This window comes from Choloepus didactylus, chromosome 18 (genome assembly GCF_015220235.1).
Source record: "Choloepus didactylus isolate mChoDid1 chromosome 18, mChoDid1.pri, whole genome shotgun sequence".
Taxonomy (NCBI): domain Eukaryota; kingdom Metazoa; phylum Chordata; class Mammalia; order Pilosa; family Megalonychidae; genus Choloepus; species Choloepus didactylus.
Genome location: NC_051324.1, coordinates 75,171,065 through 75,425,758, shown reverse-complemented (window position 1 = coordinate 75,425,758; position 254,694 = coordinate 75,171,065). Strand labels below are relative to the sequence as shown.

The 254,694-nt window shown below is 53.2% G+C and overlaps 12 protein-coding genes across 20 annotated transcripts; 7 read left to right on the top strand and 5 right to left on the bottom strand.

The window, feature by feature from the left end:
• Positions 1 to 24,342: 24,342 nt before the first annotated feature.
• On the bottom strand, positions 24,343 to 30,187 carry SLC25A10 (solute carrier family 25 member 10). 6 transcript variants are annotated; one of them, XM_037810721.1, is made up of 11 exons: positions 30,039 to 30,187; positions 28,109 to 28,228; positions 27,534 to 27,648; positions 27,397 to 27,445; positions 27,090 to 27,131; positions 26,194 to 26,237; positions 26,040 to 26,110; positions 25,786 to 25,878; positions 25,477 to 25,554; positions 25,260 to 25,316; positions 24,343 to 25,175 (listed from the first exon to the last, which is right to left on the bottom strand). In XM_037810721.1, exons 1-11 carry the CDS (start codon positions 30,129 to 30,131, stop codon positions 25,074 to 25,076), a joined length of 864 nt encoding a protein of 287 aa, XP_037666649.1. In that variant the 5' UTR covers positions 30,132 to 30,187; the 3' UTR covers positions 24,343 to 25,073. The 6 variants fall into 6 exon arrangements, 5 of the variants coding, with proteins under 5 accessions (XP_037666649.1, XP_037666650.1, XP_037666648.1 ...); XM_037810722.1 differs by lacking the exon at positions 30,039 to 30,187 and adding an exon at positions 28,700 to 29,869 and having other exon boundaries at positions 24,343 to 25,109; XM_037810720.1 differs by lacking the exon at positions 30,039 to 30,187 and adding an exon at positions 28,700 to 29,709.
• Positions 30,188 to 33,064: 2,877 nt separating this feature from the next.
• On the bottom strand, positions 33,065 to 36,796 carry MRPL12 (mitochondrial ribosomal protein L12). The gene is made up of 5 exons (XM_037810743.1): positions 36,614 to 36,796; positions 35,765 to 35,951; positions 35,476 to 35,553; positions 33,664 to 33,801; positions 33,065 to 33,560 (listed from the first exon to the last, which is right to left on the bottom strand). Exons 1-5 carry the CDS (start codon positions 36,685 to 36,687, stop codon positions 33,444 to 33,446), a joined length of 594 nt encoding a protein of 197 aa, XP_037666671.1. The 5' UTR covers positions 36,688 to 36,796; the 3' UTR covers positions 33,065 to 33,443.
• Positions 36,771 to 41,223, top strand: LOC119514934 (translation initiation factor IF-2-like). 2 transcript variants are annotated; one of them, XM_037810740.1, is made up of 2 exons: positions 36,771 to 38,116; positions 38,573 to 41,223. In XM_037810740.1, the coding sequence occupies exon 1, from the start codon at positions 36,859 to 36,861 to the stop codon at positions 37,573 to 37,575; it is 717 nt and encodes a 238-aa protein (XP_037666668.1). In that variant the 5' UTR covers positions 36,771 to 36,858; the 3' UTR covers positions 37,576 to 38,116; positions 38,573 to 41,223. The 2 variants fall into 2 exon arrangements, with proteins under 2 accessions (XP_037666668.1, XP_037666667.1); XM_037810739.1 differs by having other exon boundaries at positions 36,771 to 38,130.
• Positions 38,852 to 52,166, bottom strand: HGS (hepatocyte growth factor-regulated tyrosine kinase substrate). The gene is given in 23 exon segments (XM_037810663.1): positions 38,852 to 39,085; positions 39,087 to 39,109; positions 39,530 to 39,616; positions 39,745 to 39,864; positions 39,958 to 40,091; positions 41,392 to 41,566; positions 41,644 to 41,784; positions 41,859 to 42,031; positions 42,121 to 42,331; positions 42,807 to 42,866; positions 42,960 to 43,103; positions 43,184 to 43,222; positions 43,804 to 43,899; positions 44,041 to 44,139; positions 44,219 to 44,297; positions 46,444 to 46,568; positions 47,192 to 47,260; positions 47,675 to 47,727; positions 48,376 to 48,499; positions 49,378 to 49,470; positions 49,745 to 49,820; positions 50,424 to 50,508; positions 52,040 to 52,166. Coding segments are annotated over 23 exon segments (2,328 nt in total). The 5' UTR covers positions 52,077 to 52,166; the 3' UTR covers positions 38,852 to 39,000.
• Positions 52,167 to 52,352: 186 nt separating this feature from the next.
• On the top strand, positions 52,353 to 57,350 carry ARL16 (ADP ribosylation factor like GTPase 16). 3 transcript variants are annotated; one of them, XR_005212881.1, is made up of 7 exons: positions 52,375 to 52,447; positions 52,537 to 52,595; positions 52,849 to 52,962; positions 53,512 to 53,627; positions 53,770 to 53,954; positions 54,301 to 54,429; positions 54,635 to 57,350. XR_005212881.1 is itself a non-coding variant. In XM_037810751.1 (6 exons), exons 1-5 carry the CDS (start codon positions 52,387 to 52,389, stop codon positions 53,939 to 53,941), a joined length of 522 nt encoding a protein of 173 aa, XP_037666679.1. In that variant the 5' UTR covers positions 52,353 to 52,386; the 3' UTR covers positions 53,942 to 53,954; positions 54,301 to 57,350. The 3 variants fall into 3 exon arrangements, 2 of the variants coding, with proteins under 2 accessions (XP_037666679.1, XP_037666677.1); XM_037810751.1 differs by having other exon boundaries at positions 52,353 to 52,447; positions 54,301 to 57,350; XM_037810749.1 differs by lacking the exon at positions 54,301 to 54,429.
• A 13,381-nt stretch (positions 57,351 to 70,731) lies between these two features.
• On the bottom strand, positions 70,732 to 75,614 carry CCDC137 (coiled-coil domain containing 137). Its single transcript, XM_037810559.1, has 6 exons — positions 75,454 to 75,614; positions 74,891 to 75,024; positions 73,376 to 73,598; positions 72,106 to 72,188; positions 71,817 to 71,896; positions 70,732 to 71,704 (listed from the first exon to the last, which is right to left on the bottom strand). The coding sequence occupies exons 1-6, from the start codon at positions 75,612 to 75,614 to the stop codon at positions 71,432 to 71,434; spliced, it is 954 nt and encodes a 317-aa protein (XP_037666487.1). The 3' UTR covers positions 70,732 to 71,431.
• Positions 75,615 to 75,778: 164 nt separating this feature from the next.
• OXLD1 (oxidoreductase like domain containing 1) lies at positions 75,779 to 76,932 on the top strand (the record flags this gene model as incomplete). Its single annotated transcript, XM_037810558.1, has 2 exons — positions 75,779 to 75,976; positions 76,325 to 76,932. Coding segments are annotated over 2 exons (618 nt in total), but the record flags the coding sequence as incomplete, so codon positions are not given.
• Positions 76,933 to 82,942: 6,010 nt separating this feature from the next.
• Positions 82,943 to 84,063, top strand: PDE6G (phosphodiesterase 6G). The gene is made up of 3 exons (XM_037810760.1): positions 82,943 to 83,091; positions 83,582 to 83,622; positions 83,987 to 84,063. The coding sequence occupies exons 1-3, from the start codon at positions 82,946 to 82,948 to the stop codon at positions 84,061 to 84,063; spliced, it is 264 nt and encodes an 87-aa protein (XP_037666688.1). The 5' UTR covers positions 82,943 to 82,945.
• Positions 84,064 to 97,909: 13,846 nt separating this feature from the next.
• Positions 97,910 to 180,263, top strand: NPLOC4 (NPL4 homolog, ubiquitin recognition factor). Its single transcript, XM_037810694.1, has 17 exons — positions 97,910 to 98,033; positions 100,919 to 100,999; positions 108,002 to 108,114; positions 115,470 to 115,646; positions 117,179 to 117,227; positions 117,896 to 117,990; positions 119,618 to 119,741; positions 120,452 to 120,631; positions 123,726 to 123,812; positions 125,772 to 125,843; positions 126,279 to 126,405; positions 131,296 to 131,456; positions 165,103 to 165,174; positions 167,976 to 168,071; positions 169,251 to 169,367; positions 170,791 to 170,893; positions 178,289 to 180,263. The coding sequence occupies exons 1-17, from the start codon at positions 98,019 to 98,021 to the stop codon at positions 178,444 to 178,446; spliced, it is 1,827 nt and encodes a 608-aa protein (XP_037666622.1). The 5' UTR covers positions 97,910 to 98,018; the 3' UTR covers positions 178,447 to 180,263.
• Positions 180,264 to 182,323: 2,060 nt separating this feature from the next.
• Positions 182,324 to 190,995, top strand: FAAP100 (FA core complex associated protein 100). Its single transcript, XM_037810656.1, has 9 exons — positions 182,324 to 182,499; positions 182,692 to 182,810; positions 183,686 to 184,605; positions 185,633 to 185,789; positions 186,574 to 187,346; positions 188,027 to 188,163; positions 189,255 to 189,371; positions 190,609 to 190,695; positions 190,832 to 190,995. Exons 1-9 carry the CDS (start codon positions 182,335 to 182,337, stop codon positions 190,961 to 190,963), a joined length of 2,607 nt encoding a protein of 868 aa, XP_037666584.1. The 5' UTR covers positions 182,324 to 182,334; the 3' UTR covers positions 190,964 to 190,995.
• A 3,883-nt stretch (positions 190,996 to 194,878) lies between these two features.
• Positions 194,879 to 202,741, bottom strand: FSCN2 (fascin actin-bundling protein 2, retinal). The gene is made up of 5 exons (XM_037810683.1): positions 200,827 to 202,741; positions 196,908 to 197,064; positions 195,797 to 195,918; positions 195,301 to 195,468; positions 194,879 to 195,099 (listed from the first exon to the last, which is right to left on the bottom strand). The coding sequence occupies exons 1-5, from the start codon at positions 201,650 to 201,652 to the stop codon at positions 194,894 to 194,896; spliced, it is 1,479 nt and encodes a 492-aa protein (XP_037666611.1). The 5' UTR covers positions 201,653 to 202,741; the 3' UTR covers positions 194,879 to 194,893.
• A 10,232-nt stretch (positions 202,742 to 212,973) lies between these two features.
• On the top strand, positions 212,974 to 215,555 carry ACTG1 (actin gamma 1). Its single transcript, XM_037810706.1, has 6 exons — positions 212,974 to 213,057; positions 213,366 to 213,494; positions 213,571 to 213,810; positions 214,062 to 214,500; positions 214,577 to 214,758; positions 214,841 to 215,555. The coding sequence occupies exons 2-6, from the start codon at positions 213,372 to 213,374 to the stop codon at positions 214,982 to 214,984; spliced, it is 1,128 nt and encodes a 375-aa protein (XP_037666634.1). The 5' UTR covers positions 212,974 to 213,057; positions 213,366 to 213,371; the 3' UTR covers positions 214,985 to 215,555.
• The last annotated feature ends 39,139 nt before the right edge of the window (positions 215,556 to 254,694 follow it).

Sequence of the window (254,694 nt, the reverse complement as noted above, 5' to 3'; positions counted from 1 at the left end):
TCTTATATAGGGCTCTAGTGATTTAATTAAGAGCCACCCTGAATGGGCGGGGCCACACTTCCATGGAAATTATCTAACCAGGGTTATCACCTACAGCTTGGTGGCTCGCATCTCCATGGAAGCACTCAATCAAAGAATTACAATCTAATCAACACTAACACGTCTGCCCACATGTTCTAGTTTGCTAATGCTGCCAGAATGCAAAACACCAGAAATGGATTGGCTTTTATGATTTATTTGGTTACACAGTTACAGTCTTAAGGCCATAAAGTGTCCAAGGTAACACATCAGCAATCGGGTACCTTCACTGGAGGATGGCCAATGGTGTCCGGAAAACCTCTGTTAGCTGGGAAGGCACGTGGCTGGCATCTGCTCCAAAGTTCTGGTTTCAGAATGGCTTTCTCCCAGGCCGTTCCTCTCTAGGCTGCAGTTCCTCAAAAATGTCTCTTAGTTGCACTTGGGGTATTTGTCCTCTCTCAGCTTCTCCAGAGCAAGAGTCTGCTTTCAACGGCTGTCATCAAACTGTCTCTCATCTGCAGCTCCTCTCTCAGCTTCTGGGCATTCTTCAAAGTGTCCCTCTTGGCTGTTGCTCCTCTTCAAAATGTCACTCACAGCTGCACTGAGTTCTGTTTGTCAGCTCATTTATATGGCTCCACTGATCAAGGCCCACCCTGAATGGGTGGGGCCACATCTCCATGGAAATTATCTCACCAGAGTTATCCTCTACAGTTGGGTGGGGTGCATTTCCATGCAAACACCAAACATTCCAACTTGATCTCCACTAATAGTCTGCCCCACAAGATTGCATCAAAGAATATGGCTTTTTCTGGGGGACATAATACATTCAAACCAGCACACCACACAAGATTGCATCAAAGATAAGGGCGTTTGGGGGGCATAATATATTCAAACTGGCACACCATTGTAAAAGCCAACCCATTTCTGGTACATTGCATTTTGTCAGCTTTAGCAAACTGGAGCAGCGTCCCGTATTAATAAGAACCCCCCAATGGCATCCTTGTCCACAAGCACTTGGTGTTCTGTTGTGCTCTGTGGGGCTGTACTGGACACGCTGACAAATAGAAAGGTCTGGGTGAACAGGCCTCCAAGCCGCTGCCCACTGCCTCCCCCTTAGACGTGGGGAGACGGACCACCGGACACCAGACCAAAGCACGTGGAAAAGAGGAACCTGCAGGAAAGAGCGAATGCGGGGACAGAAAGAAACTGAAAACTGTTCAGCGACTCTGCTTATCCCTAGAGAAATGTGAGAGGATGAGGCACCCACAAAACGAGAATGGGCGCTTTGGAAAACAGACCAAGATGGAGCCCTCAGAAAGTAACATTACAATCTCTGAAATTTAAAAATCTAATCCAATTTTTTTCTTTTTTTAATACATTTTTATAGTGAAATTTAACATTTATACAGACCAGTGATAACTTTCAAAGCACAATTTAACAAGTAGAGAGCAAATTCCAAAGAATGCTGAATACAGTTCCATTTCAGTAAATTCCTCCTAACTGATACCCTAACATCTAAATATAAATATATATACATATTTAGATTCAGTATCCATAATCCTTGGTGAAATCCTATCTTGTCTGTTGCTACCCCTTCCTCTCACTTAATCTCTTTCTCCATCTTCAGGGATGTCTAGGCAGTGCGCACCCTAATGTCATATTGAAAAGGGGCATCAGCAGTGCGGGGCAGGGGCCGCATCTGGTTGTTGTTCTTAAAGAGGCTGTTGCCTCTGGCATAGGAACGCTCTGGGGGGTTTAAGTTCCTGAGAGAGAAACTTAGTGAGGGAAACTTTATAGAATCTCACACAGGGACCTAGGTATTTGGGGACTACTGTTGGTTAGTGCTTGGCATACTGTGGCTGTTTGGGGTATCTAGCTGGAGCTTGCATAAGGGTAACCTCCAGGACAGCCTCGCAACTCTATTTGAAATCTCTTAGCCACCGAAACTTATTTTGTTACCTTTTCTTTTCCCCCTTTTGGTCAAGAAGGCATTTTCAATCCCTTGATGCCAGGGCCAGGCCCATTCTTGGGAGTTGTGTCCCACGTAGGGGGTGGTTAATGAATTTATTTGCAGAGTTGGGCTTAGAGAGAGAAAGGCCACATCTGGGCAACAAAAGAGGTTCTCTGGAGGTGACTCTCAGGCATAATTATAGGTGGGCTTAGCCTCACATTTACAGCCCCACATTTCACAAGAGCAAGCCTCAGGATCGAGGACTTGACTTATTAAGTAGGGGGTCCCTAAGTTCACATAGCATATGTTCTGTCCAAGATATACAATCAGTGTCTCACATTATCTTCACTTAGTTGTACAATCCGCATTGCTCTCCATTTTAAATAATTTTTGTGACCCAAAACACCCTATAGCTCTTTTCAGCCCTTAATTATTTGTCTCTAGTATTTGTGTGATACTAGTAAGGTATTCATATTAATTGTACTCCTAGTATGAAATAGGTAGATTTTTCCCATTTATCACTCTGTTGCCAATTCTCTGAACTAGTGTCATACCTTAGAAGTTTATCAGCAAACACCTATCTATATTTGTGGTGCTGTCTGTGGGAAACATGCCTTTAAACAACCCCTTTCAATCCTATTTGCCTTCAATGAAGCTTTGATACTTATAATCCCATTAACAAACAGTCGTCATCCCTATCCATTACCATACCTTTGAATTCACCATCATTAATATGTCAGAACATATTAGATTATCATTTCCCCTCACTAGCTTCTGTCTATCTCTAGGTCCCCTGTATTCTACATTATAAGACATTGATTTTACATTGTTCAGGGAGTTTGTATTAGTAATAATACACAATATCTGTCCTTTGCATCCAGCATTTCACTCAGCATTATGTCTTCAAGTTTCATCCATGTTGCTGTATGTTTCAGGACCTCGTTCCTTCTTACTGCTGCATAGTATTCCATCATATATATATATATATATACTCGTCTGTTGAAGGACACTTGGGTTGTTTCCATCTCTTGGCAATTGTGAACAATGCTGCTATGAACGTCGGTGTGCAAATGTCTGTTCATGTCACTGCTTTCAGAACTTCTGGGTATGTACTGAGAAGCGAAATTGCCAGATCACAGGGTAACTCAATATCCAGTTTTCTGAGGAAGCACCAAACTGTCTTCCACAGCAGCTGCACCATTATACACTGCTTCCAGCAGTGAGACAAGAGTTCCAATTCCTCCACATCCCCTCCAGCATTTGTAGTTTCCTGTCTGTTTAATGGCAGCCATTCTTATGGGTGTGAGATGATATCTTGTGGTTTTGATGTGCATCTCCCTAATAGCTAATGAAGATGAACATTTTTTCACATGTTTTTTTTTAGTCATTTGTATTTCCTCCTTAGAAAAAAATGTCTTTTCATATCTTTTACCCATTTTATAAATGGGCTGTTTGTACTATTTTATTGAGTTGTGGGATTTCTTTATATATTCAGGATATCAGTCTCTTATCAGATAGATGGTTTCCAAATATTTTCTCACATGGAGTTGGCTGTCTCTTCACCTTTTTGACAAATTCCTTTGAAGTACAGAAACTTTTGATTTTATCTATTTTTTCTTTCATTGCTTGTGCTTTGGGTGTAAGGTCTAAGAAGATACCTCCTAATACTAGGTCTTGAAGTTGTTTCCCTACAGTATCTTCTAGGAGCTTCATGGTACTGTCTCTTATATTGAGGTCTTTGATCCACTTTGAGTTAGTTTTTGTATAGGGTGTGAGGTAGGGGTCCTCTTTTATTCTTTTGGTTATGGATAGGCGGTTCTCACAGCCTCATTTGCTTAAGAGACTGTTCTGTCCCAGTTCAGTGGATTTGGGGGCCATCTCAAAAATCAGTCAACCATAGATCTGGGGATCTATTTCCAAACTCTTTATTTGATTCTGTTGATCAGTACGTCTATCTTTGTGCCAGTAACATGCTGTTTTGAATACTGTGGTTTTATAGTATCCTTCAAAGTCAGGAAGTGTAAGTCCTCCCACTTTGTTCTTTTATAGAATGTTTTTAACAATTTGATTTCCCTTTTGCTTCCAAATAAATTTGGTAATAGCTTTTCCAAGTCTGCAAAGTAGGTTGTTGGAATTTTTTATTGGAATTGCATTGAATCTGTAGATCAGCTTGGGTAGAATTGACATCTTAATGAAGTTTAGTATTCCTATCCATGAGCACAGAATATCTTTCCCCCTCTTTAGGACCTCTTTGATTAAAAGAAATCAAAGTTACATAATTTTCTGTGTAGAGCTCTTTCATATCCTTGGTTAAGTTTATTCCTAGTTACTTGATTATTTTAGTTGCTCTTGTGAATGGAATTTTTTTCTTGAGTATCTCTTCATTTAGGTCATTTCTAGTGTATAGGAACATTACTGACTTATGCACATTAATGTTATATCCCACCACTTTGCTGAATGCATTTATTAGCTCAAATAGCTTTGTGATTGAATTCTCAGGATTTTCCAAATATACAATCATATCACCTGCAAATAATGACAGTTTTTCTTCTTCCTTTCCAATTTGGATGCCTTTTATTTCTTTGACTTGCCGGATTGCTCTAGCACAATGTTGAATAACAGTGGTGACAGCAGACATCCTTGTCTCATTCCTGATCTTAGAGGGAAGGCTTTCAGTCTCTCACCATTGAGTACTATGCTGGCTGTGGTTTTTCATATATGCCCTTTATCATATTGAGGAAATTTCCTTCAATTCCTATCTTTTGAATTGATTTTATCAAAAAAGAATGCTGAATTTTGTTGAATGTTTTTTCTGCATCAATGGATATGATCATCTGATTTTTCCCTTTTGATTTGTTAATGTGTTGTATTACATTGATTTTCTTATGTGGAACCACACTTGCATGCTTGGGATGAACCCCGCTTGGTCGTGGTGTATGATTCTTTTAATGTGTCTTTGGATTCGATTTGCAAGTATTCTGTGCAGAACTTCTGCAACTATATTAATTAGGTAGATTGACCTGTAGTTTTCCTTTCTTGTAGTGTCTTTATCTGGTTTTGGTAATAGAGTGATATTAGCTTCATAAAATGAGTTAGGTAGTGTTCCTTTTTCTTCAATTTTTTGAAAGAGCTTGAGCAGGAAGGGTATCGGTTCTTTTTGGAAAGTTTGGTAAAATTTCTCTGTGAAGCCATCTGGTCCTGGGCTTTTACTTATAGGTCGATTTTTGATGACTGATTGGATTTCTTGACTTGTGATTGGTTTTGTTCCAGTGTGCTAATGCTGCCATTATGCAAAATACTAGAAATGGATTGGCTTTCATAAAGGGTTTGGTTACACAGTTACAGTCTTAAGACCATAAAGTGTCCAAGGTAAGGCATCAACAATTGGGTACCATCACTGAAGGATGGCCAATGGTGTCCGGAAAACCAGTGTTAGCTGGGAAGGCACGTGGCTGGTGTCTGCTTGCTCCCAGGTTGCATTTCAAAATGGTGTTCTCCAAAATGTTGCTCTTGGGGCATTTTGTCCTCTCTTAGCTGCAGCTCCTCTTCAAAATGTCACTCTCAGTTGCTCTGAGTCCCTCTGTTTGTGTGCTCTTTTTATAAGACTCCAGTGAACCAATCAAGACCCACACTGAATGGGCGGGACTGCATTTCCATGGAAACATTCAATCAAGAGTTCACACCCTAATCAAAGGTGTCACTCACATTTGGGTGGGTCACATCTCCATGGAAACACTCAATCAGTAGGTTCCAACCTAATCAACACTAATATGTCTGCCCCCACAAGATAGCATTAAAGAATATGGCTTTTTCTGTGGGACATAATATATGCAAACAGCACAGTTTTGTTGAGGTCTTCTGCTTCTTCTTGGGTCAGTCTAGGTTGTTCATGTGTTTCCAGGAAATTATCCATTTCCTCTAAATTGTCTAGTTTGTTGGCGTACAGTTGTTCATAGTATCCTCTTATGATTTTTAAAATTTCTTCAGGACCCACAGTCCCCTCTCTCATTTATGACTCTGTTTGTTTGGATCTTCTCTCTTTTGACTGTCAGTCTAGCTAAGGGTTTGACAATCTTGTTGATATTCTCAAAGAACCAACTTTTGGTTTTATTCATTCTCTTTATTGTTTGTTTGTTTGTTTTTGTTCTCCATATCATTTATTTCTGCTTTAATCCTTGTTATGTCTTTTCTTCTACTTGCTTTAGCATTAGTTTGCTGATCATTCTCTAGCTTCTTCAGTTATTGTTAATTCTTTGATTTTAACTCTTTCTTCCTTTTTGAGGTATGCATTTAGAGCTATAAATTTCCCCCTCGGCACCGCTTTCACAGCATCCCATATGTTTTGATATGTTGTATTCTTGTTTTCATTTGTATCTAGATATTTAGCAATTTCCCTTGCAATTTCTTCTTTGACCCACTGATTGTATAGGAGTGTATTTTTTACCGCCACATATTTATGAAAGTTCTGGTTCTTTGATGGTTATTGACTTCTAGCTGCTTTCCATTATGGTCAGAGAATGTGCTTTGAATGATTTCAATCTTTTTAAATCTATTGAGGTTTGTTTTATAACCTACCATATGATCTATCCTGGAGAACGTTCCATTTGAACTAGAGAAGAATGTACATCCTGGTAATTTGGGATGTAACATTCTCTATATGTCTGTTAGGCCTAATTCATTTATCACATTATTTAGAGTGATCATTTTCCTTAATGGTCCTCTGTCTGGTTGTTCTGTCTATAGAAGAGAGTGCTGTATTGAAGTCTCCCACTCTGCTGGTTTGGTTGTATTATGTTCCCCAAAACACCATTATCTTTGATGCAGTCTTGTGTGGGCAGGAAACATATTGGTGTTGATTGGGTTGGAGACTTTTGATTGGATGTTTCCATGGAGATGTGATCACTCAACTGAGGGTGAGATCTTTCCTTGGATAATTTCCATGGAGGCATGACCCCGCCCATCCAGCATGGGTCTTGATTAGCTTGCTGGGGCACTATTTAAACTCAGACAGAAGGAGCGAGCTTGCTACAGCCAAGAGGGACACTCTGAAGAATGCCCAGGAGCTAAGAGAGGAGCTGCAGATGAGAGTCTGAAGACAGCCATTGAAAGCAGACTCTTGCTCTGGAGAAGCTTGCTCTGGGAGAATGGATTAAAATGTATGAACTATCAATATGCTGTTTACAAGAGACTCATCTTGTAAAGAGAGGACAATGCCCCAAGAGCAACTGAGAGTGACATTTTGAAGAGGAGCTGCAACCTAGAGAGGAACCCCCTGGGAGAAACCCATTTTGAAACCAGGACTTTGGAGCAGATGCCAGCCACGTGCCTTCCCAGCTAACAGAGGTTTTCCGGACGCCATTGGCCATCCTCCAGTGAAGCATTAGCAAACTGGAGCACCCACTATTATTGTAGACGCGTCTATTGCTCCCTTCAGTTTAGCCAGTGTTTGTCTCATGTACTTTGGAGCACTTTGGATGCATAAACATTTATGATTCTTATTTCTTCTTGGTGAATCATCCCTTTCATTAATATATAGTGTCCTTCTTTGTCTCTTATGACATCTTTGCATTTAAAGTCTATTTTACCTGATAATAGTATTGCTACACCTGTTTTCTTTTGGCTGTAGCTTGCATGGAATTTTGTTTTCTATCCTTTCACTTTCAATCTCTTTGTGTTGCAGGGTCTAAGATGAGTTTCTTATAAACAGCATATTGATGGTTCATACATTTTAATCCATTCTGCCAATCTATATCTTTTAATTGGGGAGTTTTATCCATTCACTTTCAATGTAATTACTGTGAAGGCAGTTCTTGAATCAACCATCTTATCCTTTGGTTTTATTTGTTAGATCTGGTTCCCCCTGTGCCAGTTGGGTGTATTGTGTCCCCCAAAATGCCATTATCTTTGATGCAATCTCGTGGAGGCAGACTGTGCTAGTGTTGATTAGGTTGGAACCTATTGATTGCTTTCATGGAGGTGTTACTCAATCAATTGTGGGCAAGACATTGATTGGAGAATTTCCATGGAGGTGTTACCCCACCCATTTAGGGTGGGTCTGAATTAAATCACTGGAGCCATATATACGAGCTGACAAACAGAAGGAGCTTAGAGCAACTGAGAGTGGCATTTTGGAAGAGCTGTGGCTGAGACAGACATTTTGAAGACGGCTGTTGGAAGCTGTTGCAGACATTTTGGAGAACACATTTTGAAATGCAACCTGGGAGCAAGCAGATGCCAGCCACATGCCTTCAGAGCTAGCAGAAATTTTCCAGACACCATTGGCCATCCTTCAGTGAAGATACCTGTGATGGTTAGTTCATGTGCAACTTGGCCAGGTGATGGTACCCAGCTGTCTGGTCAAGCAAGCACTGGCCTAACCGTTGCTGTGAGGATGTTTGTGGCTGGTTAATAAACCGATGGGCTGGTTTAATAAATCATCAGTTAATTGGCTGCAGCTGTGACTGATGACTCACCAAAGGGTGTGCCTTCCACAAGGAGAGAATGCAGTTGGCTGGATTTAATCCAGTCAATCAGTTGAAGACTTTTAAGCGAGACAGATAGGGGACCTTCACTTCTTCTGACCAGTGAAGTGTTTCCTAAGGAGTTCATCAAACATCTTCATTGGAGTTGCCAGTTTGCTGCCTGCCCTAGGGAATTTGGACTCGTGTATACCCACAGTTGTATGAGACACTTTTATAAATCTTATATTTACAGATATCTCTCATTGATTCTGTTTCCCTAGAGAACCCTAACTAATACAGTACCCTATTGTTAATGCCTTAGCTTGGACACTATTTTGGCCTTAAGACTGTAACTTTGTAACCAAATTAACCCACTTTATAAAAGCCTATCCATTTCTGGTGTTTTGCAAAAGGGCAGCATTAGCAAACGGGAACTGCCCACCCCCACTTTTTTTCCCCATTGAAATTACCCTTATTAATACTCCTCAGTTCTGTGTGTGAGAATGAGGTTAAGTTTAGCTTCACACGGGACAGGTGTGCCTTGCAGGGTGGGGCAGTTAAGGATTTGGCAGAAGGTTAAAAAGACAAACTGTAATCCACAGTCAGTCCCCCTGCTTATCCACCCACTATCCACAGTCAGTCCCCCTGCTTATCCGCCCACTGTCTACTATCCTTGCAAGGTGGAGACTCAGAATAGAGGTTCTCAAAATAGCCTCATAACCTGTTACCAAACTAGCCCAGACTGGCTCTAAACAGGCCTGGGCATAACCATTATAGTCAGGGATGGGGATTTGTTCCAATGGTTCCTAATGGTGAAAATTTGCGGGGGAAATGTATTTCAAATGTTTCCAATTTGGGCAGGCTGCATGTTTCAAATTTGCGCAGGCTAGTTAGGCTTGTCGAATAGAATGTAAACTCTGGAGTATCCGGCCAGTGGAGAAATGGGAGGGACTTGCGGTTAGGCGTAGGGAATAAATACTGCTGGGTCTATTGTTCTGCGTGCCAACCCCCACATTTTGGTTGGGTGCCCGTTCTTGCAAGACCGTGAATAAATTCTTTTCTTCTCCACAATCGGGTGAGTGTTTATTCCTTTTTAGGAATAGTGCTTGTTTCTGACATGTGCCCTTCTCCAGACCTCTCTCTCCTTCCTTTTTTTCTCAGCTGGTAGAGCTCCCTTTAGTATTTCCTGTAGGGCAGGTCTCTTGTTAACAAATTCTCTCAGCATTTGTTTGTCTGTGAAAATTTTAAACTGTCCTTCAATTTTGAAGGAGAGCTTTGCTGGATAAAGAATCCTTGGCTGGCAATTTTTCTCTTTCAGAATTTTAAATATGTCATACTACCGCCTTCTCGCCTACATGGTGCCTGCTGAGTAGTCACTGCTTAGTTTTATGTTGTTTCCCCTTTATGTGGTGAATCGCTTCTCCTTTGTTGCTTTCAGAACTTTCTTCTTTTCTTCAGCACTTGACAGTCTGTTTAGTATATGTCTCGGAGTGGGTTTATTTGGATTTATTCTATTTGGAGTTCAGTGGGCATCTTTTTTTTCCCTCTTTTCTTGCATTTTAATTAATTATACTTTAAATAAAATTACATTAATTTTCAGATCTTTTTAAAAGCAGTGAGATACAGAGTATTAAAATGTAGATAAGTATAAAAAAGATATGTAAGTCCGTGGAACAATAGAGAGAACTTTGGTCAGAGGCAGGCTAGTATACAGATAAAGGAAATCTCTCTGGTATGATTTGAAGGATTCTTTTTTTTTTTTTTTTTTTTTTCATTTGGTATGTTCTCAGATTTATTTTTCATAAGCAAGAGAAAAGAATGAGATTTTCATATGTGATGTACTTTGCACAGCAATAAGTTAGTAAGTCATTTGATCCTCACAGAAACTTAAGGATCCAAATTACTCTGAAGAAATAGTCAAATTGAAATTGATTAAAGGTAAGTAAACACAATACTTACATTTGTATAACCTATTAAAGCTTGCATCTTACAGTGTTTTTAAGTACATATATTTATTTTAATCTTATTTCATCCTTATAATCAAGAAGTACTAATTTTTTTCTTTTAGAGAAACAGCAAAATGGTAGAGAAATACAAGGAATTTTGTGTTTTGCCGGCTTAAAATCAAATGAGCAGAAATGCATCCTACAGGACAAAACTAAACAGTACTTTTATGTTTTTTTAATTCTATAAGTGATATAATGAAAAACCATTGTACAGATTTGGTCAAGATTTTTCTTAACACTTACATAACTGTTTTTTTTCTTTTGTAGAATGTATGTTTGTTATTTGTATACAGTTTTATTGAGATATATTCACATACACAGTGTACAATTATTCACAGTACCATCATCTAGTTGTGCATTCATCACCAGAATCAATTTTTGAACATTTTCTTATTTCCAAAGAAATAAAAATAAAAGTAAAAAATAACACCTAAATCATTCCATCTCTCCATCCCACCCTATTTTCCATTTAGTTTTTGTCCCCATTTTTCTACTTACCTGTCCACACACTGGGTAAAGGGAGTGGGAGCCAGGTTTTCACAATCACACGGTCACCGCGTGTGCACTACACAGAGCTGGCCCTGGCCCTCCCCCGGGTGAGGGGAGACCTTGCTGCTCCAGCAGCCCTGAGGCCTGAGTTCTAGCCCCACCAGGGCACCCCCACTGGAGTTTCATAGTTTTGTATTTTCCAGGCCATTAATGCCCCCAATAAATCAGGAACAGTTTGGGCCAACCTTCTGTTCTCCCTTTGTTTGCTCCTCCGCCATGTGGAGTAAGGGGCCCCTGCGAGGACGGCCCCTCCTGCTTTACCCACCTGCCCCCAGCACACCGCTCTGGCCCCAGGGCTGCCCCAGTGCCCGCCCTGCCGCCGAGCCTGCCTGCCTGTCAGTGCCACACGGCTGCCACCCAGAGGCCACCCTGCAGCTGGCCGGCTCTCTTCCCAGCTGGCAGCTGATGGTCGGACCCCCACGCACTGGCCACTGCTCCTTCATCCGTTCATTCATTCATTCTTTCATTCATCTTGTGTTCAGCAAATGACAGGGAGCCCCTCGCTGCTAAGGGCCAGGCCCCTGGTGAGCAGGGGACACATGGAAAGGCCTCATGGCTAGACAGACGGACATAGCCGGACACACAGCCCTGCCCCTCACGAAGCTGATTTTCTAGCAAGTCTCAAAGGAGAGAGATCGGGGGACCGGGCACAGGCACGTGCACGGAGATGGCCAAGGGGCCTGGCTGAGGTTTGGGGAAGCGGCCGGACCCTGGGGCTGTTTCCGGGCAGGCGCAGGGGGCCTGGGGGCCACAGGTCCCACTGCACCTGGAGAGGCCGCGGCCGCTGGGAGGGGTGGGTGTGCAGGAGGACACGGTGATTCCCCCAAAGTGCAGCCCCGGGAGAGGGAGGCCTTGGCCTCTGAGATGTCCTCAGGGTGGGCACAGAGTCGGGCCTTGGGAAAGACAGAAGGACAGTGTGGTCACTCAGGAGACAGGGGCTGGGGGCGTGGCCTGGGCAGTGGGTGCAGCCGGGGAGGGGGAAGGCGGCCCCACGGGATCCACAGAGGGGCTGGGTGGGGGGTGGAGCCACTGGGTCCGGGCCCACAGGAGCGGGAGGACAGCAGGGCCAGGATGGGGTGCGGGGGCAGCGAGGGGCCGCGACAGGTGCCGCATGTCCCCCTGCCCCCCGTGCCCACTTCCTCGGGCTGGTCTCAGGGAAGGGGTCACTGGGCCTGGCCCCCACCCTGCCATCACCTGTGATTTCCCTCGGCCCCCTGGGAACACACAGGGACCCTCCCCAGGGGTCCCCTCCTGGGTGGGCTCCCAGGGCAGGGAGCTGCTGGCGGCTTACAAGGAGCTCCAGGGAGCACCAGGGGCTGGGGTGGGGTGGGGGCCCCAGGGGAGGCGTCCTGTTCACCCCGGGAGGGAAACGGGGGCCTGCTGAAGCTTGGCCCTGGGCTGGCAAGCCCTGCTCTCGCCGGGCACGTGGCTTAGCCCCTGGGTGCAGCTCACCGTGGTCAGGGGTCCACTGCGGGACCGCTCCAGCTGGGGAGTCCTTCAGCACCCCCTCCCTGCTGGCCCTGGGTGTGTGAGCCCGCCCTCCATGTGACCCCCAGCAGAGTCCTGCGCCCCTCTCAGGGCCCTGCCCCCAGCCTCAGCTGGGAATGGCCTGCGTCACCCGCTCCCAGGCCCCCAAACTTGTCACGTACCTCTCAGCCCAGACACCTCTTGGGGTTCCCAGACTGTCTGCAGCCGTGCCTTTCCAAGACCCCAGCCCCCTGCAGCCGGCGTGCCCGCTTCCCCTCTTCAGATTGGAGGTGGAGGGGCATGTGTTGGGGCTCAGGGACCAACATCCTGTGGCCCTGCCCCACCCCCTTGCTGCGACAGAGGGGCCCCAGCCTCGGGAGCACCCATGGGAGATGCGAGCCCAAGACCAGGCAGGGACTTGGGCTGTCCAGGGTCCAGAGTGAGAGCAGTGGCCCCTGGAGGGGACAGGGCCAGCAGGAGGCAGAGCCAGTGTCCACACCAGGGTGCAGTGAGCACGCTCCAGGGTGGGTCTGGGTGGGGCTTCTGAGTGGGTGTGGGCGGAGCTTGTGGGTGGGTGTGGGCGGAGCTTTTCTGAGTGGGTGTGGGTGGAGCTTTTCTGAGTGGGTGTGGGTGGAGCTTCTGAGTGGGTGTGGGCGGAGCTCGTGGGTGGATGTGGGCGGGGCTTCTGAGTGGGTGTGGGCGGAGCCCCTGGGTGTGTCTGGGTGGAGCTTCTGTGTAGGTTTGGCCATAAAGTTGGGCGTGCACAGCAGCACTCCATCATAAAATGGAAATGGTATATATGAGATAGAGCTCAAGCGGGTCCTGAAGGTACAAGTAAGTTACATGAGGAAGTGGCCTGAATGCACATGGCCCCCACTCCTTCCACCTTACCTTCTCTTTCCCAGCCCACAGCTATGGCATCTAGGGGAGTTCCTTACAGTCAGTTGACTGAGGAAGAGAAAACTTGGGCCTGGTTTACAGATGGTTCTGTGCAATATGCAGGCACCACCGGAAGTGGACAGCTGCAGCACTGCAGCCCCTTTCTGGGATGTCCCTGAAGGACAGTGGTGAGGGGAAATCCTCCCAGTGGCAGAACTTTGAGCAGTGCACCTGGTTGTTCACTTTGCTTGGAAGGAGAACTGGACAGAGGTGCGTCTGTATACTGATTCCTGGGCTGTTGCTAATGGTTTGGCTGGATGGTCAGGGACTTGGAAGGAACATGATTGGAAGATTGGTGACAAAGAAGTCTGGAGAAGAGGTATGTGGATAGACCTTTCTGAGTGGGCAAAAAACTTGAAGATATTTGTGTCCCATGTGAATGCTCACCAGAGGGTGACTTCATCAGAGGAAGATTTTAATAATCAAATGGATAAGGTGACCTATTCGGTGGATACCAGTCAGCCTCTTTGCCCAGCGACTCCTGTCATTGCCCAATGGGCTCATGAACAAAGTGGTCATGGTGGTGTGGATGGAGGTTACGCATGGGTTCAGCAACATGGACTTCTACTCACCAAGGCTGACCTGGCCACAGCCACTGCTGAGTGTCCAATTTGCCAGCAGCAGAGACCCACACTCAGTCCCCGATATGGCACCATTCCTCGGGGTGATCAGCCTGCTACCTGGTGGCAGGTTGATTACATCGGACCACTTCCATCATGGAAAGGGCAGCGATTTGTTCTTACTGGAATAGACACATACTCTGGATATGGGTTTGCCTTCCCTGCATGACATGCTTCTGCCAAAACTACCATCCGTGGACTTACGGAATACCTTATCCACCCACCATCATGGTATTCCACACAGCATTGCTTCTGACCAAGGAATTGGGTGGGTCTGGGTGGAGCAAATGAAGTGAGGGGATGGGCACATGCTCATGGAATTCTCTGGTCTTACCATGTTCTCCGTCATCCAGAGGCAGCTGGGTTGATAGAACAGTGGAATGGCCTGTTGAAGACTCAATTACGGTGCCAACTAGGTGGCAATACCTTGCAGGGCTGGGGCAGTGTTCTCCAGGAGGCTGTGTGTGCTCTGAATCAGCGTCCACTCTATGGTGCTGTTTCTCCCATAGCCAGGATTCATGGGTCCAGGAATCAAGGGGTGGAAACAGGAGTGGCACCACTCACTATCACTCCTAGTGATCCACTAGGGAAATTTTGCTTCCTGTCCCTGCAAGCTTAAGCTCTGCTGGTCTATAAGTCTTTGTCCCAAAAGGAGGAGTGCTTCCACCAGGAGACACAACAATAATCCCATTGAACTGGAAGTTAAGACTGCTACCTGGCCACTTGGGGCTTCTTATGCCTCTGAATCAACAGGCTAGGAAGGGGATTACTGTACTGGCTGGGGTGATTGATCCTGACTATAAAGGGGAAGTAGCACTGCAACTACACAATGGAGGTAAAGAAGAGTTTTCCTGGAATACAGGAGATCCCCTAGGGCGTCTCTTAGTACTATCATGCCCTGTGATTAAATCAATGGAAAACTGCAACAACCCAATCCAGGCAGGACTACCAACGGCCATGAAAATTCAGGAATGAAGGTTTGGGTCACCCCACCAGGCAAAGAACCACGGCCAGCTGAAGTGCTTGCTGAGGGTAAAGGGAACATGGAATGTGCAGTGGAAGAAGGTCGTGATAAATGTGAACTGTGATCACATGACCAGTTACAGAAATGAGGCTATGACGGCATGAATATTTCCTCCTTGTTTTGTTATGAGTATGTTTGTATTTGTCTGTAAAGCAAAAATCTTTGCTTTCTTCTCTGTCTTTATCCCCTTATCATATGGCATAAGCTGTACAGTTCATTTTGCTGTATTTAAGCTAAAGGAAATCAATTTTAAGAGCTAATGTCAACCAAGGACTTGCACCTTATTCTGGAGAGTTTAGTGTTTCCAGTTGTATGCAGGAAAGTGGAGTATCATTAGGTGAAATATATGTCTGTTATTGTTCTCTACTTAGAGATAAAATATGGTTTAAGGTGCTGTGTATAACTGCCAAGTGACAAGGGGTGGACTGTGATGGTCAAGTTCATGTATCAACTTGGCCAGGTGATGGTGTCTTGGTGTCTCTGTCAAGCAAGCACTGGCCTAACCATTACTTCAAGGACATTTGTGGCTGGTTAATAAGTCAGAAGGCTGGTTTATTAAATTATCAGTCAATTGGCTGCAGCTGTGACTGAGACATCAATGAAGGGCGTGTCTTCCACAATGACAGAATGCAATCAGCTGGATTTAATCCAATCAGTTGAAGACTTTAAAGCGAGACAGACAGAGGACCTTCACTTCTTTGATTGGCCAGTAAAGCGTTTCCTGAGGAGTTCATTGAACACATTCATTGGAGTTGCCAGTTTGCTGCCTGCCCTATGGAATTTGGACTCGTGCATACCCACAGTTGTGCAAGATACTTTTATAAAATCTTATATTTAGATATCTCTTGTTGATTCTGTTTCCCTAGAGAACCCTAACTAATCCAACTTCTGGGAGGGCCTGGGCAGGGCTCCTGGGTGGTCTAGGCTGAGCTCCCTGGTGGGTCTGGGCAGAGCTTCTGGGAACTTCCGGGCACAGCTCTTGCTGTGAACCTGGCCTGACCTGGCCAGAGTCTGGGGCCACCGGGGTCGTCTGAGTCATAAGCTCATTTTCCACCCCAAACGCCTCCTCCGGGAGTGGGTCCGACGTGTGGATCAGGTCACCCTCTCTTCGTACCTGCTTCTCCCCTCAGTTCTCTGTGCCCCAACATCCCTGCACCTCACTGCATTAGGGGCTCCCCAGGTGTTTTTGGAACTCAAATGGGTGACTGGGTCCTGCTGTCTCCTCTTGGTGCCCAGCCTCAGGACCCGCCTTGCTCAGAGCCCCCATGAGCTCCCTTGAGGCGAAGCTGTGCTTTCCCTGTGCGCTCCGGTCCGAGTGGGACAGGCACCCGGATGCCACCGTGGAGTGGGGGAGGAGCTCGTTCCTGTGCCTGGGCCTCAGGGACCCTGGGGGTGACAGGGTGTGCCCCCCCCCGTGCCTGGGACCCAGGCCCAGAATAGGGCAGTGGGCTGCCGGGCTGGGGAGGGGGCACCCGCCAAACCACCAGCCAACTTCAGCCTTCCCCGGCTCAGCCAGCCGCCCTCCCCTCTTCATTCAGCTGCCAGGGGTGTCCTTTTATACACAAACAACAGTTCTGTTGAGATAGAATTCATCCAGGCAATTCCCTCACTTAAAGTGTACACTTAAAGTGTACAGATGGATTTAGTGTATTCACGGATACGTGCCACCATTACCACAGCCAAATTTAGGATGTCATCACCTCTGAAAGAAACCTGTGCCCCTCACCCCCCATCCCACACCCCACCCTTCCCCACCTCAGCCCCAAGTACCCACCACTCTACTTCTGTCTCTGTGGATTTCCCTCTTCTGGACTCCAGATGAACGGAACAGACAACACGTGGTCTTTGGCGTCTCAGCTTCATGTTTCTCATCCGTGTGGGAGCAGGTGGCAGAACTCCGTGCCTTTGTATGGCCGAGCAATATTCCAGCATATGGATATGATGCATTTTGCTTACCCATTTGTCAACGGATGGACATTTGGGTTGTTTCCAGCTTTTGGCCATTGAGAGTAATGACTCCACGAGCAGAGAAGTTTCTGGGTGGACGTGTGTTTCCATTTCTCTCAGTCTATACCTACGAGTGGAAATGCTGGGTCCTAGGACCGTGGTGTTTGGCCATTTGAGGAACTGGCAGCCGTGGGTGTCCTTCTAATACACAAGCCTGGCCCCAGCACCCCCGATCAAGACCCTTCGGTGGCTTCTGACTGTGTGGCCCGGACCCTGCCGGCACCCCTGGGTGCAGCCCCTGCCATCCGCCCTCCAGCCTCGGGCTTCTACCTCGGGACCCAGGCCTGCCATGCTCCTGCGTGCCCCAGGGCCTCGGCAGGTGCCCCTTCTCCGCCTGGCACTCTCCTGTCTCCCCTCCTTTCTTCAGATCCTGGCCCCAGGCAGGCTCCCTGCATCCTTCACACCATCCTGTTTGTCAGTGTCCAGGTCTGGAGGCCCCACACAGTAGCTGCTCAAAAATCATTCTGTGAGAGGATCAATTCTTTGAGAGGATCCAGAGACATTTTAATTTCTAAATGGGGTCATGATGGGCAGAGCTTATCTTTTGCCTCTTTTTTGCTAATGGTATTCTGTTTCTCTTTCGGTGACCCTCTCCCCACACTTCGTCTAGGTGAGGCTGGAAACCAAGGCTCGGTCAGCCAGCCTGCCCTGGGCAGCTGAGGTTGACCCAGGAGGGCCAGTCAGGGAAGCCAGGCTGCTGGACCGTGGCCACCACTTGAGGACAGGCTGCCTGGGAACAAAGCCACAGGAAGAGAAAAGCCAGCCCAGGACCGGGAAAAAAGAGATAAGACATCGCTCGAGCAGCTGGACCCAGCTGTACCTGAAGACACACACCCAGCCTTTCCAGGAATGTGAGCCAGTGCATTTCCTTTTGGGTGAGTCGGTTTGAGCTGAGTTTCTGTCCCCCGAAATCAAAGGACTCCTGATTAATGCAGAGTCAATGATCCGTAGAAGGATAATCTTAGCCCATTTTTTTGTCAGGCTGTTCTTTTCTTAGCAATTTCTAAGAGTGATATTAGGAACTTTTTGTCACATACTTTGCAAACATTTTGTTGTTCATGTTTGTGCTGATTTGTCTATAGGTCTTTCCCCACGCGTAATGGAAAAACTGATTCAGACGCACCTCGCAGAGACTGCGTTCCTTCACGGGGGGCTGCCTCTTCGGGCTGTGCTTGTCCCCCACCCCCCCGGTGGTCATGGCTCAGGTCACCTTGGGCCCAGGTCCAGCTGGAGCACCTTGAGGGACAGTGACTGGTGGGCTGGAGGGGCAGGTGGCCTCTGCCTGGTGCTGACGTCGGATGGCCAGCGGTCGGCCCTTTGTGGGGCTGGAGGATGCCAGCCTGCTGTGTCCAGCCAGTGGGCTCCCCTGCCACTCGGGGGCCGGGCCCCACACCCCCGAGACTGCTCCCCGGGCAGTGTCCCCTCGCTCAGCTCCACCCTCCAGGGAGACGCAGACACAGAGCCTGGGCCCCGAGCGTGGCAGGGACGGCTCCAGGCCCCGAGCGCGTCCTGGGGTGGGATGGGAGGGCAGGGCGGGGGCTCGCGCTTGGGCAGTGGCCTCCCCAGACGCAGAGGAGAGGGGCATTTCACCGCCTGGAAGCCCGGGGAGGGCTGGACGCCGGGCAGGCAGGACAAGGCCTGGGGGATGGCCGCAGCCGCGGGGACCTCCCGAACAGGAGGAAAACAAAGAGAGGGGCAAAGGGGGGCCAGGGCCTGCGACGGACAGGCCAGACGGCCAATCTGGGGAGCGCTCGGGCGAGGACTGGCGCTGGGTGTCCCGGGCGCCCAGGGGAACGGCCTAGCTGAACAGGCGCGCGGGGCGGAGGTCGGGCAGCGGGGAAAGGAGGTGGCGAGGCGGGGAGCAGGGGCGGCCCGGGCGGCTGGGAGCGGGCAGCCCTGCCACTCGCGGACCTTCAGGTAAACTGGCAAGGGCGAGCGCGGCCCGGAAGCCGCTGCAGGTGAAGGCACCAGCGAGGAGACGCTGACGTCGTCCTGCCGAGTGCAGAGGAAAGGACAAAGATGGCGGCGACTAGGGACCAGCGAGCCGGTGCGGAGAGCCAGGGCCGTCCAGGAGAAGGTGTTTCTGATGACGGAGGACTTCACAGGAGGCAGAACACGTGTGCAAAGGTGGAACGGGAGCAACGCCCTGAAAACAAGGGAGCAAATTTGCAGGAAAGGAGCACACCTCATTCCAGAAAAGAGAAAAACAAAAACAAGAGTGAGGTAACAATGGACCCTGAGCCCAGCCTGGTTGCTCAACCGAGATTCAAGGTCCAGGAGCTACTTGGGCACCGAGGCAGGGCGGCAGGGCTGCTCCCGGGGTGTGCGGGGACCCGGGCCGGCCTCGGGGGCTCCAGTCGATGCCACCAGATAAAAGACAAGGACAGTTGACCCTGTGCCCAGCCCAGCAGGGGTTCCAGGGCAGCCCGGGGCCTTCCTTGGAAAGCAAACACCCAAGGATGGAGGGTGCCTGGGGAGCCGGGCGAAGGGCCGGGCCCCAGAGCCGATCCCAGCCGCGGCCTCCTGGGACGCAGCGGCCCCGGGACTCAGGGAGAGGTGGCCGGGGACACGGCGGGGGGAGGCCGAGAGCAAGGGCCGCCTTCTGAGAGCCTGAGCCCAGGCTCCTCGGGGACAGTGTTAGACCTGGCGATGCCCACCCTAGAGCACGACCGCCCGACCCCGGGAGCAGGGATCCATCTTCCCCTCGACAGGACTCGGAAGAAGGAAGACATCCTCATGGCATTTCTTAGTGTCTCCATCATCTTTTGGGACCTTCCAAAGACTTGTTGGAAAATCAGTTTCCTTTCCCCTCACTTCTGCTTCTCTTTTCTTCTGTCAAATCCAAGTAATGTGGGGAAAATACCGCCAGGGCAAGCTCACGCCTGCAGCACCCGTGGCCCCCGCCGCCCGGCCAGGGCTCCCTCTGGATGCCCCTCACCTGAGGGCTCGCAGGCCGCCGGGGGCTCATTCCAGGCGGCGCCCATCCCGGCCCCAGACGGCGGCCTTCCATGGGGTGGGCACAGAGTCTCCCAGTGGGCACGGTGCCAGCCTTGCTCAGTTCACGTTCCTCTTTCACTGAATTCTCTTGTCACAGTTGAATGTGCGGATCTTCCTTCTAAGAAAGCTATTTTAAGTTTTATATGTAATGTTTTTTACGTGAAATTATAAATATCACATATCCTATCATCCCATTTTAACTGTTTTTCTTTCTGTTTTTTTCTTTCTTGACAGCCACTCCCCGAGTTCAGGCTGTGGGAGCAGGTGGTTGTGGAGGGAGGGGTTTCTGTTTTTTGTTTTTTTTTTAACTTTTTATTTTGAAATAATTTCCAACTTACAAGACAGTTGTGAAAATAGTACAAAACCCATACAGAGAACTCCAGCATACGCCTCACCCAGACACAGTTTGCCACATTTGCTGCACTGTCATCTCTATCTATCCATTGTCTGCCTGTCTGCCTTTTTATCTATCTATATTCTGGAGAGTACACTGTAGGTATCATTTTCTTTGAAGTCTTAATACTTGCATGTATTTTTCCTGAGAACAAGGATACTCACTTATTAAACCACCTTACAGTCCATATTCTGATTTTTCCTTATGTTCCTATAATGTCCTTTTGGGCATTTTTCTCCGCCATTATTAGATGTAGCCCAGGATCATGCATTGCATTTAATTGTCATTGCCTCTTCTTTAGTGTCTCCCTTTTTTTTAAATCATGGAAACATACATGCAACACGCAGTTTTCCATCTTGGCCGCTCCCAAGCCCGCAGTGCTGCAGAATCAGTTCTGTTCAGTGTGCATTCCCCTCCCCACCCCAAGCAGAAACCCTGAGCCCATTACGCGTTATTGTGGGGGAAGCTTTTATTGCTTCACTCCTTCCTTTCTACTTTTTCTGTATTGCTTGAGTTTTTTTTTTTTTAATCAGCAGTTTTATTGAGATATAATTCACATCCTATATAATCCACTGGATTAAACTGTACACTTCAGTGGTTTTTATATATTCACAGACTTATGCAACCATCGACACAATCAATTTGAGAACATTAGAGAAAAACCCCCTAACATTAGCAGTTACTGCCCACTCCCCTCCACTCCCAGCCTTCTGCTCTCTCTCTATGGATTTCCCTGTTCTGGGCACTTCACATAAATGCAGTCACATACCACGCGGCCTTTTGCATCTGGCTCATTTCACTCAACATAATGTTCTTGGGGCTCGTCCATGGTGCAGCAGGAATCAAACTTCACCCCTTCTTATGGCCCAATAATATTCCATTGTCCAGGTGGACCTCATTTTATTTATCCATTCCCAGCTACTATAATTATGCTGCTATAAACATGCAAGCAAAGCCTTCTTGTGGATTGTTCTAGTTTGCTAATGCTGCAGAATGCAAAACACCAGAGACGGATTGGCTTTTATAAAAGGGGGTTTATTTGGTTACACAGTTACAGTCTTAAGGCCATAAAGTGTCCAAGGTAACACATCAGTAATCGGGTACCTTCACTGGAGGATGGCCAATGGCGTCCGGAAAATCTCTGTTAGCTGGGAAGGCACGTGGCTGGCATCTGCTCCAAGTTCTGGTTTCAAAATGGCTTTTTCCCAGGTTCCTCTCTAGCAAGCTTGCTCCTCTTCAAAACGTCACTCACAGCTGCACTGAGTTCCCTCTCTCTGAGTCAGCTCATTTATATGGCTCCACCGATCAAGGCCCACCCCGAATGGGCGGGGCCACGCCTCCATGGGAACATCTCATCAGAGTCATCACCCTCAGCTGGGTGGGGCACATTCCATAGAAGCACTCAAAGAATTACAATCTGATCAACCCTGATAATGTCTGCCCGCACGAGATTACATCAGAGACAATGGCGTTTGGGGGACATAACACATTCAAACTGGCACATGGACATTTTCCATTTCTGTTGGGTTTATGCCTAGGAGCGGGATTGCTGGGTCAAATGGGAACTCTATGTTTAATATTTCAAGGAACTGCTGCACTGTTTTCCAAGGTGGCTGCACCATTTCCACTCCACCAACAGCACAGGGGGCTCCTCACCAACACTTGCTATTATCTGTCTTTTTCATCTTAGCCAGCCTGGTGGGCGTGCAGTGGCACCTCGCTGTGGTTTTCACTTGCATTTCCCTGATGGCTCATGATGCCAAACAGCCTCTCATTTGACCCTTGGCCTCGTGTGCATCTTCCGGGGAGAAACAGCTATCCAAGTCCTTTGCCCGTTTCATAAATTGCCATCTGTCTTTTTTATTGTTGAATTGTAAGAGTTCTTTATATGTTCCAGATAAAAGATTTGCAAATATTTTCTCCCATTTTGTAGGTTTTTTTTTCATTTTCTTGATGGTGTCCTTTGAAAATCCCAAGTGTCTAATTTTGATGAGGTCCCAAATGCTATGTTTCCTTGGTTGCTGGGCTCTTGGTGTCACATGAGAACCTGCTGCCAAATCTGAGATCATGAAAATTTGCCCTTGTGCTCTTCCAGGAGTTTTAGTTTCGGCTCTTACATTTCAGCCTCTGATTCATTTTGAGCTGACTTTTGTTTACGGAGGGAGGTGCCCACGTCACCCTTGTGCCCGTGAGTCGTCCCTGTTTGTTGAAAGGACCCTTCTTTCCCCACTGGAGGGTCTTGGGACCCTGGTTGAAACTTATCTTTCAGATAGAGAGACGTGGTTGTCTAACGAAACACCCCTCCCGGGCAGGCCTGGGAGCCGCCCGTGCGCCCAAGTAGGAAGGCACCCCCTGCCCCGCTTTCCCGGGGCACGTGGCCTGTGCACCCCCAGGACCGGACGCTGGGGCTGCCCCTTCAGCCGTCTCTCAAACTGGTTTTGACCACCGGCTCCCTGGGAGGTGGGGGCTCCCTGACCTGCCCCAGCCGGGTCTTGCTGCCCCTTTCGCCCAGGCGCTCCTCCCAGGCAGCCACGACATCTGCGGGGATGGCCTTTGCCCAGCGGCCCTCCCCATGCCCACCCACCCGTCCTCTGCCCCTTGCCCCACGGTGCGTCATGTCCAGGCCTGTCCCCGCCAAACCAGACTGGGCACTTCTCCCAGCGGCCAGTGCATTGTGCCAGTGGGGAGCTGGCTGGGAGGGTGCCCCGGGCACATTCACATGTAGGATCAGGCCATTCCGAGGCCCAAATCAAAGCAGCTGTAGGTGTGGGAATAACGCCGCTCAACAAAAAAGGCAGCTCTGAGACGGTGGCCCTGTGGCCCGGCTCTGGGACCTGTGGGTGCTGCCCGGGGCCGAGAAGCCGCTGCTGGTCTAGTCCTCGGCGCGCATCCCCGCGGCCTCTGTGGGTGATTCTGACCTGGGCGTTCCGTGCCGTGGGGGACCCCCAAACTCTCCGGCAGCGTCAGGGCCACGTCTGCAGGCCCCGGGGACAGACCCCAGCCAGCGCTGGGCTCCTGCTGCACCTTCCAGAATACGTCACCCACCCCGAACGCTGCGGGAACCAGGCAGCCCCCACCAACTGGGCTGGTGGGACAGGGGGTCCGAGTTCTGACAGGGTGGAGGACAGGCCAAGCCCGGGCTTCGGGGAACACGACAGGAAAGGGCAGAGAAGAGGCCAGGGGCGTGCAGGACGCTGGGGCTGGCAAGGGGACTGCCAGGGAGGTGCGTGCCCGCCTGGGGCCTGGGAGACTCGCTCACCCGTCTCCTCGGTAAAGCGCCACCAGCCGCACTAAGTCTGGGACATCTGCCCCGACCCTGCCCCAGCGTTTACGTGTAAGCAATGGGCTCTGCGCCCAGACGACCCCCGGGCGGGCAGGGTGAGCAGAAACCAGCTGGGGGGCGGACGGGGGCGTTTTCTCTTCCATAGCAGCTTTCTCAGTACTGGTGGTTTTCAGTGAATTCACAAAGCTGCGCGACCATCACCACACCCCACATCCTACTTGTCACAGATGCCTGGAAGGCTCTAGAACAGTCTCCCTGCTCCGGAAGTGGGGTGGGGCCGCTGAGGTGTCCGTGTCCAGTGAGCTGCCAGCAGGTCTTCCCTGGGGAGGGCAGGGGGATCCGGGCAGCCCCAGTGCCCCTGGCTGTTCGCCCACCGATCAACTCCGGAGAAGGGGGGTCTCCCCAGCCCCCCACCCCAGGGGAGGGGACCCCTGCAGTCAGCCCTGCCTAGAACTCCCAACCCCGGGGGCCTGGCGGTAGCAAGTACCTACTGGAAGTGGGATGACCACAGGGTCTCAGCCCCCAGCCCAGTCACCCTGCCCTTGGGGGGCCGTGGCCCACCCCACGCCCTCCCCGGCTCCTGCACCCCACCGGGCGCGGCTCCTTCCCACGCGTGACAACGGGACGCAGGGCTGTCCACCACCGTTTATTAGCTGGCTGGTCACCAGCAACACCAGGAGGTGCCCCAAGAAGCACCCCAGCATGCCTGCCCCTGGCGCACCCCGGCCCCCCAGTCCCTGAGGACGGCAGCAGACTTTCTGACAGAGTTTTGGCAAAACCAATCAATGCACGAGGCAGGGCTGGGGCAGGCGGGGTTGGAAGACGGGCCGGATCCTTTCTGCTGCGGCTGCGTTATTTGTTCTCCCCCCAGGAGCGAGACGGCCGACGGTGGAGAGGTGGGGTCCGGTCACCTCAGAGAACCCACAAAGGCACTGGTCCCACACCCCCACGTGCCACACAACTCCGAGTCGGAAGCTGCTGGAAGTCAGCGCTGTGGGCCCAGGGCAGCCCCGGGCTGGGGGTGATGGGGAGACCACGGGCAGCTCCTGAGAGGGGCGGGTGGACAGGACTCCGCTGGAGAGGAGCTGCTCCCCAAGCTGGTGGGTGCCCCACAGACCCACACGCCCTCAGTAAGCCTCCACAGGAGCCGTGGGGGCTGCTGTGCACCCCGGAGAGTCTGGGCACAGGGGGAGGGGGCTTCCCACTGGCTCAGAGGCAGGAGGGGGGAGGCGACGCTCAGGGCGAAGGTTGCCAAGGCCAGCCCCTGCTGGGGGGCTCGGGGGTCCCCGTGGGGACAGGAGGCAGGGCTGCCGCTGGAAGGGGGGGGCCACCGGGCCACGGGACCCTCCAGGCCAGGTCAGGACGGCACCCGGAGGCCAAAGTGTTTGCGGAGCTGTTCCAGAAACACGAAGGTCAGCACAGTGTGGGGCACGAGGCGGAGGCCGGCAGGAAAAAGGCCCTGGGCGAGGCGGGGAGCAAGGCGTGCAATGAGCGTGGCCCCTGCCCCCCTGCCTGCACCCCCCAAACCCTCCTGCACCCCAACCTTGTAAAAGGCCAGCGGGCCGAGCTTCGCCGTCTCCACGGCACAGTGCACGACGCCCTGCGGAAAACCCAACAGAGCAGTCAGAGAAGAGCTGCCCAGCCCCAGAGCCTCCCGGGGCCAGAGATGGGCGAGGGCGGCTGGGGACAAGGGTCGAGGCTGCGTGGGAGAGATGCCCGGGGTGGCCAGGCGGGGTGCCCTGCCCGTGCCCCCCACTCACCCGATACTCCCCCTTGGCGTTCATCAGCCGCGTCTTCAGCACGTCCAGGGGCTGGCACAGGAACGTGGCACATCCACCCTGGGGGCAGGCTTGTCACCACCTGCTGCGGGCGGGCACCTCGGGGCTCCCTCAGGACGGTCCCGAGGCCTGGGGACCAGGGGCAGCAGGGGGATGCCCGGGCCACAAGCCCCTCCCCACTGCCCCAGGCCCGCTGCAGCCCCAAGGGCAGCTCATGGCCTGCCCAAAGCCTCCTGCCGCCCCATGCCCTCCTCACCCCAGGCGCCCTGGGTCCCCATGCAAGGCACTCACGGCGATGAAGCTAGCGATAAGGTGAGCCAAGATATTGTCAGAGAGGTACCCTGTGCTGAGAACCAGTTGCTTGGCCTGGTCGTAGCAGGACAGCTGCGGGGACAGAAGGAGTCAGGGACCAAGCCCCACCCTGTGCTTCATGGGCAATCCCTCCACACCTGGGCGGCTCAGGTGAGACGCTGGGGCGGGGCCCAGGAGGGCGGGGCCCAGCCAGGTGCACATGCCGCTGCCCCCCTCCCCACCCCTGCACCTACCTGCCCCACAGTGACCAGGGCCCCCCGGCTGGATGCCATGCTGGCGCCGGAGAAGAGCTTTTTCAGACCCTCTGCAGGAGGAAGGGGGTGTCAGGCACTGACTGGGCCCCCCACCCCATCCAGGGCCCCCGCAGGCAGGACCTGCACCTCTCACCTTCTCGGGCCACCCGGTACAGGCCGTCCAGGGCGTGGGCATAGCTGGGGGGCACAGAGCAGCCCCCGTGAGGTGCAAACCTGACCCCAACTCCCCATCTGAAAGCGTCGAGGGGCCCACGGACAACAGACCAGGGTCTCTCCGCCCTCAGGGCTGTCATGAGGCTAAAGGGCCCAAGTCCACGGGGAAGCACGGAGCACCAACCCCCGGGGGCTGTGGGCTCTGAGGCCGGCTGGGGGCAGCTGTTACCGGGCGTGGGGGACAGCCCCGCACAGCCCCCAGTTTGCTCAGGGTCACAGTGGGTGCAGGTCCCACCTCCCCATGGTGCCCCAGGCTGGTCCCTGTCCAGGCCGCAAGGCTCCTGGGGGCACTGTGTGTCCGTGAGCCCACCCCACGTGGTTCCGGGGAGGCCCCGCAGCCTGGTTTTAGGATGAGGGCTGCCGTGGGGGGCCTGGCCCGGGACTGCCCAGGGGTCGGCCTGCGGAGCATGGGCTGGAAGGGGTCACCTCCAACCCGGCACCCCTCCGCCTGAGCGTTTTATTCTGGCGAGTGGCACTGCGGTTACCGCATCTCAGGCAAGCAGCAAACGCTTAACGGGCAGAGTCCTCCAGAGAGCGTGAGTTTCAAAACCGGGTCTTAGACCTCCCAAGGGATGAGCCTTTATCACCAAGGGAAAGCCCCCAGCCCCCAGCCCCCAGCCCGTGGCCCATTTAAACGCCAAAAGCCACGGGAACTTGGCACCGAGAGGAGAGTGGAGAATGTGGGCACCTCTCCTGTCTGCCGGCCGGGACGCCCCCCGCCCTGGCCCCCACCCAGTTCCACGGGGGCGGGAATTCCTGTAGCCCCCCGCCGCCCGACCCCCAGCCCCTCCCGAGTGTGGGGCCCCCACTACTCACTTGCGCCGCTGGCTCGGGGGCAGCTTCATGTCGTTCTGCATCCTGGGACAGAGCCAGCAGCTCAGGGGGTGCGGTGGGGAATGGGGGCCCAGGGGACAGGGAGACACCCCAGACTCCAGAAGGCAGAGCTGCACTCCCGCTGGGTCCTGGGGCTCCCCCCCATACTGCACAGGATTCCGGGGTCCACGATGAGCCCCCGAGGTAAACCCCAGGAGCACGGAGCAGTCTGCTCCAATCCCAACACACCCGTGACCCCAAGCCCTGTCCAGGCCAGCCCCAGCCCCATTGGGGGACAGAGCACACTGACCTGACGTTGATCATGTCCGCGGGGGTCCCCACAAAGCCACCAGTGAAACCTGAGGCCACACAAACACCAATGCCGGACCGTGAGGCTCGCAGTGGCCATCAGGGCCCCCCAACCCGGCCACCAGGCCAGCCACTCACCGCCGACAGCGCCCAGCAGCACCTTCTTATAGAAGGGCAGGGCCCCCGAGCTGCCCCCGGCCAGGCGGTCGCGCACGGTCTCGTAGATGGCGAAGCGCGTCAGGGAGTAGGTCATCTGGGGGCGGGGAGACTCAGTGGGCAGGCGGAGGGGGCAGCTCCTCACCCCAACCTGCCAGGTGCACTACGCCGTCCCCTCAGCAAGGCCTGAACCCAGAGCCCCCTGCTCCCCCTGGGCCTTGGTTTCCCCATCTACAAGGTGAGCCTGGAATTTGCTACTCCTTCCTCGGAAGCAGCTCGTACGCCCATGCAGTGCCCGGGTGGCAGGACGGGCTTCGGCCCGGGTCTGGGTAGTGCCGGCTCCTTCCACCTGCTAGGGTGCGGGATCTAGGGGCACCCCTAACGGACAGGTCCAGTGAAGGCTGAGGAGGGCAGTGGGAAGCCCGCTCCCAGGAGGAAGGCGGGCGGGTGGGATGTGGGATGGGGGTGTCAGAGGCCCAGGAGGCTGGGCAGGGATGCCACCTCCCGAGCCCCCCAAGCCCCCCACCACAACCCGCCACCCCTCAAGTCCCCTGTACCTGTCTGCAGAGAGAGGCACTGAGGCCGTTGTAGAGCGCCAGGACGCCGTTGGTGCGCACCACCTGCAGTGCCATGCCCATCATGCGCAGCTTCACCTCCTGCTGCGTCTGCAGGTGCACCTGAGGGCAGGGGTCACCCCGGTCAGCCCAGAGCCCCCAGGCCCCCCACCCCAGGCCAGCACTGCTTGGAGCCCTTTCCCAGAACCCACTGCTTCCCCAGGTGACTCCAGGTGCTAGATGCAATTGTGACCCCTGTTTGGAGATGGAGAACTTTACAGCCGGGAGCCCCTCAGCCAACATGGGGAAGGGTAGGCGAGCCCCCCAGGCCTGCTGCACACTGCATGCTAGCTTGGGGGCCCCCATTCACAGGGGACGACACAGAGGCTGGGTGGTGTGGTGCTGGAGGGGGGCTGTGAGATGTGAGCCCGGCCAGGAGACCCCAGAACCCCACTTTATAACCACGACTGGCCTCTCAAGAGAGACAAAGAGGACGAAACCCGGGACCCAAGAATGTGCAGAAGCCTGGGAGACTCGGAGATGGGGGGTTCCCGGGGGGGCAGGGAGCCTTGGCAGGGGTACCCACAAACCCACTCCTGCCAGCTCGAGCACTGCAGGCAGGAAAGCTGCTGGGCCAGGTCCGGGTACCACTGGCAGGGGATGACCCGCAGGAGGCCAGAGGTCAGTGGGCGACAGCCAGGCCTGGGACCCCAGCTGGCCTCCTCGGTCCCTCCCGGGTGCCATGGTGGCCAAGGGGCTCAGTGCCTCGGTGCCCTCCTCCTAGGGCCCAGCCTGGAGGGAGCGGACACGGCCAGTCCACCCCCTGCAGCCGCCAGCCCGCTGTGGTGGGGGCTGGGGGCTGGTGTGCAAACGGCCCTGGAGGCTGGGCGGCCACGTGAAGGGGGCCACAGTCCAGGCCCACAGGGCAGCAAGGCCCCCCACTTCATCCCCCGGGGCTGGCATCTCTCCAGGCAGAACCTGGCAGCAAAAAGATCATCTTGCAGGTCCTGCAGGTGATGGGCGGGACGCTCCAAGGAGCCTCGAACAATGGACAAGAGCAAGTGCCTCAAGGTCACGGCGGCGGCTGCCCAGAGGTCGCTGTGAGGACCCAGCCCGAGCCTCCCGGCCCCCTGGGGTGCAGGGCCCAGGTGGGCTTCCGGCCCGCGGGGAAAGAAAGAACCGCAGACGCGGGGTTTCCCCTTCCCCCAAACCCAAAGGCGCCGGCCCGGCTCTGCCCCCGGCACGCCCCCCACCCCTCGCCGGTCCTGCCCTCCCTGGGTGGCGGTGTCCCTTAGGGACAAGTGCGGAGATGAAGGGCCCCTGGGCCAGGGGACGCACCTGGCCGGGCTCCAGTCCGGGTGTCAGCACAGGAAGGCCCCGGGGCGGGAGGCGGCCTGGGGCCGGGCCAGACCTCCCGGGCGAGTCCGGGCACAGGGCAGCGAGGCCGGCCGCCCACCCCAGGCCGGGTGCCAAGGGCCGGCCGCCCCGGTGCTCGGCGCCCTCTTGGCCGCAGGCCCTGGCTTCTCCCTCGGCGCCTCGGCCGCGGGGTCACGCACAGCCTCGGTCGCACCCCCGTAACCCCCTCCCCCCGCACCCGCACTTTTTTATTTTTTAAAGAGGGGGGCGCGTGCCTGCCCCTCCCGCAGGGCCGCCCCCAGGCCGGGAGCCCGCAGGCCCGGGGCGGCCCCCTGGACTTGGGGTCGCCCTAATGGGCTCGGGGGTCGCGCGAGGCCCCCGATGGCCCGGAGAGCAAACCCCCCCGGGCCGCCCCGAGCGCCCCCGGCCCCCTCGCCCCGCGCGGGCCCAGCCCGGCTCGACCCGGCCTCCCAGGCGGAGCTCGGCCGCGGCCCGGGGCGCTGGGAGCGGGGTGCGGGCCGGCGGCGCCGCGGGAGGGTCTCGGCCTCCGGCCCCGGCGCCCGGGCCGCGCGCTCACCTTGAGCAGGTCCAGCGGGTGCGTGCAGCAGGCGGCCCCGCAGGACGCCAGGCCCCCGAAGTACCAGCGCGACACGCGCGCCTCGGCCGCCATGGCCCCGCGCACCCGGTCCCCGGCGCCCGGTTCAAAGCGCCGCCCGCGCGCCTGGGGGCGGGCCCCGCCGAGACTCCGCCCCCGGCCCGAGGGGCGGTGCCCGCCTTAAAGGGACCGCGGCGGTGGGCCCCACCACCACGGGCGGGAGACCTCGCCCCCAGGGCCCACGGCTTGTGCCTCCGCCAGCGGCCGGGAGCGCGGGGCCGGGACAGGGCGCAGGGGACACGTGTCCGCGCGTCCCCTGGCCCTAAGAGGGGCCAAGGAATACAGCTGGGGCGAAGGCCACCTGCGGGGACTGGCTGCCTCCCCTGAAACCCCGGCAGGGAGGTCAGGGCCCCTGGGCCACCCCCTCCGGCCTCGGCGCCTCAGGCTGTTTCCATCTGCAGGGGCCGCCCAGACCTTCCCCCGGCCGCTGAGCCTGCAGGAGGGCCTGGTGGCAGGGCCCCTGCCCTGGGGAGGGACGCAGCCCTCGGGCAGTGCTGACTGGGTGTGTGGAGCCACCACCCTGCGATCCTGGGTCTGACCAGGACAGGCTCGCTTCCCTTGCTCTGGACCCTTTATGCTGCGTGAATAGCGCAGTTCTGCTGAAAGTCCGTGTCGTGCTGGGGCCTGTGTGCCCGGGACAGCACCGGGTAGCAGGCGACTCTACCCCGCCCTGCCCCACCCCCTAGGCGGAACTGCCACTCCGGGGGGCCGCGGCCTCCAGTGACACTGCCAGCCAAGGCCAGCAGCACCCGGCACCCAGAGGCAGTTGGGACAATGGAGGTTTCCGGGATGGGAAAGTGGGCGTGGGCAGCCCTTGAACAGTCAGCAGAGCCTGGCCCACCTCCAACAGAAGCCCCCCGGCTTCCAGACCCCCACCCCCACCATTACCCCACTTCCCAACAAAGACAAGGAAGTGAGAGTCAAGTCCCTGAAGCCCCTCCAGGGCTGGGCCATAGGGCCCATTCTCTCTGGGACCTGCACCCAAGAGGGGTGAGGGGCATTGGGAATTTTGCATCCAGCTTTGCCACTGAGCACCCAGCGATTCCCTAGCTCTGCGTCAGAGGCCTAAAATGAGCAAACCTATTTGCCCAAATCAGCCACATAGAGTCTTTGCACTGTGTCACTTCTGTGTCTCCCAGGACTCCAGGTGGCCTCTGACCACTGAAGTCACCAGCTGGTCTGGGGAGGCAAACAGTTGGTCACAGAGATGCTGTCCGAGCCCAGAAGTGACCCTGGACCTTGGTTTTAGTGGGTTTCTTGGATCAAGAAAGATGCCGCTGGAAAGTGGAAAGCTGCGGGACGTGGCTGCCACAAGCCATCAGTGATCAAAAGGCCAGTCAGAAATCAGAGGAACCACAGAAAACAGAAAACATGCCCAAAGGCTGGAGCATTCTTCTTGAGAAAGTCCCCACCCAAACCCTAAAATACACTGAAAAACTCGCTTTAAGTGCAAGAAAGGGGTGATAAGGAGAGGCAGGGGAGCCCAGCCAGGCCTCTGCTGGGGCCTTGCTCTGTCCTCTTCGGCCCCTCCTCCAGCTAACTGCTGCCAGGGCCGGAGCTGCCTTAGTGAACACACCAGACTGGTGGCCTCAGGGTAGATACCAAGTCTTGGGCAGTGGCAAAACCACTGCAGGAGACACAGCCAACCGACCTTGACCACGTAGCAGCTGAACTCGAGTCAAGGTCAAGTGGGTGAGAGATAGCCAGGCCATCCCTGGCCCTGTCTGGGTCACCATGTCCATTTTCAGGTATGACAGTTCTTCGTGGGCCACGTACAGTGGAGCGGATGAAGCAGGGTGGGCCAGGCCCACCAGGAAGCAGAAAACACTGGAAAGATGCCCCACAGTCTTTGGGTTGCCCTAGAACCTAACTGAGAGCTCAGGCAGAGGCCCAAGCAAGAAGCCATCCCAGGGACGGGGTGTCAGCATGGGGCAAGCACCGGCCCCCAACAGGCAGCAGCTCGCAAGGAGGTGCCCTCCCTGTCCTCACCCAGGTGCCAGTTCACTCAGTGACCTCTGAGGTGTTGGGGCCACTGTCTCTGACCTTCACGTGCCCACAGGCCCAGGATGGAGAAAGGGGAGTCCAGTCATCACCCCCAGTGCTGAGTGGAGAACCTGCAGCCGGGCTCTCAGAAAGGACACAGGGTCAGGGGCCTTCAGGTCACCATGGGAGGGGCCTGAGGGCAAGACCTGGCCAGGGACCCCGAGCTCAGACCAGCCCTGTGGGGGGCTCTGCCCAGCTCCCCTGGGGAGAAGGCATTAGCTCCTGGAGGGCCCATCACCCACGTGGCCCATGGGGGCCCTGGACAGGCCCCTGCCCCTCCCCCATTCCCTCGGCACCACCTCGGCACCCTGCGTCTTTCCAATTGGGGACGGGGGTGCGATCTGGAAAATGAGGCCAGAGGGTGGTCCCATTGGGGGCCATTCACACCAGCCAGTTCAGGGGCCAGGAATCGCCCTCCCTAGAGCTCTTGCACTGTGTGGGGCCGGAGGACCCCGGGGAGCTCCTCCATCAGGGCCAGCTGAGGAAGAAAGCCAGCTCCTCTCCCAGGCCCTGCCAGGCGCGAGCTCCCCCACAGAAAGCCCTGGAGGGTGCACACGGGCCGTGGGCCCTTCCTGCTGGCCCCTGCAGCAGAGGGGCCGACCGAGGCCTGCAAGGACATGTGCTGCTGCCCCCCATCAACGCTGGGCCTGGCGCTCGGGGCTGAGCCTTGGACTCACAGCCACCGGCCCAGCCAGGCCCACCTGGCACCCCTCCCCATGACCAGCGGAACAGCCAGCACTCCCGGACGGCAGGGCAGGCTCGCCCCAGCCCGAGCAGGCAGACACCATGGGGGGGTCACTGCCTCGCCCCTGCCCCCTGCCTGAGCCACAGGCCTCATGTGCCGCTGTGCGTTTCTGATCGTTTCTAACGCTGCCGACATTCAGAAATCCGACACACACACCAACTCCAGTTCCTGGGCACAGATCTGGTATTGGAGCCCCACGGCAGCTCTGCCCTGAGCCCACCCTGCCGGCCACTCCCGCCATGTGGACGCCACTGCCGTGGGCTCAAGAGGCCGGCCCGGTCCCACCTCGGCACTCGCCGCCCACACACAGGAAGGCTGAGCCCCCGCCATGGACCGTTTTTGTGGGCACCGGGGGGGCATGGCCTGCAACTGCAGTGTGCTCTGGAGTCCAACTCCTGTCTCAGGAGGCTGCCCCCACCTCACCCCTCCCCAAACGGAGTCCGCCACATGGTGCCGTCATTCTCGCCAGCAGCCCGGGCGTCCAGGGAGCGGGCGGGCAGCGGCGTGGGGGCCTCCCCTCAAGTCCTTGGTGCCAGGTGCTACTCCAGAACCACAGTGCCGCCCACTGCCTCCAGGGCCGCCTTGATCTTCTCGGCCTCGGCCTTGGTGACGTTGGCCTTGATTTCCTGCGGCAGGGACTCCACCAGCTTCTTCGCCTGCCAGGAGAGCAGAGTCAGGACTGGGGGGCCCGGGCCACCGCAACCGACTCACAGGGAGGGGAGGAGACAGTGGAGGCCCCCCGGCAGCCCCCAGCCCCACCTGGACCAGGTTGATGCCCTGGACGTAGTTCTTGATTTCCTTGATCAGCTTCACTTTGTCCACAGGCTTCGCCTCTGTCAGGCGGACGGTGAAGTGTGTCTGCTCTTTTTGCTTGGGGATTTCTTCCTCTTCTGCCACCTTGAGGAGGGGGCGTGGGGACGAGGCGAGAGAGGGAGGGGTGAAGCAGACAGTCGCAGAAGCACGTGGGTGGGGCCTGGGCAGGCACCCCTGGGACACCCCTGCAGAGCTGCGGGGCCCGCGGGAGAGGCCCGGCCAGCTGCTGCCCCAACCAGCCTTCTTTCCCTTACCCGCTGGTCACAGCCGAGACCTGGCTGCCACCAGCACGTCTCCACCCCCAGAGGCTGTTCCCAAAGAACCACCCTTCACCCCGTCTTTATCCCCAACAGTGTACTTTTCTCATCTCTTAAAGTCGCAACTTACGAGACAGGAAAGGGTGATCTCAAGTCCTAAGGAAAAGGGTGCCATATCCAGTCCTCAGCTAAGCCCAGGCTTATGTACCAACGGAAGACGGACAACAGTCCTAACCTCCACCGCCACCAAGTGACCAACGAAGGGACAATGGGGCCACAGCTGTGACATGCGATGAAGAGTGTCAGAGGGCCACACGTCCTGGTCGCCGGGGCACCCGTTCATTCTCAAAAGCGATCCATTTTGGGGTGACAGATTATATGGCAACCTTCTCTATTCCTATCCCAGATGTTCAGCCTTTAAAGACACCTCTGGCTCACAGGTGGGACAGGTGACTGCACTTGGTGCCCCACAGACGCAGGAAACGAATCCAGAATGTGGGAACAGCTCAGCTAGTTTCCTCAGTAGGTGACGGCCAGGGGAAGGGGCCAAGGGCACAAACGCAGGTTAAAAGGGTGGCTCAGGAGACCCAACACCCAAATGCAATACACAGAACACGTGCAGATTTGGATGAACCAACTGGTTAAAAAGTCTGAAGGTGTCAGGACATCAGACCACTGACAGCTCCGTCAGCTGTGCTAAGGGGAGGTGGTTTCCCAGGAGACGTGTGCTGAAGCACACAAAGATGGAAAGATGCTTCAGCTCTAGCAGCCACAAACATGGGAAAACCTTGACAATTACTGGATCTGGGTGACGGGTTTGTGGGAATTATTGTGCTACTCCTTCGTTTGTCTACATGCCTGCGATTTTCCCAAACAAAAAACACCAAAAACAAAAAGAGAAAACCCAACATGGGGTTTGAAACCTAAGGGTTCCTTGCAGTGACCCGAGCCTGCCCCCAGCCGTCCAGCTCTCTGAGCTCTTGTCCTCCTGGGAACCCAGCTGCCATCACCTCTGAGCTCACCTCCCAGAATTCGGCCCGTGCTGGCCCTGTCCTGGGGCCTTGTGCTCCCCCAGAAGGCAGGTACTTCTCTCTTTCATCTCCTTCCCATACCCCCAGATGCCACCTCTGCGCTGAGGCCTTCTGTGAAACTGCAACCCTCTCTCCACCTTAAGCTTTTTCCCTACTTCTTCCCCAGTGCACTTATGACCTCATGGCAATCTCTATAGTTTTCTTTTTTCTTTTTCCTCTGCTTTGGCTTGCCATCTGTTCCCCTCCATTAGGACCCTGGTGCCCACATGGCCACAGGCTGTGTTTCCTGGCAGAGGACATCCCAGGGCAGCTGCAGAGTGGGTTGGAGCCCACAGCACGTACGGATGTGCAGGCTGCATGGGGACAGCTACAGGACGCACGGATAAGGGGCAGCTAAAGAAGTCTGGCCCGGTGGAGAACCAGGCACGGAGAAGTGCCCCCTTCTGCACAGGACCCTGGCTCAGGCTCACCTCAGGCGTGGCCACGGCAGCTCCAGGCATCAGGCCGCCCGCCGGCATGAGGCCAACGTCCTGGATCTTCAACGTTTTCTGAGAACAGAGAGCAGTTTCGGTGGCCGGCAGTCACACCCCCAATGGCTAAGTGAAGAGACAAGCTCAGGACAGCCCATCTGGCGCGGTCCTGGCACCCGGGAAGCTTTTTACAACACATCAAGCTTTTAACCTCTTCCAGGCGGGAGACATTGCCGTGGGCCCCAGCCCAGACCCTGGGCCCCGGGCGCTGGTCTGCACTGGCTCTCACCTTCAGGAGCTCGTTGAGGTCCGAGATCTCCAGGAGCGTGAGCCCGGCGATGTCCTGGACCAGCTGCTGGATCTTGGGAGGGTACACCTTGGGGGCGTTGTCTAGTGGGGCACCCGCGAGGGCCTCACCCCGTCGGTGGCTGCTGCTCCTCAGGTGCCGCCAGGCACTGATTCCTGGCACCTGTTGCCTGCCCCCCGTTCAAAAGCAGCCTATCAGCCGCGGCACAGGCCGTGCCAGGAGCCCAGCTGCTGGAAACCACCAAGCTCCTTGGTCCCAACCCGGGTTCCCAGATCACAAGAATCCCCGGAGATAAGGAGCACGTTCCTAAGGCGTCTTAAGACTTTCAGAGAGCCCTAGAAATCAAAACTGTCTGCAAGGACGCTACCCAGACCGTATCTGCCCAGTAGACGATAAACAAGCCCTTAAATCGTAGTTTGCTTCACCAAGCCTTACAAAACGTGGGTCGCCTCGGCAGCAAAACGCGGGAACCCACTGTTGGACTCGTAGCTCGTCACTTTGCAGATGAGGAAACCGAGGCCCGGAAGGGGCCAAGGACTTGCGCAAAGTCACCCGAGGGCCGAGCCCGGGGCTGACCCCGGATCTCCAGCCACGCAGACCCTGGCGCTCTCCGCCGCCCGCGCGGGAGGCTGTCCGCCACCATGTCCCCGACGGGGTCCTCCCGGGCCGCCTGCGGGGGTGGCCGCCAGCCCGCTGCCCCGCACCGGCCACCGCCGGGACCTGCTCCCCTCAGCGCCCGGCCGGCCCAGGCCGCACGCCACCCCAGCCCTGACCGCAGGCCCGGTCCTCGGCGCCCGGAACCCCAGCGGCCGCCACTGCGGTTCGCAATACCTGGCGAGGCGGAGCGCGGCGCAGCGTAGCCCGAAACATGGCCCCCCCAGGGGGAGAGCGGCCACCGGCAGCATCGCTCCGCGGGCGGGAAGGTCACACGCGGGTCCCCAGGAGGAGGGACGCTCTAGCCGCCAGGGAGCATACGAGTCCAGGAGGACGCTCTAGCCGCCCCGGAGCATGCGAGCCAATGAGGGACGCTCTAGCCGCCGCGTAGACGCCCGGGGACGCTCTAGCCGCCGCGGAGCATGCGAGCCGAGGAGGAGCGCTCTAGCCGCCGCCGGGCATGGTCGCGGGAAGGGACGCTCTATCCGTTCGGTGCTGGCGTCCCCTCGTTTCCCGCGATCCCCGGCGGCGAACCGCGCAGGCGCAGTAGCGTCCACGGCGGCGGCCTCTGCCCGGGTCCTCGCAATGCCCGCGATTCGCACAGCGGCGGGGCCTGGACGCCGCCCCGCGCTCCCTGCACACGTCCACCGGGAACGGCCCCCGGGCCTCCCGCTGGCCGCTGCCGACAAAATGGCGCCAGGCGCTCCCTGCTGCAGGACTTTCGGAGCTCCCGGCCCACCTGGGCCCATGGCGCGGCCAGGGGCGGCCGGGAGGGCCTCCGGCGCCCCCCACGGCAGTGTCCCAGCCCGGGGCCAGCATGGCCGGGCCTCTTGGGAGGAGGGGCGGGGTCCATCCGCCCCCCGCAGCCTCGCCGCCGGGACACGAGGGGGCCGGCCCCGCTGGGGGCCGCGGCTCTGTCGGTTTCTTTTGCAAACACCCTGTCGCGTGTCCCCTCCTGTAAACCCGCAGGCTCCGGGTTGAGGAAAACGTTTTCTGTTCCTCCATCTGTGGATGCCTGGAAAACGTGTGGAGTGAGGGGCCGGCCGTGCTGCACTCCGTGGACATCGCTGTGCCCTCGGCGGGGCCCAGGCCGGCCGGGCACCTTCCGGCAGCGGCTCAGCACTGGCCGAGGGCTGTGATAAAAGGGCTCGGAGCCTGGGAGGAAAGGCCGGCCCTTCAGCCGGAGAGGAGAATCGAGGCTTGGCTCCTGCGGCCTGGCTGCCCGCCCCCTCTGCTCTCACCCCCTTAGACAATGCCTTCCTCTCCGCCCAGCTCCCAAGCACACAGATTTGTGGGGTCCGGAGAGACCAGCACATCCTGTCCTTTCCTCCAACAGCTCAGACCCTTCAGCTTTTGTTTTCCAGTCTCCTCTGCCAGCCCCTGCAGAGTTGCTGGCAAAGGACACTGTGACGTTTCTGGGCCTTTGGGTTCTATAGAAGCAGCAAGACAAGAGGCCTCTCTCTTCCCAGCTAAAGTCTCAGATGCCACAGCTGCCTCCTTTTCTGAGAAGAACCGGGGCTGGAGCACCCCTGACTCAAGGTCAAAAGCAGCCATGCGGTCAGCAAGGGCAGCGTTTGACCAAGCTCGCGTGGCCTCTCCACACCTGCTTCTCTTGCCCTGAAATTTCCAGTCCTTCCCTTTGCAGAGGAGCGACCGGGGAGCTCACCGAGGCCGGGGCAAGTGAGGCCTGCACGGTATTTTAAACTTGGGACCTGAAGGGCTGAGTCTGTTATAGGCATTCATTCTTGATCCCCATTCAGCTGGCGTATGTCAGGCTAGGGACGGGGACCCTGAGCCCTCAGCCCATTCTCATCAACCCTGCACCCTTTCCTTGAGAGAAGAAACAGCCAAGTTTGGGGGGCATCAGTGGGAAAAGCCAGGCTGTTTCAGCAACTTGAAGATGTGGAGGGTGGACAGCAGATTCAGTCAAGCCAGGAATCAGCGGGCCTAGGTGGGAGGCCCGCCAGTGTGTTAGGGCCACCTCTCCAGCTGAGGTTTAAGGGATGCACCTCTTAAGTCAGGGTGGGGTGGGGTGGTGGAACCACTTGGAGCTGGGCCTGGGTGGGGGCCCCAGCCATCACTCTCTAAGCAAACACTGGGATTCTCTTTGAAATGTATTTTATTATCACGGTTCAGTTCGTCTACTCGGGGCACTGGATGAGAGATGGCAGCTTAGAAGCAGAAAAGCCAAGATACGTAAAGCCTCCACCCTCGGCTATGGAGGGCACCGGCCGCCTCCCTGCAGCGGGCTCTGCAGAGCCCACATGATGTGACGCAGCCTCGGGCAGGCCAGGGCGGTGGCCCCCTCTGAGCAGGTGACACTCCCTACCCTGGGGACCCAGCCTCAGACAGTGATGCGGGTGGAGCCTGGGGGCCAGGAGGCTGCAGGCCAAGGATGGAGACGAAGGGAGGCTCCAGGGAAGGGGGCTGGAGGTGTCTGGGACACGGGTGGGGCTGCCGCTCATGGAGAAGGGACACTACGCGGCAGCGCAGGGGGCGCGAGGTGAGCTGGGGTGGAGGCCGTTCCTTGGCCGTAGTGTTACACCGGGAGCGCCCAGGCGGGATCAGTCGAACGAGATGAGCTGGGCTTCGGGGCCCTGTGCCGGCGGCCCCTGGGCAGGTGGTGGGGCCACGGGGGGCGGCTGCTGGGGGGGGGCCCCCAGAGGGCGCCATCTGCGTGGAGGGAACCAGGCAGGGGAGCACGCGGCCCCCACCTTCATGCCTCCCTGCCCGGCCAGATTCCAGGGCCTTCAGGGCCCCACCTGGCACCTGAGGACCCCCAACCTGCTCCTTCCAGCTCAGGTCCCCCGTCCTCTCTCCGCACCTGGCAGAGCACCTGCAGCTGGGACATGCTGGATGCCGACTGACCTGAACTGAGGCCTCGGGCTTCCTTCTCACCGTGAGATCCCCGGATGCGGTGCACACACAGCTGTGCGTGCTCTGCCTGCCTGCACTCTGCTCCCCAGGGCGACTCGCCTCTGGGGAGGCCATGAGGGCCAGTCACACTCCCTCCCATCTGCTGGCTCATGCGACGGGGGAGCTAGGCCCTGCTGTGCCCACAGCCTGTGAGCATGGGGACGCGCAGAGGCTTACCTGCTGGTACATGGGCTGCTGCCCTGAGATGTAGGGCTGCTGGGGGGGCAGGGGCGTGTCCTGGCTGGGGAGGGTGCTCATGAGATTCTGTGGAGAGCGAAACAAAGCCCACCCTGAGGAGAAGGCGCCGACCAGACGGGGTCGTTTCTGATCGGGCCGGTGGAGCAGTGACAGGAGCCCAGGGCCGGCGGCCTCACGGGAGCCCGTCGTCTCACCTGCATGCTGTAGGGCTGGTAGCCCATGGAGACCGGCTGGCTGCCCACATAGGCCATGGTCCCCGACTGCGGCGGCTGGGAGATGGGCGGGAGGCTCTGCGGGGGCTGTGCAGTGACGCTCTACGGGGGGCAGGGGTAATGAGGGAGGAGCTTGCCCACTCCCATCCCAAGCCTGGCTCTACCCGGCAGGTGGGAGTGGTGACACCTACTTACCTGATAGCCCTGGGTGGGGGTGGGCTGGTAGGACGAGTAGGCTGGGCTGGCAGTGGGTCCCGCCTGGGCCTGGGGCACTGCCTGCCCACCAGGGGCTCCTGCCGGGTACACGTAGGCGGCCACCAGGCTGGGATCTGTGTGCAAGGAGGCAGGTGAGACGGAGGACCTGGGTACGGGAGACGGGGATGGTAGGGACGGGGCGCTCCGCTGATGGTGGCCTCTCTGTAGGGTTGTGACTTTTAGAACCAAGTTAAGCATCTTTTTACTGTGGCCTGTGTACTCTCGGAGCGAGCAGTAAATGTGCTGAGGATAATGAGAGGCAGAGAGTTACACGTGTGGAAAGGGGAAGGGAACGCTGCACCACAGGGGCCGGAGCTGGAGGTATCAGAGTAAGCGCAGCTTGTAACACAGGTGAGGGCGTGTACATGTCTCACACACACGTGCATTTGCCAACTGCCTGCTGGGAGGACCTAGAATCAGTGCACACACCGAGAACCCAACCATCTTGAACACCAGTCTCCACCACAAGGAGCCAGGGCTCCTTGGAGAAATGCTGGCTCCAAGGCCAGGGAAGCCCAAGGCGAACATACAACAGCTGCAAACACATTTAAGTGACGAGAACACATCAAAAGGTCACCGGGGCCAGCTGAGGGGCCCCCAGAGGCCAATGCAGAACAGCCCAAAAAGCAAAGAAATAGCAGCAGGGAAGGACTGCGGCCTTGGAGTAAGTGAGAGCCTGTGAGTCCACACAGCTACGGATGACAAACAGCTAAAGCAGGAGGAGGAGGAGGAGTTGGGACCTTCCTCACAGCAGAAAGAAGCTAACCCACAGGAAGAACGGCGGTTAGGAAGTCACTGCTGGGCTCTGAGGACACTGGGACCCCCTGCATCATCTCAGGGGGGTCTCCCCATAAGCAGGGGGAGCAAGTGCTGCCTATGCCAAGGCTCGGCCCTCTGGTGACCCCACCCCTGGGGAGCACAGCACTGCTTCCGGGGCATTCTGGACCATGCACAGGCCCGGACACCCTCAGCAGACAACAGCAGGCGAGCCCCACTGGGGGGGCTGGAGACACTGAGGGACCAAGGGGGACTGGGCAGGACATGGCCAGGGCACCCGGCTCAGGAGAGGGTGTGCCTGCCTGGGTGTGAGCATGGAGGGGCCCTATAGTTCACATTTGTGGGAGCTACAACCTTCTTCTTATCGCTCTTAAGCTTTTGTAAATGTAAAACTATGTCAGAAGTAAAGATTTCTTTCTACTTGTTAAATTGTACTTTGAAAGTTATCACTGTTACGTATGTATGTTAAATTTCACAAAAAAAGGTATTTCCCCCACTTCACCCCCCCCAAAAAAAGTAAACTAAAGAAGAGCGTCGTGGTCCGAGGCTCGCCTCGGGGGACCAGGACCCCCAGCTGTTACCTGCTCTGCTTGTTACCTGCTCCGCTCACAGGCATGCTGGGGTAGGGGCCGCCAGCCGGGCCGGGCTGGCTCAGGTACACGGCGTGCATGGGGGAGCCCTCCACGGAGCCGGCCGGGCTGAAGGTGCCAGGGAAGCTGGCCGGGCCGGAGGGCTGGTAGATGACACCCCCGGCCGCCGGCATGGCCTGGAGCTGGGGACAGAGGGGAAAAGGCCATCAGAGCCAGCCCAGCCGCAGCCCTGGGGGGCGAGCGCGTGGCGGGGGCATGCCTGCGCGTAGGGCAGGGGGAAGGCGGGCATCTGCGCGCGCATCTGGATGGTCTGCTTCTGCTGCTCCAGCCGCATCTGCCGCTCCTTCTCCTGCTCCTGCAGGCGCTGGATGGCCAGCTGCCGCTGCACCTCCAGGTACTCCTGCGGGGACGGGGGGGCCGTCAGGGTCAGCCTCACCCCCATGCCGCCCACCTGGCCCGGGGCACCCGCTGCACCTGCTTCTTCTGCCGCATGATCTCGAGCTTCTGGGCCAGCTGGATCTGGCGCTGGCGCTCGGCCTCCTCAGCGGCACGGCGCAGCTTCTCACGGTGCTCCTCCCGCAGGGCGCTGAGCGCGGCCCGGGCATCGCGGATCTGGGCCAGCTTGTCCTGCAGCCCCTCATAGTACACTGTGGGGACAGGGCAGAGGCGCTGGGCTCGGCCCCCCCACCAGAGGCCCCCAAGGATGCCCCTGGCCCCTGGCCCGCCGCCCACATACGCCTGCGCTCGTCCAGCTGGTTGAGCAGCTCGAGCAGCCGGGGGTGCATGCTGTTGATGGACTGGAAGAGGGAGAGCACGGCCGAGTCGTTGGTGACGCTGCGGCCCCGCACGTGGTTGCTCCTCACGCGGTTGGCGAAGGTGGTGACGGCGCTCTGCAAGGCCCTGAGGAGCTGCCCGTGGCTCGCCTCTGCCTCCCCGTTCTGCACCTGCTGCGGGGGACCAAGGGGTCTGGCTGAGCACCACCGCGCCGAGCGCCAGCTCCCCGGCAACCATGCTCCCCCTTACAAACGAGGCGACCGAGGCGCAGCTGCTCAGGGGCCGAGTGGGATTGGCGCTCACGCAGTCCGTCTGGCCTCATGACCCTCCGGGCCACCCCTCGAGGCCACGAGTCTCTTACTCGGGCCAGCAGCGGCCCGAAGCCAAAAAATGCCAGGGTCTGATGGGGCTCGGGCTGTCCTGGAATGAGCGTCCCCAGGGTCCTGGGCCACGGCTACACCAGGTCTGTCCAATCATGAGTTCTTGGGACAGAAAAGTCTTTCAGGGTGAGGCCCATGGCCGCAGCTGCTCCTCCTGTGAGGCAGGGTCCCCTGCTCCAACCCTCCCTCCTGCGATGACGGCCCCTCTGCCTGGTGCTGTGAGAGGCCACATGACCCCTGGCCCGTGTGGGAGCTGAGCCCAGCTTACCTCACCAAACAGCCCAGCAGAGGGGGTGATGGGCTGAGAGTCCATCTCCTGGAGGGGCGTCTGCAAGAGACCAGAGGGTCGGTGGGGTCCAGCCTCCCTGGCACCTCCCCCCAACCAGGGCCGCAGACGGGAGGCCTGGGATTGACCCCTCACCTCCAGCATGCTGCTGGGGGCTGCGTGGCCCTCCCCGGGCTGGGCGGCTGGCTCCACCAGGGGGACGGGGGCTGACGGTGTCGGGCTCCTCCGGGCCTCCTCCTGCTTCTTCTCCCAGTAGTTCCGGTTGAGGTACCGAGCGAGCTGGCAAAGGCGGGAGAGGGGTCACTTCTCTGGGCGGAAAGCAGCAGGGGAGGCCGCTACTCAGGCTGCTGTGCCCTTACCTCGGGGTCAATGTCCTCGGCCAGGGGCGCTGATGAGTTCTGGGGAGAGAAAGGGTTTGAGGAGGCACAGCTCGGGTATCCTGATGGCCACCGAGGCGGGGAGCTCAGGCCTCACCTCCCCCAGTCCCTCTTGATGGCAGGAGAATGTGCAGCGAGCAGTTCCTGCTGGCTGCCTGAATCCCAGCCCGGGGGGCTGTCTTCATGAGTTGCCTTTCCACCCACTGCTGCGCTCCCCAGAGCCCTGTGAGGGTCCCAGTTAGAGGAAACTTGCCACCCTCCATTCCCAGAGAGTTTGTGTCTCCCTCCCGCGTTGCAGGGGGCTGAATGTGCACCTCTCCCACTGGACGAGAGGGTTGTAAGGCCCCAGGGAGGCCTGGCTTCTGGGAACCCGCTTCCCTCTTGGGGCCAAGCCTGTGGGCTCCGTAACTTGTCGAAGGCCCAAGGCTCCCTAGCTGGGGCCTGCAGTGGGGGTCCCACAGCATTGGCTTCACTCCCCTGCACCCCTGGGGTCCTCCCCACAGGACCCCACCCCGCAGCAGAGGAAGGGGTGGAAGCTGCTCTGCTCTGAGTCCTGGGGCTCTGAGGGGAAGGGGAACAAGCCCATGGGGGGCGGCCCTCACCACGGGAGATGAGTAGAGGCTGCTGGCAGGAGGTGCGGACGAGGCCACGGGTGCGGGCTCTGCCTTTGGGTAGGCGGAGTAGGTGGACTTCTGTCTCTGAAACGGAGCCAGGAGAACGTGGCCCGGGACACTCTGGCCCCACCTAGCACCTGGGGACCCTGGCTGGTCAATGCTGGCACCTCCCGGAGGCCGGGGTCCCCTCTCCCTGGGCCTGCTCGGGGGCCCAGCCCCACGCACCATCCTCTCCTTCTCCTCGGCCTCCGACTGCGACAAGGCCAGAGCCAGCTGCAGCTCCTCCTCCTCCTGCAGGGCCGTCTCGTCCCTCTTGGGGGGCAGCTGGGCAGACAGGGCTAGGTGAGGGGGCTGTGGGGAGGGACACCCCAGCTGGCCCAGGGGACGTGGGGAGCCGGCGTACCTGCGACTGCTGCGAAAGGGGGCTGGTCAAGTACTCCGGGGGCAGCTCGGTGGAGGAGGAGGCCTTTCCTTCCGCCTTCCTGGGGGCACAGCAGAAGCTGCAGGGGCCGAGTGCCAGACGCCACCCACCCCCCACCGTTCCTGCCACGCGCTCCCGTGAGCTGTCCCTACAGAACGACAACAGGGACTCCACAGGACACACAGCCACGCCTGGAGAAAGGCAGGGTCACTCGGCTGGTTTGGGGCTGTTGTGTCCCCCAGAAAAGCCAGGTCCTTTTAATCCACTCTTGCGGGAGCAGGCCTATTGTGGTGGGACCTTTTGATTGGGTTGTTTCCGTGGAGACATGGCCCACCCACTCAAGGTGGGTCTGAGTTAGTTTACTGGAGTCCTCAGGAGAGCACAGAGCCAGCACAGACCCAGACACTTGGAGATGCAGAAGAAGGACGTTTGGAAACACTGACCTAAGAGACACTTAGAAAGAAAAATACCCAGAGGCATCTTGGAGATGGCATTGACAACAGAACCAGGACAGAAGCTAAGAGACAAAGCCCAGAGTTTGCCCCAGAAGAGCTAAGAGAGGACCCCCAGATCCTTAGAGAGATATGCCTGGGAGAAAGAAGCAAGGACACACAGGAGCTGAGAGAGGCTCAGACAGAAGCCCAGAAACATTTTGGAGAAGCAATGGAAAGCAGAAGCTAACCCCAGGAGAGGCCCAGCAGACTCTGATCATGTGCCTTCCCATGTGAGAGGAAGCCCCGATGCCATCGGCCTTTTTTCAGGGAAGGTATTGTCCTATTGATGCCTTAATGAGGACATGTTCATGGCCTTAAAACTGTAGATTTGTGAACTAAAAAATCCCCACTGTAAAAGCCAACCCATTTCTGGTATTTTGCATTTTGGCAGCTTTAGCAAACCAGAACAGTCACTGCTTCCCGGCCACTCGAGGCCACAGCCTCCCCTGTGGGTGGAGGCTGACCCCGAGGCCCCCGGGGAGGCCCTGCCTGGTGCCCAGGCTGAAAGGGGACGGAGAGGACGGCAGCGCCTCCAAGGCGCTCAGGCAGGCCTTGCACACCGTCCCTGGGAGCTGCCCCACCGAGGCCGCACGGGCACTCGGGATCCCAGCCCAGGATCTGTCTCCTGGCCCTGGCGTTTTCGCTAAGACAGATCAAGGTGCAGCTGCAGCGGAAAACCAGCTAATGTGAGTAGAGGACACGAAGGAGCCACAACATCCCCAACTCGCCTCCGTCCCAGAACCCGCCGACTCAGGAGAGAACTGCGGGGACACGCGTGGGTGAGTGGCTGAACACAGAGAACTACAGCGGGCAGGGGCCTTCAGGGGGGGAGCTGCCGCCTCTGCACAGGATGGGACCCACGGCACCTGCGGTCCCTCAGCTCGAGGAAACATCAGCCCCCCACCGAGGGACGTGCCACAAGCGCCTGGGCACCTTGGGTGGCAGCACAGAAAAGGCCAGGAACCCTGTACCTGGTTCAGGGGGCTAAGGGGGGTGACGGCCCAGTGCGGCGCCACGTGTGGCCCAGGACAGACCCAGATGGGGACAGAGAGTGCCACGTGGGGTGTTACCAGGACAACTGCGAAACGGGTGCAGGGACAGCATGAGACGCGCTAAGCTAAGCGGGAGAACGTCCTCATCCTTAGGGAGCACCTGCTGGAGCACTTAGGGGAAAGGGGTCCCGACGTGCGCGGCTCCCCCCATGCAGGGCAGGAGACACCCCCCCAGGCGGATGGGGGGACAGAGGGAACCAGCTCAAGTCCCCACAGCAAATGCGAACACCTGAGGACTCCAGCCCCGAGGTCTTGGAGACTTTTCTGTAAGTGTAAAACCATTTCCAAACTAAAAAACCACAACTCAGATAAAACCAAAATACAAGAACCCAGCCGCGGGTCCGCTGTACCCACAGTGCAGAGACCAAGAGGCCTCGCCCACCCGCCCGCCTGCTCTAGAGCTCGGGACTGGGGGGAGCAGCTGCCGGCTCACCCCAGGAACTCCTCCTTGGTGACGGGGGCGGCCGGTGAGCTAAAGGGGCCTTTCGGAACCCCAAGTTCTTGGGATCTGCCAACAGAGGTGGGAAGCCCACTGTCATGGAGAATGAAGACCCCCATCCAGAGAGCCAGGGGCGAGGAGGAAGGAGGGAGAGTGGGCTGAGGGCAGGGGACGGAAGGGGAGAAGGTGGGGGAAGGGAGGGTGCGTGGGGAGGGCACCCACCTGTTGAGCTGCTCGTAGCAGGGCTCGCACACGCGCACTTCCTTCTCGATGCCGAACTTGGGGATGGTGGAGCACTTGGAGGAGCACTTCCCGCAGAAGATCTGCCCGCAGGCCCGGCAGTGGTGCTGGGGTGTCGGGGGGCAGCCAGTCACAGGGGCCCGGGGCTGGGCATCCCCCCAACAGCCCCCTGACCGCAGTGGCAGAGGCAGGACGGCCAGCTGCGGGGCAGTGAGTCCCGGGGAGACAGCCCTCCAGGAGGGCCAGCTTCAGCCACCGCGAGGGGGAGAGAAGCTCATTTAACAGGGAAAATGAACTGGAAAGTTTCCAGCGTTAAGACAACCACCCATCCGTGTGCGTCTCACAGAACTGCACGAGTTTTGCTGATGAAACGTGTGTGAAGACGGTGTGGTGCGCCGAGGGTCTGCTTACGGACGCCCCCAGGCCCGGGCTGAGGCACACTTGTGGGGACCATGGGGAGGGGGTGGTGGCTCGAGGGGTCAGGGCAGGAGAGCCAGGCCCCTGGGAACAAGCCACGAGGGTGCGGCAGGCACACACAAGGAGGCGGCCCCCGTGGGACCCCAGCCACCGACCCCAGGAGAGCTGGGCCATGACCCCAACCCGCACAAGCCCCCCAGGGCCGGGTCCACGCCCACCCAGACAGTGAGTGCGACTGGGACCCTCACTCCCTGCGGGAGGGCTGCGGCCTGGAGTGGCTCCCGTCAGCCAGGGCCGGGCTGGCTCCACTCACCTTGCGCGTCACCACCCCAAACTGCACGCGGCACCTGTGGCACTCCTCCGCGTCCACCCAGTCCGGAGCCTGTGGGCAGAGGTCAGTTCCAGAGGGCAGGGCCCCGGGCAAAGCGCCTCCCCTTGGCCTCCCAACAGCAGGGGCCCGCAGTCCACACAGGCAGGACGGCCCCCCGCAGCCTGGCTCCGGCGACACGGGCGAGGAAGGAGCCCCCTTCCAGAGCGCACCTGCTCCTTTTTAAAGGAGTAACTTCCAGACCGTCTGGTTTCAGAGAGGGGTGAACGCCGGCTGTGACAGCCGGTCCCACTAGCCATGGCCTAAGGCACCTTAAACTGCCCTGTCTCCGTCCTGGAGAACCTGCCTGCCCTGGAGGCAAAGTAGAAGCTCGCCCACCAATTCCCCCCAGAAAGCCGGGTTCCAGGGCACCCCCCATCTCCCCAGGACAGCCTGGCTCCCGGACCCCCAGCCCCCGCCCCCACTCACTCTCTCGGCGGCAAACATGGCATCGCTCTCCTTGAACTCTGGGAAGACATGTCCTGGAGAAGGAAGGCTGCAGTCACCGTGGACAACCACCTGGCCCACATGGGGCCTCGGGGGCCGCTTCCTAACCCCACAGGCCTGCAGGAGCACCCCAGGCTCCCCGAGGGGGCGGCAATGCACCGGGGCCCTCTCGGGAGGCAGCACAGCCCCATGCTCTTCCCGTGGCACCCACGCGCTCATGGGCTACAACCTTGTCGCGTTTCAGCAGAGGGGCTGGGAGGTTACAGCCGGGGCCACCCGGACCTGCCCACTCGGGGCCAACACCCCCAGCCACCTGTGCTCTGGCCTCGGGGCAGGACGCAGGCCTCATCTCCCAGGGCTGGGTCCCTCTCGGGCGGGTCTCCCCGGGGGTCCCCGCAGGGCTCCACACCCCCCAGGCCCTGCCGCTCTCTGGGCGACCCAGACTCTGAACGTTGTCCTTGTGTGTCCCTGGGGCACCCACTGCTCCTGCCCCAGTGAGGGTGTGCGGTCAGAGAGGCCAGGACCCACCTGCTCCCAGGACACCTCCCACCCGGCCCAGCCACGCCCCAGGGCTGGTCTTTACTCGCCCACCTGTGGACAGGCTCCGGCCAGTGGGGTGGCCCGACTGCTCACGGCCAGTGCCCAGAGCCTCAGACTGCACCCCCAGCCCCCCAGGCCCCTACCTTCCACTTTCATGATCTGGTACGTGTCCTGGACCACCTTGTACTTGGGCTCATTCCGGAAGGCATGCGCCCAGGCCTGGATCAGGTATAGGACTTTGTTGCGGACGCTTGCTTCCACTTGCCTCTGCACAGAAGAAGGACAGACCGGAGGACCGTGGGTACCAGGGGCCAGAGTGGACAGTTCAGGTCAGGAAGTGGTGGGGGCTGTGCAGCAACCGAGGTCTAGCCGTCCTGGGGGTGAACCTCTCGCCCGCCTGCTCGGGGCGTGGACGTCAAACCACTGCCCGCCTCACACTCTGGGGCTGCCCCGTGTACTGGGCCCTGGCCAGCCTCAGCCTTCCCCATGGTCCCCTGGCCCGTGCCAGCCCATCAGGCCGGGGTATGAGGATGCAGCCAACACCATCCAGCCCAAAAAGGCCCCCTCCTCAGTCCCAGCGGCCTGGAGAGCGGCATGGGGTGGGGGTGGGGGGCAATCCCTCTGGAAACATCCCCAGATACACACCCAGTCCCGAGTCCTCAGAGCTGCTGCTTCTGCCAAGCCGAGCGCAGCCCAGACGCACTTCTAGAGCTCCCTGAGAGGCTGCCTGGCCCTGGGGACCACCCCCCACCCGCAGCCCCCCTGACTCCCAGGCTCCGGGTCACCTTTTATATCACAGTCCCAGCTCACCACAGCCTCTGGGCTTCCGGAGGATTCTCCTCCAGACGAGGGAGAAATCAAGCCGGCCCAGGCATCTCCAGGCCGGGCTGTCTTCCCTTCTAACTCGCCCCCCGCACAGCACAAGCCACATTTACACAGCCCCTCCCAGGCCGCCTGTGCTGTCCTTTCCGCCTCCCTCCCCACAGAGCCCCTCCCGCCGCCTCCTCCCTGCTGCCCCTTCAGCAGAGCCCAGGAGAATGGGGGTTTCCTCAGGCCCCGCTTAGGGGGTCAGGACCATGTGCGTCCACCTGTACGTTCCACATGGCGCCCAGAGGGAAACCGGCCCCACCTGTCGGTCCCCCCACCTTCAGCAGCTCCTTCAGCTCCTCCATCGTCTGCTTGTTGGCCACCTCGTCATGCACCGTCTGCCCGCAGTTCTTCACCACAGACTCCAAGACCTGCAGCCCCCCGGGGAAGGTTAGGGTGGGGTGAGATGCTCCATGACCGGCAGGCCCCTAGACCAGCAGACCCCCCCCCAGCCAGTGCTGATGACAGGGTGTGACCCCACCCACTTCAGGGTGGCGCCCTGAGACACCCCCCCACCCCCACCCCAATTCCCTCAGGTGAGCTAGGCTGTGGCTCTGCCCCCATCTGGACTCCTAAGGGCCCCTCTCAGGGCGCTCAAGGCTTGGGGAGCAGCTCTCCTGCCTGCGGTGTGGGGGCCCTGGTTACCTCCAGGGCATACAGGGCCACGTGCGGGTTCTTGTCGTTGACTTTCTTCTTAATGGAACTCACGGCGTACTTGGCTCTGAAAGGAAAAGGGTGGTGGGTGAGAGCAGGGAGAGAAAGAGGAAAAGAAGACGGTCTCAGTAACTAACAATCCATATTCTTCCTTCCTAGCCCTTGAGAAACCTCAGACAAACATTAAGGCATCCACACGTTTCTGAGACATCAGAGAAAACCACGCTGCTGTCCCAAACCCGCCACAGTGCCAGCGTGCGCCCACAGCACTCCACGTACAGGCTGGACGCTGGGCAGCTACCACCACCGAGAACACCCCAGAATCTTGGGGGATGGAGCCAGTGGCACCAGCAATCTCAGGGCAGTGTGCAGCCACCCCCTGGCTTCTGAGCATGGCCCCAATTACTGCATGTCCCCCTGACCTCTGAGCATACCCCCCAATACTGCATGTCCCCCCAACCTGAGCACTGCCTCCCAATTACATGACCCCTGATCTTTGAGCACACCCCAATACTGCGTGTCCCCCAACATCTGAGCACTGCTCCCAATCACTGTGTGCATCCTTGCCTTCTGAGAACAACCCTCAAATCACTGCATGTCCCCCAATCTCTGAACATGGCCCCTACTTGCTAATGTCTCCCCAACCTTCAAGCACAGATCCCCCACTCACTGTGTGTCCCCCTGGCGGATCATGTCGCAGATCTGGAGGATGGACTCCCAGTCAGTCTCCAGCAGAAGCTGGCTGGTCGCTTTGTCTGAGAAATAAACATGCCCACTAGGAGAGCCAGCCCCGCTAGGGGATCCCCCAGGCAGCTCCCGGCTCAGCAACGGGGTGACTGGGGGGCTCCCTCCCTCTGACCACTTTAGACATTTGGACCAAAAGGAAAACCACATGAAGAGCCTCCTGAAATACAACGAGGACCTTTGCAGACGAGAAGGAATAGCTTGGAAGATAACTGTTGAGACCGGCGTCGTGGGCTTATCACGTGCCAGGTGCTGTCTGGTAGCATGAGTGAATCGTGCAAACGAGCAGTCGATTCTCGCTCAACCCCATGAGCCTGGCACTGCTTTCCCTCTCGACGGGGAGAAACCGAGGCAGAGAGGTGAAGTCACGGACCTCAGCCGCCCAGCTTGCAGTGGACAACACCAGGACTCACTCGTAAACCCCACGCAAGGCTGCTTCTCAACAGAGGCCTCTGCTGTGCAACATTTAACCCACCGGCAAAGACAACAGCTTAGACATGAAGAGGAACTCTGTACTCTGCTCGAGTACTTCGTGGGACAAAGGCAGAACTGACCTCCGAGAAAGACCCTCCAACCAAGCCCTCTAGTCTCTCCACACCAGTGTGGCCTTGACTAGACAAACATTCCACCTGTGTCATCTTCCCTGGAGACGTGCAAATGTATCCACAGTCAGTACTGATTCGGAGGTTAACTTTCAAGTTTATCCTCGGAGTGCTGCCCCACCCCACAAGGCTCACTCAGCGCACATTCCAGCAGAAAGGAAGGAGGTTCACGCAGGGGCCCCTGGGAACCCGTATTCAGAGATGGGAGGGCATCCAAAAAGCATGCCTCAGACACATTTCTATTCAGGGGATGGAGGACCCTCACACAAACATCCATTTTTCCTCTGAAAAGTCTGAGAAATATGGGAGGCTCGGTCAGGATCAGCAAGACTCCCGACAAGGAAAGGAAACGCATTCCTAAACCCAGGGGCACTTTCACCAGCCGGAGTTGGAAAAAAGGGGGAGGTGTGGTATTTTTCAAGGGAGGAGGACACCAGTTCCACCCTTTGGGGCCCGATTTTGGTTCATAACCCCAGATCCCATACAACCTACCCTTTCTAAAATACATTTCTTGGTCTATGGGGACTTCGCGTGGGACTGAGTCACCGAATCTCATGACTCAGGGCTCCTGACCTTTGGCCCACTCGGCCAGAGGCTTGTGGATCAGGGAGCGGGGCCCCGCTTATTTATTTGGGGAAAACCTACACTCCGCCGCCTGTTCCGCGCGGCCCGCAACGCCATCCCCGCTCGGCCACGGCCGCCCGATCGCCCAGGACTGCCGAGAGGCCCTGACGTCCCGGACGGGAGGCCGACCGAAAGGCCACACCTCGGGGGGGCCCTGGGGATCGGGGCCGCGGCGGCGAGAGCCGTGGGGCAAGGGGGCGCCGCGCTGACCCGGCCGCCGCTCTCCTCGCGGGAGCCCCCGGCCCAGAGGGAGGCCCGATCCCCGCGGGCCCGAGAGAAGCCCCCGACTCGGCCCCGGGTCGGCGGGGCGCGTTACCTAGGAGACGCTCGAAGGTGCCGCTACCGCGCCCCATGGCGACCTCAGCCCCGGACCCCCAGCCGCGGGCGCTCCCTCACTCCGAGCTGGCGCGCCCCCCGGCTTCCGCTTCCGCCTTTCCGCAGCGCGCGCACGCGCACGTCGCGGGGCCCAGCGCAGGAGCCGCGAGGAGGCGGATTCTTTCCGCTCGTTGCCAACGCTGTGCGCTGATTGGACTTCGCCCGTGGAGACGAGAAGCTCCGAGGACCAATGAGAAGCGCGGACTCGAGACCTAGCCTTTGAGGGTGGGGCGGAGGGCGGGCCCTGTGGCGCCGCGCTACGGGTGCCGGGTGGGGCGAGGGGCCGGGATGTGTCTGCTGCTGGGGGCCGCGGGCGTCGGGAAGACGCTGCTGGTGAAGCGGCTGCAGCATATCCTTCGGCGCCGGGGCGGGCCGCGCGGGGGGAGCCCGGGCCGGGGTCCTTCTCTGTCTCCCTCGGGGTCCTTGACTGCCGGGCACAGCTCAGCTCCCGGGATGCGCAGGGCGGCCTGGGGGAGCCGCCGCCGACGCGGCCCACGGTAGGTGCCCGCCGACCCGCAGGCGCGCTTTGCTCGGAGCTGCCCCGGGGGGAGGCGAGCGCGAAGGGACAGGCCCCCTGCGGCCGGGGGGAGCGGAGGGGAGGCCTGCGTCCCGCCACGCTGGTCCCCTCCCTTCCCGAGAGAGAGCTCCTTGCAGAATGGCGCGGCGGGCTTGGTCGCTGTGGAGGCCGGGGGCTCGGTGGGCGAGCTGCCTCCTGCTCGCTCCGTGCATCGTGGGTTCTTTTCCCCACAGGTGGGCACCGACCTTACCGACATCGTGGCCGGGAGAAAGATCACCATCCGGGAGCTGGGGGGCTGCATGGGCCCCATCTGGCCCAGTTACTATGGGAACTGCCGTTCTCTCTTGGTGGGTCACAATCCTCTGAGCTTCTTGAGGGAAGGGGTCTCCATCCCGGCATTGCCCGTCCCCGACCTCTGCCCGGGCTAGGAGACAGGGCCTGCCCTGGAGTCGCTTTCTCCTCCCAGCCAAGCCTGATTGCTGGCGTTCCTGCTCCAGAGCTAACGTTAGGGCTCACGCATGGCTTTCCCCAGGCAGCATCTGTTCTTTCTAAACAATTTCTAGACAACCGCCCAACGTCCTCTCTCTGCTTTGTTCCTCTGGGGTCTGGCTGTTAACATTTGACTCCTGTGTCCCTCGGGTTGGTCTCACCCTCATGACACTAGTGCCCGAAATGGCCACACAAGAGCCACACCGTGAAACAAGTGAAATCTAGTCATCCCGTATAACCCTTTTTCTCCATTTCTGTGTACTCCAGTTTCTGTCTACTGCATTTCTATCTATCTATTCAAAAAGCGTTTTATTTTTCCTGAGCCGGATCCCTGCCCCTAGGGGAGTGGATCTGGCAGGGATCATGTTCCATTCTGGAGCATTCCGAGTCTCTTCCTTCTTCCCTAGTTTGTGATGGATGCCTCCAGCCCCACCCAGCTCTCTGCCTCCTGTGCCCTCCTCCTGGGGCTCCTTTCTGCAGAACAACTTGCGGAAGCATCGGTCCTGATCCTCTTCAATAAGATGTGCGTGTCCGTAAGCTGCAAGGGAGCACCAGGGGCACCCAGGGCAGAGCTCCCAGATGCATGGCTCAGGAAAGGCGGGGAGCTGCCAAGGGGTCGGGGTGGGGGCAGCCTCCAGTCTGACAGGGCACTTCTTTAACGACAGTGACCTGCCCTGTTACATGACCATGGAGGAGATGAAGTCGCTGATTCGGCTTCCCGACATCGTCGCCTGCGCCAAACAGCGCATCACCACCGCAGAAATCAGCGCCCGCAAAGGCACTGGTTTGGCCGGAGTGCTGCGCTGGCTCCAGGACACCCACAAAACCAACAGTTGACAATGAGGCAGAGGTACGTGGCTAGCCCCAATATGTGGGGAGGGGCAGAGTGTTGCTTGCCCTGCAAGGGTCTGTCTTGTAAGGGCAGAAAGACCCAGCTAAAGCCCTGGAAGACAGGATTTTTTGCTGAGCTGGAGCAGCAGGTAAACTGAGGCACACAATACAGAGGCTCTAAACGCCTGGTCTCTGCATGGCAGCCCCTCAAAAGACTGTCCCCAGGACTGGGAGAGAGGGTCAGACATAGGGGGGCAATCCTGGCCAGGGGCACCAACTGGGGGCTCTGGGATTTACCCACCCTTCCCTGGGAAACCCCCTCTGAGCTGTTCAAGTTTCTGGCACTGAGCATGTGTCCCCCACAGGCGACAAGTGGACAATAGGAGTGTCACAGGAAGAAGGAATGACTGCCATGGGCACGTCCATCAGCTCCTTTGCTCGGGGAACATTTTTTGAGCTCCCCCAGCTCAGCGAGGAGTTCAGCAAAGCACAGGGTAGTACAGGCTCCACCGGAGGCCACCACACCGGGGTGCTCACAAGCAGCATTCCAAGATGCCTCTGCCGTGGCCTGCACTTTGGCTGGGGGTGGCTTACAGGAAACCGCCTTTTCTGTTGATGTGCGATTGGTCCCCTGGGGCTGCTGTAACAAACTGTCACAACCTTGGTGGCTTAGAACAATGTAAGTTTTTCCCCTCACAGTTCTGGAGACCAGGAGTCCTAAATCAAGGTGTCGGCAAGTTGGTTCCTTCTGGAGGCTTCTGCAGGAGGCTCTGTCCCATGCCCCTCCTGCCTTCTGGGGCTGGCAGCTGGTGTCCGCAGCTTGTGGCTTGCAGAACTTCAGTCTTCGCCTCCGCTGTCACCCAGCCGACTCCTGGGTGTCTCTCTGTTCCCTCCTTATAAAGACACCAATCCCTGGATAGGGCCCCCCTGAACCCAGGATGATTTCACCCTCAATTTAGCTGCCTCTGCAAAGATCCTTTTACCAAACGAGGCCACAGGCTCTGGCAGTTAGAACTAGGAAATGTCTTTTGAGGACAACACTCCCTCTGCTCTTGGGCCCGGGTTTGCATTTCCTAGAAATGGCTGTTTTGTGTTCTCCGGCAGCTCGGGCTCCTTTAGCCACACGAGGGGTCCAAGCCTCTGCTGCCCTGCTCCCCCCGCACAGAGCTTCCGGAGGAGCTGGCCCAGGGCCTTGGGCTCTACAGTTCCTGGCTGGCCTGTTAGCTGGGGGTGAGTTTTGTCCAAATGGTGGATCTTAGATGATGTTTGCAAATAGCCCTTTGCAGATCCTCCAGGGTGATACGGGTTCGGATTTCTTTACTTCCCAGTTGAAACGATGGGCCTAGCAGGGCACCTCTTTGGGAGGGCTCTGTACTGGCATTTTGTGCTGCACAGCTTGTGCCACGGCCGGGGACCACCTTCTCGGACACGCCACCTTGGTGCACACCTGCCACACCACTCACCGCTGACACGCCACCAAGCAGCCGTGGAGGCTCCCGGCCCCGGTCCTGCCTCCAGGGTCCCTGTAGGAGATTTCACAGACAACTTGGGATCTGAAGTGATTGGCTTGCAGATGTCCCCCAATTCCAGAGTTCTTTAACAAAGCCTAGTTAAAATAGTTAAGTTCTAGAAGAATTTTTTTGAAGTTATATCTCAGCACCTTCTTCAACTAAAGGCATAATAATTCAGAAACAGGAGTAGCAGTAGCAGTTGTGAGCTCCGGTGCTCGCCCGCCCGTCCCCGGCCCTCGGGGCTCCCACAGGTGGAAAGTGCGCCTCGTGAGAACCAGGGGGGCCCGGGACCCAGTGTCTGGGGCACAGGGGCCTTCACTGTGAAAAAGGCCTGGGGTCCATCCTGCCCAGGGCTGAGGGCAGCCAGGCCTGTGGCCACCCCTTGGTCATGTCCCTGCCAGCCTGGGGTGTAGGCTCTCCTGAGCAGAACCTGGGTGCTTGGTTTGGAGCAGACCAGGAAGGGAACTGGGCTTCTGCCCCATGTGTTTTTACAGCCAAGCCCAGAGCAGATGGTAAAGGCGCCCAGGCCATGGGCCAGGAGACCAGAGGGGACAGGCAGGAGCACGTGCTCAAGGAGGGTGTCGTGAGGCGTGTGGGTGACCCGGCCAAGCTTGTTGAGGGCAATGGCCTGAGCTGGACACCTGCTCCTAGTACTTAAACTGCCTGGGAACGTTCCTTTAGATTAAGTGCCTTGGTGGAGAAATCCCTGGACCGGACCCAGAGATCTTAAATATTCGAGTCCCAAAAAGAACAGGCTGCCCAGGACCCAGGGGACAGCGAGCTTGAGGTTTGGGCACAGCCTGGCTGGGACAGCCCTGCTTTCGGGGGGCAGAGCTGTGCCCAGCAGTGGCCTCAGCTACTGTTTCTGGCCTGTCAGAAATGGGCTGCCCCGGCCGTGAGCTGCAGGGACCTCTCCAGTACTTGGCAGGGAGGTGTTGGCCGGGCAGGGCCTGTGCTCCCTCACTCCCGTTCTTTCCCTTCGAGGTGGAACCATTTTGGGTCACAGGCCGAGGGCTTGACGGGGCGATGGCTGCGCTCCCCCACACTAAGAGCAGGTTCCGCAGGAGGGGAGAGCTGCTGAGTGCCAGGGCCCCGCTGGGTCCTCTCAACCCTGAAGAGCCCCAGGTGCCATCCCCGGGGGAAGCCATTGGGCGGCAGCAGGGCCCTGGGATGGGGCATCCAAAGGGGTCACGGGAATAAATAAAGGAGGCACAGCTGGCCTCCGGCCTGAGCAAGCGTTAGCATCCCCTGCAGAGCTGGTTAAGACATAGTGGGGCCCCACCCCAAGTTTCTAACATCACAGGTCCACAGTGGGCCTGAGAAGTGTTTCCAGCAAGCTCCCTGGGAATGTCAATGCTGCTGACCCCCAGCCCTACCTTTGCTTCCTCCTATTTGCAGCGTTGCCCTGTCCACTCCGTGCCCTCGGCCTTCTGTTGGCTCTCTGGTCCCCCAGGAGGGCGTGCACCCCACCTTCCTCCTGACAGCTGCCCAGCCCTTTGACCCGTGTTTTAAACTAACAAATGGCAGAAAAGATTTAAGCTTCCCCCATTTCCACCTCTGCTGAGGCTCCTGGAGACTGTCCCCGAGCAGGGACGTGGGCGGCTGCGCCCCAGCCTGGTAGAGGGTGGGCACAGGCTGTGATGGGGGCAGCGGGTAGGGATGGGCCTCTCCAGCCCGAGGCCACCCGCCTCCCCATCCCGGCTCTGCCTGTTGGTTGTGGACAAATTGAACCAACCAGGACGAGCTCATCACCCTGGGCAATGGGGAAACCGATCCAGACTACACGCTCTAGACAAATCTCGCCAAATTCAAGCATTGATGAGAGAGTAATAGATTTGGGGGGGAGGGGTCATTGTTTATGAAAACAAGCTCTGCTACATCAAGTAATAAATACAAAGATGCCATGGTATTTGTTATTTTTTTTCCTGGTTATTTTTTTTCCCGGATTTTTTTGGTCAAGTTACAGGAAACAACTGAGATCTGCATGCAGTCTTAGTATGGAAATTTGAGGGGGAGTCCTGGTTAGGTTTGGCAAGTTGGTCTTTTTTGTATATAACTCGTGCACTTTTTAATTGACTACAAAGCAACAACAGTTGTTCAAATGCTTACATAAAAAAGTTATATTTAGTAGAATCTAAACTGTATGGTAAACTGGTTGGTCTCGGCTAATGAACAGAGCATGCTATTGCTAGTAATCGAAAGGGGAACCCTTAGAGTTGTGTTAGCTCATCATAGGGAACGAGGAACAATTGGGGCAACATAAATGTACTCGGAAGAGAAGATTAAAGTGAGTGACTGGTACCGTGGAGGCAAACCAGTTTGCTGTAAGGTAATGTAACATCTCCATGTATTTTTTTAACCAATGCTTAGAAAACGAAACAGAAAAACCCGGGTAACCCTAAATGCTTTTAAAACCCAAATCATGTTCATCTGCAAAATATTTTCTCAATCTTGGAGACTGTAGGTTCCATGGGAAGGAAATGGGGAGACAAAAAGAAACCACACTCTTGGCATTTTGAAGAGAGTTTCATATGAACAGGGGATGAGCTGTAACTAGGCATCTTGCAAAGAATCGGAAGGCTCCAGAGCTAACGAGGCGGCTGGGACCCCACACTCAGCCAGGTGCCCCCAAACAAGTGCCAGTGTGTGGCCCTGCGTCGGCCCCTCCGCAGGCTCTGACCACGCCACCAGCGGGCCAGTGGGGACGCAGTGGGCTGCAAATTGTACGGAACTAGAAAGCTGGCCAGGGAGCTGTCGATTTTAAGGACAAGAAGGAAATAGGGGCTCCTGGCCCGTGGGTCACTCGGCAGCAGGGGCCTCACCACGTGACGCTCTGTGACTGGATCCGGGACAACTGTGCTGCGTCGGGTGGAGGCAGAAGCTGTCATCTTTCATGATGTGTGTTAGCAAACTTGCTGTCCTTACGTTCTCATGGAAACTTCTAACCTAGCTTTTAAAAATTCACTATGCCTTTATTTTCACTCTGTCAATGATTCAGACAATGTCTTAAAACACATAGATACGTATAAAGAGAGAGAGATGATAAATGGCGGGCACCATTTCCCCAGCCTATAGAGGGTAGCTCAGGCCTTTCTCCTCTAGGGCGGCCTCTCCAGGCCCCCTGTGGACAGGGCTGAAGGAGGCCTGGCCCCTCCACACCGCGCCCTTCCCACGCCACCCTCGCCAGGAGCCCATGGAGGTCGCGCTCCAGCATCATTCCCAAGATCGCCGTCACCCGCTCCCTGGCCCACAGCTGGCCTGGAGCCGCCAGGGAGACCAGCCGTAAAGGACGTTGGTGCCAATGTCATCGACCGTGATCGATCCCACCATCACCTCGATTAGCAATACCAGCCCTGCCATCACCACTGTGGAGACTTTCCTTCCCGGGCACCCACGCCCCCCTGTGACTGCTGCAATTGATGTCATCGCCATCGGTGACCTCCGTCCCTCCTGCAGACTGACCGAAATGGTCTGGCCTCTCCCACTGGTCACCAAGTAATGATGGCAACCCTGATCACAGGCCTCCCTGCCTCCCCGCGTCCTCCGTCACTCACGCCGGCCCTTGAGTTCTCACCGCCCTCGGGGAGGGGCCCGGGCAGCCCACGGCTGTGCCAAGACATGCCAGCCCGAGTCACTGCGGCACTGCCCGGAATCCGCCCATGAGCTGCTTCACAAGGAAGCTGGCGCCATCAGGGAGGGCAGGTGCGGACTTGGGGAGCCACGGGCCAGGGCCCCCTCCTCCCCGGCTAGTGCTATGGACCACCTCGAAATAGCAGCGAGCTCCCCATCCCCCCGCCACGAGGCGTGACCCCCGGGACATGCGCAACCTCAGGGCGGCCCTCAGCAGCGCCTTGGACGATGCCACAGAGCACACAGGGAGGAAGCGATCCAGAGGCCGGCAACCCTCGCTGAATTCTGCGTGCTGCTGGGGTAGCCGCGCAGCTGGGGAGGCGGGATGCTCTCCCCAGGGGCTCACTCTCACCTTGGTTTCGGCTCGCCGCGGCCATGCCCGTGTGCTCCTCACTTCCCAGGGTGGCCTGGGCTTTCCCAGGGACACCTTTCTGGAGGGCCCCCGGCCTCACCCCGGGGCACCCTCACGCACCTGGGCCCATGGGCCTGCACTGCTTGCCACCCAGGACCCAGACTCTGCTGGCTCTGCCTCGGGGGCAGCCCTGAACGCTGGGTGAGAGCTGAGTGTCGGGGGTGGGGGGGTCAGACCGTGGGGCTCAGAGCAGAGAGGATCCCCCTCCCCCCCAGACGGCTGCATCCCCATCAACAGCAAATGCCACCCAGCGCAGCAGATGTGCAAAGCATAGGAAGGCCACTGGGGACACAATACACTCTCTGCAGGTGCAGGAGTGGGGGTGCAGAGAGGGGTGCAAGGTTAATGCTGGAAGGGGTGCTGGGCCCCCCGAGAAATCTGCAGGCTGGGGCGCAGGGCCTGAATCCGATGGGAACGGCAGGAGGTACTTCAATGGATCTCGTGGTTGCATTCGAGACGACTTGACCGTTTCCTCCAGGACTGAGAAACCCTTGGGCTCGATCTGCTCACTGAACGTGTGCCCGAAGGGGAAGACGGAGGGGACGCTGCAGGAGAGGCGCTGGGGGAGAGACGCTAGGGCCTGGGGCTACTGTGGCCATTCCTGGGGGGCCTCGAGGCACCCTCAAGCCAGGCGGCCCAGACTTGCAGAAGGACGATCATGAGCCAGGATGGAACTGAAACAAGGCCGGCCCGAGGCCCAGTGCCAGCGAAGGGGAGGAGGGGACAAGGCCTCGGAAAGTTCTCCATGGGGGTCCTCCCGGGGCTGTGATGCCCACTGAGCAGGGCCAGAGAGGGCCCCGACCCCGGACAGCCCTGGCCTGGCCCCGCCTCGCTGGCTGCTGCGCCCTCCTCCGGAAAGACCCTCTCCTCTGTGAGCGCTGCTCCAGCCCCCAGCCCCGGCCCGGCCGCCTTGTCCAAGTCCCCAGGGGCAGGGCTGGAGCGCGTGGCCACCCAGCTGGGAGAGGTGGCCCCACCAGCTCCCCTTGAGCCCGGCCCTGCCCAGGGACCACCTCGGCTGGACGGTGCAGGCCCTGCTCCACGGGCCGCCACGGGGACGGCCGGCTTGTGCTTCCCATATGCCTCCGCACCCCTCCAGCGCAAGCTCTGTGCCTGGAGTCTGGGGCTTGGGGCTCACTGCAGCTCAACTGGTTGGAAAAAGTCTCGGGGACCCCCTGAGCCCCGTCCCAGCCTGGAATGCGCCCATGGTGGGCAGGGGTCAGCGCACAGAGCTCAGGGAGTGCAGGGGCCTTGGGACGGTGGCGTCACCCGATGGTCCAGGCAAAGGGGTCCCACAGGAGGACGTGGCCCTGGGCGGGGGAGGGGGAGGCCAGCTCACGGGGAGGCCCTGGGGGGCTGACCATCCCCCCTCCAGGCTCTTCTTCCCCCCAACATCCCCGCCTCCGCCAGCCGGGACCCAGCTGCCCCTCCGCCTCCTGAGGCTGCCTGCAGACCCGGCCAGCCCACCCAGGGCCCTCAGGGGTCGCGGGGGGCAGAGTTTAGGGGAGAGGGCCCCGAAGAAGGGAAGGGGGCTGCGGCTTTCTCTGACTTCTGAAACTTAAACCCCAGCGAGAAAGCAAAAGCAGAGCACAGGAGAAAGTGACCCACAGCAGACGCCACGCCTGGGCCCCCCGAGTCTGGGGGGAGGAGGGAGGCACCTGCCGAGACCTCTCTGACACGCTGCTGCTCCCGGGGGGCGCGGAGCCCCAGGCAGCCCCAGCGCGTCCTGCAAGCGGGAGCCGGGAGCCGGCGCCCCAGAGCCCCAAGGAGGCGCAGCCCCGCGCGCCCCGCCCCGGGCTCCCCGCGCGCCCCTCGCGCGCCTGCGACCCCCGCGGCCTCCCCCTGGGCCGCGTGCTGAGAGGGGCCTGGTGGCCAGGGAGGGATTCCCGCCCGGGGGTCGGCCGGAACCTGCAGCGATAAAGAGCCCCCGGGGGAGGCTGAGGCTCGGGCGCATCCGGGAGAAGACGACGTTTGTAAACTCACCCAAGTGCCGCGAACCGGCCCCGCGCGCCGGGACGGCCGGGCCGGGCAGCGCAGAGACGGAGCAAGTCCGCGGGAAGGCAGCACCTTGCACGTTTTCTGACTTAAGAGGAAGCCGAACTAGGGTTACCACGGGCGCTTTTCTGCTGTCCACGTCCAGTGTAAAGATTACAGAAATACCTTTCAAAAAGGGGGGCGTTAGTATCTTCTTGACTAAAAGGGGGATGTGAAATGAAATGAAATAAAGCTTCAGTGGCTGAGATTCCAAACGGACGTTCTTACGCACTATATAGACAACACTTTTTAGGTTTTAATGTATTGAAATAGCTAGGAATAAATACCTGAAACTATCAAACTGCAACCCAGTAGCCTGGACTCTTGAAGACAATTGTGTAACAATGTAGCTTACAAGGGGTGACAGTGTGATTGTGAAAGCCTTGTGGATCACACTCCCTTTATCCAGTGTATGATGGGTGAGTAGAAAAATGGAGACAAAAACTAAATGAAAAATAGAGTGGGATTGGGGGGGGGGATGATTTCGGTGTTCTTTTTTATTTTTATTTTTTATTCTGATTCTGATTCTTTTTGGTATAAGGAAAATGTTCAAAAATAGATTGGGGTGATGAATGCACAACTACATGATGGTACTGTGAACAGCTAGCTGATTGTACACCATGGATGATTGTATGGTATGTAAATAAATCTCAATAAAACTGATTTAAAAAAAAAAGGAGGGAGTTGTTAAAAACCAAATTTTACAGGGAGCGAGAAGCAGGACTTGGGCATAACTGTGTGTGGGGCACAATTTGCCAGAGGACTCTCATCCTACCTGTCAAATATCCCACCAACCCTCAACAGATGTGATGGAATCAGGAGTCTATTTCCTGGTATAGGCTTTTGAAAACACAATCACTTCACACAAAGAAAAGTATAGCACCCAGGACAGACCAAACAGGTTCAGATCTCAATGATTATCGAATTAATCAACAAAGGTGTAAATTTCAAATGGAGAAGGAAAAAAAAGAAACCAAACACTTTATTGTGGTAAAACATACATAACATAAAATTTGGCATTTTAGCCATTTTTAGATGTGCAATTCAGTGACACTAGTACCTTTAAAATGTTGTGCAAACTATATGATGATACTATGAACAACTGATTGTACACTTTGAAGGATTGTATGTTATGTGAACATATCTCAATAAAATTGCATTAAAAATGTTGTGCAACTATCAACACTATTTCCAACACTTAAAAACAATGAACGGCTTTGTTGAGCTATAATTGGTATAGAAGAAACTGCACATGAAGTGTACATTTTGATCAGTTTAGGCATTTAGACACACCTATGAAACCATCAGCCCAATCAGTAGAATAAACATATCCATTGCCCCCAGAAGTTTCCTTGTGCCTCTTGGTAATAAACCTTTCCTTTATCCTCTTCCTGCTCCGCCTCTACCACTGTCTCTACTGTCCCCAGGAGGTCTCTACTGACCTCCTTTCTGTCACTATAGATTAGTTTCCATTTTCTAGAATTTTATATAGATGAAGACATACAGTACATACTTTTTTGGGGGAGGGGTGTCTAGCCTATTTCAAGTAGCATAATTATTTTGAGAATCATGTATACTGTGTATATCAATTGTCCATTCCTTTTAGTAATACTACTATTACAATAGTAATATTCTATTGTACGGATAGACCACAATTTGTTTCTCCATTCAGCTGTCGATGGACATTTGGGGAGTTGCCAGGTTGGGACTGTTACAGATAAAGCTACTGTGAACATGACTGCCATTTGTGGGCAAGTTTTTGTATGGACATATGCTTTCATTTTTCTAGAGTAAACACCTTACGGTAGAATGAACGGATCATATGGCGCGTGTGTGTTTAACTTTTAAGAAATGGTCAAACTGCTTTCTATCAGCAGTGTATGAGAGTTCCATTTGTTCTCAGTCCTTGCCAATACTTGGTATGTTCTTTCTTTAAATTTTTTTGTCAGCATTAACTTTAGCCAATCTACTGGATGTACAGTGATATGTAGGGGGTATACAATGATAATTAATCTGCATTTCTTTAATGTTTAATAATGATATGCATCTTTTCATGTACTTTTTTGATGAAGTACTGTTCAAATCTTTTGCCTATTTTTAAAATTGGGTTGTTTCTCTTCAGTTACTGAATTGCTCATTCTTTATATATCCTGGATACAAGTTTATTGTCAAGGGTATGTTTTGTAAATATTTTCTCAGTCTGTGGCTTACCTTTTCATTTTCTTTACCATGTCTTTTGAAGAGCAAAGTTTTAAATTTTGATGAAGTCCAGTGTATTGATTTTTTTTCTTTTATAGTCCATGCTTTTGTGTTGTGTATATAATTGGATGGTCAGGCGTACAACATACAGAAATGTAATATAGTTGCCATTATTGGCACAAAGGAGGTGGGTGGGAGCAAAATTGTATCAGGTTAAGAAAATGACTCCAGGCGGTAACTTAATTCCAGAGGAATGAATGAAGAGAACCAGACATGATAAAGCAGAAGGCTGATATAACAAAAGCTATAAATATATACTTGCTCTCATTTCTTCTCTCAGTTTCTGTAAAAGACATAAAAATATAAAAAATCTATTGTTGGGTTGGTAACATATAGAGACAATAATAGAGGAAATAATCAATGAAAATTTCCTATCTCTTATGAAAGACATAAAATTTCAGATCCAAGAAGTGCAGCATACTCCAAACAGAATAGATTCAAATAGACCTACTCCAAGTCACTTAGTAAGCAGATTATCAAATGTCAAAGACAGAATTCTGAAAGCAGCAAGAGAAAAGCAATCCATCACACACAAGGGAAGCTCGATAAAACTACATGTGAATTTCTCAGTAGAAACCATGGAGATGAGAAGGCGGTGGCATGATATATTCAAGACATTGAAAGAGAAAAACTGCCAACCAAGAATTCTATATCCGGCAAAACTGTCCTTCAAAAATGAGGGAGAGTTTTAAATATTTTCAGACAAACAGACACTGAGAGAATTTGCAAACAAGATACCTGCTCTACAGGAAATACTAAAGGGAGCACTACAGACAGATTGGAAAAGACAGGAGAGAGAGGTTCGTAGAAGAGTGCAGAAATGAAGACTATCAGTAAGGGTTAAAAAGAGAGAGAAAAAATAAAAACAAAATAAGATATGACATATAAAATCCAGAAGACAAAATGGTAGACAGTGGACATTATGTTGAGCAAAATTAGTCAGAAATAAAAGGACAAATATTTTATGGTTTCACTAACATAAACCAACATAAACTTGAAAGTTAAAGTTGAGAACACAGGTTATCAGGAGATAGAAAGAGGGTAGAGATCAGGCATCTGATGCTGAAGGAGTGCAGAATGTTCAAGAGGACTGATTGTATTGATCCAGAAATAGCACAATAGTGTGTGATGGTGGCACAACACTGTAAGGACTCTGAACAAAGATGAGTGTGAGTACGGGTGAAAGAGGTGGCTGGGGGCAAGTATGATACCAGAAAGAAAGATAGAGGATAAAGACTGGGGCTGCACAACTTAGTGAAGCCTAGAGTGGTCAGTGATGGTGAGTAAGTGTACAAATGTAAGAATCTCTCTACATGAGTGAGAACAAATGAATGTCAACATTGCAAGGTGTTGAAAACTGGATGGTATAGGGGAAAAATACAATCAGTGCAAACTGGAGTCTATAGTAAATAGCAACTTCGTAATATGCTTCCATTAATTGTTACAAAGGCAATGTACCAAAGCTAAATGTCTATAAGAGGGGGATATAAGGGAGTGGTATGGAATTCTTGGAGGTGGTGTTGCCTGACCTTTTCATTGTATTTTATTTTTTTCTTCCATCATTTTTTATTCACTTTTTTTTCTTCTCTTCCTCTTTCATTGCAGAAGAAATGGAAATGTCCTCATATAGATTGTGGTGGTAAATGCATAACTATGCAGTTATACTGGGAATCACTGATTGTTTTGTTAGGATGGTGTATAGTGCGTGAATAAAACTGTTTAAAAAATAAAGAGGGATACAAGTGCTGGACAAACTGTGGAGAGAGGGATTGTTCCGGTTTGCTAATGTTGCCAGAATGCAAAATACCAGGACTGGATTGGCTTTTATAAAGGGGGTTTATTTGGTTACAAAGTTAAAGTCTTAAGGCCATAAAGTGTCCAAGGTAACACATCAGTAATCGGGTACCTTCACTGGAGGATGGCCAATGGCGTCCGGAAAACCTCTGTTAGCTGGGAAGGCACGTGGCTGGCATCTGCTTGCTCCCAGGTTGCGTTTCTAAATGGCATTCTCCAAAGTGTTGCTCTTGGGGTGTTTTGTCCTCTTAGCTGCAGCTGCTCTTCAAAATGTCACTCTCAGTTGCTCTGAGGTCCCTCTGTTTGTGAGCTCTTTTTTATAGGACTCCAGTGAACTACTCAAGCCCACCCTGAATGGGCGGGGCCACATTTCCATGGAAACATTCAATCAAGAGGTCACACCCTAATCAAAGGTGTCACTCACAGTTGGATGGGTCACATCTCCATGGAAACAGCCTAATCCACAGATTCCAACCTAGTCAACACTAATACATCTGCCCCCACAAGATTGCATTAAAGAACACGGCTTTTTCTGGGGGACATAATACATCCAAACTGGCACACATAGAATATATTTGCCCATTTATTTGTTACTGATAAAGCGAACGGTGAACTGTAGTGTATACATACAAGAGAATAATGAGTGGCGGCGGCAAGAAAGAATGAAGTTGTGAAGCATGCAACTAGGTGAATGGACCTTGAGGACAGTATGTTCAGTGAATAAGCCAGAAATGAAAAGACAAACATTATAACAACTCACTAATATGTACTAACAATAACGTGCAAACTCTGAGAATTAAATCTGGGAGCATGGATTATCAGGGGGAGGCTCATTGTAAAGGTTTCTAGATTGTAAACTCTTACAGTAGTCCTATCTATTTATGGGTTGTAACAGTTATCTCTAAATTCTGAGATGCTGAGATGTTTGTGTATAAACCGGTTGGTCCCTGGAACTTTGGGTATCTGGTGACACCTGACACTCAGAGCCAGGGTTCAGCAGCTGTGAATATCAGCATCACCCCACACAGCAAATGTTAAAGAAGCTGAAAAAGAGATCAGACTTCAATTAGGGATGTGAACAAAATAGACTTGGTTGAGACTGGTGTAGATCAGACTAAATGGTAGAGGATGATATTGTGTTTTAAAACTTTGGCTTCTGAGTGGGACCAAAGGAAGAGATGTATTTGGTGCAAAATCTATATGTTCTGTAGCACACTATATAATTTAACTTGTATGGTCAACCTCTGTTAGCTGGGAAGGCACGTGGCTGGTATCTGCTCCGGAGTTTGGTTTCAAAATGGCTTTCTCCAAAATGTCAAGTGTCAACTTCCAAAGGCCATCTTCAAAACGTGTCTCTCAGCTGCAGCTCCTCTTCAAAATGTCACTCTCCATTGCTCTCAGGTCCTTCTCTCTGTGAACTCCTTTATACGACTCCAGTGATCCAATTAACACCCACCCTGAATGGGCGGGGTAACACCTCCATGGAAATTATCCAATCAAACGTTTCACTCATAGTTGATTGTGTCACATCTCCATGGAAACACTCAATCAAAGAATTTCAATCTAATCAACGCTAATACATCTGCCCCCACAGGATTGCATCAAAGAACATGGCATTTGGGGGGACATAATACATCCAAACTGGCATACCAGTGTATGGACAAATGAGTAGAAAGGTAGGGACAAAAAGTAAATGAATTATAGTGGGGGCAGGAGGGGTATGGGATATTTTGGGTGTTCTTTTTACTTTTATTTTTATTCTTATTTTTATTTTTTGGAGTAACAAAAATGTTCAAAATTGGTTGTGATGATGAATGCACAATTATATGATGATACTGTGATCAGTTGTACACTGTGGATGATTGTATGGTATGTGAATATATTTCAATAAAATTGCATTACAAAAACTCATAGAGCAACTACTAAGGAAATAACTCAAAATAGAATTAGTGAGAAAAAAATTGTTAAAGAAATTAAAATATTACATAAGAAAATATTCAGTTAATGCAAAAGCAGTCATGGAGTAAAAAAGACATGAGACATACAGAAAACAAAAAGCAAAATGGCAGACATAAATCCAATTATTTCAATATTTACATTAAATATGAATGGAATAAACAAACTAGTTAAAAGGCAGAGATGGTCAGCTTGGATTAAAAACACAAGAGCCAACTATATGCTATGTATAAGAGACACATTAAATTCAATGATGAATTAAGAAGCACAAGTTGAAAAGGTGAAGACAGGCAACTGGAAGTATAAAATTGAAAAATTCCAAATGACAAGATAATGCTCTACCTAAAGGTAAAATACAAGTGGAGTGGAGAGCAATGTGGAAATCCCAGCTCCTGCTGAAGATGAACCAACACAGTGCCCTGGTCACCCACTCCCACTCCCACGTAGCCTGGGAGGGCGGCCCCACCCCCACTGAAGGCTGGGGTTACTTCTGGGGAAGGGGAGAGAGTGAACCTCAAATGTTTCTGCAAAGACAACCCAGATCTAAATATGACAAAACACTAAGGGTGTGTATACAGGTGTTTGTGATTTCTTATTCTCTGCACAGGTTCTGTGTTTGAAATATTTTATAATAAACATTTTAACTAAAAGTTAAAACAGGGAGGGGGTGCAGCCATGGCTCAGGAAGGCACCTGCCCGTTGTCAAGCATGACTGTCAGGGTGTTCTAGTTTGCAAATGCTGCTGGAATGCAAAACACCAGAGATGAATTGGCTTTTATAAAAGGGGTTTATTTGGTTATACAGTTACAGTCTGAAAGCCATAAAGTGTCCAAGGTAATGCATCAACAATGGGTTGATGGCATCCAGAAAAACCGCTGTTAGCTGGGAAGGCACACGGCTGGCATCTGCTCCAAAGCTCTGGTTTCAAAATGGCTTTCTCCCAGGATGTTCCTCTCTAGGCTGCAGTTCCCCAAAAATGTCACTCTTAGCTGCACTTGGGGTATCTGTCCTCTCTTAGCCTCTCTGGAGCAAGAGTCTGCTTTCAACAGCCGTCTTCAAAATGTCTCTCATCTGCAGTTCCTGTGCTTTCTTCAAAGTGTCCCTCTTGGTTGTAGCTCCTCTTCAAAAGTTCACTCTCAGCTGCACTGTGTTCCTCTTGCCTGCCAGCTCATTTTTATGGCTCCAGTGATCAACTTAGACCCACCCTGAATGGGCGGAGCCACACCTCCATGGAAATCAGCCTATCAGAGTCATCACCTGCAGCTGGGTGGGGCGCATTCCAAAGAAACACTCAAAGAAAACTAATCAAAACTGATAACATCTGCCCACACAAGATTACATCAAAGATAATGGTGTTTGGGGGACACAATACATTCAAACTGGCACACAGGGCTTCCCCTGGGGGCTTCTGCCATGGGTGCCTGAGACCCCAGAGCCAGGGAGCGGGCTGGAGGCCACAGACCCAACCTGGTGCTCAGACGGGCACAAAGGGGCAGGGTCGGTCTTCCAGGTGGGGCCTGAGGATGCGAGAGAACCCAGGACTGGGCCACCACCTGGAAAACACCTCCAAGGCAAGTCTTCCCTTCTTTCCAACTCAGCAGAGGTTTTGTGAGTGTCCCCCTCCCTGCTCCGTCTCCTCCCGGGAATGCGGGCTCTGCCTGGAGGGGCCCAGCCCCATGGAGGGGGTCCGCAGCGACGAACACTGCTACTGCTCCCGAAGGGCCGGGCTGGCCCGGGCAGGGTGAGGTGCTTCTCTCGAGGTGGCAGAGGCCTGGGAGGAAGGGGTGGACAGGGTCTGCGGCCTGGGTGCCCTCCGGCCTCGGCTGCTGGGCCTGCCTGGCTCCGGAGCCCTGAGGGTCCTGGTTTTCTCTGGCCCAAGCTGTAGGCTTCATGCCTAGGCCTGACTCGACCTCCCGCAGAGCAGGGAAGATGGTGCCTCAGGAGAAGCACGTGTGAAGACAAGCCCAGGAAAGGGACAGCAGAGTCGCAAACCATTCATGTGAAGCGTATGTAAAGAACTCCCAGAACCCCACAACACAAAGACAAGTAACCCAATCAGAAATGGGCCAAAGGGCTAAAGAGTTTCTCCAAGGACAATACACATGACGCATAAGCACACAAGGCACGCGGCACCATTAGGCCATACCAGAACCACAGGAGACCACCGCACACCTGCTAAGGCGGCCGTGGGCAAACAGACAAGTGAACTGTTGACAAGGATGTGGAAGTCGTGGGGGACCCCGAGTCCTCAGCCTCTGTGGGAAAGTCACCACGTGACCCAGCAGTTCCACCCCTAGGGACAGGCCCGAGAGACACACAAGCTCACGTTCAACGTAAAACGTGTAGCGCGCGTCCACGGCAGCACTACTGCTAACAGCTTCAAAGTGGAAATAACGCGGATCGCCGTCCACAGATGAATGGAAACACGAGGCACGTTATTCTGCCCCAGGAGAGAAGCTGTGCTACAAGCTGCCACGTGGGTGAACCCTGGAGATGTCTCGTGAAGTGAAAGAGCTGGTCACAAAAGGCCAGACCGTGACTCCACCTGTGACGCGTCTGCAGTGGGGACCAGACAGAAGGCGGGTGCGTGGCTGCCAGGTGTGGGAGGCGACTGCGGGCAGCACCGGGCTTCCTTTGGGGCTGATGAAAATACTGAATTTGAACGTGGTGCTGTTTGCACAACCCTGTGAACCTTCTAGAAACCACTGAATCGTACACTTGAAGATGGTAAATTCCCATGGTGTGCGGATTGTATCTCAATTTTTTAGAAAAGTGCCCACAGCAGAATACCAGCATCATTTTAATATTCCAGCAAAATAAAAAAGCCATTAAAGGAAAATAGAAACAAATTGGAGGAGCGCAGCAGGGAGACTTTGAACTACTCATTAACATAGAAGGAAATACTGTATGGGAATGTGGTTACTATCTAGAGGGGGTGAATGCTGGTTTATTACAAGAAAAATCGCATTTTTAACTGACCTATTTTCTAGAATAGAAAATAGGACTTTTATCTAGATGTTTCTTGAATAAAATTGAACTGCCACGTATACACCATGACATGGGACTTGAGGAGAGCAGAGTGTCATTGGCAATGACACAAAGCAGCAGAGCAGGGGACTCCTGGGGCTGTGGCTGGTTAGGGGTATCTGGGGTAATGGAAACATCCCACATCTTGACTGAGGTAGATGGTACATGGGTTGATATATAATTGTCAAAACTCATTTTATTGTTGGTTGTTTATGTTCAATAAAGTCGATTTTGTAAAAAACAGAACCCAGACGGCTTCAGCCTTTGTAACGTCGGTGCTCCCAGAGGTTCTGCAGCCGCAGCACCACGTCCCAGGCTGCCCACTCACACGCAGAGAAGCCGGAATCCGTGACGGTCCACATTCCCAGACACGGGAAATCACTGAACAAGAAGTGACCAATGTCCCAGCACCAGGGCAGCGCCCAGAGCCTGCCTCGGGCACAGACCGGCCGGCACCAGGCAGGAAACGCCAGGGGGAGTGCGGGGTGCAGACCCCACCCCTGTCCGGGGACCCTGAAACGGAAGGGAGCCCCCCACCCCAAGGCCTGAGACGCCGCCCCAGGGGACAGGCGTGCTGCTGCCCAGTGCTCCTGCTCAAGCTCCTCCGACGAATCGCAATGACAGGCTGCTCCCCACGGCCAGGCCGGGCGGCAGGGCCAGGGCCAGGAGTCGACCACCTCTGCCCGGGCACGAGGCGGGGAAGGCAGACCCTGGGGAGGGGAGTCAGAGGTGAGGAGGACTTCTCAGGGAGGCTTCTGCCCCTGTGCCGGAGCCGCAGTGCAGGCTCCCAGGTGTCCGCGTGCGTCGGGAGGGAACAGGGAACAGGCTCTCCGCCGCAGGCGCCCCGGGGCCAGTCCGCACCCCGTGTTCTTGCCTTCACAGCCGGGCCTCCAGCTTCTTCCCGGGAGGGAGGCAGGGCTCCCGGGGCCCCCGCGGCTGCGGCTGCTTCTGCTTCCTCAGCGCCCTGTAGGCCTGCACGACCCGCACTCGCTCCTCCTCCACGACCCGCTGTCGGGCCAGCGAGGCGCTCGGGGGCCGGGACACCCCGCCCGGGCACAAGAGCGTCCTCAGCATCAGCGACTTCTTGCCAGGCTGAGGAAGCGAGAGAGAAGCCTGAGGCGCCAGCTTGGGAGGCGAGATCGCAAGGAGCTGAAACCGGTCGCAAAGCTCTTAGCTCAGCGGGAGGGTGGCGACCTCATGTTCCCGCGGCATGGCAGCACCGGGGGACCCCGCAGCAGCCCCCACGCCCGTCCCTGCTTACCTGGCCCCTGCTGACGCTCCTCCTGGGCTTGGCGGTCAGCTCCGGGGGCTGCAGGGCAACCTCGCCGAACTTCACCACGTCTGGGGGACAGAGCGGCACACTGAGGCCGGTGGGCCACACGACCGAGCCAGCCCCAGCACCCACAGCCGCCCCCTCCCCTGCAGGCCTGGACCCAGAACGTGGCCTCGTCGGCTGGCCGTGGTCAGCGGGGGGCACCGCAGGCCCACTGCAGCTGCAGCAGGGGGCAAAGTACAGCCTGCACCCGGCCCCTCCCAACCAGAAAGAACACCTTGGAGCAGCTCCCGCTCCCGCCGTTCTGCCGCCTTCTCCTCCTTTCTCTGCCGGACTTTATCCAGGCACCGCTGCTGGAACCTGGGGATAAAGGGGAGCTGCAGCAGGGCCAGGACGCGAGCCCAGGGGCCCATCTGCCACCTCCTACCGCCCTGGTCCCACAGGGCCCGCCAGGGAAGGTTCCAACCCAGAATCAACGGTTCTCAACAGGGCAGCAGCGACCCCCGGGAACAACTGGCAGCATCTGGAGACATTTTTAACTGTGACACGGGACAGCCGCAGCTGCTCCTGGCACCTGGTGGGGGAAGGCCGGGATGCTGCCACGCGTCCTCCGCGGCACAACAGGCCCCCACGACAACGAAGGGTCCTGCCCAAAACGGCGCCGAGTGCCGACGCTGAGAAACCCGAGCTGATGGGGCCTCACGGGCATCGTGCACCGCCTTCCCGGGGACCACGCCTGATGCTGACCGCGCAGCCAGGCTTCTGGCCGGATCTGGGAGTTTTTGGTGATACAATTTCCACTGGCTGAGGCAACTGTAATTATGACAAGAATTCAAACACAGGCTGACTCCAGAAAGCTGGAGATGCTTCTCTACCCTTCACAGCTGCCAGAAAACCAGGTATGTCCTCTACACCACAAAAGAAAAAATGCAGCTGGAGCAAGGTTTCTTGATTTCTGACGGGAGCCTGCCTGGCTCATCCTGGAGGCTGTGGAAAGCAAGGCACCCACCCAGCCCTCCGGGGCCAGCACTCGGCCTTCTGCCCAGAAGACCCTCCTCCAGGGCTGTGGGCTTCCTGGTGAGCCCCTGTGCATCTCGCGGCCGCCCTGCAGGAGAGGGCATGTACCTCTGCTCAACAGACCAGAAGCCAAGTGCAAAAGAGGGAACCCTGCTCAGACCCGGGGCGGGGGGGGAGGGCGACGCCAGCCTCACACCAGTCCCCCCCACCCCAGTACTGACCCCGGGTGGGCAGTCCAGCAAGACCCCTGTGGGTGATGGGCTCGTGGCCCCTCTGGTGCCTTCTTTAGACACAGGCCCAGGCTGAGCAAGGTCTTGCTGCAGCTTCCAGGCCTCACGGCCTCCCTGGACCCCCAAATTATGAAGCAGAGAAAACATTTGCCAAGGAAGCAGGGCTTTAGTTTCTTTCCCAGCTCAGGCCGAGCGTCCCTTTACCATGGGGTGGGGTGAGGGATCCCCCCAGAAATCAAACACTGACACTGCAGAAGGCACTGCCCCCCTCCCCTGGCCTCCCTGCACAGGCCCACTCACGCTTTCTTCCGCTCCGACTTCTCCTTCCTGGGAGCCTCCTGTGCCTCCGGCTGCCGCATGGCCTGGTTCTTGCTGAGGAACAGCACGTGCTGGGCCTCCTGCTCCATGCGCTGCACGTAGGCCCTGTCGGACTCCCACTTCTTCTGCGTGAACTTGGGGACGGCAATATCTGGTTCTGATCCCTTTGCTTCCTTTTCCAAGGTCTTTCTGAAGGCCACCTGGGCTGGGGACAAAGGGGGCCCTCAGAGGGGACATGGGTGGGAGAGAACAGGCTGCGCTGGGGTGGGACGCCCACACTGGGTCCCAGCCCAAGATCGGGAAGGGAAGGCCCAACTGCAGTGGCTGAAGCTCTTGAATGCCCAGTTGGGGCATCCCCAAAGGATGTGACCCCTGAAGCCCACTGGCACGTGTTTAAGGGTGTCCCCTGAAGCAGGGTGAAAAAGGAAACAGGAAGCCACTCAAATGAAGAGCGCACAGTACGGCTGCACACACACGTGTGTGAAAATCTGTAAAATCTATTGTAAGTAAAGATGCAGGACAATAACTTTTACATTCTAAATATGTGAAAGTATGCATAGGGCAGGTTATACAAAAAAGCAAGTGGCTTCTGTCACAGGGAGAAATCAGAGCTCAGAGACAGGGAGGGAACTTGTGCTTCACTTCACGCCTTTCAGAACTGTTTGATTCTAACAAGTACATAGGTTTACATTTTTTAAAAAAACAAAAAAAAGCCACGTCACTGGAGCAAGATTCAAAACATGTCACCTTGCACACGGCTGTGTGTCCCCTGACCCATATCACCTTTTTACTTCATTAACCCTTTGCAATCATACAACCCCCAGTGAAAAGGTTTAACACAGATTATTAAATAGTCTTGCAGTAAAACCACTCCCACGTCTGGGAAAGCAAAATGTGTACATTCACAAAGAACAAACACACTGGATGCCATTTTCCAATAGTCCCAGAGCCCAAAGATCTCTCTGGGTGGCAGAAGCCAGCAGGAGTACCCCACCCAGACCTGGGGGAGGGCAAGCTTCTCAGAGGGGTCTTGTCAAATTCCCTCCGCAAACCCTGCACCCTCCACGTCTCTCCAGCCTCGCGGCAGTGCTCTGGTCCAAGCAACCATCACTTCTCACTGGCAACGGCCTCCCTGGCCTGCCCCTGAACCACTACATGCAGGGCGTGCTTTCCTACCAGTCTAAAAGTCAGTAAATCTGAGCCTGGCATCTCCTGCTGAAAACCTTCTGATGGATGTCTACTATTCTTAATTTATAAGACCCACCCCAACCCAGGCCCATGAGCCCCAGAACTGCTCCCACTCATCCCCACAGCTCCTCCTGGGGCTTCATCTGGAACCGCACTGCCTCCCTGCCTGCTCCACGCGCTCCCCACACCCTTGGCCGCTGTGTTGCTGCACGTGCTGCCTCCTCTGCCAGAAACGCTCGAATATGTGGGTAATTAAGTGGACTCAGCCACACCAAGCTGCCCGCCGCCCGGCACCGGCCTGTGCTGTACCCTCTCTCCTCCTCCTCTTGTTGCTGATCGGGTTTTTCATCTCCTGGCGGCTCCTCATAATTTCCCGCAGCCGGAAAGGAATCTCTTGCTCATCCAGGTTCTTGGGCTTGCAATTCACTTTCTTTTTTTCTTTGCTAGGAAAGAGAAAGGTGTGCATGTGTGAAGCTCATCTCAGATCAAGCATAGGCAGAATCACAGAAACCGAAGCTGGCCCCAGAATGGGAAACCACCCCAGGCCAGCCCTGGCTGCTCGGGTAGGTGCTGCCTCAGGGAGCGGGCCCCTTGCCTCCCAGTCTCACCGAGATGCTCTCCCTGCCGGGTCCCCACAGGACTGCCGGCGAGAAAGGCTCTCCGATAGCCCCGGGAAGGCCTGTCCCTCCCCGACCTCATTCTAAATGGCAAAGGGGGTCTCCTGGAACGTGGCAAACGCGAGGCTAGAGACTCGCTCACTCCTTTCATCCCACTCATCACTGAGCGCCGCTCAAGGGCACGGACACAGGTGGGCACCTAAGCCAGCCCCGGGCAGAGCGCAGCCCGCAGAGCTCCCTGGAGGAAGCACTCACCTGCCCTGCACGGGCCGCGGAGCCGAGCGCTGCTTCCCCCGCAGGAATTGCTGCTGCTGCTGCCGCCGCCTTTGCGGTCGCCCCAGGGTCCCGGGCCCCGCCGCCCCCTGCGGCCCCTCCGGCCCCTCCGGACCCGCCGCCCCGCGTCCCGTTCGCGCCATCTCTCAAGCTCGCGCTTCCCTTGCGAAGCCGCTTCCGCCCTCCCCGCTGGCCCCGCCCCTCCCCGCCGCTTCCGCTTCCTGCGCTAAGCCCGTCGCTCATTGGAGCGGCGCAGCTCCGTGCCGCGCTCTGATTGGCCAGGGTGGCCGCCGTTCAGAGACCGGCCTGCGCGTTCGAGCGATGCTGCTGCGGGGCTTGTCCGGGGCGAGTAGCCTGGGGCGGGGGCTCGGGCCGGGGCTTCGGGGCTCGACCTCTCCCCGCGCGGCCGCGTGCTCCCCCGCAGTGGGGGCAGGAGGACCCTGGGGGCGGGCGGCTGCGCGGGCCCTGCCCCTGCCCGGTGACGCGATCTGCCCTGACGGCCCCGGTCGGAGGAGGGGCGCGGGGCAGCCCAGGGGCTGGGGAGGGAGGAGCGAGGGCAGCTGCACCGCAGCTCGCAGGTCCCACCCCGCGTCCCTCTGCCCCTGTCGGCAGCGCAGTCACCCTCGCCGGAGGCGCCGGGCCCGCACCCACCCACCCTCCGCTCTGGGCACCGCCGCTAGCCAGCCCTCAGAGTTCCATCCCCTAGTCCTCATGCCAGCCATCACCTCCGCTTTACAGGCTAGAGGGGGGAAGTGAGGTGTCTGGGGTCGCACAGTAGGTGGGGAGGCCGCCTGCCCAAGGCGGGAGGGTCTCCCCCAGCTTCCAGGGGCTCATGTGTTTCCTGCATCCTCAGGGGGCGCGCCGGCTCTCCAGCTGGGACTGGTGCCAGAGGCTTCCCCGGGGCTGCAGCCTTCTTCACGGGCATGACGGCCCCAGAGAGTTCCGGAGGGATCACAGGCAGGTGTGCTCCCCGGCAGGTGCAGCGGGCACCATGAAGACAGAGCCTGCCCCCGAGCAGCCCAGGTCCTCCCTGCCCGGCGGGGGCTCCCCTGAACCCCCGTGCCACCTGCCACTGGAGCTCCAGCCCCCCACGAACTGCTGCATGAGCGGCTGTCCCAACTGCGTGTGGGTGGAGTACGCGGAGGCCCTTCTGGGGCACTTCCAGGACGGCGGAGAGCATGCCCTGGCCGCCCTGGAGGCGCACGTGGCCGACGAGAACCTCAAGGCCTTCCTCAGGATGGAGATCCAGCTCCGTGCAAAGAGGGGGTGCTGAGCCAGCCCGGCAGGGACACCCCCACCCCCACCCCGGACAGGGTGCCCAGCCCGGCAGCTCCTTCTTGGGAAGCAGCATCGGCCCTCAAGATCCACATCACTTCTATGGGGTTTAATGGGGGGACAGGAAATCAAGGACTTATTTATTGATCTGAGAATAAACACATTCCCCACAGTGGCTAAACAGGAGGCTTTGTGCTGGTTTCTGGCCCCGTGTGTTTCGGTCCTGGGTTGCCTCATCAAAGGAAGCAGGTACAGGTTGGCACTGTGTGTGTGCTGAGCACCTACAGCCGTTGCTGACCTGCCAGGGTAAAATAAGACCCCTTTCCCTTCATAGCCAAGTGACAGTGACCCAGGGACCCCCTTCTGAGCTGCTCCTTGTGCTGCCGAGGGAGGAACACGTGGGCCCCCACGGTGTCTGCTGGCAAAGCCCTGGGACGCTCCCCATCCCTCCAGCTGCTGTCTGTCCCCTGCTGGGGTCCTGGGGAGGACACCCGCTTCCCCAGCCATAGCCGTTGGCTGCGGATGACCCTGCAGGGGCCTGCGCTGTGCTCGGAGACTGTCCTCCTGGCCCCTCAGGCTCCCAAGGCAGGGCGGAAAGCCAGGGGGCCCCAGAACCAGCGTTCCCTGCTCTTGCGGGGTCCTGGGCTGCAGCCTGGCCGCAGATCATCTGTCCCAGGGTAGAGGACTCTGTCTTCGGGCCCCGATTGGCGACCCCTTGCCCATTGCTGCCCCATGTATGTAAATTTGCAGTTCTAAGCGCTGGTGAGCAGTGGGAGGACGGGCAGGGTTCAGTGTGCTCACACCACTTTATCTTCTGTCAGTTGAAGGAGAAGCTGGGGACAGGAACGCGACTTTACTGAGGGATGTGAGTTGACAAATGGGTCCTTCCCTCAGAGGGGCCTTTGATGGAAAGGAGCCACAGCGACAAGCCCGTCTTCCAGGCCTGTGCCTACCCCCTCGGTTCGTCAGGCTGACCCCATGTGTTTCCTAACTGCCACCCCCAAAGCCAACATGCGCCATTTTGTGCATAAAGTATACCTCAGAAGTTTCTGGGAGCATGGTACTGGTGGCTCGCCGAGAATGGACATTTGGGCCCAGCTTCCTTAGCTGGTCTGGGGGGCGGGCTCCTGGCAGGCACCCCTTAGTGGCCCTGAGTCAGCTGCGGGGCAGGAGCCTGGGGTGCAGAATGGGGCCTCGGATGCTGCCGGGGAGCAGGGGGTCCGGGAGAGCCTCGTTTCTGTAGTGTTGTGGTCCCAGGGCGGGGCCTGGCTGGTTCAGGCCAGTTCATTCCCTGGGGTCAGCAGGAGCCCCTAAGCCTGAGCCAGTGGCACCCCTAAAGCCAACGTGTGCCGTTTTGAGGGTGGCCAAGGTGTAAGTTGGAAGGGTTTGGGGAGCAGTGGAGCTGGAGGGGGACTCTGCCTGGTTCTGCCTGCAGCCCCAGCACCCCACATAGATGGGGCGGTCTCTCACCAAACACGGGAGATTTTTGAATGTGTGCGGGGGTCTCGGCTGGGCGCAGCAGACGCTTGTTTAGAGGTGGATGATCCGCACGAAGCGGCTGGGGGCCGCGCGGTTGTTTCAGTTAATGTGTCCCTCGTGCTGGGCATGGCCTGGGGATGGGGCTTGAGCTCACACCCCCACAGCAGGCTCCTCTGTGAGGGTCCCAGGAGGGGACACCCACTCGGGCACAGGGCTGGCCCCACCCTGACCGGCCCCTGCTCCTGCCTCTGCCAGCGGCCGGGCAGCTGGCAGGAGGGCGCAGGGTTACGGCCATCACACGGGGCCTCAACGGAGCCAAGCGCCAAGCCCCCCGAGGCTGTCTGTGGGTGCAGTGCCCAGCCCACAGACAACGGGGCCCCCAAGCCAAGGACAGAGCAGGGGTGGGAGGGTCAGGGCACGTGCCCATGGCCAGGTCTGGGCATTCCTTTGGCACGAGGAAGGAAAATGGCCAAGGACTCTGCTAGGGGAGAAACGTGTGACCTTGGTGAAGAAGCGGAGCTGTGAGTGACGCCCACCTAGGGTGCCTGTCACAGGCCGGCCAGAGAGTGGGGGTCCCCGGGCTTGGGGGGGGGGCGCTCCCCGTGGTGACCCCAGCGTCTTATTTAGCCTGAGTCGTTCTGATTGAAGAGGTGGGGTCCCCAAGACCACCCTCAAGCTTGAGCATTCGCCACAAGGACTCATGGATCTCAGGAAAGCTGTTATCCTCGTGGCTCCAGTTTATCACAGCAAGAGGACGCAGATTAAAAGCCACCCAGCGAAAGGCCCAGGCTGGGCCTCCCGTTGTCCTCCACCCGCGGCATCGTGCACACAGTGCCGAGCTCTGCCGGCCATGGTGGGGGCCGCACGCATGACGTGTCTCCAACCGAGGAGGACCCGAGTTTGGGGCCAGGGTTCTTGGTGGGGCTCGGGCATGTCTGCAGCTCCCTCAGAGATGGACCCCCACCTTAAATCACCTCGTCAGTGTATAGCACTCAGCATGGCCAGGACATTCCAGGGCTCAGAGGTCACCCCAGGGCCTGGCCAGGCCCTCCGAGTTAGCCCTTCACTGCACACAGGGTGACCAGCAAGCACCCCCAGTCCCGCCCGGGGACACCAGCGCGAGCCGGCAGGCCTGGCAGGCAGGGGCCCGTCCCTGCCCGCATCCCTGACGAGGTGGCCCGTGGCCATCTCGGGTTGGCCTGGCAGCCAGCGGCCACCCTGCTGCCCGTCTGCCATGTGCCACCTCTTCCTCACATTGGCTCCTGAGTCGCTGCCCTGGGTGGGAGCTGGGCACGGCCTCCTGCTAATGGGGCACGAAGCCACCTCAGTGGTCGAGTCGCGGGGAAAGGGAACCGGATCTGAGCCCAGGCCTAACGTCATGCTGCGGCCTGGCTGTTCCGGTCACCGCGTCCCACCCCAGGGCCACCCCAGGGCCCCGGGCTCCCCTGTCCATCCGGCTGAGACAGGAGGACAGACACGGGGTATTGGAGGGCCGAGCTTGTTTTTCCTCGGATGCGTTTATCATCCGGGGACAGCCCGTCCTCACTGCCACCATCATCTGTAGCCTGGACCTGCCAGTGCTGACGGCACAGTGGCTGCGGCCCTGGTGTCTGAAGCCCTCTGCCCCACTGGCGGGTCTGTGATGGCTGGTGGGCTGTCGGGAGGCCCCTCTGTGGGGGTCTGTGCACCCCGTGCTGGCCCTGTGTGGCAAAGGGCATTGGCAGGGCCGGGTGGTGGGCCCTGCCGGGGACCCTCCACCTGGGATCGTCCTGCCCCTCTCCCCAGGGGGCCCAGCCCTGGCAGGGGGCGAGGTGGGGGAGGCGTCCTGCGTGTGGCTGCAGGAAAGGGTGAGCGGGCGCAGGCTCTGCCTCCAGCATGGCGGGGGCGCTGCCCGGGCCTGGCACGTTCACTGCTGACGCCTGTCTCCCTCCTCCGTCCACCCAGCAGCTCCGAGGACTCTGGTTTTTTGGAGCCTGCAGTCCCGGTTCTGGGGCCAGCAAGAGGGTCTTCGGAAGTATTCCGGTTTCCTAATGCTGCCGTCGTGCAAAACACCAGGAATGGATTGGCTTTTATAAAGGTGGTTTATTTGGTTACACAGTTACAGTCTTAAGGCCATAAAGTGTCCAAGGTAACACATCAGGAATCGGGTACCTTCACTGGAGGATAGCCAATGGTGTCCGGAGAACCTCTGTTAGCTGGGAAGGCACGTGGCTGGCATCTGCTCGGGAGTTCTGGCCTCAAAATGACTTTCGCCCAGGAAGTTTCTCTCTAGGCATCTGGGGGTGTTCTCCTAGTGTCTCCCAGGCAAACTCTGGACTAACAAAAGTCTACTTTCCATGGCCGTCTCCAAAATGTCTGTCTCAGCTGCAGCAGCATCTGGGCCTGCGCAGCTCTTTTTCAAGGACGCCAGTAAATCAATCAAAACCCTCCCTGAATGGGCAGGGCCACACCTCCATGGAAATAATCTAATCAAAGTATTACCCACAATTGGGTGGGTCACATCTCCATGGGAACACTCAATCAGAGGATTCCAACCTAATCAACACTAATACACCTGCCCCCACGAGACTGCATCAAAGAACATGTTATTTTGGGGGACACAATACATGCAAACCGGCACAGGAAGGCTCTAGTAGCTGGGGTGTGGGACCTCTGGGCAGCCAGATGGAAGCAGGAGGGAAGTGGGCATGGGGGGGCAGAGATAACGCCCCCCACGGAGGCAGCGCAGGTGTGGAGGCCCTGGGGAGGGGGCAGCGGGGAGGCCGGGGAGTGGGCAGGGCCTGAAGGCTGGTACTCAGGGCTCGGGCCCGGACAGGTGGTTTCAGGGGGGACAGCCCCCACCCCAGGGCCATTCAGGACCCCAGTCCCCTCCCCGTCCTGGCCGCCGCACGGGCTGGTCCCTCCTGCAGGCCCTCCCCCCACCCGCCCCACAGTGCTGACCCCTCCAGGGTGGCCTCCAAGAGGACAGTCCTAATCGGCTCAGGCAGCAGCCACATAAATCTGGGAGTTCCTGCCCCTGGCCCCTGAGAGCTGCCAAGGCCGGTGAGTAGCCCCCTCTCAGTGGCCTTTCCTGGCGGTCACTTACCCAGGGGTGTGCGGGGCCGTCTGCCCAGAGGGTGGGAGCCGCGGGCCGGGGTCAGGGGCTCTGCTCTCTGCCCTGCCCTTCTTCCTTCAGGCAGATGCCCCGGCTGGTCACCACTCGCCTTCCCTGCTTCACACGATCGTGCCGGGAGGCCTGCGGTGACCACAGGTGCTAGAGCTGCCCATGCTGGCCTGTGGCCTGGGGCTGCCCTGCCTTGTCTGGGACAGGAGGGGCGGGGACCGCGGTGTCCACGCAGCCAGGGCCACGGGCCTGCTGCCGCCACTGGCCCGGGACCCTGAGCCGGCTCGAGCCGTGGCCCTCCCAGACTGGTCCCGGGCCTGGGGCCAGAGGCTGCACCTCGGGGAGCGAGGGCATCATGAAGGGTCTCCCGCAACCCCCTGCAAAGCCTCCCCCAGAAAACGGGGCCACCTGCCATTGCCTCCTGGTTGGTCTCAGCCACGGGACCAGGACGAGCGCAGGAGAGGGGACCCAAGAGGGGGTCCCTTGAGCATCTGGCATTGGGGTGGGGGCAGGGCCTCCTGCCTGCATGCTGGGTGCTCAGCACTGCTTCCCCCCACTGCAAGGTGCTAAGAGGCTTAGAGAAAGCCAGGCTGCCCTTGCCCAAGGGTGCTGGGGCTTTGGGCGTCTGGAGCGAGGCCCGGGGGGGTCACCTGAGCCCTGGGTGCAGGACACTGGCCCGTCGGCAGGACAGCTGAGCCCAGGTCTGTCTCCAAGTGGGGCAGGGGTTGCTGGGGCCCAGGGCGGGCTGGCAGCGCAGTGAGCGACGTGGGCACTGACCCTGCAGAGGGGTCACCTGCCCTTCGGCCTGCGGCCCTCCCCACCCTCCATCGGCACTGCCGGGCACCCAGCACGGGGCTGGGGGCTCAGAGATTCCCCCACGAAGGGCACGGGTGCTGCCCAGTCCCCAGGAAGCTACGTGCACCTGGGAATGACTAGATCCCGAAGCGGGGCGCACACCACCAAGCAGGGAGGGGGGCGGCCACACGGACACTCAGCAGCCAGGGGCCCGAGCTGGCAGGTGACAGGAAGAGGGGACAGAGTGACAGGTGGGGCCAGGAGGTGGGCGGAGGCTGATCCCCGTGCTGATCTGAGGGGGGCCTTCGGGTAGAGGGGGCAGCAGCAGACGGAGGGTCCCAGGGACAGAGGTGGGGGCGTGGGGGGGCAGTGGAGGGAGGGGGTGAAGGATGAGGCACCCCAGGGGTCAAGGGAGGGGGTGGCCCCTGCAAGGGGTGGTGGTGGCCGGAAGTGCCGGGTTTAGGGGCCTTGTGGGGGCCTGGAGGATGGGGTTCAGTGATGGATTGAACTAGTTGGGGCAGGGACGAGGGGGAGCCCGAGGAGGGGGGTGCCTGCCGCTGGTGGAGGGGTGTTTGCCAGGGCGTCAGGGTGCTCGGTGGGTGGGCCCCCATGGGGGCAGCCATGCAGGTCACCCCGGGGAACGGCAGGGCTGGGTCTGATGCCTCTGGGTGTCTTCTGGTCTGGTGGGTTGAGCGCCCCCCGAGAAGCAGCCCCAGGAGTGGAGGTGGGGGGCTGATGGGGACCCCGACCTGTCTGCCCCCAGCCCACAGAGGGCTTGAGTCCGACAGCCGGGGTGACCGCAGCGTCCCTGCCAACCTCGTCATGAACCTGGAGCCACCCAAGGCCGAGATCCGGTCGGCCACCAGGGTGAGCGGGGGGCCTGTCACCCCCAGGAAAGGGCCCCCCAAATTTAAGCAGCGGCAAACAAGGCAGTTCAAGAGCAAGCCCCCCAAGAAAGGCGTCCAAGGGTAAGCAGAGCTGGGGGGGGGCCTCTGAACTCAGCGGGGCTGGAGGGAGGGCGGGGGGCAGGTTGGCTTCCCTGCCGTTCCTGGGGTGGGTGCTGGGAGCAGGACCCCGTCTCGGGGTCACCCATTCCTGGGGCTGGGGGCCTGTCACCTCCTGCAGATGCCACCGCCTGATGGGTATGGAAAATACCCCCCCACTCCCATCCAGAGACACACCCACGCCACACGGTGTGACCACACACGCACCCTTACACACTTACACACCCAGAGACTCACACTCACATGTGCACACAGCCCACCTGCCCGTGCAGTGGTGGCTCAGCCAGGATCCTCTGCCCTCGGCCATGTGTGTGTGGGTGGCCGCAGGCTGGCGAGGGGCCAGGGCCTCCCTGCAGGGCCCCCACCGGGCACCAGACCCCAGCCGGCCCTGACCTTGGGCCCCATGCACCCGGAGCCAGGGGGGCCGCCGGCTCTAACCGCTGTGTCCTCGCAGGTTTGGGGACGACATTCCCGGAATGGAAGGCCTGGGCACAGGTAAGGCAGCGGCAGCCCCCCAGCCGTGCCAGCTGCTCCCCGGCCCCCTGTAGCCCCCCGCAGCCCCCTGCCTCCCGGCCTTCTCAGGCCTGGGCTCAGTGAGGAAACCGGCCCCTCAAGCCTGCCCTTCGTTTCTTCCCCAACATCGAGTGGAAGGGGCCACAGGAGGGTTCGCCCAGCACTGGGCAGGGGGGCGGGGGTGGGAGAGAACAAGGAGCCCTGGCTGCCCCCTCCCTTGGACCTGCTGCCCCGTCTTCCCGGGCAAGGCACCCCCGGAGCTGGCGGGTTCTGGGAAGGGAGACCTGGGCGAGGATCTGTGCTTGGCCTTGGCAAATTGGGGGTCCCCTGGGCTGTGTCTCCACAGACATCACTGTCATCTGCCCGTGGGAGGCCTTCAACCACCTGGAGCTGCATGAGTTGGCCCAGTACGGCATCATCTAGTGCCGGGCGCCCCTGGACTCCCACTCAGGAGACCCCAGGATCCCCATAGGAGACCCCCATTCTCATCAAGGAGAACCCTAGGATTCCCATCAAGGAGAACCACCCCCCCGGCCAGACACCCATTAATGAGAACCCCAGGATTCCCATGGAAGAGAACCCCCCACCCCAGGGTGATGGAGGCCTAGGTGGCACACAGCTGCCAGTTACCAGGATCTCCTGCCCCCAGGATCCCCAGCCCCTCAGGACTTCCAGCCCCCAGGACCCCCAATCCCCAAGAACCCCCAGCTCTCCAGGACCCCCAGCTCCCAGGATCCCCAGCCCCTCAGGACCCCCAGCCCCCCAGGACCCCCAGCTCCCCGGGATCCCCAGCCTCTCAGGACCCCCAGACCCCCAGGACCCCCAGCCCTCCAGGACCCCCAACCCCCCAGGATCCCCAGCCCTCCAGGACCCCCAGCTCCCCAGGATCTCCAGCCCCTCAGGACCCCCAGCTCCCCAGGACCTCCAGCCCCTCAGGACCCCCAGCCCCCCAGGATCCTGTTCAGCCACCCACAACCTGCTTAACTTCCCAAGACCCTGGGCCACCGTCAGCTCTGCCCTTGGAGCACGTCAAGGGGAGTGTCTCCCCAGGACAGGCAGGTGGACCCCAGACCCTCCTGGTGGGCTGGAAAGCTCGGGCAGGGCCTCCTGGCTGGTTGCCCCTGGGGATGGGCGGGCAGACAGGGCTGCTGGGGGTCCTGGGGTCCTGGGGTCACTGGCCAGAGAGTGAGGACCCTCCCGCACCCTGTGCCCCCGCGGGCAGCTCGTTCTTCCCACAGGGCTTGCCCTGGCTGTCTCTGATCCCGAATAAAACTGGGATGCCCTGGCTGTGTACACGGTGTGCTGTGAGAGGGAGCAGGGCCCACAGGAGAGGCCCCAGCGCAGGGTGAAGACCCAGGGCGGGTGGGCAGCCCGAGAAGGCCTCGCGGAGAAGGCGGCCAGGCGTGGCGGGATGGGCGGGATGGCCGGGCTGGGTGGGAGGGAGACAGCTCCACGCTTCGGCTCTCGGGCAGGCCCCGAGCCAGCCACCGTGTCGGCCTCCCACGCCGCGGGGTAGGGACAGCCCCTCGGACAGATCAGGCCCCTCGCCCGGTCTCCTGGCCAGCCCATCCTTGGGCAGCGTCCACTGAGGCGGGATGTCCACCCATGCAGGACCCTGCAGCCCCTTCCCCAGGAAACTGCCCTCAGCAGCAGCAAGTATGCTCTTAAAGCCGGGGGCCCCCAACGCTGGCCCCGGGGGCGGGGCCCAGGTCCCAGGAAGGACCTGCCTGCGAAAGGTGAAAACTACTCGATGGCGATGACGTCAGAGCGGGGTTATCGCTGGGGCACAGGTGGGGAAACCGGAAGGAGATGGGGGTGCTGGGGGCTGGAAACGTCCGGCCCTCGACCTGATGGTGGTTCCACAGCTGCGTACACAGGTAAGGGCTCTTCTGCCACACACTGCGGAGGGGAGCGAGTCGCCGTGTGGCTGTCCCGTCTCACTGACAGACTATCTTCCCCCAAAACATCCAAATCTGCCCAACCTGCCAGAGAAGGAGATGCTGTTCCATTTTATTGGTGAGGAGATGGAGCCTCAGAGATGAGGGGGCCTTGGAGATGAGGGGGCCTCGGGGATGATGGAACCCCGCAGCCAGATGGTTTGCCCGGCACCCCCAGCGTGGGAAGCAGACCCGGCAGGACAGTGCCCTTCGGAGCTGCCCTGCAACCCGACCAGTGGGGTCCGTGCGTGAGCGAGGAGGGGGGCTGGAGGGCAAATCCCTCGGAAGCCAGAGGGAACCAGGTGCCGGCGCAGGACCACTCGAGCCAGCACGCGATGGGAAGCGGAGCTGGAAGGAGGCAGGCAGGGCCGGCCCTCGGGAAAGGAGCGGGGGCACACGGCGCACAGGTGAAAGAGCCAGGTGTCAGAAGTGCACACCCACGGCACCCCACACTCGGCTACGCTGAGTCCTTCCCTGGCAGCGGAGGAGAGGCCCACGGCCCAGGCCCCTTGTCCCAGCTGCTGGGACTCCTGGGAAAGACAGCGCTGTCCGCCCAGGCCACGTTAGCAGAGGGGGGTGCCCGGGCTGGGGCCCCGGTTGACCCCCCCCAGACCCCCGCCCACCCTGGGGCCCTCCGACGACCCCTTGTGGGCAGCCAGCGCCCTCAGCAGCCGGGCGGCCAGCAGGAGCTGCGCACCCTGTGCCCCCACGAGCAGGAGGCCGAATGCACCCACGGCGCCGATGTTCTGGCTCAGCCACCGCTTGAGCGGGGGGCCACAGCCCTCCAGGTGCACCACTCTCTGCGCAGCTGCCGCGCCCAAGCCCAGGGCCCCGAGGCCGCACTGGTCGTTCACGGAGGCCCCCTCTGCCCAGGGGCTGACGCAGCAGGAGGCGGGCAGGCTGCAGGCCCAGGCCCCGCGGCCGCTGCAGTTAAACGACCTGCAAGGACAGGTGGCTGGTATCGGCTCGGCAGGGGAGGGCCGCGTTCCAGGGCCCCGCTACGTCGCGTCTCCCACCTACCCCCAAACTTCCAGGGCCACGCATGTGCACACACACAGATGCACACACACACATGCATGCGCCACACATGTGCACACACACAGATGCACACACACATATGCATGCGCCACGCATGTGCACACAAACAGATGCACACACATATGCATGCACACACACATAGCTACACACATGCACACCTATACGTGCCTGCAGTGCAGGTGCACACACACGTACGCATGTGCACGCACTCAAGGCCTACACGCTTCTATGTGCATACATGCACACTCACTTGCACATGTACATATGCACACGTGTGCAAGTGCACCCATGGATACAGGGGTGCATAAGGCACACATGCACACATACATGTGCACACACACACATACACACACATGCACAGTGAAATGCAGGTATCTGTGACTCATCCCCATGCACTGCAGCTCACTGCACAGGCAGGCAGACTCTAGTAGCTGCCTTGGCCAGAAGGGGAGACTGAATCATCTGACGACAGTGGCAGTAAGATGCCCTTGCTCAACTGATGCTGTTGAACTGGTTTGAGCAGGCAGAGGTGGAGTGGGAGAAGGTGGGGAAAGGCCTTGGCAGAGGTTTCTGGAATGTTCTGTGGGTCCTGGTTGGGGAGACAGGGCGTGAAAGGGAGCGCTCTTCAGTGACCCAAGCTGGGGGCTCGGCAAGAGCTGCCAGGCTGTGCGGGAGTGCCACTCTCACCCCAGCCCCTGGCTTTGGGCCCTGCGTGCCCTGGGCCTGGCTCCGTGCCTGGGGCTGGCCCACAGCCCGGGCAGCGCAGAGCTGGCATCACCTCCCTTGGGCACATGCTCTGTCTGACCACAGAGAAGTGCGTCTCCCTGAGCTGGACCGTAGGCGTGAAAAGGAAAGAAGACACAGGCACTCACGGCTGCCCCCGTCCCGAGAGCCTTGACAGCAGCCCGAGGCCCTTTCGGCTTCGTTTCTGGCAATGGGCCCCTCCACACATCCGGTGTGCCCTTGGCCGGCCGAGGGGGACAGCGTCAACCCCGCTTCTCCTGTACAGAGCCGTAGTCCATGAGCCCTGCTGGGGTGGGGTCTCTTAGGGCAAAAGTGCCCGTCTGGGTGGTCTGGATGCCTTGGCATGTGTTGCCTGCCTTGCTCCCACCCTCTCTTCCTTTGCTTTTTTTGTCAAGTTCACGCTCCTCTAACTTCTGCTCAGGGCTGGTCCACCGGGCACGCCTGCCCTCCCGAGTGTCCCCACTGACGCAGGAGGGGACTCAGAGGCGACGGGCAGGGGCACCGCAGCCCCCAGGCGGCTTCCATCCAGTCCCAAGGCCACGGGCAGGGGAGCCCAGGGGCTGCTCTGTGGGCGCCTGGTGCGTGGACGGGACGGGCACATTTCCGTGACCGTCGGGAGCAGAGGGACGGTCTTTGAGAATCTCCCCGGGACCCACCCCTTGTGGTCAGGTGTCCTGGGACCTGCACAGCAGGAGGCTCCGCAAGGGAGCGGGCACCATCAGCTGCCCTGGGTGTCCCGGGAAGAGCAGGTGAGGCTCGGGGAGTCCGTGAGTCAGGGACAATCCTCAAAGCAGAACCCCTTGAATGGGTCCTGACAAACATACTGTGCCGTGGCCCTCACTAGACAATGCTTAACCGTGCACACACACAGACACATTGCCAGCTATTCACACACACGTGCACACAGGCACACACACAGACACTAGCACATGTCCACACGCATGCACACACAGGTACACACACACACAGGTGTTCAAATTCACAGACACGCTTACACACATGTGCAGAGGCACACAGACGTGCACACACATTCACAGCACGTGCACAGAGGTGTATACAGACACACGTGTTCACAAGCACACGCACACAGGTGTGCACACACACAGACATGCAGACATGTGCACACACATGCCTACACACATGGACATGCATGCACACACAGACACGTGCACACATAGAGACCCACAAGACGTGTGCACACACAGGGACATGCGCACACGTGTTCACATTTATGTGCACACAGGCACACATACACAGACGTGTGCCTACATGTTCACACACACCTGCACAGAGGTGCACACACATGGACATGCATGCACACACAAACACGTGCATATACACAGTGGTGTGGAAATCATGGGGTTGCAATTCAGAATGGTGTCCCGAATGAACCTAGAAGTCATTTCCATTTGGGGTGAGATGCCTCAGCTGGGGTGTGGGGTAGAGATGACTGTCACGGCTGCTCTCTCGGGACCCTCTGCACCCACCTGCCCTGCCTGCAGGAGGAGAGCTGGGGCCTCCAGGAGGGCTGCCTGGGCACCATCGGCTGAGGGGGTGCCATTGGGCCCCGAGCCTGTGGATATGTGCGGTGTGCATGTGTGTGTCAATACGTGCGAGTATTGTGTGTGTGAGCACGTTTGGGCATGTGTGTGTGGCCCGGCCTCCCTGCAGACCCAGACCCTGCCAGCAGCCGGCCCCTCGCCCTGTGCCCTCGCCTCGCCCTCGCCCACACTCACACGTTCAGCTGCCAGTCCTGGTAGGAGGTGACCCCGCAGCACCGCAGCCCCAGCTGCACCTGGTCGAGGAGGAAGTGCAGGTCCGGGCTGTCCCGATAGTGGATGATAGCCTCGCGCAGGGTGTGGGGCAGGCCATCCTGCAGCGGTCCCCAGAGGGCCCCCAGCAGGGCCCCGCCCAGGGCCTCGAGCCCCAGGAAGGCGAGGATGCCCCCGGAGAAGCAGCGCAGCAGGCAGGCGCTCCCGCAGAGGGCGCCCAGGGAGCCGGTCAGGCTCACCACGCTGACCGCCAGCCCCCCCAGCACCAGCCCCAGCAGGAGGTCTGCTGGCAGGGGACCCCCCATGCCACTCCCCAGAGACCCCGTGACAGCCAGGCCCCAGAGCCCGGCCGCCAGGCCCAGCAGGCCCAGCAGGGAGCAGGGGACGGTGGACAGGAAGGTCAGGTACTGGACACAGGTGCTCCCAGCGGGGAGGGCGGGGGCCCTCGGGGGCGAGCAGCCGCAGCCCCAGGTCCCAGCACGGTCCGCGGGACCCCGGGGTCTCGAAGTGGGTGGGCTGTCCTTGGAGAGACGCGGTTCCGGCCCCGCAGCGCCCTGCAGAGGGAGGGGGACAGGGTCACTCAGCCCCTGATGCTTGGCAGGTCCAGGCCGGCACCAGCAGGCTGGCCAAGCCTGCGGCAGGGGAGGACAAGTTGGGGGGCGCAGGGGGACACTGGGCCCAGAGACCCTCCCAGGCTGGCCCCTGGGGGCCTCGGGAGCAGAGGGGATGGCAAGCCTGAGGGGCGTGTGGCCTTGGCTTCCACGGAGGGGACCTGAGATTGCAGCGCCCCGAGACCCTCATGGGGAAGGACCAGTCAGCCACCTCCTCTGCCTCCCCCGGTGGGCTGGCTGGGGTCCCTCGCTTTGCCCCCTGGGAAAGGGGCTGGCGGGATATCTCCCCTGCTGGGGCTTATCTGGGGACGCCTGCTGCCGTGAGCCTGTTTCAGTGACCAGAGGCTCCCCCCACCAGCCGGGGAGTAGGGGGGCAGGCAGAGGCTGGAGGGGAGCCCATTCTGCCTCCCCATGTGTCCCTGGGGCCGCTCCTGGGGTGCAGAGGGGGACGGGCTGGCACCCTGCTTGAGGCCAGGCCCTCCGGCAGGAGCTCATCCAGGCCCTGGGGCCCTGGCCACTGTGAGCATGAACGTGACAGGGGTGCCGCAAGCGACACTGGGGGGCCCCTGCCCCGCGGAGTGGCATACTGATGGCTGAGGTTCTGAGATGCTGCTGAGCCCGCTGCACTCAGCCCCAAAATGGTCCTCAACTTTGCAGCAGCCACCCCCCACTTCCAGCAGGCAGGTGGGGGCCTCCGGTCTCTCTCTGCAGCCCAACAAGTCTGCAGGAGCCGAAGGACAGGCTGTCCGACCCGGGCGGTGGCAGGGGCCAGGGGAGGCCCATGTTGCCACTCGCCGCGGGCAGCTTTCTTTCACCCCCTCCTGCACCCCGAACCACTGGCCACCCCGCAGATCCACAGGGGACAGGCGGTATCCACTGACGGGGGGGCTGGCAGGGTGAAAAGTTCTGGGGCCTGGGGAGGGACCCAGAGAAGGGGCCCTGGGCAGGACCCATTTGGAGCCTCCCGGGCACCTGCTATCCTCGGCCGCGGATGCCCAGGCCAGACTCCTGGGTCAAATCGGAGCTGGGCCGAGTGAGGTGCCAACACACCTGGTGGCAAAGCCCCCTCCCCAGTCGTGGCAACTCCTCCACGGGGGACTCACCAGACAGACCCCAGCAAGACAAAAGGCCTGGAGGGGTGGGTGGGAGGAGGGCAGGGGAGTGAGAGCCCGCCCAGAGGGTCCGGCTTACCTGGGAAAGCAGGGGCCTCCCTTCCCCCTCCTGCATCCTCCAGGCGAGGGGCATCCTCAGCAGCAGCTCAGCTGCTCCCTGCCCGCCAGGTGGGACGTCAGCCACGCTGTGGTCACAGGGTATCATGTGAGTGTCACGTTTTAGGGCTTTGGCGGCCTCAGCTTGGAGAGGTGGGCGGCCCTTCCTTGTGACCCCGGCTGCTTAGCCTTGGCCCAGGGGGCCCCCGCAGCTCGGCCTCACTCCGGGGCCTGAATTCGGGCTTCAGTTCTGCAAGCGCAGCAGCTGCAGACCCAGGAGCCCGGAACACTGAGTCTTCCCCCAGTTTATTCGTGGAGAAAAAGAAATACAGCGTGCACCGCCACATCGCCCCTTCCTGGTGTCGAAGTGCCTGGGTTGGAGGCTCACCCCCTCCCCGGAGCTTCTCAGGGGCAGGACGTGGTCATGGTCACTATTGAGCCCTGGTGGCTAGAAGGACCCCAGCCATGCGGCCACCTCTCGGACAGGGTGTGTGCTCCGGGGTCTCCATTGCAGCCTCTGGCTCTCCTCCCCGGGCCTCTGAGGCCAGTAGGCAGGAAGCTTGGGGTGGACCCCCCCACCCCGGCACCGACCTTGCCAGACCTTAGGCCCCTCCAGGCACCATCTCCCTGATCCCCCAGGCCCTTTCACTCCCCACTCCTCACCTCTTGCCCCCCCATCCCCAGGTCCCGCACCCCCCAGCCTCACTGTCCTCCCTTGTAAAACCGAGGCAAGCCTCCTCAGCCTGCAGAGTGGCGTGGGGTTTAGGTACGCACGTCCACGTGGAGGTGGGCTTCCTGGGGACCCTCTGCCATGAGCTTCTGTGGCTACACAAGGGCGATCTGCTCCCATCTTCTCACGCCCTGGCCCGTTCCACCAGCCTCTCCCACTTCTACTTCGGCTCCTTTTGTCCGACACTCAAGGCCCGAGCTCTTTCCAGCATTCCCCACTGGTGTTTTTTCCTACCACTCTGCGATCCGGATAAGTGGGGGCCCTGGAATCTCCCCAAATGCTGCTGCTCTAGGCAGGAGTCCCCCACATGCCAAGCCTGGCTGCAGACCACCTCTGCCTTGGGTCCTCGCCCACGGCCGGGGCCAGAGCCGCCCCGTCACATCCTCCCGCTTGCCGGCGGGTTCTCGTCTTGTGCCCTCGGCAGCCCGGCACAGGCCACTGTCCCCAAACACCTGTACGGAAACAGCATCTTTCCCGCCCAGATGCTGGCTCCACCCGCCCCGACGCCAGCGCGCAGGCCGCGGGACATCGGCCGAGCTGTCTCCCCCCTGCCCGCTCACGCCGCACGCGGGACTCGGCCGAGGGGTGAGCCGTGACTCTCAGAAGGGGTTTGTGGCGCCACTGAGCCAAAAGCAAGCTCTTCCTCTGTCCCTGGTGGGAAGATGTGCACGGTTTCGTGGGCTTCCATTTCTACAAACGACTAAGTGCTCCTTACGGATGGTAGACTTGCCTCTCAGGAGGGTCCTTCGTTGCCAGAGCAGGAGCCCCGCTGGCTAATGGAAGCAGGAAAGGAGACAGAGAAGGCGCGGGCACTGGCCGAGTCCGGGGAGGGCCAGCCCGCCAGGAGCCGAGGCTGCGCTGGGCGCTGCAGCGAGGGGCCCTCCCGGGGCGTCTCTGGGAACAGCCACTGCCCCACCCTTGCCGGGGCGTCTGTGTGGTTCCTGATTTCCCAGCCCTGGATTCCAGCTCAGAGTTTGGGGCCAGTCTTCTGGTTGGCAGAGCCCAGGACGTGCCCCCAGGCCCTGGCTGTCGAGAGGCCGGGAAAGCCAGCGTCCGGCAGTTTTGGCTTTTGTGGTGGGAGGCAGCCCCTTCCTCCTAAGGGGGTTTCCAGTACACGATGGGGTCCGGTTTCTGAGGAACTGGAAGAAGTGGCAAGCACCCACACCAGTCCCCCTGTGCCTGCTCAACATCGGTCCTATCCTTCTTCTGTTTAAAGAAGTGCACGCTAGTCACTCCATGTTTGTTCATTCATTCACTCATTCATTCATTCATTCAGCAGTCTATTGAGCACTGCAGTCGATTACAAACTTGGCTGCCTGTATCCGAGCCCCTTGGAATCTAATGCCGGAGCTCTTTCCAGTCAGGTGGAGTCTGTTCCCTGCCCTCTTGAATTTGGGCTGAGTTTGTGACTTGCTTTGGCCATGAAGTGGTGCCAGTGTGTGAGTCCCCAGCCGAGGCCTCTAAGGCTTTGCCTACAGATCTGTGCTCTCCTAAAGCCCTGCCAAGTGAGGGGAGCAAGCTCCAAGAAGCTACCAGAGGATGGGGGACACATGGACCAGGAATGAGCTGGCCCCATTTCTCCTGTTAAAATCGACTCAGCCACGTACCCACACCGCAGCCCACCATGGAAGCCCCCTGCCGAGCACAGCCTCAATTCCTGATCAGCAGAATCCTGAGGTAAGCAAACGGTTGTGGTGTTAAGCCTCTAAGTTTGGGATTGTTTGTTACCCAGTGTTACTGTGAACACAGATAACTGATACAAGGATTTATTATATGTCAGGCCCTATTCTAAGCCCTGGGTGTACAGTGTGAAAAAAACTGATACCCCGTCATCAGAAGCTTGTAATTTAGTGCAAGGGGCAGCCATGTGATAAAAAAATAACAAATAAATAAGCAAATATATTCTATATTATATGGTGACAAGTGTTATATGAAGAAAAGTAAGGTAAGTAAGGAAAGGAGGGTAAACGGTGCCAGGGGAAGTGCTGTCACATGGGTGAGCAGGGAGGGCTTCAGGATAAGACATCTGCAAAGAAACTGCTGGACGTGAGGGAACAAGCCGAAGGAACCCCTCAGGAGGGTCCCAGGGAGGCTCTGAGACGGACGGAGGGGCAGGCCACTGCTTGGACATGTTCCCGGGGTCTGGCTCTGCGGGAAAGTGAAGGAAGCAGGACGGGCACAGGGAGAAGTCGAGCCGGCCCTGCAGAGTCGCCCCGGATTGGGACAGGGGCCGGGCCTGGGAATCCATTAACCATCACTGGATGTGGTGGGCCTGGGTGAGGGGCTCTTCATGCCAGGCAGCCCCCACAGGAAAACTCAGCCGAGAGCTGCCGGCCCCCATAGCAGCCGGGGCAGGGAGCGCCTCAGGGCTGAGTGGGGTCTGCGTGGGGCATCCCGGCTCGCAGGGACCGGCAGGTGGGAAGAAGGAAGGCAGCAAAGCAGGTGGGCCGCGGTAGAGAGCGACACTGGCGAGGTGATACGTGTAGGGCCCACCGAGGTCTCCGGAGTTTTCCCCGAGGGATTCCCTGAGGGAGACGGGGAGATAGTGGACCTTTAGGCTTTAAAAGGCTGCCCGCGTGCCGTGCTGGGGAGCGGATGCCGGGCGCCAGGCTGGGAGCTGGAGAGACCTTGCACGATCCATATTCCTGACCCATAGGTGACAGAGCCAACCTCATCAGCTCCTGCTCACAGCTCCAGAGCCAGCTCTCAGGGCGCCAGAGATGCCCCCCAGCTCCATCTCAGCCCAGATCTGATCCACCACCCAACAAACACACTGTGTCAGTTTGAATGTGTTATGTCCCCCCAAACGCCATTATCTTTGATGTAATCTTGTGTGGGCAGACCTATCAGTGTTGATTAGACTTAATTCTTTGAGTGTTTCCATGGAGATGTGACCCACCCAACTGTGGGTAATGACTCTGATTGGATAATTTCCATGGAGGTGTTGGCCTGCCCATTCAGGGTGGGTCTGAATTAAATTACTGGAGCACTGTATAAGCTCAGACAGAAGGAGCAAGCTGCTACAGCCAAGAGGGCCACTTTAAAGAACACATAGAGCTGAGAAAGGAGTTTCAGCTTACAGAGACATTTTGGAGACGGCCTTTGAAAGCAGACCCTTGCTTTGGAGAAGCTAAGAGAGGACAAACACCCCAAGTGCAACTAAGAGTGACATTTTGAGGAGGAACAGCAGCCTAGAGAGGAACGTCCTGGGAGAAAGCCATTTTGAAACCAGAACTTGGAGCAGACGCCAGCCATGTGCCTTCCCAGCTAACAGAGGTTTTCCAGACACCATTGGCCATCCTCCAGTGAAGGTACCCAATTGTTGATGCGCTACCTTGGACACTTTATGGCCTTAAGACTGTAACTGTGTAACCAAATAAACCCCCTTTTATAAAAGCCAATCCGTCTCTGGTGTTTTGCATTCCGGCAGCATTAGCAAACTAGAACACACACCCAACACAAAATAGGGAGAAGGAGTTAGAGGATATTCAGATATGCTACTTACAGCCTAAAATGTGGGCATCACTAGAGTTTACTGAAGATGGCAAACTAGCTTTCTGCTGACAGTCTGGCTGCCATGCGAGCCTGCTTCAGGGAATGCCGTTTGGAATTCCCACCATTTGGAAAGAATTCATTATCAAGGTGATCGAGTGGGTCACGGCTTCCAATTACTGATGCTCTTGGTTTTTAACAAGAATTTACTGTCCGTTTAGTTTCATCATCACCAATTTAGCTTAGATGGCTAAACTAGCCCTATGAATGTCTTTTTGCACCAATGATATATTTGGCCTATAATTTACCACCAATTAGTCTTTAAATATGCTTCGTGATTCACGTACACATAACTCCCCGAGTTCAGGCCCAATTATCTACTGCTGACTAACAAACCACCTGTGCTGGTTTGGAACTGTCATGTATCCCAGAAAAGGCCATGTTCTTGTAATCCATCCCTGTGGGGGCAGACCTGTTGTGGGTGGGACATTTTGATTAAGTTGTTTCCGTGGAGATGTGACCCAGTCCATTCAAGATGGGTCTTAATCCTTCACTGGAGTCCTTTATTAGAGAATAAAAGGCAGTGACATTTGGAGAGAGTGTAGAGAGAGAAAGGACCCACGGACGCTCAGAGAGGAGGCCACTGGAATCAAAAGCTGAAAGCAATGAAACCTGGGAGGGCAGGACCAGCAGATGCTGTCCATGTGCCTTGTTATCTGAACCCTGGATGCCAGCAGCCTTTCTTCAGAGAAGGTATCATCCTGTTGATGTCTTAATTGAGACATTTTCAGGGTCTTAGGACTGTAAAATTGTAAGTGAATAAACCCCCTTTGTAAAAGCCAACCTATTTCTGGTATATTGCATTTCGGCAGCTTTAGCAAATCAAAACACCACCCTAAAACTTAGTGGCATCAAATAAAAACTATGTTATTATGCTCACAGATTCTAGGGGTCCAGGAATTGGGCAAGGCCCATAAGGACAGTCAATCTCTGCTCTGCAATGGCTGGGGCCTCAGGTGGCTTCCTTGTTCCCTTAGTGGCACCTGGGCTGGGACAGTGGGAAGACTGGGCTCATCTGGAACTGGCGACTGGCACTGACCTGTGGCCTCCCTATGACTTCCACAGGTGGTCCCACTTCCTTGCAACCTGGCAGTTTTGGATTCCAAGAACAGGGTTCCGGTGACTCAGGCAGAATCTGCATGTCCTTATATGACCCAACCTCGGATGTCATGGAGTTACTTCCATCAGGTTCTATGGCTCAGAGCTGTCATAAATGTCCCAGACTCCATAAGAGGGGTCCAGACCCTTGCATCTCAATAGAAGGTGTCAACACATCTGTGGGGCATATTTCTAAACTGCCACAATTTGCTCATAGTGATACCTCCTTGTTATCCCAGAATTGTTTTTCCTTGGGAAAGTTTAATTTTTTTTAATTGCAGTGATATATATATATACATATGTATATATATACACACATACACACACACAACATGTTTCGTGTTTTATCCGCACTCAAGTACATAATTCGGTGATGTTAGTGATTTCCCTGATGCCTCTGGAAAGTTTTAGTGATGAGGTTTTCCTGCCTAAGTGGCCTTTGTCAAGAGTTTGCAAGACACTGATGGGGTGGTGGCATAACTTAAGGGAAAAAATAAGAAAGCGCTCAAAGAATAAAGACAAGGATAAAAATAAACGAATCAGAAAGATGAGGGTGGATGGATAAACAAAGCGGTGTGCACAAGGTGCCTCCCGCTCAGCAACTGAGATGACAGAACTGGTACACACATGACAACACGGGGAAGTGGACTAAGCCGACACACAAAATTACATCCTGTGTGTTTCCATTTGTGTGACATTCTAGAAAAGGCAAAACCAGGAGGAAGGAAAACAGACCAGCAGCTGCCTGGGGTGGGGACTGATTGAATTAATGCCATTAGTGAGGTAATGGAAATTCCCAAATCTTGAATGTGGTGGTGGTTACAGGGCATTTATCAAAACTCATCACAACATACACTTTAAAGGGGGGATTTTTACTGTACGTAAATTATATTTAGTACACCTGACTTAAAAAAAACAAAACATATGGGCTTCCAAGCGGAAAAAGGAAGTTGTATTCAAGAAGCAAAAATTTAGCAAAAATTTAGACATTCTCATAATAATATCCCTTGATGCCAGGACACAATGGACAATGTGTAAAAAAGTCAGAGGAAAGAAGATGTGACCCAAGAACTTTATCTCGCCGCCCTGAAATGATTCGTCTATTTCCACGGGAACGGCGAGATGGAATCCACCCAGGGTTGTCTGCAACCCAACCAGGGTTGTTTCTGGGTGAGATGTGGGATGCTTGTTTTTGCTTCCTCGTTGCACTTCGCTTGAATTTTCAATAACGAGCATACGCCACTCACAGAAACAGTCACCCTTGGAGCAGTTATACCCACCGCTCCGCGGGGTCGCCGCTCACAGCCCCACGCGGGGCGCGGGAACTGAGCGCGGGGCGGGGGCAGGGGCGGGGCCAGCCAGGGCGAGGAGGCGGGGCCAGCCAGGGCGAGGAGGCGGGGCTCCGCGGTACCTCCCGCGGCCTGCGGGGCTGGGCCGCACTGCGCCTGCGCGGGGCGGTTGGTGGGGCCGGAACTTGGTTTCCGGGACTGCGCGCCGGGGGGAGCGCATTGAGCGAGGCGCTCGGACGACGGCGGCTGGCGGAGGCCGGGCCCGCGAAGCTGGAGCGACGGTGGCGGCGGCGGCGGGAGGCCGGGGCTGAGGCCGGGGCGGGGACTGCGCGGCCTCTGGGGCGGCAGGCGGCGGCGGCGGCGGCCCGGGGCTCTAGCCCGGAGGGAGGAGCGGCTGCCATGGCCGAGAGCATCGTGAGTGGCTGCGGCCGGGCGGGAGCGGGCGCGCCGGGATGAGGCAGCAGATTTGCCGGCCGCGGCCTGTGGGGGGAGGTCTGCCGGCGGCCCCGCGACCCGGCCCCTGTCCTCTTCCTGGCCCTTGGCTCTCCTTGCGGTCCTGGGCTGTCTCCCGGCGCCACCTTACCTCCCTCGGCTCCCACCCCAGCCGGGCCGGCAGAGGCCGGGCCTCCCTGCGGGGAGCGGCGGCCGCGCCGAGGGGAAACCGCCTTCCCTCCCCTCCCACTTCCCTGGCTCGGGGAGACTTTTGGGGCTTTCTTTAAGGGGCCCTCGGAGCCGGGGTGCGACCTCCCTTAATCTCCTTTGGCGCTCTCTGCCGCCTCGCCCCATCCCAGTAAGTGCCCTGCCGTGAGGCGCTGGGAGCGGAGCAGATGGACAAACGGGAACGTTCCGGAACTCCCTCCCCACCAAAGGAAGCTGTGACCGGGAAACATGCGGCAGCTCCACTCTTTTTGCCCCTCCGTTGTTAGGAAAAGTTGACAACGGCCCGTTTAAAAGGCACGTTAGGAAGATCGTTGGTTTCACTTTCATCTGACGTGGGGAATTGGCACCCCCCCCAAAAAAAAAAGTCAGTGAAAACAGAAACATCTGTCTTTGGTTAACTTGTGCAAAGTCTTCCCTCGGAAGCAAATGTGGTAGGAAAATTAATAGACCATTCAGACGGAAGAATTTTGGTTAATGTTAAGAAACATTTGGAATGTTCTGGGGAAGCAAAGCAGGATCGGGTGACCAGTTATGGTCACGCTTTGGCACACTGACGGGCCTGAAGTTTTGCCGGGGGTCCAGAATGATGGGTTCTGTGGGTCCAGATGTCCCCGGATCAGCAGGAAGTTCCAGCTCTGGGCTTAAGGCTTTTCTCTCATTGCTGCCTCCTCTTACTCAGGCTCTCCACTCGGGGCCCCCCGGGTCTCCCCGGTGTTTCCCACCTGGAGATGAGAAGAATGTATGGTCCAAGAGAATCTTAAGAAAAAGATGACTCCTTTAAAAATAAGATTTGCTCACCACTGGGAACTGCAACTAGAAATAGGTTAGAAATTAGCACTCGTATCTATTTTCAAACTTTCTGTCACTGTGGTAGTTTAAACTGACTTGAAGTAACAGTGGACAGGAAGTTTCAGGCAAGACCTTTTCCCCCTGGTATGTATGAGGCCAGGCTTTCACACATACATTGATATCTTGTAGAATTTCTCAGGTCCTGAGGAAGTAAAGCAGACCCTTCTTTTAAAATGGATTTCCAAAAATTTTTTTTGAATTTAGAAAGAGCTTTTTTAAAACATCTGTGCATATGACTGATTTTATCTTACCAATTCTTGAACACCCCTGGGAAGTATTCTCAGCTCATTTTTTTATAAATAGGGGAACCTGAGTGATTAAGAGGCTGCGTCCCCATGTTACCAGGTCTGTCTCATCTTGTGTAGCCTAGGCAAAGGACAAGCCAGTATTTTTCTCAGTTCAAGTTCTATTTGATTTTGTAATTACTGAACTTGTCTTGGAAACCCGGGCTGCCCTGCCCTGTTGTAGACGATGAAGTAGAGGACTTCTTTCCCTTGTGTTACTCCTCAGCTTCATGTAAGCCTGACATTCAGCTCCTCAAGGAGCCGATGACATGCTCTTGTTCCCAAGTGATCAAAGGGACATTTCACAGAACTCCCCATAGAAAAAAAGGAGTTTTTCTGTTCTTAACATGCCTCAGTGCTGCAAACAGATTTCAGAAACAAATAATGGAAGTATTCACTTAATGCATTCTGAGAACGTTTTTCATAGATATTGAATAAAAAATGAAGAAGAACTAGTTTGTACTTGCTTCTTCACAGAAATGAAGGGAAAAAACTAAACAGATGTGGCTTAAGAAACGTAAAGATGAAAAACATGTTATGCCTTTAACAGCGGGGATAGTCATAGCGACTATGTTGAGAACAGTCAGGGAGCAAAGGTCAACTGGACGTTGTTGGAAAAAGAGACAGGGTCAGGCTAATTTAGGACAATCTAGATTATTCTTAATTGGTTGGATTCTAAAGCAGAGGAAATTCAGGAGACCTTGAGCTTTTCTGGTGTTTTGTTAGGTGTCATTGAGACTTCCCACACCAGCTTGTGACATTTTGCATCTGCAGTGTTTCTGTTTTAATGACAGTGCACAGCGCAGTGAGGATGTGAGCACCTTCTGGCATGTTCTCTGTCTGCCCTCCCATCCCTCCGGGTGGTTGGAACCGCATCGGTCGCAGTGGCAGCAGGGCGTTGTTGGGGGCGTGCTGCTCCGTGCGCTCTGAGGAGAGCAGCACCTGGTACGGTGGCCTTCGGGAGGCTCCCTTCCAGGCTCCTGTTGTTTCAGACTTGCCATGAAAACTTTTGAAAACTCTGCTAAGTTTTACCGTGATGTTAAAGGCATTCATTTCTTTTACTTTTTTTTAATTAAAAATAAAGGATAAATTAGAAGATTTCCTTTGATTCTTTTAAGTCAGGTTAACATCCATGTATAGATTTGGTAACAAAGTGAAATCTTTTTTTAAAACCTGGGCATTCATGATTGATGGTGTTTATTTTTGTAAATCTCAAAGTCTGTTGGTGTTTTGATTATGACTCTTTACAGTAGTTAAAAATTGAAGTATAATTTTTTGAGTGAAACAGGTTAAGACTTGAGAATCAAGGCAAGTAGCCCTGATGAATCTCACCGCTCTGCTTCATCTTCTGGAAAGGTTGGGTTGGGTATGGAAGTGGAAAAGTGAGGTTTGGCTTTAGGTTTCTGTGACACAGGTGCTGAAAAGCTGCAGCACATTTAGTCTTAATGATAGATCAGAACCTAAAACTCCTTTCTTTGCAGTGACTGCCTTGTCTCGTTTCAACAGATAATCCGTGTTCAGTCCCCAGATGGGGTGAAGCGTATAACGGCCACAAAGAGAGAGTCAGCCGCGACGTTTTTGAAAAAGGTATCCATAGCTTCGCTACTCACCTGCCAGGACTTCCTTCGTCCTCTACTGTTTCTCCCATCCTGAACCTCTTCTCCTTTCCTCATTTCTTAATTTCTCCCACCCCCAAGTTTGGTCTTTTGTTGCTTTTCTCCATCATGATTGAGTTGGATGACTACAGGATCAGATGTGCGTCACAGTGGATTACCACTTGTGGGGCCAAGTGCCCAAAGGTAAAAACATTTCATTGGAGCAGTATTTAATTTATAAAGAGTGAAAACTGGGAAAACCTTAATGGTGCATCAAAGCAGAATGCTTAAAAGTGCGTGCTGGGGAGTGCTGTGCTCTGTTAAAAAGAATGAGATGGAGCTTTATGTTCTGAGTAGGAGATGTACATGATTGTATTATTGAGTGGAAAAAGCAAGTTATTGAAAAATAAACATGTATAGAATGATCCCACTCTGCATTTTTTTTTTTAATAAAGTCACATGTACATATCTGTTTGTGTGAAAGAGGCCACGCCAAACTTAAAAAGAGTCATCCTCGTTGCAGAGGCCAGCAGTAAGGAGAGTGACTTTTGCTTTATACTGCATAGCCAGGATTGGCAAACTCTGGCCCGTGGCTGGCCCTCTGTTGTTTTTTTTTTAATACATTTTTTTATTGTGAAATTTAACATATATACCTAACAGTGATAACTTTCAAAGTATGATTTAACAGGCAGTTAGAGAGCAAATTTCAAAGAATGTTATGGGTTACAGTTCCACAATTTCAATTATTTCCTTCTAGCTATTCTCATACTCTAGCATCTAAAAGAAATTTATATAAAGATTAAGTATTCATAATCCTTTGTTAAATCCTGTCTTGTCTGTTGCTATCCCTTTCTCTTGTTTAATCACTTTCTCAATCTTCAGGGGTGTCTAGGCAGTGACCACCCTAACTTGTTCATATTGAAAAGGGGTGTCAGCATTATGGGGGAGGGGGCTGCATCTGTTTGTTGTTCTTAAAGAGGCTGTTGTCTCTGGGTTTTAGGGCTTGTCTGGCATAGGAACACTTTGGTGGACTTAAGTTTCTGAGAGATAAACTTAGTGAGTGAAACTTTTATAGAATGTCAGATAGGGACCTAGGTATTTCGGGACTACTGTTGGTTAGGGCTTGGTTTGTTAGTTAGTGTTCTCTAGGGAAACAGAACCAACAGGGGATATATAAATATAAGAGTTTATAAAAGTGTCTCACACAATTGTGGGGATGCACAAGTCAAATTCCACGGGGCAGGATGAACGAGTCTAGATTCTGAAGGGCAGGTGGTGAGCTGGCAACTCCAGTGAAGGTCGTCAGTGAACTCCCCAGGAGAGGCTGGCTGAAGAAGTGAAAGTTCTCTCTTTTCTCCCTTGAAAGTCTTCAGCTGATTGGGTTAAATCCAGCTGATTAAATAATCTTATTGTGGAAGACATGCCCTTCATTGATGTAATCAGCCACAGATGCAATCAATTGACTGATGATTTAATAGACCAGCCTTCTGGTTTATTAGCAGCCACAAATGTCCTTGCAGTAATGGCTAGGCCAGTGCTTGCTTGACCAGACACCTGGACACCATCACCTTGCCAAGTTGACACATGAACCTAACCATAACAGTTGGCATACTGTTGGCCCTCTGTTTTTGTAAATAGAGTTTTATTGGGACACAGCAACCACACTCATTGACTTATGTATGGCTTGTGGCTGCTTTTGAGCTGCATTGGCAGAGTTGAGTAGTTGCTAGAGAGACCACACGGCCTGCAAAGCCATATTTCCTGTCTGGCCCTTTTCGGGAAGCATTTGTCAACCTCTGTATGTTTCTATATTATTGAATTTGTTGCAAACAGGTCTTACCTTTTTAGTGGTTAAAATGCTGTCTTTATTATTTCATAAACAAAAAGAATTGTAGGGTCATGGGCTGTTAGAGTGAGAAGGAGTCTTAGACGTCCTAATGCAGTATTTTTATTTTACGAAGGTGGGAGACTGAAGGCCAGTGAAGAAAAGTACTTTGCTGAGGCTCTCCCTGGGCCTGGGATATGTCAGGGAAGCCACAGCAGCTACCTGGGGAATTGGTTTTTAAAAGATGGTTGCTACCATGATTCCAGTAGTAGTGCTCTTGGGGCCATATTAGATACCTGGACAGCATAGAAGAGGATCTCAGGGTCTTCAAGGAATTTTTAAGTGCCCACTCTTTGATCTTTGGGTGGTAGCCAGCCACGGCTAGGCTACTTCTCTGATGTACATGTAAATGCTAGAATTCTTGAGAGATTGTCTGAGACAGAGATTAAGCATTAAGGTGCTGTTGCTAAGCAAACTAGGCAGATGTGGTTAAACACCAGAAATATGAGGACTCCATATATTTGTTCTTTCCTTTTCTGAGGCTTTGTGAAATTTCTTCAACTCAAATCTGTAATAACCACTTGGAGAAGGGTTTTGTTTTTAACTTGTGGCTTCTGTGGTTGGTATCAAATGCAAAGTTGTCAAGCAGGAGAAATTCATAAGGTTTCAGAGAAACCTAAACATACAGCGTTACAATTCTGACTTTTTATTTGCTCCAGAAATACTCCTGAAATCCTAGTCCTTCTCTCTGCATAGTTTGTTATTTCTTGCAGAGGGAAATGCAGCCCTGACTGTTGGTCATCGAAATGGTTAGAGTCGATGAGATGTAGTTTGGTATTGACCGCTTAATCCCTGATGTTTAGGGGAAGTTTGGTTTGGGATACTGAAAAAGAAACAACAGTGAAACATTAATTACTCTGATATACGGTTTCTCCAATGTGAAAATCCCTTTCATTGCAAAAATAATATGGAGTCATCATAAAAAGTTAAAAAAAAACAGAAAAGTATAAAGAAGGAACAGTTACCTGAAGTACTACTACCCAATAATAGCCACCATTAAAATATCATCTCTCTGCACGCATGTCTGCACGCATGCACGCACATCTGCACGCATGCACACACATACGTATGTGTACATGCTTTTACCAAAGTGGGTTGTTATGTTATTACTGCTGTATTTCATCAAATGAAGCCACTGCTGAGTTTAAGAAGAAACTTTATGTACTATGAAGAAAGAGTGCTGTAACAACTGCCTTCCCTTGTCTTTTACAGTTTTATTTTATACCTACATAAGTGCTATTTTAGATGTATTTGGAAATACTTCATTTTAATCATGTATTTTACTTATGCGTACTTAAAAAAAAAAACATGAAAAAAAAATACGGACAAAAAATGCTTGAAAAATATGTACAGCCAAATGATTTATTGTAAAGCAGATACCCAGGACAAGTTTGGGGGCAGGACGAGGCCCCAGAAGCAGACCCTGTGGCCCTGCCGGTGCAGCCTTCTCTCTCCCTTGTTGTTCTTTCCTGACTTTATGGGGATTCTAGGGTTGCTGTTTCTGAACTTAATATAAATGGATTCATATTATGTATTCTTTTTGTTATTTTCCATTATAAATGTTTATATTAGATTCTCTTCCAACCATATTTCTCGTTTTATTACACATCCAGGTTACATCAGGTGTGAGCCTGAAGTTCTCAGATTATCACCATGCTCATGTACATCACAGTTGAAATTTGTTTTTTAAACACCTAGTGTATTGTGTTAGATTTCTGTGTCTAGATAAAGATGTCACAAAATTCACGGAGACAGTTATTTTCATCAGCACACCATAGGAAGTGTTGAAAATGCAGCTACACCTCAGCTGTGTGTAAAGCATAAAGCTCTGGCCATGTGGTCATATGGGAGGGAGCTTTGCTTCACATTCAAAGTGCTGGCCATATAGTACCCCTCCCCAGTTTGGAAATTTCCTTTTGGAAAGTATCCAAGAAGGATCATGTGAGTTTAATAAAGCGAAAGCTCCTGGTAAAAGATGTCCCATTCTTGACAATAGCTTGCAAGGCTTTGTGTACATGAAAACGTTATATTTTTGCCAAATAAGTGGAATGCCAAAATTGTTAAATTTCAATTTATGTTTAAGCTGTTTTACTAGAAAGTTAAAGACATAATTTTTAGTCTCCCATACTTTTTTTGCTCTTGGGAATAGAAGCTTCATGGCCTTCATTTCCTGATGCTTCATTTTTCCACTTTTAGCTTGGAAAATATATATGAAACACATGGTATCAAATGCTCATAATTACTATAGTACTTCTGATTTAAAATCTTTATCTGAAAGACCGTTTCTTGTCACTTTCAAAATGACAAGATGATTTGGAGTTACCTTTTAATCCATGCATTTTAGTTTTTTTATCTGTGGAAAATAGGGTTAGTATATTAAGTTCATCATTAAATGAACTCTTTTCTAACAGTGAATAAATCCTTATTCTGCTTTTATAAATTAATTCCATACTGAAGGATCGAAAGCAACAAATAGAAGAAGGTGAGACACGGTGGGTGGGCTGTTGGCCCCAGGAAACCCACTGGCTCCTTGCCGGCCTCACTCCTGACCTGCGCTGCCTCTGCTGGGATTTCCACAGCAGGCTTTACCCAGTCCTCAGAGATGGTATTCAATGGGAGAGCTTCACACTGTGTAACTCAGGGTTTTAGCTTCATAATTTCTGTCTTATTTTCTGGTGATGTTCTGTACAGCTGAGTTTCCATCCTTGTGATTTCTCTTCATCCTAAAGAACTTCTTTGGTGTTTCTTGTAGTGGAGGCTTGCTGGCGACATGTTCTCTGAGTTTTTGTTTATCTGAAATGTTTTCATTGTATCTTCATTTTCACTGGATATAGAATTTTGAGTATTTTTTTTTTTTAATTTTTGTCTTTTTCTGCAGTTTGCACTTTAAACAACTCATGCCCTTGTCTTCTGGTCACCATTGTTCCTTATGAGAAGCCAGAGGTTATTCTTACTTTTTGTGCACTGTTTGTGATGTGCCTTGGGATGGTTTTCTTTGTATTTATTCAATGTCTTCAGCCTGCTCAGGGTATGTGGAACTTCTTGCATTTGTTAGTTCACTGTTTTTCATCAGATTTGAGCAGTGTTTCACCATCCTTCCTTCATATATTTTTTGGCCCTATCCTCATTCCCGTTTCCTTCTGAGACTTCTGTTATGTATACAGGTGATGGTTTGACCTTTCACAGCTCTGTCTTCAGGCTTTTGTTTCTGTTAATCCACATTTGGGTCAGTGACTCTCTTCTGCCGTCTGCCTTCTGCTGATGAGCCCATGTGGTGAATTTTCATTTCAGTTACTGTGTTTTTCAGGTCTAAAATTTCCATTTGATTCTTTTAATAATTTCTGTTTCTCTGTGAGATTTCTCTCTCTCCATTCATTTAACCATGTTTTCCTTGGTTCCCTGAACATGCCTTCCTTTATTCTTTGAACATATTTATAATCTGGTACCAGTTACTCTGTTACAAGCAGAAGCCTTTGCTATCTTTTCAGCTCAGTATCATTTAGAGATCGACTCGCATGCAGCTCCCTGTTATCCTCGCTGTCTGGTGCACGTGTCCACTCTCCTGTTGGCGGGAGTTGAGGCTGCGCCAGCTCTTGGCCGTCTTGAGCAGTGCTGTGGTGGGTGTCCTAGGGCATGCCCCCTGTGCACACGGCTCACTGCCTCCAGTGTTCTGCTCTCTCAAGGTTCTGTCCTCCTTTGCTGACCGTTTCTCTGTTTTCTTTACTGAATTCTCCTCTTCTCCCTGGATTCCCACTGGAGGGCCCAGGACTCAGCGCTCTGACCCCTGCCCTGCCTAGGTCACCTCACTGGCGTCAGGGCTCTCCAAGCCTCCTCTACGCCTGTGGCTGCTAGACGTGCCGCCCCAGCTCGGGTCACTCTCCGGGCACCAGGCTCAGATACCCACCCTCCTCTGGGGTATCTGATAGTCACCTCAAATCGAAAGCTCCAAATGGAGCCTTGATTTCCCCTCCAGTCCACCTCCTCCAGCCTTTACTTTCATGGTTCCACCAAGTTATTTAAGCCAGAAACCTCAGCATCACTATTTTGGCTTCCTTTCCTTTATTCCACTCCTGTTCCCTCATCCTGTCTGTTAGCAAGGGCTACTGTTTATATCTCCGAACTGATAGCCAGAAGCTGTGCTCCTCTCTCCATCTCCACTGTGGTCTCTTGCCATGGTCCTTTTGTCTGGACAACTGCTGCAGTTTCCTGACAGATTTCTCTGCAGCAGTCTGTTCCCACCTGCAGCTGAGTGGTGCTGAAGAAACAGAAAGGACTTGGTCACCTGTACCTCTGCCCTTCTGTGGCTTCCCACTGCTCTTGGGATGGCTTCCAGACACCCCCCCCACCCCAGCCCATGGGGTCCCTTGTGGTTTGGCTCCTGTCTGCCACTCCAGCCTTGCCTCAGTGGGACCCGGCCTCACTGGCCTCTCTTTCCAAGCCCTTTCCTGCTTCCTGGCCGTGTGCTTGTTCCTTGGTTCCTGGCTCTGCGCAGGGCAGGCTCACTTCTCTCCTCCTATCGCTTCCTCGCTCCCATGTGGAGTGGCTTCTGAATCTCTCTGTCCTGCTTTCTTCCGGTGTAGCACTCCTCTCAACCTGTGATTCCCTTTGTCAGTGAGATCCCTGGCAGCCAGAACCTTGTTCTTACTCACTTTTTGTTCCAAGCACCTGACATACAGGACTGTGTAATATTTGTTGAATGAATGAATGCCTGACAGTGTTTATTACTGAATTAATGATATCATTCCACACTTCCCTTCTGCCAAAAGGTTTTAAGATTGGAATTGGGTTTTTATGATTGATTTTCAGAGTAGAAAGTAAAGTTTCCAAACATGGCTTTGACTCTCACTTGATTCAGACTCTTAAATGTGTCGGGCAGTCTTTCATTTACCCAAAAGATTTGCTTTTTTGGGGGGCCACTTTTCTCATTTTAATTGACATCTGCATGAGAAGTACAAATGGAGAGCCAAACAACAAGGGGAATTTGGTTCACGAGGAGCAGTTGTAACCCTGGAGCGAGGGAGTCCTCTGAGTGCTCTCCCACTGGCCTGGCGTGTGTGCAGTGGTACTCACATGGTTTACTAAATCCCTCTTATTTTGGGCTTATTTTAGGTTGCAAAGGAGTTCGGCTTCCAGAATAACGGCTTTTCAGTTTACATCAATAGAAACAAGACTGGAGAGATAACAGCATCATCCAACAAATCCCTCAACCTGCTAAAGATCAAGTATGTGCCCAGTGGGAGCACTCCGGGCTTGGGGGGAACTGCGGCGCCGTGTTGGCCCCGGGCAGCTCACTGCCTCCTCCTTCTTCCTCACGCCACTCTAATTACAGCTCTGCTCCCTGGCCAGAATTCAGCCTGTCATATTTCTTGCCGGGTATTCGGCAGTCCTACTGAATCTGCAGTTACTCTTGAGCCAGATTTGATTGACTTTGCAATATTCTGGGATATGTGTCATTGAGGAGAGATCTATAGGCCTGGGGCTGGGTCCTGAGATGGGGTAAGCTGCACACTCAGCTTCTTCCCTGGAGAAAAGACCTTGACTGTCGTTCTGTGGGAAGAAATCAAGTTGCCTCTGTGCGCCTCAAGCCCTGCGTGTTAGGGGAAGGGAGGAAGGCTGGCTGTGGAGCACCGTCGCCTCCTCTTGTCCTTGCCAGCAAGGTCCCTAGAGCACGTTGCTCCTTGGAGTTAGTTGGTGGTGCCAGCTGGGGCTTCCGGGATGCACATCCCACCTTTGTAGTTACTCTAGAACGGGCTGGGAGACGACAGCCTGCCACCAGTTCTGTAAAGTTTAGCTTGTAGCAGCCACATCCAGTCGCTGAGGTGTCTGCGGCTGCCTTCTCACTCCAGGGGCAGAGCCGAGTCGTAACAGGGACTGTATGGCCACAAAGCCAAAAATACCTACTTCTTGGCCCTGTACAGAAGGTGTCCTGCGCCTTGTCTACAGCGGTTCGTGGCCCCCTGCTCATAACTGCCCCGCGCCTGTGAAGTCAGTCTGATCCTCTGTTAGGGTGCAGTGTGCTCCTCCCAGGGGCCGAGACAGCACCACTGGCCAGATGCATTTGTGGTGATTCGGGTGGTCATTTTTAGGTTCACAAATTACTATACCTAGGGGAAAATGTACAATTACAGCATTTATTTTCTTGTTCTTCAGGAAATATTTATTGGGCACCTGTTCGCCTCCCACTTTAATTAAATAAAGCCTTTCACTATTGTTTGGGTCCATTTTCAACTTGTAAAGGCCTTGTGCGGCTCGACGACTGTTTCTCATGGCAGCTGTGTGGTTGCATCCCCACTCCTCCCCACTCACTACGGCACACCCTGGGGAAGGTGCTCAGCCTCGCTGGGCCTCATCGGCCTTGTCAGCCAAGGGTGGCAGTGCCTCCTTCATGCGATTGCTGGTTGCTGTGGACGTGAAGGGATTTGCATGGCAGCTGCACAAGAGGTGCACTCAGAATATGAAAACTTTTTTTTCTTTAAACTTTTCTAACAGCTGGATACAAGAAAGGAAGGTTACAGAGTAAAACAGCTTTGAGAGGAAGCAATCGAAACTTCAGTGTTGTAAAAATACCAGCATAAAACCAGAGGTCCTGTAAATTAGGAAGTCCCAGTGGTGGCACTCGGAATGCATGTTTTCATGAATTATCCTAGAGTATGTGTGTGTGGTACCATATATACAATATAACATTTCACATTTTAACCACTTGCAAGTATACAGTTCAGTGGTGTTCAGTGCATTCACAATATCTTGCTACCGTCACCACCATTCATTACTAAAACTTTTCCGTCATCTGAAACAGAAACTTTGACCCTGTTAAGCATCGACTCCTCATTCCCTGCCCTGCCCCTGCTACCCTGTAATCTTTCTGTCTCTATTAATTTGCACACTCTAGTTTTTTCACATATACAAGATCATACAATATTTGTCCTTTTGTGTCTGGCTTATTTTGCAGAGAGTATCTTTTTAATGATAGTAATAACACTTATTGACCAACATGGATATAGACTTTGAGAACTAAGTTTCATTATTGCTTGAGAGTTATTCATCTGATACGTATCATGATTTCACCTGGTTCTTTGAGCTCTATGAAGATCTCATTTCACTGTCTTCTGGCTCTACTGTTGCTGTTCAACTGTCTGCTGTAATTGTAGCTGCTGTGCCTTGGAGGTGCTCTCTCTGTGCTCTCTGGCTGTTTTTAAGGTCTTCTGTTTGTCTTAGGGTCTCCAGACTCTGTTTGCTTTCTCTTTGATATGATGTGGCTCTCATTTTATCTGTTTGTTTCAGTCCTTAATGCAAATTGTGTTTTCTGTATCTGCTGATTCTTACCTTTGATCACTTCTGGAACATTCTTTTCCATTATCTTTTCACGTATCACCCCTCCTCCATCCTCTTTTATTATTTCAGTGATTATGTTTTTCACTTTAAAAAATTGTTTGATTTCTTTTCAAATTTGGCTGCTTGTTTTAAAAAAACTTTTTAGTATTGAACGTTTTAAACATATATAAAAGAAGACAAATACTAACGAACCCACATGTTCCCTTACCCAGCTGGAAGATTTTCAACTTATGGCCAGTCTTCTCCATTTCTACTCTTACCCCTGCTTCTCTCCTGTTATTTGTGCATGTGTTCTCTCTTTTAACCTGTTTTTATTGTTAATTGAAACACATACAGATAGCCTTTTAGAGCAGTGTATGGCTTGATGGGTTATTGCTTGAAACACCTTTGCAAACACCACTCAGGTAGACATACCGAGCCTTGCCAGCCACTCCAGAAGCTTCTCCCTGAAAGTACCCAGGGTTCTGGTTCTCTGGATGCCACTTCTTTGCATGTCTTTATTGTTTCGTTACCCAGATGTTTATGCTTCACACACTGCATAAAAGGTTTGTTACGTATTCTGCATCTGCTCATGCTCCCCATTCATCCCTTTCTTTTTCTCAAAATGTCTCTCAAGGGGCTCCAGCTGGTGGCCTGGCTCTGCAGATTGCACTGTCATGGTGCTGGTCCACACATCCTCTGTCCTCTGGGTTTCCTGAAGATTGGAAGCTGCATGGGGAGGCTTGTCAGATTCAGGTCCCATCCCTTCAGCAAGTCCGTAGGCGGTGATGCACCCTTCCTTCGGGAGGCGCAGGGGGTCTGGTGGTCGCGCTGTGTAGATGTCTGCTGCCGTTGACTCTCAGTGCTGGCGCCGTGAATTCAATGGGGGTCACAGAACGGTGCTCTTCACAGGCCACTTTTCAGGGTCTGCTGATGGGCTGAGACCCTTTGAAGAGATGCTCCTCCTCTCCTCTGATTTGCGCACCGGGGGAACAGTCATTTTGGAAAGGCAGGTGTTCCTTACTGCTGGCCCAGCCCTGGATCCTGGGCTTTGCAGTGGATGGAACTAGGTAATAGTTGTTAAATACAGCATAACTCACGAGTTCATGCTGACATTTCAAATTTATACCCAAAACTTAAAGGTTTTATTTAAGTATCATCTTTATTACTTTTGTTTTCTCTCTCACTGATATCCTGGTTCTTCAGGATACAGGGACATGGAATTAGAGCATCCTGTCCTTACTTGTTTGCTCCCCCCACGCTGCACACTGTGGACTCAGAAGACAGCACTCCCTCCTCCCTTGTTTCTGTGTGGTGGTGAGGGCTGTGGCAGCCCACTGGGGCTGGGTCTTCTCTGTCAGCCCTGCACCTGTCGGCTTTGACTTCGCCTCCAGTGCCTCTCAGTGGTGGTGGCCTGACCTCTGAGACACACGGGCTGCATTGCTTTGAGCTCCTTCCTGGGTCCAGCCCTGCTCTCAACTGGTTCCCCCAGGCCTCTGGTGTGTCTTGGGGGGCTGGGCAGGGCCTTCCGTTCTCCTGCCTGCCAGACTTGTGCTTGCTCCTCTTGGCTGCTGTCCACACAGGTGTTGACCTCCATGGGCCCCATGGCCATTGGTCTTGGTTTGGTGTGCCGTCTGGTTATTCTGTTCTAATTTCCTAATGCTGCTGGAATGCAAAACACCAGAAGTGGATCAGCTTTTATAAAGGAGGTTTATTTGGTTAAACAGTTACAGTCTTAAGGCCATAAAATGTCCAAGGTAACACATCAGTAATCGGGTACCCTCACTAGAGGATGGCCAGTGGCTTCCAGAAAACCTCTGTTAGTTGGGAAGGCATGTGGCTGCCGTCTGCTCCAAAGTTCTGATTTCAAAATGGCTTTCTCCCAGGACGTTCCTCTCTAGGATGTAGTTCCTCAAAAATGTCACTCTCAGTTGCTCTTGGGGTGTTTGTCCTCTCTTAGCTTCTCTGGAGCAAGAGTCTGCTTTCAACAGACATCTTCAAATTGTCTCTCAGCTTCTGTGCATTCTTCAGTGTCCCTCTTGGCTGTAGCTCCTCTTCAAAATGTCACTCTCAGCTGCACCGAGTTCCTTCTGTTCGTCAGCTCATTTATATGGCTCCAGTGATTTAATTTAGACCCACCCTGAATGGATGGGGTAACACCTCCATGGAAACTGTCCAATCAGTCATCACCCACAGTTGGGTGGGGCACATCTCCACAGAAACGCTCAAAGAATTACAATCTAATCAACATTGATATGTTTGCCCGCACAAGATTACATCAAAGAATATGGCCTTTTCTGGGGGATCTAATACATTCAAGCCAGCACATCTGTTTTTCCATGTGAGGGAGCTGGGGAAGGACCAGCCACTGTGTGACCCTGCCACACTGTTGCCAGAATTCTGCCTTGTCGTTGGCACCGTCCCTTGTTGTGTGCCTGCTTTTTTCCTTTTGTCCTTTATATAGCATTTCTTATAAACGTTTATATTCTCGGTCTCATAATTCCAAAATCTGAAGTCCTTGGCTGTCTGAATCTGTTTATTGTTGTCTACTTACTCTTGGTCTCGTGCATTTAGTGATTTTTTTTGTTGCCAGCCTGTATTTCTCTTTGGTCTGGGAATCTGAAGGGACTTAGGTTTCGTTGCTTTTCCACAGAAGTTTGTGTTTGCTCCTGTTGGCACCAGGGGGCGCTGCTGACCCAGGGCCACTTTGAGTTAATTTTTTGTCTTTGGGTTCTGAACCAGGTGGCATCGGTTCCACCCGAGATGTGTGGCAAAGAAGGCCTTTGGTTACAATCTCACAGGTGACCCTCTTCCCTGCTCTGCAGTGGCTGGAGCAGATGGGACTCCTCCTTGGTTCCTACTTCTAGCTGGTGGATTTTCCCAGCTGTTTAGACATCCTGGGGAATCTCAGGCTTAGCAGCTGGATTTGGGTAGGAAGGTCAGGGCCCAGACTCAGTTCTTGGGAGTGGCCTTGGCCTGGAGGGCCACATGAGCTCCGTGTCCCTTACCAGACTTGCTTCAGCGAGCTGTTGTGTTTGGGACCTGTGGGGATTTCCTTTACTTTGTTTATAGCTCAGCAGTGTGTTTTAAAGTATATTTGTTAAAACTGATCTAGTGGCTGGGGAAGTATTTTATAGCTGAGGGGTGTTTAGGATGATCTGATCTGCTAGAGGCATAGTTCTCTGATTAAGATTTGGCTGTATGATCACCCCTAAATAATTGAAGGAAATATTGAGAAAGATACAGAAATAAAGAGCCTCAACCCAGCCTCTTAATATCCAGGTGTCCCTCACAGCTTCTCTGCCTTCAGCTTTCCACACTGCTCCCTCCCGTTCATTGGTTTGGTGCGTGGCAGTCTGCTCTTCAGGCTTTTTTTTTTTTCCTGTGTGTATCTTGTTGACAGCAGTTAAATATTTATTGAATGATAATGCTATGCTCTTTCCTCTAAGACATGTGTTGATTTTTTTCATGCTGCGAACCATCTCTGTGGTCTCAATCACTGAGACACAGGAACCCACAGTGCTTCTGTACGCTATTCATGAGTTGAAAATGTTTATTTAGCCTCAGGTTGCAACAATTTGGCTGAGTTAATTGGGTCCTTCACTAAGTCAGCAGTGTGAGGCTGATCAAGGGAAGAGCATTATTTACATTTAAAACCATGGGAAACCAAATCCTGCTGGTGGAAATGTTAATTGTTACAGCTTTTTTTGGGGAAGTAGTATATCATTGGCTTTAGAAACAACCAACCAACCTTCGGTCTAACATGCCACTTCTGGGACCTACCTGCTTGTACCAGTTTGTATATATCATGCCCCCCAGAAAAAGCCATGTTCTTTAATGTAATCTTGTCTGGGCAGATGTATCAGTGTTAATTAGATTACAATTCCTTGAGTGTTTCCATGGAGATTCACCCCACCCACCTGTGGGTGATGACTCTGACTGGATAATTTCCATGGAGGTGTTACCCCACCCATTCAGGGTGGGTCTAAATTAAATCACTGGAGCCATATAAATGAGCTGACAAACAGAAGGAACTCAGTGCAGTTGAGAGTGACATTTTGAAGAGGAGCTACAGCCAAGAGGGACACTTTGAAGAACTCACAGAAGCTGAGAGAGCAGCTGCAGATGAGAGACAGTTTGAAGATGGCTGTTGAAAGCAGACTTCTGCTCTGGAGAAGCTACAAGAGGACAAACGCCCCAAGAGCAACTGAGAGTGACATTTTGGAGAGAAGCTGAAGCCTAGAGAGGAACGTCCTGGGAGAAAGCCATTTTGAAACCAGAACTTTGGAGCCAGCCACATGTCTTCCCAGCTAACAGAGGTTTTCCGGACACCATTGGCCTTCCTCCAGTGAAGGTACCCAATTGCTGATGTGTTACCTTGGACACTTTATGGCCTTAAGACTAACTGTGTAACCAAATAAACCCCCTTTTTTAAAAGCCAAATCATCTCTGGTGTTTTGCATTCCAGCAGCACTAGCAAACTAAAACACTGCCCTACAGAAATAAAACCACGTGGTGTCTGCCTGGATGTTTCCTGAGTGCTGCTCATGGTGGCAGAAACCTGCAGGGTGAGGGTCCCTCGGGCTGAGCAGGGCAGAGGATGCTCTGCTGGCTTTGCTGGGGAATTTTGTGCAGCCGTTAAAAGTATCGATGAGGAGCAGATGGGCTGTGATGGAGGAGTTTCTGCGAGGGACTGCTGAGTGAGAAGAGCAATTGGAGGAAAGTATGTCTGCGATAGCCCCGTTTTGTAAAACAGTGACAACCCCTCCTCCATGTATGTGTGTGTGTGTGCATGTGTGTGAATGGAGAGAAAAATGGAAAGCTGGGTGCTGTGTGGATAAACTGTGTGTGTGTGGAGGGGCCATATAGAGGGTGGAGTCTTGAAACAGGAAAGTGAGAGTCTGTTAAAAAAGGGAAGGGCGAGGGGAAAGCTGCCCTTAGAACCTCAAGGCGTGTCAGGCAGTCATGTACTCATTTATGTCAGTTGGATACACACCTGATGCATAGGATACATTTTAAAATAAAATTTTAAAGAAATTAGAATGCAGTTTATAGAGAATCTGCTGCTGATCTTTATGAAGTCCAGAAACATAAGAAGTTAAAAGGGAGTTCTGGCCTCTTAAAATGGGAAACCTCATTATTTAGTGCTACAGAACCGTCGGGGTTTGTGCTTTGCAGACATTAGTCACATATTGGGGTTCCCGTGTGTGCGGCTGGGTGGGGTGGCGTGCTGGGAGGCACCAACGTGATGTTTGTATCTGAGCAGACATGGCGACTTGTTGTTCCTGTTCCCCGCGAGCCTGGCTGGGCCGTCCTCTGAGATGGAGACGTCGCCGTCCTTGGGGCCAAAGGCTTCCGGGGCTCCCAGCGTGGAGGAGGACGAGATCGACCAGTACCTGAGCCGGCAGGATGGCAAGATCTACAGGAGCCGGGACCCCCAGCTGTAAGTGCCCCTGGACGCGGGACTTCCCCAGTCAGCGAAGTGAGGGGTTTAGAGTATGTCCTGCCTCAAGTATCTAACAAAAAAATGTAAAAATGAAGGTTTTTAGTTTGGCCTATTTTCAGGTTAAATTGCACTTCAGATTATCTTGTTTGTTTTTTTTGCATTGTTTGATCTCAAGGTACGTTCCACACGCACTTTAAACGTTTCTGAAGTGTTTGGACACTGATACTTGAAAGGTGTCCTGGGGAGAAAGGGACCTCAACCAGGTCTCTAATGATGATCCGCCCCTGGAAATACTCGATTCCCCTCCGGGCTTAATGGGGTGAAGGTGGGGTGGTGGAGGAGGGGGCTGCTGGCTGAGGGTCCTTCCGGGGCCTCACTGGCAAGCTCCAGAACAGTCCTAATGTTTGCCTGGTACACGCTCTCCACTGTTTTAGTGTTTCATTTGCTGAGGTTTTATTGGCTCCTTTGAATATTCATTTTCTATCTAGATTGTATAGAATTCTTATGCATGTGTACATTTGTTTGTCTTAGATTTCCTGCAGATCTTTTTAAAGAAACCAATTAGAAACCTCTGCCTTTACACTTGGCGATGTGTGCCTGTCTGGGAGAAGGCTGCTGGTATATTTTTTAACTGCCAAACTCAGCAGATGTAATCGGGTGCTGATCTTGACATACTGGAGTTGTGAATGCTGCATTAGCAGCTTCTGTGTCTTTGATTAAAGAGCCAGCGGTGGTGCTCAGCTGCAGTGGGTCTGGAGCCGCTTGACAGCCGTGGCCCTGGGCTGCATGCCACCTCCATTTGTGTCTTGCCCAGGGACCTGGTGTAGCTCTCTTCCTGGTCCATGTCTTTGTGGCTCCATTGGGGAGCTTCTAAGCATGTGCGTGCATGTGTGTGTGTGTTTGCTTGCGCGTGTTTTCATTCTGGTGGATTATTGATAAGAGACTGCCTGTCAGGAGACACGGGGCTGTCTTTGCCCCAAAGAACTCCGCACCCAGTGCCGAAGGGGGCTCCGCGAGTGATGTTGCAGCCGTGCAGTCAAGCCCGGAGGGGGGACTGCCTGCTCTGCCTTCCCACCCGCAGCCTGTTTTTATATCTTCCATGTTGAGTTTCCAAGGTTTCTGTGACTGAAAATGTATGAAACCCACAGATCTGAGCATCTTTTATAGCTTTTTGCCAAAACATATCTGAAGTATTTGCCAAATTTCAGTAATTTATGTTCAATTCTGAGGATTTGCCTTGTCCACACAGCAACTTTCTTATTTAGTTAACATTTACAGTTAAATTGACTTTATATCTACTCACTTTTCTCTTTAGTGAGTATCATTATAAGCAGTTAATGTCCATGAAATCACACGGCTGGTCATCTTGTTTTAACACATGTTGGAATAAATACCAGACTGTTAGAATAAAAACCATAGGGGAGCACTTGAATAAATGTAATGCACTATTTAAATGTCCACAATGTTGGGAGAGCAGCTGAGAAGCAAGCATATGCTTACGACTGTGCCCTTTTGTTCACCGCCCTCAGATGCCGGCACGGCCCTTTGGGAAAGTGTGTGCACTGCGTTCCTCTGGAGGTGAGTCCCGGGGCTGTCGGGGTGTTCCCCCTGCTGTTCCCCACAGTGCAGAGTTGCTGCCTGTTTGTTGCCCGGGCCTCGTGGCCCCATGGTGGAGGCTGCAGAGGAGGCTGAGCCCTGGTGTACAGGCCTGGCCCTCCCTGTGGTGTGGGCCACCCAGCGTTGGTGCTGCAGCAGGGGCGGCCTTCCCAGTGCACCGAAGCCAGGCCTGTTAGCTTTAGCACTTGTTGTCGTTTGGAGGTCCTCTGCTCTGAGTCTCCCGTCTGCTCTGCCGATGTGTCCTGAGGTTGAGTCACCCTGGCAGTGCTGTCGACTGGTGGTGGTCTTCAGGGGCTCCTTGCCGGCTTCTCCTGAGACCCACCTGCCTTCTGGGTGTTCCAGACACACGCTAATTTCCAATTGGAAGAGGTGGCTGAGGCGCCCAGAGGAGCGCAATCCTGATCTGGAACAACCTGTTCTAGATCACCAAGCACCCCTGCACCTGTCAGCCTCTGGGGGCCTGACGTGCAGAGGCTGCGCGCTCTGGTTATTGCTCTGAGCAGTCGACTCGCTGCCTCCCTCCCCTCCTCCCTCCCCTTCTCCTCCCCCACCCCTCCTTGTCCCTTCCTCTCCTCCCCTTTCTCCCGGCGGGTGCATGGCCACACTGTCTTGCTCTTGTGTTTTGGCAGCCCTTCGACGAGGACTACCTGAACCATCTTGAACCTCCCGTGAAGCACATGTCCTTTCACGCCTACATCCGGAAGCTCACTGGGGGGGCTGACAAGTAAGTGACTGGAGCGCCATCGGGCCGCTCTGGCTGCAGCCTCGGTGTATAGAAATCCTTCATGTTTCTGGCATTGTTGCTTATAGACCCCAGGCATATGACTAAGAAAAGTGGCGTTCGAAGTGGGGACACAAAGCATTGGAAGTTGTCAATTTTGCCCTGATTCTACAAAGGAAGCAGATGGGTGGACAGCTCTGTGGTGCTTTGCTAGACCACTGCAGGTCTCAGAGTGCTTGTGGGTGCCAGGCTGGCACTGGCAAACACGGGCCAGGCGAGGGGTGCGTGAAGGGGGAGAGGGGTGTGGTAGGGCTGTGCCGTGTCTGCGGTGTCTAAACTCATCCTTCTGCTGTTCAGGAAAATGGAGCCACCCGTAGTCATCTCAGCTCTCTTATTTCACAGCCTGGGTTGGCCCTTTCCCTAGAGTTCTGCCAAGTTTTCAGGTTAATTTTCCCAGCCACGATGGGGGTGAACTCACCAGAGCTTGCAGTGGCTTAGACTGGTGGCACCTAAGCAGTGTGGTCTGCAGGTCGGACTGGCAGGGGCCGGGGGTCAGGGGCAGCACCCACAGCTGTTGCAGGCTCACGAGTGAAGGTGCCAGCAGTGGCCATGCTAAGTCCTTGCCTCTGTGCCCCTTCTCTTGGCTGCTTACCAAAAAAACATGGACTTGGGGCTGTTAGTTTATAATTCCCATCAACATGGCAAGAGGACATGGTTGCTGAACCCGAGTCAGCAACATCTTGTGAAGAATGTTGTACAGCTTTTCTCTGACAACCCACTGATAGCTGATTTAAGTTAGGCCAGAGAAAAAGCCCACTCTTGGCCTGTCCTTGGGGAAAGTAGTGTAACTCACTGAGCCAGATTTATGACGGCACAGCATAACTTGGTCAGCCTTTTGGGGGCCTGAGTCAGGAAGGCAGTGTCCCTCGGGGGCGGGGGCATTGGCGGATGTTGTCAGCCCGCACACTGGTGACCATTGAGCTGCTGGGGTGGTTGTGTGCACAACATTGCCAGGGGGAGTAAGGGCTGGGTCGCTCGGTGGCTGGGCGGGTGGGGACGGGGGCGGAGGACAAGGCCGCTTGTCGAGAGATTCAGCCCACGTCAGTGCAGGATCCGGGACTAATGCAGGGACGGTCTTCTAATTTTATTTTGCCTAAAAGCAGAGTAAAGATAACTTCATTAAGTATCCTAGTCAGGTTTTTTTCTCTGAATAAGAATTTGTTCTTATAAATGTGGAAGTATTGGGCTAGTAGTGTAAAAGTTGCTGGCGAATTAATGAAACAAAGAGGTTCAGTTTCTCTCAGTGGTACAGTTTATTTAGATTGAGACATTAGGCAGTTTTCTTGAAAAGCTTCCTAAATGTTAATGATGATAAAAATAAAAACTGTAGTTTTATAGGAAAATACCTGTGAATCCCTGTGCAGTCTTGAAGTTCGAATGTGCTGGCACTTTTGCTAGTACTTTTAGTAGAAAGATTTTTTGGTGCTTTTTCTCTGCTGCTTCTTACTACACGCTTATTTAGCTGCTTAGGGCTCTGTTCAGGAAGTATGAGACATTGAACTTATTATTTCCAGTCTCCTGCTAAACTTTTTCCCATTTTAATGTTTATTAAGTTGCCTCTTCTTTGCAGGGGGAAGTTTGTTGCCTTGGAGAACATCAGCTGCAAGATCAAATCGGGCTGTGAGGGCCACCTCCCATGGCCTAACGGCATCTGCACCAAGTGCCAGCCAAGCGCCATCACACTGAACAGGCAGGTGAGGCACTGGCCACTGCTGTCCAGACAGCCAAAAAGTCTGGTCTCCTTTCATGGCCGAGATGGAAGTCTCCAGAAGAGTTCCTCATTGGAAAGGCACTGCTGTTAGCAGAGCGTCTCCCACGTAGCAGGTTCTCAGCTGTTTCCTGATGGGCGGATGGACCTCTTGGGGGATCGTTTGCTGAGGGAATCACTTGTAAGACTTCAGCTCCTGCAGGGAGAGAATGAGCTGAGCGCCTTCAGTTTTTGGTGTCCAGGACAGTCTTTGGTGTCAGGCCAGTCTAGGACAGGAACTTGGTTCAGTGGGGAAGAACAGAACCAGTGCCAGTGCCCCAGAAAGAACTCCATGCCCACCTTAACAATTTTTGAAACTGTACTTCATTTTTTACCCCAGAGATTGTGAAAACCTGTAGTTAAACTAAATGCCAGCGAGATTAACTTGAATTTATTTCTTGGCGGAACACCCTCCCCACCCCCACGCTGGAATCTAAAGTTGACTTCTAGCATGTTATTTGAATCAGTGCAGGCTCTAATTAAATGTAACAACCGAGTTGCCGGCTTGGCTTTCCACTGTGATTAAGGGCAGGGGACATTCTTAAAACTTGTTTTGTTATTTTTTGAAGAATGAGGTAGAAGATAGTTATGAAGGATTTGTACTGGACAAATACACTATTTTTCATTTATTCCATTGTTGTTAACTCTGTTTAAAAGAAATACAGGCACGTGGACAATATCATGTTTGAGAACCACACTGTTGCTGACCGCTTCCTTGACTTCTGGAGGAAGACGGGGAGCCAGCACTTCGGGTACTTGTATGGGCGGTACACAGAGCACAAAGACATTCCTCTCGGCATCAGGGCTGAAGTGGCCGCGATTTACGAGCCTCCTCAGGTAAAAGCACACAGGCTTCCAGGGTGTGACATCTGCATGTCTTTGCTTCAAAGGCTGCCTGGGATACCCTTTGCAGATGGCCTTTTCCCCTGTGTTTCAGTTTGCTAAAGCTGCCGGAATGCAATATTCCAGAAATTTGTTGGCTTTTACAATGGGGATTTATTAGTTTACAAATTTATAGTTCTAAGGCCATGGAAATGTCCCAATTTAAGGCATCAACAAGAGGATACCTTCTCTGAAGAATGGCCGCTGGCATCCTGGGTTCCTCTGTCACATGGGAAGGCACGTGGCATCAACTGCTTGTGCTTCTCTCCTGGGTTTCGTTACTTTCAGTTTCTGGCTCTTTCAGTTTCTGTGGGTTGTTGCTTGCTTCTCCCAGGGTTTTTTCTGTCGGATCTCTGGATGTTTTTCTGAGCTCTCTGGGCTTCTTTTGTGTTGTTCTTTGTCCTCTCAAAAAGGACCCCAGTAAAGGATTAAGACCCACCTTGAATTGGGTGGGTCACATCTCCATGGAAACAATCTGATCAGAAGGTCCCACCACAAAAGGTCTGCCCCCACAAGTTTCCAATAAAAGAACATGGCGTCTTCTGGGGACCTTAACACTCCACACCACATGCCCTGTTGGCTTCATCAGTTGTACACTCTCCGTACTCCGTGCATGGCCTTTATTTTTGGAGTCTTTAGAGAGTAATATCACGGCTTCTAAATAATTCAGTGTGCGTTTCCGAAGAATAAGAATATTTTGTTTATAACCAGTACTTCTATCAACTTAAATTTAACATTGATACAGTATTTTTATCTAATCTACCACCTGTATTCCTGTTTTGCCAGTTGCCCTGACCACGACAAGCAGTGGCTTCAGCTCTTCTCTTGTGTTTCTGTCCCTCTTTCACCCATGCCCACTTCTCACCTGCTCCAGGGCGGGTAGGATATTGTGGAGTTATTATTATTTTTTTATCATTCCATGATATATTCATAATCTCAGAATAACCATACCCAAACTACCACTAAAATATGACTGAAAACAGTTATAAATTTTGTGTGTGTGTGGTTGGGGTTCTTAAGGTGCACCCCTCTGGAGGGCACAGTCGTTACTCTGCTTTAAAGCCGGTTGGGGTGGGTCTTCTCTGTCTGATCACATCATCAGCCAGTTACACATTGATGTTCATTTGTTTTATTTTCAATTTTTAGGGATTAGTTTTACAAATTTAATTTGTAATTGTGGAAAATATTTACATGTGCATTTTATTATATGTATTTTTTTACTGCAAAAGCAAAACTGAACAATTACCAAGTTGTAGTTGATGATATATTTGTAAAATATTTAGGGGACGTGTACTTATGTCCACAGTTTACTTTGAAATGCGACGAAAAGATAAGATGAACTGATGATCGGCTGGCAGGAGATGTGATAGAGCTTAGAGAATGTTAATGACTGAATCTAGGTTGTGTTCGCTCTCAGATTCTTTAAACTTGGCTATATGTTTGAAATTTTTCATAATAAAATGTTAGAAAAGGAAAAGATTTTCACAGTTCCAAGGTCAGATTGACAAGCAAGGTGTCGTCCCTTTCTCCCTCTTTCCTCGCTTCTATACGTAGACCCCCTCCCCACACCCACACATACTTTTTAAAAATTTTGGTTTAGTCTTCCAAAGTGTGATTTGTTAAAATTAAGCAGATACACACACGCACACACACACACATACACCCCAGCTGTGTGTATGCATACCGGCCCCTTTCTTAGTTCAGCAGTATGACTCTCACTACAGATGTGCTTTCGGGGCCTGCTATGATGGGTCGTCATCCAGAATGAGACTCTGGGCAGCAGTAGACAGCACCGTGGAAACCTGGTTATCACAAGCTTGGGTTACCAGGTGTGCTCTGTAATCAAGGTGCTGCCTCGGGAGGTAAAAGTACTCACATTCAGTCTTGCGGAGGGTCTCTTTCATGAAGAGTTTCAACAGTTCTGTTAAAAGGACGACTGAAAAAGAAATTCGAGCAGGAATTTCTGGCGTCCACACTACTAAATGGCATCATCAGCTCTCCCCAATTGGGGATCCTGGAGGTTGAAACAGTTGTCCTCTAATAGCCTCCAGCTCATTAGAAGCTGAAGCTCCTGCTGCCACATGTCATTAAACAAGTACTTTTCCTTAGATTTGTTCTAAGATTGTGATTTGACCTGTACCCCGGAGGTATTAATGGTTTCCTTATGGGTAATACCTGGGCAGACATAAAGTTCTTTGTTGCTTTGCCAGAATTTGACTAATTTATGATGCTCTACCCAATTAGGTTAACTCGATTTTGCATTGCCTTCTCTTCCCTATTCCTGCATCTGGGACTTTTGTTCGTATGGTACTTATTATTATTATTAATGACCCATAATTTCGTCAGCCTCAGGAAGTTGGGCTCCTGTGGTCAGTTTTTGTTGCATGTGAGCAGGCCATACCCTGAGCTCAGCCGTGCCCCGGGGCCTAGTGTTCTCCAGTGATCAGCCCCCGAGTTCAGCTGCCTGTTCATTGAGAGTGTGCGTGTCTGTTTCTCTCTCCCCTGCATCCCTTCTGTCTCTTTCACTTGGTGTCTTGGCTGTGAAGGTGTGCGTTGTCCCTGCAGGATCTGCAGACACATTTCCAAGGCTGTTTTCTAGGAACAGATGTTGCCTTACAGCTTTAACCCTGCCTGATCTAGCCAAACCTATTTGGAGTGAAACTGCTTATCCAAGGAAGAGTTCAATATAACTTCATTTCTCAATGAAGGAACTTTTAAAAACAAACAGTAAGGTGTAGAAAGCTTCTTCTAGCCCTGAACAACCTCATACTCGGTAAAGAACTTTAAGACATAAACCAGTCTGAATATTGCATCTTCATGTTCTCTCCTTGGGTCTTGATTAAAAGCACTTTGCAGTTGGGGAAGGAAAAAAGCCTGGAAGGGTTTGCATTGTGCTTTATCTGAGTTTTTCCTTTTGCCGTAATTCTTCTTTTTGGCGAGTAGAAGAATGTAACTCCTCCGTGAGCTTGCGATGAGAAGGAGTGGAGTGCAGTGCTGCTTTTCTGGGTCCCCTCCTCTAGACCCAGCTTCTCTCTTGAATCCCCTACAGATCGGTACACAGAACAGCTTGGAGCTTCTGGAAGATCCAAAAGCCGAGGTGGTCGATGAAATTGCTGCCAAACTTGGCCTGAGGAAGGTACTGAAGCGTCCATCGACAGGTCTGGTCTGGGGGGGCGTGGGGCTCTGTGTTGGGGAAGCCCAGGCCAGTCCAGTAGACCAAGTGTCATCTGGGACCCATTCTCCCCAGCTGCCCAAGGGCAGGGGCAGGCCCCACATGTTTTGAAACCTTGTTTGTGTTTATTGGGTGCCAATAGCTTTTATGTTTTTCAGACTTAAAGTAAAATGAGAGCACTTCCCTGAGCATAAAAAAGATGGTCCAAATGCAGGAGCTGTTGTATTTAAAACCAGCAGCCACGCTTCTTGAGGACTGCTTCAGAAGGGGGTGGGTAGAAGCCCGTGGAACAAGGCCCGTTCTCCCCTGCCCGAGAGAGGGTGGTGCTGCCAGCCTGTGCCTCTGGCCCGCTCTGCCCTGGCCCTGCCTCCTGAGCGTGAGCTCATCTTCACATGGCAAGGGCTCAAGTCCTGTATGCTTCACCCATTTTCTGCCTCATGCAGTTGTAGCTTCTGGTTTTTCCTCTTTAATCATCATTGGATTTCCTGTTTATAATATAGGCATCAGGGCAAATAAGCCTTCTTAGTTTCAGTGGGCAGTTAGAGACAGGGCGAGAATTTTTTTTTGAGACTGCCTTTATCAAGGATGTACCTGCCATCCTTGATAAAGTTACCAGGAGCTTTAAAGGTAGATTTTTGTAGATACTTGTTGAGCAGGGAACATGATCATATCTTAGAAGTTCGGTGTTAAGAAACTATGTAAGTTTTAGGTTTTGTTCTTTATTTTCTTATCAATTTAGAACATAAAAAATAGACTCTACAGATAAAGGGGGAAAAGCTTGAAATGTAATGGAAAACTTAGGGATGTTGCTGAGCAAGGCAGTTTCACAGTTTTGCCCTTTTAAAAAAGGTCCCCTCGTTTCAAACAAGGAATTGGAATCTTGATTTAGGGTCAGTTCTCATAGTCTGTTGTTTAGAAGAGAATGTGGTACAGTTTTTTGATCTGTGATTGCTTAGAACTTACAGTTCATTTTAATAATAATTCTAACAGAAGGTCTTCTCCAGCACACTTTTCTCTTAACTCTTATTATTCTCAGCTTGATGTCACTTCTGTTTTATAGAGTGCTGCATTACATTTATCCTTTCAGTCTCGTTTTCTTAGGTCATGCCTTCCTTGCATTTTTGTAGTTGTTGTCCATTTTTGAGGAAAGTGAAATTCTCCACATTTGCCAGGCTGTGTTGCAGGGGCTGGGTTGAAGAGTTCCCTGTTGCGGTTCTGTGCCTAGCTGAGGTCTCTAAAGGAGAGCAGAGAGGAGCGTGTGGCCGGAAGCCAGTCCTGCCGACAGCGTGGCTGCCTCCCACCTCGCTGGCCTCTCTGCAGGGTCAGGCTCGGGAAGATCCAGGGGTCACAGAGCCCAGACAGGTGCTGGCACTGCAGCAGGACGTGCAGGCGGCTGTGACGGTGTCTGCCGCTTCAGGTCATCGTCTCTTCAGAGCTGCCCTCCACCAGCCCTGCAGTCTCCCTTACATTACCGCTTGTATTTTCTTTAGTGACCCTCACTAGGGAATTTGCTTCTTGTCTTTTGGAGGAAGACCTGGCATCTGAACCTGTCTGCTTGCTGCTATCTGTGTCCACGTTGGACTGGGAAGTCCCCTTTCCTGGCTGCTCTGGTATCTTGGCCCTGCCGAGTCCCCTGCTCCTACACGCTGCGACGCACGGTCGGTGCCGAATACTGTCGTTTTGGCAGCCGCCTCCTCTGTGACCCGGCAGCACTGGAAGGGGCCTGGTTTCCGTGGAGCGGGTCTGAGAGCCCCGATGTGGCCGTGTGTCTTAGCTGAGAGACTGGCTCTCTCGGATCCACCCGACCCACAGGAAGAGCCTCTTACTGAGGACATCGTTCCTCGGCTCGCTGGGAAGATGCCAGAAAATGCCAGTCTTCCTTTTCTGGGAGAGACTCATGAGATATTTTCCTTTTTCATTAAGGTTGGCTGGATATTTACTGACCTCGTCTCAGAAGACACCCGAAAGGGTACAGTCCGATACAGTCGCAATAAGGTGAGGTGGTAGCAGAGGCAGGCCCTTAGCCCTCAGCCTTGGTTACAGACCAGCCTGGGCTACTTTCCAAGGGTCTCTGTGAACAACTTGTCCTGGGTTTTAGACCGAATTATTTTTTCAAAGTAGTCCTTTTGATAAATTAAGGCTGGGTGTGTTGATTCTGTCTAACAGAGCAAAACCCACGTTCCCTTTATAACTAGAGGTGGTCAGAGGTCAGAGGTCAGCTGTTGGAGCAGGTTGCCTGGTACATCTGACTGCCCCTGTTAGTTTATGGGTGGTTTGATATGAGGATTTCCTAATGGCTTGGAGTCCAGGTATCCCGTTTCAGCACAGTTTCTGAGATGTTATAGCTTGGTTTTTATTGTCTTCTGAAGAGGAAATAGCATATTTTGACATGATGCTGTAAAATTTAATATGTCAGTTTTTGTGTTGTAGGATACCTATTTCCTGAGTTCAGAAGAATGCATCACTGCAGGAGACTTCCAGAATAAGCATCCCAACATCTGTCGGCTTTCGCCTGATGGGCATTTTGGATCCAAGTTTGTCACTGCAGTGGCTACAGGTATAAACCGGAACAGAGTTATTTTGTAAATATTACTGCATGACTAATATATGTTACCTTTCCTTTTGGTAGCTTTTCATTCTCAACTTAGTTATAACGGTTTTTCTTAACAGACCTGTGAGACAGGGATTCCCTTTTTTGGTTTATGGTAAAAATTCTGAACATTTCAGAATCACCCATGGAACTAAGAACAGAATTGGCAACGCAGTGTAGCTCTCCTCTTGCCTAGTGCTCTCTTGGCAAGTCGTTGCCTTTGCCAAGGGAACCCTTGATCCTTTGGCTCTTTCTAGCGACTAGAGGTTACTGGAGCGTGGACATGCAAGAGAGGAAGAGTTACTGTTTCCATAGTCTGACTTGTTTGTCTGGACATTATGAATGGGGTTGTCATTTCAGGAAACCACTTCTGTAAAGTTTTTTTCAGAGTAAAGATTCTGTGGGTGCATGTGTGTGTTGTACGTTAAGTCCATTATATTATGTTTTACATATAACCACATTGTGTGTGTGTGTGTGTGTGTGTATAATTGATTGTGGCTTATAAAAAAAGTGCCACTTAATCTTTTAGAACAAACTTGAGATGCTGCCATAGGGAAAAGGCAGACATAGAACCCCTGTGATTTCAGAGGAATGGGAATTCAAAATTGGAAAACCAATTCATAAAACCATAATCTTTTTTTTTTTTTAAGTAAACACTAATCTCAGCCTTGTGAAGACCTAATTTCTGCCCTCAGAAAGATTTTAAGCCAGCTTATTCGTGATAGCCGTCCTCCTGGTTCTGTAGAAACACCACCCTATCCCCTTTTCACCAACACCAGTTTACAGAGGGCCCAAGTGTGTCAGTAACTGGACCCACTGTGATCCCTGTCGACCCCGCGGCCGACTGGGTAGGATCGGTGCAGAGACGAGGCCCGCACTCGGCCTGCCTTTCCGGCTCTCCTTTGTGTTGCTAAACTTGCCACCCCGCAATTGACGAACATTGAGATTAATAAGCACCTTCTTTTTGAAACAAATATGGTTTGGGCAGTGATAGGTGATGCTAATATCCTTCAGGCATTAGTGTGAAGGGATCGAGAACCACCCGTCTAAACCAGTGTCCCCAGAATGTCAGCTGAGACTCGAGGTAGGGAGGGGGAGGGCGTTCATGTGACGTGGGGCGTGAAAACATTCATTGCCCTCCTCCTTCAGGGTAGGGCTGGCTGGACAAAATTCCAAATTAGGGAAGTGCTTTATTCTCTGCTCCGGTCACCCTTTCTTTGAAGCTCTTCTTTTGCTGCCGTGAGTCTTCCCATCATGACACACCCATGGTCAGCCCCAGCCAAGGGGTCCTGTGATGCGGAAACCACAGTCCCGGTCAGAACTCCCATCTGTTGTCTTAGCACTGGCCTTAGCGTTATTTAGGAAAATTATGATTCACGCTAACGCCCTTTTTTAGTAACATCATGTAGTACCCCTTTACTATCGGAAGCGGAACTCATGGATCATATGGCCTACCTGCAGGCGCTGTCTTAAAAAGGAGCAGATACTATAGAGGAGAAATAATCAGAAGGCGTATATAAGAAAGAGTGGACGTCAGTTGTCAGTCTTGAGGACAGCATGGGTGAATAGTTGGTGCTGGCACCTGTGCTGGGGTGGGTGGCTCTGCACGGCACAGCGATGGCACAGCCAGCTCCCTGGGGGCTGGCTGGAGCCCACACTACCACTGGCCTCGTTAACAGCACTGTGTCCAGTTCCGAGCAAACGAGCGTGCCCTTCCCTCCCTTTACCCGATGCCGTGTCCCGAGAGCACTCAGTACGTTTTGCAGCTGTGCATGTACGGCTTTGCAGGAATGAAATGGATCAATTCTGATTGCAGGTCATTGTAAACCAAGTGGATGTGCGGGGACAGTGCAGTCGTGGAATTAGGGGTGGCTTCTTGTTGGATGGGGCCCCCTGGACATAGTAGGTGCTGGCCATGCCCCTGCCTTCTACCCCACACCTCCCCAGCGAGAGCACTCCCACCAGTTTCCAGAACCACAGCCCCACTGAGAACTGCTCATTGGGCCTCTCGTAGCCTCACATGTAACCTAGCCCTTTTAATTGCTGTTTCTATAGGGCAGTAATTCCATGGGCTAAAAAACTGGCAAATTTTTAGAATTGTAAATAATTTCCAAGTCAGGGTCTATCTATTACACCTTCGATTGTTAGAAGCACACTTTTTGTTGAGGGGGGGGGGGGTGGAAAAAGTATAGATCATCCAGGGAGTTTTGCCTCTGGAATTGGGATTTTATTGAAATGTGTGGGAGTTGTGAGACAGTAAATCTAAGTCTGTCTCCAGTGAGCCCTCCCCCCTGCAGTGCCCGGGGTGCTCAAGCATACTGGTTCCCTTTCCCAGAGTGGGAGGCGGCCAGGGAGAGCTCAGAACCCACAGCAATGGCGACTTCAGTCCAGGGCTTTGCATCACTGCAGCTTGGGCATGGGTTTCCTAACTAAATAATGTGCTCTTTGCTCCACGTGAGTGGCTGTTAACCAGGAGGGGCTGTCAGTGTCTATGGGCCTAGTGGAGAGGACGCGTGGCCGAGTCTCATTCCACAGACCCTGGGAGCCAGGAAAGGTGCGGGCCTGTGTGTCCCGTCTCCCCGAGCCTGAGCCGGAGTATCTGGGGAAGGGCTTCCGTGGTGTGCAGGGCCTCCTCAGGCCTTGGCTCTCCCAGGGCTGCCAAGGAAGCTGGCAAGCTCAGATGCTGGTGGGATGGCCAGAGCCTGCGGCCCTTGCTTGCCTCTGGATTCTGTAGATCTTGTGCGTTCTCTCTCTCACGTATGTAAAACTTCTCTGGCTTGAGACCCGTAGAGGGAAAGAGGGATGGTCCGTGTAGCGGTTTCCTCACATGAACCGGAAGGAGACTGCGTGGTGCGTCTAGGCCTCATGCCAGCTGCACCCCCCTCTGCCTGCAGCGTTCGGTAGACACAGCTCACTGGGTGAGGAAAATTACTTTCTGAGGATCCAGTTTCAAAAACAAAAATGCACGGCAAGCTCAGTAGCAGCTAAGTTCTCTCTGTTACTGCCCCTTGTATGAGCCCTGGGATCCCTCCCCTGCGTGGATGTCCCAAAGGCTGACTTCTGGAGAGAGAGGCAGGCAGCGTGTCCATCTTCCTGTATGTTTTGGCCGAGAGCAGCTGCTGGCGAGGTTAAACGAGCACGCGAGGACGTTCTTGCTGCTCCACACGGAAAGGGAGTTGGCAGTTCATCTCAGCGGATGCATCTTTGGAGAATATCCATATGGATTAATTTTGCCTTTTTAGCAGCCTTCAATTTTACAAATGCTGCCTTCCATTTTGTTCTTATTCTTACAGGCCGGATTTTCCCTTCTCTAATGATCTATCCCACTTTAATGATCACTCACAGCATCAGTGCTGGTTTCCAGTGCCCAAAGTGAAACAGTAACCGTACACAGGTCCCCTCCCACTGGCCACATACCTGGCACACTCCTCCCCGCTCTCACCCCTGCTCCTGCCAAGCCAGAATCATGTTCATGGGTGATGCTGACCGAGCCCCTGCCACCGCTGAACATGCCAGAGACAGGCAGTGCCTCATGGCCCCACTTCTGGGTGTTGACCAGTGGTCACCTGCTCAGAATCAGCTGCCTTTCCTGAGTGTTTGAATTAGGGTTAGAGAGAAGATACAAGACTTAGAGTGGGGGCTTTGGAGCCAGCTGCCATTGCCCTCCTGTGTGCCAAGACAAGCAGACAGGAAGCCTTCGGGCTGGAAGTCTTGGGAGCCTGGCTCCACCCTCAGCCTCCCCATGTCCTGGCTGCCTGGTTATCAAGTCTTGTTTCTGACAAACGTTTGAAAGCCTAACAGACTAAATTTCTGTCCCTGGTCAGTAAATTACTATTTTTGTTTTGTCAGAATAACTCAAATAGATATTGAGGGTTTTTCTTTCTCTAAAGCTATAAAGATTAATGGGCATTGGCGGAGTCAGGAGTGTGGCCCTGACTGGCAGCCTGCGCCTCCGGCAGCAGGGCTCTGCCATATGCAGTCTCTTCTTGCCTCTTCCAAAAAACATCAGGACTCGCCTTGCATAGCAACGTCTGTTTTCATTTCAGGGGCCCAGAGCCTAGGGTCCTAGTTGGTTTAACTTGACCCTCTCCGTAGCTTGTTACTAGCCTCGTCCCTAGTGTTAAGTCATGCTGGAGGCTTTTCTAGAGTGGAGATGGAGAGGGAGCATGTGGCTGGCAATGCAGTGTACAAGACAGCTTCGAAGGTGGCAGGATGTGAGTAGGATGGGGCGCGTGGTTGATGATGAGAAGACCCAGGCAAACTCTGGCGAGTCACCAATGACTGTGTGCCAGGCACTGCACGTCCAGAACGTGGGAGGTGACATCCCATAGCACTAATAAAATGTGGTGCTGTGGCTGCTTTTGTGAAGCGGAGACTGTTCTAGCCTCGTCTTTCCCGCATGCACTCCTCCTACCTCTCCCCACTCCAAATGCACGTGCATCCTCCCAACCCTGCAAGACCAGAGGTTTGCCAGAATGCAGGGCTGTTGGTCATCTATACCCCTGGTGCTATCACAGTCAAAAGTCCAAGTGCTCGGTGACACTGACATAGATTTGGATGATTACTGGAGAATGTTTACCAGTCTTAGGTTTCCCTGATTCTGACAGCGTGTATCACTGATGGGAGCTGATCCAGAGGCAGAGCCCGTGGACAGCATGCAGCGGTGGGAATCTAGATGTTGTGTGTTCGGACCTTGTGCTCAGACGCTCATATAACATCAAATGTTTTTGAATTCTCCTCCAGGACGAGCTCTTGAGAGTGTATTTTTTCCTGTTGGTTAGAAGTAAAGAGTAACATAAGGACTTGTGTTTTGACATTCCTTTAGTAGATTCTTTTTGAAGTCTCTCTCTCTTGCAGGTGGTCCCGACAACCAGGTACACTTTGAAGGTTACCAGGTATCCAATCAGTGCATGGCACTGGTCCGTGATGAATGCCTGTTGCCTTGCAAAGATGCCCCTGAGCTCGGCTATGCCAAGGAGTCCAGCAGTGAGCAGTATGTGCCTGATGTGTTTTATAAGGTAAAAAAATATGGTGGGATTATAAAGAATATAGTAGGTGGAGAAGAGCGTGAACATTTACCTATCTTGGACCTTTGTAATTTTGGTGCGTTCTGGTTAGATTAGCCATTTGTCAATTCGGGTTAATTGGAACCTTGCCAGTAGAGGCATTTCATAGTGTTTCTGAGTTCAGTATTAGCTACTGAGGCTTCTGTGATGCTAGGCTTCCTAACCAAGGGTAGAAGTACTTGCAGAGAGTTTGGGATATGTCACACCACATCAAACCATCATAACACAGACAATTTCAGTTTCTAAAAATGAGAAGACAGGAGGGGATTGTGGGAATATGGCAATGTAGGGAGCTCTAGGAATCAGTCCTTCTCCAAATGAAGCTACTGAATTGGCAGGAACAGTCTGAATCAACTATTTTAGAACTCTGGGGCCTAGGTGGAATACTGCACAGCATTCAGGGAAGAGATGGTGGAAGAAGCTGGAAAATTGCAATAAATACTGGTAAATTCCACCCTGTGTGCAGCAGCTACCATTACCCACCCCCCAGCCTTGAGGCGGGCAGCAGGGGGAGCTGCAGCCCGGGCTCCTGGTACAGCTTGCTGGTACAGGGTGGGCTATAAGGACTGAGTCCCACAAAATCTGGGGGTCTGTGGTCTGTTTGCTGATGATGCCTTTTGATCAGCTACTCAGATCCCTGGGGGGACCCTGCTCAGGCAAAAGTGGCAGAGGACTCTTAAGAAGTCAGTATCTCCCCCACCCCCACCCCCCAACCTTTTCTCTTTCCATTTCCTGTTTGGGAGCAGAAATAGTTGGGAAAAGTCACAAATTTATGTTTCCTGTCCTTAACAACAAAAAAAATTCTTTAAATCCCAGAGGAGTGATGAACTAGATTTCCAGAATTATAACAGGATAATACTCAGAGTGTCAGTTTTCAACAATAAATTACAAAACACAGGAAAGTATAGCCCGTGCAGAGGGGAAAAAAGAATTTGGTGGAAACTTCCCCAAGGAAGCTCATACATTGGTATTATGTTAGCCAAAGACTTTAAGTCAACTGTCTTACATATGTTCAGTGAACTGAAGGAATCCATATAGAAAGAACTAAAGAAAATTAGGAAAATATTCTCTGAAGAAAACAAGAATAGAAATTACTAAAAGCATCAACAGAAATTTGGGAACTGCAAAGTACAATAACTGAAATAAAAAGCTCACTAATCAGATTCAGCTGCAGATTTGAACAGACAGAGGAAAGGATCAGCAAACTTGAAGAGAAGACAATTCAAATTATTGCTTGTGAGGAGTAGAAAGAAACAGTGATGAAGAAAAGTGAACAAAAAGCCTGAGGGACCTGCGGGACACCATCATACAAACATGCAGCCTTGGAGTCCCGAAAGAGTGAGAGTGGTAAGGGGCAGGGAAAGTATTCGATGAAACACATGATTGTACATGCTCAGAATTATCAGTGAACTCCAAGCAGGATAGATTAAGAAATCTGTACCAAGGCACAATTTAGTTAAATTGCCAAAATCCAAAGATGGCATTTTGAAAGCAGCAAGAGGGAAGCTACTCATTACATACAGGATCCTCAATAAGATTAATGGTGGATTGCTTCTCGGAAACCACAGAGGCCAGGAGACAATGGGATGGAAAGAAAAGCTGAAATAGTTCCATACCAGAAGACGTGCCCAACAAGAAAAGCTTGGAGTCATTTAGTCTGAAGTAAAGGGTACTAGAAGGTAGCTCAAAGCGTAAGAAGAAATAAGGAGCATTGATAAAGGTAGTAAATAGAGGATTCTGTATTATACTTTCAGTTTGTAACTGCTTTTCCCCCCTTAACAGGGAAATGTATAAAAGAATGTTTAAAGTCTATGTTAATGCGTATACAATGCACAAAGATGTGATCTGAGACAATAACAATATAAGGGGAGGCACAGAGAAACAGAGGAATAGAGAGTGTATATTACGTAACCAGTTTGGTACTAGTCAAACTAGATTGTTATTAATTTGAGATGTTAATGATAATTACAAAGGTAAACACTAAACATAAAAAATACAGGGAAAAGGGAATAAGAGAATTAAAATGGTAAATTACAAAAAAGCAGCTGACAACAAAAACAAAGACAGTAACAGAGTGATTGAGAAACAAAAAAAACATGCAAGACATACAGAAGCAACACCTAAATGGCAGCGGTAAATCCTTCCTGAAAGACATTGCTGAGTGTGGTTAAAAGGAGAAAAGTTAAGTCATATATATGGTGATAGGATAAAAATTAAAAAGAAAAACCAAAAAACCATGGAACTACAGTACTCAAACAGTGAACCCTAAGTTAAACCGTGGATTATAATTAATAGTAAAATTACAAAAATGTACTTTCATCAATAGGAACAAATGTACTACACCAGTGCAAGGTGTAAATAATAGGGTGGTTTATGGGAATTCTGTATTTTATGCAGGATTGTTCTTAAACTTACCACTTCTTTAATTAAAAAAAAAAAAAGTAAATCCTTCCTCCGCAGTTATTACCATAAATGTCAGTGGACCTTGAAAGGGTAATGGCTAATAAAATTAACCCTCCCTCCAAAAAAATCAGTGGATTAGTCTCTCCTCTTAAAAGACAGGCACTGGCAAATTGCATCTAAAAGCATGATCCATCCATATGCTGTTTACAAGAGACTTGCATTGTTTACAAAGAAACAAAAGTTGAAAGTAAAAGGTTGGAAAACGATACTCGGTGCAAGTGGTAATCCCAAGAGAGCCATAGTGGGTATATTACTGTCAAACAAAACAGACTTTGAGTAAAAAAGGTTACAAGAGACAGTAAAGGATATTATAAGGAAATTAAAGGTTCAATTTAGTAAGAAGGTATAACAGTTATAAACATATATGCATCTCACAACAGAGCCGCAAAATATATGAAGTAAAAGTTCACAGAATTAAAGGGAGAAATGGATAGTTCTACAGTAACAGCTGGGTACTTCAGTACTCCAAATTCAATAATTGATGGAACACTAAACAATGCCAGAAAGGCGACAGAGGACTTGAACAACACTGTTAACCAGGTGGATCAGATGCACACATAGAGGCCTCCACCCAGCAGCATCAGAAGACAGTCTTCTTAAGTGCACATGGAACATTTCCAGGATAGAAAACATAGGCCACAGATCAAATCTTAACAAATTTTAAAAATACTGAAATCACACAAGGCATCTTCTCAGACCACAATGGAATAAAGCTTGAAATCAATAACAAGGAAAACTGGAAAATTTACAGATACATGGAAATTAACATACTATTAAACACCCAATAAGCCAAAGAAGAAATCACAGGGGAAATTAGGAAATGTCCTGAGACAAACAAAAACAAAAATGCAACACACCAGACATGTGGGAAATAGCAATGGCATTGCTCAGAGAGGAATTCATAGCTCTAAATGCCGAGATTGAAAAAGAAGAAAGAGCACAAATCAGTCACCTATCTCTACACTTAAAGAAATTAGAACAGCAAGAAAACTAAACCCAAAGTTAGTAGAAGGAAGGAAATAGTAAAGATTGGAGCAGAGATTAATTAGAGAATAGAGAAACAATAGAATTAACACAACTAAAAGTTGGTTTTTTGAAAAGATCAATAAAATTGACAAACCTTTAGCCAGTCTGGTAAAGAAAAAGAGAGAGAGAGGATGCGTTTAATTAAAATCAGGAATGAAAGTGGGGGCATTACTACTGAACTAATGGAAATAAAAATTTTAAGAGGGCACTATGAACAGTTACATGCCGATAAAGTGGAAAACCTAGATGAAATGGACAGATTCCTAGAAACACAAATTACCTAATTTGACACAAGAAGATCTCTATAGACCTAAAAAAAAGTAAAGGGATTGAATTGACAATCAAAAACCTCTCAAGAAATTGAGGGATTGAGAGTGCCTTTTTGACCAAAAAGGGGGAAATAAAGACATCAAAATAAGGTTTTAGTGGCTAAGAGAGTTCAGAGTCAAGAGGCTGTCCTGGAAGTTCCTCCTATGCGAGCTCCACCTGTATGCCAAATGACCACAATATGATAGGCCCAAGTCAGCAGTAGTCCCCAAAACCTTAAAGATACCCAGAATCCTATCTGGGACTTTATAAAAAGTTTACTCCCTAGGTTTATTCTTCAGAGTCTTAAATCCTTTAGAGAGCTCCTATGCCAGCTAAGTCCCCAAACCCAGGGGTAATAGCCTCTTCAAGAACATCAACTAGATGTGTCTCTTTTGCTCATAAAGTTGACACCCCTTTTCAACATATACAGGTTAGGGTGGTCACTGCCTAGACATCCTTGAAGATCGGAAAAGTCAGTAAACTAGAGGAAGATGGAATTTAACAAAGGATTATGAATACTTAATCTTTATATAATTTTTTTCTCTTGGCCGCTATGGTACTGGAATAGCTAGAAGGAAAGAATTGAAATGGTGGAACTGTAACCCATAGCATCTTTTGAAATTTGTTCTGGAGCTACTTATTAAATTGTAAGTTTTAAAGCTATACTTTAAAAAGTATAATTTTAAAAAGAATTCTAATGGAATAGAATTGAGAGTTCAGGGGTAAATGCACACATCTGCGGCCAGTTGGTTTTCGACAAGCATGCCAGGTCTGCTCACTGGGGAAAGAACAGTCTCTTCAGTAAATAGTGCTGGAACAACTGGAAATCCACATGCAAAATAATGAATGTGGATCCTTACCTCTCACCATACACAAAAATTAATTCAAAATGGATTAAAGATCCAAATATAAGAGCTAATACTATAAAACTCTTACGAAGCACACACAGCAATAGAAAAAAAGATAAAATAGGCTTCATCAAAATTTTCTGTATCGAAGGACGTTATCAAGAACGTGAAAAGATACCGTACTGAATGGGAGAAAATAGTTGGAAACCACATATCCAGAATATATAAAGAACCCTTACAACTCAACAACTCAAAATACCAAACAATTAAAAAAATGGGCCAAGGATCTCCAGAAAAGATACTCAAATAGCCAATAGGTATATGAAAAGATGCTCCACATCATTAGCCATTAGAGAAATGCAAATTAAAATTAGAAGATAACACTTTATACCTACTTAGATGGCTATTAATTGAAAAAACTGATAGTAACAAGTGTTCACAAGGATGTGGAGAACTAGGAGCCTCGTACATTGTTGGTGGAAACGTAAAACGATATAGCTGCTGTGGAGAAGTTCAGCAGTTCCTGAGAAAGTTAGATGCAGTATTACCACATACCCTGACATCCACTCGCAGGTATACACGCAGCAGCACTGAACGCAGAGACTCGGACAGATGCACAGCAGTGTTCACAGCAGCATCAGTCACTGTAGCCAAGAGGAAGAGGCCACTCGAGGGTTCATGAACAGATGAACGGATAAACAAATGCGGTCTTTCCACACAGTCGAATATTATTCAGTTGTAGAAAGATGAGTGAAGTTCTGGTACAGGTAACAGCATGGATGAACCCTGAAGACAACACCTGAGTGAGATAAGCCAGATGCAACAGGGCGTGTTTTGTGTGACTTCCTTTAAATGAGATCCTTAGCATGAGCACATTCATGATGCCAGAGCAGAGCAGTGGTTCCCAGCGGTGGGGTGAGGGACTGGGGAGTGGCTCCCACCTGCCTGTGTGTTGTGGTTTAGGATGATGAAAGGAGCCTGGAAATAGATGGTGGTGAAAATTACACTGGACTGTTGGCATGGTTAATGTGTAAGAATTGTCCACTTGAATAGTTTAAGATGTTTTTTATGTTATGTACATTTTACCACAATTACAAACAAATGCACTTTTTAGAAATTGAGCAGATGGTCTATGTCAGCGCCTTGCCCTTGGTGAGTGCAGAGTGAGTGGTCAGTCATAGGCTCACCTGAGGGCTGGCCATTTAGACAGGTAACCAGCCATTTCTAAATCATTCCTTCCTCTGAAAATTGTAAAATCTTATTGAACAATTTTTATTGGAAAAAAAAAAAAAAAAGATGGCTTCCTGTTAAGACTGGAGACCCGATCGACACCCTCTGGAGTTGTCCTGGGTCCTGACAAAGGCACCTGCCTGTTCTGAACAGAACTGGGTTTCCACTGGGCACCCTCTCCTTCCACCTGAAGGCTTCCGTTAATATTTCTTAGAATGAAGGTCAGCTTTTGTGTGTCTGAGAAAGTCTTTATCTCCTTTCATTTTTGGAATACATTTCACTGTGTGCTGAGTTCTAGGCTGACGGGTTTGCCCCGTTGCTGCCCGGCGCACATTGTCGCCTGCTGGAAGTCCATGTCACCCCTCCCTTGTTCCTCTGTCTATAGTGTGTTTTTTTCTCTGGCTGCGTTACATTTTTTTCCCTCTTTATCACTGGTTTTAAGCAATTTGATCACTGATTGTTTTTCTCATATGTATTGTGCTTTGGGTTTGTTGAGCATCTTGGATGTGTGGGTTTGTGTGCCCATCAGATTTTGAAAATGTCAGGCATTGCATTACTTTTCTGTTGCTGCCATAATGAACTACCACCAGCACAGCTGCTGTAAACCACCCCTGTTTATTCTCTCACAGTCTGTGGGTTAGGGCTCTGGGCATGGCAGAGCTCCAGGCCCTTCGCGAGTGTCCCAAGCGGCCATCCAGGTGGGGGCCAGGTCTCTGTCTTCACCTGGCTTGGGGGCCCCTTCCAGCCTCACCTCATTCCTTGGCATGTGGTCCACTCTTTGGTTTCTGGAAAGCCAAGGCCAGATAAGGCTGCTTCTAGGCCTGTAGTGTCTGAGCAGTGCTGGCCAGCAGCAGAGAGAAGAACATGGGGGTTAGCAGAGATTTGCTCTTCTGGACGTTTTCCTAAGTCGATTGTTTCCTAGATAACTCCAGAAGGCCAGGTTTTAGGCAATGGCTTATTTATTGCAGGTTCTTGTTTTTGCACTTAAAATATGCTGCTTCAAAATGGCTTTAGGTTTTGATATAATTACTATTCATCGTCCTTAAAGTGTAGTGAGTTGAGTCTTAATATTTTTCCAGGTTTGGAACATAGTGAAGAAATTATTACCAACACTTTTGAACCAATGAAAAGATGTGTCGTTTATGTTTCTTTTTTTTTTAATGCAGTTTTATTGAGATATATCTACACGCCATACAAACCATCCAAAGTATATAATCACTGGCTCACAGTATCATCACATAGTTGGGCATATATCCCCATGATAAATTTTAGAACATTTTCATTACTTCAGAAAAGAAATAAAAAAGAAAACCCAAATCCTTCCCTCCTTTTTCCACCCCTATTATTGACCCATAGTATTGGTGTGGTATATTTGTTTCTGTTGATGAAAGAGTATTAAAATATTACTGTTAACTGTAGTTCATAGTTTGCAATAGGTACATTTTTTCCCATATACCCCTCTATTATTAACTCCTTCTCGTAGTACATTTGTTCTAGTTAATGAAAGAACGCTTTAGTATTTCTACGATTAATCACAAACATTGTCCACCACAAGATTCACTGTTGTACATTCCCATGTTTTAACCTCAGGCTTTCCTTGTGGTGACATACATGACTCTAAACTTCCCCTTTCGGCCACACTCACACACCATTCTACACTGTTAATTATTCTCACAGTCACATGCTACCATTATCTCTGTCTATTTCCAAACATTTAAATTCACCCTAGTTAACCATTCTGCACATATTAAGCAACTGCTTCCCGTTCTCTAGCCTCATGCTATGTCTTGGTAACCTGTGTTCTGTATTTTATGTCTGAGTTTGTTATAATTAGTTCATATCAGTGAGATCATACAATATTTGTCCTTTTGGGTCTGACTTACTTCACTTAGCATAGTGTCTTCAAGGTTCATTATGTCTTCACATGCTTCAGGACTTCATTCCTTCTTACTGCTGATTGATATTCCATCATATGTGTAGACCATGTTTTGTTTATCCCTTCATCTGTTGATGGACACTGGGTTGTTTCTAGTAATAAGAAATTATTGCTAAACCTGTGAACCAGTGGGAAGATGTGTTGTTTATGTTTTATAAAGAGAACTGGGGCTCCCATTAAATTTCTCTACCCAAGGTGAGAGGATGGAGATGAAGTGCAAGAGAAAGACTGAGGTCTCGGGGGGTCCCAGATCCTCTCTCACAAGTAGGGTTGCTCCCCTTCTGGGCTGGAGCAGAGCCCGGAGCAGGCCTGGGGCCAAGGTGCTCAGGTCACCTGGTGGGGGTGGTGTTAGACCGCCAGGAGAGCACCTGGAAGCTGAGGGGCTCCCCACCTCTGCCTCTGGTGAGTCTCTTTTGAGTCTGCAGGCGAGCTCACAAAGAATCGCTCTCCTGCAAATGAGAGGTAGAGGCTGACTGGCTATGTGGAGACGGGGTTCTCTGTTGGATGTGGGTGTGAGCGGGGCCGTTGGGAGGCCTGGTGCCTGAGCCTGGAAGGAGCGTGTGAGGGTCCCCCACAGAGCAGCGCTGCTGGCCCCACTCTCGGTCTCCTGCCAGGAGCTCTTTGGAAGGAGAGCTTCACTCCTGCTTGTGAATTAGCACCACTGCCAGGGCCTGGGCGGCCGGAGGGGTCAAAGGGACTGTCAGAAGCCATGGACGGAAGAGCTGGGCCAGCACGGGCAGGTGTGTGTTTGAAGGCAGCAAGCGTGTTTTTTCTTGCAGACCCTGTGTCTAGAAATGCTGCGGTACAGAAGGTGGAGGCACGGCCGTCCCAGCTCCGCTCAGAATACTGCAGTTGAGTGGCAGGCAGACTCACTGGGGGGCAGCTTAGACTGGGGGACAGTGAAGGAGCTAAGTGGGGAGGGCCCTCCTGTGAGCAGCTTTCCCGGGCCTTTGAGTAATGCCCTTTTTCTTCTCCCCTCCCCCACCCAATTTTTAATAAAAATTATTTGGCTCTTTATTCAAGAGTTGAAAACATCAGATATTTTGAAGAGTCATTGCTTTTTTTTTTTTTTTTGAAATAAATTCAAACTTACAGGAACAGTTGCAAAAACAATACAAACCTCATACACAGAACTCCAGCATACCCCAAGCCCCCTCCACTGATAACCCCCGATCTACCAACTTTAATATTTTGTCACTTTACCATTTCTTTCTTTCTTTCCCTCCCTCCCTCCCTATCTATCATCCATCATCTATTGCTCTGTCTTCTGAACATATGAGAGCAGTTGCACTCATCCTTGAACAAATAATATAATTCACATATACATTTCCTATGGACAAGAATATTCATTTATGTAATCACATTAAGTGTAGTTAAGTTAAAGAAATTTAACATTGACATAAAGCTTACATTCTATATTTCATTTTTTCCCTTATGTCCTAATTGTGTCCTTTTGAGCCTCCTCTCCTCCATCCTCAGATCTCATCCAGGATCATCTATGGCATTTAATTGTCATTATCTATTTAGACTGTCTTTTTTTCAATTGTGGAAACATATCTACAGCATAAATCTTTCCATTCCAACCCCTCCCAAGCATTCCATTTAGTGGGATTAATCACAGTGTTGCAATGCCATCACCTTTCCACCATCCATTACTAGAAATTTCCCTTCACCCCTAACAGAAACCCTACACTCATTTCTTATTGACTCCCCATTGTCCCTTCCCCACTTCTAATAACCCATACTCTACTTTTCATCACTATGATCATTTTCTCTGATACTTTCTTTGTGTTTACCGTGGGGCTTAAATTTAACATCTTAAGTCTATAACAATCTTATTTTCTTTGATACCAACTTAACTTCAGTAGGACACATAAACTATGTCTCTAGACTCCTCCATTCCCCCACCTTTACGTAGTTCTTGTCAAAAATTACATATTTTACATTGAGTCCAAAACCACTGATTTATCATTACACTTTATGTGTTTTAGATCCTGTAGGAAGTGAATAGTGGAGTTACAAATAAAAAATACAGTAGTATTGGTATTTATATTTACCATGTGATCTTTACTGGAAATCTTTATTTCTTCATGTGGTTTCAGTCAATTGTTCAGTGTCCCTTCCTTTCAGCCTGCACAGTTCCCTTTAGCACTTCTTACAGGACTGATCTACTGGTGACGAAGTCCCTCAGCTTTTGATTATCCAGGAATGTTTTCATCGCCCCCTCATTTTTAACCTCCAGGTGATTGTGAATTTTGTAAGTCTCTGATGGTTATTGAGTTCTATTTGTATTCCACTGTGGTCAGAGAATGTGCTTTGAATAATTTCAACTTTTTAAAATTTATTGAGGCTTGTTTTAGTCCCAGCATATGGTCTATTCTGGAGAAAGTTCTGTGATCACTAGAGAAGAATGTGTGTTCTGGTGATTTGGAATGTGATGTTCTATATATGTTAAATTTCTCTATATCTCTCTTTCCTTTCTTTGTTTCTCTGTCGGTAGGGCTCCCTTTAGTATCTGAAGTAGGGCAGGTCTTTTATTAACAAAATCTCTCAGCATTTGTCTGTGAAAATTTTAAGCTCTCCCTCAAATTTGAAGGAGAATATTCTTGGTTGGAAATTTTTCTTTCTCAGAATTTTAAATATTTCATGCCACTGCCTTCTCTCCTCCATGGTGGCCGCTGAGTTGTCATTACTTAGTCTTATGTTGTTTCCTTTGTATGTGGTGCATTGCTTTTCTCTTGCTGCTTTCAGAACTTGCTCCTTCTCTTCAGTATTTGAGAGTCTGAGCAGAATATGTCTTGGAGTGGGTTTATTTGGATTTATTCTATTTGGAGTTCACTGGGCATTTATGCTTTGTGTATTTATATTGTGTAGAAGGTTTGAAAAGTTTTCCCCAGCAACTTCTTTGAATACTCTTTCTAGACCTTTACCCTTCTCTTCCCCTTCTGGGACACCACTGGGTCTTATATTTGGACTTTTTTTTTATCTGTCATATCCCTGAGATCCATTTTGATTTTTTTGATTTTTTTTCCCCATTCTTTCTTTTGTTCTTTCATTTTCCATTCTTTGGTTCTTGAGGTTGCTGAGTCATTGTTCAGCTTCCTTTAGTCTTTATGAGTATCCAGAATCTTTTTATTTGGTCAACAATTTTTTTTATTTCCATAAGGTCATCTATTTTTTTATTTACTCTTGCAATTTCTTCTTTTTGCTCTTCTAGGGTCTTCTTCATTTCCTTTATATCCTGTGCTATGCTCTTGTTGTTTGTCTTTAGTTCTTTGATTAATTGCTCCAAGTACTGTGTCTCCTCTGATCTTTTGATTTGGGTGTTTGGGTTTGGGTTATCCATATCGTCTGGTTTTTTCATATGCTTTAACATTTTCTGTTGTTTTTTGGGCTCTTAGCATTTGCTTTACTTGACAGTGTTCTTTTAGGATATGAAGGATTATTGAAACATCTCTAATTTGTCAGATCTACAGCTTGGTGGCGTACACTTTCTCTTACTAACCAGCAGATGGCGTCTATGAGTCACCTATTCCCCTCAAGTCCGTTCTCCCCAACTTTGTCTTTGTGGTGTGGTTGGGTTTGGTTCTTGTGAGGTCCAATTGGTGCACCAAATTTGGGTGTGTTGTTGGTGCTGTCCGCCCTGAATGTGGGGCGTGTGTCTGAGCAGTTAGGGAGGCAGAGCAGCTTTAATAATCAAACCTCCCAGGTGTTCCCGGAGATTTAAGGCTGTTACAAGAGTCTAAACCTTCATTTCAGTCTCACCACAGATTGTCTCTGCCACTGACCCACAAGTCCTTGGTATTGGCGTAGGGTCCCTGGGGTTTCCGAGTAGGTCCCTCTTCCTAGCCATGCCCTTCCAGGGCCTCTGCTAGGGGGAGGCTGTGCTATGTCACAAGTGTGCGCTGTCCCTCAAGGGACGTCCCTCCCTGGGCTGCCGGGCCGTGCAGGGGCATTCTCAGCCTGCCGTAAAGATGGCTGAATGGGGTGTGTTAACCTCCCCCTTTTTGCACAATTCTGCCTTCCCAGCTCCGGGACAACCAGCTGCGGGTGCGAAAGGCCACTGTCCATGCCCGATATTGTGGCATGTGCGCAGTGTTGCGGAAAACACTTCCCGTCACACTGGGTCCCTTGGTGCAGCTCTGGGCTGTGCATCCGGCACTGGGCAGGAGCATTCCCAGCCCGCCGGGAAGATGGCTGTAAGGGGCGTGGTTTTTTTCTCCTTTTGGCTCACCTCTGCCCTCTTCGTTTTTCTCCTTTTGGCTCACCTCTGCTCTCTTCGCTTCTAAACAATTAGCAGTGGGTCCACAAAAGTCTATCTTCCACGCCAGATAATGAGGTGTTTGCACAGCCCGTTCCCGCTGTGCTTCACTGTGTGGTTCTCACTGCTGTATCTGCAGCCGCTTTGGGGTTTTTTTTCAAAAAGAACTAGTCCACCTCCAAACGCCAGCTTACGGTTTCCCCACTCTGCAGCGTGGCTGCCGGACATTCAGCAGGTTCATTCACTCGTTTCAGAATGCAGAGTCCCGGTTTTACCAACTGCATGGTCCCTGTGGATTTAGCAGACCTTGTCCAGCTGGTGCATCACTGGAACTGGTGTTCTGGGTCACTCTCTGGCTTTTATCTAGTATATTTCACGGAAGTGTTTTTTTGCCCTGTCTCTCCTAGCCGCCATCTTAGGTTCTTTGAGTCATTGGTTTTAAAACCATTATTCACTGTTCACTCACCAGGTCACACCTTACTGGGAACTGGTATGTTTAGCTCTTCCAAAAATATGTTGCCTGTTTTGCCAGTTTGTATATTTATGTCCCCCAGAAAAAGCCATGTTGTTAAATGGATTCTTGTGGAGGCAGACGTGTTAGTGTGGATTGAGTTGGAACCTATTGATTCATTGTCCATGGAGACGCAACCCACCCAACTGTAGGTGTAACTCTGATTGGATAATTTCTGTGGAGGTGTGGCCCCACCCATTCAGTGTAGGCCTTGTTTAGTTTACTGGGGCACTATATAAGCTCAGACAGAAGGAGCTCATAGTGTGAGCTGGAGCTGAGACATTTTGAAGATGGCTGTTGGAAGCTGATGCAGATATTTTGGAGAATGCAATTTTGAAATGCAATTTAGGAGCAAGCAGATGCCAGCCATGTGCCTTCCCAGTTAAGAGAGTTTTTCGGGATGCCAATGGCCATCCTCCAGTGAAGGTACCCTTTGTTGATGGACATTTTATGGCCTTAAGACTGTACTGTGTAATCAAATAAACCCTCTTTATAAAAGCCAGTTGTTTTAGTTTGCTAATGCTGTGGAATGCAAAACACCAGAGATGGATTGGCTTTTATAAAAAGGGGGTTTATTTGACTACACAGTTACAGTCTTAAGGCCATAAAGTGTCCAAGGTAACACATCAGTAATCGGGTACCTTCACTGGAGGATGGCCAATGGCGTCCGGAAAACCTCTGTTAGCTGGGAAGTCACGTGGCTGGCATCTGCTCCAAAGTTCTGGTTTCAAAATGGCTTTCTCCCAGGACATTCCTCTCTAGCAAGCTTGCTCTTCTTCAAAATGTCACTCACAGCTGCACTGAGTTCCTTCTCTTTGAGTCAGCTCATTTATATGGCTCCACTGATCAGGGCCCACCCTGAATGGGCGGGGCCACGCCTCCGTGGGAACATCTCATCAGAACCATCACCCACAGCTGGGTGGGGCACATTCCAAGCAAATCTAACCAGCACCAAAACATCTGCCCCACAAGACTACATCAAAGATAATGGCTTTTGGGGGACACAATACATTCAAACTGGCACTCCAGTCGATCTCTGATATTTTGCATTACCGTAGCATTAGCAAACTAGAACACCTGTCTTAGAAGACATGTTTGTAATGTGGTGTTTGATGGTGCAGAACAGTTTTCATTCATTTGTAGAACCTGAGGCCTGAAGCTCCTGGCCGCTGCCTTCGTGAGCAGGCAGACAGCTGTGCCGTTTGACACTGTTTGGAACAGCTGACCAGCCCGTGAGCTGATAACAGAAGTGGCGGCTTTGTTAAGAAGCTTCTTGGGCATTTGGTCCAGGGGTTGGGGCCTTGGGTGCCTTTGGCAGGGACTCGGCAATGATTTGGGCTTCTTGGCAGCCCCGGGGCATCTCAAGAATCCTTTTCAGGCATGATGTGAATGAAGGTGTAAGTTCTGGTTAATCAAGTACTGTCATTTCTTTTTGCAAAGTTGTAAAAATTAAATACTGAGTAGATATAAAAGAATATTTATAAAATATATTTAAGGAGTAAAGACTCATGTAACAACAAACACCCGTGATTCTCTAGCACCTAGTTTGCAAACCAGAACATATCTACCGCCTCTGAAGCCCCCAAGACCCTCCTTGCTGCCTCCATTTCCTGGGAGTCTGCTCTCAGGCAGTCACCACTATCTTAAATTTTGTGCCACTGTTTTCCTTCTGGTTTTACCTCATGTTTGTTTCCTACTCAGCGCGCTGTTAGTTTTGCATGTTGTGGAACTGATGGATCTGAACCCATGATCTTTGTGTCCCTCAAAGCCTCTCACACTCCTCCTGCAGTGGCCTGGGGTCTGCCTGTGCTGCTGCGTGCCATGCATCTGAGCAGACCGTCACTGAGCCTTTAGTTTTCTAGGGTGAATGCTGGAGTTTTTCCCTTCCTTCCTTCCTTCCTTCCTCCCTCCCTCCCTTCCTTCCTCCCTCCCTCCCTCCCAGTCATTAGTTTTCCTGTTTCCTTCTGGTGTCCCACATGCCCCTAACCCTCCTCTTTCAACCATATTCATAGTCATCATTGTTCAGTGTACTTACATTGCTGTGCTACTGTCACCCAAGATTGTGTTCCAGACTTCTCACTCCTGTCTTTTCCTGTCTGTCTGTAGTGCTTTCTTTAGTATTTCATGTAGAGCAGATATCTTGTTCAAACCCCCTCATTGTGTATTTGTCAGAGAATATTTTAAGCTCTCTTTCATATTTGAAGGACAGTTTTGCCGGATTTAGGATTCTTGGTTGGCAGTTTTTCTCTTTCAGTATCTTAAATATATCACACCACTTCCTTCTTGCCTCCATGGTTTCTTCTGGGAAATCTGCACATAGTCTTATCAATCTTCCCTTGTATGTGATGGATTGCTTTTCTCTTGTTGCTTTCAAGACTCTCTTTGTCTTTGACGTTTGATAATCTGATTATTAAGTGTCTTGGCATAGGCCTATTCAGATCTATTCTGTTTGGGGTACACTGCACTTCTTGGATCTGTAATTTTATGTCTTTCAGAAGAGATGGGAAATTTTCAGTGATTATTTCCTCTGTTATTGCTTCTGCCCCTTTTCCCTTCTCTTCTCCTTCTGGGACACCCATGACACATACATTCATGTGTTTCATGTTGTCATTCAGTTCCCTGAGACGTTGCTTGTATTTTTCCATTCTTTTCCCTATCTGTGCTTTGGCGTAGGATTTCAGGTGTCTTTTTTTCCAGTTTCTGAATGTTTTTTACAACAGCAGTCTTGAAATCTGCTGTTGTATGTCTCCATTGTGTTTTTCATCTCTTGTACCTTTCCTTTCCATGGATTCTGCCAGTTGTTTCTACAAACTTTCGATTTCTACCTTATGTTCGCCCAGTATTTTCTTTATATCCTTCATCTCTTTTGCCATATCTTCCCTAAATTCATTGACTTGGTTTTTGAATCGATTTAGCATATTTCTTTGAAAATCTTTAGTTGTTTCATTAAAGTGAAACGATATCTTAGCTGTTTCTCAATTGAGGTGTAAGTTTGTTCCTTTGACTGGGCCGTATCTTTGTTTTCCTTAGTGTGATTTGTAGTTTTCTGTCGTCTAGGCATCTGGTTTCCTTGGTTACCCCAATTAGATTTTCCCAGACCAGAACAGATTTAGGTCTCAGAATGGGGCTGTATTCAGAGTCAAGTTTCCCTGAGGGTGTGTCTTAGAACATTGACAGACTTTCCTGTGAGGCCTCTAGCTGCTGTGCTTTTCCTAACCTGCCCAGCAGGTGGCACCTGTCAGCCTGTCATTCCCAACTAGTGTAAAGAGGGGTGGCCCCTTTACTTCTCAGCTTAGATTGTTTCTGGTTTGACTGTTTTCCCCTAGGCCCTGGGGTCTGAGTTCTTAAGGGCGGGCCTGCACCAGAGCTGGGCCCCACCTCATTCCTCTTAGGGAAGATACACACCCTAGGGAGTTATCCTTTTACATTTGAATTACTTCTGTGTCTCTCTGACTCTGTTAACTCACCCCTGTCTGGGTTCAGAGCACTGGGAACTGAAAATGGCTGGGGCTCTCTCCAGTGAGCCACTCAGTTTGAGAGAGAGAAAAAAGGAAAGAAAGCCCCTTTTCAGAGCCAGTCCACAGCCCCCCAGTTTTGCCCTTTGGCCAGAGATAGCATCTGGTCTTCTGGGTTTTCTCTCCCGGGGCACAGGAGTTTTCTGGCTCTCTAAGGTCTGTTGTCTCTAAAAGCCTCTTATTTTTTTTTTTAATTAAATTTATTTGTTTTTCCGTCAGCCCCACCTCCTCTCCACTGGGAGGGGAGGGGACCTCAGGGTACTTGGCTGCTTGTTAGGGGTTTGTCTATGTTTGTAGCTTGTGTTCAGCAGTCCACATTTGTTAATTAAAACCCCAGTTGGAGCTGGGCTGAGCTATATTCACTTGCCCCAAGAATGCTGCTTTCTTCCACAGTGAGGTCCTGCAGCTCAGCCTGCCGTGGGGGAGGGGGAGGCTCCTGGCACAGTGTCACAGTTTTCACTTACAGCTTTTGTTCTGCAGTCTTAGCCATTCCACCCATTCCAGGCTGGTGTATGATGTGTGGACAGTTGTGGTTGTCCCCCAGCAGTTATTCCAGATTATTTACTAGTTGTTCCTGGTTGTTTGTTAGTTGTTCCAGGGGACTGACTAAATTCCACATCTCTCTATGCTGCCATTTGCCCCTCTCCTGTTTCCCTTCTTTTTAACCTCATGAACAATACTGTCATTGGCATCGGGCTCAGGCCGCCTTGGGTGCGTGCGCGGGGTTTCTGTGGAAGGAGGATCCCCATCCATTCAGGCATGCACCTCTTGCACCCTCACTGGTCTTTAATACCAGCTTGTTTTCAGAGTGCTTGTGCCAAGTCATACTCCCCCAGTAGCATGTAGGTTTTTGTGTTCCTCCATGTCACACTCAATTAATACTCAGACTTTAAAAGGTGGGTAGGAAGTGGACTTTCATTGAGTTCTAATTTGCATTTACCTGACTATGAGGAGGTTGAGCATCTTTTTATTTTTTTGTTAGCTCTTCCTGTTTCGTTTCCTGTGAAGCATGTGTTCAAGTCTATTTCCTGTTTTTCTCTTGAGCTGTTTTATCTTTTTCTTATTGATTTATCGGAGTTCTTTATATATTCTGGATACTGATCCTTTGTTACATGTGTGGCTAATAACTTCTCCTAGATGCATCTTGTCTTCTCACTCCCTCTGTAGCATGTTTTGATGCAAAAGTTTTAAATTTTAATGTAGTAAGATTTATGACTTTTTCTTTATGGTTTGGCATTTTGAATCATAAAGATTGTCAATTATATTGTCTTGTAAATGTTTCTTAGTTTTGTCTTCCACGTTTAGGTTGTTATCCATCTGAAAGTATTTTAAATGTATGATGTGAGATAAAGGTCCAATTTTTAAATTTTTTAGCCATATGGATAATCAGTTTTTTGGGCATAATTTATTAGAAAAACTCTTCTTTTGTTGTTAAGTTATGATGCAGCTCAGTCATAAATTATTTCTGTAGACCTTGAGTGTGTTTTTGGACACTGCCCTGTTCCACTGGTCAGTTTTTCTCTGCCAGCACCAGCGCCACCCTGTCTGAGTCATTGCAACTCTATAATAACTTGATGGTGATCCTTTGAATCTGATGAGCCAGGGCCCGCCGTGTCTCTCTGTGGGGGCCCTGTTACTCTTGCTCCTTTCCTCTTCAGTAGGAATCTTAGCATCAGCTTGCATGTTCCAACAAACAGACACACACACACACCCACAAAGTGCCCTCTTGGGGTCTTGATAGCATTGCGTGGACACCCCTTCAGTGCTATGATGCCTCCTCGTGAGCTTGGTGAGGCGCTGCACTCGCTCAGGGGCTGTTGATGGTCTCTCAGAAACTTTTACACTTGTCGCCATGCAAGTCTTGCTCGCTCTCTCTGTTAGATTAGTTCTAAGGACTGTCCACTGTTTGTGCATTGTAAATAGCATCATTTTAAAATTACCTTCTCAACTTTTGCTGTTTGAAATATCAGGTATGGTTTTGTATCCAACAACTTTCCAATGTGTTATTAATTCTTATACTTTACCTGTTTTCTTATGAGTTTCCTGCCCAGCTGATCACATTATCCGTGAATGGTGGCTTTATTTCTTCCTTTCTAATCACCATCTTTTCCATTTTTCCTGCCTTTCCACACTGGCCCAACTCCCTGAACAATGTTGAGTCACAGGAAATTGCCTCTCATCCTAAAGGAACTAACTGGTTTTACGGTTTCGTTACTACAAGTTTGCTGTCAGGGTATTTTCTGGTTTTTTGATTTATACCCTTTATCAGGTTGGAAACTTGCTTTTTAGCTTCTTGTCTTACTGTAAGTTTTTTTGAACTTAAGAATTGAACCCGTTTATCAGGGAATCGGTGATATTTTCTGCAGCATTCCTTAAGTTGTCTTTTTAGAGTGCTTACTTGCTCTGTAAGCACTAAACACTTCCTAAAGTGTTTAGAGTCCTGTTGGATTTGAGATAGTCCTTTCTCATATGTTCCAGGAAAAATACCAGTCTGAGCAAAGAGAACGGTAAAAGGTGACGTTCAGTAACCCCTTTGTTCTCCCGTGCGCTATTGTCTGACTGTGAGAAGTGCCTGTGAACAGTACGTGCTCTGGCATCTGTCTTGGCTGGCGCGGTCTGTGGTGACGCAAACTGGAAGCTCCCCGAGGACCATGAATAGGGGCTCTGGATCACGGCACAGATACCTGGTGGGGAGTGTGTGGGCCCTGCAGGCACGCGTTTGAAGAGTTACTTAGAGAGCGGGGATAAAACTGGGATGTAATGTGAAGACTGGCCTGTATGTACAGTGTTACCCCAGTGCTGCTGGCGTGTCTGCACACACAGAGACGTTTACACGAGGGCAAGGGTGGAAGCACGGATGGCCATCCATGGAGAACTGCTCCCTTCGTGTGGGGAACGGCGCAGCCCAGCACCGGCGAGGGGCTGCGTGCAGAGGCGAGAGTTGCCCGGACAGGTGTGCGCCCTCCTGCAGGAACCGGACACACGGGGTGCCTGAGTGTGTGGAAATGCTCCCTGAGGGGAAAGCATTTGGTCCTCACTCTGGGGGTTTGGGGCAGAGGGGGGATGTGTCATTTAAAACAGCATTTCAAGCAAGAGTATTGTTCCCTGCAGCAAACTTGTCTCCCACAGGAAAACAGGAAGAAGATGTGCATCTAGCATAGTTCCTTCTCATTTTTTCCCTGATCTTTTGAATTTTGAAAAAAGTTATCATATAGAATAAGTGAGTGAATTTACTGACTACAAAGCCAAACTGTAATGTAGTTGCTTAGTCGTCGTTTGGCGGCTGCTCTGGTTGTTTTGGGTTTTGTTACAGATGGTGCTGCCTTTAGCATCCTCTTCCCCAGACCCTCAAAACGGAGTTGCTGGGCAGGGGGGTTTTGGGTTTTGCCATATTACTCTCCAGAAAGGTCATGCTGGTATTTTATTTTTATAGTCAGGAGAGTTTTAAAAAAATAGCTTCAACCCTAAATACGCAGATGCACTACATGCACACCATGTTCGGGACCCGCGTGTCCTCGCCTCATCACAGGAGCACAGAGACAGGAGTCCTCTGGCAGCATGCCCCACTGCCTGGGCCCGGTGCTGGGGGTGCAGTTGGTGTCGGGGTGTGCTCCGACGGGGGCGCGTCCACACCTCCTGGCAGAGATGCCCTGGCCCCGGAAATCCTCCGCGGGGGCTTTGTTTGCTGCTCTGGCTCAGGAGGCTGAGTCCTGGCACCAGCCCCTTGGCTCCACACAGGCCCCCACAGCCCAGCTTGGCCCCTTTTGTTTCCCCGCCTGGGTCTCTCCTTGCCTGTCCCACATGGACCGAACCCTGGTGCTGTTCACGCAGCGTTCCATGGACACCACTGAGTGCTTGTACTTCCTCCCAGCTTTCCCTTTAAAAATAATACAGTTAGATCCTTCCTCAGTCCCACAGCCAGCTCCTTCCTGTAGCGCCCCCCCAAAGGCCAGGTATCCCTAGTTATGCATTGTGCCCTAAATCCAGATTTTTGGGTGCGGGAGGTAACGTGCATGCCCTTCGACATGCCCTTTAAAACCTAGGCTGCTGTGCTTAGGGCCCTGTAAACTGTCCATCCTTGTCGTTTTAAAATGCTTTGCAGAGGCACACCCAGCAGGCTGCCCTCTGTGTGCCCCCGGCCCCTGAGGGCTGAGCAGTCTCCCTGGCTGTGGTGAGACGTGGTCTCAGGGACGGCACTGGGCCCCTCAGTGTGGGCGCCTGAGTTGAAGGGCTGTGAAAGTTTTCCAGGGCAGGCTGCCATCTGGTTTGGAGAGGTTCAGCACTGACTGGGGACGTGATGGGATGGAGAATATACCCGCTCTCCCATGCGTTCTTTGGTGTAAAAGAGCATGACCCCACGGCTGTCCTTTCTGACGCCAGAGTGTGGTGGGTACAGCTGGCAGCACACGTTGGAACTTTTTGGTCTCTGCTGGGTTTAGATGTCCCTCAGTCTCGAGCTGGTTCTTAGGAAGTCACCCATCTAGTGCAGAGCAGAACCACCAGCTGTGCCCACAGTGCCATGACTCCTCCTCCAGTGCCACCAACAGGATGTCTTGAGCCTCATGCTGCTGTCATGGGCAGGGCTGTTGGAGGTGCTGTTTATGGTGGCTTGGTTCCTATCCCACAGGGATGACAAGGGGCCTCCAAGTCCAGGCCCTGAGCCCCTACCACAGGCCTTGTAGCAGCCTCCCTCAGGTGTTGCCGGTAGGCTCTGGGAGTGCACATGCCCTCCCCGGTACCGTTTCCATTACCTGACGTCCCTCAGCTTTGTGGGGGGAGGGAGGTTGGTTATGGCAAAGGAGGGGTCCCCTCAGGTGCAAGTGAGGGAACCAGCCGGCTTGTGCCAACCTTACCCCATTCTCAAGGAGGTGTTTTAAGCTCTCGAGCACAGGGTGGTGGTCTGTTTTCAACCTTTCATAGCATTGCATGTTTATTCTGCATCATTCCCAGGGGTTCCCAGCCTTTGCACCTGGCCCCCTGCAGACCCTGCGTGGGCGGGGAACCCTGGCTGTGGGCCGCTGGACTCACCCCACTCCTTCCCGCCACGGGAAGCCCAGAGCTGTGGCGTCCAGCGTGCTGGCCATCGTCCTCCTTGGTGATGTTGATGGGAAGGCCGTTTTTTAGGGCTGGAGCCCCCTCACGTGTTTGAAGGTGGAAGATGCTGCAGAAAAAGAAAAAAAAAACAGAACAAGTAAGAGTGATCAGAAGTGGAATTTTAAAGGGCAGAGAGGATGGGCCTTGTTCCAGTTTGCTAATGCTGCCTTCCTGTACTGCTGGCCTTACCATGTTGGGGTGCAGCCCCACAAGGGTCCTCAGTACCTGGAATTGTGCCTGGCACTTAACGGGAGGACATGGAACACGTGCTGAATGAATGCCAAGGAAAATAACTGCAGGGCCGTCAGGCCAGTCCCAGTGCGCCTGACGATGACACGGCCTCCAGCCCTCAAAGGTCTTCCCATCAATACCAGAAATGGGTGGGCTTTTATAAAGGGGATTTATTACGTTACCAATTTTATAGTTCTAAGGCCACAAAAGTGTCCAAACTAAGGCACCAACAAGGGTACCTCACTGGAGGATGGCTCATGGCGTCCGGAGAACCTCTGTCAGCTGGGAAGGCACGTGGCTGGCATCTGCTGGTCCCGGGTTGTGTTCCAGCTCCTCTCAGTTCCTGTGTGTTCTATATTCTAAATTATTTGGGATAAATTCCCAGAACCGGAATCACTTTATCCAAGGATAATGCACATTTTAAGTGTGTCACCAGACTCCCAGATTTCCCCCGGACGACGGTGCTGCTTGCTCCCCAGCGTCGGCACAGACCAGGGCCCTGCCGGGGCGGGCACCCAGCCCCATGCTGTCGCCTGTGTTGTGCAGTTTGCGTTCCTTCAGTCACAGGGACTCCCGCGTGTGCCGGCTGGGTCTTCCTTTGTGACTCTCCTGTTCGTACTCTTAGTTATCTTTCAAGGTGATCCATCATTTTTGCATTTATTTGTGAAGTCTTTATGTGTTAGCCCTTTGTCAAATGTGTAGCAAATGTGCCAGTTTTCACTTTTTAAAAAAAAATTTTTTTATACAAGGAAGCTGAGATACTTTCAGATTCCAAGGAAAAGTTTTGTTTTGTTTCGTTTTTTTTTTTTGTTTTTTTTTTTTTGCTATAACTTCTGCTTTTGTCTTAGGAAGTAATTCTTTACCCCAAAGCTATTGTGAGTTCTCTAATTTTACATTGAGATCCATAATCCATTTATCGATTATTGGTACAAGACTGGCCAGTCAACCCCGACTCTGCCTTCGTTAGTGGCCAACGTGCCTCGTCCCCTGGTCTGTTTCTGGACGTTCTCCTCTGGGCCATTCACTTCTGTGTCAGTTTCAAACCATTCTAGTTTGTGTAGCTTTGTACTACATTTTTGTATATGTTTGAGCAAGACTCTGCCCTATGCAATTCTTTTTTAAACAGATGTTTTAAGTTAGGAGATTTTGTTTGCTTCCAGCTGTTCAAGAAAGTTTATCAAATTAATCAAGGCATTGCCCACAAGAGAGGAAAGTCTCATTAACCTGGTAGCTCAGTCCCAGCTTAGGAAAAAGGATTTTGTGGAGCTGAAACCTTCAGCTGCTTAAAACGAAGTATAGGGTTGTTTGTTTGTTCTTTACATTTTAAAAATTAATTAAATATAAAAACTCCAGCATTCACAAATGCTCTATATCACCAACCTCTGGTAACCGCCAGTATACTTTCTGTGTCTACGAATTTGCTGTTTCTAGACATTTCATGAAGTGAAGTCATGGAGTATTTGTCCTTATTATCTGCCTGGCTCGTTTTCTCAGCACGTCCTCGGGGTTCTTCGGCGTTGCAGCAGGTCTGAGAGCTTTGTTCCTCCTTCCGGCCGGGCACTCGATGGTGTGGACCACCACGTCCTGTCGGTCCTCCGTCTGCTGGACCAGGGGTGGCTTCCACCTTCCAGCTGCTCTGGACGTCAGTGTCTGTGCATCTTTCCGAGTCCTTGTTTTCCGTTTCTTTGGATATGTGGTATACCCAGGAGTGGAATTTCCAGGTCATATAGTAATCTATATTTAATTTTTTGAGGTACCCCCATACTGCTTTCCTGAGTTCTGGCATAACATTTTTAATGGCTGCACAGCATTCTGTTGCAGTATCATTTTGTTGCCCATCTAGGTTGAATGATTTTTTGGCATTATGTACAGCACTATCACAAAATTCTTAAATATTTAGGTTAAATATTTATGATTATCCATGATTTTTTCCTTAGGATAAGTAGGAAAAAAATGAAATTACTGAGTTAAAGAATTTCTTTTTAATATCTTTAATTCATTTTAGCAAACCACCTTTCAAAAAGTCTCTACCAATTTACATTCCCACTAGAAGTGTATAGAAGTACCTATTTTTCTGCAACCCATACTAATGCAGAGTTGTAGTTTTCTTTTAAGGGGCGAAGAAGAGAGCTTATTTGGTTTTTAAAAGTGTTAACATTTTGTTTTAATTTTATTTACTTGAGTTATGGTGAGGTTAAACATGTTTGTTGTGTGTTTATTTGCCAGTTGTGTTTATGTGTAAATCATGTAAATCGGCTGAGAGACCCTTTGAACACCTTTGGGTGTTCATCTTTTTCTTCTCACTCTGTTAAAGATAGTAACTTTTGTGTGCCACATGTTAAAACTGTATTTCTCCATTTATCATTTGCCTTTCAATTTTGTTTATATTTGTTGACTGGAACTACAGTCCTGTCTGCTTGCTAGACATCCTTTCTTATATGACTTAATGACATTTAAAACTCAACATATCAAAATGGAAATTCATTGTTTCCTCCCACCACCACCCCAGCCTGCTCATCCTGCTGACTTGCGTGTTTCTGCTAATGTCGCCACCGTTTTCCTGATCACCCAGGCTTGAAGTTCAACTCCTGTGGGGTCTGTCCTGCAGGCTCCCTGGCAGGCAGCTTCTCTAATTCAGCGGTAGCTCAGGTTCTCATAACTTCTTGACTGGACTTGGAAAATGGCCTCATAAGTCCATGACTTGTCTCCCAAGTCCAGGCCCTCCCGCTCCTTTCTTCTTGGTCCCCCACCCTGCTACTCTGCCACCACGTTAATCTTCCTAAGTAAAAAATTCTACTTACAATAGCAACTAAAAAATCAAATATCCAGGAATAAATTTAAATAAGAATGTAAAGGGACTCGGGCAAGATGGCGGCATAGAGTGGAGTGGAAGCTAAGTAGTCCCCCTGGAACAACTACAAAAAACCAGAAACAACTAGTAAATAATCCAGAATAACTGCAGGGGGACAAACGAGACCATCCACTCATCATACACCAACCTGAATTGGGAGGAATGCCCGAGAACACAGCATAAAATCTGTAAGTAAAACCTGCGGAACCAGGTCGGGAGACCCCCTCCCCCATAGCCCGAGCTGCAGAGCCTCGTGGTGCCAGAGAGAAGCTCTCTCCCAGCAAGCGAATACAGCTCAGCTGAGCTCCAACTGGGGTTTTAAGTAGCGAGTGTGAACTGCTCACTACAGGTACTCATCCCCAAAAAACAGACAGAGGCTTTGGGTGACGACTGACCTGGGAGAGCCGGAGGGTCACCTTGGACTTGGTCTGAAGGGGTCTATTTGTTTCTTTTTTGGCTCAGTGGAGAAAGCCCCAGTCATTTTCAGTTTCCAGGGCTGTGACTCTGAGAAGGGTGGAGACAGCACAAGCAGAGAGAGACCATTGAAATGCTAATGACCTCCACCTGAGGGGTCTGTCTTCTCTAGGAGGAAAGGGGTGGGGCCCTTTCCATTCAGAACCAGACCCCAGAGCCTGGGGGAACACGGCCACACCTCCTCACACCAGTCAAGAATTATAGGCTAATAGGTGTCACCTGCTAAACAGAAAAGCAGAGTGACCCGAGGCGTCAAAGGGTGGAGCAATTTTCTAAGACACACCCGCAGGGAAACCAGATACTGAATATTTCTTCCCTCTGGGACCTGAGCCTGTTCTGGTCTGGGAAAACCTGATTTGGATAACCAAGGAAACAATGCCTAGACAACAGAAAATTACAACCTACACTAAGAAAAACAAAGTTATGGCCCAGTCAAAGGAACAAACGTACACTTCAACTGAGATACAGGAATTTAAACTAATGCTAAATCAATTAAAAAAGTTTAGAGAAGATATTGTGCGGTCGCAGCTAGGGGCGGGCACCCACGAAACCCTCTGCGGTCGGGGTTGCTTGAGGGGTACCAGCAGAGGCTCTTCCCGGAGGCGAGGGCGAGGCGGGGGACTTGGCCGAGTCCCCGGCGGAGGCGTGCAAGGTGTGGAGGGCGGCGAGGGAGAAAAACGAGACACTCTCCTTTCAGGAGGGTAGAACAAAAGCGTTTATTAGGGGTGGGCACAAGTTATATAGGCTGGCTTAGAGGGCGGGGTTGGTGTAGGGGTGAAAGGGCCTTAAATGGTAATGCTGAGGGGATAAAGGCTAGGATTGGTTCTGAGAGGACGCGGAAGCTGTTTGCCGCGGGCGGGAGTTGCTCTGGCAACGGTGCATGCGCACTGGCGGTGGGGGAAGTTGCTCTTGCAACGGGGAGTGTGCGGGCAGGATAAGGGGGGGCGGTTTTCTCCGGCAAGCTTCCTCTAACGGTTGTATTTTGGGTGAGGACATGGGGCCTGCATCCGGCCTCACTTTCTCAGGCCCGGGGGGCTGTGGAGGGCGCTACCGCCCGTGCCCACCACCCTCCCCAGGGGCTGATCAGGTCCCCCGGCCCAGGCCCGCCAAGTTGAAGCACGTAATCAGTATCCCGCAATATTGCAAAAGAGATAGAGGCTGTAAAGGAAGCACTGGGCATGTATATGGCAGAAGTCAAAAGTTCAAAAAAACAACTAGTAGAATCTATGGAAATGAAAGGCACAACACAAGAGATGAAAGACACAATGGAAACATACAACAGCAGATCTCAAGAGGCAGAAGAAAACACTCAGGAACTGGAGAACAAGACACCTGAAAGCCTGCACGCAAAGGAGCAGATGGAGAAAAGAATGAAAAAATATAAGCAACGTCTCCAGGAACTCAAGGATGAAACAAAGTACAATAATGTACGTATCATTGGTGTCCCAGAAGGAGAGGAGAAGGGAAAGGGGGCAGAAGCAATAATAGAGGAAATAATTAATGAAAATTTCCCATCTCCTATGAAAGACATAAAATTACAGATCCAAGAAGTGCAGCGTACTCCAAACAGAAGAGATATGAATAGGCCTACGCCAAGACACTTAATAATCAGATTATCAAATGTCAAAGAGAGAATCCTGAAAGCAGCAAGAGAAAAGCGATCCATTACATACAAAGGAAGCTTAATAAGACTATGTGCGGATCTCTCAGCAGAAACCATGGAGGCAAGAAGGAAGTGGTGTGATATATTTAAGATACTGAAAGAGAAAAACCGCCAACCAAGAATCTTGTATCCAGCAAAGCTGTCCTTCAAATATGAGGGAGAGCTCAAAATATTTTCTGACAAACAGACAATGAGAGACTTTGTGAACAAGACACCTGCCCTACAGGAAATACTAAAGGGAGCACTACAGGGTGATAGAAGACAGGAGTGCGTGGTTTGGAACACAGTTTTGGGAGATGGAAGCACAACAATGTAAGTACACTGAACAAAGGTAACTATGAATACGGTTGAGAGAGGAAGGTGGGGAGCATGTGAGACACCACAAGAAAGGAGGAAAGATAAAGACTGGGACTGTGTAACTTGGTGAAATCTAGAGTGTTCAACAATTGTGATAAAATGTACAAATATGTTCTTTTACGAGGGAGAACAAGCAAATGTCAACCTTGCAAGGTGTTAAAAATGGGGAGGCATTGGGGGAGGGATGCAATCAGCATAAACTAGAGACTGTAACTAATAGAATCATTGTATTATGCTTCCTTTAATGTAACAAAGGTGATATACCAAGGTGAATGCAGATAAGAGGGGGGGCTAGGGGAGGCATGTTAGACACTTGACATGGTGGTATTGTCTGATTCTTTATTCTACTTTGATTTAAGGTTATTTTTCATTTTGCTGCTTTCTAGCTGTCATTTTTTTTCCTCTTTCTTTTGCCTCTCTACCTTCTTTGACTCTCCCTCCTGCCTTGTGGAAGAAATGTAGATGCTCTTATATAGATAGTGGTGAAGGTGGTGAACACATAAATGCATGACCATGCAGAAAACCATCAATTATTTACTTGGGATGGAATGTATGGGGTGTGAACAAAACCCTATTTAAAAAAAATGGGTTGATGACAAAACCTCGCGGGCAATATACTGAGTGAAGTAAGCCAGACACATAAGGACAATTATTGCAGGGTCTCACTGATAGGAACTAATTATAATATGTAAACTCATAGACATGAAATATAAGGTACCAAGATATAGGACGAGGCTTAAGAATGGGGAGTGGTTGCTTAGTATGAGCAGAATGTTCAATTAGGATGAACTTAAATGTTTGGAAATGAACAGGGGTGTTGGTAGCAAGATGGGAGAATAACTAACAGGGCCGAATGGTGTGTGAATGAGGTGGAAAGGGGAAGCTCAGAGTCATATATGTCACCAGAAGGAAAGCTGGAGGTCAAAAGATGGGAATGTATAAAACTGAATCCTATGGTGGGCAATGTCCATGATCAACTGTACAAATTCTAGAAATCACTTCCATGGACCAGAACAAATGTATGACAATACAATTAGAAGTTAATAATAGAGGGGCATATAGGGAAGAACTATATACCTATTACAAACTATATACTACAGTTAGTAGTATTTCAACATTTTTTCATAAACAGTAACAAATGTACTATACCAATACTACGAGTCAACAATTGAGGTGGGTTGGTTAGGGATGGGGAGGATTAGAGTTTCTTTTTCTATTTTTCTTTTTTCATCTTTCACTTTATTTCTTGTCTGGAGTAATGAAAAGTTTCTAAAAATTGAACAAAAATTAAGTGTGATGGATGCACAGCTGTATGAGGGTACCCAGGGGCAAGTGATTGTACGCTTTGGATCTTTGGATAATTGTATGGTATCTGAACAATCTCAATAAAAATGAAAAAAAAAAAAAAAAAAAACTATGGAAAGGGAGAAAAAAAAAGTAGCTGTAATTCAAAATTCCAAGTGAAGGGTAATTGTCAAAAAAAAAATCAATAAACCATTTTAAAACAAAAACCAAAAAACAAAAAAAAAGAATGTAAAGGACCTGTACACAGAAAACATTGCCAAAAGAAATCAAAGAAGACTTAAATAAATGGAAGGACACTTCGTGTTCATGGATTGGAAGATTAAACATCATTAAGATGTCAATTCTAGCCAAATTGATTTACAGATTCAGTGCAATCCCAATCAAAATTCCAACAGCTTGCTTTTGCAGAAATGGAAAAGCCAAGTTTCAAATTTATTTGGAAGTGTTAAGGAGGACCCTGAAGAGCCGAAAACATCTTGAAAAAGAAGAAAAAAGTTGGAGGACTCATACTTCCTGATTTTAAAAGCATGTTACAAAGCTAAGTGGTCAAAACAGCATGGTTTTAGCATAAAGATAGGTATATTAACTAATGGATCTGATTGAGAGTTCAGAAGTAGACCCTTACATCTTTGGTCAATTGATTTTCACAGGGCTGCCAAGTCCATTTAACTGCGTCAGAATAGTCTCTTCAACTATTGATAGTGCTGGGAGAACTGGATATCCATATCCAAAAGAATGAAAGAGGATCCCCATCTCATACCTTATATAAAAATTAACTCAACATGGACAAAAGACCGAAATAGACTTGTAGAAGAAAATATAGGGAGGTATCTTCGATATATTCTGGTAGGCGTTGGTTTCTTAAACTTTACCCAAAGCACAAGCAACAAAAGAAAAAAGAGATAAATAGGACCTCCTCAAAATTAAAAATGTTCATGTTTCAAAGGCTTTGTCAAGAAAGTGAAAAGGCAGCCTACCCAATGGGAGAAAGTATTTAGAAACCACGTGTCTTAAGGGTTTAATTTCCAGAATATATAAAAAAGATCCTACAACTCAACAATAAAAGGACAAACAACCTAACTGATAAATGGGCAAAAGATTTGAACAGATATTTTTCCAAAGAGGAAGTGAATAAATGACTAAAAAGCACATGGAAGGATGCCTAATATCACTAGCTATTAGGGAAGTACAAATTAAAACCACAAGGAGATACCATTTCACACCTACTAGAATGGCCACTATTGAAAAAAACGAAACTTCAAGTGTTGGCAAGGATGTGGAGAAATAGGAACACGCATTCACTGCTGGTGGGAATGTAAAATAGGGCAGCTGCTGTGCAGAACAGTTTGGCAGTTCCTCAGAAAGCTAAGTACAGAATTGCCACATGATCTGGCAGTCCTGCTACTAGGTGTGTGAAAGCAGGGACGCAAACACGTTTGCACACCGATGTTCATAGTGGTATTATTCACAGTTGCCACAAGATGGCAAGTGTCCATTGATGGATGCGTGGATAAACAGAGTGTATGGTACATACATATGATGGAATGTTATCCAGCAGTAAGAAGGAATGCAGTCCTGATGCATCTGGGAACATGATTGAACCCCAAAGACGTCATGTTGAGTGAAATAAGCCAGACATGAAAGGACAAATATTGTATGATCTCACTGATAGGAAGTAATTAGTAAAAGCAAACTCGTAGAGTTAAAATCTAGAATATAGGTTACCAGGAGTTAGAATGAGGGAAGGAAATGGTGAGCTGATGCTCACTTTGTGCAGAATTTTTAACTCGATCGATTGTAAGTATTTGGAGATGGATAGAGGTGACGGTAACACATTATTGTGAGCTTAATTAACAGCACTGAATCGTGCTTGTAAATGTGGTTGAAAGGGGAAGTGTAGGTTGTGCGTGTCACTAGAAGGAGAGCTAGAGGGTGAAACATGGGACTGTGGTTGATGAATGGTTAATAGTACAAATATAAAAATGTTCTTTCATGAACTAGAGCAAATGTGGGACACTATTACAAGGTGTTAACAATAGGTTGGTATATGGGGAAAAATACATCTATTGCAAACTATGGACGATACTTAATAGTAATATTTTAATATCTTTCATTGGATGCAACAAAGTTACCACACCGATGCTAGGTGTCAGTAATAAGGGGGAATAGGGGATATGAGGTTTTTCTTTCTGGAGTAATGAAAATGTTCTAAAATTGATTGTGGCGATGAATACACAGCTCTGTGACTATACTATGAGCCAGGAATTGTACGCTTTGGATGGATTGTATGGCATGTGACTATATCGCAGTAAAACTGCTTAAAAAAAAAAATGACAATGGGGAACCATTGCTGGTTTTAACCAGGGAACCCTATGTCTGGGTTTAGGTGTTGTTTTTTGCCTGGAGCACAGACTGGAGCTCTTGCTCGTTGTGAGGCTGCTGGGGTCTGAGCGCCGGCTCCACAGTTCCCCCTCCTCACAAGCCCCCGGGGCAGCAGCCAGACCTGAGTGTGTCCTCAGCCCGTGCGTGGAGCAGCCAAGTGTGTGACGGCTGAGAGCTCGAGTCCTGCGCGTGGGTGGACTTGGAGTCTGGTCTGCCCTTGGCCTCTGCCGGGCCACTGGGTGTCGGGGAGGTGGGCTGTGATAGGTGCCTTGGGCCTTCGCTTGCTCATAGGGGATGGGGACCCGCCTGCGGCACACGCCATCATAAGGACTAAACGGGACGTGCGTCCGGCGTGTGGCCCAGGCCAGGTGGGCAGTGGGCACCTGGGCGTGCTAGCTGTTGGTTCTGCAGGTGCTTCTTGACTGGACTGTTTCCTAAATGGTAGTTCTTTAAGAAACTTTGCTTGGGGATTTTTGGTTTTCCTTGTTTTATATCCTATGAAGTCGCAGACCAAGCTGCTGGTGTCACTTGTCACCCTTCTTGCCAGTTCTTTAAAGAGAAAAGTAATGCTGCAAGGATTTTATCTGCCCTCGCCAAAGCAACACGGCACCGTCCAGTCAGTGAGATTTGCTGTCGTCCTGGCGCAGAGCCCACTGTGCTTTGCCAACAAAGACATCGACCCAGGACTTCTCTTTGGTGTCTGGACGGTGGCACGGCTATAGCCTGGATGACAAGGCACCAGGGCCTCTGGATTCTGACACTCCCGGTGCCTTGCTCTGGGTGGAGGTGAAACTGCTGACACTTTGGCATCTGCCACACTTAGAATTGAGACATCTTCCTCCTCGCGTCTTCCTTCTGACATTTGCTAAAGCTCATAAAATGTAATTGCCTTTTAAAATGGTTCATAGAGCTAGGGATTGGCTGGCAAAAATAGTCGAGTGAAGGCATGGAGAGAGAGAAAAGTTACCTCTGTTTTGTCCCCCAGGGAAGGGGGGGGTGCAACACCTTTATTTTCTTGGGGAGCAGATAATGTCCGTTTTGGTAGTTAAATTTGAAAGAGAATAGCATGACACCAAAAAAAGAGAGGGGCATTTAACTAGAAAAATTCCCGGAGGGAAAGATTAAAGCGAACAGGTGCTGGAAAAATGTTTCTGCATATTAGAGCTTAATTAGATTTGAAGATGAATTCCAGATGGGCTAATTATGTGTGAGTTGTTGCAGGTTGTTTCTTGTAGGGGCAAGAGTGTATTTCTGGAAATGGTGATTTTGTCTGATTGTATTTGATTCCCATCTCCTGCCATCTCTCATCGATCTAGAGGCTGCCTCTTTGGGGCCTCACGATCCCGGTCTGCAGGCCCTGCTTCTCGGGCTGCCCCTGTCAAACCCTGCAAGGGCAGAATGCTGAGGCCCCTGCTGCCCCGAGTGCCCTGGAGACCACCACGCGGGAGGGGAGACTGTTCCCGCCCCCAATGGCTGGGGAGTACTCTGCGCTTCAGAAGGCGGCGCAGGGGGCAGGAACGCGCTGTGTGGTGGAGGTGGGGGCGTTCTCGTGGGGGTGAACATAGAGCCCACGGGCAGTGCTCCCCGGTAGCCAGCTGGTTTCGACGCGCTTAAGCCACTTGCTGGGAGGACGAAGGGGAAAGCTTTTTGGCAGCCCTCCAGGTTGTGGATAGAGAAAAGCTAAAGAGGATGTTTCCGTTTCCAAGGCTGCTCAAAGGAGATACCATGAAATGGGTTGGCTTTAAACAAGGGGGATTTATTAGCTTAGACCTTGAGGCCACAAGAAGGTCCAAATCAAGGCGTCATCAAGGTGATGCTTTCTTCCTTCCCAAAGACCAGCTGCCGGCATCCCAGGCTCCTCTGCTCAGCCATGGCGGCGTCTGCTGGTGTCCACATACTCTCCGGGCTCTCGTTGCTTTCAGCTTGCTTCCATGGCTTGCTTTCTGTCTCTGCATTCATTCTGTTTACAAAGGGCTCCAGTAATAGGAAGAAGACCCCTCCTGATCGAGGGGGCCACGCCCTAACTGAAGGAGCCTCCTCAGAAGGCCCTACACACAGTAGGTCGACACCCACAGAAGTGGGTTAGGTTTAAGAATCCACTTTCTAGAGTACAGATGTCTCCAAACCACCAGAGAATGTTGGGATGAAGCGAGATACATTTCAGACCAGAAACTTCCTAAGATTGAACAAAAGGAATGAGGTGCGATCAGGGTCTACGGACTTGGGCCAACCTGGGATTGGCTTGCAGTGACCACCCCAAGAGACAGCGAGGCCCCTGCGCCGTCCAGTGCCGGTGGCTGGCGGTGCCGCACCAGCCTGCACGCCTCGGGGAGGTCTGCTTGCCGCCCCGTCCGGTCCGAGAACTCTAATACTCTAACACATGCAAACCTTTATGTGAGGCTCTGTAATTGGGCATTATGGATGTATAATTTATTTATGACTCAGTGAATGATTGATATAACGTTAAGTGATGATTTAGCTAGAAAATATGACCCCCTCTTGCAGAATCTTTAATGAAAAGCGTCGGTTCTTGTGAATTTATTTCCAGAGCTCTGTTTGAACTCAGCATGTTTGACATAAATCAGATCTAATTGTCATTTTATGATTAATGAGCATATGCTGGCCGTTTTCCCCCCTTAATTAAACTTTATGTTCCTTGCATCTGACAGAGCAAAACAAGTTTAGACTTTGACAGCACAGCGGTGGGTTTTCTCTGTGTGTGTACACTCATTTGTGTGTGCATTTATTTTATTAGCATGTAAGTATTAACTTTCCATAAAGTCATGTTTTCAGAAGTGAGAATAATAAGGTTTTTAAGAGCTAGCATTCAGACCTGTGAGGTCTAAAGTGCTTGTAAAGGGCAGAAAGGGGACAGTTGAAGCTGGGGGAGGGGCCCATCCCACAGAAACTCTTCTGTGTCTCTGCCCATGGCCTCCCCTGTGGGCCAGGAGCACGGCTGCTCTGATGTTGTGACCACAACAAAGAGCTCCAAGAAATGATGGATGGTAGATTCATTGTAAAAAATATGCACGTGTTCCTTTCTGCTTTTCATACATCTATATGAGAAGTGTAATAATCGGAAAGGCTGCTGGCCAGCACGCTGACTGCGAGGTGCTTCACCTTTGATGGCTTCCTGTTGCAGGACATAGACAAGTTTGGCAACGAGATCACCCAGCTGGCCCGGCCCCTGCCCGTGGAGTACCTGATCATCGACGTGAGTGCCTGCTGTGATCGGGCGAGGGGGCTGGCTCCTCGGGGGGCGTGGAGGCCAGGTGCCAGGGCTGCCAGGCGGCGGCTCTGGCCGGGAAGGGGGCCTGTGTGGAGAGCCCTCTGCGTGGCACAGAGCCCGGCCCAGCCTGGGCACCGCATGGTGGTGGTTGAAGCAGCACGCTCCCAGCATTCTTGGAAAGCTCTTAATTTTAAGGGCTTTTTCTTTTACATCCAGCATTTTATTTCCTTGAGAGCAGCTTAGGTATTAACGGCCCCTATACTAACATGCAGGCACCTCTGAGAGGTGGCAGAGCCCAGCTGCCCAGTCCCCAGTCCCCAGGGAGCCCTGAGCTCTGGTCCTTGGCTGCGGTGGCCCCCATGTGTGCAGAGTGCTGCCCCCGTCAACACTCAGTGGCCGGGATCCGCACTCCTACTGGGCTGCGCTGTCCAGGACATACTGCACCTGCCACATCAGGGTGGGGCGAGGGGAAGCTGCCAGAGCCACGCGGTGCCCTGCTCTGTGCCAGCCTGTCCCAGAGTCTCAGATGCTTTTGCGGAGACATGACCACACGGGACCCAGCTGGCCTTCAGCCAAGGGGCAGGGCACAGTCCAGCAGCGGAAGCCAGGCCAGTCGCAGCCTGATGTGCCTCTGCGGTCAGTGCGTCACCACTCTGCTAGAGCACAGCCCAAGGGGGCAGGGCGCATGGCCTTGGCAGGATGCTTGTTGCCCCCACGACTGCAAGTCTGGGTAGTTCCTCGGCTGCATCTGGACTCAGCGTGGGCCTGTGAGTCGGGCAGTAAAATATCCCTGCGTTTGGAAGAGTGGGTTCCCATGAGCCGAGCCCATCGATGTTCCCTCCCAGTTGACAGCTCCAGAGAGTGCATTTATTGCCTAGGCTGTAAAGGCTTCTGTTTTTTAGGCCTCCTAGGGTGTGATTAAGGTGAAAACAGATTGATGGAACATCCACTTGGGAGGAGTCGGCAAGATTTAACACAGCTTTCTAAGGCCTTCTGCTCCTCCCACAGCCTCCCCCACCCTCTTCTCTTTTTATAGAGGAGCTCAGTTCTTGCCCTAGTAGGTTTCTCAGTGTTGAGGCTGCTCCTCCTATTTAGTTACGGGGTGAACGTCCACCCCAGGCTCCCACGGAGATGCAAACTGGAGCAGTCCCTTGAGGGTTCCAGCCTGAACCAGGGGCCTCCTGAGGGCCGTCCACCTCGGGACGGCCGTGTTGTTTCAGGAGGGAGGAGGGCAGCCAGCAACCCATGGCCTGCTAGACGACCACGAAGCAAGTGGACAGGAGAGGTTTCTGCGTGGACGACATGCTCACAGTCTTGCCGCCCACTGTGCATCTGTGGGCTTTATGTGCAGCCTGCGAACTGCGACTGGCGGCTCTTCCCAGATGGCCTCAGGTCTGACGAGCGCCTCTCCTCACCCACCTCACTTGCTGGCGACGTGCCCGTGGTTACTGACCCCCTGCCATGCTTCCCTCTCAGGGAGAGGGACAGGGCACCTCAGGCTCAGGGTCCACCCTTGTCTCTCTGGTGTGGACGGCTCCTTGGCAGCCTGGAGAACCCTAAGGGCAGCTGATGCTACCAAGCACTCGTTCCATGCCAGGCCTCTCTGCACATTTCACTTACCTGAACACAGGTGATCCTCTCAGCAGCTCTGGGGGGGCGCAAGGCTGGCAGATGAGGAAGGTGAGACGGGGCCATGCAGCTCGAGAACAGCACAGTAGCCCTCAGCGCCACCCCCCACCCCCGCCCCAGTGCTGCTCCACGGCCTTCTGAGACCAGCCGGGCCTCAGCTCATCCTTCAGAGCCTCTGGCGCAGCCACAACTGAATTCTGGGCCAGCCTGCAAACAGCTCGCTGCCTTTGCTGATGCAGCAAACAGAGAGAGGAGCATTTTCATTCTTTAGAAATAGTCCCGAAGGAACCAGAATAGCTACCCTAAATCTGGACGAGGTGTCATCTGCTGCTGCTGGAGTGTGATATTGCAGAGGAAAAGCTGTGTCAACCAAAGGGGTTGACAGCTGACACACGGGTGCTTTTGTGGGGAGGGGTGCCCACAGGAGTGAACACTGTGTGTGTATTGGTTCTTGCACACTCACCATTGTCCCTGTAGTGTCTGTTGATTGCCCGTGAGATTTAAAACGCCACATATCCTCTCTTATGAAAATGTGCCTAAGCCAGATGAAAGGACTTAGGCCCACCTTTAATATAAGCTTCTGGCTCTAGTTGGTCTTCAAGGAGAGCAGAAGAGCTGTACCCTGTGCTCCCCAGGGGCCCACGTGTTTTCATCCCTTCCTTGAAATACACACAGTTTCCTTGGGAGGGACTCCCTGGCACTTCACGTGGGCTTTGCAGTCTGGCTGGTGGTCACTGCACGTCCTAAAGCTGCCACTGACTGAGTCTGCAGGTGGCCTCCAAACCCAGGGATGTGCATTCGCAGCTCTTGCACAAAGTCAGCTCCAAGACTGCCCCATCCCTTCCCTGGTTTCATTAGCACAAATGAGAGGGCGAGCCAGGAGAAAGGGCAGTTGCCCAAAAAGACTCGGGGCAGAGCTCAGAGCGAGCGGTGCACAAAAGTGAGGCAATTTTACATATAAATGCTTTATTCTGTTTACCACGTTTCAGAGTTTCAGGAGTTTCCCTTAGGGCAGCACCACTAGTTAACTGTTCCTTCCGCGCAGAGCACGTGGCAGCTGTCAGAACTGTGGGAGGGGGCCTCCGAGTGCCGGCCGCGGCTGTCCATGCTCGTGTCCCGCAGCACAGTTCACCCCAGGCTTGTGTTTTGTTTATTAGATCACAACAACGTTCCCCAAGGATCCAGTTTACACTTTCTCTATTTCACAAAATCCATTTCCTATTGAGAACCGGGATGTGCTGGGTGAGACACAGGTAAGCACCTGTTTTTATAAACGTGATTTAAAGTAACTGGGGATTGTTTATCTAGTGCCAGAAAGGACCAGTCTTCAACTCCCCTGATTCATTCTTGTGACAAACCCCAGCCAGGCCTCTCTTAAGACGGTGGCCCGCTGTGATACCCAGTCTGGCGGGAGTGATGGATGACCACAAAGGCAAATCCCTGTAAATCCCCAGGCCTGTACATTCACCAGAAGTGCCATTCTCTGTTACCTCCATACTTTTCCCAAAATTTATTTTGTCACCTTGTGTCCTCTACCAACAACCTATTATTTGTTTGTTGATAAATGTATCTATTAGTGGAGCCAAGGACAGGGAAGATGGTTTTTCTTCACTGTTGCCACCGCCCCCCTCCTCCCACTGGTCTCGGTGTGGCCGACCCCTGGGACTGTCAGGCCTGCAGCACTGATCTGCAGCTCGGGCACGGCCTGCGCATTGGGCTGTGTCACATACACTCTCTCGTGTACATGTTTGTCCTTAAGGTACACTTGGTTGGACGTTTCAGAAGACAATTTGGTTAAACCGTATCGACATGGAGACTTTCTTGTCATGGGGTGGTTTGTTTTCAGGGTCCCTCTTGCTGCACATCAGCCTGGGGCCCTCTTGGGGGCACTGGGGCACTGAGGCACAAGGCCCATCTGGGCAGCACCTTGCGTCTGCTGCTCCAGGTCCTGCTGCGGATTTCCATCTTACATTGTCGCACCACATGTGCATGCACGCACACACACCACATTTCCTCGTCTCTCACTGTACTGCTCCCCTGGACCAACAGTGCAGACAGGTCCTTCCCCGAGGGGGCCTGGGGCCCTTCCAGCTGTGCTCTCCACCTGGAGCTGGGGCATCTGCGGTCGGGGGGTGTTTCCACCTGTTGGGAGGTGGCGCACATCTGGGTTGGCTTTACACACGTGCTTCCGCACACAACTTGTGTGTACAAATGTACTGAGAGTGTTTCCGGGAGAAGAGGCCAGAGGCTTATTGTGCAGCCCGTTAGCTCCCCCGTTTCTTGGACTTGTCAGTGATTGTAGAGAGGGGCAGATGTCGGCACAGCATCTCTTGGGTTGTGACGGGTAGGAAGGTGGCTCTCCTGGGTTGGCCCTGGGGGCCTGAGTGGGGTAGCCATGTCTGTTTCTTTCTCTCCCTTCCTTGTTGCTCTAGGACTTCCACAGTTTGGCCACTTATTTGTCCCAGAATACCTCGTCTGTGTTCCTGGACACCGTCTCAGATTTCCACCTCCTGCTCTTCCTGGTCACCAACGAGGTCATGCCCCTGCAGGTGTGGAGCACGGGAGCCCCCAGCACCTGGCTTTGGCGGTCCCTGGGGGGGCTGCAGAGAGGAGCCATTCCTGGCCTTGCCCTTGCTGGGAACCAGAGAGCGGGGCTGGGGGCTGGACCCAAGCTTGTTTCCTGTCCAGCCAACGCCCGGACAGCAGCTCTCCACAGGCGCTTTGCTGGCAGAAAGAAACGCTGCCTTTTTTTTTTTTATTTTAATTGATTGCATTTTCATAGAAACGATTTTCGAAGTTTCTGTGTCCTTCATGACGGAGGATGGGTTTTGTTTGTTTTTTCAGGAATCACATGGAATGCAGAGATGCTTTAGCTGTGTGTCATCTACCATGGATCATTAGAAATCCCACAAATTAAAAAGCCCTACTCTAACACTTTCAGAATTGGAGCCTCTGCTTTTTTATTGCTTTCTCTCCTTCCGAATCAACTTCGGTTTTATTGCCTTGGCCCGGAAGGCCTGGCAGGCTTCCAGGCAGAAGTGCAGAGCTGCACAGCTGGCACTTTGAAGACACTGGGGGAGTGGAAGGAGCCAGTGTTCTCAGCAGGCGGGTGCTTTGAGAGCACGGGGACAGCAGGTGGCTGGGCAGGGAGACCCTCCCATTTCATGTCGTGGGTGGTCGTCTGCCTTGGCCCTTTCCTGTGTGAGGCCAAGAAAACGCCGGAGAGAAAGGAACGAGTTCTTTCTGAGCCGTTGAAAGCTCTGGTCAACATCTTTCCTTGGTGGCAATGGCCAGATGGAGTCAAGGCTCTGCCTGGCCCTGCTCCTTGCATCAGGTACCCTGCACTGCTCTTTTCCCACTGGGTTGATCCTGCATCAGCCCATGACTCTTGGCATGGTTTTTACTGCCCCACTAAGCCCAGCTCAGCACTGCCCACCTCACCAGACAGCTGGCAGAGGGCTCAGCTACTCTCCTTAATCTGCTTTCTTGCTAGGACGGTGGCGGAGAGTTTTCAGTCACCTGTTAGATGCCGGGAGCCCCTGAAGGCTTTCTCATTCTATAAACTGTTTTAATCCTCTGCATTTTTACCCTGGAGGCCTGAAATACTGAGTGCATTTTTTTTAAGACTTGATCCAGGACATAAAGAGGTGGAGGGGGGATCACAGCCCCCAGCCACTGTCCACTGGCTGAGCCTTGGGGCAGGAGCTGGGGCCTCTGTTCTCTGCCCTGGTGACAAGGAAGTGCCATGTCCAGCTTGGGGCGCTCTGAGAAGGACTTGAAATGCGGCTTAATTTAGCACTTGAGTTTTTAGAACCAGGTGTGTGGTGGTTTGTGTGTCATAGTGACAGGCTGTGGAATTTTTTAAATTCCCTCCATGGTGTGTCTGGATGTTGGGAAAGAAGAAACCTGTAGCCAAGAGTTGCTCTCCCTTAGGCAAGACAGGTTGGAAGCTTCCTTTCTGGTTGCTTGCAGGACAGCATCAGCTTACTCCTGGAGGCTGTGAGGACCAGGAACGAAGAGCTGGCGCAGACGTGGAAGAAGTCCGAGCAGTGGGCCACCATCGAGCAGCTCTGTGGTGAGTGCCCCCCACCCTCAGTCTCCAGGGGCCTTGCCGCTCGCACTCTTGCTCCCCAAGACTGCGTGCTCGTGCTCGGGCACTTGCAGTTAGGCCCTGGGATCCTGAGTCCAGGTGCATTCTGTTAGGCTCCATGGGGAATGGAATGGACACAAACCGAACTTGCCTGCCAGGGAACACTGGTTTTATTACTGAAGTAAAGCCTGTGTCCTGTAGAAGTCACACACACATCTTAAGTATAGAGCTGTGTGGGTTTTATAAACGTACACACCCAGATCAAGTCATTGTTCCAGACAAGCAAACCTCATGTTTCAGTAAGTACTGAGAATTCAGGATCTTTTTGGTCCCCTCAGGCATTGATTTCCCCAGCAGTCCTCTGTTAGAGCTTTGTGTGTTGGTGAGGGGAAGAGGCATCCAGCACGCGTGTTCCTCTGGCCAGCAGTGCATGTTCTAGCGCAGGCTACGGGGGCCTCGCGTCTCAGCAGCCCCGGTCGACAGGCTTGGCCGGTTCCCTGCCCTGAGGAGTGCGTTGGGACTTGAGGAGATGACGTGGCAGGTGGCCGTGGGAGCCTTTTCCCTGTGCTCTGAGAAGAACCAGAACGCCTCATTAAACCAGTCTTGAAGATGCTTAGAAAGACGTGTTTATACCATTTTCTCAATCCCTTGGGTGTGTACTTGAGCCAGAATTAGCCAGGAAACACCTCATTGGTATCTTAAGTCATAAAAAACTTAGAGGAAACAGCGTTCTTTGTCTTTCTTGATACTAAAATACCGAGCGCACTGTCTTCAGGATGTCAGTATTCATTGTTACGCTTTTTGCCAAGTTTTCTCCTTGTATAGTTAAGTTTTGACACCCAAGCCAGCGGCATGGCTGGCTAGACCTTTCCTTTTACTTCTCCCGACTCCTGCGCAGTGTTCTAAAGCTGACAGAGGAGCACGTGTCCCCCACCTTCCCGGGGACGGGCCTGCTCTGCCGTCGGCTGCCCACCACCCGGGCCCCTCCTGCCTGGTGCTCTTCCCCAGAATTAGTCCCAGGTCCTTCGTGTAGAAGCATTGGGTGCTTTAATGTTTGGAGCCCTTCCTCTTGACCCAGGAAGAGTTCCGAAGGAGAGACTGGTCAGCACTGGGAGGCCGGGAGGGCGCGAGAAGCTCCACCTGGGCCTGACTGGAGGGGAGTTTGCCTGGGGGCTCTTCCGGCCACACGATGGCCAGGGCGGGGGTGGGGTGGGCGGGATCTGAAAAGAGACCAGTGTGAGCTTTTAGGATTTCCTTGCTGTCCCTACCAGAAGCTAATGGAAGCTGGAGAGCCCAGGGGAGCTGGGCTCTCCACACACACACCCCCAAACCCCCTCCCCACACATAGACCCGGTCTCGGTGTGAAGGATCCTAGTCCTGAGCCGAGCAGCGCTCTGAGGGCAGGGGGCTTGCAGCCCCTGACTGCAGCTTTGCTTGCTTGGTAACTCATGAGGGTTAAGCCCCATCAATTTAACTATTCTGCTCATGAAATGCAAATCAGGACGCATCCGACTGGTACCAGGAATGAATAATGGGGCACCACTTCCCAGAGCATCGCAGAACGTGAATTACCTGGGAGTAAGCGACAGGAAAGCTGTTTGAGGCAGCCGCAGGCTGAATGCCAAGGCGCTGCCGAAACCAGAACAGGGCGCCTAGAAAGCTGTGCCTTGTCTCCGGATTAGAAGACTCAATACATTTTTCATAGGTTGGTTTTACCCATGTTTCCGAATGCAATCCCAATTATAAAATCCCTACAGTTTTGTTTGTTTCTTTTTCTTTTCTTTTTTTTTTTTTTTTGGTAAAAATTAATAGCTTCTAAAATTTATTTGGAAATGCAGAGGACCTAGAATCGCCAAGACAATTCTGGAAAAGAAGAATAAAATAGGATACCCTGTCCTGCCTGATTTAAAAAAAAATAAATTTTTTTTATTAAGATTTATTCACATATCATACAATCATCCAAAATATATAATCCGTTGATCACAGTACCATTCATTCATCACCCCAATCTATTTTTTTTCTTTTGGCCTTGATTTATTTATTTATTTTTATTTTGAAATAAATTCAAACTTACAGGAAAAGTTGCAAAAATAATACAAACCCCATACACAGAACTCCAGCATACCCCCACCCCCTTCCACTGATACCCCCAATCTACCAACTTTAATATTTTGTCACTTTACCATTTCTTTCTTTCCCTCCCTCCCTCCCTATCTATCATCCATCATCTATTGCTCTGTCTTCTGAACATATGAGAGCAAGTTGCACTCATCCTTGAACAAATAATATAATTCACATATACATTTCCTGTGAACAAGAATATTCATTTATGTAATCACATTAAGTGTAGTTAAGTTCAAGAAATTTAACATTGATACAAAGCTTACATTCTGTATTTCATTTTTTTCTTTATGTCCCAATTGTGTCCTTTTGAACCTTTTCTTCTCTATTCTTAGATCTTGTCCAGGATCATCTATGGCATTTAATTGTCATTATCTATTTAGACTGTCTTTTTTTTTCAATTGTGGGAACATATCTACAGCATAAATCTTCCCATTCCAACCCCTCCCTAGCATTCCATTTAGTGGGATTAATCACATTCACAATGTTGCAATGCCATCACCTTCCCACCATCCATTTCTAGAAATTTCCCTTCACCCCACCAAAAACCCTACACTCATTTCTTATTAACTCCTCATTGCCCCTTCCCCCACTTCTCTTAATGCATACTCTACTTTTCATCACTATGATCATTTTCTCTGATACTTTCCTTGTGTTTACCGTAGGGCTTAAATTTAACATCTTAAGTCTGTAACAATCTTGATTTTCTTTGATACCAACTTAACTTTAGTAGGACACATAAACTATGTCCCTAGACTCCTCCATTCCCCCAACTTTACGTAGTTCTTGTGAAAAATTACATATTTTACATTGAGTCCAAAACCACTGATTTATCATTACACTTTATGTATTTTAGATCCTGTAGGAAGTGAATAGTGGAGTTACAAATAAAAAATACAGTAGTATTGGTATTTATATTTACCATGTGATCTTTACTGGAAATCTTTATTTCCTCATGCGGTTTCAGTAAATTGTTTAGTGTCCCTTCCTTTCAGCCTGCACAATTCCCTTTAGCATTTCTTATAGGACTGATCTACTGGTGACGAAGTCCCTCAGCTTTTGATTATCCAGGAATGTTTTCATCGCCCCCTCATTTTTAACTTCAAGGTATTTATGAATTTTCTGTGTCTCTTATGGTTATTGAGTTCTATTTGTATTCCATTGTGGTCAGAGAATGTGCTTTGAATAATTTCAACTTTTTTAAATTAATTGAGGCTTGGTTTATGTCCCAGCATATGGTCTGTTCTGGAGAAAGTTCTGTGATCACTAGAGAAGAATGTGTGTCCTGGTGATTTGGGATGTAGTGTTCTATATATGTCTGTTAAATTTCTCTATATCTCTCTCTCCTTTCTTTGTTTCTCTGTTGGTAGGGCTCCCTTTAGTATCTGAAGTAGGGCAGGTCTTTTATTAACAAAATCTCTCAGCATTTGTCTGTGAAAAATTTAAGCTCTCCCTCAAATTTGAAGGAGAATATTCTTGGTTGGAAATTTTTCTCTCTCAGAATTTTAAATATGTCCTGCCACTGCCCTCTCGCCTCCATGGTGGCCGCTGAGTCATCACTACTTAGTCTTATGTTGTTTCCTTTGTATGTGGTGCATTGCTTTTCTCTTGCTGCTTTCAGAACTTGCTCCTTCTCTTCAGTATTTGAGAGTCTGAGCAGAATATGTCTTGGAGTGGGTTTATTTGGATTTATTCTGTTTGGAGTTCGCTGGACATTTATGCTTTGTGTATTTATATTGTGTAGAAGGTTTGAAAAGTTTTCCCCAACAATTTCTTTGAATACTCTTTCTAGACCTTTACCCTTTTCTTCCCCTTCTGGGACACCAATGAGTCTTACATTTGGATGTTATATTTTGTCTGTTATAGCTCTGAGGTCCATTTCGATTTTTTTCCCCATTTTCTTTTGTTCTTTCATTTTCTGTTCTGTGGTTCTCGAGGTCGCTGAGTCATTGTTCACCTTCCTCTAGTCTTGTATAGTGAGTATCCAGAATCTTTTTAATTTGGTCAACAGTTTCTTTTTTTTCCATAAGATCATCTGTTTTTTAATTACTCTTGCAATTTTTTCTTTTTGCTCTTCTAGGGTCTTCTTCATGTCCTGTATATCCTGTGCCATGCTCTTTGTTTGTCTTTAGTTCTTTGATTAATTGCTCCCAGTACTGTGTCTCCTCTGATCTTTTGATTTGGGTGTTTGGGTTTGGGTTATCCGTATCGTCTGATTTCTTCATATGCTTTAAAATTTTCTGTTGTTTTTGGCCTATTGGTATTTGCTTAACTTGATAGGGTTCTTTTTGGATATGTAGGCTTATTCAAACACTTATCTCCAATTTGTCAGATCTACAGCTTGGTGGCGTATGCTTTCTCTAACTAACTAGCATGTGGCATCAGTGAGCCACCTATTCCCCTCAAGCCAGTTCTCCCCAACTTTGTCTTGGTAGTGTGTGGAGGTTTGAGTCTTGTGAGGGTCCAATTGGGGCACCAAGTTTGCATGTGTAGTTGGTGCTGCCTGCCCTGAATGTGGGGCGTGTGTCTGAGCAGTTAGGGAGGGAGGGTGGCTTTAATAATCAAACCTCCCAGGTGTTCCTGGAGATTTAAGGCTGTTGCAGGAGTCTAAACCTTCATTTCAGTCTTGCCGCAGTTTTATCTCTGCCACTGACCCCCAAGTCCTTGGTATGGTGTATGCTCCTTGGGACTTCAAGTGGGTCTCTCTTCCAAGCCGTGCTCTCCTAGGGCCTCTGCTGAGGGAAGACTGTGCTACATCACAAGTGAGCGTCATCCCCCAAAGGAAGTTCTGGGCCGCAGGGCCATGTAGAGGTGTTCCCAGCCTGATGAAAGGGTGGCTGTATGGGGCGTGTTAATTTCCCCCTTTTCACACACCTCCGCCTTATTAGCGCCAGGACAGTTAGCTGCAGGTGCACGAAAGGCTATCGTCCATGCCAGATATTGCGGTACATGTACGTTGATGGAAACACTTTCCATCGCGCTGGGTTGTTTGGCAACCTTTACCCGCACCAGCACTGGGCAGGAGTGTTTCCAGCCCGCCGGAAAAATGGCCGTATGGGGCGTGGTTATTTTCCCCTTTTCGCTAACCTCTGCCTTCTTCACTCCAAGACAATTAGCAGCAGGTGCACGAAAGGCTATCGCCTACGCCAGATATTGAGACGAGCCCAAGAGTTGTGGGGATGCCGCTCCCGCTGCGCGTCACTATGTGGTTTTTGCTGCTGTATCCACAGCCGCTTTTGGGTTTTTAAAACTAGTCCAACTCCAAACGCCAACCCCCGGTTTCCCCAGACCGCAGCGTGGCTGCTGGTTATCCAGCACACTCGTTTTAGAATGCAGACTCCCGGTTTCACCAACTGCACGGTCCCTGTGGATTTAGCAGACCTTGTCCAGCTGGTGCATCGCTGGAACTGGTGTTCTGGGTCACTTTCTGGCTTTTGTGTAGTATTTTTCACGGAGTTGTTTTTTTTGCCGTTTCTCCTAACTGCCATCTTCCAGAAGCTCTCCCCTGCCTGATTTTAAGACTTCTGTAAAGCTACAGTGATTTCAGATGGGGTGGGATTGGCATACGGGTAGACAAGGAGACTCTGGGACCCGGTAGAGCCCAGAACCAGATGCCAGTGAGGGCACTAGAGCAAACAGTGCTGAAAAAGCTGGTTATTTTTGTGAAAAAAGGAACCTTGACTTCTGCTTCATACTACATACCCAAATCATTTCAAGGTGGTTCATATACCTAGTGGTAACAGCTAAAAGCTATAAAGCATTTTTTTGTTTGTTTGTTTTAAATAGGATATTTTCAGTACCTTAGGTTAAGCAAGTATTTTTTTAGACTAGACATAGGACCTTGAGGTAGGACATGGAAAAACACCAACCATAAAAAAGGTAACACTTGTGCTCACCAAAAATAGTTACAAACACAAGAAGTCAGGGTACAGTTGGGGGGGGGGCAGTTATTTGCAATACATGCACATGATGTGAGACTTGTATCCAAAACATGCACAGGACTCTGTCAGTCCACAGGGTGCAGCTCAGGGAGGGGCTTCCTCATGGTGCCCGTGGGGGCGGGCGAGGGGTGGGCGCTCTGGGCAGTTTCTGGGCAGTTAAACAGTTACCCTGTGACCCAACAGTTCCACTTCTAGGTTTCTCCCAGGACTAATCAAAACAGGTCCACAAAAATATTTGTACAAGACTGCTCATGGCAGCTTCGTTCTTAAGAACTCAAAACTGGAAACCACCCGGTTGTCCATCCCCAGGGGAGTGGACGACAAACCATGGTGTTCGTACAGGGGAGAAACATGCAATAAAGGGGCAGGCTGGTGGCAGGAGGAATCTCAAAACTGCTGAGCAAGGGAGAAGGAGCACCTTGTGTTCCAGCTGGAATAACCAGCGGTGGGGAGGGAGGGCGTGGCATGAGGGAGTGGCCAGGTGTCCCCTGTGGCTGTGGGTGGGGGGCACGTGGGCTTGTGCACTTGTCAGAACTCATTGGACCCTACTCACTGGGTGTGTAGAATGCACTGTGATAGTTTTCAAAGGTGTCCCCACTATTCCTTTAGATTTGGAAAATGTTGAGTGCAGCAAGCCTGCTCTTTGCCGCTCTCACTCCCTGCCTGGGTCAGTTCTGGACTGGGCATCCCTTCTGACTCCGCAGCTGGGATTGCTGCACCCCCTTACCCTCTTAATTGATGACTGCACCTCCTGCTCTGCTTCCTGAATCACAACCCAAGCCCCTGCTCTGCTGACCCAGGAGCCTCCCCTGCACCCTAGCTCTTAGGCACAGCACCGAGCCGTGAGGGCAGGCCTCAGGACCACACAGGCACCGGCAGTGTGCCCGCTGCCCTTCTCTTCCTCTCCATTCTCCATCCCTTCCTTTGGTGCTGTCACCTCCAGGACAGCCGTCCCTTTCGGGACTCACCTCTGCCCTGTCTCTCTGAGGAGCAGGTGTGGACCCCAGCTCTATCCTTGCCCTGCTAGCCCACTTGTCTGAACACGCAGGACCTCTTCCACCTGGAGGCACTCAGTCCTTGTTTGGGGACTGCTGGGAGCTGCTCTCACGCGCCTTCTGCCAGGGTCTGGCCGGCAGCCAAGGGTGGCAGAGGTGGTTTTCTGCTCGACTCAGGTCAGAGTTGATGGCCTTGGGCTCTGCCAACAACGGCTTTCCCATGAGTCGTGTGTGCCATCAGGACGGCGGGAGTCATCGGGCCCTCCAATGGGGTGGGGAAGCTTTGCTGTCTGGAAGTAACACTCACTTCTCCTCACCCACAGGCACAGTGGGCGTACAGCTTCCCGGCCTCCACGAGTATGGCGCCGTCGGGGGCTCTGCACAGGCCGCCGCCTCCGCCATGTGGGCCTGTCAGCACTGCACCTTCATGAACCGGCCCGGCACGGGCCACTGCGAGATGTGCAGCCTGCCGCGCACCTAGACTGCCCGCCCCACGCAGGACTGGGGCCCACGTGCCCTGGGGTCAGACCCCCAGAAGCTTCTTCCCCGAGGGTGGGGTCCTGCCGGGCTGAGTACGACCTCCAACCTGGAAACGGCAGAGCGGCACTCGCCGGAAGGCCTGGCTCGTTGCGCCCGGGTTGACAACTCCCTGCGTGTGGTCAGAAGAACCAGGCACCCCCCAGTCCTCACCTGGGGTTGGGGCAGGGGCGTTTTGCTGCTCCTTCCAGCTCTCTTATTGTTCCTTTTCTTTGGGATGCTTTCTGTTCTTGCACCCCCTGCGCCCCACACACCTGGTTTCTTTGGTTGGGAGCTTGGTCTCCTTGTGCCCCGTTGCTCTGGGACCGGGGAGTGGGCTGCGGTTCAGGTCCGTGCGTTTCCAGGTGGGAGTTTGAAACCTGTGTTGGTCAGAATAACAGCTCTCAGTAACGCCTCCAAGAGGACTTCTATTTATTTTTGAAGATAAAAACTGCACAAAGAGGGAGTGAGGGACCCGTTTCCTCCTCTTCCCCCTCCCTTAGAAGTCCTTTTTTAGGGGGTGCCCAGGGTGGGCATGGCGCCCGCAATCATTCTCCAAGGCTAAACCACAGTGCCTGAGCCTCCCTGCCGAGCAGTGCCACCACCGCGGCTTAGGCCCAACGGTTGGTGCAGAAGTCAGGTGGAGGCTCAAGCCGAGCGGGCACCCTCCCAGAGGCCGGTACAGCCCAGAGATGCGAGGGGGTGCCTGGGAGGAGTCTGGGGCAGCAGGCTGGGGGGCTGCCCAGGCCCACCTCAAAGCTGGGGGCAATTGGCGTTGTGCTGGGGCCTTGGCAATCACCTGGAGTGGGCATCATCAGCAGACCACGGGGGCACTCCCTGGTGGCTCCAGCTGGGCTGTGGTGCAGGCCTGCCCTTGGGGACTTCTGGGCGCCTTGTGCCTCTTTGCCTTAACCATAGCTACATCCAAGCTGCACGTGGCCTCCTGTCTCCACCCGTGGGGCCACCCTGCAACCTCCGTGTGGAAGGAGAAGCCTGTGCCAGGGCCCTGCTGTGGGATACTGGGCGGCGGGCAGGGGCAGCTCATCTGCTTTTGCTTCAGCCTCAGGTCAGCCGGAGGATGTATGGGATCTGCCCTCCCTGGGCTCTTTCCCTAATTTCTGTGCACCCCACAGCCCTCCATACCAACGCGGACGCCGCCACTTCCTCCTCAGCCTGCTCTGGTCTTGATCAACCAGGCTGATTTCCTTTTCTCCTCAGCCAACCTTTCCTTCACTAAAGTTCTGGCCTCCACATAATTCATTTGTTTCCTCTTGTGTTTTAGATAAAGAAAAAACATTCTGAGTTTTCCGCTTCTGGGTTTGAGTTACTGTTCAGTAATGCAGTTTACGGTATTGTCCAAGAACTAGAGCCTGGGGTGGGGCCTGCCTGAGGGCCCAGGCGTCGCCTCTCCCACAGGGCCCCGGCCTGCCTTGCGTTGCACCTGCTTGTCCCCACAGCTGCCTTTACTGTGGACCCTGTGCCTGCCAGGCGCCCTGAACCATGGAGGGAGGGTAGGCCCCCGTGCTGCCCGCCCCCACCATGTGTCCCCCGCTTCCACCGTCTGTTCTCCCCCGTTCCTCTGCCCCCAGCCATCCCCACCCCACCCACTGCCAGAATCTCACCTGCCCCCACCTTCTGTCACCTGAGGTCTCTCTCCTGGGGACGTTGGTGCTTGCGATTTGCCTGTCTGCTTTGGGCTCAGGTGTGCGCTGGTTGGGTTTGGATTAGTGTTACCTTGACTCCAGCCTTGCAGCAGAACCTAATAAAAGCACCTGAAGGACAGTCTGAGCACCCGGTTGTCGTTCCTGCCCCACTTGGTCTCAGCCCCCCTGGTGAGACCGCCAGGCTCCTGTCTCCTCCCTGGCACACACGCCAATTGGTAGACTCTGCCAGCTGGACAGTGGCACCTCCCCATGCACTCCTGCCGTGTTCTTCCCAGTCTGTTCCCGTAATTGTTTGGCTTCTCTGTGTAATTCCGTCTTTGGGGAGACCATACCGCCTCCAAATTTGGCACAGCAAATTTCAGTAATTGGATCTGCATCTCGTGTGCTTCCTGCTGAGAGCAGGCATGCCACCCTTCCACCAGGGCAGACTGGCCCACTCGGCCTTGTCACTCGTCAGCCAGACAGCAGCCTGGGTGGGGCAGGACGCTACTGGCCAGCAGCTGGGTCTCAGCTGTGTCTTCATTACTCCCTCCCTTCTGGAATCCAGCACCCGAGGACCTCTCCTGTGTTTGGACAGTGTCTGTTTATGATCACAAACCTTCATACCGCCAAGTATTGGGGCTTGGTGTAGGGCCAGACATGCCTGCCAGGCCTCCAGAGCTGAGTGGAGAGGGACAGAGAAGTGACCCAAGCCAACACAGCACTTGCAGGGCCATCCTCACCAGTCCCAGGTGAACTTGGGCAGGGTGAGGCCTGCTCAGCATGGCCCACCTCCACCCACACCCATTTCAGAGCCCCTATGGAGTCATTTTCTTCAGGGAGGTCCAGCGTTGGAAAGGTGTGAAAGGACTGGTGTGAGCATGTGACCTGGAGGCCAGCCAAGGTGGCCTGGCAGTTGGGAAAATCACGCTTGTGCAGTGGGTGAAATTCAGAGGGGCATGCTGTTCAAATGAGCACGTCCTCGTTTCCTGATTCCTGTGGTCAGGTGGGAGCTGGTCTGCCTCACACCCTCGTGGCCCCCCTCCCATTCCAGCATCAGTGACAGTAACTGCAGACAAAACACCTTGGGAGCAGCCCTGGAGAGCAGAGAGGGACAGCAAACACCAAATGCCGGGCAAGCTGTCTCCAACTCCCAAAAAGCGTCAACCAATGGCTGTTGTTGCTCTGGGGTCTGCATACCCAACCCACCTTGAGGAATGGGATGAGAATTCTTGCAGCTGGTTCTTGGGGTTTCACAGGCAACTGGGACTTGGTGGTGATAGCTTAACTCCCTCACCCAGGGACCATTTTCCAGCAAGGTGCCTTCGACACACAGCACCCCTTTTACTCACGGGCGTCTGGCCTTGCAGGGTTCTCCTGACTTATTATTATAGGGTGAGAGCTGCAGTTTCCGCTTTGTGAGTGGTGTGACGGAGTATCTCCTATTCCTTGCATGGAGCAGGTGTCCATACCGCAGGCCCGGGGAACCTAGCGCAGAGCTGTGGCCCGGCTCTGGTCAGCAACCCTCCAAAGCCCTGACAGCCCTGCTGGAAGTGGAGAGGGCAGCCCAGGTAGGGGAGGTTTCAGCTCACCTCCAGACTGACCCCGGGCCAGCCGCCGCCTCCGCCGCCGCCTCACCGGTCATTTTTTTCACTGTCCTCCACCCCCAGCCCAGAATTCCCTTTGCTTATCCTTTGCCCCCACGGGGCGAGGAGGCTTCCGTCCCCGTCTAAGTCAAACCCCGTCCCCGTCTAAGTCAAACCCCATCCACCCCGAGCCTGAGGGTCTCATTTGTGCGAGGGGCTGTGAGCCCCCGCGGGCCCTGGAGAGCGCAGGCTTTGCCCCTGTCCGAGGAGGCGCACCGAGGGCCTCGATGCCAGGCCGGTCTGTGCGCTTCCCTGGGGCGCCGAGGGGAGCCCCAAACCCGGGGCCGCGGGGAAAGGGGACTGCGTGCCGGCGCCAAGGGGCCACCGAGCACATCCACGGGCCCTGCGCCGGGCTCGACGCGCTCGGTCCTCCCCCTGGGTCTCCGGGGCGACACGGCGCCGGCGCCGCTGCCGCATCACGGTGGGTCCGGGGGCCTTTGGGGGCGGCGCCGGGCTCGCGCCCCCCGCGCCCCCCGCGCAGCCCTGGGGCCCGCAGCGCCGCTTTACGGCCGGACGTGCTGTGACGTGAGCGGCCGTCAGGCGCGCCCGCCGCGGGGTCCGAGCATGGCGGGCGCTGCGCGGCGGGTCGAGTACCTGGCGGGCTTCGGCTGCCCGGCCGGGGGCCTGGCGGCGGGCCGGCCCCGCGTGCTGCGCCACGAGGCGGAGATCTTCGTGAGCACCGGGCGCGAGTTCGTCTACGCCTACGACCAGGGCGGGCGGCGGCTGAGGGTGAGCGCGGCCCGGCGGGCTCGGCGGGGGCCGTGGTGCGCGGATCCCCGAGGGGCCAGCGCGACGGGGCTCTTGAGAAGGAGGCGTCTTGTTGCTTAAAAACCGCCGGGCGCTGGCAGCCTCGTGGCTGCCGTCTCACCCCGGGCCTCCCGGCTCTGCTGTCGCTTGATGGTTTGTCCTCCTGACCTCCAGGTGGTGTACAAGTTTCCAGACCAAGTGTGGCACCTGGAGTTCCTGGCCCTTCGCAGGGCGCTCTACGTCCTGTGTGCTGGCAAGGGCGTTTACTGCCTGTCGGTGGATCCTCCGGGCAGGTGGGAGTGGGCGTGGCCCGTGGGTGAGGGGCTCTGCCTGGGGGGGCATTCCCGGCAGGCAGCCCCAGCCCCCCTGCAAGCACACACCTTGGGTGCTGTATGATATAGCCCCTCATGCTTTCCATGGCTTGGTGGGACTTGTGCCATCCCTTTGTCATACTGTAAGCCCCATGTGCCCTTGCATCAGGTTCAAGATGAGCAGCCCAGCAGTCACCAGCTGGGGCGGGGGCTCCGGGCCCCCTGAAGTCTCAGTGCCCCCTGTGCCCTCGTGTGGAGGCCGCCCTGCAGCACCTGGGTGCCGGGCAGCCCAGCTTTCTCCAAGCCCCCTTCTCAAGGAGAGCCTCAGTAAATGATGTCCAGGTGCTCAGGTCCATCGGCCCTATGGCCTCGGTGGGCCCTGTGGCAAGAGGCCTCCGAGGTGGGTTTCCGGAAGGTGGTGCAGATTCTGAAGAGGATCATGGATATGTTCAGGGCCTATAGCAGAATCACCCTGTGTTCAGTGAGGAATGTCAGTGGCAACGTGATGTCTGTGTCAGCTACCGTTTAGTTATAGAGGGGTCACGTGTGCAACTCCCTGCCTAGGCCTCTGAGGCCATTCTGTGCCCCAGGATTTTCCATCTGAACCCCATTGCTGGAGGCCTGGCCCTCCTCAGTGCTTCCTGCCACATGGTCCTCGGGCTGTGGGTACTGAGTGGTGTGGCGGGCCGGTGGACTTGCTCACTGCAAGCCTTCCCTGCACAGCGGAGGGGCTGTGCCCCCAGCACCACAGGGACCTCGCGGCTCCCCGCATCCACCCTGCCCTTGCGTGCTCCTGGGGGGGACACATGCGTCTCACCCAGCCGCGCCCCATCCTGACAGTCCCCATGTTCTTGAAGGTCTGTGGACCAGGCTGAGCAGGAGGATGAGGACAGTGAGCTCCCTTCCCGCGTTGTTGCTGTGGACACGGGTGCCTTTGTACTCCCCGACGCCACGCTGTGTGCCTTCACGGTGCTCGATGACATGCTCGTCACCCTGGCCCGGGGCCCAGCACGGTGGAAGATGCAGCTGTTTGCACAGCGCTTTGCAGGGGAGGAACCCAGGCTGGGACCCCAGCTGGGCGAAGCGGAGTTCTGCGCCCTGCCAGCCAGGAGCCCTGGGCAGCAGCTGGCCCCCCGCTTCCTCCCAGTGCTGTGCTGCTTGGCCCTGCATGACCGCCTCCGGGGCCCTGGGGGCTTCACGCTGCAGCAGGCCCTCTTCGGGGTACTCTTTGGAGCTGATGCCACCCTCCTGGAGTCGCCCGTGATCCTCTGCGGCTTCCCCAACGGCCAGCTCTGCTGCGCGGTCCTCAAGACCCTGGCTGCCTCTGGGACAGCCCCGGACGTCCCAAAGTTGTTCGTCAAGATTCTGCATCACCTGGAGGAGCCTGTCGTCTTCCTGGGAGCCTTGAGGACAGAGCCGCGGGCAGAGGAGGGGCCACTGGGCGAGGACGCGCCCTCTGACTGCTTGGTGGTGCTCGGTCACCACGGCCGGACGCTGGCCGTCAAGGCCACCTGGGACAGGGCAGGGAACCCCGTGCCAGACCTGCAGGAGAGCCGCCTCCCCGGGCCCGTGCTCTGCGCTGCCTGTGGCGGGGGCGGCCGCGTGTACCACAGCACCCCCTCGGACCTCTGCGTGGTGGACCTGGCTCAGGGCAGGGCCCCCTCAGGCCCTGCACAGCCCGACGGGGGCCCGGGAGGCCTGCCTTCTCCGCTCTGTCCAGCCAGCTTGGACATCTGCAGCGTCGTCGCCCTTTCTGTGTCGCCCAAGGCTCCCAAAGGTGAGATGAGAAACCGAAGTCTTGGGGGGGGTCCTGTGAACGGGCCCTTGTCCTCTGCGGGCTGTTGGCTCTTCCGCTGCTCGTTCTGCGGGTGCTGCCTCATCTTCCGTGCCCCCAGGGAATGGCCAGGTGCAGGTGGCGCCACCGGGCTCTGTCCTGCTGTGGGTTTGGGGTTGGGAGAGGTGTGCCGCTTGCCCATCTCCGTTTAGAGCGTGTTGTGTCTCCCTGTGACGGGTGTAACAGGGCAGGTGTCCCAGGTGCGTTCACACCCGTCAGGCAGGGGCCTTTATGCTGCTTTTGAAGGCTGGGAAAGCAGTGGCTCTTGTTAGGCACCTGCTGATGAGCTCGCTCTGCGCTGGAGATAGGCATCTCCAAGGAGTTCTTGTTTCTGTTTTTCCCCAGAGAGGGTCTAAGCTGCGTTTGCCTAATGTTGGGTCAAAAGGAGTAGAAAAGCCCCTTCCTCAAGGCGCTTTCCCACCAGGGTGGCCTGGGTGGACAATGACAGATCTTCCCATGGGACACACTCAGAGAGGAGCTGGGAAGGGAGAAGTCAAGCCAGCCGCCCTGAGGGAACTGGTGGCGTGCGCCGGCTCGGGGCACTGTGGCGGGAGGGCAGGGGCCGCGCTGCAAGCTGTGCTGCTTTGAGCAAGGCCTGGCCTGGCTCGGTTCCCAGGGACCCCCTGCGAGTGGCTGTCACCACCTCCCCCTCTGGACGGGAGTTGTAGCCTGAAGGGGGACAGACAAGCACCTGTTTCCCAAGAGCTCTTGGCAGTGCAAAGGCCAGAAAGAGACAGAACAACACTAGAGGAGATGGCCAGACTTCCGGAAGGCTCCGACCAGCCCCATGCTGTGGTGCCACGCAGCTCCTGTCTCGGCCAACTTTTTGTTCTTTCCACAGGTGTTGGGCATGCCATCGTGGTGCAGCCCTGCCCATGGCATCTGCCCAGGCTCTGCCGGACACCCTGTGTCTCTCCTTGGTGCCCCTGCCCCACCCTTTCTGCTGACCGGGTCCCTCGTCTCCCCTCAGGTGGCACCGAGCTCCTGGCCCTGTCGGCCAAAGGCCGCCTGGTGACCTGCAGTCTGGAGCAGAGCTCTGAGGTGCCTCGCCCGGCCCCGGTGACGGCAGCTAAAGCCGGCCAGAAAATAAAGGAGTTACTCTCTGGGATTGGTAATGTCTCTGAGAGGTAAGCACGTCCCCGACCAGGAGCACTTGCCCCTGGCTCCCTGTCCAGCACCCCTGACACCGGGGAAGGCTGCACCTCACACAGCCGGCCGGGGAGCCCCAGCCCTGTTCGCAGACCCACCGCCCTGCCCGGTGGGGGCGTGGGAAACAGCTTCCTGTGCTGATTCCTCAGGGCCCCCCACTGATGCCCCACATCTGAGTCCTCTGCCCATCTGCCCCCAGCGAGAGAGCAGCAGGCTTTCCTCCAGCCGCCCAGCGCTGGCCATGGGGGATGCTCGCAGAGGAAACACACTCCAGGGCAGGATGTGGGCTTCTCTCTGCACCCCTGGCCCCCCTCCCCACAGGCCTGGGTGCCCCCGTGGCTCAGGGCTGTTTCACAGCTGCCGTCCTGGCTGCTGCTGCAGAGGGTGAGAAAGAGATGGAGGCACAGGGGGCAGGAGGTGGAGCGGGATGTAATGCCAAGTCCTCTCAGGCACCAGGTGGCCCGAGCGGCTTGGTGAGGCTGGGGTACAGCAGGGCCAGTCCCAGCTCCGACTCCCGGGCGGTTCCCATCTTCTCCCGCTGCTGGGACCACGCGCCAGGTGATGCGTGCAGCAGTGCAAGATGCCTGCGTGGGTAGGACACGCAGGGGGCCCCAAGGGAGTGCGGGTCTCTGCCTTGGCTTGCACCCGTGCTGCGTGCTGCTTGGGTGCTGCAGCTCGTCCTCTGGGCCTGGGGTCTGAGGCCCTGCACCCACCACAGGGACACCTCGCCCTCCCTCGGGGTGGCGTCTGCTCTTCCCGCAGAGTGTCTTCTCTGAAGAAGGCGCTGGACCAGCGGAACAGGGCGCTGACTTGCCTCAACGAGGCCATGAATGTAAGCTGTGCTCTGCTGTCGCGCCAGGGCGGCCCCCGGCCCATCGTGTGCACCATCTCCACCGCCTGGAGCCGCCTGCCACCACGCGACCTGCTGGTGGCCACCTGCCTGCTGGAGAACCGCAGCACCCACAGCCTTGGCCGGGGCTGGGCCCTGTGCCTCCAGGTGCGCCCCAGCACCTGCACCCCAGAGCTGGGCCCGGCCAGCCCAGCCCTCACCTACACCGCCCCCCTGGACCAGCTCAGCCCTGGCAGCCAGCAGGAGGTGACAGTGACCCTGGGCCCGGGCGAGGACGGTGCGCTCAACCTGCCCATCACCATCTCCTGTGCACTCTTCTACAGCCTGCAGGAGGTCATGGGGGCGGTGCTCACCCCCTCGGATGCTCTAGAGCACCCCTTTTTGGAGGAGTGTCCCCCAGACATCCTGTCAGAGCAGGATGGCATCTGCCTGCCCCTGGGTGAGCACACGGTGGACCTGCTGCAGTGCCTCCGCTTCCCTGGCCTGGCCAGGCCCAGCACGCAGGCCCCTGGCATGCAGGGCCCTGCCAGCGACCCTGTGGACACCTTCCTGGGTACCCTCCGGAGGCCGGGCAGTGAGCCCGCGGGGCCCTCCTCGCTGCGAACCCAGTACCTGCCCCCGTCGGTGGCCTCCATCCGTGTGTCAGCCGTGCTGCTCCAGGATGCCCTGGGGGCTGGGTGCACAGGTTGGTTGCCCTGACGGCTCTGCCAGCCCCGGGGGGCCCCCGGCCTATGCAGCAGCCTCCCCTCCCTCTCTCCACTGCCCCAGGCTGCTTGGAACCCACAGAGCCCCTGGCGTCCTCGGGGACAAGCCCGTGCTTGCAGCTTCCCCCTTTGGAGTCACACCTCATGGGACTCTCCTCCCAGTTTTCTTTCAACGAGTTTTTGAAAACTATTTATGGGAGCATAACCAGTGTGTAGACAAGCAGACACGACACGGGAGCAGCTTGAAGTGAAGCCCCCTGGTGGCCCTGCCAGTCCCTAACTCCCAGGGAGATCCCCCCGCGACGTCCCATCTGTTCCCATGTTTCACTTTCCCTCCCGCTGTGTTGGGGGCTCTGCCGTGAGCGTAGCAGGTGTCCCTCGTGCTGTGGTCAGGTGTCTGGGCTCTCATGGATGGGGTGCCCCAGCCCCCCCCCCCAAGTCCCTTCATGCACATGGGATGTGTTTCTGTCTCCCCAGGAAGGGTTGACCCTTGGTTTATCTGAACTTCCTCACCAGCACCATCGTCGTAAAACTCCTCCATCTGAGGAAGTGGGGGCTCCACTTTTCTGTCTTCCAGTTGGCTGAGCTCCTGACTTGGGGTGCACTTGGGGCAGCCGCTGGGGGAACGGTCTGGCGAGACGGGTGCCCTCTGCCCTGGCAGGTGCGTCTCTCTGCTGTGCTACGCTGCGGTGGCTCCTGGCCGAGAACGCCGCCGTGGACGCCGTGAGGGCCCAGGCGCTGTCGTCCGTCCAGGGAGTGGCCCCAGACAGCGGGGAAGTCCACCTCACCGTCCGCGAGGCAAGCGAGGCCGGCTCGGCTGTGGGGGAGCCAGGGTTCTTGTGTGGGTGGGGCCCCGGGACCCGCATGTGAGAAATTTTCAGTTCCCCAAGACTTGCTGAGCTCTGGGGGTGTCGGCAGTCGGCTTTGCTCTTTCCCTTTGCGACATGATGGCACCAAGGTTTGGGGACCCTGTGGGTCTGGCTCCTTGCGTGGTCCCCAGCGTCTCCCACACACGGGCTGCATGAACCCTGGTTGCTGAAGAGCTCTGCCGTGCTGGGGTTGCAGCTGGTCCCCACAAACGCTGTGTGCTGATGTGTTCCCTGCGAGTAGCAGAGGCTGCCCACAGGCCCCTCCCCTGGACCCCCAGTGAGCTTCAGCCCCCAAGGTGGAAGCCACTCACCCACCACCACCTCGGGGGTCCAGCCTTGGCCTGCAGCACAGGTGGGCCCCCAGACCCCAGCCCCTCCCGGGCGCCCCCTCCTCGCACACACCCCCCTCCTGGCCCAGCTGCTCCCTGCGGACCTCACGTGCCACCCTGGGAGCTTCTCGCGGAGCAGCGGCTGCCTGGACACCGGCCCCCTGGGGGAGCGGGTCCCCTCCTCACGGCTGTGTTGGCCTCACTCGTCAGGCTGGGCCCCAACCAGAGCAGCTGGTCCTGCAGCCCCGGGGGAGCCCCAGCACGTCCTGCGGGTTCCAGAAGGAAGGGCTGCCAGCTAGAGATGCGACTCCCTCCTCAGCTGCGGCCCCTGGGTCCTGCCCAGCATCCTCCTAATGGAGGCGAGACCATCTGGCTCTCAGCCTGGCCTTGCCCCATGCTCTCGCAGCACAGCACAGTCAGAACCTTGGACTGGCGCTCGGCTGGCCCCGTGTTCTCACCTAGAGCCCTGCCCCGGCCTCCAGGCACCCACAGTGCCCCTGTGGGGCATGGGGCTGCTCTGCTCTGCAGCGCCCAGGTCTGGGGTGGCTGTGGAGCCCCTTCTGCTCTGGAGTGGGTGGCCTGGGGTGAGCCCCACGGCCTCAAGTCATCCGAACGGGCACACTCCTTTCCAGGTGGGTGCTGGGGTGGGTCCCCGCCATGCGGGCGAGGCAGTGAGGCCTGTGTGTTGCAGGTGGCCGTGACGGACCTGTCCCCCGCGGGCCCCATCCAGGCCGTGGAGATCCAGGTGGAGAGCGCCTCACCAGCCAACCTGTGCCAGGCACACCACGCCCTGGTCAGCCGCATGCAGGTGTGTCCTGCGTCGCCCCCAGAGCCCGGCCGGCCGGCAGGGAGGCTCCACGGCATGGGAGTTGCTCGCCAAGCTGTCTGTCCGGGGCTGCGTGGCTGCTCACAGCGTGCCCCAGAGCCCAGACGAGCCTTTCTCTGCCTCCGCTCTCAGCTGCCGTCCTGTGCCCTCATCATGGGGTTATGGGCCAGGCAGGGACCTGGGGCAAGACAAAGTGCCCTGCGGCTCTCTGCGGCTGCCTGCCTGAGCCAGGGGGGCTGACAGTTCAAGAGAAGGTATTTCTGGTGGCCACCGCCGCCATCCCCAGAAGCCGAGCGGCCCGGGGTGCAGTCCCTGATTGGGGTGGCCACTCACTCAGAGGCTCTGAGGCTCTGCCGAGAAAGCAGGAGGGGCAGCCAGCCGCGTGCCCAGCCCTGGGGTCCCGCTTCTGCCTGCACATGGCTTTCACAGCCATGCCCTGGGTGGTGCGGGCTTCCGGGTCTGGTGGGGGGGGAGCCCCCAGTGTTTCAGACAAAAAGCTTCAGGGTAAAGCTAGTGCCCAGCACAGGACCCTCACTCAAGAGCTGGGCAGGCCCCAAGTCCCAGGATCTGAGGCTGCGCTAACAAGCGGCAGCCCGGAGAACTGCTGTGCTGGATCCCCTGCCCGCCGAGACGTCGGGGGCCGGTGAGCCTCTGGCAGCCTGGGGCAGGAGCTTCGGCCACGGTCAGGGCTGCAGGGCTACCCCCGGCTCTGAGAGGCACCCTCAGGGCTCTGAGCTGATGGGGTGCTCTGCCTGTTGCTGGAGGCTCTGCCTCTGGACACCCCATCTTCAGGAGCAGTTCTATTACCAACCGAGGGTCCCAGAGCAGGGCCGAGGCTGGGGCCCGGGGTCAAGAGTAAAGTGGGGGCCCATCTGGTGGTCCGACCACCAAGCAGCAGGCTCAGCCCAGTGTCTGCTCCTTAGTCCTGAGTGACTGACGGGGGAAGCGGGGAACTGTGCAGAGGAAGCTCCTTTGGGGATGTGGGAAGAGTGGGGTAACGGAGGGGACAGAACCAGAAGGGAATTTCCTTCAAAGCAAGTGGCTGTGGGCCGTGGCCCTGCTGCTCCGGGAGGAGGGGAGCTGGCGGAGCCCCAGAAGTCGATGTCTGACCCGTGGGCCCAGGGGACTGTCAGCCCAGGGGCTTGGGGGGCAGCATGCGGGAAGGGCTGGGAAGGCAGCTGTGAGAAGAGGCCCCTCAGCACCTCATCCTCATGCCCAGACGGTGGTCGCGGCGCAGGCCGCCCGTGGCTCCAGCCCGCCCGAGCTCCGCCTGCAGCAGCTGCGCCAGACACTTGCCCGTCACGAGGTGAGGCCCAGCTGGGGGGCGGGGGCTGCCGGGGGGCTCCCTCCTGGCCCGGGCCTCCCAGACGGCGCGTGTGGGTCACAGGCAGACACAGGGTGGGCGTCCCTGACGGCGGGGCCTGGGGCTCTGCACCCCGCAGACGCTGCTCAGGGAGGTGCAGGCCCTGCGGGACCAGCTGTGTGCAGAGGACACGGTGCAAGCCTGTGCAGCCGCCGAGCAGCTCCTGCAGGTGTACGGGCAGCTGCGCCACCCAGGCCTCCTCCTGCTGTGACACCGCGCACCTGCTCCTGCTCGCCAGCCAGCGCCGCCTCGATGGCCTCACGGAGCGACAGCGAGACAGCGCAGGCTGCTCCCCGGCTCCTGGTTCCTGGCTGCTGTGGATGGCACACAGGTGGCTGCGGCTGCCCCAGCAGGTGCTCTGCTGCCCTCCCGTGTGCCTGCCATGGTGGCCAGCGGCCCTGCACTGGACAGCCCGATGGCTGGAGGCTGGGGCCCAGGACCCGGGGCATTCTGGACCCCTGGGTGGGCTGCCCACTGTCACTGCCGGGCGGCCCTTGGAGGCCAGGGAGAGACGCGGGGTGGGACTTGGGGCTGGTTTTGACTCATCGCGTCACTGTCCCTGCTGCCCTGCCCGGGTCCTGGCCCTTCCCACCGTCCCCTGCTGGCCGGGCCCTGCTCCCCCCAGCCTCGGTCCCCAGGAGGCTGCTTGTGAGTGAAGCTGCAGCCCAGGAGAGCCGTCAGGTCGCCTGCAGCCAGCGCGCAGCACCCCAGCACTGTGCATCCTTTTCGGGGTCACTCAGTGGGGCTCAGGCCAGGGGGTGCCCATGTCCTGGTCTCCCACCTCCCAACTGCCAGGGTTCCCAGTGCCGGTGTTGCTGTTTAGGGGAGAAGGGGGAGGGCTGGCTGGACGCGTCCACACTGCGCCCCATCGTGCATGCCAACTAGACAAACACGGCCAGAGCGGGGACACCTGCTCAGCTGCTTCCGGCCCCCCCTGGTTCTGACTCCCCTCCCCGTCCTCAGGCCAGTGGGCTCTGTCCTTGGGAGGCCGTGCTTGGGGGAAGCCCCATAGTGTGGCTGCCCCACAAGGCCCAGCTGCCCCGCACACTTTGCCCACCTCTGCTCAGGGTGGGGGGCTCTGCCCGTCTGTCGGTGTGATGGGAGCCACCCCCCACCCCCACCCTGCACAGAGGGGAGAGGCTGGTGTGGCCGCCCAGCATGTGGGCTTGTCTATCCCAGGAGCGTGGGGGGCGGGCACTGCAGGGTGCTGGAGGGAGGGGAGGACAGGGCTCCCGCAGTCTGGAGTCTCCCCGAAACCGTTCTGGCAGCCCAGCCATTTCAACAAGGCTTTTGTCCTGGGGCTTGTGGGGAGGCAGCCGGGCGGGAGCCGGATCTCCCGGACAGAACCCTGTCTCCTGGTGAGCTGGGCTCCTGCTGCCCCCTCACCCACGCGGCTGACAGTGGGGTCTCGGGCGTGGCTGCCTGCAGGGCTCCCCGCTGGGTCCCAGCCAGACCCTGGCAGATCCTGGGAGCCTGGGAGAGGTGGGACAGGGCAGCCTCCCCACCCGGGGACCTCAGCCACCCAGCAGGCTTCTGCAGGCACCGGGGATTCAGGGTCCAGGCCCCACCACCCAGCCCTACACTGGGGCGTGGGCCCCCAAGGCTGGCAACTCCCCAGCGAGACCAACGCTGCTGCCAGTTCCCTCCAGTGTAACCTGCTGTGCAGCCCGTGCTGGTCTTAGAGAGTGACCCTTTCCTCCTGGCCCTAAAGCCCCATGGTCCCCGGGGCCAGGCCCTACCCTGTGGTGTAAGGTGCTGCCTCGGCCTGTAGGCGCGACAGCCACACACTAGGAACGCCCATTGTAAGATCCAGGAAAAAGAAATAAACAAGTACCGTGGAGAGGCCAAGGGGGTGCAGTGGAATCGTGGGTGGAAAGTCCTGATGAATCCAGAAGATGGGAAACGAGGCACAAGAAGCAAAGGGGACGGCACGCCAGGCTCGCCCAGCCACGTGGCCCAGTGCAGACAAGCCAGTGGGAAAACCACCCACACCAGATGGACAGACGGAGGGACAGGGCAGGCAGCTGGTCCCCGCTGTGGCTGGCCACTGTGTCCCCCACCACCACCGCAGGCTCCTGCTCAGCCCAGCTCCCCCAGCCGCACCCCATGTGGGCACCCCCAAGCCCTGCCTGGCCTGTTGCCTCCCTCCCCAGGGCCCTTTCAGGGGTGGGGGCATCACATTGAGCCCTGCTCAATCAAGGGGTGCAGGCGGTGGGGAAGGGGGTCCAGAGCAAGGAGCCCCGCCCTCCCTGGAGCTGCCGGCAGCCCAGCATCCCAGAGGGTGGGGAACAGAGCAGGGACCGGCAGCAGCAGAGGAGGTGCAAGTGGAGGCGCACAGGTGTAGGTGTCCCCCACTGCGCAGTCCTTCCTGAGGGCTGGGCTCCCCCTGCTCGGGCTTCCCCTGGGCCCCACTGTCCCTCCAAATGGCAGCAAAGGCCAGGAGGGGGCTGCCACCTGGTCCCCACCTGGAAGCCGCGTCTCTCACAGGCCCCTCGGGACAGTCTGGGCCTTGGGGACCAGGTCACAGAGCGGGTCCCAAGGTCAGGGGCTCCCACAGGGTCCTGCCTGCCTCCACGGTCCTGCTTCCTGTGTTCCAGCATCTCCAGGATGAACCCCCTTCCCCGACGGCGCTTCTTAGACCTGCCCAGAGTCAGGGGCTCTGCCTGCCCCTCCCCAGCTGACCCCACGGCGGCCTAGCCAAGACCTGGGTGACGCAGCTGGGGGCAGGTCCTCCCAGGCACAGCCCCTGACCCCTCTGCCTGCCCCAGCCAAGGTCCACGCACCCGAGGCCAAGGGCATCATCTGGCCAAGGTCTGTGAGGGGAGAACCTCTCCTTGAAGCCCTGCCCTGATGGGGGCCTGGAGACCCTGGACCCTGCGCTGCCCACTCAGCTGTGGGGGTCGTGGCGGCCACCAGGGTGCAGTACAGGCTAGCAGCTCGGGCTCCTGGGGTCACCCCCCCCTGCTCCCGTGACCCCAGGTGACCTCGGCTTCTCCAGTCTGCAGAGCCCACCTGCGGGCCCTGCCTTTTCCTATTAAACCCAAAGCAAAGAGGGGACGCCAGGACCAGGCCAGGGGTCCTCAGGAGGCCGCTGCCCCACCTGACCCCCCCCAAGTGCGGCTGCTTGTTCCCCAGAACCCCCACAGTCCCCCCATCCTCCTCTTCCTAGGCACCCCCCCGCCGGGTGACCCCCCTGCCCAGACTTGCTGTGTGACCAGGGGCGGCTCCCCAGACTTTCGAGCAGCAGAAGGGGCAGGACAGAGGAGGGGTGGGGGGTGTCCTCCTGGGGGGGAGCCGGCGTGGCTGGTGGCCTCCCCTCTCTGCCCTTTGCTCGGGCTCTCCCCACCCCCATGGGGCGTCTGCCCCAGCAGGTGTTCCTGGGGTGATGAGGGGACCTGTGGGCTCTGCCACCCACACAAAGCAGGGGAGGAAGATGCGCAGGGTCCCCCCACAGGTGAACGCCTTGGAGGAGAGCTCCGCAGACGGGGGCCAGGGAGGGGAACCTTCCTGCCGGGCTGGTGGGACTGGGTGGTGCCCAGGCTGAGACGAGCCCCTTCTGAAGGCGAGTTCACGGGACCCGGAGTGGTGGAAGGGGGGCGTCCCTTCTCCACCAGCTGCCCCCAGGTTTCCCTGACAGCTGCCTTGGGGCGGGCAGCAGTTCTTCTCTAACCCCGATGCTGCAACCGGCCTGATTCACCCAGGCTGGACCCAGGCCCTGACCAAGCTCCTCGGAGCCGCCGTCCCCTTCCTCCTGCTGGGGGGGGGGGGGTGTCTCCCCTCTCTGGTTGCCGGGGGGGGGGGGGGGTCCTATGTGTCCCAGAACAGGCCAGCCTGGGGGCTGGGGGGCGGGGAGGCTCAGTCCAGCCTGGGGGTCCAGGAGGGGCACCGTCCCGGGGTCTCCTGCTCCACTCTCCTTCAGCTGTGCACACCCCCCACCCCGGGCTTCCTGGGAGTGCGGGACCCAGACCTGCGGAAGGAAGGGGCAGTGGGGGAACTCAGGGTCCACGACGGCCTCGGGGAAGGAGACCCCCAGCCCCGCCCAAGCCCCTCCGTACCCTGAAGCGGCGCCACCAGAGCCCGCGAGCGGCCGCGTCCCGTTCACGGTTTAATAGGGGGCAGGGGTCCCCGCGGCCCCGCGCCCTCAGTACTCCCAGAGCGCCAGCCCGGCCGGCACGTCGGCGTCGGCGCGCAGCAGCCCCGAGGCGCCGCCGCGCAGGTACTTGCCGCTCCGCGCCCGGATGGCCACACGGCCGCGCTCGCGGAACTCGAAGAGGAAGTCCTCGGCGCGCTCGCCGTCGCTGCACACGCTGCCGTGGGGGCCCGTGTACCAGAACCCGCCGCCGCGGCCTGGGGGGCAGCGGGGCGTCGGCGGGTCCCCGCGCCCCTCCGCGCCCGCCCGGGACCCGCGACCCCCCGCGCCCGCCCGGGACCCGCGCCCCGCGCCCCCCGGCGCCCGCCCAGGCCCCGCGACCCCCCGCGCCCCCCCGCGCCCGCCCGGGCCCCGCGACCCCCCGCGCCCGCCCGGGCCCCTCGCCCCGCGCCCCGCACCTCGGATCTGGTAGGCGCCGTCGCTGAAGCTGAGGTGGAAGACGTCGTAGACCGAGCGGTTGGTGTCCAGCTGGTTGGAGCCGCGGCGCCGGCAGACGAAGCCGTCCAGGCCGCGCAGCACCAGGATGGGCCGGTTGATGAGCTTCAGGACGAACTCCTCGTCCCCGCCTGGGGGGAGAGGGCGCTGCCACCTCCCCTGTCCAGGCTGCGGCCCGTGGGCCTGGGGGCGGGAGCGGGACCCCCAGGCAGAACCCCCATGGACTCAAATGCCAGCCCAAAGCCAGATCTGCCTGGAGGCGGGCAAGGCCTGCACCCCGGCCTCCTGGGCCCTGGTGTGGAGGGGCTCTGGGGCCAATCCTGGACTCGGGTAACAGCCTTGACCAGCCACAGGGCCTGGGGGGGGCAGGGGGGCAGCTCCCCGTGGAGGCCGCAGGGCAGCTCATCCTGGATGGGGGGGCCCAGCCCAAGCTCTGGTCAGCCGGGGAGCGCTTCTCACCCACGAAGTCGCTGATGGCTGCCAGCTGCCCGTTCTTCTTCATGCACACGTAGCGCCCGTTGCTGGCCTTGAGTGCCACCCGCCGGCCGCGCCACTCCATCTCAAACATGGTGTTGGCGGAACTGGAGGGGGCAGGGCAAGGTCCCCTCAGAGGGGCAGGGAGTGGGGGGACGCGGGGCCTGGCCTTCCCCATAGGCACCACCACTCCAGGGTACGGGAAGGGACAGGAGCCAACCCCCCTCCGCTGACACACCCGTCACCATTCACAACTGCTCAAACACCACCCCAGGGGGCACTCTCCCCTGGCTGGGCCACTGCAGTGGCCCCTGGAGACCGAAGCTCTAGACCTACAGGCCTGCTGCCTCCCCACACCTCACTGCCCCCAAACCCCCACCCCACCCCAGCAGTGGGAACAGAAGCAAAGAGATGCAGTGACAGTGACGGTGAGGATGGAGGTGCTGGAGGTGGTGACGGTGACAGAGGTGATGATGGTGGAGATGATGGTGGTTGAAGTGACAGAAGAGATAGATGTGTTGGTGGTGTGGTGGAAGTGGGAATAGTGGTAGGGGTGGTTGTGGAGGTGACATGACAGAGGCAGTGACGCTGGAGGTAATGGTGGAGGTGGTGAAGTTGGTGATGGTGGTGATGGTGGTGGAGGTGATGATGGAGGTGATGGTGATGGAGGTGGTGGTGGTGGAGGTGATGGTGGTGGACGTGGAGATGATGGAGGTGTTGGAGGTAGTGTCGGTGGAGGTGACGATAGTGATGATGATGGAGATGTTGGAGGTAGTGTCAGTGGAGATGGGGATGGTGAAGGTGGTAGACGTGGAGATGATGGAGGTGTTGGAGGTAGTGGTGGAGGTGGGGATGGTGAGGGTGGTGGTGCTGGTGGTGGAGGTGATGGAGGTGGTTGTGGAGTGGGGATGGTGAAGGTGGTGATGGTGGTGGAGGTGGTGATGATGGAGATGTTGGAGGTAGTGTCGGTGGAGGTGACGATAGTGATGATGATGGAGATGTTGGAGGTAGTGTCAGTGGAGATGAGGATGGTAAGGGTGGTGCTGGTGGAGGTGATGGTGTGGTTGTGGAGTGGGGATGGGATGGATGCACTCACACTTGTGTGGCCGTGGCCTGGATGCCCCCGTGAGTGACCAGGGTCCAGAAGCCCCCAGTGCTAGAATAGAAGGTGCACTTCTTGGTTTCCTGGTCAATTTGCATCAGGAAGGTCTCATGGTCCAGTTCTTCATCCTGATTGGCTGAGATGTTGACCCCTGGAGGGAGGAGATGGGAAGCCCCTCACGCCTCTCCCTGGGGGTGGGCTCAGGGGAATGGGGAGGCTTGCTTTCGGAGCACCCCTTTAGCCAGAGGCGGGGGGGGGCTCACCTGAACCCTCTGGGCCTGAGAGGATTTGGAAGGCACTTCTCAGAGGCTGGGGGAGCTCTGCCCCCTGGCACGTGGGCACGTTAGGGACCCTGACACGCACTGCCGCCTAAGGGGGTCTTTGACACAGCAGTTACACAGCACCCCCACCCCCAGCTGCCAGCCTTCGCACCAGCAGGTGCCCCACTCCCTGCTAATCCTGGGTGATCTGCTCCCACCTGCTCCCTTGGCCCAGGATTTTCAGCAGCCTCTGTTTATAACTCACCCCCAAGCCGCTGGGTGGGCTCGGGGTCCCCGTCCTTCCCTGCACCACAGCCAGGACACAGCCAGGGCCTGGGATGGTCCCGTCACCTCTGTGCTTCCCCCACTCTTGTGTGCTTGGTCCCCAGGACCCCTGGGGGAGGACAAGGCTGGGGGGGGTTCCATGCCAAGGTGGGGACCCCTGCAGGCCTCGAGGCCACCCCAATACCTTCTCATAAACCCAGTCTCGGGCTCCCTCCCCAGCCCACAGCCCTGTTTCCGTGGCCACCAGCTGCTGAGCTCCGCAGGGGGTCCAGGGGCTCTTGGGTGAAGGGGTGTCTGGCCCCAAGGGAAGGAAGGGCACCAGGGGGGCCCCTTGGCGAGGATCCGTTTCCTGTCAGCCCCAAAGGCTGCTCCCTAAAGCCTGCTGCCTCCCCACACACACCGGGCACCACTCAGAGGTGGCCCCGCGTTCTACCACCGTCCCACCCCACCCTGTTAGGGGCTCAGCCGGCGACAACAGTCCATGGCGGGCACAGTCTGACATCGTCTGTAACCAACCCTGTCACTACACCAGCCATGACGACCTGGTGCCATAAATAAAACGCGGCATGTCCGATGGCGGTGCGTGCTGGGGGCGTGGCCAGGGAGGGCCTCCCGGGGGGAGGTGAAGATGGGACGGCGGGGGGGGGTCCTGGCAGGTGCTGAGGCTGGGGACACCCTAGCATTGCCCCCCAACCCCTCCAGATGGGATGCCACGTGGCACCTCCATTCTCTCTCAGCTAGGCCCCCAGGTTCTTTCTGGGAACTGACCTCGTGGGGCAAGTGGCACTTATCCCACTGGCCACCAGGGGTCTCATGGCCAGGTCTGACCCGTGAGAAGGCAGGGCTGGCTGCTGGGATTTCTGGGGGAGGTTTTCTTACTCCTGAGACACAAAAGGAGCCCGTGCCCTTCTGCTGGACTTCGCCTGTCTGGATGTGAGGACCGGAACAGCAGCAGCCACCTTGCAGCCGCAAGGATGGCAGCTTGAGGACCCAGGAGAGCAGCTCAAGATGAGGAATTTTGGTTCTTGCCTGGAACCCTCTGTCCTCAAGGCCTCCGGACCCCCATTTATATGAGATACTGTCCTTACAGCCAGAGCTAGTTGGCAGCCGTATTTCTGCTACTCGCAGCAACCAACACCCTGCCTGGCAGCCCCACCTCGGCCAAGCCCACGGCGGAAGCACAGAAACCGACTCCAGCGATGGAGCCGCAAAACGGTTATGGAGAGGAGAGACCAGCAGACCTGGGCTCTCCCAGATGCCCCGGGGGGAGCGCACAGGTTCCGGGGCTGCCTGGCCAGATGGGGTCCTGGGGCAAGGCTGGGTCCGAACCTGCCACTCCAGCTGCCTTGGAATCTAGGGGTGCTGCCCCACCCCGGACCACAGGCCAAGTGGAAGTCTGCAACCCCCAGGGCCGCGTCCCATGTCTTTAGTGTAAGAGAAGCAGGGAGGAGACTGTCTGCAGCTCCCCATTTCTAAAGCAGGACGTAGGGTCTGCTCATGAGGAGGGGATTCCCCAGAAAGAGAGGGGGTTCAAAGCAGTTTGGCCAAGGAGAATGAAAAGTAGTCCCAGCGCCCACCATCACCCCCACCCCATCCACAGCCACCATGCGTCTCGCACACAATCTACACAATTACAAGGTGCTTGCACGTCCACCGTCTCCTCTTTCTTCCAACAAGCCGGGGGGGGGGCTGCCTCCATTTGCCCGCTAACCCACCCAAGGCTCCTCAGGCAGGGGCTGTGGCCGGGGTGGTGTCCGCGACCAGGCCTCGGGAACCCCTGGCAGCCATCGCTGGGCCTGCGCTCTCCTCCTCAGGGCTGGGCCTCCCCCATCTTGACCAGTGGGGCCCTAGGAGGAGGCTGGTGGCCAAGGGCGGGGTGCCCAGGGGGGCAAGATACGGGTGGGTCAGGGCTGGCCACGAAAGTGCCTGAGCAGGGTGGGGTGGGGGGACCCAGGCGCCCCTCTCCAGCCCTCCACGGCCCCCCCGTCCTCGGCACCTGCCATCAGGAGCCTAGGATGGGGGCAGCCGTCACTGTGGGGCCAGCCCCGGCCTCCTTGCAGGGAAGTGGGAAATGCCCATGGTTGCCCCTCCAGCTGCCAAAGGGATCGCAGGTAGAGGACCCCCAGATGCCCAAGGGGGTGACAGTGATCAGGACGGCCAGGGTTCTCAGGGGTCCCCAGGAGCCCAAACCTGGGGCCTCAGCCCTGAGCCGAGCCAAGCTGCCTCATGTCTCCCACCAAGGAGCCCAGGCCTGGAGGGGCCCCTGGCTCCCTGCCTCGTGGGACTGGAGGGGACCCCCAGGTCCCTCCCCACCCACTCCCACCCCCCTGGTAGACGGTAGGGTGGGGTAGCTGCTCAGGCCCCCACTCTGAGCTCTACCGGCTCCTTGCCATGTCCCTACCCCCCTCCCCATAGGCAGGGGTGGGGCTCACAGCTGGAGAGGGGTGGGGCCTCTACCCCCTCCTCCCACTTGCCCCCACCCCCGCAGCTGGGCACTGCCCCTGCCCTCTGACCCTGAGGCCACCAGCCCTCAGCAGGAGCCTGGGCCTGGTGTAAGGTCCACCCTCTGTCACAGTGTGCAGCTGCACAGGCCCACCCACAGGGACACCTGCAAGTGCACACGCGCACACACATACACCATCATGGCCCAAAAGACACACACGTGCACACACACACCATCATGGCCCAAAGCAGACACACACGCGCACACAAGTGCACACACAGACACACTCTCCCCTTACCGGAGCAGACACACGTACACACAGACGCACACACTCTCACGGCCCAGAACAATGATCCCAGACAAGTGCACACACATGCTATCCCCTGCCTGGAGCAGACACACACATGCACACGCGCACACACGCATGCAGATACACACTGTCACAGCCCAGAGCAGATGCGAATGTACACACAAGTGCACACACACAGATGTACATGCTATCCTCTCTGCAGATCACACGCACGCATACACGCTGTCAAGACCCAAAGCAGATGCAGAAATGCACATGTATGCACACACATGCACATGCTGTGTCAGCCCAGAACAGACACACACACATGCACACCGATGCACACACTCTCACGGCCCAGAACAATGATCACACACAAGTGCACACACATGCTATCCCCTCCCTGGAGCAGACACACACGCACACATGCACATGCTGTCATGGCCAAGAGCAGACGCACACACGTGTGCGCACACACATGCAGATACACATGCACACACACGTGCGCACACACAGATGTACACACTATCCTCTCTGTGGAACAGACGCACACGTGCACACGCACACACGCTTTCACTGTCCAGATCAGACTGGTGCACACTGTCGCCTCCCGGGCCCCTGCCGCCGCGCCCCTACCTTGGCGCACGGAGACGTAGCGGCGGTTGGCGGCCAGCAGCACCACCTGGGGGTGGCTCTCTTCCAGGTCGAACAGCTCGTCCTTGCCAGGCCGCAGGCTGCGGCCGGCCCTGAGGGTGCCGGTGGGCCCCACGGGCGCCAGGTAGCGGCCGTCGCAGTCCTTGAAGGCCAGCCTGCCCGCCTTGAGCTCCAGCGTGTAGCGGGCACGGGCCTCAGGCTCCCAGACCAGGCGGCCGTCGCTGCGCAGGTAGCGGCTGTCGCGGGACTTGAGGCAGTACTGCCGGTTCTGGAAGACGAGGGTGACCAGGGCGTCCACGCCCCACGGGGTGTCGCTGTCCGCCGCGAGCTCACCCTCCTGCGGGCACAGGTGTGCGTAGCGCCGCCGGCTCACGCTCAGCAGGTGGGCCTGCGGGTGGATGGCCAGGTGCACCGTCCACAGCTCGGCCGGGGAGACGGCCGTGGCGAAGCAGGACAGGCGGTCCTCGGTGCCGCCGAAGAAGCGGCCGTGCGGCTCAGACTGCAGCGCCCAGCGCCCGTCGGGCTGCGGCAGCACCAGGAAGCGGCAGTCGCGGCTGGGCCGCTCCGCCTCGCAGCACACGCAGCCGTCCTCCTGGGCAGCCAGGTAGCGGCCAAGGTGGCTGCTGCGGAGCAGCACCGCCGGGCCGGGCCCGGGCTCGGGCTCCAGCACCCAGATCTGCTTCCGCTTGAGGCTGGCCGCCGAGGCGTTGACCTTGAAGCCGAAGCTCTCGGCCGTCAGGTAGCGGTCGGCATCATTGAGGAGGCCGAACTGGATCCTCAGCCCGCGGTGGAGGCCGTTGGTCAGCATTGCTGGGTCGCTGCTGCCCCTTACGGCCCCCGGGGGCCCCCAGAGGCCCGGCTCGGCCTGGCCAGCGTCATGGGGCCCCCCACCTGCCCCCTCGCCGCCTCTTGCCAGCAGCCGTGGCCGCCGGGCAGCTCCTAGGTGGCCGGCAGGTGGCCGTGGGCAGGTGAGGGGACCCGAGATGTGCCGGCTCAGGGACAGCGGCCGCCTTTAATCACCCCCAGGCTGGGTTTCAGCCTGTCCAGGGCTGCACCGAGGCCGGAGCCCTGGGGCCACAGCACTGACCGCCACCTTGCCCCCGGCCAGTGGCCGCCCGGGCCCCCTGCTTGGGTCCTGGACCTGCCTTCTAGAGCCCACCTCTCACCTCGGGACCCCCGGACCCCACTCCAAGGACTGGACGGCCCAGCCCAGCTCCTTCCAGCGGAGGAAACGCTGCCGAGTGGAAAACTCACCGTGCAGCCGCAACTCGATCGCGGCCCTCCACCGCGGCGGCTGCCCGGATCGCCGCCCTCCAAGCGGATCCGGTTACGGCTCCTCCGACTCCACTGCCAGGAGCCCGTCAAGGCCCCGCCCGACAGGCTGCAGCCCCTCTGGGCTCACGAGGGACAGAGATGCCTCTGGGGTCCGACACTCCTCCCTGGGGGCAGCCGGGCCCGTCTGGGAGAGCCGCAGGCGGGGAGGGGAGCCAGCGAGGGAGGGCGAGGCCCGTGGGGGCCCCACGTGGGCCCCGGCACCTGCCACCTTGGCCCCTGGACGCTGCTTCGGGCTGAGGCAGCTGTGCACGTGGGGGACAAGGAGCTGTCTTGGGGGCTGCGTGGGCAGGAGGGGGACGTGGGAGTGTGGAGCCGGCGCCCAGGACCCTGGGGACGTGGCGGGCTATTGGACCCAGGACAGACACCCGCAGCCGGCCCAGCTCCTGGCTGCCTCCCGCACTCGAGGGGCCACCGCCCTCCATCTCTGACATGGACACGTGGGCCCACAGGGCAGCGAGGGTGGGTGGGGGCAGACAGACGGGGGCTGCCAGGGCCCCGGGGCCAGGGGTCCTTCCTTCTCCATACTGGGCAGTGACCATGTGGACGCCAAGGAGTGGAGAGACTGGGGTCCCATCTCCACACGTGGGGGCCAGTGTGATGGGGCAAGAGGGATGTGCCCAGGTCCCCCCAGGGGGCGGCCCAGGCCTGTGGACGGCCCTGCGAGGGGCTGGACGTGTCTCCCCGCTGCAGCTGGGTCCACGGCTGCACAACCCACACACGTATGTGGGCACCACTGTGGGCCCCACTGGGCCGGGTACCAGGCACCCCCACCCAGGAAGACGCAGCTGGGCTTGCACCCCTCCCCAGGGCTGTATAACCCCACCCCCACCCCTGGTTCCTGGGGAACTTGGGCCCAAACTGAGCCTTGATGCCAGGGAAGAGCCCCTAGTGTGGAACAAAGCCATGAGGCTGCCCGTGCCTCGGTTTCCCTTTGGAGCCCATGCTGCTGCCATCCCCCGGGGGCTTTAGGAACCCCTGCCCACACGGAAGGCACCACTCCACCCCGCACCCGCCTGCCCGTCAGGCTGCCGGTGCCTCTGATTAGCTAATGGCCGCATTAGCGCTGCCTGGCGCTGGCAGGTGCTCCTGGCTGCCAGGCGCTAAGTGGGCCTGGCTCTCCGCAGCCACTCGGTGCCTGAGCCAAGGGTGGCCTCTGGGGCCCTGGGAGCGGGGTCCCTGAGGTGGACCTCCTGGGCTGGGCTTCCTGGGAGAGACCACCCCCCAACCCCTGCCAGAGGCCCCTCAGGACCTGAGGCTCCTGCCCAGCTGCCCGTTGGGGTCACTGCCCCTGGGGGTGCTGTCCCGGACCCAGTGCCCGCTCAGCACTGTCTGGCACGGCTGTCAGGCCCTGCACCGCATGGGGCCGCCCATTTCGGGGGTGCCGCTCACTCACAGACGAATCCGCCAGGCAGGAGAGCCGTGGAGGCCGCGTGTCCCACCCGCCCCGCAGCGTCCTCGGGCGCACCAGCCAGAGACCCCCGCAGGAGGGTGTGCGGACGTGGGGCTATGGCCTGTCCAGCCGGTGTTCCAAGTGTCCAACGTGGCTGCACCCCTGGGAGCCCGTTTGCTTGCCCCACCAGCTCCGACCCCGGCCCTGTCCCCTTCCGGCTGGGGCTGCCTCTGTGGCCCGAGCCAGGCCTGGGCACCGCTGTCAGGCTACCCACGGCACCAGCTGATGGCACCCCAGCCCCTACCTCGGGGAGCGGCGGCTGCAGGGGACACAGCCAGGTGCACCCCCAGCCCCCCGCTTCCCTCCCCTTCCCAGGATTCCCTGAGGACGCTGGGGGCCCTTGCTGGGCTCCAGCCACCCACGTCCTGACGGCTGGCCCTGGGCACAGGGGTGCAGCCACTCTCCTGCCGGCAGGCTGCTCACTGCCGTGGCGACAGGCGCGTGGGCCAGGCCAGTGCCTGGCAACGCTGTTGCTGGTGGCGTGAGCTGGCCGGGGCCCGCGGCTGGGTGCTGGCTCCCCCCATGCTGGCCCATGGCCCTGGAAACTGGGAACGGGCACAGGATGGAGCCCCAGGGCCAGACACGCCTTTCACAGACCCAGGACCAGGCTGCGTCCCACAGGAGGAACCAGGGGAAGACCCCCACCACCGGCCCCCGCCTCGGCACAGGCCCTGGCCGCCCAGGGTCGCCCCCGCCACGCAATACGGGGTCTCCCCGGCCCCCGGGAGGTGAGGTTCTCCCTCTGGCTGGGCACGGCCCGAGAACCTGATTTTCTCGCCCTCCGCCGTCATGGCTCCCCAGGGCCCACCCTGGTAGGCCCCAGGCCCGGCCTCCTCATGATTCTTTCATGGCGGATCTCCATGTTCCTCCACGGCTCCACTTACACGGTGGGCGGGGGGGGCCACGTGGCTCTTAGGCTGGCTGGGTTGGTTTAGGGTGACAGGCTCCCCTGGACAAGGCGGAAGGGGGCGGGCAGCAGGGTCACTGAAGGAATGCAGAGCCGGGGAGGGGGCTCCTCAGGACAGGTGCTGGGGTGGGGGGCAGCCTGCACCCCTGCCCCCATCGACACCCCCGTCCTGGCAGGGAGGGACAGGTTTATGGGGACAGCTGGAAGTGACCCCCAGCTGTCTGGGGCTCAGGGTGAACCCAGACGCACCCAGAGGACACGGGGCTCCGTGCTGCCCTCCTGCACCATCAGGCAGACAATGAGCAGTGGCCATGGATGGGTCGGCACCTGGCGTGGCCCAAACCTGCCCACGGCTCTGCAGGTGACCAGGGCAGGCTCTGCCCAGCGCCCACGGCCGCGCCCAGACTCACGGACACGATGCCGCCATCTGCAGAGGCTCACACTGCTCATGGCATCCACAGCCCCGACCAGACAAGCCCAGGCCCTCGCCAAGAGCCCACTCTGTGCCGGGGGCCCCGAAAAGGCACGAACCCCACCCCTGCCTCCTGGGACAATTCCCACGGCCTGTGGGGAGGCAGGCCACCCCCAGGGTCACCTGCACTGTGTCCCTGGTTCCCATGGCGATGGCCCCTCAGCTAAGCTCTGCTTTTAAGGAAGTCACCCCCCTTCTGGCTAATGCTGCAAATGGACCCAGGGCAGAAACAGACTAAACACAACCCGTGGTCCTGGAGCAGACGTGCAGCTGCCGGGGACACCGTGGCAGCAAGAGGGACGGCAGATAAACGACACTGGGTTGGTATTAAACTGCCTGGATTCCTTCCCTGGCTGTGGCTATGCAGGACAAGATCCTTGTTCTTAGGAAGAACGTGCTGGAATATTGGGGGATGATGGTGACTCAGGCCCAAAACCTACCCCCAAAGGTTCTGAAACAAAGAGGGACTGAGAGAATGAGAAAGCAAGGAGGGCAAAATGTAAAAAGGAAAAAGTTTTAAAAAAATAAGGAAAATTTGAAATTATTTTTGAAATTCTGGTAATATTACAAGTTCAACTGCAGAGTGAGAAGAAGTCAAGAAGATATCCCAGCAAATTAGAAAAAGAAAAAAAGACACGGAAGAAAAAAATAAGAATATTAGAGAATTAATCTAGGAAGCACAATGCCCAATTAATAGAAATTCCAAAAGGGAAGTTCAGAAAAAATAAAAGAGGAGGGAGAAAAAGAAAGCAAGAAAGCTTCCAGGAACGAAGGGCCAGCAACAGTCCTCGGAAGCAGCCAGCAGAGTGCACGAGAGAACTTTCTGCAGCTCCATCAGGAAAGCTGGGATTAGCAGGTGTGTGGTTTGAATGTATTATGTCCCCCAGAAAAAGCCATATTCTTTGATGCAATCTTGTGGGGCAGACACATTAGTGGGGATTAAGTTGCAATGTTTGGATTAGGTTGTTTGCATGGAGATGCGCCCCACCTAACTGCGGGTGATGACTCTGATTGGATAATTTCCATGGAGGTGTTGGCCCGCCCATTCAGGGTGGGTCTGAATTAAATTACCAGAGTGCTGTATAAGCTCAGACAGAAGGAGCGAGCTTGCTACAGCCGAGAGGGACACTTTGAAGAAAGCACAGGAGCTGCAGTTGAGAGACAGTTTGAAGACAGCCGTTGAAAGCAGACTCTTGCTCCGGAGAAGCTGAGAGAGGACAAATATCCCAAGTGCAACTAAAAGTGACATTTTTGAGGAACCGAAGCCTAGAGAGGAAATCCTGGGAGAAAGCCATTTTTAAACCAGAACTTTGGAGCAGACACCAGCCACATGCCTTCCCAGTTAACAGAGGTTTTCCGGACACCGTTGGCCATCCTCCAGTGAAGGTGCCCGGTTGCTGATGTGTTACCTTGGACACTTTATGGCCTTAAGACTGTAACTGTGTAACCAAATAAACCCCCTTTATAAAAGCTAATCCATCTCTGGTGTCTTGCGTTCCCGCAGCATCAGCAAAGCAGAACAGGAGGAAAGCCCCAGAGCTCCTCGAGAAATACAAAAAACAACCAGGAACCACGAGCATCCCATGTTCAACTCGAAATTCCATCCCTTGGCAAACTGCGGTCACAGGTAGAGGTGAGATAAAGGCGTCTGCAAACGTGAAAATTCAAAACAACTTCCAGGCCCAGCCCTGCCCCCACCACGAGGGACCCGGGGGGAGGACCTGGCCCATCAGGTGTGAAACAGGGAGACCTATCTCCTGCAGCCTGGGGGGCACCCAGTGGGGTGGGCTCTCTGCGGCAATTCTGACCAACCCAGGAGGGCGAGGGGCTGCCTGGCCGTGCACTTGGGGCAGTTGTCCATCGGTCCCTGGTGATAACAGGACCCAGCCCGGGCCTCTCCACCGACGGGGCCACCTCCCTCGTCTGCTGTCTGCTCTCCCCCCACCCAGAGCCTTCAGTGGCTCCCCACTGCCCCAGGAGCAAGCAGGATTGCCCTAGTGGGCATTCGGGGACCCTTCCTTCGTATCAGTCCAACCTGCCAGTGCCCCCCACCTCTCCTCCAGTCCCCCCACTTCTCCTCCAGTCCCTCACCTCTCCTCCAGTCCCCCCACTTCTTCTCCAGTCCCCCCCCCTCTCCTCCAGTCCCCCCACCTCTCCTCCAGCCCCTCACCTCTCCTCCAGCCAGCCCAGCCCAAAACAACCTTGCCCTACAGTTCACGGCCCTGGGAAAGGTAACTAAACCCATCCCCCTTGTCCCCACTCTGTCCTCCCAGCCCGCAGGGAGGGGTCGGAGCAGGCGGGGGCCGTTCCTGCCGGGTGACCTGGAACCAGCCTCGCAGCCTCTCGGAGCCCCCTTCCTTCTCCCTGAGGCGTGGTCGGCAGCTGCCGTCTACCGGGGAGGCCACAGCCTGCGCCCGAGCCTTGGCCGTGACCAAAGGGTGTGTCCGATGGACCTTGTGGGTCCAGAGGCTGCCCTGCCCGTGGGGTCCCCTGGGGGTGCTGTCAGCCCTGGGACAGGGGGTGGCGCCCAGGACTTGGGGGACGCCCTGACCCTCCCGCTTCCGGTGCCCTCCCCAGCCGCTCCCCAGCAGCCCCGCCTCCTGCACCTTTCGGGGTGACTCAGCGGCAGGTGGGGAGCGCCGGTGTCCCCCGAGGGGGCGGCACTGGCAGGTGCGGCGGCCCCCTGGCGGCCCCCCTGGGAACGGCACTGCGGGGCAGGGGGCGGGGCTGAGCGGGGAGCCCTGTCCCCATGGGGAGGCTGGTGGCCGGGAGCGGGTGCTCCCTGCCGGCCCCGCCGTGCCCCAGGGGAGGCTGGGAGGCGGGTCAGGGCGCCCCAGGCCGCAGGCTACAGGGGCAGCGGCTCCTGCTGGTTCCCCCGTCAGGACCCCGCCTCGCTGGGGGACACCAGCCCTGACCCCAAAGGGCGCAGGGGAAAGCTGGTGCGGGACAAAGGTGGCGTGGGGGGTGCCTGGGGCCCATGCCAGGGAGGGGGCACGTGGGGCCGGGTGGCCACCCTCCCCCCAGCCCCCCTGCAGGCCCACGGTCCGGGCTGTGCCTCGGGAACCCGGGGACCCGCTCCGGGACCGAACTAGGAGACACTGCCCTGGGCCCGGGCCGAGGAGCCAGAGCCGCTTCCCTGGGGTCCTCATGCCCAGGAAAGAGGCTGTCTTGTCGGGAGCCCAGGCTCCACCCTGGCCTGGTCCCTGCTCCCCCACCAGCACAGCCCTGGGGACACTGGGGAGACACACAGTGCCCAAGAAGCTGCCTCGTGCCCCTGACCTGCCGCCTGTCCTCTGTGGGTGCTGGGTGCAGGGCCTGGACACCCGGGGGCATGTCGCAGCCACCCCCAGAGCAGGAAGTGTGGGAACGGCCAACCTGAACCTCGGCTAGTGTCCCCCACTCCTGCCCCCTACAGCCCCGTGGCTGTTGCTCTCTGCCTCGAGCAGAAGCCCCCTGCCCCAGAGGGTCCCCGGGGGTCGGGGTGAGGCCCGTGGCCTCCCCCAGCCATTTCCCTCCCCGGACCCCTTCCACCTCTTCTGGAGCCCCCCACCATCCCCCCCAGGGCGGGGAGCCCCTCCCACTCCCTCACTTCCTCCCCACCCAGCTTTTGGCTCTGGTCCGGGGGCCAGGGCTGCCCCAGGCGCAGGGGCGTCAGCTTTCCTGCTGAACACAAACGGCTGTGCCCCAAGAACCTGACACTTCTGGGGGGGTGGGGGCGTGGCCCTGGGTGGGTGCCGTGACAGTAGTTCTTGTGTTTAGGTACCACGCGCCACGAGGGCAGAGGTCACGAGCAACGGGCTGTGACTCTATCCCTGGACCACCCGCGGGACCCAGCACCCCGACCTCGTGGCCATCCCCATCTGCCCAGTGCAGCCCTGGGAAGTGAGCCCCTGCCCGGGTCCCGCAGGGGGTCAGCGCAGAGGGATGGCCACGCGGGTCTCGGTCTGATGCCCGCTGAGCTGAGCCCAGGGAATCACCCACAGTGGACAGCCTGGGGCCCCGAGGCAGGCCCAGGGGAAGGCGTGCCAGGCCCCCCAGCGCGGGGGGGCTCAGCCCCTCACCTCACCACCCACCGCTTGTGTTTACAGGTGAGAACACTGAGGCCCAGAGACACTGCCCAACTTGAACCCTGGCTCCTGGCCCAGTGCTCCTTCCAGAAGCCTCCGTGGCTCCTCTGCACTGGAGCAGAGCAGTGGGGACACTGGATAAGCTCCAGTGGGTTCTCTCCTCGGAGGGCCGGAACTCCCCATCCCGGGAGGCAGCCAGCTGGGCTTCGGAGTCTCGGCGCAGGGGCTGCCCGGCCTTCCCAGCAGGCACACACGGCGCCCCTCCAGAGCTGACCGCAACCTGACAGCTGCCTGACTAGGGGCACTCTGTGAGTCTCAGCGTCCCCTCCTGTAACACAGCCTGGTCACGGAGCCCCCTGGGGCTACGAGGATTAGACAAATCACAGAAAACCTGCAGACGGACGGCCCCTACCAGGACAAATGGCAGCAATGAGCAGGGAGTGCCACAGGGCTGAGGGGGTGCAGGAGGGGCCTCGCGTCCCAGGACACGCTGGACCCAGCCTCCTGTGCTCCAGGGTGCACGGAGCCCACCAGAAACCGGCCTCCCCAGAAGGGCAGCCTGGGGACTGCAGCTCAGCACGGCTGGAACCCACCCGGGAGGACCCCTGCTCTGGGATCCGGCTCAAGGCTCTGGAGAGGACTTGAGGTGTCGGGAAATGGGGCGATCACCTCGGATTTGAGCTGTCTGCAAAGGCCTAGGAGGAGAAACGTGAGCTGAAGGAAAGTAAATCTTTACTTCCTTGGATTTTTAAAGTAAACTTTTTATTTTAGAATAATTTCAAATTTACAGAAAGTTGCAAAAACGGCAGTGCAAACTGTGACAACCCTCCTCTCCCCGTGTCCCTTAATGGGAACGTGTCACGTAATAAAGACATGACCCGAGATATTAACTAGTACATTACCACTCACTAAACCCGACTACCCAGATTCCACCAGGGTTCCCGCTAACGCCACGTTCGGCCCAGGGTCCGATCCACCTGGGTGCACTGGGTGGAAGGAGCAAGGGCACAGGGCAGGCACCGGGAGGGGCGAGTGGTGGGGGGTGCACGGGGCCATGTGACCCCCGTCCCAGCGAGCATCCTAGAGGCTGGCGCAGGGAGACGACACTGGGGTCTCAGGGAGCCCTGAGGGCAAGGCCGCCTCTGGGGCTGCTGTTTTCTCACCCGTTAAATGGGCTTAAGAAGAAAGGAGACAGTGGCCACCACGCAGCAAGGCCAGACGAAGAGCGACCAGAGCCAGGACAGAGCCGGCCGAAGAGAGCTACAAGATAAATCACTTCCTTCTTCCGGCAAGGGTGCCCGCTTCAGGCCCCCCACCCCCAGGCTGTCACATCCGTGCCGCCCCGCCTCCAGGGACCCCGGGGCCTCTCCAGGTGCGCAGGGGCGACCCTGCACCTCCCGCTTCCAAAGCACAGGCCCCGGCGGCCCCGAGGTGACCTTGGGACTCGCAGTGCCCAGAAGCAACAGAGAAAAATCGCACTGAGGAATCCAGCGCCCCCCGCCCCGGAGCGCCCCTCCCTCCAGCTGGGAGCCGCCCCTCCCGTCCACTCACTCCGGGCTTCGGGAGCCCCCTCCTCCAGGCCTCCGGCGTCGTCGTCCCCCCGTCACCTGACAGCCCCCCACCTCCAGGTCCCAAACAGCCCCCTCGCCCCGGCCTCCCGCAGAGCGGGGTCCCCCGGCCGCGGCCGCCCCCGCCCCGGGCCGCCCCTCTGTCCCGCCGGCCAATCGGCGGCCTCCTTGACTAAATAAGGCGAGGAGCGCCGGGCCCGGGCACCCCCGTCCGTTACTTCCGCCCCCGCCGCCCGGTGACTCAGGGCCGCCGGCCGCGGGCACGGGGCGGGGAGCGGGGCTGCGCCCGGGCCGCGGCTTCCCGGCGGCGGCAGCGGCGGGCGGGGCTCCCGCGGCGCCGAAATCGCCAAATATGGCCGCGCCGCGCGCCGCCCCCCCACGGGCACCTGCGGCCGCACCTTGACCGCCGCCCCCGCCGGTGACACATCCGCGGAAGAGGAAGGCGCTGCCCGCCCCTCTCCCAGCCCGGGCGCCCCGACCCCCGTTCTCCCCCACTCCCCCCGCGACCCTTTGGCGGCCCACCTGGCCTCCTCTGGGCTGGGAGAGGGGGAGGGGGCAGACAGAGGCTCCCCCGGCTTCCCCTTCCAATCTCCCCCCAGGAGCAGCCTGCAAGCCGGGCGCAGCCCCCCTCCCCGGCACACGCTCAGACAAAGGACTTTTAGAGGAAATCTGAGTCTGAGGAGGGGGCAGGCGCCCCTACTCCCGGCTGAGCAGAGAGCCGGGCCGGCGCACACCTCCCCCAGGACCCCCGCCCCCAGCAGAATGCTCGTTCCCCATCGTTGCTGCCCCCACCCCCCAGCCCGGGGGTCGAGCAGACTCTGGTTCTCCGGGGGCCGGGGTCGGGGTGCGTTTCCTGGAGGCCGAACCCCGGGCTCTCCAAGGATGGGGTGCGCACTCACTGGAAAGACTAGGGGTGGGAGACCCAGCAGGCCCCCCCCCAGGCCAGGCACCGGAGAGGGGTCACCAGCCGGCCCGGCAGGGCTGAGGGCCCCAGGCGGCGTGGGCAGGGCGGCAGGTGGGGAGCCCGGGGCTGGGTACCAGTCGCCCCGCCCCACACACCTGCCCCACGCGACGCCCGCGGCCTCAGGCCCCCGCAGCCCTGGGCGAAAACGAGTCCTTGCCTGGCTCTGCCAGGCCCCACCGCCACCCCTGACCCGCCGCGCTCTGCCCCCATTCCTGCTCCGATGCTTAACAATTTTACACTAAGCAATTCCAGAAACTTCCAAGTAAATACAGAAACCATGGTAGCTGGTTCTCTATAACCAGAGCGTGTCTACACGCAGGTCGGCCAGGGCCCTACTGGCGGGGACAGGTTATTCCACGGAAGCTCCTGCGGGAGAGGGGCGCGCACTGCGCCCGGGTCGGGGCTCTGGGGGCCCGTGCCTGGAGGTTCCTGGTTCCCCTCCAGCCCTGGTCCGGCCTTGCCCTCGTAGCCCACACTGGACAAAAGAAGTAGATGGCGGCCCCCAGCCAGTCCCGCACTGGGGACTCGACTGTTAAGGAAGTCAGGGCTTCCTTGCCCAACCTCAGTTTCCCTGCAGTGTCCACAAAGGCGGGCGCCCCTCTGTTTGGGGTGAGGTAGCCCCAAACCCGGAGCGGAGCCCGCCCCCGGGGACCCACCGGCCTCCGAGGCAGAGGTGCAGGAGCTGGGTCCCAAGGGGTCCCTGGCTCGGCGCCGCGGAGTACCCAGGACCGGGCGCCCCTCGGTGCCCCACAAAGGGCCCTGGGCGCGGCGCTGGGCCGCACCCTTTAGCGCGACGGGCCGGGGGTCAAGGCGAGCGCGCGGCCGGCGGGGACCACCGACCCGTCCCCTCCCGTAGCCCGGCCCCGGGAAGCGGCCTCGGCGGCCCGGGCTCTCGGCCGAACCGGAGAGCAAGCTCCGCGGGAGGCGCCCGGGCAGCAAAGCCCCCCAGCGGCCGGAGTGGGGGCGGCACACCCCTGCTTGGGCAGGGCCCCCGGCCGGGCAGTTTCGGGGCGCAGCCGGGCCCCTCCCCCACGGCGCAGCAGTCCCGGGGCGGGGCCGGGCCCGTCAGCCCGGAGCCCTCCCGCCACCCCGGCGTTGCCCCCGGCCCCGCAGCGTCCGCGTCTCCGCGCCCCTGCCCCAGCCCCTGCTCCTGCGGGGTCCCGGCGCGGCGCGGGCGGGGCCGTTGAGGGGCGGTGCGCGCGGGGGGCGGGGCCGCGCGCGGGTTCCCACGTGTCCCGGGCGGGCGGGCCAATGGGCGCTCGGCTTTCGGCAAGATCGCCATATTAGGACATGTTCTGGGCCGCGCGCGCCGCCGGTCCACGCGCGCGCCCCGCTCCCCCTTAAATAGCAGCGGGGGAGGCCGCGCTCAGTCTCAGTCGCCGCCGCCGCACCCGCGTCGTTTTCCTGCCGCTTCTCGTCCCGCTCCTCCGCGCCGCGGCCCCGCTCTCAGGTGAGGCCCGGCCTGCGCGCCCCCAGCCCCCACCCCATAGACCCCCGCTCCCTCCGGACAGGCCCGGCCGGGGCCCGGGGCGAAGGGCGGCCCGGCGGGCGGGGGGTCCGAGGCGGCGGCCTGGGGTCCCCGCGGAGAGGGCGCTGCGCCGGGGCGGGGCCCACTGCGGGGCTCTCGGCCGCGCAGCCGCCGAACGCCTCGGGCGGTGGGGGCGCCGCCAAGGTCCGGGAGCCCGTAGCAGGCGGTTACCCCGCCACCCAGGCGTGGGGGCCCCGCCGAGCGCCCCCTGACCGGCCGCGACCCCGCAGCTCGCCATGGAAGAGGAAATCGCCGCGCTGGTCATCGACAACGGCTCCGGCATGTGCAAGGCCGGTTTCGCGGGGGACGACGCGCCCCGCGCCGTGTTCCCCTCCATCGTGGGGCGCCCCCGGCACCAGGTGAGCGCGGGGCGCGCGGCGCGTTGCGGCCCCCCGGGCGCGGGCGCGGCGGGGTCTGACGGGCTGTGTCCCGCAGGGCGTGATGGTGGGCATGGGCCAGAAGGACTCGTACGTGGGCGACGAGGCGCAGAGCAAGCGCGGCATCCTGACGCTCAAGTACCCCATCGAGCACGGCATCGTCACCAACTGGGACGACATGGAGAAGATCTGGCACCACACCTTCTACAACGAGCTGCGCGTGGCGCCCGAGGAGCACCCCGTGCTGCTGACCGAGGCGCCCCTGAACCCCAAGGCCAATAGGGAGAAGATGACGCAGGTGCGCGCGGGCGCCCGCGCCCCGGCCCCGCTCTGTTTCTTTTCTCCTTTTTCGCCTGTTCTGAAATTCAAGTGTCTCTTTCGGTGTTTCCAGGGCCCTGTTCTCTCCCGGCCTTTCCTCTCTGAAGCCTCAAGGTTTCCGTGTGTGCTTCTGCCCGCGTCCCTGCCCCGCCAGCCCGGGGGGGGTGCGGCCCGCGTGTGAACGGGGGGGCGGCGGTGCCGGCCCCGCCTGAGCGCCCTCCTCTCCCCCAGATCATGTTCGAGACCTTCAACACGCCCGCCATGTACGTGGCCATCCAGGCCGTGCTGTCGCTGTACGCGTCGGGCCGCACCACGGGCATCGTGATGGACTCGGGCGACGGCGTCACGCACACGGTGCCCATCTACGAGGGCTACGCGCTGCCGCACGCCATCCTGCGCCTGGACCTGGCGGGCCGCGACCTGACCGACTACCTCATGAAGATCCTCACGGAGCGCGGCTACAGCTTCACCACCACGGCCGAGCGCGAGATCGTGCGCGACATCAAGGAGAAGCTGTGCTACGTGGCCCTGGACTTCGAGCAGGAGATGGCCACGGCCGCCTCGTCGTCGTCGCTGGAGAAGAGCTACGAGCTGCCCGACGGCCAGGTCATCACCATCGGCAACGAGCGCTTCCGCTGCCCCGAGGCGCTCTTCCAGCCGTCCTTCCTGGGTAGGCGCCGCGGGCCCCCCGCGCACCCCCGCCGCGAGGCCGCGGGGCGCGGCGCTGAGGGCTGTCTGTCCCCTAGGCATGGAGTCGTGCGGCATCCACGAGACCACCTTCAACTCGATCATGAAGTGCGACGTGGACATCCGTAAGGACCTGTACGCCAACACGGTGCTGTCGGGGGGCACCACCATGTACCCCGGCATCGCCGACCGGATGCAGAAGGAGATCACGGCGCTGGCGCCCAGCACCATGAAAATAAAGGTGGGTGGGGTCCGGGCCGGCGCCCCCCGAGCTGGGGCGGCGGCGCGGGGTCCGCTGAGGCCACCTGGTCCTTGTTTTCCAGATTATCGCACCGCCGGAGCGCAAGTACTCGGTGTGGATCGGCGGCTCCATCCTGGCGTCGTTATCGACCTTCCAGCAGATGTGGATTAGCAAGCAGGAGTACGACGAGTCGGGCCCGTCCATCGTGCACCGCAAGTGCTTCTAGGGGCCGCGGCGCCGGCGCCTGCTGCGGGGGCGCCTCGTGGAACTGGAACAGCCTTTGGAAGACGCGTCCTCGAAGCCTGTCCCCGTCAGCACTGGAGCGTGGAACTTGTTGCTGATCTTGACCTTGTATCCGAAGTTACCTGTTTCCTTGGTATATGTTTCGATTCCCTGTACATACCTTTGGTTTAAGTCACCTCCGCCCGTGGCTGGGGAGGTGCGGCCGTGGAGAGCCCGGGGGCCGCGGGCCGTGCGGGGCGTGGGCGCGGAGCCGGGCTGCTCCGGGGTCCCCAGAGGCCGCCCAGCGCGCGGAGCCCTGGGGCCCAGTTTCCTTCCTTACCTGATGTTTTCCCGCCGGAACACCGTGGCTCGCTGCTTGCCCCGAGGTGGAAAACGGTTCGCATTTACACCTGTAAATTTATTCATCCTTTAATTTATGTAAGGTTTTTTGTACTCAATTCTCAAATCTTTGAGAGATGACAACAAAGTTTGGTTTTCTACTGTCATGTGAGGACATTAGGTCCCAGCAACACGTTGTCGTGTAAGGAAAAATAAAAGTGCTGCAGCAAAAAAGAGGCTTTTGGCTCCTGTTTTGGGGGGAGGTAACTGCGGTAGGGACGGGGGCACCTTTGGGTGGGGGGATTCTTTGGTGGCTGTTGGGAAAATTCCCTTTCTGATTTGGTTTCTCCCGAGCGGGAACCGGCAGGTCAGGCTGTTTCTGGAAGGCCTGCCCGCTCAGGTGGGTTCCAGCGTTTCCTCGGATTGGCTGGGTGGGTCCCAGGCGAGCTGACCATCCTTTGGAATGGCCTCAGCGTCCCAAAGAGCCACAGGGGGACGGGGAGGCCGCCAGGTGGCTCATTGCTCCACACAGGTGTTTACAGTCCAACTTCAGGTGGGAGGGGCAGGACAGCAGAGCCCGCTTTGCTTGGTGCCCACAGTGGAATTTCACAAGGGTCTTCGGCTTCCGAAGGCCAGGTGACAGCAGGTGAGGGGTCCTTAAAGGGGGATCCTGGCCTTCGCAGCTGTTACCAATTTTCAAACAATTCTTTGGAGATTGGGTCAGGGAGGTTGTCTCTAGATTCAAGGAATCTATTTCAAAGGACTTTTTGAAACCAGGAACTTCTTGTTAAGGCAACCAGCTGCTCCTGCAGTGAGGATGCAGGTTTCACAGGGAAGGTCTGGGTGGTGCTTTCCAGCTCTGGCTTCCCCGAGTCCTGCACCTGCAGGACTGGGCAGGAGACCACCTGGTTATGGGGCAAAGAGGGAACAGAATAGGACAAGGTGAGCCAGAAAGAAATTCCTGTGCACCTGTGAGGTGGTGGGGTCACCTGTGCAGCCTGCCCCAGCCTCTCCTACCTGATTTGTAGTCATGGTACCCTGTGGCACCCCCATCTGCCCGTGACATCACCTGCCCCACTCCCTCAGCCCCTGGTGTCCCTGGTGTCCGCTGCTTCGCTCCGGCATTTCTGAGCTCCAGAGGACACAGGCTGCTCCCCGGGGTCTCCCAACTCCTCGCCTGGGCCTGTGTCACGGAGGAGGCTCCTCAAAGCACTTGAGATTCATCCAGACTCAGTCCCGGCTTTCCGTTGGGTGAGTTACCCCAACAGACACTCAGACCCTGGCTTGGGGAGCAGAGCTGAAACTAAGACAGGATGTGGCATCTGGCTGCGCAGTTGGGGCATCCCCGTGAGCACAGGAGAGGGTGGCTGGAGGAGGCAGGAGATCCATGGCCACATCATTCCAACCTGCCTCGGCCTTCCCGTGGCTGCCTCTCTTGTCCCTCTGCGTTTCTTATGTGGACAGTTGCAACTGGATTTAGGGTCCACACAAATCGTCCAGGATGGTCACCCCTTCGCAGGTTCGGGGACCAGAACATGGACCCCCGGGAACCACCACTCAGCCCCTTGGCTACCAAGCTTAGCTGGGTGCCTGGCACGCGGGGTGTGCTCTGGGGTCCGGGCTGGGAAGGGCCTGGCCGGGCAGTGGGAGCCAGCAATGGGGGAAGGGATGGAGCAGAAACGAGCATGTCCCCTTCGCTGACCCTGCGGAGCTGTGTGAGGGTGAACTGGGACAAAATGTTTGAGCGTGTGCTGCGAATCACAAAGTGCTGTAAACACAGTCAGTGCGATGACTGCAAAAAGGAAGGCTTCCGGGGTTGCGGAGCAGCAATCTCACCTGCAGAGTGGAGAGGATTGGGGGTGGGGGGTGGGCGGTGGACAGAGCACAGAGATGGGGACCTGGGTCCCCAGAAAATAAAAATATAGGACACACAGTTAAAAGTATTTTTAGCGGCTTTACTGTATGGTGTTACTTCACACACCAAACAATTCACCCACTAACCTGTACAATTCAGTGGCTTTTAGTGTATTCACAGATATGTGCAGCCACTGCCACTGTCAGTTTCACAATATTTATTTTCATCACCTGAAATAGAAGCCGGCACCCTTCAGCTCTCCCGCCCCAGCTTCCCCGTCCCCCTCAGCCCCTGGCAGCCATGAGTCCCCTCCTCTCCACAGATCCTCCTGTTCTGGACGCTGTGGGTAAAAGCAGTCGGGCATTATGGGGTCTTTTGTCACCGGCGTCTTCACACAGCATCGTGTGTGTGCGATTCGTTTGCATTCTAGCATGGACCAAACGCCAGCCACGTCATTTCTTTATTTTTTTGACTGTTTACTTTATAGAAATTTTAAACTTACAGGACAGTTGCAAAAATAATACAAACCTCATACAGAGAATTCCAACATATCCCACCCAGATGCCCAGATCCACTGATTTTAACATTTTACCATGTTTGCCATATTCTCTATCTTCTGAACCTTTGAGAGCAGGTTGCACACATCATACACTTTGAACGTGTAATACTTCCATGTCCTTTTCCTACAAACAAGGATATTCACTTATGTAACCACCTTAAGCCAGTTATCAAGTTCAAGAAATTTAATGTTGATACAAAGCTTCTGTTCTGTATTTCAATGCCATTCGTTTTAATCGCCAAATAACACTCCATCATGCGTAATACTGCATTTTAAATGTATACCCATTTGTCTCCATTTAGGGGCTATTTTGAACAATGTTCCTGTGATCATTTGTGTAGAAGTTTCTGCGTGGATGTATGTTTGCGGTTATTTGGGGTTCATACCTAGGAATGGAATCGCTGGGTCATATGGTAACTCTGGTTTAATCGTTTCAGGAACTGCCGGGCTGCTTTCCCCAGAGGTGCCCCACCTTACCGTCCCCTCAGCGGTGTGTGAATCTCCGATTCCGCCGAGTCCCTGCCGACACTTGCTATTAGCTGTCTGTCTCTTTGCTCACAGCCGTTCTGGTGGCTGTGAAGTGTCTCTCATGGTTTTCATTTGCATTTCCTGATGGCTCATGGTGAGCATCTTCTCATTTCCTTGTTGGCTGTGTGTGCATCTTCCTTGGAGAAATGTCTATCAAAGTCCTTTGCCCATTTCTAATTGGATCCCCAGTTAAATTTGAACTTCAGACAAACAGCCAATAATGTTTTAGCACAGGCATGTCCCTGCTCTAGATTTGCCCTCCCTCGGCGTTCCTGCCCCAGCAGCTGCTGAATCGCCCCGGCCGGGGGTGCCTTCCATCGCGGAGCTGTGGGGACACCGTGAGCCGGCCGAGGGGAGCTGCTTCGTAAGCTGTGACGGGCAGGGCTGCCACGCCGGCGGGGACGGGACTCCATCTCCGGTTCTCCAGCACCCTGACACGGGGGCCCCCGCGTGCGCTTTCGTGAACATAGCGTATACTTCAACAAAAAGCGGAAAGTACAGCCAGGCTGTGGCCGAGCACTGAGTCCCTTTGGTCACAAGCCACGGGGCGTCCCGGACACGGCCGGGCGCTGGACCACGCAGAAGGATTCTGGCGTCAGGTGCCACAGCCCCCATCCCCTCCCGCCCCTGTGACTTGGTTTCCCCCGAGCAGAGGTGGATGCTGACCTGTGAGCTGGGGGGGGCCTCCCTGCTCCCCACTCGCCCACCGTGCAGGGCTCCAGGACCCCGTCGCCCCCACGTGGGCCCAGCCTCACACCCACTCGCCGCCCCTCCTCTGTCACCGTCCATTCTGGAGAGAGGCCCGCAGCGGTTGCAGGCCAGCCCGTCCCGCAGGCCAGCTCTCGGTGTCCACCTGCCCTCGGCCCGGGGAGCGGCTGGGCCTGCGGGGGGCAGGGCCCAGGGCAGCAGACCTGGGGGGACCCCAGCTGGAGGTGCCACCCGGTCGGAACCAGCATGCAGTTTTTATTGAAAAATATAAGAATATAACACATCTGATTACAAAAGTAGAATATTTGGAAAATACAGACAAACATAAAGGAGAAAAGATCTCCACAGCTACCAAGAGAAAAAATTCTTAGCATTTCAGTAACTTTCTCCCACCGCGGGCTTTGAAAAAGAAAAGAAAAACCATTAGATTATTCAGTGTGTGGTCCTGAGTTAAAAATAGATTTCTATATTTTTCTCCTTTCCTCCCTCCCTCTATTTCTTTCTTTGTTTTCTTTTTAGTAAATTTTTAATTTTAGGATGGTTTTTAGATTTACAGAAATGTTGCAAAGACAGTACAGACAGTTGCAGAAACCCCACTGTCCCCTACTGCTAACGTCCCGCCTTGGTGTGGGACGTTTGGCAGTTACTGAACCGACGTGGAGACGTTTTAACTGAAGTCCGTTCTTCATGCAGATCCCCCAGTGTCTACTTACTGTCCCCGCCCAGGACCCCACGTGACCTGTGGCCATGGGGCCCTCTGACCTTCCTCATCCTTGACGACCTTGGCAGTTTGGAGGAGAGCAGGCTGCGCGTTTCGTAGGGTGTCCCTCACTGGGACCCCACCGGAGTGACGGGTTTTAGGGAGGAACTCAGGGTAAAATGCCTTTCCCACCACGTCACCCTGAAGTTGACCTCGACCCCCTGTGGAGGTCGCGCGGGTCAGGGGTCTCCACCGCAAAGCCACGCCTGCCCACCCCTCCATGTGTCCCCAATGCTCCGAAGAGGGAGGATTTATGTGCCATGTCTTTGGGGGCATCTACTGTTTGGAATTCTGCAGGGAGCTTTGTCTAGTCTCCTGTTTGTTTATTTAATCATTTCACTCAGTCTAGGCTCCCGCGTGTTTATTTTACCCTTTGGGTTATATACAGTACAACTTTACTCTGTTCCTCAAATTGTTCCAGCTTTGGCCCCTGGAAGTGCCTTCCACTGGCTGCTGCATCTCTCACATATCCCATTGTTGTCTTCAGTTTTGTACGCACATGTGTGCACGCACACTTCCTTTCTGTCTGGCAAGGAGGATGCTCTAGGCCCATCTCATATATTTCCTGCCCCAGCCCAGGATCAGCCCTTCCTTGGAGGAGCCCCTGGTCCCCTTTACTGGAGAATGGGCTTAGAAGCCAAGACTGGGGAGCAGGCATGCTCGATGATACCGGGGTGGCTTGCTTCTAGCCTCTCTCAGCTGACAGAGGAAGGAGCTGTGAGTACATGAATTCAGGTACATGCAGACAGGCACACACGCAAATATTTCTCTGTGTACACATCCCTATATTAAGCCAAGCCTGAGCTCCTACAGATGTCTACAAACAGCTCTAATCTGTCACGATAGCGTCATTCTAGCCCCTGCCTGGGTGTCAGGAAACCCCCGTCCAACAGTGAGAAGCCTGGCTCCCCGTGCCACCATCCATCGCTTAACAGCTAAATTCCAGTGGACGTGATAGTGGGTTCAGCAGCCTGCGCCTGCGGGGACAGCTTTATCAACCAGAGGACAGTGCTGCTGCGTGCTCCCTCTTGGCTCCGGTCTAATGGTTTCTGTTTATCTTCAGAGTGACTTAGGCACCTTTTACTTCACCTTCTTCAGTAAGGCTGCTTCATCCATTTGTAATACAGTTGGACTTCTTTTGGTAACAGTCTACATTCTTTTCTGGGATCTCATAACCTCTTAAATGGTTATTTTACGTTTGCGTACTTTAAGGTTCAGTCTTTGTGCCATAAAGGTCTATGGGCTTCAACAAATGCACAGTTTCACGTGTCGGCAATTATGGCAAAATACAGAACAGTTTCACCACCCTATAAAATCCCCTGTGCTTCACCTACTCAACCCCTCCCCCTTCCCCAAACCCCTGGTAATGGCTGATCTGTTAACCATCTCTTTGGTTTTGCCTTCTCTAGAACACCCTATAAATGGAATTGTGCTGGATGTAGCCTTTTTGGACTGGATTCTTTCACACGGCAAATGCACTGAGATTCATCGTGGCAGCTCCTTCCTTTTAATCCCTGAGTGGGATTCCACTGTACGGACATATCAGTTTGTTCATTCACCTAGAGAAGGACATATTGGTTGCTTCCAGTTTTCATAGTTCCTAGTAAAGTGGTAACACTCTCCCTGAACAATGGGGAGGAAGGTCCACCTTCTGCAAACTCCGGGGCAAACACCCTCTCTACACGCATTGGTGGGTCCGCTCTCCTGGCCTCGGTTCCATGGTGTCGCCTTTGAAGTCATTTTTCCTTTTCTGTCCCTTTTAATCCAGGCTGGCTGTGGAATCGTGTATACAGATCCCACAACAAACTTGGTTTAGCGTGCAGCACACAGGGGTCCCAACCATCAGACATTAAGACTTCACACAAATCCTTTCTGGATACTTCCATCTCCAAGACTGGCTTGTCCCGACGTGGCTGGCTGGTTAAATCCTCACACGGGGCTCTGTTCTCTGGGGGTTCGCTTTCCAGAAACTCAGAATTTTCCAAACCATCTGGTTTCTTTGTACCCAAGTTCAGTTCTCAGTTTATCCCTTTCCTCTCACATTTTACTACAAGCTGCAAGGAGAAACCAAGCACACTTTCCACATTTAGTTTGGAAATCTCTTCAGCTAAGTGTTCCAGCTCGTCGCTTTCAAATTCTGCCTTCCATCCGACACCAGGACTCAATTTTGCCAAATTCTCTGCCACTTTAAAACAAGGATCATCTTCCTTCCAGCTGACGATGGCACATTCATCATTTCTAAGGCCTCATCAGAAGTAACTTTAGTGTCCATATTCCTACCAGCAGTCTCTTCAAAGCAACCTAGGCCTTTCGAACTATCAAGCTCCTCACAGTTCTTTTAGCATCTTCCCCTTATCCATTTATAAAGCCTTTCCAGCATTTTTGGGATTTGCAAATTGCAGCACCCCACTTCTCTGGTACCAAAATCTGTTTTAGTTTGCTAAAGCTGCTGGAATGCAATATACTAGAAATGGACTGGCTTTTTCAGTGGGGATTTACTAAGCTACAAGTTACAATTCTAAGGCCACAAAAATGTCCAAATTAAGGCATCAACAAGAGGATACTTCCTCTGAGGAAAGCTGCTGGCATCTGGGACACCTCTGAAACCAGTAAAGGATTAAGACCCACCTTGAATGGCTGGAGTCACATCTCCATGGAAACATCCCAAATCAAAAGGTCCCACCCACAACAGGTCTGCCCCAACAGGGATGGATTAGAAGAACATGGCGCTTTCTGGGGTACATGACAGCTCCAAACCAGCACAAATTGCTAGGAGCATAATTGCCGGAACTGCAACATAAGACCACATTTTTCTTTGTAAGTACATGCCAGCCTGTTTTCCAAGGTGGCTGTACCATTTTGCATTCCCATCAGCAATGAAGAGAAGTGCCCTTTCTCCACGTTTTTGTCAGCAATTGGCATTTGATGGATATTGCGGATTTTGGCCATTCTAATAGGTATGTGGTGGTTTCATTGTTTTAATTAGCAAGTCCCTAATGACAAAGTATGTGAGCAACTTTTCATTTACTGATTGGCCATCAGTTCATCATCTTGGCAAGAGATCTGTTCAGATCTTCTGCCCGTTTTTAAATTGGGTTGTTATATACTTAGCGTTGAGTTTTAAGAGTTCTTTGCATTTTTTTGATACAAGTTCTTTCATCAGATATGTGATTCGCAAATATTTTCTGTCTGTGACTTGTCATTTTATTTTCTTAAGAGTATCTTTTACACAGCAAAGGTTTTAAATTTTAATAAAGTTCAATTCATAAGTTTTTTTCTTTCATGCTTTTGGTGTTGTATCTAAAAATTCTCATCAAACCCAAGGTCGCATGGATTTTCTCCTAGGTCTTTTTCTAGAAGTTTCATAAATTTGTATTTTACATTTAGGTCTATGGCCCATTTTAAGTTTAATTTTTGCATAAGATGTAAGGTCTGTGTTTAGGTTCTCTTTATGCATGTATATAATACACACACACACACACACATACACACACATTCATTTGTTGAAAAGACTTGTTTCTCCATTGCATCTTATTTCAAAAATCAGTTAGTTATATTTTGTGGGTTTGCTACAATTGGCTTATCCTTTCACTCACTGATGGACTTTTAGGTTGTTTCTAGTTTGTGGCTTTTACAAATAAAGCTGCTGTGAACTTTCATGTAAAAGTCATGTAGAAATTCATATGCATATATGCTTTCATTTTTTCTCAAGTAGACACCTAGGAGTGGAATGGCTGGATCACATGGTGAGTGTATAAAAAAGTATTAAATGGTTTTGTTTGAATAAGAAATTATCTGAAGTGGCTATACTATTTTACACTCACACAAGCAGTGTACAAGAGTTCTAGTTGCTCCACATCCTTGTCAACACTTGGAATTGTCAGTCTTATGTTTTTAGTCATTCTCCTGGATGTTAGAGGCACATCAGTGCAGTCTTAGCTTGCCTTTTCCTGATGAATAGTGATGTTGAGCCTCTCTTGTTGCGCTTATTGACTTATCCTATATCTTTTAGGGGTGTGTAAAGTAGTTACCCTAATCTTTTACCTACTTTTAAAGTTGAGTTGTGGTCCTCTTCGTATTGAGTAGAGTTATGGGTTGGATGGTGTCTTCAAAAAAGATACGTTCAAGTTGAAATCCCCGGCCCCACAAATGTGCCTCTGTTTGGAAACAGGATCTTTTAAGATGTGGTTAATTAAGATGAGGCCAGACTGGATTGGAGTGGGTCCTGATCCAGGATGACTAGTGCCTTATAAGGACAGGACATTGGACACAGACAGACAGACAGACAGACAGATGCCCACAATGGCCAGGTGAAGAGGGAGGAGGCAGGAAAGGACCCTCCCCGGCTGGTTTCAGATGGAGAAAGTTCTGGCCAACACTTTGATTTCAGACTCGTGGTCTCCAGAACTGTGAGAAAATCCGGCTTGTGGTCTTGTGTTTCAGCAGCCTGAGGGAGCTAAGGCAAGGGGTAAGAGTCCTTTATGCATTTTGTATGCTATCACTTTGGCAGACGCATGGATTGCAAATACTTTCATCCCATGGATTGCTTTTACATTTTTTAATGGCATATTTGAAAAAGAAGTTTAATTATGTTGACGTCTAATTATCCATTTTTCCTTTGATGGTTGGTGTTTTTTGGGTCCTCCATTAAGGTCACTAAGATTTTCTCTTAGGTTTCCTTCCAGAAGTTCTGTAGTTCAAACTTGTACACTACATATATGATCCATTTAAAGCTAATGCTTGTGACCTTAGCAAGATCATAGGATGCACTGTCTTTAAACAAAAACCAATTGCTGGGGGCAAGATGGTGGATTGGTGAGCTGTATGTTTCAGTTACTCCTCCAGGAAAGTAGGTAGAAAGCCAGGAACTGCGTGGACTGGACACCACAGAGCAATCTGACTTTGGGCATACTTCATACAACACTCATGAAAACGAGGAACTGCTGAGATCAGCGAAATCTGTAAGTTTTTGCGGCCAGGGGACCCGCGCCCCTCCCTGCCAGGCTCAGTCCCGTGGGAGGAGGGGCTGTCAGCTCCGGGAAGGAGAAGGGAGAACTGCAGTGGCAGCCCTTATCGGAAACTCATTCTACTGATCCAAACTCCAATCATAGATAGACTGAGACCAGACACCAGAGAATCTGAGAGCAGCCAGCCCAGCAGAGAGGAGACAGGCATAGAAAAAACAGCAAGACAAACTCCAAAATAAAAGCGGAGGATTTTTGGAGTTCTGGTGAACATAGAAAGGGGAAGGGCAGACCTCAGGCCCTGAGGCTCATAGGCAAATCCTGAAGAAAAACTGATCTCTCTGCCCCCTGGATCTTTCCTTAAAGGCCCTAATTGCTTTGTCTCTTAGCATTTCAATAACCCATTAGATCTGCCAGGAGGGCTTTTTTTTTTAATCTGTTTTTTTTTTTTTTTCTGTTTCTAAAACAATTACTCTAAGAAGCCCAATACAGAAAGCCTCAAAGACTTGCAATTTGGGCAGGTCAAGACAAGAGCAGAACTAAGAGAGCTCTGAGACAAAAGGCAGTAATCCAGTGGCTGAGAAAATTCACTGAACACCATAACTTCCCAAGAAAAGGGGGGCGTCCACTCACAGACATCATCCTGGTGGACAGGAAACACTCCTGCCCGTCGCCAGCCCCATAGCCCAGAGCTGCCCCAGACAACCCAGTGTGACGGAAGTGCTTCAAATAACAGGCACACACCACAAAACTGGGCGTGGACATTAGCCTTCCCTGCACCCTCAGCTGGTTGTCCCAGAGTTGGGAAGGTGGAGCAGTGTGAATTAACAAAGCCCCATTCAGCCATCATTTCAGCAGACTGGGAGCCTCCCTACACAGCCCAGCAGCCCAGAACCGCCCTGGGGGGACGGCACTCACCTGTGACATAGCACAGTCATCCCTCAACAGAGGACCAGGGGGTGCACGGCCTGGAAGAGGGACCCACTCGCAAGTCTCAGGAGCCATATGCCAACACCAAGGACTTGTGGGTCAGTGGCAGAGACAAACTGTGGCAGGACTGAACTGAAGGATTAGACTATTGCAGCAGCTTTAAAACTCCAGGAACACCAGGGAGATTTGATTGTTAGAGCCACCCCCCCTCCCTGACCACCCAGACACACGCCCCATATACAGGGCGGGCAACACCAACTACACACGCAAGCTTGGTACACCAATTGGACCCCACAAGACTCACTCCCCCACTCACCACAAAGGCAAAGCAGGGGAGAACTGCCTTGTGGAGAACAGGTGGCTCGTGGATGCCACCTGCTGGTTAGTTAGAGAAAGTGTACTCCACGAAGCTGTAGATCTGATAAATTAGAGATAAGGACTTCAATTGGTCTACAAATCCTAAAAGAACCCTATCAAGTTCAGCGAATGCCAAGAGGCAAAAAACAACAGAAAATAATAAAGCACATGAAAAAAACAGACAATACGGATAACCCAAGCCCAAGCACCCAAATCAAAAGATCAGAAGAGACACAGCACCTAGAGCAACTAATCAAAGAACTAAGGATGAAAAATGAGACCATAGTATGGGATACAAAGGATATCAAGAAGACCCTAGAAGAGCATAAAGAAGACATTGCAAGACTAAATAAAAAAATAGATGATCTTATGGAAATTAAAGAAACTGTTGACCAAATTAAAAAGATTCTGGATACTCATAGTACAAGACTAGAGGAAGCTGAACAACGAATCAGTGATCTGGAAGATGACAGAATGGAAAATGAAAGCACAAAAGAAACAATGGGGAAAAAAATCAAAAAAAATCAAAATGGAGCTCAGGGATATGATAGATAATATAAAACATCTGAATATAAGACTCATTGGTGTTCCAGAAGGGGAAGAAAAGGGTAAAGGTCTAGGAAGAGTATTCAAAGAAATTGTTGGGGAAATCTTCCCAAATCTTCTAAACACCATAAATACACAAATCATAAATGCCCAGCAAACTCCAAATAGAATAAATCCAAATAAACCCACTCTGAGACATATTCTGATCACACTGTCAAACATGGAAGAGAAGGAGCAAGTTCTGAAAGCAGCAAGAGAAAAGCAATTCACCACACACAAAGGAAACAGCATAAGACTAAGCAGTGACTACTCAGCAGCCACCATGGAGGCGAGAAGGCAGTGGCATGATATATTTAAAATTCTGAGTGAGAAAAATTTCCAGCCAAGAATACTTTATCCAGCAAAGCTCTCCTTCAAATTTGAGGGGGAGCTTAAATTTTTCACAGAAAAACAAATGCTGAGAGAATTTGCTAACAAGAGACCTGCCCTACTGGAGATACTAAAGGGAGCCCTACAGACAGAGAAATAAAGAAAGGAGAGAGAGACTTGGAGAAAGGTTCAGTACTAAAGAGATTCGGTATGGGTACATTAAAGGATATTAATAGAGAGAGAGGAAAAACATATATGACAAACATAAACCAAAGGATAAGATGGCTGATTCAAGAAATACCTTCACGGTTATAACGTTGAATTAAATGGATTAAACTCCCTAATTAAAAGATACAGATTCGCAGAATGGATCAAAAAAAATGAACCATCAATATGTTGCATACAAGAGACTCATCTTAGACACAGGGACACAAAGAAATTGAAAGTGAAAGGATGGAAAAAATATTTCATGCAAGCTACAGCCAAAAGAAAGCAGGTGCAGCAATATTAATCTCAGATAAAATAGACTTTAAATGCAGGGATATTTTGAGAGACAAAGAAGGCCACTACATACTAATAAAAGGGGCAATTCAACAAGAAGAAGTAACAATCATAAATGTTTATGCACCCAATCAAGGTGCCACAAAATACATGAGAGAAACACTGGCAAAACTAAAGGAAGCAATTGATGTTTCCACAATAATTGTGGGAGACTTCAACACATCACTCTCTCCTATAGATAGATCAACCAGACAGAAGACCAATAAAGAAATTGAAAACCTAAACAATCTGATAAATGAATTAGATTTAACAGACATATATAGAACATTACAACCCAAATCACAAGTATACACATACTTCTCTAGTGCTCACGGAACTTTCTCCAGAATAGATCATATGCTGGGACATAAAACAAGGCTCAATAAATTTAAAAAGATTGAAATTATTCAACACACATTCTCTGACCACAATGGAATACAATTAGAAGTCAATAACCATCAGAGACTTAGAAAATTCACAAATACCTGGAGGTTAAACAACACACTATTAAACAATCAGTGGGTTAAAGAAGAAATAGCAAGAGAAATTGCTAAATATATAGAGATGAATGAAAATGAGAACACAACATACCAAAGCCTATGGGATGCAGCAAAAGCAGTACTGAGGGGGAAATTTATAGCACTAAACACATATATTAAAAAGGAAGAAAGAGCCAAAATCAAAGAACTAATGGATCAACTAAAGAAGCTAGAAAATGAACAGCAAACCAATCCTAAACCAAGTAGAAGAAAAGAAATAACAAGGATTGAAGCAGAAATAAATGACATAGAGAACAAAAAAACAATAGAGAGGATAAATAACACCAAAAGTTGGTTCTTTGAGAAGATCAACAAGATTGACAAGCCCCTAGCTAGACTGACAAAATCAAAAAGAGAGAAGACCCATATAAACAAAATAATGAATGAAAAGGGTGACATAACTGCAGATCCCGAAGAAATTAAAAAAATTATAAGAGGATACTATGAACAACTATATGGCAACAAACTGGATAATGTAGAGGAAACGGACAATTTCCTGGAAACATATGAACAACCTAGACTGACCAGAGAAGAAACAGAAGACCTCAATCAACCAATCGCAAGCAAAGAGATCCAATCAGTCATCAAAAATCTTCCCACAAATAAATGCCCAGGGCCAGATGGCTTCACAGGGGAATTCTACCAAACTTTCCAGAAAGAACTGACACCAATCTTACTTAAACTCTTTCAAAACATTGAAGAAAATGGAACACTACCTAACTCATTTTATCAAGCTAACATCAATCTAATACCAAAACCAGGCAAAGATGCTAGAAAAAAGGAAAACTACCGGCCAATCTCCCTAATGAATATAGACACAAAAATCCTCAACAAAACACTTGCAAATCTAATCCAAAGACACATTAAAAAAATCATACACCATGACCAAGTGGGGTTCATTCCAGGCATGCAAGGATGGTTCAACATAAGAAAATCAATCAATGTATTACAACACATTAAAAATTCGAAAGGGAAAAATCAAATGATCATCTCAATAGATGCTGAAAAAGCATTTGACAAAATCCAACATCCGTTTTTGATAAAAACACTTCAAAAGGTAGGAATTGAAGGAAACTTCCTCAACATGATAAAGAGCATATATGAAAAACCCACAGCCAGCATAGTACTCAATGGTGAGAGACTGAAAGCCTTCCCTCTAAGATCAGGAACAAGACAAGGATGCCCGCTGTCACCACTGTTATTCAACATTGTGCTGGAAGTGCTAGCCAGGGCAATCCAGGAAGACAAAGAAATAAAAGGCATCCAAATTGGAAAAGAAGAAGTAAAACTCTCATTGTTTGCAGATGATATGATCTTGTATCTAGAAAACCCTGAGAAATCGACGATACAGCTACTAGAGCTAATAAACAAATTTAGCAAAGTAGGGGGATACAAGGTTAATGCACATAAGTCAGTAATGTTTCTATATGCTAGAAATGAACAAACTGAAGAGACACTCAAGAAAAAGATACCATTTTCAATAGCAACTAAAAAAATCAAGTACCTAGGAATAAACTTAACCAAAGATGTAAAAGACCTATACAAAGAAAACTACATAACTCTACTAAAAGAAATAGAAGGGGACCTTAAAAGATGGAAAAATATTCCATGTTCATGGATAGGAAGGCTAAATGTCATTAAGATGTCAATTCTACCCAAACTCATCTACAGATTCAGTGCAATCCCAATCAAAATTCCATCAACCTACTTTGCAGACTTGGAAAAGCTAGTTATCAAATTTATTTGGAAAGGGAAGATGCGTCAAATTGCTAAAGACACTCTAAAAAAGAAAAACCAAGTGGGAGGACTTGCACTCCCTGACTTTGAAGCTTATTATAAAGCCACAGTTGTCAAAACAACATGGTACTGGCACAAAGATAGACATATAGATCAATGGAATCGGATTGAGAACTTGGAGATAGACCCCCAAATCTATGGCCATCTGATCTTTGATAAGGCCCCCAAAGTCACTGAACTGGGTCATAATGGTCTTTTCAACAAATGGGGCTGGGAGAGTTGGCTATCCATATCTAAAAGAATGAAAGAGGACCCCTGCCTCACACCCTACACAAAAATTAACTCAAAATGGATCAAAGATCTCAATATAAAAGAAAGTACCATAAGACTCCTAGAAGATAATGTAGGAAAACATCTTCAAGACCTTGTATTAGGCGACCACTTCCTAGACTTTACACCCAAAGCACAAGCAACAAAAGGAAAAATAGATAAATGGGAACTCCTCAAGCTTAGAAGTTTCTGTACCTCAAAGGAATTTCTCAAAAAGGTAAAGAGGCAGCCAACTCAATGGGAAAAAAATTTTGAGAACCATGTATCTGACAAAAGACTGATATCTTGCATATATAAAGAAATCCTACAACTCAATGACGATAGTACAGACAGGCCAATTATAAAATGGGCAAAAGATGTGAAGACAGTTCTCTGAAGAGGAAATACAAATGGCCAAGAAACACATGAAAAAATGTTCAGCTTCACTAGCTATTAGAGAGATGCAAATTAAGACCACAATGAGATACCATCTCACACCGATTAGAATGGCTGCCATTAAACCAACAGGAAACTACAAATGCTGGAGGGGATGTGGAGAAATTGGAACTCTTATTCATTGTTGGTGGGACTGTATAATGGTTCAGCCACTCTGGAAGTCAGTCTGGCAGTTCCTTAGAAAACTAGATACAGAGTTACCCTTAGATCCAGTGATTGCACTTCTCGGTATATACCCCAAAGGTCGGAAAGCAGTGACATGAACAGATATCTGCACGCCAATGTTCATAGCAGCATTATTCACAATTGCCAAGAGACGGAAACAACCGAAATGTCCTTCAACAGATGAGTGGATAAATAAAATGTGGTATATACACACGATGGAATACTACGCGGCAGTAAGAAGGAACGATCTCGTGAAACATATGACAACATGGATGAACCTTGAAGACATAATGCTGAGCGAAATAAGCCAGGCACAAAAAGAGAAATATTATATGCTACCACTAATGTGAACTTTGAAAAATGTAAAACAAATGGTTTATAATGTAGAATGTAGGGGAACTAGCAGTAGAGAGCAATTAAGGAAGGGGGAACAATAATCCAAGAAGAACAGATAAGCTATTTAACGTTCTGGGGATGCCCAGAAATGACTATGGTCTGTTAATTTCTGATGGATATAGTAGGAACAAGTTCACAGAAATGTTGCTATATTAGGTAACTTTCTTGGGGTAAAGTAGGAACATGTTGGAAGTTAAGCAGTTATCTTAGGTTAGTTGTCTTTTTCTTACTCCCTTGTTATGGTCTCTTTGAAATGTTCTTTTATTGTATGTTTTTTTTTTTAATTTTTTTTTCATACAGTTGATTTAAAAAAGAAAAAAAAGTTAAAAAAAAAAAAAGGAAAAAAATATGTAGTGCCCCCTTGAGGAGCCTGTGGAGAATGCAGGGGTATTGGCCTATCCCACCTCCATGGTTGCTAACATGACCACAGACATAGGGGACTGGTGGTTTGATGGGTTGAGCCCTCTACCATAAGTTTTTCCCTTGGGAAGACAGTCGCTGCAAAGGAGAGGCTAGGCCTCCCTATGGTTGTGCCTAAGAGCCTCCTCCCGAATGCCTCTTTGTTGCTCAGATGTGGCCCTCTCTCTCTGGCTAAGCCAACTTGAAAGGTGAAATCACTGCCCTCCCCCCTACGTGGGATCAGACACCCAGGGGAGTGAATCTCCCTGGCAACGTGGAATATGACTCCCGGGGAGGAATGTAGACCCGGCATCGTGGAACGGAGAACATCTTCTTGACCAAAAGGGGGATGTGAAAGGAAATGAAATAAGCTTCAGTGGCAGAGAGATTCCAAAAGGAGCCGAGAGGTCACTCTGGTGGGCACTCTTACGCACACTTTAGACAACTCTTTTTAGGTTCTAAAGAATTGGGGTAGTTGGTGGTGGATACCTGAAACTATCAAACTACAACCCAGAACCCATGAATCTCGAAGACAGTTGTATAAAAATGTAGCTTATGAGGGGTGACAATGGGATTGGGAAAGCCATAAGGACCACACTCCACTTTGTCTAGTTTATGGATGGATGAGTAGAAAAGTAGGGGAAGGAAACAAACAGACAAAGGTACCCAGTGTTCTTTTTTACTTTAATTGCTCTTTTTCACTTTAATTATTATTCTTGTTATTTTTGTGTGTGTGGTAATGAAGGTGTCAGGGATTGATTTTGGTGATGAATGTACAACTATGTGATGGTACTGTGAACAATCGAATGTACGATTTGTTTTGTATGACTGCGTGGTATGTGAATATATCTCAATAAAATGAAGATTTAAAAAAAAAACAATTGCTACCCTTTCCATATACTAGCAATGAACAATTAGAAAGTGAAAAGGATAAAACAGCACCATCTGCAATTGTATCAAGAAAAATATCCAAGAATAAGTTGCATGAAAGGTACCCAACACCCCTCAACTGAAAACTACAGTCTTTCTAAGAGAAATTACAGACCTAAATAGATGGAGGGGGAAAATATGCTGCTCCAGTTTGCTAATGCTGCCAGAATGCAAAACACCAGAAATGGACTGGCTTTTATAAAGAGGATTTATTTGGTTACACAGTTACAGTTTTAAGGCCATAAAGTATCCATCAACAAAGGCTACCCTCAGTGGAGAAAGGCCATTGCCATCCAGAAAACCTGTGTTAGCTGGGAAGGCATGTGGCTGGCATCTGTTTGCTCCAAGGTTGCATTTCAAAATGGCATTCTCCAGAAAGTCTGCATCAACTTCCAAGGGCCATCTTCAAAATGTCTGTCTCAGCTCCAGCTAGCTGTGAGCTCCTTCTGTCTGAGCTTATATAGGGCTCTGGTAAACTAATCAAGGCCCACGCTGAAGGGGCAGGGCCACACCTCCATGGAAATCATCCAGTCAGAGCTATCACCCACAGTTGGGTGGGTCACATCTCCATGGACACCGAACCAATAGGTTCCAACCGAATCCATACTAATATGTCTGCCCCCACAAGAATGCATTAAAGAATATGGCTTTTTTGGGGGGCATAATATATACAAACCAGCACACATGCTCATTATTTGAATGACTCTGAATTGTCAAGATGTCAATTTTTCTCAAATTGGATTATAGATTTATTGAAGTCCTAATAAAATTTCCAGGAGGCTTTTGTTGTAGAAAACTACAAGTTGCTTCTAAAATGTATGTGGACGGCAGAGGACTTGGAGAAGCCACGACCCTTCCGAGGAAGCACGAAGTCTTGGCTTCGAGACTCAGTTGGGGTCGACCTTGTGGGCGTGACCGATGACCCACGAGTCTGGGTGCAGTTTCTAGCTTCCCCAGAGGTCGCTGGAACAGGGTGACCCAGAGCCCACTCCCCAAGTCACACTGTCAGACCATCCAGTGAGACCCATGGCCCCGAGGCCAGCAAACACCCCTCGCAGGCCTGCCGTTCCAGGGCCTGGCGGTCACCTCCCACGGGCTGAGGACAAGGGCCGACCTCTCTTTGCGTTAGGTTAACTTCACTGCCCAGGGCAACCGGGACATGTGGACCCCCACCCCTCAGCATAAATAGAAAGCAATCCAAAGTGGATCAGAGGCCTAAATGTAAGTGCTAACACTATAAAACTCTTACAAGAAAACATCGGGAAATATCTTCAGGACCTTGTAGTAGGCAATGGATTTTTAGATTTTACACCAAAAGCATGAGAAACAAAAGAAAAACAATAGATAAAAATGGACTTCATTAAAATTAAAAACTTTTGTGCACCAAAGGACATTATCAAGAAAGTGAAAAGAACCGACAGAAATAGAGAAAATATTTAAAAATTGTATATCTGATAAGAGTCCAGTATCCAGAAGACATAAAAACTACTACAACTTAATACAAAAAGACAAACAACTCAATTAAGAAATAGTCAAAGGACTTGAAGAGACATTTCTTGAAAGCAGGTATACAGAGGGGCAATAAGCACATGAAAAGATGTTGGACATCACTAGACATTAAGGAAATGCAAAACAAAATCACAATGAGATACCACTTCGCACCCACAAGGATGGCTTTAAAACACACTCACAAACAATGAAAACACAAGATTAGATGCGGAGAAGTAGGAACCCTCATAAGTCGCCACTGGGAACGTAAAATGGTGTACCCCCTGTGGAAAATAGTTTGGCAGTTCCTACCAAAAGTTAAACACAGAATTACTGTATTACTTGGCCATTCCACTCTCGGGTACATACCCGAAAGAACTGAGAACGGGTCTAGCAGCTGTGAACATACTTGCTCAGGTACGTTCATAGCAGCGTGCTTCGCAATGGCTCAAAGGTGGAAACAACCCAAGTGTCATCAACTGACGAATGAATAAATCAAATGTGATGTGTCCAGACTGTGGAATATTAGTCAGCCATGAAAGGAAAGAAGTTCTGACACATGCTACAATGTGGGTGAACCTCAAAAACATTGTGGTTTTTCCTTCCCTACTGATGGAGCGATCGTGCATCGCAAAGGATGCTTGAAAACACTTTGGAGCTGGAGGAAGGAATGCAACGTGCTTGGTGCAGGCCCTTCCAGCTCGTGGACTTCTGCACCCCGCCCGTGCCCTGGGCGCTCTGGCTTCATCCTTGAATCGGGCCTGACCCGTCGACTTAGGCAATCGAGCCACCTGCCGATGACGATGTGGGAGGGTGTGTGACGGGAGTGGCAGACAAACACAGCAGCGCCAAAGCAGAGCCGCCCTCAGCCACCTGCGCTCCTGCCCCAGAGTGTCCACAACCTTCCAAAGACGCAGGTGGGGGTGGTGTGGGGGGTGCAGCCTGCGGCGGGGAAAGCACACGGGGTCCCACGGGCAGGGAGGGGACCCGAGTGTCCCAGGCTGAGTCATGCGGTTACATGGAGCTCCCCTGGTGTTTCCTTCTGAGCTGGAGTTTTGAAAACTCCACTCCACCCTCTCCTCTTCTTCTCAGGGACAAAAATGAAATGAAAAGTGTGGGGGACAAGTTACACAGAGCTGTGTCTCGTCTGACCCCGTTACCAGGAAATCGAGACGGGAAGCTCCTCTTTTCTCCCTTTGGAGCCTTTGGAGGCTCTTTTCTCCCTTTGGCGGCTGCTGGACCCTGTCCCCTGCCCCTTGCCCTCTCACCCCGTTTTCCACCCACGTCACCGAGGGCACGTGTCTGATTCCAGGTCACTGAGGGCACGTGTGAGCTCCGGGTGCCCCAGGCAGGCTCTGACTGCTGCTCCTTCAGGCCCTTTAATATACCCGCCCCCCCCCCCAGGAGACCACTTATCTTAAGGAGATAATTTAAAATGCACAGATGCTTTTCACAGCATGAGGAAAAGTTTTTGATTCAACCTTGGACAGATGTTTACTAGTTAGGGTACCCACGGCCACGAAGCAGTGTTTCATTTATTGGGAAATGCTTGCATGGGATTCTTTAACAATGTATCATTTTAAATGCACAAGTGTAATTTGGATAGTGGTGCACTTTGCCGCACTCTAATTAGTTCTATTATTTCTTCAGTTAATTCTCTTAGATTTGCCATGCAGAAGTCATGTGATTTGCAAAATACTGACACATTTTGCTTCTTCTTTTCCAGTTTTTTCTTCATAGTCATGTCGGATGATATTGTGTAGTGATTTCACAGTCTGGCTGAATAACAGTGTGAGCCCAGTTAACCTCATCTTCCTCTTCTTCCTACTTGAACTTTTCTAGGATTTCACACCAAGGGATGAGATTTTCAAAGTCATTTTGGAAAGATTTGCTATCTAAATTTCTGTCCTTCAGTAACTTTAGTTTTTCAATTAAACATTGACCTTGAATTTTAGCAATTTTCTTTTCAGTATCTTGAAATGAACATAGCTTGTTTTGTTTTGATTTTGCTGAATTAATGAAATAAAATCTCTCAACAAATGTCTTCATTGCTTTCCTGGAATAAGCACTACATGGTCATTGTGCCAGTTTGTATATATTATGTCCCCCAGAGAAAGCCATATCCTTTAATGCAATCTTGTGGGGGCAGACGTATTAGTGTGGACTGGGTTGGAACCTAATGGTTCAGTGTCCATGGAGATGTGACCCACCCAACTGTAGGTGAAAACTCTGATTAGATAATTTCCATGGAGGTGTGGCCCCGCCCATTCAGCGTGGGCCTTGTTTAGTTTACTGGAGCAATGTATAAGCTCAGACAGAAGGAGCTCACAGCTAGCTGCAGCTGAGACAGACATTTTGAAGACGGCCCTTGGAAGCTGATGCAGACATTTTGGAGAACGCCATTTTGAAATGCATCCTGGGAGCAAGCAGACGCCAGCCACGCGCCTTGCCAGCTAACAGAGGTTTTCTGGATGCCATTGGCCATCCTCCAGTGAAGGTACCCTATTGTTGATGACTTACCTTGGGCACTTTATAGCCTTAAGACTGTAACTTTGTAACCAAATAAACCCCCTTTATAAAAGCCAATCCATTTCTGGTGTTTTGTATTCCGGCAGCATTAGCAAACTAGAACAGTCATCATGTTATTATTTTAACACACTGTTTTCCTCTGTTTCCTAAAGATTTTTTGCACCCAAATTCATGAATGAAAGTGGTTTACAGTTCCATTTTCCCACCACATTTTGATATATTTTACTACCAAAATGAGCTTTGAGAGTTGAAATGCAAAACATTTCATTTTTCTTCATGTTCTGCATGAGATCAAACAGATTGGAATTATTTGTCCCTTTCAAGCTTTAAAAAACTCACCGTCAGCTCCCTCTGGGTGGGCCAAGCAAACATTGGAGGACTAATTCTTGATGCCAGTGTTTAATTTTCTTCCACAGCGATTGCTCTTTTAGATTTGTCCCTAGTTCTTGACGTAATTGTCATTTCATTTTTCTTAAAATTTCCATTTTCATCAAAACAGTAAAAATATTTGCCCTAAGATTGCACAAGTATTAGCTCATAATTTAAAAAACTCTGTCTGTAGTTATGTGTCCTTCATTTACTGTATTGTGCAGTTGTGCTTTCTCCAGGTGACACCCCAGAACCCATCCCTGTGCTCTGGACCTCCCTGCAGGGCTGGGGAGCGGGGAGTGGCCGAGGCACCTTCCCTCAGCTTGTGAGGCAGCTGGGGCTGCAGCAGCCTCCACCCGGGGTCTGAGGGTCCCAGGGTCTTGGGGTCCTGGGGTCTGTGGAGCAGTTTGGCTGGGAGGGGACATGGAAACAGCAGGGAGAGGACGGGCTGACTAAACTGACATCGTGATGTTCCCTCAGGAACTGAAATCAGCCGCAAAGTTTAAATTTCTAGTGGTTTGTAAATATTGAAGATTTAAAATGAGACTATCATGTCACTTTTTAAAATGTGTCCAACAGCATCTAAACTACATGGTGAGTGGATGTCCACAAATCACCGTTTTAAAGACAAAGCACCCCAAAGCTGCCCTTGTCCGTCAGAAACGTCTCCGGTGCTGTTTGTCCTTCCCCTTGCCCCCCAGCCCAGGCTTTCAACCTGAAGCCGTTCCCAGGCCGCTCAGTGCTAAGGAAAGGGGCACGGACCCCAGACTCCTAGCGGACACCCTCCACCCCATCCTCCCTCACACCCCGGCCCAAGCTGAGCCCATCATTCGGGATCCCGGGTCAGTCGGGTCCGGGAACCCGACCCAGAACCGAGTAGACGAGTAGACATGACTTCGTGTCTGGGGAGTCCTGACCCTGCCGGGCAAACCCAGAGGCCTGAACCAGCAGAAGCCGATCCCTCAGCCCTGGAGTTAAAACAGCGGAAGCTGATTCCTGGGCCTGGAGTCCGAAATCCACTCTAGGGTGGGACGGCCATGCTCCCCTGCAGCTCCGGGTGGGGTGGGGCCCGTCCTGGGCCCAGAATGACATGGTGGCTGGGGAGGGGGCACTGCCTCCATGGCAGCCACAGCCCCAGGGGGGTCCGCAGGGACTCCCTGTTGTGTAAAACCCGGCTTCATGAAGCTCGGGAGTCAACACTGTGAGCTGCAGTGAGATCCCCTGTTCCAGTGTTCACACTGGATTGGACAACCACCCAGGCCGGTTTAGCCTGTGGCTTGGGAAGAATTCCGGGGTCCTGCGACTTGGGGAGGCAATGAGGCACCTTCCCGGTACCACCCTGAGTAGACAGAACTTGGGGCAGCAGCCGGCTTGGGACCACCGTTCATGCCGCAGCTTTGAGCCCCCACCCTCAGGAGGGCCTGTGAGGGGAAGAGGGTGGGAAAGCAGACTCCTGGCCCCAGACCTCTGTCCACCCCCTGAGCTGGCTGCCAGGGCCTCGAGCCCAGGTGTGCTCAGAGGGATGGAAAATTACCAGGTCAGGACAGCTGCTGAGGAGATGCACACATCCAGGTGACTCATCTGATGCTCAGGCAACCTTGTGACAGGCTTACCGCATTGTTAAGGTAAGAAGATCATGGCACATGTAAGGAAGCCATTGCACAGGTAAGGAGAACATCATACAGGTAAGGAGAACATCACACAGGTAAGGAGACCATCATGCAGGTAAGAAGAACGTCACATGAAAGTAAGGAAGCCATCGGGCAGGTAAAGAGACCATCATACAGGCAAGGAGAGAGCATCATACAGGTAAGGAGGCCATCGCACAGGTAAGAGAACATTGCACAGGTAAGGAGACCATCATGCAGGTGAGGAACTCGATCAGAGAGGAGAATGGACTAGACCATGGAGGTAGAAATGGAGACGCGGGAAAGCTTGTGACGCATGGAAACAGCGGCGATTGGCCGTTCTCGTGGCGAGTGGGCACGCGTGGCTCAGACCCGGCTCCCTGGCACAGGTGTCCTGAGAGCAAAGGTCTATGGTGCACATGCAGTTTACAACTTCACTTGCACTCATTAGAGCCCACGGTGTAAATTCTAAGATGTGCGGAGATAAGTGTGTATATTTATACTCTACACACAATGAGGATAGAAATGAAGACAAATGGTCTTCCTTAAGGTTAGAGGTGATTGTTACTCAAAGTGGAGCTTCAGATGAGATGCAAATAAATGAATTTGCTGTTCATATTTCTATGCTTATATATATATAGGCCACTATTAAAACTTGCACACACACATGCACATATGGACACGGATGGATACATTTAGATTAACAGATATATAGATGTATAGGAATATAGATATGTGTAATGGATATATACTTACTTATAGATCTACTAATGTCTACAATTGATGGGAAAATTTGGAAAACACTGACTTGGTAAATTATTTAACTCCCAAATATCTTGCTGTAAGGGTCAGATACAGTGTAAACTGGAACCACACTTTTGTCAGGCAATTTGGGACCATCTTCCAAATCTGAAATGTGTTTTTCCTTGCCCTGCAGTTGTTCTTCTGGTAACTTATCTCCCAGATATAACTGTCCAGGGCTATTCATCACAACTTTATCTGCCACGACTGAAAACAGGAAGCCCGGCACCCAGAGGACGCTGGTTGGAGAAATGAGTGCCTAGCCCAGTGGTGCACTGGGACGTCATGAAAGGCTGAGGCAGGTGCTATGCACTGAAGTGGGAACGTGTCCCCCAAATATCACATGCAAAATAGTTCCAGAACATGTTTATGTTTGCGAAGTCTATAACAAATGCAGGAAGGCTACTGTGCCGGTTTGAATGTATTGTGCCCCCCAAATGCCATTATCTTTGTGGTCTTGTGGGGCAGAAGTTTTGGTGCTGGTTAGATTTGCTTGGAATGTGCCCCACCCAGCTGTGGGTGGTGACTTTGGTGGGATACTCCCATGGACGTGTGACCCCACCCAGGTGGGCCTTGATCAGTGGAGCCATATAAAACATGCTGACTCAAAGAGACCGAACAGAGAGCAGTTGTGAGTGACATTTTGAAGAGGAGCAAGCTTGCTAGAGAGGAACGTCCTGGGAGAAAGCCGTTTTGAGGCCAGAGCTTTGGAGCAGACGCCAGCTGCCTTCCTAGCTAGCAGTGGTTTTCCGGACGCCATTGGCCATCCTCCGGTGAAGGTACCCGATTGCTGAGGTGTTACCTTGGATGTTTTGTGGCCTTAAGACTGTAACTGTGTAGTGAAATAAACCCCCGTTTTATAAAAGCCAATCCATCTCTGGTGTTTTGCATTCTGCAGCATTAGCAAACTAGAACAGCTACCTACCAAACTCCATCTTGTACAACACCATGAATGTACTTAATGCTATTGAATTTTTTTTTTTTTAATTCAGTTTTATTGAAATATATTCACAAACCATACAGTCATCCATGGTATACAATCAACTGTTCACAGTATGATCATATAGTTACGCGTTCATCACCACAATCTATTTCTGAACATTTTCCTTACATCAGAAAGAATCAGAATAAGAATAAAAAATAAAAGTGAAAAGAGAATACCCAAACCATCCCCCCATCCCACCCTATTTGTCATTTAGTTTTTACTCCCATTTTTCTACTGATTTTTTTTTAATTTTTTAACTTTGTTTATCAAAAAATTAAAAACAAACAGGCAAACAACAACCAAAAAAACCCCACAACATTTCAAACAAAGCAATGGATTAAGGAAAACAAATAACCTAAAATAACTACTTTGCTTCCAATATGTTCCTACCATACCCCAAGAAAATTAATAAACCATGTCCAAACAAAGGAGTAAGAAAAACAAATAATCTAAAATAACTACATTGCTTCCAACATGTTCCTACCATACCCCAAGAAAATTAACAACCCCTAAGAAAACAAAGGAATAAGAGAAAAAAAAAACCTAAAATAACTCTATTGCTTCCAACATGATCTTCCTATATCCAAGAAAGTTTACAAACCATAATCATTCCTGAGCATTCCCATAACATTGAGATTACCCTCCATAGTTTATCTGTTCTTATTAGATTATCATTCCCCCTCCACTAATTGGTATCTCTAGGTCGCCTACATTCTACAGTATAAAACATTGTACATTTTTCACAGAATTCACATTAGTGGTAACATACAATATCTCTCTTTTTGTGCCTGGCTTATTTTGCTCAGCATTATGTCTTTTTTTTTTTTTTTTTTTTTTAATCTTCATTTTATTGAGATATATTCATATACCACGCAGTCATACAAAACAAATCGTACTTTCGATTGTTCACAGTACCATTACATAGTTGTACATTCATCACCCAAATCAATCCCTGACACCTTCATTAGCACACACACAAGAATAACAAGAAAAATAATTAGAGTGAAAAAGAGCAATTGAAGTAAAAAAGAACACTGGGTACCTTTGTCTGTTTGTTTCCTTCCCCTATTTTTCTACTCATCCATCCATAAACTAGACAAAGTGGAGTGTGGTCCTTATGGCTTTCCCAATCCCCTTGTCACCCCTCATAAGCTACATTTTTATACAACTGTCTTCGAGATTCATGGGTTCTGGGTTGTAGTTTGATAGTTTCAGGTATCCACCACCAGCTACCCCAATTCTTTAGAACCTAAAAAGGGTTGTCTAAAGTGTGCATAAGAGTGCCCACCAGAGTGACCTCTCGGCTCCTTTTGGATTCTCTCTGCCACTGAAGCTTATTTCATTTCCTTTCACATCCCCCTTTTGGTCAAGAAGATGTTCTCCGTCCCACGATGCCAGGTCTGCATTCCTCCCTGGGAGTCATATTCCACGTTGCCAGGGAGATTCACTCCCCTGGGTGTCTGATCCCACGTAGGGGGGAGGGCAGTGATTTCACCTTTCAAGTTGGCTTAGCTAGAGAGACAGGGCCACATCTGAGCAACAAAGAGGCATTCGGGAAGAGGCTCTTAGGCACAACCATAGGGAGGCCTAGCCTCTCCTTTGCAGCGACCGTCTTCCCAAGGGTAAAACTTATGGTAGAGGGCTCAACCCATCAAACCACCAGTCCCCTATGTCTGTGGTCATGTTAGCAACCATGGAGGTGGGGTAGGCGAATACCCCTGCATTCTCCACAGGCTCCTCAAGGGGGCACTACATCTTTTTTTTTCCCTTGTTTTTTTTTTTTTTTTTTAACTTTCCCTTCTTTTTTAAATCAACTGTATGAAAAAAAAGTTAAAAAGAAAACAAACATACAATAAAAGAACATTTTAAAGAGACCATAACAAGGGAGTAAGAAAAAGACAACTAACCTAAGATAACTGCTTAACTTCCAACATGTTCCTACTTTACCCCAAGAAAGTTACCTAATATAGCAACATTTCTGTGAACTTGCTCCTACTATATCCATCAGAAATTAACAGACCATAGTCATTCCTGGGCATCCCCAGAACGTTAAATAGCTTATCTGTTCTTCTTGGATTATTGTTCCCCCTTCCTTAATTGCTCTCTATTGCTAGTTCCCCTACATTCTACATTATAAGCCATTTGTTTTACATTTTTCAAAGTTCACATTAGTGGTAGCATATAATATTTCTCTTTTTGTGCCTGGCTTATTTTGCTTAGCATTATGTCTTCAAGGTTCATCCATGTTGTCATATGTTTCACGAGATCGTTCCTTCTTACTGCCGCGTAGTATTCCATTGTGTGTATATACCACATTTTATTTATCCACTCATCTGTTGAAGGACATTTGGGTTGTTTCCATCTTTTGGCAATTGTGAATAATGCTGCTATGAACATTGGCGTGCAGATATCTGTTCGTGTCACTGCTTTCCGATCTTCCAGGTATATACCGAGAAGTGCAATCGCTGGGTCGAATGGTAACTCTATATCTAGTTTTCTAAGGAACTGCCAGACTGACTTCCAGAGTGGCTGAACCATTATACAGTCCCACCAACAGTGAATAAGAGTTCCAATTTCTCCACATCCCCTCAAGCATTTGTAGTTTCCTGTTTGTTTAATGGCAGCCATTCTAACCGGTGTTAGATGGTATCTCATTGTGGTCTTAATTTGCATCTCTCTAATAGCTAGTGAAGCTGAACATTTTTTCATGTGTTTCTTGGCCATTTGTATTTCCTCTTCAGAGAACTGTCTTTTCATATCTTTTGCCCATTTTATAATTGGGCTGACTGTACTATTGTCATTGAGTTGTAGGATTTCTTTATATATGCAAGATATCAGTCTTTTGTCAGATACATGGTTTCCAAAAATTTTTTCCCATTGAGTTGGCTGTCTCTTTACCTTTTTGAGAAATTCCTTTGAGGTGCAGAAACTTCTAAGCTTGAGGAGTTCCCATTTATCTATTTTCTCTTTTGTTGCTTGTGCTTTGGGTGTAAAGTCTAGGAAGTGGCCGCCTAATACAAGGTCTTGAAGATGTTTTCCTACATTGACTTCTAGGAGTTTTATGGTACTTTCTTTTATATTGAGATCTTTGGTCCATTTTGAGTTAATTTTTGTGTAGGGGGTGAGGTAGGGGTCCTCTTTCATTCTTTTGGATATGGATATCCAACTCTCCCAGCCCCATTTGTTGAAAAGACCATTATGACTCAGTTCAGTGACTTTGGGGGCCTTATCAAAGATCAGTCGGCCATAGATCTGAGGGTCTATCTCCGAATTCTCAATTCGATTCCATTGATCTATATGTCTATGTTTGTGCCAGTACCATGCTGTTTTGGCAACTGTGGCTTTATAATAAGCTTCAGAGTCAGGGAGTGTAAGTCCTCCCACTTCGTTTTTCTTTTTTAGAGTGTCTTTAGCAATTCGAGGCATCTTCCCTTTCCAAATAAATTTGATAACTAGCTTTTCCAAGTCTGCAAAGTAGGTTGTTGGAATTTTGATTGGGATTGCATTGAATCTGTAGATGAGTTTGGGTAGAATTGACATCTTAATGACATTTAGTCTTCCTATCCATGAACATGGAATATTTTTCCATCTTTTAAGGTCCCCTTCTATTTCTTTTAGTAGAGTTATGTAGTTTTCTTTGTATAGGTCTTTTACATCTTTGGTTAAGTTTATTCCTAGGTACTTGATTTTTTTAGTTGCTATTGAAAATGGTATCTTTTTCTTGAGTGTCTCTTCAGTTTGTTCATTTCTAGCATATAGAAACATTACTGACTTATGTGCATTAACCTTGTATCTCGCTACTTTGCTAAATTTGTTTATTAGCTCTAGTAGCTATATCGTCGATTTCTCAGGGTTTTCTAGATATAAGATCATATCATCTGCAAACAATGAGAGTTTTACTTCTTCTTTTCCAATTTGGATGCCTTTTATTTCTTTGTCTTCCCGGATTGCCCTGGCTAGCACTTCCAGCACAATGTTGAATAACAGTGGTGACAGCGGGCATCCTTGTCTTGTTCCTGATCTTAGAGGGAAGGCTTTCAGTCTCTCTCCATTGAGTACTATGCTGGCTGTGGGTTTTTCATATATGCTCTTTATCATGTTGAGGAAGTTTCCTTCAATTCCTACCTTCTGAAGTGTTTTTATCAAAAAGGGATGTTGGATTTTGTCAAATGCTTTTTCAGCATCTATTGAGATGATCAATTGATTTTTCCCTTTTGACTTGTTAATGTGTTGTAATACATTGATTGATTTTCTTATGTTGAACCATCCTTGCATGCCTGGAATAAACCCCACTTGGTCATGGTGTATGATTTTTTTAATGTGTCTTTGGATTCGATTTGCAAGTATTTTGTTGAGGATTTTTGCGTCTATATTCATTAGGGAGATTGGCTGGTAGTTTTCCTTTTTTGTAACATCTTTGCCTGGTTTTGGTATTAGATTGATGTTAGCTTCATAAAATGAGTTAGGTAGTGTTCCATTTTCTTCAATGTTTTGGAAGAGTTTGAGTAAGATTGGTGTCAGTTCTTTCTGGAAAGTTTGGTAGAATTCCCCTGTGAAGCCATCTGGCCCTGGGCATTTATTTGTGGGAAGATTTTTGATGACTGATTGGATCTCTTTGCTTGTGATGGGTTGGTTGAGGTCTTCTATTTCTTCTCTGGTCAGTCTAGGTTGTTCATATGTTTCCAGGAAATTGTCCATTTTCTCTACATTATCCAGTTTGTTGCCATACAGTTGTTCATAGTATCCTCTTATAATTTTTTTAATTTCTTCAGGATCTGCAGTTATGTCACCTTTTTCATTCATTATTTTGTTTATATGGGTCTTCTCTCTTTTTGATTTTGTCAGTCTAGCTAGGGGCTTGTCAATCTTGTTGATCTTCTCAAAGAACCAACTTTTGGTGATATTTATCCTCTCTATTGTTTTTTTGTTCTCTATGTCATTTATTTCTGCTTTAATCCTTGTTATTTCTTTTCTTGTACTTGGTTTAGGATTGGTTTGCTGTTCATTTTCTAGCTTCTTCAGTCGATCCATTAGTTCTTTGATTTTGGCTCTTTCTTCCTTTTTAATATATGCGTTTAGTGCTATAAATTTCCCCCTTAGCACTGCTTTTGCTGCATCCCATAGGTTTTGGTATGCTGTGTTCTCATTTTCATTCGTCTCTATATATTTAGCAATTTCTCTTGCTATTTCTTCTTTAACCCACTGATTGTTAAGGAGTGTGTTGTTTAACCTCCAGGTATTTGTGAATTTTCTAAGTCTCTGATGGTTATTGACTTCTAATTGTATTCCATTGTGGTCAGAGAATGTGCTTTGAATAATTTCAATCTTTTTAAATTTATTGAGGCTTGTTTTATGTCCCAGCATATGATCTATTCTGGAGAAAGTTCCATGAGCACTAGAAAAGTATGTGTATCCTGGTGATTTGGGATGTAATGTCCTGTATATGTCTGTTAAATCTAATTCATTTATCAGATTGTTTAGGTTTTCAGTTTCCTTATTGGTCTTCTGTCTGGTTGATCTATCTATAGGAGAGAGTGATGTGTTGAAGTCTCCCACAATTATTGTGGAAACCTCAATTGCTTCCTTTAGTTTTGCCAGTGTTTCTCTGATGTATTTTGCGGCACCTTGGTTGGGTGCATAGACATTTACGATTGTTATTTCTTCTTTCTGAATTGCCCCTTTTATTAGTACGTAGTGGCCTTCTTTGTCTCTCAAAACATCCCTGCATTTGAAGTCTATTTTATCTGAGATTAATATTGCTACACCTGCTTTCTTTTGGCTGTAGCTTGCATGAAATATTTTTTTCCATCCTTTCACTTTCAGTTTCTTTGTGTCCCTGTGTCTAAGATGAGTCTCTTGTATGCAACATATTGATGGTTCATTTTTTTTGATCCATTCTGCGAATCTATATCTTTTAATTGGGGAGTTTAATCCATTTACATTCAACGTTATAACCGTGAAGGCATTTCTTGAATCAGCCATCTTATCCTTTGGTTTATGTTTGTCATATTTTTCCCCTCTGTCTATTCATATCCTTTATTGTACCCATACCGAATCTCTTTAGTACTGAACCTTTCTCCAAGTCTCTCTGTCCTTTCTTTGTTTCTCTGTCTGTAGGGCTCCCTTTAGTATCTCCAGTAGGGCAGGTCTCTTGTTAGCAAATTCTCTCAGCATTTGTTTGTCTGTGAAAAATTTAAGCTCTCCCTCGAATTTGAAGGAGAGCTTTGCTGGATAAAGTATTCTTGGCTGTAAATTTTTCTCACTCAGAATTTTAAATATATCGTGCCACTGCCTTCTCGCCTCCATGGTGGCTGCTGGGTAGTCACTACTTAGTCTTATGCTGTTTCCTTTGTATGTGGTGAATTGCTTTTCTCTTGCTGCTTTCAGAACTTGCTCCTTCTCTTCTGTGTTTGATAGTGTGATCAGTATATGTCTCGGAGTGGGTTTATTTGGATTTATTCTATTTGGAGTTCGCTGAGCATTTATGATTTGTGTATTTATGTTGTTTAGAAGATTTGGGAAGTTTTCCCCAACAATTTCTTTGAATACTCTTCCTAGACCTTTACCCTTTTCTTCCCCTTCTGGGACACCAATGAGTCTTATATTCGGACGTTTCATATTATCTATCATATCCCTGAGGTCCATTTCGATTTTTTCAATTTTTTTCCCCATTCTTTCTTTTATGCTTTCATTTTCCATTCTGTCATCTTCCAGGTCACTGATTTGTTGTTCAACTTCCTCTAGTCTTGTACTATGAGTGTCCAGAATCTTTTTAATTTGGTCAACAGTTTCTTTAATTTCCATAAGATCATCCATTTTTTTATTTAGTCTTGCAATGTCTTCTTTATGCTCTTCTAGGGTCTTCTTGATTTCCTTTATCTCCCGTACTATGGTCTCATTGTTCATCTTTAGTTCTTTGAGTAGCTGCTCTAGGTGCTGTGTCTCTTCTGGTCTTTAGATTTGGGTGCTTGGGCTTGGGTTATCCATATCGTCTGGTTTTTTCATATGCTTTATAATTTTCTGTTGTTTTTGGCCTCGTGGCATTTGCTGAATTTGATAGGGTTCTTTTAGGATTTGTAGACCAATTGAAGTCCTTATCTCTAATTTATCAGATCTACAGCTTCGTGGAGTACACTTTCTCTAACTAACCAGCAGGTGGCGTCCACGAGCCACCTGTTCTCCACAAGCCAGTTCTCCCCTGCTTAGCCTTTTTCGTGAGTGGGGGAGTGAGTCTTGTGGGGTCCAATTGGTGTACCAAGCTTGCGTGTGTAGTTGGTGTTGCCTGCCCTGTATATGGGGCGTGTTTCTGGGCAGTCAGGGAGGGTGGGGGTGGCTCTAACAATCAAATCTCCCTGGTGATCCTAGAGTTTTAAAGCTGCTGCAATAGTCTAATCCTTCAGTTCAGTCCTGCCACAGTTTGTCTCTGCCACTGACCCACAAGTCCTTGGTATTGGCGTATGGCTCCTGAGACTTGCAAGTGGGCCCCTCTTCCAGGCTGTGCACCCTGGGTCCTCTGTTGAGGGATGACTGTGCTATGTCACAGGTGAGTGCCGTCCCCCCAGGGCAGTTCTGGGCTGCTGGGCTGTGTAGGGAGGCTCCCAGTCTGCTGAAATGATGGCTGAATGGGGCTTTGTTAATTCACACTGCTCCACCTTCCCAACTCTGGGACAATCAGCTGAGGTTGCAGGGAAGGCTAATGTCCACGCCCGATTTTGTGGTGTGTGCCTGTTATTTGAAGCACTTCCGTCACACTGGGTTGTCTGGGGCAGTTCTGGGCTATGGGGCTGGCGATGGGCAGGAGTGTTTCCTGTCCACCAGGATGATGGCTGTGAGCGGACACCCCCGTTTTCTTGGGAAGTTGTGGTGTTTAGTGAATTTTCTCAGCCACTGGATTATTGCGTTTTGTCTCCGAGCTCTCCTAGTTCTGCTCTTGACTTGACCTGCCCAAATAGCAAGTCTTTGAAGCTTTCTGTATTGGGCTTCTTAGAGTAATTGTTTTAGAAAAAGAAAAAAGGATTAAAAAAAAAAAACAAAAAAAAAAAACAGGCCCTCCTCAGAGATCTAATGGGTTATTGAAATGCTAAGAGAGAAAGCAACCAGGGCCATTAAGGAAAGGTCCACAGGGCAGAGAGATCAGCTTTTCTTCGGGATTTGCATAGGCGCCTCAAGGCCTGAGCTCCGCCCTTCCCCTTTCTGTGTTCACCAGAACTCCAAAAATCCTCCGCTTTTATTTTGGAGTTTTTCGTGTTGTTTTTTTTCTATGCCTGTCTCCTCTCTGCTGGGCTGGCTGCTCTCAGATTCTCTGGTGTCTGGTCTCAGTCTATCTATGGTTGGAGTTTGAATCAGTAGAATGAGTTTCCGATAAGGGCCGCCACTGCAGTTCTCCCTTCTCCTTCCCGGAGCTGACAGCCCCTCCTCCCCCGGGACTGAGCCTGGCAGGGAGGGGTGCGGGTCCCCTGGCCACAAAAACTTACAGATTTCGCTGATCTCAGCAGTTCCACGTTTTCATGAGTGTTGTATGAAGTATGCCCAAAGTCAGATTGCTCTGTGGTGTCCAGTCCATGCAGTTCCTGGCTTTCTACCTACTTCCCTGGAGGAGTAACTAAAACATACAGCTCACCAGTCTGCCATCTTGCCCCACCTCCGCTATTGAATTTTATACTTTAAACCAGACGATCCTATGTTATATGGATTTTACCTCGATAAAAAGAGCAGATTGGTTAACAATAAAATATGTGTATTTTTAAAATGTGACTGTCTCAGAAGAATAGGTGGGGTGAGGAAAAGAAAGAATTTGGATCTTTTACTTTATAAATGCATGCTTCACTTTCTAGGTATAAATGAAATAAAGAGCAAACTCATAGAGTCAGAATCTAGAACACAGGTTACCAGGGGACGGGGTGGGGATAGGGAATGGGGAGTTAAGGCTTAAAACGCTTGTACAGCGTTCTGATTTGGGACAATGGAAATGTTTCGATGACGGATGACGGTGATGGTAGCACAACACTGTGAAGGTGATTTACAGCACTGAAATATGCGTCCGAGTGTGGTTAGAAGGGGGAATGTTAGGTTATACATATGGTAGTAGAATAAAACACTTTAAAAAATCGATGGACTGCACAACAGTGACCCGTATTGTAAACCACAGAATTAACAGTACAGTTATAAGAACGTGTTTTCATCAATTGTGACAAGTGTCCCACACCAGTGCAAGGTGTTGGGGTGGTGGTGTGTGGGAATACTGCATTTTATGCAGGATTGTTCTGTAAACCCACAACTCCTCTAACAAAGAAAGAAGAAAAGGAATAAAGATAAACAAGTGCACCACTGAGCATTTTTACATCTTGGCTCTTTGGTGGGAGCCACCTGCCTCACCGGCGGATGGCGCGTTTAGGCACCAGGGAGGACGTTAAATGGAGATTCCCCGTGGCCCAGCGTGAGGGCATCCCGCGGGGTCCCGAGCAGGAAAGGGCTCGGGACCCCGGGAGGGCAGGGCAGGCAGGAGACACTGAGGACTGAAGAAGGGGGAGCACCGAGTCTGACCACTGCCAGGGGCTTGGCTGCACGGGTAGGGCAGGGGTCCACAGAGGGGATGTGGGTCCAGAGTGTGGACAGATGGACAGGAAAGACAGGGACAGAGTTGGAGAGGGTAAGTGGTGGAGGGGGGAGCAAGAGACAGGTGGGGTCCTGCTGGGTGAAGGACAGTGGGGAGGCAGCTGGAGGAGGCCAGGGTCAAAGGCACAAGGATGGGAGATGGGTCTCCTGGGGAGCAAGGGCATGGCCTCCCCGGACAGCCAGTCACGCTGGATGAGTGGGTCACACTGGACAATCAGCCACACTGGACAGGGGGTCACATGGGACAGCCGGCTACCCTGGACGGGAGAGCTGTGAGCAGTTTAGGGAGAAGCTGCGGAGAGGCTGTTTGTGGGTGTGGGGCCGGCCATGGGCTCCGGAGCACAGAGCAGCTGCGGCTCCTCCTCGGGGGGAAACGGCCTTGGGCGGTGGGATGAGCATGTCCAGGTCACGTCCTGCTGCCAGAGGCCCAAGTTCTAGGACCTGTCGGTGGCCTCCAGTTGGACGGGCTGAGCCTGGAGCAGCCGCTGCGGGAGCCATGAGGTGGGGGACCCGGGGGCGTCAGCGAGGGCAGGGAAGGCGCCACCGCCGGAGCGTCCGGGAAGCAGGAAGATGCGCGGGAGCTCGCTTAGTGGCTTCCTTGGGAAAATACACATTTCCAGCTTTTCGCAGCCCCCACCTGTTACATACAGATTATTGTATCTATTATATATATTACTGCCTTATTGAGTTGCAATTCACATGCTGCCCATTTCATCCATCGTAAGTGCACAGTTGGAGGTTTTTAGTGTACTTAGAGTTGTGCAACCACCACCAGTCGACTTTAGGATATTTTCATCACCTCAAAAAGAAACCCCACAGCCATTCCCCACCCCTGGCAACCACTGAGCTACATTCAGTCTCGACGGAGCTGCCTTTTCCTGTGAACAGAATCATAGGAAACGTTGCCTTGGTGCTGGCTTCTACCACTCGGTACCGTGTTTTCAAGGTTCACCCATGTTGTGGCGTGAACCAGAACTTTATTCCTTTTTATAGCTGAATAATATTCCATTGTGGGGCTGGACCACATTTTTTTATCTGTTCATCATTTGATGGCCACTTAGGCTGCTTCCACCTCTTGGCGATTGTGAATAATGATGCTATGAACATTCGTGTATATTTCGTGTGAAACTGTGTTTTCATTCCTCTTGAGTAGACACCCAGGAGTGGAGTAGTTCAGTCATGTGGTAATTCTATGTCAAATTCATCGAGGAACTGCCAGACTGTTTTTCAAGGGGCTGCCCTGTTTTACTTTCCACCTGCAGCATTTGAGGGCTCTGATTTCTCCACATCCTCGCCAACACTTGTTATTATCTGCCATTTTCACTATAGCCATCCTACTGGGTGTGAAGTGCTATCTCATTGTGGGTTTGTTTTAAATGTGTGGTTTGAAGTCACTAGACTTGCTCTGATCACCTGAAGCCCCGTTTCAGAAACCTTTGTGACTGACATTGATTCTGCCTGCTTTGTTCTGACAGATCAGCGGCCTTGGTGTAAAAGGAAAGCCTTGGACTCCTTGAGTTAACTTCACGGCGATTCCAAATGAGGCTTCTAACAACCAGCTGTTGCAGATGGGCTGGGGTGGGGGCTCGTGCACGGCTGCCCCCCACTCAGTGATGGGCTCCCAGCCTCATAATGAGGTTCTCCCAGTGAGTTCTGCAGCTCGCTGCTTTGGAGGCATGTACACACCTTGAGAGCCCAGTGCTGGGATCTGGGGTCTGCTGTGTACATTGCAAGCCCTGATTGCAAACTTTGTAGTTGCTGAGGGATTAAAACAGGTGGAATCTCTCTGCAGAACTTTCAATTTAATTCTCTATCCAGATTGATATGAAGCCATTGATAGGATTAACAGTGTTTCAAAACAATTTAATTGAAGTGAAATTCATGTCACAGAGAATTAACCATTTCCAAGTGTGCAGTTCAGTGGCTTTTAAGACAGTCACAATGTCGTGCAGCTATCACACTATCCAGTTCCTCACTATTTTGCCATCTAGGAAGCAGCCCCTGAGCCCGCCAGCAGCCGCGCCCCCCCCTGCACCCCTCCCATGGCCCCTGCCACGTCCCCTGCTCCCCGTCTCTGGGGCTCAGCCTCTTCTGGGCACTTCACAGCAGGGGTCACAGCACATGTGGCCTTGGTGCTTGGCCTCTTGAGCTGAGCCTTTTTCCAGGTTCATCCGTGCTGCAGCATGTCAGACATCCACGTTATTTTGTCTTTGCCTTTTTAGCACGTGTTTTAGGGGAGCCACTGTGTGTATGGGTCCTCAGGGCTGTTGGGAGAGTCCCGGTGTGGGGACACCCTGGGACGTCAAGCTCTGACTCTGACCCTGCTCCTGGGACCTCTGTGAGATGCCCAATGCCAGGTCCTGCTGGAGAAGAAGGTTCAAAGGGAGATGGCTTCCCTGCCCTGGACGCTCCAGGGAGACTTCACTTCCCTGCCCCAGAGGCTCCAGGGAGACTGGCTTCCCTGCCCTTCCAGCCCCTGGAGGCCGCCCGTCCCTCCGTCACACCAACCTCTGCTTGTGGACTCACCTCCTTCTCCAACCCTGACCCTCTGCCTCCCTCTGACCTGACTCTGGGCTTGCCTGGATTGTCCAGGAGAATCTCCCGTCTCGGGAGCTGTAGCTCCATCCCATCGGCAGAGTCCCCTTTGCCACTTCGCAGTTTCCGGGATGGGGGCGAGGACATTTGGGGTGGGGGCATAACGCTGCCTGCACACCCCGCACGACTTAGCATACGCAGAGAGAATTGTTTGTGTCTGCTTTACAGATTCATGCCCAGCGGTGTCTGCGCGGACGATCGATGACGGCGCACCCGTTCCCTCCCCCGCGCTGGCTGGAGCCCCCTGCTGAGCACCCCCCGCTCTCTGCGGAGCTGCTCTCGCCCCCTCCCACCGCCCACCTCCGCATCGACTGACGCACCTTCCAAGGCTGCGGGGGTGGCTCCCTGGGACCCTGGGGTGGGCAGTTTGTCAAGACTGAGGGGACGGCACCCGCTGTCCGGTGGGTCGTCACTCAGCGTGTGCCCTGGTGTCACATGGCCCAGTCTCTCTCTCTCAGGAAGCCCCTCGTATCTTTAGTCCGAGGCTCTGACCCCTGACCCTGGATTTACCGGACTGGGCGGGTCTACAGCCTGATGGGGTACAGTTTGGCTCCTTCTCATGGAAACTACTCCCACATCGGGCTAGAAATCCAGGGCTTCTCAGCCCCACAGTGGTGATGTGAGGCAGAGAATTTGTTTTGGTGACGGCCGTCCTGTGCACCGCAGGATGTTTGCCAACATCCCTGGTCTCCCTCCACCAGATGCCAACAGATGCCAGGAACACCAACCACCGCCCCCATAACCATCAAAAACGCCTCCAGACATGGCTGTTTGATGCTGCGAGTCCATGTCCTTGTCAGAGCTTGTGCACAAGCTGGTCTCACCCTTGGGGAGTGTACAGATCTCCCACAGGCCAAGGACACTTTAAGAAAACAGGGAACAAGGTGGCATCATTACTTAGACCCGTGAAGAATTGGAAGGTTAGAGAAGATGCTTAAAAACAAACAGCAACTACAACATGGGAATGCAAAATCGTGTGGTCACTTTAGAAGAGAGTCTGGCGGTTTCTTAGTGAGCTAAACGAAGTTTTGCCTACAATCCAGCAACCACGCTCCTTGGTATCTTCCCAACTAGTTGAAAACTGATGTCCTCACAAAGCCTACGCATGAATGTTTTTTGAGCTTATTCATAACTGCTCAAAACTGGAAGTGACCTAGGTGTCCCGCAAGAGGTGAACAGGTGAACAAACTGGCACATCCATGCGATGGAATCTCACCAGTGGTAAAAGTAAATGAGCTCTCAAGCCACAGAATTCAAGGAGGAACCTTAAATGCAGGTTACTAAGCGAGAGAAACCAGTGTCTAAAGGCTACACACTGATTCCAGCGTCATTCTGCAAAGGGCACAGCTATAGAGACACGAAAAGATCGGGGTTGGGGTGGGGGTCAGTGAAGCTGTTCTGGGTGATGCTGTAATCGTGGATACCTGACATGATATATTTGTCAAAACCCATAAGGCTGTTCAACAGAGAGTGAGCCCTGTGTGAACTATGGGCTTTCATTAATAACAATGTATCGATACTGCCTCATCGAATGTAACAAAGTTACAGAATGTGGGATGATAACAGGGAAAATGGGGGAGGTAGAAGGGGCTATATCTGTACAATGTTTCTGTAAATCTACAACTGTACTAAAAAGTCAAGTCCGTGCCTCTGGGGAAACCCTTGGGCAGCTGCCACCCAGGACACATTTCAGGTGAGGGATCCAGAAGGTGAGGCCAGACCTCCGCCTAAGGGTGATGCTGGCTGAGCTCAGGCCCTGGAGCAGAAGGTCTGTGGCCCATGAAGTGGGGGGAGTCCAAGGACAACACGCCCAGTGAGCGTGAGCTGACCCCCGAGGTCCTGCCCTGGCTAAATGATTTACTTTTATTAGCTTAATTAATGTCATTAACAACCCTCTGAGGTAGGCAGTTTTATTATCCTTGTTCTTCTGAAAAAGAAATTGAAGCACAGGGGTTAAGTGACTTGGTGGATGTGGGAGACCAAGAAATGGCCAAGCCAAGATGGAAGCCAGCATTCGAATTACAGGGCCCACCTTTGTAACCACTCTGCTGAGCTTCCTTGGATACCCTGGGGGCTGGGGTACACCAGTCACCCCTAATGTGCACAGCATGCCTGCAAAGAGAAAACCAGTTTGAGGTAGCTGAGCAAAAGGGGAAAGTATTGAGAGGGTGCAGAGGTATCTCACGAAGGAATTGAAAAGCCAAGCTCCTTGAAGGGAGGAGGTAGAGCTGCCTCAGAACCAGCTGGAGTGAAGACCGGGAGGCACCAGGACTTTCTCCATGGCTCTATCTGCTTCCCTCGGAGTCGTGTCTGGATTC

Bases quoted from the DNA above. Each gene is read 5' to 3' on its own strand.
- SLC25A10 (XM_037810720.1), bottom strand. From the start codon at position 28,849: ATGGCACCCGGGAGGGACCGAGGAGGCCAGCTGGGGTCCCAGGCCTGG. The intron at 28,229-28,699 runs GTGGGTTTGTGG...CCCTGCCCTCAG, and splicing joins CAGTGCTCGAGCTGGCAGGA to GTGCACCTGCAGACGCAGCA. The intron at 26,111-26,193 runs GTGAGAGGTGCA...TTCCTCCTGCAG, and splicing joins GTACCGGGTGGCCCGAGAAG to AGGGTCTGAAAAAGCTCTTC.
- MRPL12 (XM_037810743.1), bottom strand. From the start codon at position 36,687: ATGCTGCCGGTGGCCGCTCTCCCCCTGGGGGGGCCATGTTTCGGGCTA. The intron at 33,802-35,475 runs GTGAGCCTGAGC...CCCCTCCTCAAG, and splicing joins CTGCCGTGGCCACGCCTGAG to GTGGCAGAAGAGGAAGAAAT. The intron at 33,561-33,663 runs GTGGGGCTGGGG...CTCTCCTGGCAG, and splicing joins AGGGCATCAACCTGGTCCAG to GCGAAGAAGCTGGTGGAGTC.
- LOC119514934 (XM_037810740.1), top strand. From the start codon at position 36,859: ATGCGAGCCGAGGAGGAGCGCTCTAGCCGCCGCCGGGCATGGTCGCGG.
- ARL16 (XM_037810751.1), top strand. From the start codon at position 52,387: ATGTGTCTGCTGCTGGGGGCCGCGGGCGTCGGGAAGACGCTGCTGGTG. The intron at 52,448-52,536 runs ATATCCTTCGGC...ACTGCCGGGCAC, and splicing joins GCTGGTGAAGCGGCTGCAGC to AGCTCAGCTCCCGGGATGCG. The intron at 52,963-53,511 runs GTGGGTCACAAT...CTTCTTCCCTAG, and splicing joins GGAACTGCCGTTCTCTCTTG to TTTGTGATGGATGCCTCCAG.
- CCDC137 (XM_037810559.1), bottom strand. From the start codon at position 75,614: ATGGCGCGAACGGGACGCGGGGCGGCGGGTCCGGAGGGGCCGGAGGGG. The intron at 75,025-75,453 runs GTGAGTGCTTCC...TCTCTTTCCTAG, and splicing joins CCGCGGCCCGTGCAGGGCAG to CAAAGAAAAAAAGAAAGTGA. The intron at 71,897-72,105 runs GTGTTCTTTCTG...TCTGTCCCCCAG, and splicing joins GGAGCGGGAGCTGCTCCAAG to ACGTGGTGAAGTTCGGCGAG.
- PDE6G (XM_037810760.1), top strand. From the start codon at position 82,946: ATGAACCTGGAGCCACCCAAGGCCGAGATCCGGTCGGCCACCAGGGTG. The intron at 83,092-83,581 runs GTAAGCAGAGCT...GTGTCCTCGCAG, and splicing joins CCCAAGAAAGGCGTCCAAGG to GTTTGGGGACGACATTCCCG. The intron at 83,623-83,986 runs GTAAGGCAGCGG...GTGTCTCCACAG, and splicing joins AATGGAAGGCCTGGGCACAG to ACATCACTGTCATCTGCCCG.
- NPLOC4 (XM_037810694.1), top strand. The intron at 126,406-131,295 runs GTATAAACCGGA...TCTCTCTTGCAG, and splicing joins TGTCACTGCAGTGGCTACAG to GTGGTCCCGACAACCAGGTA. The intron at 168,072-169,250 runs GTAAGCACCTGT...TTGTTGCTCTAG, and splicing joins ATGTGCTGGGTGAGACACAG to GACTTCCACAGTTTGGCCAC.
- FAAP100 (XM_037810656.1), top strand. From the start codon at position 182,335: ATGGCGGGCGCTGCGCGGCGGGTCGAGTACCTGGCGGGCTTCGGCTGC. The intron at 187,347-188,026 runs GTTGGTTGCCCT...CTGCCCTGGCAG, and splicing joins CCTGGGGGCTGGGTGCACAG to GTGCGTCTCTCTGCTGTGCT. The intron at 189,372-190,608 runs GTGTGTCCTGCG...CCTCATGCCCAG, and splicing joins CCCTGGTCAGCCGCATGCAG to ACGGTGGTCGCGGCGCAGGC.
- FSCN2 (XM_037810683.1), bottom strand. From the start codon at position 201,652: ATGCTGACCAACGGCCTCCACCGCGGGCTGAGGATCCAGTTCGGCCTC. The intron at 197,065-200,826 runs GTAGGGGCGCGG...TCCTCCCTCCAG, and splicing joins CTACGTCTCCGTGCGCCAAG to GGGTCAACATCTCAGCCAAT. The intron at 195,469-195,796 runs GTGAGAAGCGCT...CTCTCCCCCCAG, and splicing joins AGCCATCAGCGACTTCGTGG to GCGGGGACGAGGAGTTCGTC.
- ACTG1 (XM_037810706.1), top strand. From the start codon at position 213,372: ATGGAAGAGGAAATCGCCGCGCTGGTCATCGACAACGGCTCCGGCATG. The intron at 214,501-214,576 runs GTAGGCGCCGCG...TCTGTCCCCTAG, and splicing joins CTTCCAGCCGTCCTTCCTGG to GCATGGAGTCGTGCGGCATC. The intron at 214,759-214,840 runs GTGGGTGGGGTC...CTTGTTTTCCAG, and splicing joins CCAGCACCATGAAAATAAAG to ATTATCGCACCGCCGGAGCG.